Source organism: Odontesthes bonariensis, chromosome 24 (genome assembly GCF_027942865.1).
Source record: "Odontesthes bonariensis isolate fOdoBon6 chromosome 24, fOdoBon6.hap1, whole genome shotgun sequence".
Taxonomy (NCBI): domain Eukaryota; kingdom Metazoa; phylum Chordata; class Actinopteri; order Atheriniformes; family Atherinopsidae; genus Odontesthes; species Odontesthes bonariensis.
This window is the reverse complement of record NC_134529.1, coordinates 28,090,169-28,378,526: the sequence shown is the minus strand read 5'-3', so window position 1 is coordinate 28,378,526 and position 288,358 is coordinate 28,090,169. Positions and strand designations below refer to the sequence as shown.

The 288,358-nt window shown below is 42.1% G+C and overlaps 1 protein-coding gene across 4 annotated transcripts; it reads left to right on the top strand.

Annotated features, from left to right (window-relative positions):
- Positions 1–73,402: 73,402 nt before the first annotated feature.
- Positions 73,403–220,906, top strand: epha7 (eph receptor A7). 4 transcript variants are annotated; one of them, XM_075459699.1, is made up of 17 exons: positions 73,403–73,616; positions 74,977–75,041; positions 75,537–76,206; positions 96,823–96,978; positions 106,826–107,161; positions 144,759–144,883; positions 146,033–146,201; positions 149,159–149,267; positions 152,372–152,427; positions 155,027–155,140; positions 155,603–155,788; positions 157,785–157,846; positions 158,060–158,269; positions 159,339–159,488; positions 163,165–163,358; positions 163,964–164,119; positions 217,280–220,906. In XM_075459699.1, exons 1-17 carry the CDS (start codon positions 73,523–73,525, stop codon positions 217,392–217,394), a joined length of 2,967 nt encoding a protein of 988 aa, XP_075315814.1. In that variant the 5' UTR covers positions 73,403–73,522; the 3' UTR covers positions 217,395–220,906. The 4 variants fall into 4 exon arrangements, with proteins under 4 accessions (XP_075315814.1, XP_075315813.1, XP_075315812.1 ...); XM_075459698.1 differs by having other exon boundaries at positions 155,015–155,140; XM_075459697.1 differs by having other exon boundaries at positions 149,159–149,303.
- The last annotated feature ends 67,452 nt before the right edge of the window (positions 220,907–288,358 follow it).

Sequence of the window (288,358 nt, the reverse complement as noted above, 5' to 3'; positions counted from 1 at the left end):
AGGATTTGTTGTTGTCATACGTAAAGTCCTACTTTTTGGCATTTTAAGAGTTTACATGATCTATCAGAACGCTTGAAGTTGAAAACGGTGACCTCCGTAGTCGCAAAATGCAAGAAATGCTTATTTTTTAACCGAAAAATAAAAAGTTATTCAACTTCCTGTCCCGCCCCATCAAAACACATGAGAACTCGTGCACGTAGACGTGCACGCCAGATGCGCTTACACGACTCCTCATTCATCAACTCACCTGTCATTTGCGATCATGGAAGACACAGTAAGTAGACTAGCCCGTGATGAAGTTCAATAGTCTAGATAAATAAGCGTGGGGACGAGCCTACCTTGTATCGCGCGTGCACAATCGGTGATTGACAGGCAGCAGAGCCCAGCTCGTAAACCTGATTGGTTACCTTTTACCGGTCCGGTCTGCAATTTTGTAAACAAACCTGCTGGCTTTGGAGGGACCTAGCGGGACATATAGGGGACCTAGAGAACTCATTTTTTTTTGTATTGGGGTATTTAATGTACTACTTTCAGAATCCCCGGACAGTTCCAGGCATTATGCTTGAAAAAGAGTTGCAGACTGCAGCTTTAATATAGTCCAATTCAAGCCAATTGGAATTCAATTCATTGTGATAATGATTATTTTAAAAATAATCCAGTTCATTTATATAGAGCCAATTCAAAAACAATTTCCTAGCCAAGGAAATTGTCTTCAGTCCAATCTCCCGTACTGAGCATGCCTGAGGCGACTGTGGAGAGAAACGACTCCCTTTGAACAGGAAGAAACCTCTGGCAGAACCAGAACCAGGAAGGGTGGCCATCCGCCTCCACCAGCTGGGGTTTGAGAGGACAGAAAAGGGGGAAGGGGGGTACACAAGTTAATGACCACAATAATGTCACATGTACATAATATCATTTGAGAAATTAAACGGGGGAAAAAGAGAGTAAAGTGAGGAAAGGTGTGACAGATGAGGCCCCCCAGCAGTCTGGGCCTATAGCAGCTTAACTATGGGATGTTTCAGGATCACCTGAGCCACCCCTAACTATAAGCTTTATCAGAAAGGAAAGTTTTAAGCCTGGTCTTAAAAGTGGAAAGGGTGTCTGCTTCCTGAAGCCAAACTGGCAGCTGGTTCCACAGAGAGGGGCCTGATAACTGAAGGCTCTGCCTCCTAAACTGGCAGCTGGTTCCACAGAGAGGGGCCTGATAACTGAAGGCTCTGCCTCCCATTTTACTTTTAGAAACTCTGGGAACCTCAAGTAAACCTGCAGTTTGGGAACGAAGTGCTCTGTTAGGAAAATATCTTACAATGAGATCTTTAAGATATGATGGAGCTCGGTCATTAACAGCTTTATTATTATGATTTCACTGTTTTAAACTCAAGCTCTTGATTGGCATTTATTCTGCCAAGAGTATCTACACACCCTGGTTTTATTCAATTTACTAAATACATTTTTTTGTAATCATCAAGTCCTCCTTTTCGAGCATGCCTCTCTTAACTGTTGGATTTATTCTGGTTTCAAGCAAGCACATCCACCCTATCAACCTCATATACACAAAGCCCCAAGGCACGTTCAGAATCTGAATCCACAAGCACACATGCATAATAGATCTTCCAACACCGAAGCTGAAGTGAATCCTCATTATTAAGAATCCGGGTTCGGCCAAAGTGCATCTGAGTACCAAGGGCTTTAGAATAAGAAACAAACAGAGATTTACTTAATCTGCTGTTTCATATTTGTTTTCAGAGTTACACCTCTTTAAAGCAGGATTATTACTATTATTTAGTGTCTTGGGTGATGGATAAATTATGAAGAGAAACAGGTGCAGCTTATATGCATTTTACTTAACCCCAGACTGCTGGGGAATTAAAAAAAATAATAAATACTTTTTATCTTCTGCCAAGTGATGAACCACCTACAGCAGTGGAGCAATGTCTGCATGGATGAGTGTTGCAGTTGCCTACTCTGCAGACTGGATGGTTCACAATGGAGCATCAGCGGGGAATTTTAACAGAAAAACCCAGAAACTGATGAAGGATTGGAAAGATACTTTAAGCAAGCAAATAATACAAGGCAAATTCCACGTAGTTCCACGCACATTTGTACAAAAACATGCAGTTACTTTAATGCCATGGGCATCATAAGGCTGTCATTCCAATGTCACTAGAAATGATCAGTGCAGTATTTTCCTGCTGAAAACCAGGTTGCACTGGTTATTGATAAGTCAGTCACTAAATCTGACCGCAAATGCCTTTTGTTCTTTGTTTCAAGGTCTTAGCTTTTCATTGATCTATTAAACATTTGGTGAGTAACTGTTGCAGTTGCAGGTCCCAGAAGACAAGGTTACATTTGTTCACAGTTTACAGTTTTATGGCTTGGAATTACATTAAGATTAGCCTATTCTTAGTTTTAACCACAACAAATATTAGTTGTGTGATTAAATCAAAGGTAGAAGCAGGAATATAGAATATATTTCATGAATTTCATTCATGAAGAGAATTTGATTTAGTTTCACATGTAAACAAAGCACATAAATTATAAATGTGTTGTCACGGCTCGGTGCCGAGCCAACTAGGTAGATTTAGAGTTAGAACAGAGTTTATTTACAGGTGCGTGGTGTTGGAAGCCAGAGAGAGGATCTGGGTAATCGTGGAACTCAGAGAGGAGGGAGATGGTTAGTGAGGAGCCGAAAAGATAATTTGTCCAGACAAAGCTAATGATCGGTTCTTACTCGGTCCAGGTGGGTCGGTCCATGCTGGCTGTGATGCTGTAGTTCTGAATCAGCAGCAGGGCGAGCAGGCAGGCAGGGAAAACAGGAATCCAACAATGAATGCTATGTCCTTAGCTTGGGAATCTAGAGTGAGGAGAATCAACTACTGAAGAAAAACACGAAGGCAAGGCAGGTACTACAAACTCTGTGGAACACAGGAGTCGGCCTAATTACCGCCGGTGAAGTGAGACAATCTGACAAAGGCTGCTTGCTCCTTTAGCTCCTTAAGACTGCGTCTGGATGAGGACAGACGAGGACCAGGTGTGAAGCCGGAGCAATCCAGACTCCGATCCGGACTTCCTGGAAACCTGCTCAGCCCCACCGAAGGGCCAGAAACCACAACAACAACACAGCCAAGCACGATCGTGACGCGTCTGATGTAAATGTACTGTAGACCATCTGGATATAGTTTTTGTGTTCTGTATTTTGATAGATGTTAATTTTTGGGAAATGTTATTTCTGCTTTGTATTGCATTTTATTGCATAACTAATAAACTGTTTTAGTGGTTTTCCAATATGTCTGTCAATATATATTGCATTCCATAATATCTCTCTTATTCTTCCTGTTAAACGGGTCAGATATTCAATGCAAACTTTATTTTTGTCAGCTGGTTCACCTGGCAGTAGAGCAATACCATTATCAGTTATTGGGTGTTTATAGTAAGTGATAATGGACCTCTTTTGTTTAACTTGTACATGCTCCCTTTGGGAGCTGCCAGTGGAGATTAAACTTTCACCAAATGGAGACATTTTTAAATCCAGGTTAAAGACATTTCTGTTCTCATGTGTCTATGCATGAAATCTGCATGAAATATCTTTTAATTTATCTGGACTGTTGCTTGTTTTTAAATTCATTTAAATGATTTTATTTGTTTCTCTTTATATTCTTTTATGTATTTTAATGCTTCTTGCACTCCCTGCTGCAATGCTTTTATTTTATGTAAAGCACTTTGAATTGTTTGTACATGAAATGTGCTATATAAATAAATTTGATTTGATTTGATTTGGGTCAGATATTGCAGAACTTTAACATCAATTATCACAGTTATGCAGACGATACACAACTTTATGTGTCTCTGTCACCATGGCGACTGCAGCCCAGCAGACGTACTGTGTCAGTGTCTGGAGGAAGTAAACACCTGGATGAGAGAGAATTTTCTACAATTAAATGAAGACAAAACTGAGATCATTCTTTTTGGTAGCAAAGAGAAGAGGGTCAGCGTTGGTAAATATCTTGAGACTCGGGACCTTACAATCACTGACCAAGTTGGTAACCTCGGAGTGTTGATAGACTCAGATCTGACTTTCAGCAGCCACATCAAAGCTGTCACCAAGGCAGCTTTTTACCATCTCAGAAACATCAACAGAATTAAAGGTTTCCTCTCCCAAAAAGACCAGGAGAAACTCATCCATGCATTCATCTCCAGTAGACTCGATTACTGTAACGCTCTTTTAATTGGACTTCCCAAAAAGAGCATTAAACATCTGCAGCTCATCCAGAACGCTGCTGCTGGAGTTTTAACCCGGACTAAGAGATCTGAACACATCACAGCAGCTTTAAAATCTTTACTCCGGCTTCCAGTCAGTCACAGAATAGATTTTAAAAGCCTGCTGATGGTTTACAAATCCCAGAACGGTTTAGGCCCAAAATACATCTGTGATATGTTCAGAGAATATAAAGCCAGCAGAGCTCTTAGATCCAAGGACTCAGGTCAGCTGGTCCAGTCCAGAGTCCAGACTAAACATGGAGAAGCAGCATTTAGCTGTTATGCTGCAAACAAGTGGAACAAACTGCCAGTGGAGATTAAACTTTCACCAAATGTAGACATTTTTAAATCCAGGTTAAAGACATTTCTGTTCTCATGTGTCTATGCATGAAATCTGCACAATATCTTTTAACTTATCTGGACTGTTGCTCGTTTTTAAATTCATTTAAATTATTTTATTTGTTTTTCTTTATATTCTTTTATTTGTTTTTAATGCTTCTTACACTCCCTGCTGCAATGCTTTTATTTTATGTGAAGCACTTTGAATTGTTTTGTACATGAAATGTGCTACAAATACATTTGATTTGTTTTATGGTAATAACTAATATATTTTCTTTGTTGCCACGTTTCAAATGTAATAATGTTTAAAACCCAGTAAACATATTTATATTAGGACCAAAGTCAATTGAACGAAGGAACACTTGTTTCTATCAGCTCCGTCATGCAGTAGCCTCGGTTCCAATCATCACAAGAACAGGATCAAGTTAACGCCTCTTTAATAACCAGTGGTCTCATTCATCTATACAGGGGTAACAGTAAGGATGGACAGACATACACTCTGAAGGTGGACCAATTACGCCAGTTGTTCTGCAGAGGAAGGTATCTCGCATGTGATGGATGTAAGGAGGCAGAATGTCTGCCTCTGTCTCCCCTCTCTGTCTTGCCATTGAAGAGATGTCAAAACAAATCTGGTCACAGTCTGTGACCCTAGCAAAGCATAATGGACCTTCTACAGGTACTTTACCCTCCACAGCAGCCTTACCAGTTAAACATGCTTGAAAGATTGCTGATTTGAAGTACCAGTCAGGACTAGAAACTGCATTTTATGATGCTCAGCAGCAACTCCTTGCCATTACAATGTGGGCCCTTTTATATCTATTGAGCCTTCATCTAACCAACTTCTTCATGGTGATGCGGAAAATGGATCAAAATCAAAAGTACATTGTATAATTATTTTGCACAGCTTTCAAAATGAATGTCCATTGAACATTTTCTTACAAAAATAGCTGCTGGCAATTACTTTACAAATTCCATGATCTTTCCCTAACAGGTTAAAGGGGCCTGTGTGGTATGTTGACTTTAGTGTGATGAGCTTTTTTTTTTGTATGAAAAGTGCTTTAGAAATAAAGATTGTACCATCAACTTGTGCCTTTCTTGTTGTGTTAACTTTACCAAACACTTGCTCTGCAGTGCAACTGCAGCTAATACAGCAATTATCTCTTTTTTTCAGACATGACAGTCCCAAAAACTGATAAACAGTTAACAGCAGATCTACTCGCTCTTGGGGGCCTTACACCCCACACCGACAATCAGCCCCCCAAATTCTCTATAAAGCTGCTCTCATTCCCATATCTTTGAATCTATTTGGGTTGGAAATTGCAAGAGAAAATGAGCTCATTAGGACTACGTGTCAACTCGCCGTCCTGAACAGGGTAAAGCATGTGTGGAAAATGAATGAATTAATAATTGATTGGTTCCTGCTTTATTCTGCACTACAAAATGATGTGCTCTTGCACAGTTGTGGCTTGAATGTCATAATTGTCAGTTGGAGGTTGTCTTTGCAGTTTTTAATCCAAGATGCTGGTGATTGTTGGGTGGAGACACAGCAGGGGATCCTGCTGTCGCTGCTAGTTCTTGATGTTGGTTTGGAGTCCTTAAAGGTGGGTTGGGAATCTGAAGAGAGAGGCTGCTGCTCCATGCAGTTAAGGTTAAAGGCAGGGTAGGAGATCCTGGATTTTGAGTCCAGCGAAGCTGCATTTTGAAAATACACAGGTAAAAAGTCCCAACCCTTTTTTTCACTTTCCCCCCGAAGGCACGCCTCTAGAGTACATGAACGCGCACGAGCACGAAGGTGCACGAGCGCTGTTCTGACAGCAAGCATCGATCGTTGCCGTATTTAGTATTTAGTATTTAGTATATGCTAACTATACGTTTAATAATGCTAGGTGCTAGCCAAGCTGGCTCTAGTTTAGCTTCCTGCCAAGCTTCTGGACGCGGAATTCGTTCACGGAGCAGGGTACGCGCACAGGGGGAAGGAGGGGGAGGGACGAGCAGATTGCAGTTTGATAGACGGCATCAGAATCCAATTATTGTGAACGGTCCGTTCAAAATGATTAGAATCCAATCATCGTGAACGTTCAGTATGATTGGATAGTGTTTTTCCTAGATTGTACGTTCTAGAGGCCACTAAAACTTTTCATATTTGTGTCAAAACTTTTAATTAATTGGTTGCAATGGGGGTGTGAAGAGTATTTCAAGCAATATGTAAAAAATGTTCCAGAAAAAGATCCCCTACCCCACCTTTATGTAGATGTATTGTCATGCATACATGCATGCACATGACATTTGTCCTCTGCTTTTAACCCATCCAGGTTGGCACCTGTTGACATATTCATGCTCATGCACAGGGTCACACACTCAGACAGATGCCATTCACAGCGCCAGGGAGCATGGGGGTACGGTGCCTTGCTCAAGGGCACCTCGGCCACCATCCAGCTGTCAGTTTCACCAATCTTTTTGCGTGGTGAGAGTGGGGATCAAACTGCCAACCTTCCAGTTATTGGACGACCGATTCTAACCACTGAGCCACGGCTGCCCAGTTAGCATGGCCAGTTAGCGTGGGCAACTTCCTCTTCAGAGATTTGTAGGGCAAAAAAAAAGAAAACTGATGATGAGCCCCAAATGTCAATACTTTAGTTAGCCTGCTAAAATCACAACTTGATTCTGGCAATGGATAGGATGGATGGGTAAATGGATTTTCAGCTTGTTCTGTATAAGAAAGATGGGATTTTAATCTCTATGATTGTGTTCTTGAGCTTGTTGTGACAACTGGTACGTTAAATGATTGTGCCAATTAGTCTGAGCAACTGGATAAACACAGCGAGAATAAAAGAAAAACGTGGCCTTTAAAATGACATTGAGCTGGTTAAAAAAAAAAAGAGCATGCTTTCCCTGGAACAAAGGAAAGGGCTCGCTCACCCAAGACTTTTTTCTTTTGTTTCCTCATATTTTACAGCATTGCAAACCCCAGCAAATGCTTAGGATTCTTCTCAAGGACCAAATGAGCAAAGATACATTTATGCTCTAAATATGCAAGTCAGAAAAGGGTCAAGGGTGAAATAAGCTTTTAAAACAGCCAATTCCCTCAACTAAGAAACTGCGGGCTGCGAGCACACACACTTTTCTTCTAATCTGTACAAATGTACCAAGATTTACCAAGATGTACCAAGAATAAGGTTTCAAAGTTTGAACAAAACAAAACTAGGGGCAAACATATCTTCAGCAAAAAGGTAACCAAACACCATTTGATACGGTTGTCTCATTTACATCGTTCAGCTGTCAACATTCTAAAATGTTTCATCAGAACACGACAAACTAATCAAGTACCATGGAAACAAGGTGACACTGTGGGCCATCTGCAGCCACACGGACACTAGAACAGAGAAAAGGCTATTCTATTCTCTACGCCTGGTTCTATCTCTAATAAGTCATTAAAACTCTTCCTGCAGGCCCTCTCAGCTGTTAAGCTCTTGTTCAAACATGATCCTCGCCATGTTAGGGATTTATAAGAGAGTTGGTCTCCCAGCAAGGTGAAAAGGTCAAACTGAGGTGCTGGTCCGGTTCCCTGCGTAAAGCTGATACACAAGCAGCCCTAATCTGTCCTTCTAAGCATGACCACCTTGATGAAAAAGTAGTCGGAGTTACTTTCACTTTCTCCTGGATGACATATGCGGACTTTTGGTCTGGATTTGTTTCCAATGAATGCGAAACTCAAAACTTAGTGTTTTAACCAACAGTTTGCTTAGTAGAGGGTTAACTTAATAATGACCGATCAGTGTTAATGTCACTTTTAGATACTCATACTTGGAGCCAAAATACTTTTTTTCATTACAACATATAGTCACATTAACAGACACCATTTTCTCACTTGTCATTCACTTAATATGCAAGTAATAGGTGCACATGAAGTCAGATATCTTGAAATGTAAATGTAGGTTGTGCTTCCCTCTTTTAACAAACAATGCATAGGATCACACAGCTGAAGACTGTAGTACTGCCCCTGGACTTTTAGGATGAAAGCAACCCCCTCCAATTTGACTGACAGGATATTGAATTATTTTCTAATTTACAATATATCAACATTGTTTTAGCTATTAGGAGCTCAAATCCTATGTTTCCTCATAAAATCTTATTTTTGCCAACCATAAAAAGAAAAAAAAAATGAACTTATGTACCTTTGCACAAAATGGATTCCTCAAACAGCTGACGCTTCACTCAAATGCTATGAAATTATTTCCTACTATACATTATTAATTTAAGATCAAGCGTTTACATGCTGAGTCCCAGTTACCCAGGTATTCTCAATTTATCAAGAATAAATCACATTGTCACAATCATTTCATGAGATGAGGTAAAAAATATTTCATTCCAACTTTATGGACAACAGTGTACATATATACTGTATATATATGATACTATAGAAGTGAAGAAAAACAAAAAGAAGTCAGGTATATTAAGGATGCAGGTTTTCACACGGCAACATTGAATTGTAACATATTGAGTGTAGCTCACTGTACCTGTCAGTGGTCATGACTGTCAGCCGCACCACATCATAAATCTCAAACATCAGGCAGGAAATGCTGTAATTTGGCCTGTTAGTTCTGATGAGAACGAACAGGAGAGATCATATTTCTCCAGTTTTAGCTTCTCTTCATTGGCTCCCTGTTAAATTCAGAATAGAATTTAAGATTCTTCTCCTTACATATAAAGCTCTTAATGACCGAGCTCCATCATATCTTAAAGATCTCATTGTAAGATATTTTCCTAACAGAGCACTTTGCTCTCAGACTGCAGGTTTACTTGAGGTTCCCAGAGTTTCTAAAAGTAGAATGGGAGGCAGAGCCTTCGGTTATCAGGCCCCTCTATTGTGGAATAAGCTGCCAGTTTGGCTTCAGGAAGCAGACACCCTCTCTACCTTTAAGACCAGCCTTAAAACTTTCCTTTCTGATAAAGCTTATAGTTAGGGATGGCTCAGGTGATCCTGAACCATCCCATAGTTAAGCTGCTATAGGGCTAGACTGCTGGGGGGCCTCATCTGTCACACCTTTCCTCACTTTACTCTCTTTTTCCCCCGTTTAATTTCTCAAATGATATTATGTACATGTGACATTATTGTGGTCATTAACTCGTGTTTCCCTGTTACAACAGATATCCTTTGAATGGTGTTACAGTGTTTGTTGTCCCCTCTTTTCTGTCTTCTCAAACCCCAGCTGGTGGAGGCGGATGGCCACCCTTCCTGGTTCTGGTTCTGCCAGAGGTTTCTTCCTGTTCAAAGGGAGTCGCTTCTCTCCACAGTCACCTCAGGCACGCTCAGGACGGGAGATTGGACTGAAGACAAGTTTCTGTGCAATCTGTTGGTTTCCTTAGCTGGGAAATTATTTTTGAATTGGCTCTATATAAATGAATGGGATTATTTTGAAATTATTTATGATTACACTGAATTGAACTCCAATTGGCTTGAATTGGACTTTACTATTTAAGTGCCTTGAGATGACATTTGTTGTAATTTGGCGCCATATAAATAAACTGAATTGAAAAGTCTTCACTATTCATGAACTCATCTGATGTGTTGTTGTTCCTGCTTGTGTGAGCTTGTCCTGAAGTATAATTGTGAATGTTTTTTTTTCTTTTGCTGTTTAGTTTAAAAAGAATGGAAAGTGTTTTAGTGAATGCAACAACGATAATGGTTTTGATTCCATCTGAAAAGTTTATAGCATTGCCCAGAGTCTGTGTGGTGCTATAACCCCGTAAATCCTACACTGGCCTTGTCCCCCCCTCACAATCTGGAGAACTAAGTCTGGCAACAATTCAATGTATTAATGTGCCAAAGCTGAACAACACTAAAGCAATCTAAGCTGGGTCCAGCAGTAGAGGCCTTAGTTCAATTGAAGTCCTGTTTTATTACTGTGGATGACCATCTATTATGATCACGCTCTCATTTTTTGAGCAGTATAGAGGTATCATGCTGCTCCTTAGGCCACAATTGCTGATTAATTAGAGAAGAATACTGCTGGTGCCAATGCTGGCACTCTTTCATTGTTTTAGGGAAGGTTTGGATTTAGTCTATTATTGTCTTTGGACCTTTTAGATCATGTGGAACTGAAATGGAGGGCGGAGGTTCATTGAAATGAAGGACAAATAAAGCACAGGAATCAGACTAACTTCCCAACAAAAGCACTTCACCTTACATTGGTGAACGATTCTGGTTGTAGTTGAGTGTTGATAAACAGTATGTAAAATTAACTTGGACTTTGACTTAATTCAAAAGGACAACAACTGTTCCAAACTTTTTACCAGATGTTCTGAATGCCTCCTCACAGCCATACAAAGTATGATCAATCTATAGTGGATATTGTTTAGGAGGAAATAAGATTCTGATGGAAAATGAATAGAATATGCTGCCAGTAAGCATTTTATGGATACTTTTTGCATTTACTGAACCATGATGGAAATGAGACTTTTTGTTTTGTTTCACAAGGAAGGTCACAGTGGTATTGCACCTTGTGCATCTATGATTGTGCAAGTCTCCAGTGGGATATGTTTGCTGTGGTCATCAACTGGAGCCTATACTAAAAGACAGAGTGTGTGGCTCTGCGAGGTAACTTTAGTTCAGTTTATTTTGACAAAGCTGATTCACTTGTTGGCAGGTTGTATAAACATGGCACATTATACTGTAAACTAAAATTCTACAACCAGTTTATGTTCTTAGTTTATGATTTTGTCAACAAGAGATAAGATGGAGCGCGGGAGAGAGCAGGACCATGCAGCGTTTAATGCTTGGCAGTACCGACATTACTTTGAGTTTGAATTGGTAAAAAGTGTCAAAAACATTAGGGTCCGCTGTACACTCTGCGTGGGCAGAAAATTTTTATCTACAGCGAAAAATTCCACCTCAAATCTGAGCAAGCACCTAGCAAGCCAGCACAGGAATTTGAAACTCATTGAGAAACCCCCAGATCCCCCCACTGACATGATCGCTGCGGCCACCACATCCAATTCCACCGGGCAAACCCCTGACGGCCCCTGAACAGGTGCAAACAGACTGAAGAGCGACAGGACTTAGTGCCACTGAACTGAAGAAGCTAGAAGCTGGCTATATTGTCAAGGACATATTGCCCATTTCCACTGTAGAGTCTGAGTTATTCTGACACAAAAGAGAAGGTCAGAGAAGGTCATTTGCAGGATACCTTGAGAGAGAATACGACATAATGGTTATTATGCTTATTATTAAGCTATTAAGCCATTATGTCAATTCTCTATGATGGAATATGCAGAAAGAATAGAATTAAGCTGAAAGGTCTATATCTTTATAGAGTACTCAGGTTGTGCATCATGTTTTTGAAAAGTAACTAAGTAAAGTAATCAGGTAACTAATCAAGTAATTAATTACTTTTGAAAATAAGTAATCAATAAGTTACTTTACTGATTACTTTCTTGGAGAAGTAATCATTAACTAATTACTATAGCCAAGTAACTTGACCAACACTGCTTAAACAAGTTGTTCCACTGACTGCTTTTAATGGCTTTTCTGTTTGTTCTTTATTTAATACAAAGAGCAACTAAAAGAGCCAGCGTTGCTCTGACAGAATAAGACTGAATCTTTCTTACCTACTTTAATATTACTTTCTTGAGATCTTTCTTGCGAAGTCATCATATGAGATCTTGCAAGGTCGTATTTAGGACAATGCACATCCGGGTCAGTGAGGCCCATGGGAACGAAAACAAACACAGACACAAACATGGAGTGGGAGAAATGTATTGAATTTTATTTTGAAATGGGCCTAAAATACAGCGAGATAAAAACTGTGCTCAGCAGTAGACACGACTTTGAAATCAGCGAGAGACACCTCAAAAGATTCCTGAGCAAGAGAGGACTTCCTCGACGTAAAGACTATTTGGATCTTGCGGTTTTGCCGGATTTCATTCAAAACCCACTGCAACACTCCTGGCTGTTACATGGGTATTACTGGATGTATACCAAGTGGAGAGAATGTGGACTACGGGTGAGGAAAGAGGATGTGAGGTTGGCACTTAAAGCTGCAGTCTGCAACTCTTTTTCAAGCATAATGCCTGGAACTGTCCGGGGATTCTGAAAGTAGTACATTAAATACCCCAATACAAAAAAAAAAAAGAGTTCTCTAGGTCCCCTATATGTCCCGCTAGGTCCCTCCAAAGCCAGCAGGTTTGTTTACAAAATTGCAGACCGGACCGGTAAAAGGTAACCAATCAGGTTACGAGCTGGGCTCTGCTGCCTGTCAATCACCGATTGTGCACGCGCGATACAAGGTAGGCTCGTCCCCACGCTTATTTATCTAGACTATTGAACTTCATTACGGGCTAGTCTACTTACTGTGTCTTCCATGATCGCAAATGACAGGTGAGTTGATGAATGAGGAGTCGTGTACGCGCATCTGAGTTCTCATGTGTTTTGATGGGGCGGGACAGGAAGTTGAATAACTTTTTATTTTTCGGTTAAAAAATAAGCATTTCTTGCATTTTGCGACTACGGAGGTCACCGTTTTCAACTTCAAGCGTTCTGATAGATCATGTAAACTCTTAAAATGTCAAAAATTAGGACTTTACGTATGACAACAACAAATCCTGCAGACTGCAGCTTTAAGGAACTGGATCCGAGGGGAGTCGTATTGAGAAAAGCAGGACGCCTAACAAGCCGGAGGTACTTCTCAAAAGGGCCGAACTTCATCTGGCACATGGACTCATTTGATAAACTGAAGCCATGTGGCTTCTGCATCAATGGAAGCATTGATGGTTTCTCTAGAAAAATAATCTGGCTTAATGCGTACATGACAAACAGTGACCCGAAGCTGATCGGAGGCTATTACACTGAAGCGGTGCAACGTTTTGGGGGGCTGCCCCAGAATTGTTAGGGGCGATCTTGGCACTGAAAATGTTCATGTGAGAGACTTCCAGAGGTTCTTCGTCCCCAGCAAGCACCGCCAAGCAAATAACCAAAGAATATTGTTGACATTTTCAGACGGTGTGTGGAGTTCTGGTTGTCCATGGTTTGCAGACCTCAGAGATTACGGCTTCTTTGACGGTGGATTTCTGGACAAGGCCATCCTTCGGTTTTGTTGCATGGGACTCATCCAGGTGAGTTTATGCATAACCGTGGTTTCATATGCGAGGGGGTGGGTATGTGAGGAAGAGAGAAGGAGCCAGGAAGGATGTCAGGGGAGGGAGGGAAGAGGAAAGAGAAATGAGGAGGAAGAGGAAGATGAGGGTGGATGTCATAATTTAGTGCTATATTTAGGTGTCCATGTATGTACAGTTCTTCCAAATTGTATTTGTATTTTCCTTTTTAACAGGATGAGTTGGATGATACTGCACAGGTTTGGAATGCACACACCATCAGACCATCAAAAAACACCAACGTCCCCAGCGGTCGGCCCAATGTGACGTATGCGTTACCTCAACTCTATGGGACCAGAGACTTCCTTTCCTCCGTTGAAGATGAACATGTTCAACTGAGCAAAGATGAATGTGTATTTGGCGTGCCAATACCATACGATCCAGATGTATATGCACTGTGCCAGTCTCAGCTGATTATACCAACAGATCCATATCAGGCTGTGAGCTTGGGTTTGCACATAAGAGAAGCCATCACTGCATCTCTGTAAGTCTGTTGTATTTCATAATGTCCTGTAGGGGCCAATGAGTTGAGCTGGGAAGTAGAACAATGTGATTTCTGATCAGCTGATGAGTTTTCCTCCTCACCTTCACGTTTTCATGATGCAGTGAATTGATGTTTGGTTTTATGTTTATATTTTCATGTTTAAATATTAATGTCCATCTAAAATATAAAACAAAACATTGAAAACATGAGAAAATAGAACGACAACCCCTCAGGTTGTCAAGGAGTTGTCTGGCTGAACTCCTCCTGTTGACCCATGACCTCTTGATAAATGTGTTTCCTTCTTTTGTAATCTGTGTTTCATCACACAAAAATCACAAGACGTCTATTACTTTGGAAACCAAGTAGTAGAAACAGTAAGTGTCATGTAACTGACAAACTGACATTGAACAAGCTTTGTAGCCATGCTGTAATGTCAGAGTTTAGTAGAAAACACCACAAACGCTTGATATTTTTGTGAAAATGTTTCATTTAGTGTTCTGTATTCTTTTCCTGTACTCATTTTCAATGTATCATTAATAAAAACAAATCCAGTGAAATTATTGTGGTGTACTATTGCACCAACAGAAAATAGAATTGCTCACCACACAGTTCCATTAGGACCATTAGGACTGGATGTCCATTTCTAAATATTTGCTGGTGAGGATGTTGTCAAACTTTGTGAAAATCAGGGGAAGAGCTGTACGTACTTGGTACCTCAGGTGTTGCTCCGCAGGTATGAGCAGTGGGCCTTCTGCTAAGCCCAGTTTCAACTTTAAAGCGGATTAGGATTTTGTCAGCACATATGACCCAGTGCTAAAGGGTAAGAATTTCTCAGCCTTGGTTTGGTCAGCATTTTTCACATAACGCTGGAGATGGTTAAAGGTTGTCTGCGCTCTCTGAGACTGTTTGTTTCAAACAGCTGGGACACTCTTTTGCCTGTGGCCTTTTTTTGACTCGTAAAGAAACAGCAGACTTTCCTTGTCCAACAGTTTTGCTTTTACCTGTGACATGGGTGTGGAGAAGCAATCAATTATACATTTTGGCTCTTGCAGAATGGCTTTGTGAGCCATTGTTTCTATGGCAGCCTTCATGCCTTCCTTTGGAGGTAGGAAATGGGAACCCATCCTTGTACAAAGTTCGAGCAAGTCCTCCTCATCATCTTCCTCCATTGTGCCCTGGAGAGCCTTCTCCATAGCTGATCTCTCAAGGGGAGGTAAGTAGTCCAGAAATGATAGAATAGAATAAAAAAATACTTTATTCATCCCTCAATGGGGGAAATTCAAATTAGTCAAGTAGCTCAAAAAAAAAATGATTTACAATGATTGTATATTAACAACAACAATAATAATACCAATTCTAATAAAAATACAACTACTACTAACTAATAATAATAATGATTAATCAATGAAATTCAATCATGAAAATCAATCAATCAATTTGAGAAGAACTCAGCAGTCACTGTTAAAAAGCCTTAAGGCCTCAGTATGCGTCTCCGTCAGCTCTCTGTCCTTTCAAAGTTCTCCGTCGGGCTGTCGGATACAACAAGGCAGTTCACCTCCCGGTCAGTAGGCAGCGCTACGTTAGACGACCTAATCTGGCGACGTCTATCCTGAAAGTTGTTGATTAGTTGTTCATCTTCCGGCTCCATTCCACTCCTCACAGTGAACGATGGCGACCGAGAGAGAAAGACTGTTGTTGGAGTTGGAGCTTGTTGATTTTGAAATGCAAATAATTTTGACCAAATGTTGACCGGCACACAGTAAACTCTTTCAAAAATGGCGGTGTTGTTGTTCTGAGAGGAAGGAGCTAAACCGGAAAAGTGATTCAGGAAATTATGTTGTTAGTCGACCAATCACAACCCTTGCTCTCCTTCTCCTCTACGGATAGATAGGAATGTTGGCCGACGCACGCAAGCGATGGAGAGCGTCTCCGGGAGGGTCTCCGCTGACGGAGAGGGCTCTGCGTAGGCGACCATAAATCAGCCTTTATGGCTGTGGGGACAAAGGACCTCCTGAAGCTCTCAGTCCTGCAGCCTCTCACTGCAGCTGCTCCTCTGTCCTGCCAGGATGCTGTGGAGAGGATTATTCTCCAAAACAGAATATAATTTTCTCCTCATCCACCACAGCACTGAGAGGGTCCAGCCTTCTGCCTACAACAGAACCAGCCTTTTTCACCAGTTTGTCCAGGCGCCTACAGTTTTTGTCTGTATTGCAACTCCCCCATTGATGCCATCAAGATGTCTACATCAACACTGTCAAGGCCATTAATGCAGGCAGAAATGAAAGCATTGATTGCCTCACTGGCATGACACCATGAAGTACCAATCCCTTCACCCAGATACGCCCAACTGAAATCTGGCCTCAGTCGTGGAACTCGCTCTGTTTCCCCCTCACTTTGTTCGAGAAATTGCTCCCATAATCCTGTGTAAACTTCCCTTGACACTCCTGCATCATCTACAGCTTTTTCATTTACAAATTCCATCTTTAAAGTTGAATGCATTATACTGCTTTCCATGAATAAAACCGAAAGATCTTGAACAACATTTATCCTGCAAATTGAAGCACACCGTGAGCTCTGTGGATTTCCTGGGTTGCTGGCTGAGGTTGTTGTGGAAAGCTAGCTGCTTGAATTGGAGGGCAAATTGTAATTCAGTTCGCTGTCCTGCCAAAACAACAAAACACATGACAAACAACATATGGGTCAATGAATGAAACAGGGGTTAATGATTTCATGATTTATATTAAAATAGTTAACACATGATTTGATTTGTGTGATGGCAAAAGTCAAAGCTTGTGAATGCAGTCAGAAATCAGACATGCCTTATCTTACAGTTCACCTTAGGGTGGAATTCCACAGGTTTTCATCAAGTACTAGTTGATTTTTTTGCTATATAAAATGTTTCATATTAGCAAAAGCACTGAATTGTTGATCAAAATGAAGCTTTATAAATATAGGGTGATGTACAGTAAGAGTTCTACAGCACTGTAACTGTTTTTCATTCCTGTGCCCATATGAGTGGGAAAACAGAGTGCATATGCCTTAACAAATATAGGACACTGTTTATTTGTGGATGCATAGACGAATTTCTGAATTCATATAATCAAATTAACTATTCCTATTAATATATAAACTATTAATATGTGCATTTCTCTATTTTTACTGGTTAGGCTTTAGTATTTCTACCTCCATATCCTTAAATGTTCCTGATCATTTCACATTACCTGTGTGAGATCCACACTGCTGCTTCTTATCATAACTGCCTCTTCACCACCAAGGTCATCTTCAGAATCCCATGATACGACAGTGGAGTCAGATCAACGGTTTGTTGTTCGGTTGCATCTGGAAACAAACGAAAGACAGAAGAATGTTGTTGTCAGCAGTAATAAATAAAATCATATTATTACAACATTAAATGGTGTGAAAAAAACACATGTGGCTCAAAATAGCACCCACTTAAGTCTATTAAACCAGTAAAATCTGTACAAATACATTAATCCAAAAATTAAAGATAAATTAAATCAAATAAATGCATTGATGAATGAACAAATGTAACGACTGACCACATTTGTAAACAACAAACACATAAAACTGATTCCTACAGGGGTGCAAGTAAATGACCAACTTCTCTCTCTCTTAGGGAATACATCTGCAAAGTACAAAGTGCAAGTTTATATGAGTTATTACCTTAAGTGTAATTTTCAGGCTAATTCGCTCCATCTGTCCCAGTCATTATCATAATTTTATTGATTTCAGATATATTTGATACTGCCACATACCTCATATCTTTTGTCACTGTCATTGTTATCCAGCTGATCTGCTATCAAATCTTCTGAATCCGTGTGACATCCATCAGCCAGCTGAAAATCTTCTCCTTCAGATAAATCCTCTGATAACCAATCTTCATCTGTTGAAGGGGCTCCTTCTTTTGTGCACATGTTAAAATCTAAGCAGCTTCAGCCGGGTTTGATCACAGAGTCTGCCAACAGTATCACCGTGAGGAATTTTGTTTCCTTTAAAATGACACACATCGAATGTAAAATCAGCAGCTTGCCCTTTTGTTTAGCGCCCATTTGGAAAAAAGAGGTCCTTCCCTTTGTCCAAAATCTGTGCAACAGTTGTTGTTTGGTCCACACTCATATGCCTTGTTCCTCCACCATGGTTCTCACTTGCTGGCAGGCACGTGCACAGACATTTTGGGGGGCAGGTGCTCAAGCAAAAAAATGGGCACCCATCGCCAAAATTATACATGAAATTAAAATAATGATAAATAAATAAATAACACAGTCGGATATTTTCAACGTATATATTTATTTTTGTTAACGCAACCAATACTAACTCAAATGATCAAATTGAATAAATAAATGAATAATGGGCAAAAACAAGGCCAGACAAAAACAAAGACAAAACAAAGACGGGCTGATGGCTACAATTTCGCTGGTACTTGTGACTTGGGAAAGGTTCATTCATTCAAGGCCATATTGTATAACCAAATAATATGTTAAATAATAAAAAAAATATTTTAACTTAAAACTCTGCTCTGAATAAATTAAAGGATCTTCACAGGAGCATCCTCCTTGGTGCCATCTCTTGGAAGATTTTTATTACTTCACTGTGATTTATTTCAATGTCTTGCTCAATGGCAAGCAGGAGAAGGTCGGAGAGTCTTTTTTCCCCACAGAGACTCCTGAGCCTGGTCTTTATTATCTTCAGTTTTGAAAAGGATCTTTCCACTGAAGCTGTTGTCACTGGCAGTGTTGCATAGATCCTTACCATCTTCACAAATGTTGGAAAGATGAGCTGGCCAGTGTTCTCTTCAACAATGGCAAGGATTTCTTGCAGGTTCTTCGAGGGGAAAGCTGGAGTGGAACACCTTTAGCTCTGTCTTCAGCTGGTCCTCATTTTCCTCATAGAAGTCCCAAAGAACATGGACAGCTTCCTCTGCCTCTGGGTTTGGGGTGCTTACCACATTACCTCACCAGACTGTCATGTAGCTCAACTTAAGACCTACCTTTCTTTTCAATAATTAAAATAATTAATGTCTGCCTGCCTCTCTCCCCTCTCTCTTCATTAAACATGACAAACGTCAGTAAACAACTGGGCAAGGCTTTTAAATCATGGATTTCGTGAGGGTTTTTTTTGTTTGTTTTTTAGCAAACGTCAGACCAGTTGCGACGTAATGTTTTCAGCGGCACTAATTGTTGTTGTTAATTTATCACCAAACAACGTCGGGGTATTGCACTGTCATTACCTGTCTGTCTGATGCTCTGGGTCAGAGAAGAAGTTGGCTTCAGCTGTATAGCCTGACGCTCAGCACTGCACGCGCAGTAGGCAGTAAGTGAAGGAGGAGGAGGGAGGGGCGCGTGGGAGGCTTGTGGGCGCCGCAGTGCATGTCGGGGCGAAATTCTCACAAGAACTCAAATAAATGCACCGTCAGATATCGAAACACAGTTGGGGGGAATTGATGACAGAAAAAGTAATTTTTTTAAAATTATATTTATAAAAAATTGGGCACCAGCAGAAAGGGCACTTTTCTCATCCAGGGCAAAAGGGCAGGTGCTTGAGCACCACTAGGGGTCTATCTGTGCACGTGCCTGCTTGCTGGTAGTCATTACTGCCAAAATGAAGCCATACAATTTCTATCTTCCTTGAGCACTTCTCTCCTGCAGTTCCTGTCTTGTCCCTTAGTCTTTGTAAAACCATCTCCTTCTCTGCGCTGCATTGAGCGCTCTCTGTTTGTTGACCGCTATCCGGTCACCGTAGGATGTGATGTATTTGGCCATCTGGTCATCACTCATCACCTGTAACACGGCCTTGCCAACCTGCAAACATAAAATATTAGAAGACACATTTGAGATGCTTGCTTTGACCGTGAATGATAAACACACACACAGATACAAAGCCATAACCCTCCCCTTTCAAAACAGTGTCACTGCAGTGTTTCCATGCACCAGGACATAGCTGGTACTACAGTAAGAACAGAAAGAGATACACAGAGATGCTAGATAGATAGCTGGCCTACTTCACACAGAGTCCATTACATCCTTTTCAAGCAGAAATCTAGTTTTTTATTTAATTGGGTGCAGTTTCGAGTTTAAAAGTAAATGAACACCCCAGCAAGAGGCAGCACATGTATTACAATATGAATTAATTATTATATAATATTAGCTTGTTAATATGCCCACTTTGTCTCTCTTCATTCGGCTTATGTCCTCTTTTGGGACCTCTCTTGAATTCAAGAGACTCTCCAAGTCGTTCTCCATTGCTCAGACGAAAAACCGGTCCGGTCCAGAACACTTTGTTGGCGGGATTTCGCAAAACTTTCTTGAGATCTCAGGAAAGTGTCTCGGAGTCTCGCAAAAGTCTTTTTTTTTGCCCCTGTGTCCCCTAGGGGACTCCGTAAATATGCACATTCACATAGGCAATCTTTTTTTCTTGATATTTTTCCTTCATGCTTTGTCTGCAGCAGGTATGACATTTTTCAATCTGCTAGAAATGTATGATTGTGATTGGTCATCCGATGCCAACTCTGCCTGTTTTACATGAACAAGCACACTCCTAGAGTTGGAGAGACTAGGTTCAATCGCTGTAAAAGCCAGAGTTGCAGTATGACTATCTCCAATGTTAGGGTTGATTAGGTCACATAACATAAAGATACCCTTGTTATTTCAAACCTGCTTTGTAAAACAGGCTTGAGGTTTTGCAGGCCAGGATTTGTCATTTGGGAAGCCAAAAAGGATATTTTGTTGTAGTAATTCATTAGAAAGTAAGTCAGAATGTGATGTTTTCCAAACCTTGTTTGTGTAGTCTTCAATAAGTAACCTTAATATTGTGTTTTTTAACAAACAGCAAATGAAAGCTCAATGAAACGAATGAATGAATGAATGAACGCGTACTATTGCGCTGTTAGCTCATAGCTGCCGTGTTGTTGTTATCCAGGGCTATCGGGGGGCTTATAGGGGGCTTTCTACACACGTGTCTACTGGGATGATGTCATCGTCGTGCAGCACAGGTTATTTACTCCGTGCTCTGTGACACTCGGCTAACTTCACACGGAGTTTGCTACTGCTAGTTTTGTGCAACTGTGACGACCCCTCCGCTCCACTAGTTGTCCCTGTTCTCTTTACATTACATTACATTACTTTATTGCTTCTTTCCTTCTGCAGAGAGTAAGGCGGAGTGCTTGTCAGACTGATTGAGCCACACCTGGGGCTTGTGCTTCAAAAGCTCCTCTCTTGCCAGTTTCGATCCCTCCTGACTTGCCTTTGACTTGCAGGGCGGCGGCTGTTTTGTTGTTTTTGATCGCTTACACATTCACACACTCAGGCATGCATACACGACTGACAACTGACTTCCACGTTTCCTTAGTTTAGATTATTTTGTAAATAAAAGTTGTTTTGAAATTTGGAAGCTTTCGTCTGTCTCCCATTTTTGTTACAGCCTTAGAGCCGGGCTGTGACACAACATAGCAAGATATTTATCAGATTTGGACGACATGGACGACGACTTTGAGTATGATGGACGTTATTACCGGAGTGAATGAGCTGTGCTGCAGCGGCGCGCAGCGATTAAGTCATCCCACTAGACGCGTGTGTAGAAAACTCCCTATAAGCCCCCCGATAGCTCCCCATAACAACAACATGGCAGCTCTGAGCTAACAGTGCAATAGTACGCGTTCATTCATTCATTGGTCTTAAAGTATTGGTGAAATAAAGACAGATAATGCCTTATTTAGAGGCTGTATTGTCTCTGCCCTGTTCTCTCCCGTTATATGGATATACGTGGATCTCCAGTGATCTAGATATCTTCAGAAGGACGCCGACTTTCACCAAACTGTTATCGGTGAGTGGATGAACGTATTTCATGCCAGAAATAAGGTCCAGGTTTAAAAAAAAAAAAAAAACTTCCCCTTTAAATGAGAAGTTAGGGCAAACTCAATGAAAAGTTAACACAAACTGGATGAAGAATAAAATAAATCAAGACTGAGCAAGAAAATACTGACCTACTGGAGCACGCCTCCGAGCAGACTTTATGATTAGAACTAGTGGTGAAGACAAACCAAGATATTTGGAAAGACATTAATGCGGTGCTTTTACAAATATATATTGCATACTTTATGTTCCTGGGCTGTTGTTTAGTGTTCCTTTGGAAATAGTTTTCCGGCTTTGCCGCACCTTTTGTTTATAAATAAATAGTTTTCTTTTCATTTAACCTCCTTGTCTTTAGCTTTTACCACAATGTGAGTTTTGGAACTTTTATTTGAAGTTGTTTCACTTATTCAGCCATTTTATGTTTGCTCTTATTCATCTTTTAATGTTTATGTTTTATATTTGACTGTGCGGCACTTTGGGTCAACTCTGTTGTTTTTAAATGTGCTTTATAAATAAAGTTGGATTGGATGCTCTAGCTTTGGGACTGGATGCATGCTCTCTCAATATTGATCTCAAAATAGTCCACAATAACTTACATGATTTCCAATAGCGTCCACAAGCTCATGTGCCATACTGCCTTGTAGCTTGAGAGGCAGTAATATTTTACCAGTGCACCAAAGGGCTAAGGTGTGTAAACATTGCATTCATGGTATCTCAGAATGTGGAGGACAGTCTTTTGATCAATATATAGGAGGTATTCAAATTGCTGGATTGACACATTCCTTCTTGGCTGCAGTTCAGTTAGGAGCACAGTTTGAAAAAGTGACATTTTTCGCACTTTCTGTGGTAAACAGGGAGGGAGCTGTGCCAGTAGCCCTATCAAAAAGAAACATGGATATCCTGGTGTGGTACTTCATCTTCATCTCTTTCTTGCTGTTCCCTCAGTTTTCTCCAAAGGTTGAATTATCATACCTTTGGCTGAACCAACTCCAATCCTGCTGATTTGCATTGTTTTTCTTTGGTGCTGCTTCATCCTGTTGTGCAGTTTCTCTCTGGAGAAATGGTTACATCTGGAGGTGAGGTGCACACATCCTGGATGTCTGGATGTCATTTCTTAAGCTGCTTTTCCTGATAAATGAATGAAGAAGTGAATCGACAGATAAATGGTAGTTTTCTTGGATAATTTACACAGCTGTACAACCAGGTAGTTGTGCAAAGTTAGCGTGTGCCATTGGACACATTATGTGAAACACAATACAATACACACTCAGCGATAGGCAGTTTTTTTTGCTTTGTTTGTTTCTCTACCCTGACGAAGAAACACAGCCACTGTTATTGCATGCACAGCATTTAACAGTCAGGTTACCAGATGGGCCAGAGATGAGATTTTTGTTTTTGGGATTCTGGATGACGGCAGCCTTGACACACCTATGCACCTCACAGTGAGCCAGCACAGACGTGTTACTCCTCCCTCAAGCAGAAAGTGAAATTATGGCTTCGTTTGGCTCGCCACTTCGGCATCTGCAAAGATTTAACTGGAGGAGTCTCTAAAATGTGTTGCACAGGGTTCTGAATTCTAAAAATGACGAATCGCAAGAGGAAGCTCTCTCTTTCCATGACAGTCCCCGTCTGGGAGCTGGATGTTATATCGAGGCCAGGTGCAGCGGTGGCTCATCTCGTCTCAGCATTCCAGACAGGTCAGATCCAGGCTCTGACAGCCTTGGTCTGTGGGGAGAGGCTGAGTCCAGACGCTTCTCTGACCCTGCTGCCCTCCTGTATGTTGTTTACCTTCAGGTGTTGGCACCTCCTCAAAGGAAAAAAAAAATAGCCTTGTCTGCTTCTACCATTCCTAGACAGGAATCTAAAATTGACAATGCTGAGGCTCAAAACACCTCAACCAGACGTGGGCCCTGTGGGGGTGACAAGAACTGAGTGGACCTTGACCATGGCTTAAGCAGATTCTCCAGGTCAAATGGATTCATCTTTTACCTTGACAAGGAAAAGAGCTGTTTCATCAAAAGTGTCTCTGTTGCTGCTTAAAAAATAGAAATACACCTGAGACATCAATTATGTTAAACTCACATTTCACTTCATGCAATTTTCTAGTGTATAATTAATGTTTTTCAATTGATAGAGGATTTGAATTGATCTTAAGTCCAAGCAAACCTTTTTAAATAAAAAGAGAAGAGAAGAACACCGGCCATTTTGGCAAACTCTATGCGATCGCAGTGAATATCATGCCCGCGTGGTGGGAAGGACCAGACTGACACCTTTTCCCACCTTGTGAATGGGCGCTTTTTATTTAGGCTTATTTGATATCATCTACTGTATTTTATCCAACAATGTGGCATCCAAATGAGAATTTGAAAATACAATGCAGTTGTAGATACATTTAGCCTTTCAAATAATGGGTTTAAAAAGACCAGACTGCAATCACAATGCAAATACTTACTTGCCAAGGGTTTACTGCTCAATACTCTATTCTTGGTGGGCATTAGTGCATGAGTAATTATGGAGAAATATTCAACGGGAGCATGATTATGCAAAGTCTTTTAAATGATGGAGAAATCTGTTGCATTATATTCATTGTTTTGCAAATGCAGTTGATGATTCTGTTATCTGTCTCTTGCTCTGCAACACCTGTTTAGTATAATTAAAACAAACTTTGACATGGGATTATGACTGTGGCAATAAACTAAATTGTAGAAGGCTACTAAACCTAAAAATAAAAAAAAAATCATGCTTTTTTCATTTTTTTATTTCACAATTGGACAGTCTTTAACCTAAATGTGTGAGTTCAGATATATTTTAAATTGATGCATCTTGCTCATCAGCTTCAGAATGCCACATGTTGTATTTTAGCATCCTCAGTAACAGCTATTACACCTATTATGTGGATTTACTGGTAAAATGTTTTCTTACACTCCAGCTACCCAGAATTTTGCCTGTTTTTGCCAAAATGATCATAATGAATTCTTAGAAGATGTTGTAACATCTATTTTCATGATAACATTTGAAGGGGGGGGGGGGTCTCCAATGAAGACCTGCTGATATACAAAAGGAAATTTACAGAAATCAACCTCATCATGGAAACCTTTATAATTTTTTTAAATGCTTACTCTCTCCGAATTTACAAGAACAACATATACATTGAATACAAATAGTTCAAAACATGATATTGATATGAAATGTTGATACAAGCAGATGTTATGCATAATTTATTAATCAACAGTTATACCTCGTCATTATAAAGCATTATTTACTATGGATGAAAACACAAAACACAGTACATCATGTGTTCATCACAATACATGTGGATCTTGTATTAATCTATTTAAGTAAGTTAAAGATATTAGAAGGCATGAATTTGTTGCAAACATGAAGAATGTATGACACAATTATATGTTACATGCATCCTAATCACATGTTCAACCCTTTAATATGTTAGCCCTGTAACTTACTGTTTGATAAGTAAACCTTTAATCCATCAAATCAAATCAAACTTTATTTATAAAGCACTTTTCATACATTGAAATGTAGCACAAAGTGCTATACATGTTTAAAAGCAGCCCCCATCCCCACCCCAGCACATACACACAAACAGACATATATACATTTTTAAGACATTCTGCTGCTTCTAACTTTCTCTGTGGGAGATCATAATTCATGGAAGTATAGTGTTCAATTAACCGACATCTTTAAAGCAACACAGGCGACGTTTGTTAAATTGAAAACATTTTGCGCGAGCGACCCTTGTGATGTGAATTCTCGGGATTGAAACTGCCCTGGAGCCCTCGGGGGCTGAGATAAAACGGTTCCCAACTCTGGTTTCCAGCCCTGCGCCACTGTTTTGCTGTTTGCTGCTACCAGGTCACGCACCGGCAACTAGATAACAACACGCTGTCATCGTTGATGAACAAAGTTTAAAAAAAAGAACAAGAAAGAAAGACTATCGTTATTGCAAATAAACTTGAAAAGAGAAAAAAAACACACCTCTGTGGCAGATGCAGCAAAAACTCCCAAGAAAACGCTGTGAGAGGGAGAGGGAGAAGAAAAAAGGGTACAAGCCCCACATGGACAAGAACAAACATCAGTTTGGATTTAACTTTTTAGAGCTTAGAGAAAAAAGTCAGGATGACATACAGATGCAGGGTTACCTGCACTGCTGCTAGCAGTAAGTAATAACCGATTAGCTCTCTTGTTCTGTTCCATTTGTCAGTGAAGTTGCTGACGTGTGTGTTTAAATGAATGAAAAAGAATCACTTCTCCCTCTGTTCTGTGTAGGCTGTAAATCAGAGGAGACCGGAGCTGGGCTTGATTCCTTTAATAAAACTAATGAAACATGTTTATATACTCAGGACATTTACTTTAGTGCCGTTTCATGACTAATAGGAAATACACAACACAAGTTATAGCCTTATCATTATCTGTGGCTCACAGACGAAGCCTCAGATAAGCACCTCAGGTTGGTCTGAGATTACTGTGAAAATAAGTCTCAGCCCTCAGACTTTATAGGACCTGTGAAGCTAACATACACCAAATAGTAGAGGCAGTATTGGTCGAAGAAGTGGTAGTGAGCTGTATTTTTAACATTTGATGGCTAGAAAAAAAAAAACGATGGTGGTGCTCGCCAACAAATGGTTTATCTGCACTTGTCAGAATCCTAAACGAAAAGGAGTAAAGGTGAGGAAAGAGAGAGGTGTAGATCCATTTGTTCTGTGTAAGTAAAAAGAGCATTGCCCTGTCTCTGCATATATATTCCCCCGAGGTCAAAGTCAATAACTCATTAAATGGATTAAAAGAGCCTCTTCTGTCCCTCACCGCTCAGCGCAAATAGCTTGTGATTTTTATTCATTGGTTTCTATCACAAAGAAATAGTTGGTAAAGTATCTGTCAAAGCAATTTACACTCAAACATCTACTCCCACACAGAAAAAGACTGATAGTGTTCGCCCGAGTGTTGGACATCCTGACCCAAAAAGAGACAAAGAAGAAAAATTCTGCAAAAAAAGAACAATCCCATCTTAAAGGAAATCAGATGCACAGAAGCCCAAAAATCCCCCTGGATTAGCCGCTATGGTGTGAAAACCTCTCTCTGGTTATGAGCTGACAACACAGTGCCTTTATTAAACATGGGTTTCATCTGTGACAGATCTAGAAAGGTATTTCAGAGATTCACCACAGGTCGTGGCTGACCCAAATCCTCCTAGATGGGCTATTTACAGCATTTAAACCGCCATAGCAGAGAAATTAGATGGGATTCATGCCTCCAATCTTACCCGTTAAAGGAATCTCAGAATCATGCTTGACAACTTGGCTTTGAGAGGCTTACATTTCTCATCCAGGACTCCTGTCAGCCCACATTTTCAGGTAATGACAGAGTAAGTCCATGTATGAGCTCTATCAAAGATTCGAATGTGGTACTCTTCCACAGGCTCTACTTGAAGAACAATTCCGTTTTATTACAACTTAAGTCTTATTCATAACTTTAGTCACTATTGCTCCTAATGATACGCGTCTACCAGAATGTATTTTCCTGGAGTTGGTGCAGCAGTGTGCTGTTTTCTCCTGCAGTGAGGATTACTGCACACGTTTCAGATCCAGATAAAGTGGCTACGCTTGGCTGCATGCATTTTGGTCGGGTCATAACCTGTGTGGTGGCCTTACTGGTTCTGTCTGCTGATGTGTTGCACTTCAGGGTTTCATACTTACTAAATGGGTAAAGTGTTTAGCTAGAGCAGCTATGATGAAAATACTCAGAAACAAAAGACTTTACCAGTGTTGCAGGGAACAGATTACCTTTAAACAAGTGATCAGGTTAAAACATTATCCTACTTATAAACATGTGTTGGGTTTGCAATTCTTTGAAACATTTACAAGTTACTTTGTCAAATAAACCATTTCTTACTGTACTGTTGACATTTTACAGCATCACAAAGCAAACAAAAAAAAGGGAGAAAGAATAAATTGTCTTCTCTGTCATCTCCAAGTGGAGTTAGCTGCACATGCACAGAGTTTACATCGTTTTGAATTTATGAGTGAAAAGGACAAGAACGCAATCATGGTGAAATGCATATCGTGTCTGAGTGATAATGTGTCTTCCAGTAGTGAAGAACTGTAGTTCAAATGGAAAGAAGCACCTGCAAGCTGAGCACAGCTCCACAACAGCAGTGATGCTGCCCGTACTGCAGCAGCAGAACAACAGCCGCTAGCTTCTAACTGGCTTTAAATGTTTAATAACCTTGTGATTTGATTAGGATTCACCTGTTAATGATATGATGCACCTAAAGATGCCTCTTGGTATCCAAATGTTTTCCAACCTCAAATGACTATGTATATTACTATCAAACAGCAAGATCAGCCTATAGCCCCTTTCACACTGAGACCCGCTACCTTAGCGGGTCCAAATTGCACCTTCGACCCGCGTCGAGCAATGTGAACGCTTGGCGTGTTGGTGACCCGTGTCGCCTGAAGCCGAGTTCAGGGGGCGTTGCCTAGTGGCAGAGCGTCACACGAAACACATAAAATGCTGGGCGTGTACAATGACGTAGGCACAAGCCATGCGCCGGAGGTAGGGTTAAATACACCTTGAGGACTCGTTTTTGCAATTGTATATGCAGTTCATGGAGATGTTATTTTACGGGGTGTGGATGGTTACAACGTGGGATGCCGCCGAAGAACATATGCGTAGAATACAAGAGCACTATAGTCCCCGAAATGTGGCGGTAAATAACGTCGTCTGTTCGGAGGCTGAGGAGCTCGCGGACCTCCTTGTCTCCCCAGTTGGCCATATTAAAAAATGTCTCCAACTTGATGTAGGCTAAAACAGAGTAAAACTTGTCCTCACCTGTCGCTGTTGTTTTGAATCAGCTGTCCATTCTGTCTTTTAAACTCCTCACGTCACGCCACGCCCACGTCCGACCCGCGTCGATTGCATTCACACCAATAGATAGATAGATAGATAAGATAGATAAATACTTTATTAATCCCAATTTGGGAAATTGTTTTGTTGCAGCAGCATACAGTAAAGATATAGAATAGAATAAAATAAATATAAAATAAAATACAATAAATAAATAAAAATAGTGAACAAACATTCGCTATGTACAAATCTACAGTATTTTTTGCTTTTTTTTTTTTTTTTTTTTTTTTTTTTTTTTGTAGGAAGACTTCAAGCCTATTGAGGTTGAAGTTCTCTTCCAGCCAGAGGGGAGGTGTTATAGATGGTGATGGCTGCTGGTAGGAAGGATTTCCTGAAACGGTCCTTGTGACAGCGGAGCTGGATGAGCCTGTTGGAAAAGGAGCTCCGCTGTCCAACCAGCAGCTGGTGGAGAGGATGGGTGGGGTTATCCATGATGGATAACAGTTTGTACAGTGTCCTCCTCTCCACCACCGATTCAAATGAGTCCAGTTTGCAGCCGATGACAGAACCAGCCTTCTTAATAAGTTTATTAAGCTTGCTGGCATCACCGGTTCTGATGCTGTTCCCCCAGCAGACCACAGCGAAGAAGAGTGCACTGGCAACAACAGACTGATAGAACATCTCCAACATCTTGCTGCACACGTTGAAGGATCTCAGCTTCCTCAGAAAATAGAGTCGGCTCATCCCCTTCTTGTAGACAGCATCGGTGTTGGTCCTCCAGTTCAGTCCGTTGTCCAGGTGCACTCCCAGGTACTTGTAGTCCTCCACCACTGCAACATCCTCTCCCAAAACGCACAGAGGCTCGGCAAAAAGACTAGGGTCCGACGCGGGTCGAAAGGCGAGTCGAGTTGACACGGCAGCCCGGGTCGGCAGTGTGAACGCAACAGCGGACACGCTAAATTCGCGGATTAAACACGGGTTATTCGGCAGTGTGAAAGAGGCTTATGTTTCCTTTTTATTTGGTGCTAAGTCTTTTTTAATCTTTAATATAACCACCCCGTCTCACAGCAAAAAGAGAAATAGTCACACAAATGTAAAGGGGATATATCATGGAAAAGAAAAGTTCTATTCTTGGAAGCGTATTTTAGGATGTCTGAAGTGAGTTACAAGCGTAAAACTCACAAGCACAACCCTAGCATTTTTAGTGCCCCTTTGTTAGAAAGTTCCTCATTTAATGAGCCATTCTGATTCCCAGTTTCCAGCTGCACCGAGGAGCATGCATCTTCCATCCAGCAGCAGCCTCAGAGGAATTGAGAGCCCAGTGGATAAACTATATCTGAGGGTAATGTTCCCACAAGAGTTAGGTAAGACTGTATGGGCAGCAACCACTTTTCATTCGACTGTTTTAATAACTTGGTCCAGTTCAACGCTGGACTGAAGAAACTGAGCCACAAAGAGGGATCAGCTCCAACTCTCAGAGCCTGAACTTCAGAGGAGGGAAATGGAAGCATCTGAGAAATAATTACTAATGCTTTTTTTTTGTTTAGCGGTAGCTAATGCTAACGGCTTCCGTCATGACAATGCCGTTTACTAACTCCTAAGGAGTCATTGCTGTTCCCTCCTGAAAGATGAACTGTGACTGAGACAACCTGCTGCTGTGTGTTCTCACCACATCACCAGTGAATGTTGTGCACTGCTTTCTGTGGGTTAACATTTCAATTATTTAAGGATGTTAATATAATGTATAAAAAATGTTTCAATGCCGTAATTAATGGAACACATGCATTACTACGAGTTACGCTGTGTACATTTCCGGCTTGGTCCATTATAATTAATCCCAAAGCATTGTTTTCTTTCATCTGCTGCTAGCTTACAGCTACACTGCTAAACTATTCCCATCAATAGAGTAACTATCTATATCTATATAGAGAGCTGGAGTGTTTTTGGTATGTCTGGAGGAACAGCTACATTATGTTTGCATTATATTACACAAAGGATGACAGGTAATGTACATAAACACACCATAACTTTCATCATGACACTGGCTGTGTTCGAAACCACCTACTACATACTACATACTTCCATACTGCATACTCATCGATCAGAAAGTATGCAGAGCGTTTACACACAATGTACTTCTCTCCTGTTCGAGCCGAAATCAGCCGGCCTGAAGGTGATTTCGCTTAAGCTATAAATTCTGTAAATATATATATCTTTAGCAACATTTGAAAATTTCAGGCGAGAAAGTAGTCGTTTAGATCCTCAACGTGTTGAAAATCTGAGAAAATACCGGCTGTTTACAATTTTGTTCCGATGAATTCGGCGCTACTAAAGCTAGCCACAGTGAGCAACGCACTTCCGGTTATTTTCACAAACAAAATACCGTTGCCTTTTATCACAGGGAAAGCCATTACGATACATTTGGTGCTTTTGTTTTGAAAACAGGAAGTAAACCTACCCTCGTTGTAGCTAGCTTGAAACTGCCGTTTTGACAGGAAATGACGATCGGCAACGTCATGTTACATTGCATCTTGGGTAGTTTGAGTATGAGTAGTAATCTCATGATGCATACTCAACATTTTGGCGAATCTAGTATGCATCCGGGAACTTAAAAAAAGTTAAAGTTAGCAGGAGTAGTGGGAGTAGTAGGAGAAGTAGGCGGTTTCGAACACAGCCACTGTGTCTCGAGCCAACATACAAATACGTAAACTGCCCTTCACCGACATCCTGTTTTAGCATTGTTGGTTGAACCTCCCTGGAAGCTCCTTGACTCAAGTTCAAACTGACATAATTCTACGGTTTTATCAGAAATAGTTACTTTCTGTTCGGAATCTTTCTTCAAGAGCAAGCCAAGAAGAGCGAACAGCCTATGACCTCACCAGAAGAGGAAATGGGTGGGCTTGAGCACTTGCGACTAAACCAATACGTGTTTTGACCATGTCTTTCTCATACATCTCAATAAGACCTCATATAATTGTATCAAATAGTTAAAAAAAGGTGCATAAAAGGACATACTATATATATTCTCTGATCTATTGACTCGTCTGTACAAAATGCTGATTTTTCTTGCTTTTGAAAACAAAAAGGTTTTTTCTTTGCCGTTTTACATATTACTATTTCCTATTAATTACTATACTATTTACTCAAGGTTAGGCTGTGCAAACATGATGGTAAAGGTTAGGAACAGTTTATGGCTGGCGTTAAAACAGATCATGTGATAACATATGGCATATCTTTTTCTTGATTAGGGCTCTCTGTGCAAACACAACAGGTGCTGGACACATGAACCTGATGTCCGATTGAAATGCATAGCTCTGAAAGGTGCTGAGTGGTATATGGGTGGGAAGTTTTCTGTTATGTAACCGTTTTAAGTTTTGCTGAATATGGTTTTAGTACTGGCATCTGCATGACCTGCCTATAATGTCACACACAAGAGACACCACAAAAGTTCAAAAATCAAATGTACAATTCAATTATTGCACAGATGTAGAACCATTCATGTCTACATCAAAATGTATCATAGAATCAAGAAATATCCACATCTCTACTGTAGAGTCGGCATCTTTCTATAATCTCATTCATAAAATCAAAGTTAATAACTTGTTTGGCTATATGTACTAGACATATACATTAAAACAGTAGAAATAAAAAGCATGATTTAAATTTTAAACAAAAAAGAAAGAAATAAGAACAGTAGATAAAATCAGATAAAATTAAATTAAACAAAATCAAAATGTGATTAAGTTTTGAAACTGAAGCTTCAGATTTGGAGCTTTATTCAAATGCGGCTGAAAATAGGTGTGTCTTCAACCTGGTGACATACTGTATGAAAAATTTCCATCTGATATCATCATTTTATGTAAATTTTCAAACTGACAAAGATAACAATATGACAGAGCGACATTGTTGAGCAAAGAAGGCCTCCATTGTAGGATCTTTCACTTATTCAAATTATTGATGAAACCAATTTTTTTTGTTATCTGAACAAAAGTGTGATCATGATTAAAGTGAATCTGTCTCAATTCTGCCCTGTTTTCCAATATCTTTATGATTTCTGTATGTCTTTTTTTTTTTTTAAATTCACTTTTTGCAAAACTTTCCTTGTTGTTTTTTAAGCATGTATGACATTAACATCAGGCTTCTCTTAACTAGGTACGGTTACATTATCGATATCGCTTATTGATTCGGTTCCTTATTGGATCTGATCCAGTTATATATCTATATTACAAATGGCTCTGGTTGCAGTAACACTTTAATTTCAAGTATGCACCAACATTTTATCTATTTTACTTTTCCCTGCCTCGATAAAAGGGGTGGTTACAGGTATGCGGGAGCCTGCCTCTGAGCCTGCCTCTGAGCCTGCCTTTGAGCCTGCCTCTGAGCCTGCCTCTGAGCCTGCCTCTGAACTTGCCTTTGAGCCTGCCTCTGAGCCTGCCTTTGAGCCTGCCTCTGAGCCTGCCTTTGAGCCTGCCTCTGAGCCTGCCTCTGAGCCTGCCTCTGAACTTGCCTTTGAGCCTGCCTCTGAGCCTGCCTCTGAGCCTGCCTTTGAGCCTGCCTATGAGCTTGCCTCTGAGCCTACCTTTGAGCCTGCCTCTCTCTTGCAGTCCTCATCAACTAAATGATAAAATAAGATGGAAATTATTCATACAGTATGTCCCTAACATTATTACAATCAACAGAACCTGGAAGTTTTATGTTACAGGGCTCTCAAGTTTTCGATGCAGGTAAGAGTGAAGTGTTAAAGGAGACAGCTCTCTGATCTTCACTTTAGTAAGATTGTGTTCATCCAAAACAGCCAAACTGATCCTTGTGATATTGCAGCTTTTAGATGATGTCTGGGATTAGGAAGCTGCTTTTTACATATCATGTCATTGATTGTTATGGGTGATTGACAACAAAAATGTGCAAATCCATCAAAGCACTGCATAGCTCACCATGACCGCATGGAGGTGCTTCAAACACAAGACAGAACTTGATTCAAAATATAAGTATAGAGTGGTGGTTGAAATGTCCCAGTTGCTATGTCATTTGATGTATTATGCTGAGCTGGCTCATCAAGGTTTTGAAGTGATGTGCCTGCTTTGTTTTTGATGAAGAGAATTCTCTCTTGTTCTGTGGAGCCCTGATCAGATCATTGCATGCTTTCCAGGGACTTTGGGACCAGACAACACTGCTAAACAAAGCTATAGATTGAACTACTGTATCCTAACTCAGCTAACTCTGTGCTGGCTTCAGTATGGGCACACAACCTCAGGATTCAATATCCTTATTTGATTATTTAGTTCAAGATGTGCATTAACAAAGTTGTTAATGCGTAACACTGATTTATTTTGCCAATTAAACAAGGGGATAATTAGTTGGAAACAATGAGGGAGCTGGGCGGAGACTTTGTCCAGAATGCAAGGGTTAGTGCCTCATCCAGCAGATATAACTAGGGTCTCTGGAGTGCACACATTAGGACTAGCCAAGCCTCTGGCTGAATTACTGTAGCTCCCAAATGACGAGCTCATTATTGCAATATCTTCTCAACACTACAATACACCCATCCACTTATTTGATCATGTTTATTTCAATCTGATGATGACTGATGGGGTTTTTTTTCCCACTAAATTATGAATAATGGAACATGAAAGGGCAATTATTTTCTCAGTGCACATGATAAATGTGGATTAATAGAATAAGCATAAACAGTGTTGTGAAACATATTAACAAACTCTTGCAGATTTAAACTTTATCGACAGCAATAATGAAGCAATCATTTCCTTATAAAACATTTAAGTGGTTTTTTTCCAGCATTATTCATTTGATTGAAATCATAGCTTTAAATCTCAAATAGAGAAGTTTGTCCAGACTTTTGCTTTCATTTCTGCTAATCAAAATTTGTGAAATAGTAATAGTCAAATTGCAACATATCAGACATATACATGCTAAGAGAATAAGTCAAAATTTAAGACACTCTCACATTATTAAAAAGGAAATGCAAATTTGATCATTTTGAATAATCGTGGATTTAATTTATCATCCTACAAATATGTTATCATCACTATGGTAGTCAGTTTGTTTTAGTTAAACAACCCTGTTCAGTCAGATGATAATCTGCTTTTGATATAATGCAAATCATTTTAACAGTACAATCATCAAAGCTGTCAGTGGTCTCTTCAGTTGGGCTACATATTAGGAACCATAGCTTGCCAGCTCAAACAGTCTCATTTGACCAGAAGTTATTCTATTTTAAAATTCAGACTCACTTTAGCATATTGTATAAGTAACAACATTTGTGTGACTCAAAGAAATGAATATGTATGTATATATGCACTCATTACACTGTATATAGAGTCTTTGTCATCAGTGTGGCCTTTATTTCAAGCTTTATTGAAGGATTGTGTGCTGCCATATACCTTAATTAACATGGGGAAGTATTGATTATTATGAAATCCCAATTATTGGTATTTAAAGCAATACTATGTAACATTTCTACCTTAAAATAACAGCTTGAAAAAATTTATGTGGCTAGAATGAGTTTTAATATTACGATTGGCCTGTCTCCTACCCCCTTCGGGGGTCTGAGTTGGAAAAACTGCGCTATGTAACTTTGCTGGAGCGGCCCGGTGGCGGCCCGGTGGCGGCCCGGTGGCGGCCCGGTGGCGGCCCGGTGGCGGCCCGGTGGCGGCCCGGGAGCTGAGCGGAAGTACTTTGACTTGCTTTCTGGCACACCTACCGCAAAAACAAATAGACCCCTCTCACGCTCCCAGGTACATTTGATTACTCTTACCTTCTTGGTCGACATAGCTTGCACCTTCTAACTCCTCGCCGGTTCGTCAACAAACGTGAAACGTGAAAGCGAAAGGGTGTTGTATTTACGACAGTGTAACCGTACATTACCTCCAAGCCTGTAGGGGGAGCTCCAGAGTGGGCTTTTTGAGAAGTTACATTGTATCGCTTTAAACAATACTCATTGTAATTATTTTGTTTTTTATATTTGAATTAACACAAAAAAAGAAAACTTCAATTGCTAAATATAAACTTAATTAACCATTCTTACATTTATGGCCAAATATATATTTTATAGCTAAAATGTTTTTACAGTGAGTTCACCCTGAGGACCCCAGACATCTGGTGGGAGCTTGTGGTGGGGGTGGTGCTCTTTTGCCTATAAAATAAGTCATATGAAGTGGTTTGAGCCTCTGATCTAAAGGTTTACATACAGACTGCTAACTCTAAATAAATTTGGAGTGGATACAATATAAAAAAAATACAAAATACAACACAAAGATGTCCAACAGATCTTTAACCGTAGATCAACTCCTCTAGTCAGACTGGTCTGTTTTTGGAAGTGTAGTGACCCATTTCACCCATCTCCTCTGCATGGCCTGCTCCGTCTGAGATAAGTAGGAGTCAGGAAGACTTCAAGCGCATTATCAACGTATGAGAGAACATACGGTAAATGACCTGAGAGCTTAGATTGGCACACACAGGAAACAGACTACTACACAGCAAACACACCATACTTGACGAGCAATTTATTCCCAGTTGCCTCGTCTGTGGTTCAGATATGGGCACTTGTCACTGATCCCTCTTGTAAGAGCAATCCTGTTGTGAGTCACGCACTCTACTGGCTTGTGTTCTTGATATATCACAAAGATAAGAGCAATATATTGGCTAGTTGAAACACAACTTAAAATATCAGGCCATAATTCCAAGGTCACATATTGGCTCCATAAACCTTCGGCTTCACTGTTACTCCTTTCTTCTGTGTTTGATTTTAAAGAAGCTAACATCAAGAAGTTCCTTATATGGATTAAAGTATTGCCAATGTTGCAAATTTTTGAGTTTTTTTTGTGATGGTATTCTGCTGCATTCAATGACAAGTGCAAAACTGAAATCACCAGCTTTTGACTGAAATTGATTAAAGAATGCCAACAAGGAGACAAATTTACGACTCAGAATATAAAACATTTGACAAAGTATAGCAACGATGGCTCATCCATTTTTTAGCTAAACTATATAAACTGTTGTGGTTGATAACACAACAAAAAAAAGCTGAGTTTCAATTCTCCACTTCTGAGGTACAGCAAAGTTAGCATGATCTTAAGTTGGTGTTTGATGGGGACAAAGAGTCAGTTCAGTTCGTTTTTATATAATACCAGTTCATATAAAATAGCCTGAGCAGCCAAAAGATTGAATTAAATCAAATCTTTGATTTTGATTCAATCGAACAGGAAAAGACCTCCAGACCAACCAGACTGGAACAGAATCTCCCTTAATTGTTGCTCAGCAGGAAGAGCAGTCAGAAAGAGAAAAAGAGAGAAACACACAGCTGAAGACCAAATGAGGAGGCTGGATAATGCCAATCTGACCATATTCTCAAACTCACAAAAGCACATTTTTTAAAATGTGTTCATTTTAGATATACATTTAAAAATGCATAGCCTCCAAGTTGTGTCATTGTAATTTCTTTAAAAAAGTAATAAAGATTAAACATAAAGAAAAAAAACTAGCTTAATTATTTGGTACACAGGTAATATATAACTATACACTGTATGTGTGCAGAGTGTTCACTTCCAGTATTTTACATCTTTTGTGTAAGAAACGTCATTTTTGTAATTAATCTGCCATTTTTTAATGTTTTTTTTTTTTACTCATATATAGTAAAACAAAATCTGCTTGGAATTGCTTTGCAAAGTTTGCATGTATGCATTAAGTTGGATCCCTTACAGCAGAAAGACTGCTATGTGCTATAATCAAAGCAAGCATTTAAAACCTGCCTCATCCCATCTGTTGACTGTATGCTGTATTACACAACAGTGACACAACAGTGAGTCACAGCCTCAACCAAAGAAAGAAACATACCTTTGCTTAATAAATACCAAACAAACAAGCAGACTTACAAGAAAGTATATTACGAAAAATATCAAATCGACTAAGCCCAGACAAGTGAATGTGGAATGTTTCAGACTGTAGTATAACATCAGCTGCAGTAAAGTTTAGAGCACAAGTCTGCACCAGTTTAAGGTGAAGTCAAAAGTCAGAGTTTGTGGAATGGATCTCATGGTGTAGGAAAGCTGATGTCATGGATTTTGTTACTCAGATAAGCTGGGTGCAGCAGTCTGGTGTTAATGACAGGTTATAGGATGCAGAACTGAGTGCTGTTCTTCAAAACTCATGCTGACACGATTACATGTAAATCCTGACCTCACAGGGAGGGCAAATACAGGGGAGGGAGTTCCAGCCCAAGTAGACAGAAAAGCAAGAGCAACCGTTTGACTCTCTCTTGCAGTTTTCAGATTGGCTAAAAATTACCACGTTATTTTGGGTTCATTTTTTTGATGATATAGCAAAACTATATTACAGCCATGACAACCAGTTGGCAAATTCCACTGTCTAACAAAATTAACATGTTAATTATGACAACTAAATGGATGTTTCAAATGTGTAATTACAGAAAATGTTTAAGCCAGGTAGTGTTTACTGCTAGTCAGATTTTACCCCCTGAAGTTTTATAGTAAGATGTTTTACATCACTTCCTGTTACCTTGCTTGGGTCCTGTGGGACTTTTCACTCCTCTTGGATTATTAAAGGATAACTGCGGTATTTTCAACATTAAGCCTCTTTTCTGAGTCGTCTGCAATGTTTTAGAACCCCCCTCACCGCTTTTTTGATGTTTACTGCTGTCTCCGGTATTTGCCTAATTTTGATTCTTCTCAACCTGCTTCAGGATGGCAAGTCATGCGCATGTCTAGAAAGGTCCGTAAAAGCACCATAAACGTCCGTTTTCAAAATAATCAACTCATCGGAGTGGTTACTGGTGTGCACTGGTAATCCATATCAAATTTCGTGGCAAAAAGTTGCTTCTGTCGTGTTTTATTTGACAGTTTCAGTTCCCCTTTAAATATCCTTAAACTTGTTTTTATAGTGACACATTTCACATTGTAAACTCTTTCACACATTTCATCTTATGTTCTAACACCCATTGCAATTAATCTTTGGTAGTTCAACACATTTTACTTTTCTATTGGTGTGTTCAATAGCTTAGCAAGTTTTGTAGGCGAGGTTGTCTGAATATGAAGCTTGTTCTACATCGTTGAAAACCACCCCATAGTTAGCCAGGCCCCTTTAGCCAGTGTGGAGGCACCTAGCATTGCTAATTACGTTAGCTGTCCTCCAACAGGCCCCAAGCAGGTGGGACCATGCTTCACCATCAACCTGCACATGTTTCAGATCAATTTTCTCTCCTCAGCTGAGGAAAAAACCCTGGTAATTGGCAGCTTTAATAGTCAGAAACATGCCATTCGAGTATTATAGGGGCCAGAATGGCCGATGGAGAATCATATTTAAAACTACTAACTAAGTATAAACGTAAGTATAGCCAGATTGTTATTCACGTCAGCGGTAATGACACCCGGTAATGCCAATCGGAGGTCACTAAAATTAATGCCAAACAATGTCGGACTTCATAGTTTACTCTGCCAAATTTGACTAATGATATGTTAAGCCGCATGTCATCCTTCAACTGCTGGTTGTCTAGGTCAGTGTTTCCCAACCTTTTTTGGCCTGAGTACCCCCTGAGCCTTCTTGTCACACCACGAGTACCCCCTCACATACAATGCGTGCAATGATTATCCAAAAGTAGAGCAACACAGTGGTTATTACATGAAAATCATTTTATTTAATATCCTTAACTTGAACATAAAATTCTCAGGCTTTCTCTATTTTTTAACCTCAGTTGAATTCAACATAAGAATAAAAAACATTTTCTTGAAATATAATTAATTAACCAAAATAGTATAAATACTAAATCAAAATAATCTTCCTTTATCTAACTTAAACAAGTAACATTTCTCTTTTTTTAAGAATTCATGAACATAACTCATTTCTCTCTCTTTTTAAGAATACATTAACAGGCCTAACTCATGTAACATTCATCACAAAACTGGAGTCTCCTTCATAAACAGTCCACCGTAAAAGTGTGACGCCTTAATAAGAGTACCCCCTGCAGTACCTCCGCGTACCACTAGGGGTACGCATACCCCCGGTTGGGAAACACTGGTCTAGGTGGTGTCTGGAAAACAACGTGGGCTACATAGATCATTAGCAATCTTTCTTGGGTAAACCTGGTCTGATTTGGAAAGACGGCATCCACCCCACTTTGGAATAAGGCAGCGGTCATATCTAGAAATCAGGGTTACTCATCAGTCCTACACCCAAGATTAGATTTAGCGCTTTTTAATCACCGACTTTCAGTTTTTTCCCACCCAAAGTGGAAATCACAGAAACCTCTGTGTTTGTCGTATCGTCCACCTGGCCCTTATTCTGAGTTTCTGTCTGAATTCTCAGAGTTTTTATCCCAGTTAGTGCTGAGTACAGATAAAGTCATTGTAGTGGGTGACTTTAATATTCATGTAGATGTTGAAAATGACAGTAAACAGTTAACTCTATTTCCTCATAACCCTGTCTCATCTGACTATTTTCAATAACTTTGGAGTTTATGTTACTTGACGACAAAGCATCTGAGAAGGAATATATTTATGGTGATGAGGATCCGAATGCAGATTTATAGTAAAAACTTGATGTATTTAAAAAAAAAAAAAAAAACTGTAACAAAAGGCGCGGCAAAGCCAGAATTCAAAAACCTAAACTGACAAAACAAAATCCTAAGAACAGACAAAAATCTGACTATTACAATAAACAATAACTTGACTTGAATGAGGGTGACAAACCTGACTTTGACAAAGCGGTGACAGAAGCAATGACAAACTTGACTTATCATGGGTGACGGTGAGGATCTGACAATAAGTGAATGACAACCGGGAGACTAATTCCTATGGATTGTGATTGGTGAGTGAGTGCAGCTGATGATAATGAACACAGGTGAAGGGAGTGGATCTGATAACCGGAGCAGAGGGAACTGAGGAAAAAGGTGAGGACATGGCAGAACTAAAGACGAGACAGAAATACAGAACATGACAAGAAATGCAAAACATGACATATGGTAGGTGTCTATCAGAGAATGCTGTAACCAAATTTAAAGAGTCAATTCCATTATCATTTTCGTCACTGCCATGTGCCAATACAACACAGGGCCCCTATCTAAACTTCATTCCCAAGGAACTCAATTTTTATGTTGACAGCACTATGGGCTTCAATGCATACAACATTGGACAATACTGTCCTCCTGAAAAAGAAGTTAATTGGTCAGAAGAGGCTGGATCCTTGCTTTAATTCACAGCTGCCTTAAAGCAGACTCCAAGAAAGGTGAAAAGAAAATGACATTCCACTAATTTACAGGAATCTCAATTAGTCTGGAAAGATAGAACTGCTTATTATTCATCATTGATAGAAGAGAATAAGAATAATCCCAGGTTTCTCTTCAGCGCTGTAGCCAGTCTGACTAAGAGTCCTAGCTCTGCTGAGCCAGGTATTCCTTTAACTCTCAATAGTGATGATTTCATGAGCTTCTTTATCAATAAAACTGTTTCTATCAGAGAGAAGATTGATGGAGTCCTTCCCACTATTATCAGTGATGTATCATCAAGTACAGCAGCTTTAGAAGTATCTTTAGAACCTGATTTGTATTTAGACGGCTTCTGCCCAGTTGATCTCTCTGAACTAACAACAGCAATAGTCTCTTCTAAACCATAAACTTGTGTTTTAGACCCAATCCCAACCAGACTGTGCAAGGAGGTTTTCCCTTAATCAACATTTCCATGTTGAATTTGATCAATCTGTCTTTGTTGACAGGATATGTACCTCAGACCTTTAAGGTTGCTGTAATTTAACCTTTACTTCAAAAAGCTAATTATAGACCTATATTCAATCTCCATTTTATGTCTACAGCTCTTTCAACAGAAATAATCTGTTTGAAGAGTTTCAGTCAGGATTCAGAGTGCATCATAGCACAGAAACTGCACTGCTGAAAGTTACCAATGATCTCCTCTTAGCCTCTGATAGCGGACTTGTGTCTGTGCTTGTCCTGTTGGATCTCAGTGCTGCATTTGATACGGTCGATCACAATTCAATTCAATTCAATTTTCAATTCATTTTTATTTATATAGCGCCAAATACAACAAATGTCATCTCAAGGCACTTAGATAGTAAGTCCAATTCAAGCCAATTGGAATTCAATTAATTAATAATAATCATAATTCATAAAATAATCCAATTCGTTCATATAGAGCCAATTCAAAAACAATTTCCTAGCTAAGAAAACCAACAGATTGCACTGAAAACTTTTTGTTTTTCGGTCCAATCTCCCGGCCTGAGCGGCGTGCCTGAGGCGACTGTGGAGAGAAACGACTCCCTTTTAACAGGAAGAAACCTCTGGCAGAACCAGACTCAGGAAGGGTGGCCATCCGCCTCGACCAGCTGGGGTTTGAGAAGACAGAAAAAGGGGGGGGGGGGGGGAAGGGGGGGGGGGGGGGGGATGGGGAGGGGGGCAGGGGGCCACCGCGACGGCGGCACTGTAACACCATTCAAAGGATATCTGTTGGAACAGGGAAACACGAGTTAATGACCACAATAATATCACATATACATAAAGAGAGTAAAGTGAGGAAAGGTGTGTCAGATGAGGCCCCCCAGCAGTCTAGGCCTATAGCAGCTTAACTATGGGATGTTTCAGGATCACATGAGCCATCCCTATTCAAGGTAAACACAAGAAACTTGTGCTAACGAAAAAATAAATAATAAAATAAAGTAAAGGACCAGACTCAGTGAGTAATTCCCTATACTCCCTATATAGATCTGCTCCTCACACCACAACAACCATCTTTTTACAGCCACAAGCTACCTCAGTACCTCACAGTATCTTATTACACAGACTTGAACATGTTATTGGGATTAAAGGAACTGCATTAAGCTTTTAGGTCTTATTTATTGGACAGATTCCAGTTTGTGTCACGATCATGCTTGGCTGTGCTGTTTTTGCTGTGGTTTCTGAGTCTTAGGTGGGGCTGGGCAGGTTTCCAGGGAGCCCGGGGTGGAGTCTGGATTGCTCCTACTTTCATACCTGTTCCTCATCTGCCCTCATCAGGACACTCTTTTAAGGAGCTGCTGGAACAACCAGTCTTCGTCAGATTGTCTCACTACTCTTATGGTAATTCGGCTGACTCCAGTGTTCCATAGCGAGTTTAACTTCTAGCTCTTAACTTGCCTTCTTGTTTCCTTCAGCGCCATTTCTGTCATCCACTCTCCAAGCTTTGGATTTCTATGGCAGGACTGGCATCCATTGTTGCATTCTTGATGCCAGACTGTTACCTGCCTGGTCGCCCCGCCACCCACTCAGCACCTCTGCACCATAGCCAGCACCCTCCCTTCCACTCTGGATTCCCTCCTGGACCAAGTAAGGACAAAAAATAACCTGTGTCTGGACAAATCCATTATTCGGAACCTCACTAACCATCTCCCTCCGCTCTCTGAGTTCCTTTCTGATAAAGCTTATAGTTAGGGATGGCTCAGGAGATCCTGAAACATCCCATAGTTAAGCTGCTATAGGCCCAGCCTGCTGGGGGGCCTCCCATGACGCACCTCTCCTCTCTCTGCTCTCTTTACTCTCCATGTACATATGACATCATTGTGGTCATTAACTCGTGTTTTCCTGTCTCAGCAGGTATCCCTGGCCTGGTGTTACGGTGCTTGTTGTCCCCTTTTTTCTGTCCTCTCAACTCCCAGCCAGTTGAGGCAAATGGCCGACTAGTAACTAGCCGCTGAGCTAACTTTGACAGCGCTAAAAATATCTAGCGCAACCTGGCAATAATGGGTCCGAAAAAGGTAACGGAGGTCGACGACATTAAAAAGTCGCTCGACTTCCTAGCCGAAGAAGTTTCCGCTGTCAGGCTGCAGCAGAAAGGTATTTTGACGCTGGTGGAGGAGGTGAAAGCCCTCCGTATCCAGAATGAGAAGAAGGATAGAAAAATCACCTTCCTTGAAAACAGGGTTGCCGACCTGGAGCAATACACTAGGATGAACGACATCATCATCACTGGGCTCGATATAAAACCCCGGATATACGCTCGTGCGGTGGCCGCCACCAACAGGGAAGAACCCGGGGACCTGGATGTCAGCTCAACAGAACAACAGGTGGTCGCTTTCTTGCAGACCAGAGGCATAGAGCTGGACTGTGGGAACATTGAGGCTTGCCACACTCTGGTCAGAAGAAACACCAAAGACAAACCAGCTGTCATCATGAGGTTTGTAAACAGAAAGCATAAGATTGCACTGTTGAAACAGGGGAGGAAACTAAAAGGGACAAACGTATTCATCAACGAACACCTGACCAAACGCAACGCAGACATCGCCAAACAAGCACGCTACCTGAAGAAACAGAAAAAAATTCAGCATACCTGGACTGCAAACTGCAAAATATTCATTACACTAAACGGAACACAGGGAGAGGCCAAAGTACTAATGGGTAAAAGTATCAACGACCTGGACAAATAATAATGACCAATCCATTTAGTTTTGAATATAGTATCGATCCTGAGGAAAATCTTTATGATGATTATCATGCCAACTCTGAATATTATTCAGAGAATTTGACTAATGTTAATTTGGAAGGGTTTTCTATCATTCACTTTAACAGCAGAAGTCTATACTCAAATTTTGAAGAAATCAAAGATTATTTAAAGTCATTAAAACATAAATTTCAAGTAATAGCTATAAGTGAAACATGGATAACAAAGGAAAAGGGTGCCAACTTTGTGTTGGAAGGATATGATTTTTACAGTGTCAACAGGATTGTTAAAATGCGTGGTGGAGTGGCATTGTATATACAGGAAGACTTCCAATGTAAGGTTATTGGCACCACAGTTGTTGATGAAGTCATGGAAAGTTTAACAATTGAAATTCAGACAATAAAATGTAAGAGTATAGTCCTGAGTTGTATGTACAGAGCGCCTGGGTCTTGCATGGAACAACTCCTGAATACTATAACCAACATTTTTAGGAAAATATGTGATGACAAATATTATTTTGTTTGTGGAGACTTTAATAACGACTTGATGAAATGTAACGATCATAAACCAACAAATGATTTCTGCAATACAATGTTTAGCTTTGGACTAAGGCCACTTATAAACAAGCCTTCTAGGATAACCAAGGATAGTGCCACACTTATTGATAACAATTTTACCAACGTGTATGGTCCAGCAACAAGTGGTTTATTCTTAAGTGATATTACTGATCATCTTCCCATATTTGGAGTCTTGCACAGTATAAAAGATAAATCTCTAGTTGAAATAAGTCAGCCTACTCACAAACTAGTGAGAATAAGGACTCCGGAAAGAATTGAGGCTTTAAAGGTAGATCTTGTAGACTGTTCGTGGGATGAAGTGTATGTTGAGGATCTGAATCTGGCTTATGATGTATTTTTGTCTACATTTACAGAGCTCTATAACAAACATTGCCCTATTAGGAACTGCCAGGTGAAGGAAAAATATAAGGAAAAACCATGGATGACCAAGAGCCTGCAAAAGGCATGTAAAAAGAAAAATGTATTATACAAGAAGCATTTACTAATGAGAACCAGCGAAAGTGAAAAAAAGTATAAACAGTACAAGAACACATTGACTTCTATTATGAGAAGGCAGAAGAAGGAGCACTATAATAAATTATTAGAGGATAGTAAAAATAACATTCAAAAGACTTGGAAAGTTATTAATCATATTATTCGAAACAAACATAAAGAATCAGAATTCCCGAGTCTTTTCCTAAATAGCTCAGGTGATACAGTGGACAGTCCACAAAGTATTGTTGAAGAGTTCAACGATTATTTTGTGGGTGTTGGCAGTAATTTGGCCAAAAAAATTCCAATTTGTGACAACAAATCTAATATGTTTGATAACCTCATTAAGGATAATAAAAATTCTATCTTCCTTTGTGGGATTGATGAAAGTGATGTAACTGAAATTGTCAAAAAACTAAAAAACAAAACATCAACTGATATAAATTCCATTGATATGGTTATAATCAAAGAAGTCTTAGATTTTATCGTAAAACCTTTGACCTATATTTGTAATCTGTCCTTTCAAAAAGGTATTTTTCCAAATAATATGAAAACAGCAAAGATAATACCAATATTAAAAAATGGAGACAAACATTGTATGGAAAACTATAGACCAGTGTCCCTACTTCCTCAATTCTCAAAAATATTAGAAAAATTATTTGCTAAACAAATGGATCTGTTTATTGACAAATATGAACTGCTTAGTGAGCACCAGTATGGGTTTAGGGGAAACAGAACGACTACCTATGCAGTTATGGAGATGGTAGAAGAAATAACAAAGGCAATTGAAAATGATGAATATTCTGTTGGAATTTATATTGACTTGCAGAAGGCGTTTGATACTATTGATCACAGCATATTAATGACAAAAATGGAGAAGTACGAATTCAGAGGTGTAGCATATTCTTGGCTTAGTAGCTATTTGGAAAATAGGAAGCAATGTGTACACATCAATAACACAGTGTCACAATTCAGGAAGGTCACCTGTGGAGTACCCCAGGGATCTGTGATTGGTCCGAAACTTTTTTTGCTTTATATTAATGATATTTGTAATGTTACAGATCTGTTGAATTTCATTATTTTTGCAGATGATACAAACATGTACTGTTCTGGCAATAATTTACAGGAACTTTTATCTTCTATTGAAAAAGAGCTAGAAATCCTCAAAATGTGGTTCGACACTAATAGATTGTCACTCAATATAAAAAAAACAAAATTCATGGTCTTTGGAAATCGTAAAGAAATTGATAAGGACATGAAATTAAAAATATGTGATGCTGAAATTGAAAGAGTGACTGAGATAAAATTTTTAGGGGTGGTTATTGACAACAAATTAACATGGAAACCACATGTGTATTACATCCAAGGAAAGATTTCGAAGACAATAGCAATACTGTATAAATCAAGAAACATATTAAACTATAAGGCCTTACATATTATTTACTGCTCACTCATACTTCCTTACCTGTCATATTGTGTGGAAGTCTGGGGCTCGACATATAAAACAACTATCAACGCAATAGTTCTCTTACAAAAACGAGCTATACGGATAATTAATAAGGCCGATTATTTCGCACATACTCACCCACTGTTTGTAAAATCTCATGCTATGAAGTTCAATGATCTGGTACATTACAAAATAATGCAAATAATGTATAAAGCTAATGCAAAATTACTCCCAGTCAGGATACAAAGGTTCTTCTCACTTCAAGATACAGGGTATAATTTAAGAGACACCTGCAGACTTGCCGTGCCCATGGCCAAAAAAGAGATTAAAAGGAGATGTATATCTGTTGTTGGGGTTGCATTGTGGAACGATGCCAATATAAAAGTAAGAAATTGTTGTCCTTTTTTGGTTTTCAAAAAAATGGTTTGTAAGGCGATTTTTGAGGGCTACAAGTGTTTATAATTTGTGAAGGATGTTGTACTTATTTATGATTTTGTGTATTTTGTTTTAGAATTTTTCTACTTTGACTCTGTTACGTTATCGTTATTATTATGTGTATATGTATATCTATGTATATGTGTTTGTATACATATATACGTATGTGTATGTATGTGTGTATGTGTATGTGTGTATGTATGTATGTATGTATATATACTGTACGCTCATGGGTAGATTAATTTGTTAATTTGTTAAATAGGACAGGCTTTAATATAAGCATTATGCTTCAGCCTGTGCCTTTTCAGTCACTTTATGATGTTTGAGGTTATTATGATTGTATTGTTATTATTGTGTGACTGAAAAAAACAAAAAAAATAAATGTAAAAAATAAAAATAAAAATGGCCGCCTTTCCTGAGACTGCTTCTGCTCGAGGTTTTTTTCCTGTTAAAAGGGAGTTTTTTCTGCATCGAAGAGAAGTTTCGGTGCAATCTGTTGGTTACCTCAGCTGGGAAACTTTTTTTTTATTTGGCCTTGTTTGAATTGGACTAATTTATATCTTTGAAGTGCCTTGAGATGACATTTATTGTGATGTGGTGCTATTTAAATTAAACTGATTCGAACCGAGTCATCAACAAGTTTGTCTTGTCTGCTTCTGCTCACTGTGGCCTCAAATAAAATAATGTATCCCAATTCTCATATTTGTCTTGTATACATAAACAGAGTACTGAAAAAAATATTTGTTATTAAAGCTGTTAACCAAAACATGTCACGTCCAGATAATTTCTTATGTGGAAGCGTTGGGTTTAGGAATTAAAGTTCTTCAGTATGTAGCATTTTCTCAGGTGCTATTAAATGCTGTTGAACATAGCCAAAAATAAAACGTTTATTTCCAAAGGGGCACAGACATTGCTTTAGAATGGAAAGAGATGAAAATAAGAGCAATACTATTCCAAATGTAACCATCTTAATGTGACTGAACTCTTAATGTGTCTATCCTCCCTGCTGGGAGAACTGTGGAGGGAATTCCTAGAAGAAGTCAGACCCACCCTTACCTGCTATGCTTCAGGAAACGTGCAGCAAATGTTCCATAAACAGCTCTCGACTTTTAGGCAGTCAACTTCCATCGGTGGACCTGCAGCAGCCCAAACAAACACAGGAAGTGCTGTGGGAGGGCAGGCTGATGCTTACTCTCACACACAAAGCTTTCCTTACGTTTGGACTGGCTGAACACCTTCTGGCAGCATGAACACACAGAACACAAACAAACAGATTACATCAGTGCAATTAACCCCTGAACGCCTATTGTCGCATATATGCTACAAACCGTTTGACTCAATCAACCAGCTGAGATAGCATCTTTATTCCCCCAATGCCGGTTAGTCCATATTCACTACGGACCTAGGAACCTTCGACAAGCACTTGTAAAAAAAAAAAAAAACGTTGTTTTTTCACTGTTATATTACTGTGTTGTTGTTATCTTATTATAGACCATTATGCCTGTTGTCGCAAATTTGCAACATACCAAAATTTCTACTTATTTTTTGTGCAAAAGTGAAATTAATAATCTCTTTATTATTTACCATCTACTTAAAGGCTAAAACACACACAAAACATTTTTTTAATATAAATTCAGGCGTTAAGGGGTTAAGTGAAAAAAATACTGTGTTAAAGATGAGATTTTTGAATATTCAACACATCACCAAAATAACCCAGTGTTAAGAGTGTGAACAGTATTAGGATTTTACTCCAGCTAATGGCACGATATAAGTAAGTACATCTATATTTATATATACAAAAATGTGTGCATGTGTATTTAATGATAAGACAATGTAAATATATCAGTTTTCCAGTGTGTTTCACAAGTCCAACAATGGAAACAGTTAGATAGGTCGTTTGTTTCTACCCCTCAACATAATTGTCATCATGTACAGTAACATACCTACAAGCAGCAGGAGGGGAACAGGATTTATATGAGTGTTTCCACATCAGAGCAGATCTATGTCATTCTCAAGTCTTTGCCACAAAGTCCTCATAAGTAGGAAGGAGGGTGGCTAGACAGGCCCCTTAAGTACAGCATGTTCAACCATGGAGCTTTTTGTGACGTGAGTTGGAAACCAACATGTGCTCTGTCCATAACATGACAACACCACCATGCCACCAGAGCAGCTGTCTGCTTTAATGGTAGCTTTGTGGCTGAGAGGCGAGAAGAGCACACAAAACTGAAATTTGTTTAGCAAAAGCCAGTAGTATTAGACATGACCCTCATGTGGAAGAGTTGAGGACTTTGTAGACCGAAATATTTACTCAACCTTTGCAGTACTCTAGTTAGTTAAAACTAACCACTTAAAAAATAAAGAGGGAAGGAGAGATAAAGAGCTGAAAGAAAGGGATTCAGGGGAATTTTAATTGATTCTTTTACATATTCCTTTGATTTAAAAATGGACTGTGGGGCTAGGCTGCTCAACTGGTTGGGTGCGTATCCCACGTACAGACTGAAACGCCAAAACGTGTGCTAAACTGCCCTCTGGGGAGCCAAAACGTGTGCTAAACTTCCCTCTGGGGAGCCAAAACGCGTGCTAAAGTGCCTTCTGGGGAGCCAAAATGCGTGCTAAAGTGCCCTTTGGGGAGCCAAAACGCGTGCTAAAGTGCCCTCTGGGGAGCCAAAACGCGTGCTAAAGTGCCCTCTGGGGAGCCAAAATGCGTGCTAAACTGCCCTCTGGGGAGCCAAAACGCGTGCTAAACTGCCCTCTGGGGAGCCAAAACGCGTGCTAAACTGCCCTCTGGGGAGCCAAAACGCGTGCTAAACTGCCCTCTGGGGAGCCAAAATGCGTGCTAAACTTCCCTCTGGGGAGCCAAAACGCGTGCTAAAGTGCCTTCTGGGGAGCCAAAACGCGTGCTAAAGGGCCCTCTCGGGAGCAAAACCTTGCTAAAATGTCTTATTTTACTGTAGTTCCACTTGGCACATATGGGCACAAAGACTTGAGACTAGTCGACGTCGTTCATCATAGTTTGTTTCTTTAGAGTTAATGAGAAAATAAATAGTTTAAATGGATTTTGTTCCCTGTGTGATTTTATCACAGAGCCCTCTTGGGTTTAGAAAATACATTAAACTCCAGAAGACTACTGGGACAAAAAAATACTATGACACATTACTGTTGCAATGACTTTTATGTTGGACCCTTTGTTGATCTATATTAAGCCAGAACTATAGCTCACAGAACCAGTTTGGATTATCTGGTGCTAATATGGTGTTAAAATGCACTAGAATACAGGAAATGGCATCTACTTCATTGAAAATGTTCTGGGGGAAGACCCCCAGACCACCTAGGGATTTATTGCCTTCATACATCCATGTCGCTGTGTGTAGTCCAACGTTGAAATTCACACAGTTCTCATGGAGGCTGATCCTAACAGCAAACTACCCTGAATAGTCGGTCTAGTTTTAAGTCTGTTTTAAGGCTATATAATATGCCAAAACATGCCCGCTACAGTGGTGAGGACATGCTGTTTTTCCCTTTTTTTTTCTTTCCGCCCCTGCCCTTCAAAAAGTATGTGCACGCCACTGGGGGGGGGGTCACTGACATCGTGCAGAATTGTCCTCTTGGGACCATTTTGACTAATATCCCATTTCACAGCAATCTCACTGGTAGTTTGGAGATTTTTTTTTAACAAAATGTTTGATTGAGAGAATGTACCCTCCTATAAATAATTCAGAATAAGAATAAAGAATTAGATTATTTTGGCTTACATCATAAAAATAAAGTTGAATAGATAAATAGAGCAACTGTATCTGATGTTACCATCACTGCCAACTGGGTCACTGTAGCCCTGTCTATGGAATTGCACCCACAACTACATCTAAACTATTTTTTCCAAGTTAAATTTAGCTGTAATGTAATCTCTGTCAGGAGGTGCTTGGGATGGTGGGCCCTACAAAGTGCTCAACTGTTGCAACACTGATCAGGATTTACATTCATAGTTCTGTGGTTTAAGTGACAAAATTACTTTTGATTAAGTTACAAATACTGTATTATGTGTTGCAACTTAAGCTATGTAGTAATAAAAAAAGAGATTTTGGCCTTTGTCTGAGTTCAAGCTCAAGAATAAGTGAATTCAATTCAGTTCAGTTTATTTATATGGCGCCAAATGACAACAAATGTCATCTCATGGCACTTAAATAGTATAGTCCAATTCAAGCCAATTGGAGTTCAGTTCATTGTAATCATAATTAATTTCAAATTAGTCCAATTCATTCACATAGAGCCAATTTAAAAAACAATTTCCCAGCTAAGGAAACCAACAGATTGCACAGAAACTTGTCTTCAGTCCAATCCCCCGTCCTGAGTGTGCCTGAGGCGACTGTGGAGAGAAACGACTCCCTTTGAACAGGAAGAAACCTCTGGCAGAACCAGAACCAGGAAGGGTGGCCATCCGCCTCCACCAGCTGGGGTTTGAGAGGACAGAAAAGAGGGGACAACAAACACTGTAACACCATTCAAAGGATACCTGTTGGAACAGGGAAACACGAGTTAATGACCACAATAATGTCACATATACATAAAGAGAGTAAAGTGAGGAAAGGTGTGACAGATGAGGCCCCCAGCAGTCTAGGCCTATAGCAGCTTAACTATGGGATGTTTCAGGATCACCTGAGCCATCCCTAACTATAAGCTTTATCAGAAAGGAAAGTTTTAAGCCTGGTCTTAAAGGTAGAGAGGGTGTCTGCTTCCTGAAGCCAAATTGGCAGCTGGTTCCACAGAGAGGGGCCTGATAACTGAAGGCTCTGCCTCCCATTCTACTTTTAGAAACTCTGGGAACCTCAAGTAAACCTGCAGTCTGAGAGCGAAGTGCTCCCAAAGGGGATTCTTTGAGCAGAATTTTGGCCTTGAAATCATAACCTGGAATAAAACTCAAAAAGAATCTATAAGGTTATGGGTACATCTGCGTTTGATCCAATTCCTCTGATGACAAACTGCAGGTGGAAATAAAGTTGACAAGAATCTGACGGGATGTCTGAATTACTTAGTTATGCGAGATTTCAAAAAGATGAATGATTGTATGGGACAGATGTCAGTGTGGGATGTGTGGTATTTTCAACAAATAGGTGTGAACTGCAATAACAGACAAGTGAGGACAGAGAGAGCAGGATAACTTCTATTGTAAGGACAGACGCACGCACCAATGAAGCCTCCACTCCCATGGTGAGTCACAATGACAGGTCATGAAAGAAAAGAATGCTCAGAGAGATATGCATCGGGTCTGAAAGAAACAATAACAGCAATCAGGACAACTCGAAAAGGAGAGTAAGAATGTGTTTGGTTAAAGGGAAATCTGACGAGGGCACAGATGATGCAAACTCAAACCAAAAACTAACTATAAAAACGAATGATCATTTATTATGACCACAGTAACCTCTGGGAGAAAAAGACTTTAGCAGGCAGTAATTTAAGTTACAGCTGCTTTAGTGGCCATATACGGAGCCCCTAAAGGGACATGGAGGGATTTTTTTTTTGGCGAGATCTCGCAATACGTTTGCACAGCGATTTCAGATGTCTCTCACTTATGTCAAAGCCATGTCTACGTGCAAGAACGGATTTGATGTCTTTATATGTTAGGCCAATACTAAAATAGAAATCAATAAACTTCTCCCACAGATGATGGGTAGGCTCCTCCATCGCTGTGTCTGTTTTACTTCCAGTTCACTGACGTGGGAAAAAAACTTTTGCGAGATCTCGCAATACTTTTGCGAAATCTCGCAAAAAAAAAAAAATCCATCCATGTCCCTTTAGGGGCTCCGTAGCCATCAGCTTCGGAGCAACTGTCCCAAACTTAGTACAGCACATAGCTCACTTCCTGTTACAATGACAGCGTCTGTAAGGATGAACCAAAGCCTGCTTCCACCGCTGGCAGCTGCTACTGACAGTTGTATGTTTGTGGAGAAAACACACTTTCTCTGCCATAAACTGTGTAGCAAGAAAACTGTCATGTTTTTGCCTATATGCAGGCAGCTCTGATTTAGTGCTGAACAGATACGACCTGCATGCGTATCTTTTAAAAAGCACTTCACCACAGAGAGAGCGGTGAAAGGCGTGTCTGTGCAGGACGGATTCAAGCTCGCTGAACTGTTGCCTTAAGTCATCAGATACCGAGAAAAAAAAGGTGTAAGCGTGGAGAGGTCTTTGAGCCCTGACAGGAAAGCAAAGAGGAAATCAACTCATTTAAACATCTCTGTGTCTGCTGGGCTGCATTCTGCAGAAAAGTTCTGGATTCTGCAGCTGAGAGACTAATGGGAATATCATGAATATCATGTGGCGATGTGGCAGCTGCACTGATGACTCGCCTGAGGGTGTGGAAAAACAATTAATGTGCAAAACCACTGTGGGGAAAGGGGAAGCGTTTTCAACGGTGATGTACTGTTGCGGACGTCACTCAAGTTTGCGCAGTTGTGATGGGGTGAATGTCATCCCTGCAGCCACATGTTGAGCACCATTACCGCCAGCACCTACTGTAAAGCTGATGAGCTGTTAAGGGGATGTATTATGACTTCAGACGCCTTATCTGTTATATCATTGAACAGGATTTCAATTTAACGGCAAATATAATTTTACAGCATCTCCAGCCCATAAAGTGTGTTTTTCACACTTCCTTTGTTATACAGTGGCTATTAGTCAGCAAGTCTCCAGAAACGAGGAGGAACTGCTCCTCTTGTTCTTTATGATCCTCTGATGTTGGGATATGTCTGGAAATAAAGGCAGTTTCTATTTCACATGTTAAATCTGACATGCAGGAAGATGTGAAGTGCAATTGTTTTGAGATTCAATTATCTGATACTATTGTATGAGGCATTGCTTTTCCAATTATTGTAAATTCTTGTCAATCCCAATCCAGATCAGGCCTTCTTTGAGCATCTTTTGGATCCTAAACTGATCCATATCTTTTCCTCCCCTGTGCCTGCCATCTGCATTCTCATGCTTATCCTCGCAGTCACACATCACACTGTCACTTTTTTTTATTGCTTCTATCTTTTGATTCCACATTGCCGACTCCCCTCAGGTCAGTCTTTGAAATGAGAGGCTGGTGTTTGTGCCTGATCTCAGTTGCTCGGTCTAAGGTTATTCATACAATGGAGACAGAAACTACAAATTCTGTTCAGCTGAACACACAAATAAATGCATGTTATGAGAGCTGTGTCCCAGCTGTTTTACTGATAGCTCGGGTACTTCCTGCCAGAGGAGCTGGGCCCGGAGATTCTTTATGTTTTCACTTTTCGAATTAACACAAGGCACCTTGTATTATTTTTCTCAATGTAACACAAAGTTTGATTTGTATTATTAGTTTTGTTCTTACTCTTTCTATATTATGCGCTCTTCTTACATCATGCTGAAAATACATCCATCCATCCATCCATCCATCCATCAATCCATTTTCTATACCTGCTGAATCCGTCGGTGGGGTCACGGGGGGCTGGAGCCTATCCCAGCAGTCATCGGGTGAGAGGCGGGGTACACCCTGGACAGGCCATTCCATCACAGGGCCACACAGAGACAAACGAGACGAACAACCACACACACGCTCACATTCACTCCTAGGGACAATTTAGAGACACCAATGAACCAATGAAGCATGTTTCTGGATGGTGGGAGGGCTGTAAATAAATCCCATCTCTAATTTAGCCATTTTATTTAACTGTTGTAGTGAACTTATTTTACTTGAATCACTTTTCCTGTGTGATGCGCAAAAGGTGCTATCAAATAAGAGTCGAATAGCCCTTATTTAAGAACCCCTTTTGTGCTTCAACTCAATAGTTTACATTGGGAAATTTTGGTTATGTATTCATTAACTTTTTTCCCCTGTGAAGTACTTAAGCGTTTCCACTGTCTTACTTGCAGTTGACAGCAGTTAGAGAGCTAAAAACTACTCAGAAGGAAGCCATGAGAATAGCAAACACTTAGAATTCCATAGTAATTCTGTTGTGAGCAATACTTAATTATATATTTAAGTGTATGCTGCATCAGGTAGTTGCTTATTTTGTCACAACATTTTCTCAGCTGCAGAATGTTCATGCTGCAACACAACCCGTGGTGCATTCCAGCATGGTTTGGGTTGCAATACCACATGACAATATGGACCGTGTGGCGTGAGGTAATTCCGTCTAACCATCTGATGAAGAAGTGATGCAGTGTAAACATCCATCATATAGAATTCAGTCGTATTGCTACAGAATTTTCAGCTTTCGTGGGCCTCTGATATTTAAAAAAAAAGAAATCTTGATTTTCTCATGGCCCTTTCCTGATGAGATTTTAGCTGATTCTGCTGAAGGTAAGATACTGACTACTCACAAGTACAACGCACAACTCCAGTTGATAAAAAAGGGCGAAATTTACTTTGAAGAAGACATGAACCTATTGAATAAAGGTAGCTCTCCTATTAAGCTATCTGGCAGCTTAGGTTAAAGTTAAACTTTAAAGCTAGCTTTGTCTGTGTAGATTATCAGAGTAACTGCAGTTATCAGTTACAACTAATTGAATGACCATTTATCATTCAATTTTTTTCTTATCTACAGTTTCACTGCTGTTTCAGCATAGGACTCATTTGGGTCTGGTAAAGTGTTGATGGATATGTGTTCTAAGTTAATCAAAATTACATAAAAATGTTATGAATCACCGAGCCAAACATGTATAGATATTGCAATAATTACTGCTCTGAAATACAGGGATATCCACTGATATGTGTGATTGACAGTTCTCACACCAGCCCAAATTAAAATTAAATTAAAATAAATTGTCATCACTTTACAGCCATGGCCTGCAATAACAAATTTTAATGTACTCCCTGATTAACTTTTCCCTGTGTCATGAACTCTGACTGAAGACTGAACTCTCAGTTTAAATTATGACATATTGATGCTTATTTGATGGGTTTTTTTATGTTTAAGAAATATATTTTCCATTTCGGAATCCTAGTTTCATATGTTTCCTTGTTGGGGTGCCTTCTTAATCTCTCTTTTTGCCGACATCACAGCCTTTAATAAAGCAATCACTGGTTACTCTTGAAAATGCTTACTGGCGTAGTGGAGGGATTTATGCATGAAACATGGAAGGCAATGGGCTTCACACTATTTCACACTGCATATGTTTGGTGACAGCAAGCTGTAATGGATTGAAAGGTGCAAATCCATGTGGATTTACTGTAGGAAAGTAATAAAACATGTTGGCCTGTTCTTTTACTGGGTGACCCAGCTGCACACCCTGGAAGATTAACATACTTTTTTAGCTTACACAGATTTCACATAATCAAAATTGTGGTTTCACCCTCGAACTGAAAAATGTGACAGCAACGGTTTTACAGTGATACTCCAATATTATTCTAAAGGTTTCTCCTGTCATTCATCTACTTACTTTTTTTGGGACATAGAAATGAATATTTGATATTTTTTTTGTTAATTTTGCTCTCTTCTTCTTCTGTCATATGTTACTAGCCTGTATTTGTGTTTAATCTATCTTTAATCTTATGCCAGTTTGGCTATTACTCTCGTCTTTTTACATTTAATTACTTTCTTAGCTCTTGTTTTTCAAATCAAAATGTGTTTGAGAGATTGGAGAATCATCCATTTAAAAAACAGCGCTGCTTGTGTACAAGTCTCTTCATGGTCTAGCACCAAAGTAAATCTCTGACATGTTAGAGCCAAATGAACCAACTGGGGCTCTGAGAACCTCAGGGAGGGGTCTCCTGCCTCAGGGAGGGGTCTCCTGCTGGTGCCCAGAGTCAGGACTAAACAAGTTGAGGCTGCGTTTCAGTTTTATGCTCCTAAAATCTGGAACAGCCTTCCAGAAGATGTGAGACAGGCCTCAACTCTGACAATGTTTAAATCCAGGCTGAAAACAGTTCTGTTTAGCTGTGCATATGACACCTGAAAGTATTTTTTAAAATATTTTTTTATGCCTTTAATGATAGGACAGTTGGAGAGAGACAGGAATGCAAGGGGCAGAGAGAGAGGGGAGACATGCAGCAAAGGGCCGCTCGGTGCGGGACTCGAACCGGGGCCAGCTGCAGCGAGGACAGTAGCCTCTGTACATGGGGCAGCTGCTTAAACCACTAAGCCACCAACCACCCCACCTGAAAGTATTTTATCTGCACTCTTCGCTTTTATTTTAATTTAATTAATGATTATTTTAATGTTTTATGGAATGAATTTAATTGCTTTCTTGTGATTTTATGTAGCTGTAAAGCACTTTGAATTGTGCTCTACAAATAAACTTGCCTTGCCTAAAAGAAAGCAGAAATAAAACTGTAATTTGCAGTCAGAATCTGAATCATGTGCATCAGCCTATCTCTTAACGAGAATTCTTTGGGCCTAAGCCTAACCATAAAGAAGTCAAAAGCAATGTCCCTATACCAAACTCAAAGAAAGAAAGAAAGAAACACACAAAGAAATGAAAATAAAACATGAAAACAGTGGGGAAAATGTACCCCGGAATGAGACCATGATCTCTTAATTGAAAGTCTATGATCTCTATGACCTGGGAAGATTTAATTCAGGTCAATGAAATCAAATTAGATTCAATTGCATCAAAGCAGCCTCTCTGTCTGGAAAATGACTAATAAATAAACATCTATCCCTGGGAAAGAGTGGGTGGTTTTTGAAGAATACATCATCCTAGATTAGTATTTAGTATTTAACTACAACAACACTGCTAACAACACCATCTTCCTTTTGTTAAATTATCTCAAAAGCTAGACCTCATGACTCAGCAGATGATTTGTCTACAAATCAAAGAAGAAAGAAGGGGTTTATGGATGAAGTTGTTATTGATAGTATTTTTGACTTGATGAGCTGGGACACTATTTTCTCCCTGCTAAACCAAGCTAATCATAACCAAACTTCATCTTTGTACAAACACTCAGACCTGACACTGATATGAATTGTTTCATCCAATTTCTTGATATGACACATTGGCATGTTGCATAAAAAGTCAAATGTTGGGCTTAATATGGCTGACAAATTAAATGGTCTGTGATCCAAACAGATCGCCAAATCTACAGGGTGGGAAATATGCAGAATGGGGGGCAAGACACTGAACCCCAAGGTGCCTCCCGAAGCATTCATCGGTGTATGAATGTGTGTGAATGTAATAGGAAACGTGTAGCTGTGTAGACTAGGGCTGTAGGGATAATCTCACGATACGATACACGATATTCAGCCAACGATACGATACGATACGATACGATACGATTCGATACGATTCGATACGATACGGTTCGATACACTTACATCATTTTCTGGGGGAAAAAGGGACAGTGTGATTTGACATGAATCGTCGCTGATTGGACCGGTGGTCCGACCTTTGAACCGGAAGGACAACACCGTCAGACAAACAGAAACAAACGAACAAGTCCCAAACGTGAGAGCTGTGCACTTTGTACAACATTTTTATGAACTAATTTATCACTGTTTTGTAGAATGTGACCCCCTGGTATTGTATTGTATTACCTTGACCCTCCTGTTGTCTTGCGGGTCAAAAGTGACCCACTACCATGTTTAGCTGTAGAAAAAATACCTTAAAGGGGAACTCCGGGGCATTTGAAGCGCGTTTCCATTGCTAGAGGTTGTCAAATACTGATAGTAGGACACAGAGAGGTGCAAATCTGCGCTCCCTGTGTGGAGATCGCTCTGTTCGCACAGCATGTCATGCGAGGCTAATACGTGGTGGCTAAGGGGCAAGAGCTAACCCTTCCACGTAAAACAACAACTTGCACACAGCAGAAACGTCACACCACTTTATAAACCATCCGACAATAAAGTCACAAGCCTTACCATCAAAACCATGGTTCTCACATTACTGGCCTGGGGACGTTACAAAACAACTTTATAAACAGCATGTAACTCACCGGCTGGTTGTACGCTCGCGCATGTGAAAGCCCAAAAGAGTCGATGGACGATAATCCCATATACAAAACAATTATCTTCTCTAGAAAAACTGCGTTCAAGTATTTAAAACATTACAACAATACATGCCCAGTAGTATTGTTGTAATGACTTTATTGTCGGATGGTTTATAAAGTGGTGTGACGTTTCTGCTGTGTGCAAGTTGTTGTTTTACGTGGAAGGGTTAGCAGTTGCCCCTTAGCCACCACGTATTAGCCTGGCATGACATGCTGTGCGAACAGCGCGATCTCCACACAGGGAGCGCAGATTTGCACCTCTCTGTGTCCTACTATCAGTATTTGACAACCTCTAGCAATGGAAACGCACTTCAAATGCCCCGGAGTTCCCCTTTAAACCATCTTTTTCCAACTTGAAATTTTATGATTTTCCTAAAGGGACCCCATCATTAGAAAAATAAAATAATAATAAACCTTTATTATGTAAAAGAAAACTGAGAAAACAAGAAAACTGTTGGTCCAACTGACAGTTGGTTTGTGGTAAAAAAGTGTAATCCTGAAAACTGGTGATTGTCTTTTTGTATTGTGTAACAAAAACTACATGATAAAAACTGTATTGCATTGAGTTAAATAGATAAATAACAGGTGGTTTCATCATACAAAATAGATTTTGGATTTAAAATTCAATTAAGTTGCTTTATTTTGGGGCTTTGGTAGGGCGGGTAACTTTTTTACCTGTAGGACAAGGGGAGTAAATAGAATGTTAAGACTGCACAAGGGTTAATGTTCTGTGTTTTCACTAATTGTAACGTCTGACTTTTCAATAAATAAAAAAATTGAATAAAAAAAAAAAAGAAAGAAATCGATACTCGTGGCTGAAAAACTCGAAATACTCTATCGGAAAACGAAATATCGATATATATCACAGTATCGGTAAAATTGCTCAGCTCTAGTATAGACTAAAACGTGCAGTATGAGTGGAAGTGAATGAGGCATGTAGTGTTAAAAGTGCTTTGGGTGGTCAGCTAGACTAGAAACGCGCTATACAAGTACAGTCCATTTACCATTTACATTGACCAGAGGATTGCATCCTTTGTCATCGCTAGTAATGGTCTGTTTACCCAAAGCTACAACTGGACACCACCTACCAGAGAACCAGTCTATAAGAATAACAACATGGAGGGATGATATTTCACTGTATCCTGTATGTCTGAATGAGCAGCTTAACATCACTTTCCCATTGTGTTGGATCACAAGTTCTGATATTTGCAACTTTCTGAGATAATAAGACTATTGTATTATTTTTAATGAGACTGCAGATGTGGCACAAAGAGTAAGCTGTCAGCTGTATGGATTCCTCTATTTTTGTCCATGAGTTGTCAGAGTGTTTCTCTAAAGATAAAGTGAGCTATGTACACCCGGGTGCCATGCTGAGACAGGGCTGATAAAAAAAACCTGAGTTTGTGCATTTGCCGAACTGCCCTGCTTCAAAGCCACAATCCCCCCCCTGCTTCCTCTTATGGCCGATAATTATCTCAATCAGACGATGCAAAAAAGGAAACGGGCCAGGACCAGATGATCTCTATAAATCTTACATAATCCCTTTTTGTTTCCCTAAGGGGGAGAAGAACTGAATGTCGAGTCAAAAGTGCACATCGGGGTGTTTTAATGACTGAGATGAGCTAGAAAGTTTGCAGCTAGCCAGTGGCATCTCATTAATATATACACACCGGCTGGAGCTGGTATTAAAGGATGACTACCTGCTCCCATATTCCACCTCAGTCAATACTGATGTACTGCAGCTGAAATGAGCGTTGATGAGGAGGGAGTTAAAGAGAGGTGAGTAGCGACTGATGTTATAATGACAGAGGGCTGATGCCTTATTCTGCAAAGCAGTGGGCCGACTGGAGTCTGATAAAAATTGGGCCCATTTTCTCTGACTTGCCAGAGGAAGGAGAAGGCTAATATCCTTCCTTCTCATATGAGAAATGTTTGAGGGATGCAGTACTTAAATCAGTTTTATGTACAGCCTATGACCAGAGACTTTTTCAATTTCTTCCACAGTTTGTAGCATTCCCTGTTGTGCATTTTACAAGGGAGTAACCATGAGCTTTTTTTTTCTGAATTACAAACAGAAATGATCATTGGCACAATCGTATAATTAGTACTTTGTACTTTTAATGAATTTCTCTGAAAAAGAGTAAGAATAAAATGCTACAGGTAACTTACTGTTTGTTTTTGGTATTTGCAAAGACAATAATAATGATGCATGCCATGCTAATCTCACACTTTATACTACAATGAGGTCATTTCCAAATGATCTTTGTCTGTTGTTATAAAAGCGAGACTAAAATGAACTCGGCCTCCAGTATTGCAGGCAAAAATCTGTCGGATGCTGGATGGCAGACTTGGAAACAAAATTTGAATTTCCCACATCTCCAAAAAGCTTAAATGGTCAGCACATTGTGTGGCAGCTGATAAAGAACACTCGTTAGAAAGAAATGGAATAAGAAGAGTGTTTTCATGCGTCCTTCGCGCCAGACAGGCAGTGTGGCTGAAAGCTGCACCTGGGTGCTGGCCAGCTGTTGGACAGACTGACCGGGGAAGGCACGGGTCCAAACGCTGCTTAAACTGGATCCCGGCAGCATTGCGGCACAGGCAACCGAACAGACAGTGAAATAAAAGACAGATCGAAGTGGAGCTTCTTCTGTTTCATGCTCTGGAAAACCTAACTTACTCCTTTACCCTGTACCCCGACACTGCGCTTCATTTACAGGAGGAACTTCAGTAACTCAACGCTGCCGCTGCGTTTGGATGGAGCGATGAACAATACTCCCAACAGTGTGATGTGTTCAGTGCCTGAGCAGAGTGATGGGATCCCTACCGATCCTGGAGATTTATTCAGGCAGTATATCTGAATGAGCAGCTCAACATCCCTTCACTGTTTCCCGTTGTGTCGTCAGCATTACGTCAGCACACAGTGGCCTTAACTTTTAGATTTTTATTTTTTTTTAAATACAACAATTCTTATCTAGACCCTTTAAAGGGACACTTTATAATTTCTTCCCCCATCTAGTGCTGCAATTTTATTTTGCAAAGTTGAATGAATTTGCTTTCTAGCGCCTCGCGTTTTCAAATGTGCGCTGCAACTTCTTGAACTACGGCAGGCGGTATGTGTCAAGATTCAAGAAGCTACAGCTTCAGACTCAAGGTCCATACAAACAAAAAGACATCAAGACACACAGTACAAAGGATTACATAACACAGATACAATAACACTATAAATACAGATGACAGATAACATGTCAGATAACAGAAGTTGACATAGCCTTTGGTGTGCAAACAATGCAATTAATCATATTCCGGGAGTTACCGGAAGTAACGTCGACGCAGCGGTAGCGTTAGCAGCAGTGTGTAGTTGCTATCTGGAAAGTGTTCTTTTAAATAAAATCCCGGTAAACTTACAAACTTTCTAATACCTCGTTTTGTGAGTTAAGAGCCTATGTGTACTACGGCAGAAGTTTGGAAACAATCAATGCATTATTAGTGGGATAATTTACGAGATAAAATCTATTTACCATTAGCGCCAGTAATAAGCCATTCGGCGGACGTGACGTCAAAATGACGTCATTTCCGCTTGCAGGCCTGGCGTTGGGGAAAACGCGATTCGAAGTGCTTTATGTCCCTCTCGGCACTTCGTCGTTTTTCATAGACCGGAAGGACATGGCAGCCTCCATAGAGCTTACCTGCTCTATGTAGAAACAGACAAGTTATTCTTCACTCAGGAGGATAAGTGAGATTTTTGACAGAGATAATTTTACACCAATGAGGACTAATTTATGAATGAATGTTGATTTGAGCTAAAAAATGACTTAATATATTACATAGTATCCCTTTAAGAAAGACCAAGGGATTCTGGGCAAACTAGATGGAAGCAATTTAAATCTCTCCTATGGAAACAAACAGCCCAATGAGAGTAGAGGAGCTGGTCCCATCGTCCATGGCCGAATGAAGCCGAGTGAAACTGAGCCCATATTTTACATATTTTACACCTTTTCCTTCTATGGAGCTAATTGTTAGCTTTGATATTAGCTGTAATGTTATGTATTTTTTCAATTTGAAGTCGCTTTGGATAAAAGCGTCTGCTAAATGCAGAAACACCTACACATAGGTGTAAACATCTGCATATCTTCATTTGTCAAAACTGATTTCAACAACATGAAAAGAGCGGTGACAGAGAAAAATAGGCGGTCGTCAGAGCAGCACATTGCAGAGTTGTGACGTTCCAAAGTGAATTCTGTGTAAAGCAAATGAAGAGCTATGATCCTTGGATCATTTGAAATTAAACCATGAATGCTGGGTAGTATGGGGGAAAGGCTTATTAATAAATGCTTTCATTTGTTTTCACTCTTGGAAATAGCAAACTGGCATTAAAAGGATCATCTTCACACGTGGCAGCCTTTAATGTTGTTACATCAATTGCTGCAGTTGTGTTTTATGAAAAGTGAGGATGAGTCGTTTGAAGCTCCATTAATCTTGTCTGTGCCTCGTTTTCCATTCAGGCTGTTGTTCTTTCTGTAATTATAACAAAAAAAGCCTCAATTCCAAGCGTGCAGAAAAAAGTGGTTGGTAAAAACTTCTTGTTCACTCTTAAGCTGCAAAATCACACATCCTGTGACCCATTAACAAAGAAGAAACACCAAAGACTCACAAAACTTCTGCTGTACATTCCTCACTAAAATCTGGAGCAGTGCAGCAGACAGAACTGTGCTTAGTAAATACAACTGCATGCGTCTCTCTTTGATTCCCTTAATTGGATCCCTCAGAAAAGTGGATTTTTCTTGTGCTTCCTTGTTTCCTGATGAACTCATTTTCCTAATTGCAACCCAAGGCACATGCGACTATAAACAGGGGACATTTTTGTGTAGAATGATTACTCTTCATCTGGTGCTTTGCATTTTAAATCTTCATCACAGTTGCAGGCAGACTTCAGAAGGAATGGGATTGTATCAACAAAGCGGTGTCAGGTGCAAATGGCTTTGAGCTGCCCCACAACAATACCAGTCGAATTTTCCACACTTGAGATTTCCTCCGGGACAACTATTCCATATTACCCATCTATAAAAAGAAGCAAATTGCCCACTTGCAAAACCAAACCAGCATTTGACAGGGCCTCTGGGCTGCTTCGCATGGTCGCTATTAAATCCGGTGGTGGTGTTTTCCTCCAGGGCCCTGACAGGCGGACTTCAGACTGCCCCCACCCAGCCTGCCGGGTGCCAGGATCAGCCTGCAGCTGCCGGCTGAGGACGGCTTGTTCACTACTTAGTGATACCGCCTGAGAGGTGCATAGGAACAAGGTACAAGTGTGTACAGAAGTATTTTCAACTTCTCTACCCATCTGAGCAGTCAGTGGTGTGCAGTCTAAGATGTGTCATTTCAGCCTGGAGGGAGGAAGCACTGGCAGAGGAGTTAAGTGCTGCCTGCTGATGAGGATGCCGGATGAATGTTTCACAAATTTCTCTAGAAGGGAAAACACATCATATTCATGTAAATTTTTCTCTACCCAACAAGATTTTTTTGAGAGCGAGAAAGCCTTGAAAAGCACCCAGATGAATATGAGGCACAAAAAGTTGCGCTGACAGCGAGCCTGGCAAATCTTTTATGGTGGGTTTGTGACTTCATACAAACAGCTTGACCCACTGCACCAGATCAGACGGAGGAGGGATGGAGCAGTGTCAGGAAACAGGGAGATATCACAAGTCCACTGCATTTCAACCCCTACAGGTGAGAAAGATAAGGATTGATTATTAGAAGGGCTGGGCGAGTTAACTTGTTCGTTAATTATTTAACGCAGATAAATATTTTATTGCGCATTAACGCATTTTTTTAATTTATTTATTTTTTATTTATTTTATTATTGTAAAAGTCTGTTGCTCACAGGCTTTTATTTTGTAAAAGTCTGCTGCTGTCTGCTGTGGAACCGGAAAAGAAAGTAATCGGCGGATCCACCAAACATGGAGAAGGGTACGGAACTTTTACTCGGCCATTTTCATGTTAAAGTTCTTCCAGACGGCGGAGTCGACAGAACCAAAGTCATCTGTAAACACTGCCAAGTTGAATTGTCTTCTCAGCGTAGTAGTTTCAGTCTAAAATATCACTTAAAGGCAAAACACACAACTGATAGCAGCAAGTCATTCAAGGAAACAGACAGTGGAGCGAGGCTTCTACATAAAAACTACAGAAAGATGCTGATGTTAAAAGTGTGTTTGCACAACAAATGTTATGGCACTTTCATTCATATAGCAGCACATTTAAAATAAAGCTAAATGCTAAAAGCTATACACTACTTTTGGATTCATTTTGGATTCTGCGTACAAATGCGATTAATCGTGATTAATCAGGGAAATCATGTGATTCATTACATTAAACATTTTAATCGTTGCCCAGCCCTAATTATTAGTTTCATTTCTAAATGCTATTGCTTAAATGCTGTTTCTAAATTGAAAAATTAACTCACTCTGAACATTTTGGAGTTTCCTCCCCATAATAGCTCTTTTCCTCTTTAAACCTTTTCAACTAGAAAAATAAGCATTCTGCATTGAATATTTACAATATTTATTTGATTATTTAGTTAAAGATATAAGACATTTAATACAGTCAGTTTGGTATTTTGTGAAACTGTCATCAGGTTTAAAGGGTGCTAAATGAGTTTTTGTGTTGGATTTACAGAATGCTCTCCCATTTGACCCATTATTTCCTCACCTAACTTTCTTTGAAAATTTCAGTCACTGCTTCAATCCACATTCACTTCTTGTTTAGTTCTAGGTGTTAGGAAAATACACAATCACAATGTCTGCAGGAGGAAAGTTCTCTAAATAAAGCTTACTAGATGATATACATTCTTTTAAAGTTGAGCAGGCTATCATGAAAAAAAAACAAAAACGTTTACTATATGAAACCTTTTCCTTTTTTCTGCGACTGCTCCCATTTTGCTGTGAAACCAAGCTCAGAATGAAGCTCTGAAAATATATTGGTTAAAATGAGTTTGTCTCTATTTCAACACAAAGTCATTTTCATTAATCTGCAGCATCTTCAGAATAACAAGCAACAGCCTTTCCTTCCCAGCAAAAAATATCCCTCCTTCAGAGGCAAATTTATATGTTTGGACATCCTGCAGCCCTCAGTTATCATAAAAAGTTGATTTCAGGGGGCTTTAGAAGGGGCATCATTCAAGTTGTCCTGACATGTTCACCAAAGGAATTCCATGACAACTTCTTCCCTGTCATCCCAGACAGGAAGCATGCTCTGTAGTTGAGGGAGCACACAGCTGTGGTCATGCTAATGCTTGAACAAAGCTTCGCACAGCAAATATTTGTTAATGATATCATTCAGCAGAATTGATCTCGGGCCTCAGAGGACTGAAACCAAATTGGCAGACTAAGGTGGGTAAAACTAGAATACCCCCACAGAACAATTTTTTTTCTTCTTGGGTAAGTTTATATGTGGTGCTTAAAAGCTTTTAAATTTCCAAGGTATTTCAATATAAATGTCAGCCCATTTATGCCAACAAAAAAAAGTGGAACAAACTGCCAGTGGAGATTAAACTTTCACCAAATGGAGACATTTTTAAATCCAGGTTAAAAACATTTCTTTTCTCATGTCTCTGCATGAAATCTGCACGATATCTTTTAAGTTATCTGGTCTGTTGCTTGTTTTTAAATTAATAATTTAATTATTTTATTTGTTTCTCTTTATATTCTTTTATGTATTTTAATGCTTCTTACACTCCCTTCTGCAATGTTTTTATTTTATGTAAAGCACTTTGGATTGTTTTGTACATGAAATGTGCTATACAAATAAATTTGATTTGATTTGATAAAATAAAAATAGCTCACATTGGATTTGGGAGAGGTTTCATCATGTAGGTTTTCGTGTTAGAACATTTGTCAATAGGATTTAACTTTATTCCACCTCTACCAGGGTTACTGTACTGTTATATAACATTGTGTCTTATATTCTACTTTATTTTTTCTGCTATGAACAAGTTGCATTATTTTAGTGAAAAAGACCACATTATGCAGCATGGAGTATCATTTAGATACTTACTGTAGATGATATGTGTACTTAAAGGGCCTTAAGGACGTATTAAAGGGATAGTTCGCCTCTTTTGACATGAAGCTGTATGACATCCCATATCAGCAACATCATTTATGAACATCTTCTTACCCCCTGCTGCGTCCTGTGAGCAGAGTTCCAGCCTCGTTTTGGTGTTGATGAAGGTAGTCCGGCTAGTTGGCTGGGGCCGCAAAATTAAAGCGTTTTGCTTCTCAAAACAATATGCGTTCAACAGAGTAATACATTTGCATCACAAAATGGTTCTCCAGGAAAAAGTCAGACCTCACAATTGCTTGCCGCTATTTTCTCTCCCTTCGTATCACTGCGTACAGCCACTGACTTTTTCTGGATGAACGATTTTCAGGACTACCTTCGTCAACACCAAAACGAGGCTGGAACCCGGCTCACAGGACGCAGCAGGGGGTAAGTCAAATTTAATAAATGATATTGCTAATATGGGATGTCATACAGCTTCATGTCAAAAGAGGCGAACTATCCCTTTAAGAGTTCTAAAACCAAACAGAAAATGGTTATTGATCAGAGTCGAAATCTTGCCAGTCAAACACAGAAGACAAAGAATGAATTATTATATCTGCATGCCCTGCATTGAATTCTAGCTGTGAATAGGATTGATGGCTATAAGGAAGGCTTTTGTTGATTGTTTTTCATTTTGCCACAACAGTCTTGAAGACATTTACTGGGTCCAATAAATGTCCCGGCGTACAATTAGCAGCAGCAGCGTGCTCCAGCGCATCGGGTCGCCACAGCTGTGTGCTCTGCCCCTGTCTGCACCAGGCTATGCTGGGCTCCACTGACATAGAGCTGGTGCACACACACACAGTTTCCAAATGCTCTCCGTGACCTTTTGAAACATCACACAATTTCACATTTCTTCATTAGCTGTTTAATTTGGGCAACAACAAGGCAAGACGACTACAGCTTCATTACTGTCAGTGTTCAACATAATGGCTCTGATGCTAAGTGTCACTTCCACATGAGGGTGGCAGAAAGACTTTAATTAGAGGATCCCGTGCTAACAGTGAGCATCTTTTAGATTAGTTACAGTGGAGTGAAACAGACAGTTTCCAGTTAGTGGGATATCTCACATCGAGGGATTACATCACTTAGAAGGAGAGGCGACCAGCAAGGATGTTTTCCAAGCTTTGTCTCGTTTTTAGCTTAAAGGAAGAAACCATTTGACCTCCAATCCTTAGTCCATCTGTCATAACTGAAGCACAGTCAAAAAAGAGGGAGGAATAACTGAGAAAAAACAGGATCATGAAACCACAGTTTGAGTTTTACTTATTAAATAAATCATAAAGAGAAATAAAAGGTTGAAAAAAATAGATTTAACAGAAAATAAATTACCATCAAGCAATGATAACACTGTACTCATCAAAGTAATGTGTATCTCTGGTGAAATGTAAGATGTGTCCTCACCAATAAACTTTTAGATAATGACTCATCTTCCATGATTTTGACCACCAACCAAACCTAGGAGGAAACTTCACAGAGCACTGAGGTCATCATTATTCAGAGAGTCTAAAATAACAAAAGAACAGTCCAAGGTTCTCCCAGGTGATGGGAGCAGCCTAATTTACCTGCAAAAGGACATAAAAAAACGTGAACTACCAGATCACGATCAGGATCCAAATCTGGATTGTTTTCTGATCCATCATTTATATGGCCATGTAAACCTAAAAAAAGGAAATGAAGAAACTGGGAGCATCTGTGTATCTCTCATTACTAGAACTGGAAAATCCTTTTTCCTCTGGTCGCTGGGTTAAAACTGTTTCCTAAAAAAGGATGCAGGGTTGCTGAGGCCCACACTGGAAAAAATCAAAGTCTTACCAAGTATATTTGTCTCATTTCTAGTCAAAATATCTCATTACACTTAATATAAGACACAACTACCTAACAAGTTCTATTTCAGCCAGATATAGGGACTTGTTTTAATACAATACATCTGGAATATCTTGTTAAATGAAAAAGTCTTGAAAACAAATTGTTTTGAGTCGGATTTCATATGAAACAAGCTTTTTTTTCACATTTGAAGAGGTTTTTAAGCTAATTTAAAGATCACTTTTATTTCAAAAGTCCCAAATATCACATCTTATTTCAAGAAATCTTGACAAGCCGATTTTCACTAGTTCCATTGGCAGATTTTTTGCTTATTTCAAGCAAAAACATCTTTTATTTGTTGTTTTTTTACTTATTTTTGGAGGGGCATTTTTTCCAGTGCAAGTAGGGTGGCGGTCATCTTCTATCCTGGCTCAGAGGTTTAATCCTCAGTTCCTCCTTGTGTTGAAGTGTCTTTGGGCACGAAAATTGCCCTCACATTTACATAATTATGCATATACAGAGTGCAGTGTAAGGAATGCATGAATGTGTTTGTGAATGGGGTAATGAGAAAGACACCGTAAGGCACTCTGAAGAGCAAAGCCAAGGACAAAAGGAAGTGTATAAGTGCAGACCATATACTACCTAAATTATAAATATCATTCAGCTGTAGTAGTGTGGCAAAACCCGTCCTTCAAAGAAGTATTTAAAGGTTCAGTACGTGATGTTTGAAAGTCCTGGTTAAACCATGTTCTTCTCCTAAAAGGCTTCTCACAAAGACAGAGATGAGACCAGATTCCACAATCCTCTGCTTGTTCTGAGATAAAAATATCTGCGAGCTGCTTTTGGGGTTCCGTGTTAGGTTTCAGTCTGGGTTTTAGCTCTGCCTGTGTCTGTTGCTCCAGTATGTCAGCAGCTTTCTGTAGGGTCGCGTGATGGATTCATCCCTGAACATTTCATTCCTACACACAGCTCACGTTTTCTCTAACTTCTATTTCTCACAGTTTGTAAATTGTTAATGGACTACACTGATGTAGCGCTTTTCAAGTCTAGATGATCACTAAAAGCCGTCCTGTATCTCACTGCAGGGAATGTAACCGGTAAACTTCAAAATATGAGAAAAAAAGAAATTCTTTCGGTCAAAACACATTCCAGAATAAAAGTTAAGTTCTTTTCCCAGATTTATATTTCCCGCTGTACTCGCATATAAAGCTAATAAAAGGGAATAATCATAAATATCCATGACGTACCAAAGGAAATTTTAAATTCTGAGCAAAATCTTAGACACGCTGCATCATGCTGATTTTACACAAATGGTGTGGCAATGCTGCTGTGCAGGCAGTTTAGGAGAATGATAACATGAACCCAGATTAATTCCAACAATCACTGATAAATCCCATCCATGCAGGACTCCGCCGTGGATTGAGAGCAGAAAGGATTAGCTGCTGCTTGCATGATGAATAGGCCGAGCAAACAAACAATAACGACTCAGGTAAATAAACCTTGAAGTGAGTCCTTATCTGCCTCTGTCCATTTTTATGTACACAGTTTATCAATCAATATTTGTGTCCTACAATTACAGCTGTTTGCATGTGGGGAAGTAATGGAGATTAATTAGTGACCTGAAAAAAGCTGTATGTATAAAAGGATAATGAGCTCAGCTCCATGCTGTAATTTTTAAGTGATATGCCAAGTCATCTGAGAAAGTGGGAAATTAACTTCAAACTTTTTAATTGTGTTTTTTTTTTTTTTTTTTTAATCTTTGTTGTATCTAAAGACCCCCGGTGGGCCCATCTTCCTTGTGAAAGGCTCTGATGCAGCAGAGCAGTAATGAATCAGTTCCTGTTGTGTGAATGGTCTGTCTCAGTGGGACGTTCTCTTACTTAAGGTGACCTTGCTCGGATAAAAAACAAAAAACATACCATTAAACATCTCTCCATCAACTGCTATGTGGCTAAAACATTAAAAGTTCTGGCTTCCCTCTTCTGAAACTCCTCCATTTTTTAATTCAGCTATATGTTGGGATTCTATAAATTCATCCGTTGCATCTCTGCCTCCCACACATCTGACCAATCAGTATACAGGACACCTGGAACCAAGTGTCCCTGTCTCTGGAGCGCAGAATGGGGGGAGGTTCACTGTAAAATGTTTCCCATCAGCTCTCATTTGATTGGATTAAATGCTGAATTTATTTGAGATTATCAATTCATTTCATAGTCTCGGACTCCTATTGGTTTTCAGTTATTTTTACCGGTTACATTCAGAGGGGAGCATAGCCACAACATGCACCCCTGTTAGGTGCTATACTTCTGACTGCCTCACCACAGCATGCAGAGTATACTGTTTATTAATCCAATGTACCAAGCTCTGCATCGCTTTGTCAAAGCTATCAATAAAATCCAGATAACATCCACTTTAATATATCATTAGACATTGCATCAGAAGCATTTGTGTTATTCCTAAAGCTGCTCCGCTTGTGGAGGACATCAGCCGGAGCCAGCTCTGATTCCAGCTGGCATCAGAGCTCCCTACCACCGCTAACTTCTCACCACCAAGTCGTACCTTTAACTGCCGACAGGAACGAGTCATGAATCTGAAACTGACACAATGTTATATTTTGAATGACCTAAATGTAAGCCAGCCATCTAAGCTCAGATGTTCATTGAAAATTTGTCAAGGAACACATGAAAGTGTGTAATAATAATCCGACCATCATACCTATATCTGCTGGAGACACAGCGAGCATTACAAGACTAAAGGTCATTACAAATATTCATCAGCATATTAGAGTTTCTACCTTACAATATACACACTAACATATAATAGAAGTATATGATGTTCAACAGAAATCCGGCCGGCAGTAATTGCAGTCAGACTGGTCTGGTAAAAAGCTTCAGAAACTGGCTTCAGATTGGTGACTCCAGTTGATCAATGCTCTGCCACCATGGCTGTTCTGTTGCTTTCCACACTTCATATATGCCCATCTGCACAGATTCAGCTGTAAAAACTAAATCCTATTGGTTCACCCGGCTGCCCTGTCTGGTTTCTTACAGTGACAGAAATATATCAATGATACACGACACCTTGAAGCAGCTATAGATGTTTTTATATTTGTTTGGCAAAAAGGACAAATTTTATCCCCCAAAATCACTGGATGCATCACTGAAAGTAATATTTTCACAAGACTTACTAATTCATTGCTTTTGAAATACACTAATTATTTGTATTACTTTGTCAATATCTTCAAATATATCATTTCAATAAATAAACTGTTGATTCATTGAAAAATATTTGCAACAATCTCTCTGATTCAAACATTTAATCGGGTTTGAAATCTCATCTAAAAGATGTAAATCTCCCTAGTTGCCTGGATGATGTCTTTTACACTTAAAATCACAACGATTTAACAGCAACGTCCTGCAATTAAAAAAAATAAAAATAAAACATCTGATAGCTTTGTACATGCACAGATTAATAAGAGGAAAAATGAGAACATTTATGTCAGGCTTATAATTATAGTCCTTTATTCATCTGTTAGTTTAACTGAAGCTTGCATTGGAAGTCACACTGATTTAGCTTATCAGTAAAATAATCTGGTCTTTTTACTCCAGAAGCACACAGCAGTGAGGCCTCGGGAGCAGCTGATCCACCAGCGGATCGCCTGCCAGAGGCCAGCCTGCCAGAGGCCAGCCTGCCTCGGCTACAGGAATAGCAGCATATCTGCTTCCTCCTCCACCTCCAACAGAGAAACTGGGAAAGTGTTTCAGGCCCGTTTAAACGTTTTTTAGAACAGATTCATCCAGTGAGTTTCTACAGTCTGACTAAGATCTTCAAATGATATTTTGTTAATTACATATTATATGTTTTATACATATAACAGCTATTTAAGTGGATTTTAAGCTTCCAACATTCCTTCTGTGATGTGAAACTACATGTTTATGTCAGACACGAACTGTGACGGAGAATCCTTTCTCCTTTTCCCGAAGAAAAACCCCCCAAATATCTGCTCCAGTGTGAGCAGACTTCCATCGCGCACCTCCTCACCCTCCTTCAAAAAATAGAAAAAAAAACACAACCGAGACAGAACGCACTTCCACGCGCCTATTGGCCTTTCCGTTTCCGTGACGTTTCCTTTTCCGGCGCTGCGATTGGCCAGCTCCTCCGCCCTTCTCCCTGACTGACAGCCCGGGGGCCCGAGGCTCCTCCCAGCAGCAGCAGACGCTATTTGAGTGGGGGACCAGCACATTATTGTACATAGAACCAGTATAGTGTCGTCAATGGGAAGCACGCGAGACGGCAGCAAAGCGAGTTACAGTCCAGGTTTTCGATCCGCAGCCGCACCATGCTCTCCAGGTCCACCCCGTGTCTGTGGATTACATTCTCCCTTTATTTCTGCTCCCATGTTTACAGCGCAGAAGCCCAGAATGCGAAGGAAGGTAAGTTGTTAAAGTTTGGACTTTCCCGTCTTATCCCGTCGCGCCGCAGACAGCATCCAGGAAAAAACAGGAATGTGTTCACAGCCAGCAGGCAGCCGCGACACTTTTTTTCTCCTATTTTCTCTAGAATTAGAGTTTTTATGAGGCTTTCAGTAGACATGAATGTGAGCGTCCCCGCTCCCGACTGTTCGGCGACCTCGCGGTGTTTTTACGCACGGCGGTCCAACGCTGTAGAAGGCAGATTGGAGGCTGGCGCTCCTGCTTCTGCCTTACACAGCGGCACTGTGCCATGAGCAGACTGTCGCCACTAACTGTGTGATATAGTTATATATATGTATATATGTATATATATATATCCGTCCATCGGAGAGCAGTTTCGGGGGTTATTTCCTCTAAAGTGGCCTCCGCTCTGTCCAGCCTTGTTTCTTGGAAGGAAAATCCATCAGATATGAAACGGATACCTCATCTGCCACTGACTCTCAGGGTGAGCAGAATAATGGGAACAACAAACCAAATAAAAGAGGATTGAACACCACACTAGAAATCGGCACCTTTTAATTGATCAGGTTGTGGATGAATTAAGGTAATTACTGAGCGCTTCAAAACAGATTTTCACTTGGAGTGTTTTTTTTATTTTCACCACGGAAAAACTACCGGCTGATACGTGGACGTGTTGTGGATGTTGATTTGAGTGAATCCGCGGAGTCCACATGCGGGGTTTCTCTTTCACAAAATAAAATAAGAGAATTATTTGTAATTTTGATTATTTTTTCCTGAATGCGTCCCGGCGGCTGCTCGTCATCCGACAGAACTGGTGATGCTGATGTGAAATCCAATTTAAACAAGTTCATTTGGGAAAGCCGCCCGTGCCGCTATGCGCTTTCCTCGCGCACCGGGAACATAAAACAGGCTCCACTAACACATCTCCTGAGCCGCGTGTTGCAGATGGTTAAACGTCAGTTCTGTGGACGTTTAAAGCAGAAAAAATACTCTTTTCAGCGCACCCAGGTTATTGTTTGCGTGTCGGGTGACAGGAGGAACAACAGCCGTGACCTTAACGCAAAGGAAATTGTTTTAACATGTAAAAAAAGTACTAGAAAGAAGTGAGTTCATGTTTAAAATAAATGACAGTCGATACCTATCTCATTTTTAATTCTTTATCTGTTTCCTAAAAAGTTGCCCCGCAGACTATAGGACCTGTCCACTGCAGTGTGTGCGCGTCTTTGTTGCACGCGTCCGCTTTAGCTGCTGCTCATAGAAATTGGGTCACGGGTGTTCATGCTATGGGCTGTAGATGTGATACAAAGGCCCGGTGCCTCAGTAAGATTTAACCACCTGCCTCTTGGTTTCCTGTCACCAGTGATTCTGCTGGACTCAAAGGCACAGCAGACAGAGCTGGAGTGGATCTCCTATCCTCCCAATGGGGTAAGTCTGCACAACCCTGGCGCTGCATGCGCATGCACTTCGCATCTCTTATGTTTTCTGCTTCATCTCATGTTTCACGCCTTTGATAAGACATAAATAACATTTTGAAGAGCATATACCGAAGGTTCACTGTGATATCAGAAAAGTCGGCCAAGATGAAAAAAGATAACAAATGCAGGAGACTGTAATGGAAACGCTGTAAACATTAAGCGCGCAAAGACCTTAAGTCAAACACTTACAGCAGTCCGATTAAAACAAGAAACTTTGAAAATAAATAATGGTAAAACTGAATTATTCTTTTAAAATGTGTTTGCCTGATAAAGACCTTTACAACCCTGTATTAGACATACTTATGCCTTATTATTTATTGTGTAATCACCACCAATCTAAGTTTGACTGACTTTAGATCATATCATGTCAATCTTGTTTCATGGTTGTCACATTTTAGTTAACCCCATTATGGTTCCACTCCTTTACAAATGCGTTTTCTTTCAGTGGGAAGAGATCAGCGGCTTGGATGAGAACTATACGCCCATTCGCACATACCAGGTCTGCCAAGTCCTGGAGCCCAATCAGAACAACTGGCTTCGGACTAACTGGATAGAGAAGGGCGATGCCCAGAGAATTTTCGTGGAACTGAAGTTCACCTTGAGGGATTGTAACAGCCTGCCTGGTGTGGTGGGCACCTGCAAGGAGACGTTCAACTTGTATTATCAGGAAACAGATTCCGAGATGGGCAGGGGCTTAAGGGAGAATCAGTATGTGAAAATCGACACGATCGCTGCTGATGAAAGCTTCACCCAGGGTGACCTGGGCGAGAGGAAGATGAAGCTGAATACGGAAGTCCGCATAATTGGCCCTCTGTCCAGGCGGGGCTTCTACCTGGCCTTCCAGGATGTCGGGGCGTGCATCGCCCTGGTGTCAGTCAAAGTCTATTACAAGAAGTGTTGGTCTATCATCGAGAATCTGGCCACATTCCCAGACACGGTGACGGGATCGGAGTTCTCCTCGCTGGTAGAGGTTGAGGGTGTGTGCGTAAACGACGCCGAGGAGGAAGCCGACAACTCGCCCAAGATGCACTGCAGTGCCGAGGGGGAATGGCTGGTACCTATTGGGAAATGTATATGCAAAGCTGGATTTCATCAGAAAGGAGATGCCTGTGAACGTGAGTACCCTTAAAAAATGGATCAAATATCAGATGCATATGGCCTAAATGCATTTCCTCTGTAATTCCTGAGTTAAAAAAAAAAAAAAATCAATGAGTTGCATCCTGAGTGTCAAAAAAAAGAAAAAAAGCAGGCCCAGAGTATTTGTGGTTTAATAATGGAAAGCAAATGAATCACAGTTTAGGAATTGATGACAAACAAGTTGTGTAGGCAAAGGGGATTAATGCAGCTGCAGCAGATTTGACAGCAGTGGAGTTGGATGGATAATTGAGGCCAGACATGTTCAAAGTAATAATTGGATTCTGTGTTAATTGATTGTGAGGCTCTTAATTTATCAGCACAAACCTGTTGACACGAGGATAAAATGATAACTTAAGTTTGGCTCAGACACTCTTCAGTCTCTCACTGGCTGGGAGCCGAGATAATCACCAGCAGAGTTCACAGGTCTGGAGGAAGTCTGGCCGGCCTCTGAGTGCAGCCCGGCCCGGCCAAATGACCGCGACAGGCCGGAAAAACAAACAACGGCTGTGTGGTGAAAAGGAAAGTGTTCCTTTTTGTTGTCGCGGCGCAGTAATATGTGTTGTCTCTCTGGAAAGCTCAAGGGATTGTTTTAAGAGGCCACCTGACTTGAGTGATAGAAATTGCTGTGGATAAAAAGTGAGCGACTTAGGTCACGGAACTTAAGTGGCGTGCCTCATCAGCCTGGTCTGTTTTTTTTTTTCTGTTTTGAAAGTGGGCAACCTCAATCTAAGCAGCTTATAAGGAGCAGCGGCAAGTAATAAGTGAATGGAATGCGCCTAAGAACAAATTAGCGTCCCCGGCAGACAAGCTTTTATGCCACGCTGTCATCCATTAGGGACCCCTCTGAGGGAGGTGTGTTAATGAAATATATTAGGCCATGTAATTTAGAGCAACACAGCCTGCCTCTGGTTGTGTTGTGTCTCTAATGTTAGCAGGCGATCACTGATTCAGCCCCATGGAGCTCCATCTGATTGTTCTTGTTGTTTTAATATGCATAAGATCCAGTTGTGCCCTTAAGTTTACAAAAAAAAAAGCTCACAATTTATTTCCACAGGGAGAGCGCTACGAGGTAAAAAAACCACAGCTTTTTGGGTCTTACTGCACAGCCTTTCATTCCAAGACTGTTGCATGGCGTTAGAATTGAATTGCTTTGCGAGTCAACTGCAGAAAGTGCGCACAGATATGGAAGGAGTGCAATCATTCTATCCTCAGATTGTTTCAAGCTTGAGGAAGGAGGCTTCTCAGTGTATGTAGTTCAAATTCCAATCTTGGCACTGCACCTTTATGAGGTTTATCTCCACTGAGGCATGAGCAGCTTTTGTATGAAGGGTTATTTAATATAAATAAAATGAGAATCATGATGCACCATCAGCACTTCTTCCAGAGGCTCCACTGACACCAAATTGTCCATTCAGTAGTTTCCTTAAGATCAATTTAAAAGCTGTTCAACGTGTTTCTACAGCTATACAACGCAGCCCTGAGTCCAAGTGTCTATGACCATAAACACGATGAAAGATTCTGCCCCCTGGACCTGGGACTAGCTGGTCCAAGAACTGCGAGAGTAATTCATCTCATCTTTGCAGCTGAAGGGATTTGCTCCCACATTATCTGATGCTACATTCTGCACCTTAACGGGAAAGTGTCTGGAAATCTGAAATGAACTAGTTACAATGAATCAAGAATCAAGAATCTTTATTGTCACTGTGCAGGCATAATGAAATTTAGTTCAGGAGCTCTTGGCTTGGGATACACAAAAAGATATAAGGCACACAGTATAAAGATATCTAAGTTGTACAAAAAATAATAAAAATAGTAAAAGTTAAGGTAAAAAGTTACAGTGCAATCCTATTCTTTGAGGCAGGTTTATAAATCTCCTGAATGGCCCAACTGGAAAGGGGGAAAAATGGCTGCCATAGAAAGGAGTAACGCACAAAGACTGTCCAAATGAAGAGTAGAACACACTTGTTAGCTCTCCTGAATAGTGATGGAAATGTAAGAAAAAGATTTTTTCACAGACGAGCCCAAACTTTCCCACTCAGCTCCCAGCTAACAGCCGAGTCATTGTACTTTTTGGTTGTTTTAGGTACAAGTCCAGCTGCTTCTGATGGTGGAGGATGTTGTTTAGCAGACTCTAGATACTTTGTTCAAAGAAAGTTAAGACACTTTGAAACCGATGCATGTTTCATATCATAGAAAGACTTTGAAATGGTGGGAAGTCTTTTTTTCTTGGAACAATCGGATTTCTTAAAACTGTCTTTAACTGCTTCTGTTTGAGTGCATGTGCTGCTCTGTGATCCTAACATCAGGCAACAGTATTTGACTATGGTGGAGCTGCAGGTGGAGTAAGTGCATTGAGCTGTCAGTCATGTCATCTGAGAAGCTCCCTGTGTGGATGCAATTGCCTTCTCCCAAACTTATTGTGATCCACTCATTCATCACGCTCAGCAAAGAGACAGCCCTTGTCTTCCACCTCTGCCCACCCCCTCCCCTCCCCTTCCCCCTGTCGGTTTGACACTCTTTGCGAGGCCGTAAATGTCACCCTTCTGCTGCTTCCTTCAGTGGTCTTAGTGTAATGAGTCTTTAAAAAGGCCAGTTGAAGTGTCCTCGCAGCCTGCGGGCTTCATTTTGCGAAAGCGTGTGTTGTGGAAATAGCCTTCATTCATCTGCTGGTTCTGCTTAGCGCTGTCTGCTGGTTGAAATTGAGCCGCTGAGTTGTTTAGACACAGCGGGCCCTTGTGAGAAGACACTAGCATCTTTGTTTCACTCAGTGCAGAGAATGCACGTTGTCCAGTTTTGACACATCACATCATTGCGGTATTAAATAACCAATTCCTGAGAAATTATTCACTGTTGACCCTCGCCCCGACAAGGGAGAGGCCTCTAACTGGTGAAGAACAAATAAAACGGGCCATATCTTGGAAGCATCGGTGCACGCTAACAAGAGAATTAATGAGAGGATACAACATCCTGTAGATGCTGGCACCATCCATCATGGCTGTCAGGAAGTTGGACAGAAGTTAGTTGTAGACTGATTGATGATCCTGCCCCCTGAGGTAAGGGGCTGAGCACCGGCTGACCGCGACAGCTAACATGTATGGAAGCCACCGGTCGGCCCAAGGAGCCGAGCCCAGCCTCTGGCTTGCAGAGAAAGCTACGTTTAGCATTTCAAATGAAGCCAGGAAGGCAAGAGTCACAAGGTCCTCATACATCTTGATGTTCCACTGATTGATAAGGTGTGAATTTAATACACCAAATGGCTCTCTTTTGCAGCTCCTCAAGAGCTTAATTATGCAAATGAGAGGTGTGTGCCGAATCCACAGGAGACCCAAATGGACCTAAATCATTCAGGATTGAAATAATGGGTGATGGATGGGGTCTCATCCCGTCACTGCCAGACAGTGCAGGCGTCCTGTGAATGGTAGCCCTCTTCCAGAGCCCAGAGCCCAGGGCTTTTCCTTTCTGTTTGCTCGGCCTGGCAGGTAGCAGTCAGACACACAGATGCAGCATTCTCTCCTCAGGATGCCATGACCGGCAGTGTGCTGAAATAAATTACCATGGAGAAGACTCCAAGACATCAGACTTAGAGAAACAAAACTGCAGACTGCAGAGCAGGTTAATGAAATGATGAAAGAAAAAAGACAACCATCATCCTCAAAAATGGGATTTGTTTTTTTGTCCATCTTAGTGGATTTGTTTGGGTTTTGAACCGATGGTCAGACATTTTTTTTATTTTCTGACATTTTGCAGTCAAAACATAAAAAATGTGGATATAAGTAATTCTAATATTTTATTTTCTATATGAAAAACAACCAACAACTAAAACACAGGGACAAGTCACAACCACAGTTTGAGTTGTCCCTCCCAATATTTTTTGATAATATTCTAATATAACTTTTTTTTTTTACATAATGCATTAAATATAATATTTTTCACAGACTCATTCATAGTGTTAAGCATTTGTAGAGAACTATTTTTCCGACGTGCCCTCTCGTCTCAATGTTCAGTGTAACCTGCAAGGCAACAAGGTTAGATGTGCTGCCGTTTGATTGGCTGAAGGGTCAGCACAGGAGGGTATGAAGCCCCCCTCGTGTGGCAGAGTCGCTGGAAGATGCTGGCTTGACGGTGAAATATCAGATCAGAAGCCACAAATCATGAAAGTAAATCCTCACATTAATATTTCATTTGGTCTCAACATGTTTCTGCTTTGTAAATAGAAAAACGCAAACACTCATTCTATAATGGAAAAGTGTTATTATGGTGTGAATGTAATGTAGGCTAGGAGGCTAGTTTTATTCTACATTAGCATTTTTTTCATGAGGAGATGTTTTTTTTCTCTCTATTTTTGAATTATAAACAAAGTTGGTTCCATAAAGCCTAACTCTTGGGTATTCCTGTAATATTCAATATAATATTCTTCTTTAATGCATAAAGTCAGCATATAAGATCTGTCCTGGGATGTGTCCCTACCAAAGCTAAGACCAAACTTACGCCCTTGAACACAGTGGAGCATCACAAAACCAACAGCAACACAACACATTCATAATTGAAAAGTAAGGACTATAATTATCATTAAAGTCGATATAATTCAAAATTTGAGAAGCAATCAATTGAAAAAACGATGTTTTTTAGTTTTCTAACCTCAGTCATTTTCAACAAAGAATTTGTTGTGCTGAAAGTCATGCGAACCTCCTCATCCTGTTTAATATTTTCTCCTTTGGAAATTTACAATCGTCCCACAAACATTTCCTCTGGGCTCGTTCTGCTGTAAGTATGCGAACCAAACGATGCAAGAGGGAAGAATCAAGTTGGCATGCTTAGAAAGACCTGATTCTATTCCTTAAAGCTGCCGTCGGCAGGTTTTCAAAATTCCGTGTCTAAAGTCGGAAAATTCGAACTGATACAACTTTCAGGTCCCTCCCCCTCTGTGGACGAGGTTGTGCACGTGAGTTCACACCAGTGTGCGCGCACACAAGCTGGGGGCAGACTCACGCTCAGCATGGAAGACGTGGTTGGTGAATGTTCTGCTCAGATAATAGATAAATAATAAACCTAACGTGATTGGTTAAAAACAGCCGGGAGCGCTCGATTTTTGCAAGCACGATTACAGGCTTCAGAGGGAGCTACAGAATTCGGGATTTTTCCTAAACAGCCTATTTAATATTCTACTTCCAGAATCCCATGACAGTTCAAGCTAATATGACTAAAAAAAAGTTGCAGACGGAAGCTTTAAGTTGGAAAAGATAAAATATTGCATTCGAAGATCGACCCAAAAATTCCATGAAACTTGGGCCCCACTTTTATCTTATTTTGAGAAGCTTGAAGCCCTCCCGCATGATTGAAAAGTAAACGGGAATGAAGACTCAGAGACCTCAGAAGACCTGTGTAGTGACAATTAAAGAAAGCAAATAGCCTACTGGTACTGTCCTGAATATCCACCTTTTTTTTAATTTTCTTTATTATTTTTGTTTTTTATTTTGCATCATTATTGTATTTTTTATTATTACTTTAATCCTGTATATTTTCATGTTTGTAATTTTTTTCTAGTGTAACATTTGGGGTGTACTTCTCACTCTTATTCACTTTTATTTTATTATTCAGCTTATTTTTTTGTATAGGCAGCATGGTGGGGTGGGGGGGAGAAAATAAGAAATATATGTATGTTGAATAAAAAAAAAGTTGGCATGCTCAGATGAAATGGGGTACATTTCAGGCCTGCTGCTGAGGACACAGTCTCCCCTTGACCGTATTACTGTATTCACATGTAGTTCTTTTGCTCTAATTCCCTCTCATTAGCAGACTGAACCGCAGCTACTTCCTCAGAGGAAGAGACAGCAGAATGTTTGAAATTGTGGTTTGGCAAGCAGTGATTTTATTAAAAAAAAAGAAAAAAGTATTTATTTTACTTCTACACCCAGCTCCCCCTTTTTTATATCCTTTTGCAGATGAGAGGTAAAAACAAGAAAAAGGATGTTTCCTGGGATAGAAATGCTTGAACCGACGCCAGCAGCACTTTCTGTGGAATCCGGCTGTTCTGCTAACACATACAAACTGAATACAAATGGCTCATTTTACATCCAAAAAATATTCAATAGGATGCTCTGGGCCTTGGTAAATATTTGTCTTTATTAAGACACTGAAAGGCTGCCACATAGCACTGTGGTAAGGAATATGAAATATGCAATCTAAATTTGGGGAATCACCAGTTGGCTGCCAGTATAAAAGGTCTGCACCTGATTGAAAAGCCCACTCCTCTGATTTTGCAGCCTCTAAAAACCATCCAAACAAAGGGAAATATCATGTCTTCCTTCACTTTTAACGTTGTCTGTTTAATTTAGTCGACCTAGAAAATGTCACTGATTATATGTTATATATTTGATGTTTTTGAAAAAACTAAAGTTTTAGTTGCAAACAACTGTCGGCTGAACGATTGAACGGAGGATAGAAATGATGGAAGCAGGTAGAAACTGACGGGATGGATTAATCTGATAGGTATAGCTCTAAGTCCTTAAACACTGATAAGTGCACAATAAGTGTGGAATGAACCCCAAATCCACCGTTCAGGACTTGCTTTTTAGCCACCTTTGGGTCACACTGCAGATATCACTTCTCCATCACTGATGATTATTGAATTCTGCTGATTTCCCGTTAACTCTTCAAATGAAGGATCTTTAAACATCACTGCCTTTGCCAGACTCTTCCAGTCCACGTGGCTAATTGGCATAAGTAACATCGGGCACCTGGTCAAGAGAATGTTGATGCAAAGATTTTGAACGATTTCCAGGTAGAGTCTTTTGTTTTTGGTCTTTGTGCGTTCCACAGTGACTCGGTCAGGATTCTCAGTCTGTGTATTCTGATGCAAATTGCAGTGAGCTATTTCAGTCCAGCACGGAGAAGGGCAATGACTTATCATCACTGAGGTCTTGGAATCTGACCTGCCAGTCGGACCCTGTGTTGCGTCACATGAATGGACAGGATCTGCGTAAACATTCTTCCTCCTCGTGCAAACAAAGCCATATGCTCAGCTCTGCTGGTTAAATGCCCCAGAAAGGGAGACCTCTGTGACTTTATGTCAGATAGCGTTATTTCCAAGGTGACTCGGAGGTTCACGTTTGGCCATGCGTGAGGTCAGTGAATATTAACTTCATTTACACATGGCTGCAGACCGGCGCAGAAACACAATGGAGCCCTGCCTGTTGTGTTTAGTAATGTGAGCACCCTGGCTGACAGGACACTGTCAGGAAGAAGATGGATGATCGCAGCAGTTGACCCCTGATCACCAGAAGAGTCACCTCTCGGTCCCCCTCCCCATGGATGACAAAGGAGCCCGCTCCACAATGCAGCAGTTCTCATCTTCACTTGCACTAACAGGTTCAGACATCTCCATCGATCCCTGGTTTCAAGCCTCTTGCGATTCTAAGCTTTTGCCCTTTTTAGTTATCCAAACTGTGGCACAGATGTCTTTTTTGTAATTGCTTGCCTGCTGGCTGCCTGAGAGGAATGTGATCAGACAGTCGAACTCAGTGTCAGAAGACAATGTCTTTGGTGTTCTGTGTTTTGTCCCCGTGGCATGAGGGTGAAAGTGATATGTGACTGGGCCCGGGGTCTCAGCACCTCAACAAACAGCAGGGTTCAGCAGTGTTGTCAGTGGAGCTGCTCCTCTGTGAGGCCCTGGACCCCTGGCTCTGTGCTTCAATCTCACTTCAACAGGAAAATCAATAACTTATTACATAACTGCACAGTTTTTTCTAACACTTACTTTCAAGGCAGAGGAAGCAGAACTCGAAATGTTCTCAGGACGGCTCTGTTTAGGAAAAAGGTTTCTTACAGAGCATTGTTCTGAACGAGTGGAGGACAGGCACTGATATTATGTGCATTTCTCAATTATATACTGAAGATTTTACTGGATTACTTAGTGAATACTTTAAAATTGTCAATTCATCCCGCTCGTTCATCTGACGAAAGTAGTTCGACTAGTTGGCTGGGGTTTAAAAAATAAAGCTTTTTGCTGCTCAAAACAATATGCGTTCAAAAGAGTAATACATTTTCATCACAAAATCGTTCTCCAGGAAAAAGTAAGACCTCACAATCGCTTGGCCCTATTTTCTCTCCCTTCGTATCACTGCCTGCTGTGTAGACCGTGCAGACCGAAGCGCAGACCGAGCAGTCCCCTGCTTCCGAGCAGCAAACACCGTAACAGGCGCGGCTGTCGGCAGGCGGCAGCAGGCAGTGATACGAAGGGAGAGAAAATAGAGCCAAGAGATTGTGAGGTCTGACTTTTTCCTGGAGAACCATTTTGAGATGCAAATGTATTACTCTTTTGAACGCATATTGTTTTGAGAAGCAAAACGCTTTATTTTTGTGGCCCCAGCCAACTAGCCGGACTACCTTCATCAGCACCAAAACGAGGCTGGAACTCTGCTCACAGGACGCAGCAGGGGGTAAGAAGATGTTCATAAATGATGTTGCTGATATGGGATGTCATACAGCTTCATGTCAAAAGAGGCGAACTATCCCTTTAAGTAGGATAAACAGCCCCTTTAAGATCATTCTGGACATGCACAAGCATTCGTGGGCATTTGGGGAGACATGGCCACTGCAGTGATGAGCTGGCTTGACATTGTTCCGTTACTATCTGACAGCTTTTTTTTTTTGTTTGGGGGGGGGGGCTGGGCTGGGCTGAATCGGGAGGGTTGGTAGGCATTGGAACAATCCAGAGATAATACTCAGCTGCTGACTGGGGACATTTTCAGTGGCGATTTCGCTTTGGCTGCAGGGGGCTTTGGATTGGTCAGACCTTTGGACCCCATGCTTTCATCCCCAGAATGCAGAGTCCTCTCCTTATAGCGGTGTCTTTCAGCACGTCTCCCTTTTAGAGCCGACTATCTCATCCATTAAAGGTATCTGCCTGGCTGGCCTTAAGGGGCCACTCTGCTGTGTCTATGCGAGTTAAATGAACGAAACAAAAGACGATTAGGCAGAGAAATTTTCCATGTCACTGAGAATCCATTTCAGAAAGCTCACTCCGCCTGACAGCTTAAAGAAGCAAAGACCTCTTAGGAGGACTGTGCCCAGATCCATGATACAGCCCCAACAGAGTGAGAGGCCATAGTTTCACCGCTGTAATGTGTATCAACTTAGAATGCTTTTCATTTCCAACATCCAAACCCAATGAATCATCAGGAGTACTGGAGGAGACTCTGCTGTGAGAAATGCAGTTCACACACTCGTGCTTGGTGAGATTTTATTTCTCCTTCCTTTAGATCTTATCAATAGTAGATACATTTCTAAACAGTCTGGCATGTCTGTTCATGAAATAATTACCTCATGCCTGATAAAACGGAGGAGAATATTAAAGTTTCGCTCATAATGCTCAGCAGTTAAAACGAATGTCTTCAGAAACGCCGTCTTTGTTATTCTGGAAAAGCTCAAGAGAATTCAGTTAAAGGTTTTATACGCTCCTTTCCTTAAGTGAAATTAAGTCCGTCATCTAATACATTTGGGATGGAGGACAGAACTGAATACTTGAAAAACCACCAGAGGTAATTAGGAAAATATTTAGTGACTCTGTAAATGTCGTATAAACTGAGTGTGGTCAGCAGTGCTAAACTGGTTTCTGTAATGATGAGAGTAACCTGAAACAAGTAGAAATGAAGATTACAGCATGTGCCAGTAATGTTGACTCGAACACAATAAGGTGTTCTTTGTTCCAAAATGTCTCACTTTTAGTTCACGACTATAGCATCGGTTTTATCCCTATAGCAAGAGTATTAGCTTCATTTTAGTCGAACTCAATCAGAGCGTGGCTTTGATCTTTGGCATGTACAACGGAGCAGGCGCTTCCTTCGGGTTTTCCCTGCTTAGAGGGCAAAGCTGCATGCCCTCCAACACAGTGTAAGGGAATGCTAATCTTCTCTTTGTTTCTCATGGAAGCTACTTATCTCCTGCTAAGCACAGGTACCTCGGATGAATGGCTTGCTTGTGAGGATGTGTGGAGTGTGGCAGCAGCCAGACAGAGCCATTCCAAGTATGCGTGGGGTGGGGAGAGAACCTAGCAGAATGGGAATCCAGAGTCTTAAAACATCTGATATGTGTTTCTGTGGCGCTTTCCATTCTTTTCTTGCTTTCGGCCTTGTTGTCGTCATGACCTTGCTTCCCTCCTTCTTCCTATATCCACGGAGGTGTCACTAATTTGAATGAGCTTGTTTGGAAAAGGGTTGGAAACTCAACCTCTGGCCCGTTAACTTTTTTTTCTTTTCTTTTAGCAGAAAGCACAGTGTTTCGTTTTTGTGGCCTGTCGCTATTTTTAAGTTCTGAATAAGTGCCTCATCTCTCAGTGGTGGGAGATGAACTTGTCTGCAGGCAGAAATCTACGTGCTAACTTTCAGAATAAAAGTTGGTTCAGAGTTGTGCGTCAGGCTTTGAGGAAGGACAAACAAAGACCTTTTGATACACCAGAGACTGCTTTAAAACACACAGATAAGGAAAAGAAAAGTATGAAACTGGAAGAATTTGGTAGCATCATTTTAGAGGATTTTTTTCAATATGGTTTTTTGATGATGCAAAGCACAGCGAGAGGGTTCCAGGTTCAACTCCCGGCTGGTGGCCTATCTGTGTGGAGTTTGCATGTTCTCCCCGTGTATACGTGGGTTCTCTCCGGCTTCCTCCCACCGTCCAGAAACATGCATGTTAGGTTAATTGGTGACTCTAAAATTGTCCCTAGGAGTCAGTGGTTGCTTTTCTGGTTTGTTTCTGTGTGGCCCTGTGATGGCGACCTGTCCAGGGTGTCCCCCGCCTCTCGCCCAATGACTGCTGGGATAGGCTCCAGCCCCCCCCCCCCGACCGACGGATTAAGCGGGTATAGAAAATGGATGGATGGATGGATTATGCAAAGTTTTTAAACTAAATCTTAACAAGCAATGTAGTTAGCCTAATAGATAACTAATGTCTTCCTTTAAGATACATTTGATTCCTCCAAAATGTTTGCGGCTGTAAAGGTGTACGTGTTACCCAGAAGATGAAATCAGTTGAGCGCTTCTTTGACTTTTAAAGTAGTAAAAATACACTCGGGTAGGATTTCTAACAGGTCGGAAATGACTCCAAAGATGTGCTGCCTCTTCTGTTGCAGGGGAAAACACCATGGGCTTAAGTCCATAAAAGAGATGCAGCTATAGTTCAGTATGAATAAAAAGCCAGTAAATAGATCCTGATGAATGTCCACACTGAGGTCTACTATTTATTGAGGCAAAGAACATAAGTCACATCTAATCAGACCAATGCACGCAGGCCCTGGGCAATGCTAATGCATAAGAAATAAGCTCTGTGTGAGCTATTGACATCCCTCTCTATGGTCGTAGCACACGGTCATGCTCCTAATCGTATCCCTTGAAAGTAAAGCTAAAAAAAAGAAGTAGGAGTTGGGTTTTTGAATAACATTTCATGCTTGTCAGTATCCAGCTAGACAGGGGGGGGCATTTTGAAATAGCTGATAGAGAATGTTTTAACAGCACTTACATTGGATTGCAGTGTGATAGAAGTGATCAGAGAAGTTCAAAGGAAAATAATTCTTTTTTTTTTTTTACAGTCGGTTAATGATTTCATTTGGTTTTACCCGAGCAATATCATGCACAGATGCTTGTGTTTGGACAGCAGATTAATCTGCCCAGGAGAAAGGAATTGAGCCGCCAGGCCCCTGTTAACCCTCCGTTCCTCCCACTCATTTGTCAGGTAGTCGCTGGGAGTCGTCAGGTCGTTGCTATGCTGAAAAATCTTGACACAGGTTTAATGTGTGCATTCTTAAATACTTTGAACACAATATTTTCATAACTAAGTAATGTACCAATTCAGAATCCACATTTGGATAACGGACTACATTCACTTAAAAGCCCCTGTTACTCTCATGCATTTACTCAAATGAGCACAAACTCTGCACACCCGGGGAAGCTCTCGGAGTCTTTGGAGTTGTAGACTTTCAGGGTCGTTTCCTTCTCCGCATGGCTGGTAATTCAGCCTTGCATCTGACAAGTTATGTTCTTTTTGTTAAATGAAAAACATCTGTGACACAGTATTGTAGAGTCATGTGTCATCGTGTATCATGTATCACGAACTGGCATTTTTCCCATAACTATTGACCCTCTCCCATGGCCCTCATTAGCACATAGAACCTGCACAGCTAGAAAAAAAACACACGGCATTTAAAGGCACAATGTGCGATTTTTATGTCATTTTGAAGTGTATTGCATACAAAAAACACCTCTACCTACCATAAGAGTGTGCAGAAATAATCCTACTGGCATGTCCTAACCAAAGTTTATACGCAGCATAGCTGAGTTTTACTGCAGAATTAGCAGGATAAACTGATAGCGCCGGACCGGCAGTTTTTCTGGCCAGGAGGTGGCGATATAGAGTAAAATCAACCTCCGTTCAACCCCAGGCAGTAGAAGAAATCGCTGGTCTGGCGCTGGCCCCGCCCCCGCCGGCCCACCCCGCCCCCACCCCACTCACTCCTCCTCAGAACAGGTGCTAGTGGCTTCGTTGGTGTAGTACAACTTACCGGTTCGAATGTAGAAGTTGACGAACTTGATGAGGACATCTTTTCTTTTTGCTCGCATCCAGCTAACGGCTCTCGTACGGGGGGGGGGAGAGAGATGGGGGGATGGGTGGGCCCCGCTGGTCTACAGGCGGGGCCTTGGTGGGCAGTGTGCATTTCCTCGACATGATGGACAATATACCTACCAGGTGCTGCCACCACATGGTCGGGCGTGTGGAGTATGAATTAAATAAGAGCACAATACCGCACATTGTGCCTTTAAACAACAAAGAAAGATGATGATAAAAGTACAAGTGTTAGGTGAGTGCCAGAACTCCTGCAGAATATAGAAAAAGGAGCATTCAGACCATGCTGCACCATGCATGTCAGCACAGAGACGGGTTCAGATGTGAATGTTAGAATCATACAAAGAAAGTAGAAGGAAACCCAGGCGTAAAACCGAGGTCAGCACTGTACCAGACCTTTGTTTGGAAATGAAATGCATGAAGACTTAATCAGAGCAGGTTTGGTGAGCATTTTATGGCTCACCAGTGGTGTTTTCTGAAATAGGGAAATGAACTCTTTCCTTTATCTTTCTTGACCGGCACCACCTGGCACACATCAGCAGCAGGGCCTGGATGTTGGTCCTGTCAGCCGCCCTCCTCCCTCTGCCTCTTTTATCACCATAATGGAGTGCTATCTCCAGGCTGCTCTCTCCGGGTCCCCGCTCAGCTCCCTGCAGCACACATTCTTTCCACATCCATCCCGACACACGGTCTGATTTAACACATAATCAGGCTGGGGGGGGCTGGCCTGGCCTGGCCTGGCCTGGCCTGGCCCTGGCCCTGACAGAACTCCTCATGTGAGGACGGTGACGACAGAAAGGCCCACACTATCATTCTCACTTCGGCCCTGGCACTGTGCAAAAGACAGAGGGAATCTCCCACATTCCCACACTCGAGTTCACTTTTCTTCCTGTCTACAGTGACATTGAGACAGATGAGAGGAGGTTCAGTATTCCAGCTGCCCTGCTTGGACCAGTCAGCCCCCTCTGTACTCTGCAGCAATAAGGATCTTCACCTTGATTGGATTTGGGGGTTGTAAGCAAATCAGGAAGGTTAGTTTCGTGTTCCCCCCAGGGGACAGGGTGTGATCCAAAGTTTTTTTCATCCTGGCACCATTGTAATCATTTCCAATACTAAAGATCAAGTTCAACTTTCCACATCTGCTTTGCCACCAGAGTCTGGAAGTCAGTTTTCTCTTTTCTTTCGACTACAGCCTCAAGAGTTTGCATCACCAGCCTTACTTGTATCCCAACATTGTGCAGATGGATACACACAAACTGCCCTTACATGAACAGATTCATCTTTTTAAAAGTCAAATATTACTCTTAAACAAAATGAGATTCACGGTCTAAGTTAGGTTAGGTTAAGTTGAGTCTTGGTGTGCTGTGGTCACATCTGGATTCAGTTCTTGACAGTTTCTTGTAGCCAATGCTATCATTTTTGTGGGTACCCTAAAACATAGTTTCAACCATCACACCTATGTGAACTAGCAGAATTAGAAAGGACATATCTGGAATCTGTTAAAAGATCTCATCCCCCATTATACTCGGTTGAACAAGGATACCTGAGTTTTTGTACAACCTGGATAAAAATGTGTCATGGTATACTTTTATCACTTCAGTTTTATATTTAGGCCTGTGATGTGAGCACTGCCCTCAGAACCATGCACCTCAAACATCTTGTTGGATCAGTGTTTGTTGCTTTTCGTGTTTCCATTCTTAAATTCCTGGTGGTACCTCACCATTCAGCCCCAACGAATACACAGAAAGTAAAAAGGGCAAATTTGTGTCAGGAAAAGCAGAAGATTAGGGAGAAAAGTGCCATCGTGTCATCCCCAGAGAAGGGACATAATTATTTTCTATTTTGATCTGTGGGGCAACAGTCAGGCTACCACAGAAGGAATCACAGCTGCTCTGACTGCTGCTTCTCTGCCCATCAGCCGCTCTGTCCTCACACTGCCAACGTGTAAAAGAACTGGATGTAATTCAGGAATGTTAAGACGCTTAGCTCAGAGGACAGAGGAAATAAACCGAGCTCTTACGAAAATACAGAAATCCGTTTCCCCTTCTTTGTGTATGTGTGTATATACAAAATGAGACTTTATTGTCCTCTGTGATAAAGACGCTGCAGTCACAGGAGAGTTTGGTGATCTCCGTCCCACCAGTCGGAGGACGTCTCCACTGTCCTTTTCTCTGTGTAAAACTGCTGACGGCAGCTTGTCTCCTCGCACGTCTCTGAATCCAAGTGCTTGACCACTGGAAGGGAGATCACAAATGCTTTCTCTGTAGCCTGCCGAAGAACCGTCTGGAATGTTCGACTTGGCTTTTTCTCTCTCCGTCTCTGCTAAACCTCAACCCACTGGGGACTTCCTCGTTTCTCAGTGTCGTGAATAAGCCTGTTGTTGTGTCTGGGGCTGAGCTTTTTAAGGGGACCCTTGTCAACAAACACGCCTGCAGTCGGCCTTTATCTGTACAGAGGGGGACCGGATAAAGATAAATGGACCTTTCCCCGAAGCAACACTTCATCCCTACAAATGTAATTACATGATGGACTGGAAGTCCTCTTGTCAAAGTCATTGCAAGTAGCAAAGAGTCTGCGGTTCTGTGCAATGTTTTAACATGTTTGTGCGTCAGTGTTTGCCAGTAAAGTGTCAGTCATCTTGTCATTTAAGAGAGCGACGGGGTGAGGAGACTCGTTGTAATTTCCTCTCAGACAGAAAGTGTTGCTGTGGGGACAGTTGACTAAAAAAAACCTCTCACTCACTTCCATCCTATCCGGACTGAGAATGTGTGCCCAGCATCTGTTGCCAGGAACAGGGAACACAGCAGCAGCATGTGCATGTGCCGCAGCAGCGGCTGGAATGTTGGGCTGGGACGGCTGTGTTTGTACTTGTCACTCAATGCGCTGCCAGTGGTGCTGAGAGCTGCAGAAACACTTAGCTGCTTGTGTCATACAGACGTGCGATTTTTCAGACCTCATTTGCCGCCTTGTTGGCTCCATAAACATTTCCGGATGCCAAACCCAGTCGGTCACACTGGTAAACACTTACGTTGTCATTGGAGAAAAGCATGATGTTTGAGTTCTAAAAAGGGAGTCGTGATTTTATGTATCATTTTCGTTTAGCTGGTGCCAAACTCACATGGAAACAGTGAATTTCAACAGGGCGAGAAACACAGGCGCTCAGGCAGGGAAACTGTAGGAGCTAGTATCTGAGCAATGTGAGCAGAATAGGTCGAAGTGCATTTGCACAAGAAGACAGTATGAGACCTATGTTTCTGCTCTGGTTTTTGTACATGGCCACTGATGAATAAATGTAATAAGCTCTTTAAGCCTTATTATTTTTTGCGATAGTAAAAACATCTACAAACTTAATATTTGGCCTCATGGATTAAGGACAGATGCCTTTGGAATACACTGAAGCTCTTTTCAGACCTATGATTTGTATCTTTAACCCCTTAACGCCTATTATCGCATATATGCTACAAACCGTTTGACTCAATCAACCAGCTGAGATAGCATCTTTATTCCCCCAATGCCGGTAAGTCCATATTCACTACGGACCTAGGAACCTTATCAGAACCATAAATAAATATGTAAAAAAAAAAAGGGTGAATAAAAAAACATTGTTTTTTCACTGTTATATTACTGCGTTGTTGTTATCTTATTATTGACCATTATGCCTGTTGTCGCAAATTTGCAACATACCAAAATTTCTATTTATTTTTTGTGCAAAAGTGAAATGAATAATCTCAGCATTATTTACCATCTACTTAAAGGCTAAAACCATTCACAGCACCCAGGGAGCATGGGGGTACGGTGCCTTGCTCGAGGGCACCTCGGCTATGACACGAGGTGGACTGACACCTCCAGCTGTCAGTTCCACCAATCTTTCTCGAGTGGTGAGAGTTGAAATCGATCCACCAACTTTCTGGTTATTGGATGACCGACTCTAACCACTTAGCCACGGCTGCCTGGTCAAAGTTTTCTCCCAACAAAATGTCGCTGTTACACTTCTTATTATTCTGCCAAGTTAGCAGTGGTTGTGTAAAACAGCAGCTCTTTGAGTTAAACAACAGTATCTGTGTAGTTCTTATCAATTTTTCTGCTTTACCTGTGAACACTGACTCCTCTTTTTAGAAAGCGTAAGGTGAGACTGGTTGTGGAATTGTAGAGTCAGCGTTGGGTATTAAAAGCAGCACTCAGGGAGGATCGGCATATATAACCATAACCAACCGAAGAAGCGAGAGCTACAAAATACCTGTTCATGTATGTTTAGTTTGGAAAGCCCTTTTCTCAAAACCTTTGCTCATCTTAAAGTGCACTGTGGATATTGTCATCTGCGGGCGCAGCGGTTGTGGTGGGAAATAGCGTCCGTCCCAGCTGGGCTGCCCCCCTCGCACAGCGCCCATCCAACAGATGAGCTCTCTGTAACCCAAAGGCAAACAGACACGCTGGCTTTTCAAAATGTTAAAAAGCTCGGAGTGGCGGGAGACCGCAGAGGGATCCAGACGCTTTTTGAACCTGCTGGAGAAAGCCCTTCGTCGTCATTATGTGGCCCTGTTTACACCTGTCAGATACTGCCGCCACACGTGGCTTACTTTGCTGTCTGAGGAGTGTCGTCGCTCATCAGAACGGTACGGTGAAAAGCAGCTGAATATGATGAGTCAGCGCTTGTGGGGTTTGGGGTGGATGTTTTGCACAGTCAGCGTTCAGGCTTGCAGCCTCCTTGTGGATCTGTTTCCAATTACTCTCACAAATGTAAAGAAAGATTAAAGATAGAATCAAGTCGTTTTGTCTTCTTGGGAAAAAAGGTCTTGTTTCACAAGGCAGTGCGATAAATAGGGAATGACAGGGCTTTCATGTAGCTGAGATGGGGAAACCCTGAACCTCAGCCGAGTGTTCAAACCAGAAACTCAGATTCCCAGATTCATCTGACTGAAAAGGTGGCGGCGAGAGGAAGGAAAAAGAAAAACGAACAGTAGAACCAAACTGGGATCAGGAAGTGGGGGAAGCTTGTATCAAAGTTACAGTTCTTTCCCCCCAGTGATTTATGAAGAAGGGATTTGTTGTACTTGGATAGTTTATATACATAGAAATTCAGAGATGTGTATGGATATCTGGCTGATTGCGTAGGAGATCATGTAGCTTAGATTGCAGCTTTTCACCAGACTCTCTCTCTCTCTCTCACACACACACACACACACACACACACACAGCCAGTCTGCGGGGATTAGTCAACATCCAGACAAAAACTGTCCCACCTAGAATCTTACTCGCTGTAGTTTACCCACTTAACTGTGAATCACTGTGAATCATCGCTTTTCTCTCCCCTTTTTTATGTGGTCATTATTTGTCACATGGATTTAAATGTATGATAAATGTATGATTGTGGGATTCTGTGGGCTCACGAACATAATTCTTCAGCTACTTTGTGTCCACATAGATGGTGATGAATCCCCTGTGATTAGTCTTATCAGCAGCTTTGGGTTGATTTAACGTTGAGAGATCCATGTGCTGGTGCGTAGGTTTATCTCTGCGTGGGGAATGTTTCCTCTCACAGAGAGGACTGAGAAAGCCGGACCCTTCAGCCGACCCGAGGAGCCATCAGTCTTGTTATTTTCCCGTCAGGTTGGGATTCTTCCTTGGGCGAATGCTTTAGCGTGAGATTTGTGCTGCTGTTTCATGGCTCAGGCTGCTTGATGAACCCTGAGAGGGCAGGTTCGATCAAATACTGCCTGCACCACTATGTGAACAAAGTGGTTTGTTCTGTCTTGCCCTCTTTATGATGGGAACCCAGGTGGAAAGCGAGGACTCTTTCAGGCTGTGTTTGCACAGGACTAAGATCACCTCGAGACATTCAGTGATTTGTAATGACTGGTGAGCTCATCAGTGAATATGATCCTGTGTGAGCCTGGCTCAGCGAGTGTGTACCAGAAGAAAGGGCTGGCAGCAGTGCACACATCTGTTGAATTTCAGATCAGAGACGGTTAAACTTTCAGCGATAAGATTTACATATTTAGCCAGAAAGGATAGTCACGTTGGGATTATCTAACCAAGTCACACACTCATCCTTTCAGAAAGTTGCTTTGATGTTTGAATTAGTTGCCCGCTCACTTTGCCAGAGGAGCTATGACGACAGTAAAGGCCCGTTTTTTTAAAGTTTCCGTGAAACTTTTAACACGGAACAAGTCGAAATGAAAGACGTCCCATGCTTCCCCGTTATGTCTGGGAGCCTCGCAGGTGACACTCAACACTGGGACTCTGATCTGGAAGTCCCAGATCTTTTAACTGCAAAGACGAGATGTCTTTGGATTAGGGCTGGGTGAGTTAACTCGTTATATCGCGTTAACGCATTAATTATTTAACGCCGAGAAATATTTATATTGCGCATTAACGCATGTTTTATTTTTATTTATTTATTTATTTTTTTAATTAAAAAACCTTTTTTTTTTTTACAGCTTTTGTGCCTTTAATGGATAGGAAAGTTCAGAGAGACAGGAAGCAGGGGGCTGAGAGAGGGGGAACAACACGCAGCACAGGGCCAGCTGCAGCGAGGACTATAGCCTCTGTACATGGGGCGTCTGCTCAACCCACTACGCCACCGACCACCTGTTTTATTATTTATTTTATTATTGTAAAAGTCTGTTGCTGTCTGCTGGGGAACAGGAAAAGAAAGTAATCGGCGGATCCACCAAACATGGAGAAGGGTACGGAACTTTTACTCGGCCATTTTCATTTTAAAGTTCTTCCAGACGGCGGAGTCGACAGAACCAAAGTCATCTGTAAACACTGCCAAGTTGAATTGTCTTCTCAGCGTAGTAGTTCCAGTCTAAAATATCACTTAAAGGCAAAACACACAACTGATAGCAGCAAGTCATTCAAGGAAACAGACAGTGGAGCGAGGCTTCTACATAAAAACTACAGAAAGATGCTGATGTTAAAAGTGTGTTTGCACAACAAATGTTATGGCACTTTCATTCATATGGGAGCACATTTAAAATAAAGCTAAATGCTAAAGGCTATACACTACTTTGAATTCATTTTTGGATTTTGCGTACAAATGCGATTAATCGTGATTAATCAGGGAAATCATGTGATTAATTAGATTAAACATTTGAATCGTTGCCCAGCCCTACTTTGGATATTTTCCATGTTGTCAATACACAACTATATACGTTTTCTAGTATTGCATAGTAGATAGCAAATACTGCATGAACAGTGGCTCTTCCTGTATGTTTGGATAAAGCTGTGAAGGACACGAGTGACATCGTTTCAACGGCTCCACAAAGTCAGCGACGTCACGCATGTGATCTCACCACAAGAGAACTGCGGGCTCAGATCCCTCAGACCCACAGCTCAGTCGAACAACAGTGTTATTTAGACCTGACAGTAGGAAGAAGTTTGAGTTCTCACATGTGTGAATGCTGATTGGCTGTATGACAACGCAGGGTTCAGCCATTCACAGCCGCAACAGTCGCTCACTCTGCCCGCCTGTTATTCTGGCTGTGGTCATCAGGAACATAAAGCTTTTTTCCAATGACATTTTCTTACATTTAGATGAACTAAAAGGTAAATAATTTCACTATAAGATTACATAACAAGCCCATTTTAAATATGGATGTGATGCAAAGCGAGTAACGGGCCATTTTATGCAGCTTGTCTGAAATCTATAGCTGCAATGCTTAGCTGACAAGTCCATCAGCACTACTCGGCAGCCATTGTTAAAGTAATTTGTAAAGCATAAATAGCATTTAATAGTTCCTTTCCACTATTGAACGCGAGGATTTGTTGTTATTGTCTGCTTTTGTCGTTGATTGAACAAATTAAGATCACAAATGAAGGCATTCACCTCAGGCTTTGGGAAATTAGTCATATTGTGATGCTATTGTGTGGATGTAACCGTTCATGAGTTACTAAAGACGGTGAAGTGATTTGTAATTGATGATGAAAATAGCCCATTGTAGCTCGTCTTTAGACTTTATGTTTTTCCTTGCTTTCCACAGCGTGTGGACGTGGTTTCTACAAGTCTTCCTCCCAGGACCTGCAGTGCTCCCGCTGTCCGGCGCACAGCTTCAACGACCGGGAGGGCTCCTGGCGCTGCGACTGCGAAGACGGCTACTACCGAGCCATCTCTGATCCTCCGTCTGTGGCTTGCACAAGTAAGTCTACCATGCCGTTGCTAGGTAAACACAGCACAGATCACTCGCTTTTTAAGCACCTACACATGTGAGGGAGGAAAAGAACCCGATCCAGGCCTGCTCAGTCGGTCTGCAGTGCTCTCATGAAAGCCCCAGATGTGTTCCATAGCAGCTCCTCTGCCTCCCAGTCGGTCATCATAATTATGTTTGCAGGCTTGGGTGTCTGCTTTCTGTCTTAGCTGCTTGCTAATGATGAGAGGAGCAATTTGCCATTTCCCGTCTGAAAGATTGCAATTACAGTCAGCAGCAGCAGCCGCGCAGCAGCAGCCGCGCAGCGGTGCTTCTTTGTCCTGCTCAGTGTAAGAGTTCTGTGACAGCCATTGATGTTTTATTTACACAAGGTGGTGGGTTCGCTCTGAATGGGTTAGCCTCATTTGCTGCCAGATCCTATTCTTCAACATGTTTATTTCAAATTGGTGCTATTTTTTCCTTTTTATGTTCCTTTGCAATCAGCTACTGTGCATGGAGGAGTGCAACTCGTGTTAGCACTCTGCTTTATCTCTGGAGGTAAACGGGAGCCCTAAATGAAGCCTCTCTGTTGATAATGTATCACAGGACACACGGAGAGGCCCTCAAGTGTCATGTGGTGTAACCACAACACGTTTCTGTCATTCCTTTCCTGATAAAACCATCAAAGCGATTGGAGAATTTCCCATTGCACTCGTTTATTTTGCAGCGACAGCATTTATTCATATGTGGAAAAATATGCCTGCTGACGCCTCACATTGAGCTATGCTGCTTTTTCCCAGTTCACATAAAATAGGCCAATTCAGAGCATCTCATACGTAAGGGTGTGTGTGTGTGTGTGTGTTGGTGGGCATGTGTCCATGACACAGAGAGATATTATGCAAACATTTGGATTGTATAATGTTGCACTGGCTTGTCTGTGCACTAACTCAGAGAATCAAAGGGAGGATTTAATGAATTGGAGTTTGGAGCTGAAGTTGAGTTCCATGTAAAAAAACGTTTTTTTTTTTATGAGCATTTCTGCAGCAGCAACACGTCTGTTTCTGCCTGCCCCAAAATCTTTTGAACAAACTGTACACAGGTGTGTTCCCGCTGCCAGAGGTCTTCCAGTTTTCACCTTTTCTCAGATTCTTTCTTTTCACTTTGTGGTTTTTATGCAAGTGAAAATATGTCATTTGGGAAAACGGCTGCAGTAAAAAGAGAAATAAAAGATGGAAAATCTCTATTTAGAGGCTTTTTTTTTGCATTTCAGCTGTTGTGTTCCTCTCGCTGTGCCTGAGGAATCTGGCTTTGAAGTATTTGGGTGTGTCCCAAACTGCTCACTCAGTGTGTTAGCTCGTCAGCTCTTTCCTTTTTTGTGTGGAAGCGCTCAAACGGTTCAGAGCTGCTTTTCCAAAACCATTCACAAGTTTTCGGTACAGCTGATTACATTACACTGTAAAGTGGTTCACTCCATGCTACAGTATAAGGCACACCTATGGTTATGTATTCCATTTATTTTTATTATTCAGTCTTTGAAGCGGCACAGTCCCGTGTTCAACACACTGAAATCGCAGCTCAGGAGGAATAAAACACCCAAATCAGCATACTCACACTGAGCTCCTTTACTTTATTGTGTCAGTAGGTTGCAGAAGAAAGCAGGAATTGCCACTGCATTAGAAGAATTTAGTTGTGTTATCTTTTTGATTGTTGCAGTTAGAGAATGGACATGATTTTTGCTCTTTGTTCAGTGTGAAGCAGCAGAATGTCTTCTGTGTTTTAGTAATGCCGCGTTAAGAACATCTTAAAGATAACTGAACAACGGCAGTGGACCGGTTGTAAATGCATCCAGGTGTTTTGTAGGCCTTCAGTTTGAGCACGTTAAAGTTTCCAAAGCCGTATGCGTCCGTTTTAAAGAGTTCCTCCCGGCTTGTGACACAGACAAGGATATAACTCAGGCTAAGCAAATTTGAAGCTGGCCAGTGACAACAAACCACCAATCTCTCTGGAGCAGAGAGGCAACTTAACAGATCTTGCTCAGAAAGACAGGTCCATTACTCACTTCTCCAACCATCCTAATCGGATGTTAACGCTTCACTCTGGCATCTCCCTCTGATCAAGGGCAGCGCACACATGCGTTGGTGAGAACGGCAACGTTCCCCCTCTCGTCCTCTGGCTGTTCCCTCCTGGATAATCACCTTGCCCAAGCAGTACAGTAATTACTGAAGTCGCCTAATGCACACCGTCCATTATTCATTTTCATTAACTTTGGGTCTTACACTTGATGACCCCACACCATTATATGTAAATATGTATTTTCAACTCGTTTGAAAAGCTTCGCAATTATTCAGCCAGCACAGTTTTTCCTTTCGGTGTGCACATTTCCTCATCCATCGCTGGATTAAGTCAGTGTGAGCAGCAGTCGCTGTGATTTCCTTCTTCTGTGTCTCACCCAGCCAGGGAGAGAATAGGAATTGAAAATGATTTTGCACTTCTTGAATTAGTAGCTTGATTGACAGATTTTTTTTAAATAGGAGGTTATAGCAATCGCATCATAGTCTTTAGAAAAATAGTGAGATGGATCTCTGGCATACAGAGATTAAGGCTGTGTCTTAATCTGAATGAAGATTTGAGAAGACATAAGATGGAGATGTTACGTAGGGATTTGGAAAAGCAAATCGCATGCTGAATAAAGATGAGAGAAGACGTGCCAAAAACGGAGCTCTGAATAGATTGTTTCCTATGTGGTATGTGCTGGGGGGGGGTGGAGGGAAGAAATGCTTTTGTTTGTTCAATGTTTGTCCATGTAATTCATATGCAAATATCTGAGAAGATGAGCGATGTGTGAACATGATGTGTGTCTTTGGGAGGAAAGATACAGACTGAAGTTGCTGACAGGTCAGGGAATTGGTCATCAATCATGTAACAGCTGGGAGCAGTGTTGGTGCAAGCCAGGGGCAGAAAGGGGCATTTGTGAGCAGTCATCTGCCTCACCCAGCCCCCCGCCACACCCCTTATATATGTGCCACCTCAACAAGTATGCATCCGTCAGAGTATCCATCAGAGTATCCGTCAGAGTATCCGTCAGAGTATCCTTCAGAGTATCCTTCAGAGTATCCTTCAGAGTATCCGTCAGAGTAATCAGAGTATCCGTCAGAGTATCCTTCAGAGTATCCAACAGATTATCCGTCAGAGTAATCAGAGTATCCGTCAGAGTATCCGTCAGAGTATCCGTCAGAGTATCCTTCAGAGTATCCTTCAGAGTATCCGTCAGAGTAATCAGAGTATCCGTCAGAGTAATCAGAGTATCCGTCAGAGTATCCGTCAAGCCCTGAGTTGCAAGGAGGCAGCAGAGTGGACGGGCTGTGTTTAATTCAATTCAGTTCAGTTTTAATTACATAGCACCTAATCACAACAATGTCTTCTCAAGGAACCACATATTAGTTCAATTCAATTTGCATTCTTTATACAGTGTCACAAATTCAAAGAATAAGTTTTCATAGGGTACCTAAGAAAAGAAGCTCATTAAAATCCAATAACTATTCATTCATTCATTCATTCATTCATTCATTCATTCATTCACCTGCTTTAACTTATGCAGGGTAGCAGAGTTGGCTGGGGCCATCCAGATGTTTTCAAGTACTTTCATTTTCAAACATTTCAAACAATCATCCAAAACTGTCTAAAACGTGTTAAACCTGTGTTATGGTGCGACTGCTTCCTTTACTTTACTTTCAGCATTTAATATGGTCAGAAATGGGTTAACCAACACAAAGGTCAAAATGAGACAAACAAAGCCTTTCTGAATGAAAGTGGCTTCATTTAGTAATGAAGGAGTCATTCAGTAGCAAAAACATATCCGGCAGGGTTATTTGTGGGAAATTTGGATTCTCACACAAAATAGTAGGAAAGGAAGGTAAAAATACAGCATGTATAACATCTGAAAAACACACCAAACACACATGCTCCGTCTTTTTCAGCGTACATTGTGTTAAATTGACTTAGTAAATGATCAGATTATGTGCTTTCAACGTATATTTGCATCCAATGGTGTGTGCATATTGGTTTTCTACCCATCCCGGTCATGCACATGTAAAGTCAGTGTAAATCACTATGTTTTTTTGCATCCATGCTATAATTATTTGAGAACATGCAAATAAAGCTCGTGCACTCCAAACAAGATTATGCCGTAGAATCACTGGTCCCTGCATGGCCATGCAAGGCAAAGCATGGTGGAGCTGCACAAAGACATTTATTCCAGCATTTTCTGCACACATTGCAACACTCCAGTGAGTGGCTTCAGGTGTTGGCTCATGCAGCTGAGACACGTATATATACATATACGTGGGTATCGTTCTTGGTTACTGATTTTAAGCTTTGTATATATTCAATTCCTGTCCTTGCGCCATGGTGTAAACTCCAGAGACTGAGGCTGAAATGGATTTCAGCTTGTAGCAACGCTGTGTAAGAGCAGCAAAGTCAAACTTGGATTTAGTGTGGTATTGCAGTAGAATCCAAGTTTTTGGCCACCATATTGACAACAGTTGGCAATTCTTTCAAAAAGAATGAAGAAACTCCTGGCAAAGCTCTTTTCTCTCCCGCACATCTTCCCTTTTTTCGGCTCCGCCGCAGCCACATCATTAGAGGTGAGGTCGCGGGGTCACAACACACATTTGTAGAGAGAGGATTACCTCATGGGCAATTTGAATACCATTCACCCCTGCTGCCCCTCTCCCCACCACTCTCCAATTAGAGCACAGCCAGCTAATAGGAGGGTTAAGTTAGCTCCAAGCACCTCTCAGGGCTGATAAACAGCAGATTCTTCTCTCTTAAGACTGGATTTACTCAGGTCTTACAACTGTACAAAGAGTGGAGATGGGCCCTGAAACATGACCTAACAACTAGCCGCTACTATGTCTTCTATACGGTAGATTATTAGGACGTGGTTGTGGTTGATACGTTTGCCCCGCTGCAACCCTTTTCTCACGCTTTTTACCTATGGCTCTTTATTCTACAAAAATCACCAATTCTGCTTTAGAGTTTGTGCCGTGTGAGCATGCAGATGTGAAGCGTGCATGCACAAATTCCACATTTATGCACAACAGCAAAAAAAACCTCACACAGACATGATCACCAATGCCTGGTCACAGTCGCAGAGCTGGAGGAAAGCTAGCAAGTGATTGAGACATTTCAGGCTGTGGGGGCTCTGGCAGCCTTAATCCGTGAAATGAAACTAGAGGAGGAGGAGGGGTGAGTTGAGAGGACACGAAAAGATAAGAGTGGGCGAGGAAGAGACAGAAATGTTAAAAAAGAAGAGGAGCGCGGCAAGCCCCTGAGCAGACAGACAGACAGACAGACAGACAGACAGACAGACGACAGCTCCGGATGTGCTGCAGGTGAAGAAGAGTTTCATATTCTAGACGGAGCAGATTCAGAGAAGCAAAGAGATGCAAAGGCAGAGCAGACGACTGGCCTGTGTCTCTCTCTGCCTTTCTCTCTCTCCAAGAACGTTTTTTTGTGTGTCCTTGGTAGATTGACATAAAATACAAACATGCACACAAATCACATTGAAAGCATAGGAATAGGAAGGAATAGGAAAATTCAAATTAGTCAAGTAGCTCACAAAAAATTATTAATATTAACAACAACAATGATAATACCAATTCTAATAAAAATACTACGAATAACTAATAATAATAATAATAATAATAATAATAATAATAATAAATGACTAAATAAAAAAATAAAAAAATCAATAAATCAATTTGAGAAGAACTCAGCAGTCCCTGTTAAAAAACCTTCTGGCTGTGGGAATATGGCTGAATATGGCTGCTATCCTTCTGAACCATAGCATACTTCATGCTTTCAGACCGGCTTAACCACGAAACATGTTAGCTGATAAGAACGACACCCTTTTAAGCACACTGACGCCTTAAAAGAAGAAAGACGATGCTTGTGGTACAGAGTGCATCTGTAAAAGATGGCCAGAGACGAGCTTCTCTCACACTTCAGCTCCGAGGCAGTACTGCTGGGACTGCTGGGACTGCTGGGACTGCTGGGACTGCTGGGACTTTCTCGTACCCGGATGCTCTGTTTTTAAGCATGCTGGAGGTGGAATGGCTCCTCACGTTGTTGCACCTCTAAGCCTGCAGAAGAGATACAGACTGGAACAGCGGAGGGCACCCCGCTTTGCACACCGATGTTCTGCTCCTTCTTCTGATCCCGCATGTTTCCATGCACAGCTCAGTCAGGCAACTGTTAAGCTCAGCGAGGCTGGAACACAATGTATCTGACGACAAAGTGGTGCCATGTCGAGTGGGGAATGCTTTACTTGTTTATTTCTGCATTTCATTTTTACAAATAGGTACACAATTGTCCTTTTAACCTTGTAGCACCCAAGCATATGAATAATCATTGAAAAAAATAATTTTGGGTGGGAATAAACCAATATTTTTGGACTTTTTGGAATTGGGCTATTTTTGATCATTTTAGGCAATGTTGCATATTTGCAGCTGTGGGCTTTCCTGATTAATTTTGTTCACAAAACCAAGTCATTCTCTGCAGATCATTTGGCAAAAAAGGTATAGTGAAAGTTCACCAGTAACTGCTGCTACCACAATAAAATGTATATAATAGACCTTTATTGAACATTCTTAATACAAAGTGCGGAACGCAACCATCATAAACTTTCCATTCAACAACAAATCAAACAGATTTCACAGATCTTTGTTGTGAAAAAGTGAAGCACATATAAAATGCAAAAAATGTAATGTAATGTAAATAAAAACGTACACATGAATTTAAATAATGTAATGTAAATAAATAATGTGCACATGAAGCTAATAAAAAAATGCAAAAAAATAATCATAATAATACAATTTGGAGACCTGACCTCCCATTAGCGCTGTGAAAGGTGGACAAAGCAGACCACACCAAACGAGAGCAGAACCAACTAGAACAGACCACCGCAAAGCAGAGTGTAATTCACTGAGCCAAGAAAATGATTGCTGTGACAACTGTCGGCACATAAAATGTAATGTAAAAAAATATTACACATGAATGTAAATAATGTATGTAAATTTAAAAAAATCAAATAATGTAATGTAAATAAAAATATAATGTAAATAAATAATGTAATGTTGCATATCTGCAACTGTGGGTGCTACAAGGTTAAACAGCTGGACTCAACTCCTCATAGGAAAATGGGATTTCGTACACTTTCAGTCCTGCTAACATGCTAAACATGTATTTTAAAGTCCATTTTTAGTAATTGGATTTTTCTTTTTTGTTGCGGTGTGAAGCCACCGACTCTATCAAAGGTAAACCATGCCTGAGAAATGCGGACATCTTTCTTTGCTACTTTGTAGTGCAATATTTGTGTGAAAAGGACTACTTCAGGATCAGTCTGATCCAGCACGGGTCTCATCCATTTATCTTTCCCCTCTTGTTGCAGAGGAAACAGCGCTTTGATCTGTGGCAGCTGAATAAGTGTGGCACAAGCGTCTTTTTTTCAACGCAGAAACAGCAGAGTCAACATCCCAGTGCTTTGTGCTGGAGGGGTTGAACAATGGGTGCACATGTGTTTCTAAATGGGTATAAATTGAGTCATAGGGTCCCTTTGTACACAAGGAGGATGGAGAGGGTGGGCTGAGGGTCAATGGCAGCGCAGAAGTCGAGTGGCGCTATTGGCAGTCAGTCCTTTCCACTTCACCTGCCACAGGTGGCTCTTTCATCTCACCTGTCCGCTGTCCGTCTCTCATCTTACCCAGCAATCATCAATATGAATGTCTCTGTTTCGTCCTTGTTTCTAAACAGGAAAAAAAACAGATAAAAGCTGTAATAATGAAGCAGACTGCTGTGATAGAAGTTTTATATACAGTATATAGCATATACATGATGTATTTTGTTAGTCAATGTGACAAATTGAATGAGTTGCAAAGCTCCTCCCCAGATTCCCTCATCTTATCCACATTTGGGAGAGTTTGGGAGAAACAAAAACCTGTACAAATTTGGTAAAGTTTAAAATAATGTTCAAAAGAAAGGTGATGAGGAAATACCAGGAGGAGAGTGACTGATGCCCAAAAACCTATTGTATTAACTATTGGTAGTTTTATTTTTCATTTTATTATTATAATTAAAAAAAAAATAATTAACTACTACTACTACTCTTGCAGCTACAACTACCACTACTGATGTAGTATGATGTGACATGTTCTCTATTTTTTTTATTTATTATTATTAAATTATTATTATTTTTTCTTAATATACAGATTTTGTGTAGTTATGTGTGTGTATATGTGTATGTGTATACATATGTGTGTATGTATATGTAAATAAACATGTATATTCTGTGGGGAGAGGGGTGTAGGGTTGGAGTTTGTCTGGGCCTGTCTGTGTCTCTGTCTTTGTCCTGCGTTTGTGTTGAGAGTTATTGTAGTGAATTGTGTTTTTATGTTTGTTTTGTTGTGAGCGGTTGAGTGAGGGGTTGGAATATTAAAAGCAAAGCTTCCTCCATCCCCTTTTCAAATTGCAGCATTGTAGCTAATTGTGAAACTCTATTCTGTATACAGATTTGAAACAAATAAAGAAACAAACAAAGTTTATTTCTATCAACATCTTAGCCCTAAAAGCCGAAGATGAAAGCAGCAAACTGTTACTCAGTTTAATGTCACATGTCTGAGATCCGTTTGTCATTATGTGAACCCTCAATGGTCTGAGGTGCTGTGCACGTTTGAGATCACTGAGCAGGTTTATGAAAGTAACGGGGTCGTGATGATTAAGTTAGCATTGTGTTTATCCCTTCTGTGGGAGACATTAGCTTTAAGTCTACTGCTGTCTACATGATTTATCTTCTCCAGGATACCCAGTAAAGCCTTCGTCTGTGGCTGAGACGGATGCATAAGCTAAGAGACAGAAAACTAACTTCGGCATCTAATTTGCTGCTCAGCATTCGTACGTCTCCGTCGTTTCCACAGCAGATGCAGATTTGATGTTGTTAACTGTTACAATTCAAACAAAGTCCATTCTCCATCTGGATGAGTCGCCAGCTGTGTTTGCAAGCCTGAGGACACTGAAAGAGCAGTAAGTTAGTGGAGAATTCAACTCTCGGGAGCTGCTTTTACTATTTTCATGTTTGAAATTGTGAAAAGATCACTGGTTGACAAACAAACATCAAATTACAACAACAGGGCTGATACGTATCATATGGTCTCCATCAGCTCTGTGGAAATTTCTCTTCTTTTAGTGTGCTCTCACTGCTTTTCAGAAGCCTTTTTTTTGGGGCTCAGTTTAAAAGCCAGTAAACTGTAAAAATGTAAATATGCATTCAATTTAGCGCTTAAAATCTATGAGCCAACAATAAAACTTTGTTTCTGCCTGTACTGTTTTCAAGGCTTACCAGTCATGGAGGAATCTGTGCTGATAAATCCATCATTTTATTCTTGTGAACAGAAACTCATAATTATGAGTTCAGTTCCATTGTTGAATGTAAAAGCGAGACCATGCAAATGCTCCTTTTAAAGAGATGTCACAGTGTATGATTTCATGATCTATTTCACTGAGAAACCTTTCAGTATAAGAAATACTAATGGAGCAATGAACAAGACAAAACAAAAACAGTCAGATAAAAGTGTTTCTGGAATAATCCCCACCGCTCACTTTCTGTCGGTGTAGCTGCACCATTCATTCCTGCTTGCGATTCTTATTATAATTGAGTGTCAGTGCTGGGCTCTGAGGCTGGGGCTGGCATGTCATGTACCTTTCTTTTTCTCCAGTGAAGCGCAGATCCGGTCCATGCACACACTGGCCTGTCACTTTTTTTTGTTATCTAATTTTGGGCTTCCTCTGTGTCCACCTCTGACAGGACCTCCATCTGCGCCACAGAACCTGGTCTACAACATCAACCAGACCACCGTTGTCCTGGAGTGGAGCCCACCAGCGGACACCGGGGGTCGCAATGATGTCACTTACAGGGTCATATGCAGGCGCTGCACCTGGGAGCCTGAGGAATGTGTACCGTGCGGTCCGAATGTGGGATACTCCCCTGCACAGTCGGGATTAGTGGAGACTGATGTGACCATCATGGACCTGCTCGCCCACGCTAACTACACCTTTGAGGTGGAGGCTGTTAACGGGGTTTCGGACATGAGCCGCACACAGAGGCTGTTTGCAGCTGTTAGCATCGCTACAGGCCAAGCAGGTAAGGATTTTCACATCAAATGTTTTTTTTTTTTAAGATGTGGATTCTTCTTCTGTGCTTTTTGTTGTGTAGATGGAAATGCAAACACTTTGCCGGAAAGAGTGGACCTTGGAATTTATCTTGTTTGTCATTTTTAGGAAATACACTTTGTCACTTGAAAAAGAGTTAAACAAGACTTAACCTTCTAGCACCCACAGTTGCAGATATGCAACAAGTTTTTTATTTATTTACATTATTTGATTTTTTTCATTTACATACATTATTTACATTCATGTGTAATATTTTTTTACATTACATTTTATGTGCCGACAGTTGTCACAGCAATCATTTTCTTGGGTCAGTGAATTACACTCTGCTTTGCGGTGGTCTGTTCTAGTTGGTTCTGGTCTCGTTTGGTGTGGTCTGCTTTGTCCACCTTTCACAGCGGTAATGGGAGGTCAGGTCTCCAAATTGTATTATTACAAAATGAATCAGGAAAGCCCACAGTTGCAAATATGCAACATTGCCTAAAATGATCAAAAATAGCCCAATTCCAAAAATTCCAAAAATGTATTCCCACCCAAAAAGATGCAAGAAGAGCCAAAATGATTTTTTTCAATGATTATTCATATGCTTGGGTGCTACAAGGTTAAATGGATAGAACTGTGTATAACTGTGGAGATGAATTGAGAGTCGACCAGCTTCAAGGCAGAAGGGAACACAGTGCTCGTCTTTTTTTTTTTAACATGAAACAGTTCCTGAATCCAGTGATTGGGCCTGCACTCAGTGTAACGGTAAAAACTTTCAGCTAAAAGGTTCCTGGTTTGAATCTTTCTGTGGGAAGTTTGCATTTTCTCCCGCTTTCCTCCTATTTTCCAAAACATGTATGTTACCGTATATTGGACTGCTGATTCTGAATGGACCACAGTAGTGAGTGTGAGCCCACATAGTTTTTTGTCTCATTTGTCTCCGGTGAGGACTGTGCCTTGCTTTTTGCCCAGTGGTAGCTGGGAAAGGCTTCAGCCGCCTGGTGATAGGAAGAAGGGGGTAAAAAAAACGACTCCTGGATGGATTTAATAGTGTGCTAGCCAAGGTCTTACTTCAGTTTAGGAATGACACGGGAGTTGTCTTGGTACAAAAAGTAAATCCATGCCAGACTTCCTTATTCCTGAGCTATTTTCTTACAGCTGAAAACAGATGATGGTTCAGTCAGACCTTTCTTCCACAGTTCACAGGCTGGGATGTATGTTAGCATGAATTTAGAGCATCACTCACCATGGTAAAATCAGACATTGCACCATGGCAATTTACAGTTTGATTTTGAAAACTTCTCCACAATAATCTCCATCAACATTAATGGGCATAGCCCGATATGATCCATATTTCCACTCTTCACATTGCCTAATTGAATTGAAAATGTATTTAAGCGATGCAATGGAAAACATTATTTGCTTAGCCGTGATGCAGACTCCCAGTGGTACCTGAAGAGCTCATAGTGTGTTTACAGCTCAGCCATGCAGAAATTTGTCGTAATTAAAATGTTTTGTTTTGTTGTGACAAACTCTACAACCTTTTTATTCATTATTTCTATGGATCCACCCAACAGTATTCCCCTTTCATGCTTGAGCATCCATGAAACAGAGTTGACCCAAAAGACTGCACAGGCTCTGGTGGTAAAGAGAAGGAGGATTAAAGCTTTATAGTAGCTTCTCGGCTTGTACCGTCTCTCTTTAGATAATTGCACGTGTCCTTTGCAATGTGCTCTAACGTGTGGTTTCAGAATGATACTTTGAGGTGTGTGCTGCAGTTGCTAGTTGTGACATGATTTATCTCAGTTTTCTAGATGTTTTCTATATGTTTGTGGTAAAGGCTGATTGAAGGATGGGGGGATGAACTGAGCAAATATACGTGGAATACGACAGAAATCCTGACAAAGCTGGAATGTGTCACAGGGTTGTATGGTCAGGGACACAAGGTTGCCAGGAGAAAGATCAAATCAAATCAAATCAAATTTATTTGCATAGCACATTTCATGTACAAAACAATTCAAAGTGCTTCACATGAAATAAAAGCATTGCAGCAGGGAGTGTAAGAAGCATTAAAAATACATAAAAGAATATAAAGAGAAACAAATAAAATCATTTAAATGAATTTAAAAACAAGCAACAGTAAAAAAATAAAAATAAATAAAAATTTAAAAAAAGCAACAGTCCAGAAAAGTTTAAAGTTATCGTGCAGATTTCATGCTTAGACACATGAGAAAAGAAATGTTTTTAACCTGGATTTAAAAATGTCTCCATTTGGTGAAAGTTTAATCTCCACTGGCAGTTTGTTCCACTTGTTTGGTTCAAAGATGGCCTGCAGAAGAAAACACAGAAGCCAAACAATTACCACACGCTCCTTCTGAGTCTGTTCAAATTATACATGGCATGTTGACAATACACTATCACCCAGATAACCTACTGGAATATGAAGCCATTATCTACAGTGAGAGAGAGGCATGCTTGGCCAAGACTGTGTCATGTTAATCATTTTGACTAAGTGGCAGCATTTAGCATGCTGGAACACTATAATCAGCAGGGCCGGCCCGCCTTGGATCAGGTAGCGCATCATTTTCTATTTTTGTATATTTAATAGTTACTGTCAATATCTAATGAAATCATTGAAGTATTCTTCAATGTTTCATGCGTTTTATAGTTGGATGTGGAATAGCCTCCCAAACAGTATTTAGACCTTGATGCGATGCTGAAAGTCTTCTTTGAGAGCCAGACTGATCAGATTCCTTTGGGGTGAACGGCTCCTCAAGGCAAGGCGACCCACTCCATCTGTTCAGTGGTCGCACAACAGAACCGAATAATACCTTTAATGTGAAAGCTGGAATAGCAGAAGACTGTGTTGGGAAGAATACATAAAATATGCAAATAGGAAATCAGCACAGGTTTAATATGCGTTTAGAAAGCTGGTGATGTATTTAAAAAAAGACTTTGATATTCATCCCACATCCCCAACGTCTGCATCCCACAATGTCTTTGTATGACAGTGAGTTTAGTCTGATTTATAAACAGAAACTCAATTAAAAAAAGCCAGATGATGATTGTTGTTGTTGTTGTTGTTGTTGTTGTTGTTGTTGTTACTCTACTTCACTAATTATACAGCTAGAATCAGAGTCAGGATGACGAATCTCACTATTTCTTAGGTAAAGGATTGTTTTGTTGGTATTATTCTAGTAAAAAGAAAAACGCTCAGTTTTTAGAAAACAACTGTTCATGGTTTAAAGAAACTACTGTCAGTAGGAAACATCTTCTTGTGATAAAGTTGGATTTTGTTCCCCTCAATTACCGTTGTATTGACCTTGATAGATATTTACCGTATCGCACATTTAAGGTGTCTCTCGGGAGATTTCTGACAGCCAGAAGTGTCTTTGCTTCAGCATTAGGTCAGCATCGCCTTTACACTAACCCTAACTCTAAAGCCTGATTCTTACTCGGCGCAACCTCGCTCTTACTAGCTGGTCGCAAATGGCGCAAACGGTCACGTGACCCAAAATTCCGCCACGCCCCCCGTCGCAAGCTAAAAAATCCTCGCGCGGCGCAAGGGCGCGCACACAACTTTTTTTCTGACTTCGCGCGTGCTCAACCGGAAACAGCTGACCAAGAAAAAGGAAACATGAACACTGCAGAGACCGCGGTGACCGAGAGGGTGCGCCTCTACAAACATCTGTACGACACGAGTTACACTGGGACAACGTTTGACAAAGTTCGTCTTGTTGCAAAGGACGAACATTCCACCTTCTCTTCTGTTTTTCCCGCAGCCGCTTAGCTCTGAGATACATATACAGTTCTACACCCAGAGTAAATTCATTCCGCATCAGATGTGCCAGCCTCTGCTGACGTGACACCACAGGTGGCATTGTGTATGCTTTCTTCGTATGCTTTTCAGCTTGTTTCCTCAACAGTGACGCCCGCTGGTCTGGAGAGAACTGCAAATGTGACGCATACTCGGCGCAAACTGCGCTTATGAGCTGAAGGAACTGTGAAGGGGCTGGCGCTTTCGATGACGTCATTAATGGTTCTCGAGCCAGAACAGTTGCGCGTTTGCGCCGAGTAAGAATCAGGCTTAACCCATCCAACGCTTCCCATTCTCATGACCTGCTCACTGAAGCCGCACTGTATCCAACTCTTCTGACTTTAGGGGAATGCTTGAGTGCTTTGTAATTGGAACGTCAGAAATTCCTAAAACAAGATTTTCAAGGTGGGCAGGCAAGACCACTCATTAGAGAACGACTGCATTATCAAAGCTTTAATGGTGGATCATTCAGAGCTGATTAACCTCTGCATGACAAGGCGCTTGAAGTTCTGAGCACTGAGAGAACCTTAAAATAGTGGAACCCTCTCTTCTCTCCCTATCTCCACCTTCTGAATGATGATCAGCATGAACATAGGCTCATAGTGGGGGCCGAGGGAGTGAACATGCAGATGCTGATTCATCTGATGAGCAATTCTTACCTCCCCTGATTGAACCAAAGGAAATGTCTGGAGTGAGGCTGGAACTTCAGAAGGTGCTTATTGTTCCCAGAAAGCTAATTACCTCTCAGCGCCATCTTAAATGACTCTAAGTAGAGACCGCAAAGTTCAGAAGCTTCATTTCCTCTGCTCCATCCTTACTGCAGTTGAATAGAAGTCACAATATTGTGGATTTGTTGCCGTCACCCTGTGCTGGACGTTAAAAGCAGGTTTTGATCAGCACCTCATTGTGCGTGACAGTGTGGCAGAGCCAACCTCGGAGGCCCTCATAGGTCCTTCCTGCTTTGGCTTTTTTGAAGCCCACTCATAAACCATGCCTTTTGTTCTTCCAGCACACCTGTGTGAGAGCATTGCTCATAAGATTATAATTGATATTTATTCAGGCTGGTGTTCACAGTGCTGAAGCAGAAGATCCCCTTTGGGACGGGGCACAGAACTGGATGGAACATTGTTATGGGAAAGGCTCAAGGGCCTGTGTTTGTGTACCGATGCTGACGCTGCACATTCAGCTTCAGACCAGGGAAAGAGGCTGTATGTGTAACCAAGAAGCAGTAAGGACAGTATAAAGAATTAATAAGCTCGTGTGGAAATTGATTTGATTGTTTTTTTTCTTCTTGTATTTTTTGTGTTTTAAGGAATAGAATAAAATCCAAAGTCAGTGAGGTTGGTAAGTTGACTTTGGCTGTGTTCGAAACCACCTACTACATACTACATACTTGCAAACGGCATACTCATCGATCAGACAGTATGCAGAGCGTTTACCCACAATGCACTTCGCTCCTGCCTGAGCCGAAGTCAGCCGGCCTGAAGCTGATTTCGGCTCGGGCTATAAACTCCGTAAATATATAACTTTAGCAACATTTGAAACATTTTCAGGTGAGAAAGTAGTCGTTTAGATCGCCAACGTGTTGAAAATCTGACAAAATACCGACTATTTACAATTTTCTTCCCACGAATTCGGCGCTACTAAAGCTAGCCGCACTTCCGGTTATTTTCACAAAATAAAATACCCGTTGCCTTTTATCATAGGGAAAGCCATTACGATACAATTGGTGCTTTTGTTTTGAAAACAGGAAGTGAACCTACCCTCATTGTAGCTAGCTTGAAACTGCCGTTTTGACAGGAAATGACGATTGGCGACGTCAAGTTACGTTGCATCTTGGGTAGTTTGACTATGAGTAGTAACCTCATGATGAATACTCAACATTTCGGAGAATCTAATATGCATCTGGGAACTTAAAAAAGTTAAAGTTAGTATGAGTAGTAGGAGTAGTAGGAGAAGTATGCGGTTTCGAACACAGCCTTTGTCTTTTTGTAAGACCTTTAAGAGACATGTAAAGATTACTGAACATCACAAGCTTTTTCTGCCTGCTTGTTACAATGTAATTTAGACATGAGTGGATCGTTACAAATTTAACTGAACGTCTTAGTCAAAATAAGCAGAAAATAAGCAGATGGATTGAGCGTTATGGATACGAGCAGAGAAGAAGAAAATAATGTCTGACTGTCTGATTGGTCAGGGAACAGTTTGTCACCAAAGTTGATAAATGATATCAGTCAGATGGACTTCTAAGCAACAGTCTGATGCGAAAGCTCCATGATGGTAAAGCCGACCTGAGTCTGTTTGGCGTCTGCTCTGACATCCTGCTCTCTCATCCGCTCAGATGAACTGCACCGCCCTCCTGAAGCACCAGTTTGTTTTTATGCAACCACGCCACTCAAGTGCCAGGAATAATTTGAAAATGATTGAGCAGCTCTCTTCTTTCCTCTATTAACATTTTACCTCACTTACATCTTGATTACAAAAGACAACCCCTTCACTTGATAAAGGAAGCACGACCACTTATTTCATGTCAAAATCGGTCTACAATGCATCTCTTCAAATAGCTTTATGAAGCTTTTTGTCTAGTTTGATATTCATCCAGCCATCCATTTTCTATATCCCCTTAATCCAATTTAGGGTCACGTGGGGGCTGGAGCCTATCCCAGCTGTCATTGGGCAAGTCATCACAAGCGAGACACACAAGCAGGCACGCTCACACTCACACTCACTCCTAGGGACAATTTAGAGTCATCGATCAGCCTAACATGCATGTTTTTGGACGGTGGGAGGAAGCCGGAGTACCCGGAGAGAACCCACACATACACAGGGAGAACATGGAGACTCCACACAGAAAGGCCCCAGCTGGGGAGCTGGGAACTGAACCTGGAACCCTAACCAGCACACCACCGTGCAGCCTGTTTCTCAGAGTTATCTGCAGTTTTTATTGGTGTCCATTATTAGCTTCATTTGTTGCGCAACATTTTGTGAATGTAAGATGATGTTACGCTCCCTGAAGTACAAACCTATTTCAGCATTCAAAGAGAACAACAGGCTATTCCCTTCAGTGCAATCTCTAAGTGCAGAAGGGAAGCAAGAATGTAAGCGAAGCATTTCTTTTTGATCTGAAGAACATTACGTGAGAAGGAAATATTCTCAGTCTCAGTCAAACTCTGATTCGCTGTCCTCCAGCAGTTTAGTAGCTGCCTTTCAAAGTGGAAGACAGCAGAGTTTGAAGCGCGGTTTGATCATTTTTAAAGAGTGGCGATCGTAAAAAAAAAAAAGGGTGCAAATTGATAACCATCTCAGTGGTAATATATATGCCCACTCCATTGACCCCTCTATCATCACTTAATGGATATTAGTCCATGCATTTGTGAAAGTAACACTTTGGGAACAATAAGGACATTGATTTATCCCTTTTTGTGTTCTAATCTTCCATGGTGGCCTTAAACAGAAGGATTGATTGATTCTCAGGAGTCCCCACTGACCAGTGCCAGCCAGTATCATTTTCTAGTTAAGCGGATCCTCTTTGTAGCATTTGTCCCTGGTTTTACGTTACCTGGGAGCCCATTCTTTTCACCACCCCACATGCTCGCTGTAATTTGATGAGAGCCGGGCGAATCGGTAAGATTCAACAGCTGCAATAAAACTGTGGTGGTCTCAGAGTAGCAGTCTGGAGCACTTAACCTGTAGCTTTTCTGTAAATGCCTCCTGATTTGTCTGTCACCCAATCCGTCAGCAATGAATAATTTTCATGGAAGGTGCACTTTAATTACTTTCCCATTTAAATGGCATTATCGTGGCCTATCTAGGTAATTAATCTCACCAAGTATCCTGTTTCAACCTTTTATTGCCGGCAGACGAGCTGCCTAAATCCCCCTGAATCTGCTGTGCTTGAATGAGTTCTCCCTCAGTCGCTGGCGTTGCCTCTTTCCCCTCCACTTCGTCCCTATTGCAGCCATTGGACAGTCCTTTCTTTGGGTGCAGGCAGCCTGTCTAAGCAACGGCTGTTTCGCTTCCTTGGAAAGGACGCAGGCAGATATGTCCATGCTGGGTAGCAGACAAGAATAGGCCTCAGTCGGTAAGGGTTTAATGGGTTGCTGAATATCAGCACAACATATCTGAGGCTCAGTGCAGAGAGTGTCTCCTGCTGCCTCCTACAGAGTTCTTTTTTTACTTTCCAACCGTTTAACGCAGCAGTGAGCCATGCTGTTGTGCTTGACTGATGCCTTCCTTCCTGTAATGCACGTTGTAGTTTCTTTGTGTTGCAGTCCAACGTGCATCTTTTGCTTGCCTGAAATCCTTTTCACAGTGCAAAATGTGGACTCACCGGCTGCTGAAAACAGTCCCCAACAAATTCTCCTGTGTGTGTCACCTTTGATCCAGTGTACAGCTATTTCAGGGAATTAGGGACACTGTTTTCCTTTTTTGTTTGAAACTATACGAGTGGACTATTTTGTTAGGTTTGCAACGGAGAAAATTGGTAAAATGAGGGTATGTAATGACATACTGACTAGAAGTGACTTTTTTTAAGACTGGCTGGACTGCAGGTTTGTTTCTTTTATTTCTTTTTTTTTTAATGTTCTACGATCATGTACATCGCATTTGAAGGAGCGCAAAATTGTCTTTAAACTTAAGAAAAGCACGCTGATAAAGATGATTACCACTCAAACATACGGTACAACTAGTCTCTGCTAAAGGTGTCCGAAGCATGTTGTGTAAGTGGCTACAACGTGAATCTAAAAAAAGAGGACTTGCAGTATGTTGCCAAAGGAAAACAAAGACTTCTGCAAAACCAAAAAAAAAGATTGATGATTTTCTTGGTTTAAACACTCACATTCTGGGGGTGTATTTCTTTCTCCTCGGCACGGCTTCATACCAGACGCAGAGTTTTTTCTCTTAACTTTTACAGTTAATCTCCATCCACTGTCTGTTCTATTTTTTATTTTTTTTTAATTAGAATTATCATCTTGTCTGTGATCAAAATCCTCTGACCTGTTAGCTTTTATCCTTATAACATTGGGGTATGTGCAGGATCTTTAATTCCTTTATGTTCTTTGTACGTCTGATTTACTGTCTGCCTGATTCGCTCTGAGCAGCTCCACACAGCTTCTATCAGAAATAAGGAGCGCTGCATTTTAAGTTAAGTACAGCCGTTTCTGGGTATTGTGCTGGATGGCTGCGATAAGGCCTGGTGACCTTGTCACAGCTGTGTTTCATTGCACTGAATAGCAGGTAGTTCTATATGCAAGGTAATGAAATGCAGATCTACTTAAAATGTTGGAAAATTTGAAAAAGACACACAAAAGCTCTATTCGGACGGGACTAGTTCAATGGGGGGACGTATGGTAATGTTGGTTAACCAGACGACACCAGGGAGAAGAAATGACCAATTCGGACGGGACAAAAAATCCCTGTAATATTCATCTAACATGGGAGGAGTTGTTGGTTACGCACAACCGTCACATCCTGGATGCCATGCACGTCTTCATTTCACTTCCGTAAACCCCATCTGTACACAGACATGGCGCCGACCATGCGTGCTTGCAAGCAGCGCTTCATCCAGAACCTCCATGTTTGCAAACAGACACACCTAATTGTTTCTCTCTTTAAAAGGATGTGACGACATATTCCGTACTTATTACCGAAGGTCGCATTCGCACGGGATTAGTATTACCTATGGTAGATACTCCGGACCGTTTCACAGGAGGTAGAATTCTCGGCAAAGTTTACCGACATACTCCGCTATCTTTACTGACATGGCGCGTTCGGACGGGACTAGATTTCCCGGTTATTATTACTTTACCCCAGGTCCCCCCATTAAACTAGTCCCGTCCGAATAGGGCTAAAGTCACACAATGGTAAAACCATGTTACCTTTTTCATCTGCTTCTAAAGGTATAATAGCTTTAGCGTTGTGATATGTACTTATTTTCAGTGCATCACTTTTGTTTGTTATCACAAAACTTCAGCTCTGTCTGTATTGTGGGATACTGCTTTATGAATTTACAACATATGGAGAGAGATATTATTCCATTTCTGAAGATATCTGGGAAGTTGCAACATGGTGATTCTGATGTTGTGAGATTCAGATGGGAATATTCTGAAGTTGAAAAAGGAGCACTGATTCGCAAGCAGACTCATTCTATAGGCTTTGTTCCCCCAGAGTAGACACAGACAGATTAATTATTCAGACCTCTGCAAAGCAGCAGAAAGTGATTGAAGCAATGTTTTATTTTTCACTTTTCTGGCAGTCTGCTGTTTACTTTGCTCATGGCTTTTCACAGCTTTTCATTCAGACCCTCACCTTTCTGGAATTTGGTTTTCAGATGTCTGCTGCTGTCATTTATCAGCTGAGTTTTTAATTTATTTATTCCATATGCAGCAGCTGGCTGCTAAAAAGGAGAATTGTTGCACCTATCAGTGTTTTGGTGATATTAGATTTGGTTTTTTTATGTTCATAAGGTCCAAAAACAGGGAGCTCGCTATATTTGTGGAATGTGTTTAATGCAGAGCAAATGGTGGGCCCGCCATGTTTCAAGGGAAAACCTTGGTTTAGGGTTCGAGTTAGATTATGCTTTAGTTTAGGGTTAGGGTTTGGTTAAGTAGGGTTAGACATTCAGCTGTGATGGTCAGGGGGAAGGTGAAAGGCTCGGGAATGCGTCGTGCCAACGGTGAATCATGGCAAAGTTTGTGTGCATGACTTGGTCGCTCTGTGTGTGTTTTACAAAACTTAAACCTTTAAAGATGGTTTAATAAATAAATAAATAATAAATAAATAAAGATGGAAGAAAGTCAGAGAAAAGACTGTTGCATGTATGCAACAAGTTGGCTGCGTGATTTTATATGAAGGTTGTGAGTTCACATCACAGAGCAGTCTGCTTTAAAGGGATAGTTCGCCTCTTTTGACATGAAGCTGTATGACATCCCATACTAACAATATCATTTATGAACATTTTCTTACCTCCCCCTGCGTCCTGTGAGCCGAGTTCTAGCCTCGTTTTGGCGTTGACGACGGTAGTCCGGCGAGTTGGCTATCCCTTTAAGTGAATGGCAGGCAGTGTCTTATACAGTAATGCATATATATATGTGTGTGTGTGTGTATATGTATATATATATTCAATAATGCACACACTCACAGCCCCCTACTAAAGAAATCCTCATGAGGCATGTCTTATGACCTACTGGAAGTTTCTGGGGACTTATCTGAGTCCACAGCACCATGGCTCTTTGTCTTGTTATTTCATGGTGTTTGGGACATTTTTGTGATTCAGTCGTGTGTGCAGACACCAGCCAATAACAGTGCAGGTGTAAGGGCTGTGAAAGAGTACAGTTGCACAAGCCTTTTGTGGTTCATGGAATTATACTGCACCAGATTTAGACCACGTGTTATGACAAAGAAATAGAAACTCACTCCTCAGAGTAAAACCGTGTATTCCATTCAAAATGCTGAAGCCTGTTTCATTATCCTTCCTAATTAAGGTCAGCACTTTCTTACTTGATGCAGTGGTGAAAGTGTAGCTGCGTTCAGCCCGTGTGTCCTTTTAGGTGACATTGAACAACTCTCAGGACAAAAACTTTGAGTCTTGATAATGAGAACATCTTGTATGCAAAGTCTGATTTCACCCAAATGGCTGATATTGGAATGTGTCGAGAGTTTTGGTCGTATTTGTGTGATACATTAATCTCCATGAGTTCTGTTTTGATTTTTCAACAGATTTTTTTTTGCAGTTTTTATTTCCAACATTTTGCAAGACATTTTAAAACTTTTCGATGGTCAGGATGTCCCACTTTGTTTCAGGCAAAGTCTCAGCTCAACATTACTTCGCTACCGATGATGACTGATCAGTGAAATGGAAGGTTTACCATGTTTTTCCCTAAACTAATTTGTCAGAGGTGAACTGTACCGTTTGCACATCACGTACTCAGAACATCATCGTGCACGCTGGCCACAGGGGGTACATGGGGGGGGGTACAACATGGTACAAAGCAGCCATTTGTCTTTAATGACCCTTAAAAATCTGAGAATAAAGATCTTTAAGGGTCAAAGGGAACAAAGCTGTTTTTCAGAAGATGCTTCATTGTGTTGATGCACACAGAAATGGGAAATATCTCAACAAGAAGACAAATAAAGCGAGGATTTACAAATAAAACGATTTATTCGGATGACTCCTATCATGAAAGTTAGATAAGCTTGCTATATGAAGATGTATTATGTAACAATAATGTAAGAACACAGCAACAGACAGTACATGTTCCATTCGGAATCTTCTGGCGCCTAAGCCCTCCCCGTACCTCCATGGGGTGACAGATCATGAGCAGAGAATATATTCGCTCAGGGAAATTACAGACCTGAAGGCAGTTGATGAGAAATGTCACTGTCGACAAAAATGGAACTCTAATATATTCCATCTCAGGTTTGTTGGACACTTATTAATGTTTCTCAGTGAGTGCCACTAATTAAGGTTGTCAGTCTGCTGTGGCAAATGAAGCGTAGGACAAATAACAGTGTGACCTGAGAACAAAAGAACTACGATGGGAGTATACGTATTAAGCGGTTCTGCGGAGCACCCACAGCACATTGTGGCAGAGCAACAACGCCCTCATTGTGGCACACCTGATTATCCTTCTTTACTTGTTGTTTTCTGCAGTAACATCTCATAATAAAGTCCTGCGGCCAGTTGATGAAGCTGTGAAATAAAACCAACAACAACAAGAGAGCAAATGGTCCATATTTATTCTTGATTGATTTTAAAATGTTTGAGTGCTGAGTGGAAAGAAATCTTGAATCAGTAGCAGTAAAACTCCTAATTTGTTCCGGGGTTTTGTTGCTGCACTTATGGGCAGGAGCATTTGGTGGCTAATATGAGGTAGCTTTGTCAGCAGTGTGAAGATAATTGCTGTGTAATCAAACATGCAATGAATGCCCTGTCTTTTCCACTTTTCTGTTTCAGCTTGATATTAACGAGTGTTTCCCACATGTTGTTCTCTCCATATAAGTGAGTGGCTTGAAAGAAACTTGGAAAATGACAGAAACATTATTCAATCAATCAATCAATCAATCAATCAAACTTTATTTATATAGCGCATTTCATACCACTGGCAACTCAATGTGCTTTACATAAAGACACACAGAAATACAGAAAAAATACAACACAGAAATACAGGTAAATAAAAACATCAATCAGGTAATTTTAGCTAACAGTAAGATTGGTATAACTATAACAGAACAAAAGTCAATTTAGCTAATAGTAGGATTGGTATAACTATAACAGGTAGCCTAATTTGAGTAAACTAACAAAAGCTAACAAACATGGATAAACTTTCCTCTAAGAGGAAGCATTTAAAAATATAGCTAATAACAGAACGGTTGATATAATGAATGATAACAAATCTTTAATATATGAATATGACTAAGTTTTCCTCCTAGTGAAGCATTAAATTGTAAATTGTGGAATTTACAGCGATGGCCCAAAAAAGGACCACGCACTGTTTGGTTTGGCTAGTTAGCTGTTAGCAGCACTCACTGGTGCTGATATTCTTCAGCATGATTCGATTTAGTTCTTGTGTTATTCATGTTATTCAGCACTTAGCTCTATCTAAGGCTGGTTGAGACTAACTAGCTACTCATCTGGACCACGCACTGTTTGGTTTGGCTAGTTAGCCGTTAGCGGCACTCACTGGTGCTGATATTCTTCAGCATGATTCGATTTAGTTCTTGTGTTATTCATGTTATTCAGCACTTAGCTCTACCTAAGGCTGGTTGAGACTAACTAGCTACTCATCTGGCCCTCAGTCTGTTTGGTTTGGTTTGCTTTTTGTGATGATGGTACACTGAGAGACATTAGAAACAGGGGTGCATTTCACCACACCGTATGGGCTCCGGAAGCATTGTGCTCTCAGTTTGTGGCTACAACTGTATGTATTCTAATGGGATTTTACTAAACATTCAATGATCTAAGTAAGTCAAATGTGTTGATTTGCTACTTTATTTTTCCTGCTGTTTATCAATGAATTGAATCTTTTTATGAAGTGATTAAATTGTCAGACCATACAGAACATTCCATTCAAAGGTTTTGTTCACACGTCTGATTAGAATAGAAATAGAAATAGAATAAAATAGAAAAATACTTTATTCATCCCCCAATGGGGGAAATTCAAATTAGTCAAGTAGCTCAAAAATGATTGTATATTAACAACAACAATAATAATAATACCAATTCTAATAAAAAATACTACTACTACTACTACTACTAATTATAATAATAATAATAACAACAATAATAATAATAATAATAAATGACTAAATAAATAACAAAAAAAATCAATCAATCAATTTGAGAAGAACTCAGCAGTCACTGTTAAAAAGCCTTCTGGCTGGGGGAACAAAGATTAAACTTGTGAATCAGAAAGACTAAATGGATAATACTCTGGCACGTAACTGATTGTTTATAAATCTAAAGAAAATCAACAGTCTCCATCTTTTGCTTCTTGAAACGTTTTGAGTGAAAAGTGAACCGTGTTTAAAGTTGCATTGCTTGTTTTCCAGTGTTGACCAGTGGGTGAGAGCAGCTGGCTTTGGCTGTGGAATGCGACAGCCTTCTGTTTACTGCCCACGGGTGACTGTAAGGTCTCAGCAAACGCCCAAATACTCTTTACTCGTCTTTTCTTGATCTGCTTGCTTGAATGTTTTCTGCCCCGTCATATACATTCACACATACCACACGCAGGCAGCATGCACCTGTGACTCCCCGAGCCTCTCTTTATATGGAACACATGCTCGGGAATGCCGCGGCCCGGGCTGTAAATGGCTTCGGCACTTTGCAATTGAGTCATTCGAGTGTTTCATTTCCTGCTGGAGGAGTTAAAAAGACTTCCAAGGGTAATAAAAGCCAAGCAGGATTGCATGCCATAGGTGCCCAAAAACAGAATTCCCCCCTCCTGGACAACAGAAACACATATCCAAAGGCACACACATCAATCTCCAGTCAAAAGCTGAACTTTGATGATATTTTTCTGTTGATAACCAGGAACTTTGTGGCCCAGAGAGTGTTTTCTTGGCAGCCAAAGAGAGTTTATTTCATGTGACACATGTTAGCACAAAAGCAACATCTGCCTCCGCTGTTAATTTTTACATAAAGAAGAATTAAGTTGGACATTTAAAGCTGCACTAAATATATCGTTTCATTATGGACAATAGATCAAGTGTAGTTGTGGTAGAATTTGTCACTTTTCCAAATATAGGTTGGCCAGCTTTTCTAATGATTTTTTTAGTTCATTGCTTTCTGGGCTCACTGCAGTTTTTAGTGAAAAATCTAACAAACCCACCAGCCACTCCCTGCTCAGCATAAAAGAGTCCGATGTTTTCTCAGGAGTTGCTGGAGACCCAAACAAGCTGGCAAATGTCAACCTGGAGGTGTGTCCAAACCAACTCTGCTGCCTTCACAAAGTTGTGAGTTCCCTGCTGGGATCATAGTATGGTATGGAAACAATGCGATTTAGTTTTTATTTTACAAAACTGAAAATAATGCAGATTTAAGCCCTTTCATGCTTCACTTTATACTGTGGAGCATATTTTCGGAATAATTTTGAGATTAATAAATTGACCTCGCTCAGTTTGACAAGCTGATATTATTCATGTGATTCAGCGATATTGGAACTTTTTTTAAATGATTTTTAGTGAAAAAAATAGTTCTTTGTATATTTGTAAATCCTGATAAAAGGCTTTGATGAATGCTGGTGTTTATTTGCACCTTAAAACTATTCTAAGTTTTGGGTTGTGTTTGCTGAGGCCTTTAAAGCTTTTGGTTTTCCTTCTATCTGGAGTTTTAGGAAATGCTTTATGACCGTGGGCTTGGCAGAGGCATGCGTCGCACAGCACAGTTGTGCACTGCCGTTGGAGTATGTGGGGGGGTTTTTGAGCTCTGAGAGCATTACTCACCGGTGCTTTAGAGAAATGAAAAAGTATCGGGAGATTGACAGCTGGGTTTTTTTTCTGTCTTTCATTGTCTCATCAGCATACTGTCTCCTGCAGTGAAGAAAACTAATTATGTCTTCAACTCACTGCTTCACCCCCCACCCCATTTATACAGATCATCACACTTGGAAATCATAATGAGTTTGTGGCAGACCACTTTGGCTTTTGAGAGAGGAAGTGAAAAAAATTTCTGAAAAGTCCATTTGCCTTCACTCAAGCAGGCTGCTGGCAATTATGTGCAACCTTTTGACCCTCAAAAGCTGTCGCCTCAAATTCTTTCAAGGCCTGACCAAGACATAGTTTGGTCCTGCACACCTGCTAGCTTCCCCATCCACACTTCCACCGCTCTAAGCTGGAGCTGCACCCAAACACTTTCGTTATCAAAGCAGAGGGAGTGTATGACAGCCATCTGGTGGGCTATTTTTAATTATTTGGTATAAAACAACAATAAAGAGATTATGGCAGCCAAGGATCCAAAAAGGAGTCTGGTACTGGCAGTGGAGCAGATGGGCTTCACATCTGGGCTTCACATCTGGGCTTCACATCTGGGCTTGAAGAAGTTTGAGAGGGCAAAAGGGATGCTGTAACAAGGTAACGTGGCCAAAAGTTATGCAAAGTATCCAAGCCTCTCTGCCACGGACAATCTCCGTCACCCATCCAGTGTCTCTGTCACAGCTGTCCAAGGATGCTGTTGAAAGAGCAAAGTCTTCGGTGGAAGTGTTTGCGTCCGATTGAAGCACCGCAAGCACTGCTGGGAGAATATAATTGCCTATTTAACCTTGTGATTTCCGAGAAAGTTGACAAAGTGCAAGAGAGCAATGCATTTTAGCTGGAAAGAGATAAGTTACTCTCAGAGAAACAGCCCACGGGCAGACGCTTGGAGCAATGTTTTAAAGGATAATGTTTGCTAATATTATGTGATGCCAGACCCATTTTACAGGGTTCCAGCTCTTGCAATGTTTTGGTCATTTCGTCAGTTATGTAGGGCTCCTTCTTCTCTTCAACCTTCTTAACTTTGACCACATTTAATATATTCCTATATGATGTTTAATGATCTATTGAGCCTCTAAAATGGGGAGAAAGTGATGTGTCTGCTCTTCTTTCAAGGAGTCTTCTGGATCTTTTTTTGTTTTTTCTCAGAAATATTTTTATCCAACTTTTATATATATTTCACTCATGCATATAGACAACAATCAAAACACTAACGTCCATAAAATAAACAGTCACAATTTCCACAAGACATTTCACAGACTTCACACAGTTAAAACAAACAACACACGCCTAAGGCAGCAGTTTCAAGTTTCAAGTGCATTTTAGGGTTTAGGAAACTCTGTTAAAGGTTTCCACACAGTCTCAAACTGCAGTCCTTCCGCTGCTTATGTAAGTCATTCTTTCCAACACAATACAGGTGCCAGCTCCTTTATCCACACTTGTATAGAGGGCACATCCATTTTTTCCAAGACAGAGTCATCATCCTCCTGGCCTGAAGGAGTCCGAATTCAATTCAAGTTGAGTCTTTAGGATTGACCATGAAGTTTTTTGGATATATACCAAGTATACATATTTTTGCCTGATGAGGTACCTTCACTCCAAGAATCTCAGATGAAGTCAGAACAATTTCTGTCCAATATTTTTTTTTTTATCTTTGGGCAGTCCCATACACAGTGGTGCAGAGCAGCCTGTGATGCACGTCTCTGGCACATCGGGGGACCATCGGAGGGTCTTCCTGATCTTTAAAGGAATGCTGGTGCAGGATGGTGACTGGAGTCCAAAGTCTTTCTCTTTTTTTTTTAAACCAAAGTTTATTGTTTATTTGGATTACTCAAACATTTTCTTGTATAATGGTCAGATTCTAGTTGGGAACTTCTCTTTAGGGATACCAAACAATTAATAAAAAAGGCTTTGGATTAGAACAGCAAGGCTCATTTTGAAGCATGACTTAGCTTTTAAAGTATATTTTTCCTTTAATGAACATTTACTTTGTGGTGTAAGGCAATAGACATTGTCTGCTCGTTACACCCTTTGAAGCCAATAACGACTAGTGAGTTGGCCCAATACACTCTTAATTAGTTGAATATGTTTGCACTTGTGGCGCATGCTGGAGCGGCAGTGATTAGTTATTGAACTGATCAGTCAATAAACAGAAAATAAGTGGGCAATGAAATGCATGATCAATAAATTGTCATCAAGTTATTTTTCAAGAAAAAAAAAGTCAAATACTGCTGGTGCGTGCTATTTTCACACGTTTTGCTGCTCTGTAGGCTGTGTGGAACCAGGAGGCCGCTTTCTATTATCGGTTTTCAAGCAGTGAGACGAAGATGAGCTTTTCTTCTGTGAGAGCTGTGTGCTGAAACGTATTCTCAGAAGAAAGATTACATCTAAATGAAAGTTGGAAGAGACTGTGTCCTCAGAGACCGAGCTAATTAAATTGGTAAATTCCTCCTAAATCATTTCCTCATCCCATTGGTGACTCGCTTGTTGAATGCTGCCAAAAAGTATGTCACAATGTGTCAAGACCAGAATACTTTGGTATCAGACATGGATGAGATGTGAAGTTAAAGGGCAGCAGAGACCCCGTGTTCTCTGAAACTTCGGACTTTATAGAAATCCACACCTGTAGCACTGGAAAGATGACGTATTAATGGCACCATATGTTTTGATTTTGTCTGGTATGCCAAACTGAATTACATCTAGCTTGTGAGATTTGGTGAATTAATGCATTCTGTGGATCTATATTACAGTTTTGTGGGTTTGTTAATCCAACATATTATGGATAACATCCTCTGCTTTCTGGCTAAAATAAAATCACAGTTGATGACAAGAAATTCATTCAGTGTGGGAGTTTAAAGTGAACAGCATCTGATCTGAGACAAGTGCATGCTGCGAAGTCCCAGACCCCATGCGGTTAAAGTAAATGTGGTGCGGGAAGGGAAGCCGTTTCTCCCACACTGCCAACGAACTTTTCGTTTGTTTGCTACCTTATGCTAACTGAAGGTAGTTTACATAAGAATAAATCTCACACTCTCCAATTAACTGATGACAAAGTGGATTGGAGAAACACTGAGCAAACAGAGACGATGTCTGACACAAAGGGCAAAAGTTGTTGTCTGTTATTTTCCCCATAGGTAATTGGGACAGCGTCTATGGGAAGCTCAACATCTTGAAAAGTAAACTGTCGACCAGCCCCCCCCCCACTAAGTCTTAAGCCTGATGTCCCTTGTAGCCTATCAGACAGAAATCACCAATTACAGTAATGGTAAATCCTGCAGCCAATACACAAAAGCTGACAATGATGTGACATCTTGCCAAGCTTAATCAGGATATGGAGCTTCATCTGTCAGTCCACTGTCACTGGCTGTGGTACACAGTGTTAAGCTGCTTTGGCCCAATGTCTCCTGGTACTGTTATCCTTCTAGTCTGTAGAGAGAACCTGTGAGGGAGCTTTTCTTTGTATAATCACAACCATTAACTCAGATTTTGTGGCATTAAAACTTTCAAATTATTGACTTACCCTTACCCTTTCAAAACTCATCGTTTTTCTTGTTGGCCTGATGAGGTTTGCTCAGTGTTTCCTTTAAATTGGGGAATAAACTGATCAACAAGGTTAACCCCTTAACGCCTGAATTTATATAGCTGTATATAAAAAAAAATGTTTTCTGTATGTTTTAGCCTTTAAGTAGATGGTAAATAATGCTGAGATTATTAATTTCACTTTTGCACAAAAAATAAATAGAAATTTTGGTATGTTGCAAATTTGCGACACCAGGCATAATGGTCAATAATAAGATAACAACAACACAGTAATATAACAGTGAAAAAACAATGTTTTTTTATTCACCCTTTTTTTTTGCATATTTATTTATATAAAGGTTCCTAGGTCCATAGTGAATATGGACTAATTAATACATACAATTGACTCGTGACTCATATAAACATACAATTAGTCATTTTAGTGTCAGATAATGATATGTTGTGCCAGCTTTTAATATTTTAGCTGTGTGTGTGTGTGTGCGGGGTTCTATGTCCACATCATTGACATAGAAACCTTTTCTATAAAAATTTATCACAAGATGTAATCACACTTGAAGATAATTGGTTCATTTAAATGGGAATGGATTCTCTTTCAGCAGTGGAAGAAATGCAGGGAAAACTTGTAAGATATTCACAAGAAAACATTTTGAAACTATATCATTAACATTAACATTTTGAAACTTAAGAAACAGCAGGTTTTGAAGTCCAAAAGAGAGGATACAACTAACTTTTCAGCAAGCATGTGGGTTTCTTGACGAGCAGCTTTTAACATGTTGGCTGACTTGCATATTTTTAATTAGCTTCCTAAAGTTCAACAACCGCCCCCGCGAGAAGAAAGAAATTCTTTTGTTTTTGTCATGAAATATACTGAGCCTGTCGAAACTAAAAGTGGAATTCGTGAGCTATTTTCTCAAAGGGAGGACTCAAGCTTTTGAACCTGACCACAGACTGATTGACTAATTCCTGACACATTCCAGTCTGAACCACAGCAACACTGAGTTTTGATACCCAGTTCGAATTTACAATAGTGTAATTCAGTTGTTTCATGATTTTATGAATGCAGACTGAGTTGCTGTTGGCCCCTGTGCAGTATTCTGAAGAAAATCCAGAATCTTCTTCTGTCACATCACTGATGATATATGACTGATTCCACATGGCCTAAATCTGCCTTACATACTGACAAGCAGCACAGTCAGTGGGTCTACATGATGAGACTAATTCGATTATAACTATAGTTGGGTTATGCTCCTTATTTGAGCAAGAGTAATTTTCCTTGGATATATGGCGGTGAATGAATGGAATCATTGGCACAAAGCGTGCCATACCCCGGTATGATAGGTGGCGCTGTACCCATTCCAGCTGTTGCTAATAGAGCCACTTCCTGTTGACCTCTTCACCACCAACAACAACAACAAACTCAGGCATTGGAGAAAGATGGAGAACGCAGAGCAAGATGAAGCTACGTCCCTCTACATTGGGTCTGTGATGAGCTGCTTGTTGCACAAACTCGATGCCCAACGGAGCATTCTCCATCGTTCTCTATGGTGAAAGTGGTTGATTGATTCCGGCTCCGTTCCACTCCTCACAGTGAACGATGGCGACCGAGAGAGAAAGACTGTTGTTGGAGTTGGAGCTTGTTGATATGGAAATGCAAATAATTTTGACCAAATGTTGACCGGCACACAGTAAACTCTTTCAAAAATGGCGGTGTTGTTGTTCTGAGAGGAAGGCGCTAAACCGGAAAAGTGATTCAGGAAATGATGTTGTTAGCCGACCAATCACAACCCTTGTGGTCTCCGCAAGTCTCCGTCTCCTTGACGGATAGATAGATAGGAATGTTGGCCGACGCATGCAAGCGGCGGAGAGCGTCTCCGGGAGGGTTTCTGACGACGGAGAGGGCTCTCCGTGTCTCTCCGTAGCCTTTCCCGGACGACTGTAAAGCAGGCTTAACCCGATCCGGTCCAATTTTTAGTCAAACTGAGGTGTATACATGAACTTAATAACTCAGTCATGTAACTCCACTGCCTGTCTGAGTTGGAGTGTTTGTGTTTGTGCTCCACTCTGCTGGTGGTCCTCTTCTTTTAGGAAATCTGCATCCCAAACAGCCCACCTCCCACCCCCTGCTGTCCGAATCCACACAGCTCTGCCGGGCTGCAGCGCTGAGCAGCTGCCCGGAGGGATATGAATGGCCCCAACAACTGTTCTTGAGTTTAATAGAGAAGGATTAAGGCAATTCAGTCAGATTGACAAAGGAAAGTCAGGGCCAGCTTTTTGAATTGTCCCTATGTGACAAATGGCAGTGATATTCATAAAAAAAAAAATAGAAATATGAGCCCAAGCAAAAGAAAAGAACTGTCAAGAACAGATTCCTTTTTTTTTTCTTCCCTTTTTCGCTGGCCAATCTCCAAACTTTGATCAGTTTCCCAACTTCAAGGAGCTACAGTATTTCCAACACAATTACAGGGAGCCATTTCCTCAGCCCACATGTGACCGTTGCTGCTTCTGTCATTACAGCAGCTTTCCATAAGCCCACCACAAAACCATAAAACTGTCAAATTGAGAAAACACTATGTACCTAAAAGAGCTGTTAAAAAAACTACTTTGATGGATTGCTTTGTGCCGCAAGGTGCGACCTTGAGAGGACTGGATGTATTATGCTGCTCAGCTTAGGGCAGAGACCTTCTCCCCATCACCATTTTCTCTCTCCATCTTCACTGAGAATCCATGACATCTCATTAGAGGACCTGTTATTTTTATTACCCTCACTAACACATCACGCTGAATATTGTAAACAGAATTTCTGTAAGCACCCAAAGAACAGAAACGTCTTTATCTAATTCAATAGATAGTTGGCAACAAAACAGGGGGTGCTCTGCTTGAAGGGGAGAGTACAAATAAGGAGTGTTCAAAGCTAATTAGCTTGCACCAGCGACACCAATATAATATTAGTGAGCCAGGGCTCAGGCTGTGGAAGAATGTTGCTTTGTTCTCATCACACAACCTATAATTTAATTTACTAATAATGTTGCAGACAATAATTAAAAGAAAAAAAGAAAGCTGGAGGTAGCTCTGTTTAATTAAACGGTTTTACAAAGATTTTTTATTATTTGGACATAAGCTTTAAAGCTCACTGAATATATTGTATGAAATTAAATATGAATTTTTGTGATGTTTAGTTTTTCTCAGTTCGATTTCCCAGACTTGTGGCAGTCCTCTGAGAGCCAGCGTGAACTTATCGGCCATGACGTTTGTGCACAGATGGAAAAAGCTACAGCGATGAAAACTCAAGTGGCCAAAGCCAAGTCAAGACTCAGGCTGAACTACTCTTGTGAAGGATTCTTGCCTGAGCCCATGTCACCTCTATCAGTTCATCAATCACATGAGGAGCTTTAAAGGGATAGTTCGCCTCTTTTGACATGAGGCTGTATGACAATATCATTGATTAAATTTGGCTTACCCCCTGCTGTGTCATGTGAGCCGAGTTCCAGCCTAGTTTTGGCGTTGACGAAGGTAGTCCGGCTAGTTGGCTGGGGTTTAAAAAATAAAGCGTTTTGCTTCTCAAAACAATATGCGTTCAACAGAGTAATACATTTACATCACAAAATCGTTATCCAGGAAAAAGTCAGACCTCACAATCGCTTGACCCTATTTTCTCTCCCTTCGTATCACTGCGTGCTGTGTAGACCGTGCAGACTGAGCAGTCCCCTGCTTCCGAGCAGCAAACACCGTAACAGGCGCGGCTGTCGGCAGGCGGCAGCAGGCAGTGATACGACGGGAGAGAAAATAGGGCCAAGCGATTGTGAGGTCTGACTTTTTCCTGGATAACGATTTTGTGATGTAAATGTATTACTCTTTTGAATGCATATTGTTTTGAGAAGCAAAACGCTTTATTTTTTAAACCCCAGCCAACTAGCCGGACTACCTTCGAGGCTGGAACTCTGCTCACAGGACGCAGCAGGGGGTAAGTCAAATTTGATAAACGATATTGCTAATATGGGATGTCATACAGCTTCATGTCAAAAGAGGCGAACTATCCCTTTAACAGTGAAACCTTTTTTTAGTTTTTTCTGTGAATAGTAAACCATTGATGAAACTCCCACTGACGCTCAGAAACACAACACTAATGATATGCCTGTGTATTAGGCTGTACTCATTAAGGTGCTTGTTCCACACCGAATGGGCAAGATGGCAATTTATACTGTGAGACAATCCCAAAATGTTTTGATGATTTATCACTTCACTCTGTGCTGAGTCATTGTGAGGAAAGCTAAAGTGATAAATCAAATCATGCAGCCTGACGGTGTGTATGTGACACCAAAACAAATGCTTCAGGAATTACATTTAAATGTTTCACAACAGATAATTCTGATGAGGAAAAATTACTCTGGAACTTCCTTCATTATGTGTGCATAGTCCAAACATGAAAAAAAACTTAAACTTCTCGCCTGTTCCCTCTTTAAAGGGATAGTTCGCCTCTTTTGACATGAAGCTGTATGACATCCGATATTAGCAATATCATTTATGAACATCTTCTTACCCCCTGCTGCGTCCTGTGAGCAGAGTTCCAGCCTCGTTTTGGTGCTGATGAAGGTAGTCCGGCTAGTTGGCTGGGGCCACAAAAATAAAGCGTCTTGCTTCTCAAAACAATATGCGTTCAAAAGAGTAATACATTTGCATCACAAATTGGTTCTCCAGGAAAAAGTCAGACCTCACATCGCTTGGCGCTATTTTTGCCTCCCTTGATATCAATGCGTTCAATGTAAACTGTGCAGACCGACTTACTCTTTTGAACGCATATTGTTTTGAGAAGCAAGACGCTTTATTTGTTTAGCCCCAGCCAACTAGCCGGACTACCTTCGTTAGTGCCAAAACTCGCCTGGAACTCGGCTCACAGGACGCAGCGGGGGGTAAGTCAATGTTCATAAATGATGTTGCTAATATGGGATGTCATACAGCTTCATGTCAAAAGAGGAAAACTGTCCCTTTGAAACGAGGCTGCAAGACTACTCATATTGTACATTTTAATACGCACTTGATCAACGTACCGAACTCTATCCTTGGGCCTGTGGAGGCCACGAGCAGTTGCCCAGAACAAGGGTTGACTCGCCTTTGTTGGGCTGAGAGAGTGGAACAGAGGGCTGATGTGTGCTGAGTCGAGCCGAGCAACCTGAGTGCCGGCTTTGTCTCCACCAGCAGCTGATCACTCAGCACAGTTTCGATTGAAAACAGTTTGGAGGGGTCGAGGGCGGCCTGTGCTTTACAGAGTCTGGGAATAATCAGCTCTAGTTAAACTCGGCAGCTTTTTAGTGCCACAAACAGCGTTTACATGACACTTGATAATAAATCATAGTTATGAATTTGATCCTAACAGATTGTTATGCACAGTTAGTCGTGATAAACCAACTCTGAAATTGTTTCCAACGCATGAAATGTATATTTTCTTAAATTCCACAATATTCGCACAGTCACCACTTGTCTTTCTTTGCTTAGTAGTCATTAATCATAATCTGTTGGCTGCGTCCATATTTAACAAAACGTAAAAAATAAAAGGCTTCTGCTCTGGAGTTGAGTTATTTAAAGGATCGGGTCTTTTACACAGGGATGCACATGAGCTGTCACCTTTGCAAACTCTTCCTCCAGGACAAATATGCTGGCAGCGTGTTTTAAGCAAATGTGAATGGGCACACCCAGTCGTAAAAAACATTCAAGTGCTGCCGTCTGGTTACTCCAACATCCTGTCATTTGCTTTTTGTCTGAGTATAAAGAAGACATCAAGTGAGCTCATAGCAGACAGTTGAGTGATGGCAGAGCTCACTACTGATGACAGACACAGAAAAGCCAGTCCCTAAAACTTCATTCAGCAAGTAAGGAGGCTTTTGTGCAATGGTTATTATTATTATTTTTCCTGCATGCTGTCTGGCTGGAGGCCTGTCTGAAGTGTCTGGCCCAGGGGGGTTACTCATCATCAGCACAGCTGCCAGCATCAGGCAGGGCCCATGATTACAGAGTCGGCTGGGCTCTCCGCTCTTTTCCCTTATCACCCGGTGCATTTACCCAGCCGCCACTTGGTTTCCTGGAGATGCACTCGCTTGACACAAACTGAGCGGAGTGTCAAATGAGTTCTATAGTTCCATGTTGTTGTTTTCACTTAACTTATTTATTTACATACTGACAAGAATGGAACTTAACCAACTAACTTCTGTCTCCTCAGGCAGAATTGAGTGCTACTGGGTAAAGCTTTGGAGATTAAAGGTCCACGGGCAACAAAGTATATGAGGACATAAGGCGCCCTATTTTTCTCTTGTGGCCTGCTTGAGTAACCTTAAGTGCATATAACGACTGAAAATGAGTGAAAATCAGCCCACCAAAAAGCCTGAAGAAGTAATATTCAAGACCACTTTAAGAGATTACAAGAAAGTCGGACTTCTTGAAAGCTAAACTGAAAGAAGTGAGGGGATGGCTGAAGACCTGTGCACAGAACCGTAGCAGCAAACCAGTTTATCGCTTCTTATTTCTGCACTCTTATCCTGGGAGGCTCCTCGCTCTGTCAGCTTTTGTGTCTCTTCTTTGAACCACTCCCATCACACATTCAGACTTTTGATACCTTTAGGAAATCTGGGATTTCCATTAATTTTGTGAATTGTCTTTGTGGTTAAACCGAGCTTGACTGCACGGCATGAGTGGAGTGGGTGAGGCCAACAACTGCCTGATTTAGTTGTTGTTGTTGTTATTGTCTCTCCAACTAATCTATTATTACTTTTCAAAGATGAAGGTGATCCCTTACTACCGGGTGCATTTGCACTCTTGCAACTTTCTCCCACTTTTTTTTAATTTTTTTTATTTTTTTTATTTGAGAGAATGACATTGATCAAAGTTATTCAACATACATATATTTCTTATTTTCTTCCCCCCACCCCACCATGCTGCCTATCCAAAAAAAAAAAGAAAGCTGAATAACAAAAATAAACATAGTGAGTGAAAAGTACTACCTTTATGTTACACTAGAAAAAAGTTTCAGACATGAAAATATAAAATATACTAGATTAAAATAATAAAGAAAAAGTGCATATTCAGGACAGTACCAGCAGGCTATTTGCTTTCTTTGATTGTCACTACACAGGTCTTCTGAGGTCTCTGAGTCTTCATTCCCGTTTACTTTTCAATCATGCGGGAGGGCTTCAAGCTTCTCAAAATAAGATAAAAGTGGGGCCCAAGTTTCATGGAATTTTTGGGTCGATCTTCGAATGCAATATTTTATCTTTTCTAACTTAAGGAATAGAATCAGGTCTTTCAACCAAGGAGGCTTTGGGTGGATGTGCTGATTTCCACTCAAGTAGGAAATACGGGCAAGGAGAGTTGAAAAAGCAAGCACATTTTTAATTTGATTTGTCATTGGTATACCCTCCCCTGGGACTCTAAATACAGCCATTTCAGCACTGGGTTGGATATCTCTGTTAAAAGCTTCAGATAACGTTTGAAATATCGTCGTCCAAAAATTATATAGTTTATTAACTTTCTCCCACTTAATGTGCAATAGATTGTTTTCTGTCTTCTTGTGAAATGAAATATCCACACAGCAGCACATTGCTGAAATAAGCAAACTTGAAATGAGTTTATCGTCACCTCACCCGGCAGAGGAGGCCTGAACTGCTCGGCAGCACCAGTGGAGTGCACTCTGCACCTTCCACAACTGTCCACACTAATATCAGCAGGTTCGTTTTCAGTATTTCTCTGGTTTGTATTGGACTCTGATTTGATTTAACTGTATGGTGTCTCAGTGAACTGCAGGCATGGCCTAGATCTGCTGGCAATCAGCTGTGTTGGACTCCACAGCTCCATGCAAAATTACAGAGGCGACAGGGGGGGCCCTGGATGTGATTTCCCTGGGATGGAACCTGTCCAAGGCTGTGATTAAAGAGCACATGAGCTCTGATTAATATGATCATCTTCTGGATGACAGATGTATTCCTATAATAAATGGATGTTTATGATGCCAGCCCTCAGCAATCATATGTGGTGGGTGAAATTTGAAAATGTCTTGTGCTGGATGCCAAACATTAGATTTATTCACTGATGATAAGGGAATGAGAGCAGTGTTCGGAGCAGCTGCCTCCACGTATGCTCCATCATTCTGCAACACTGTGCATTTTGGGAAATTATCTCACTTATCAATCCCTGTGGAGCGCTGATGTCCAATCAGGGTTTCAGATTGGAGCGCGGGGCCCTTAGGCTGTGCTTTGACATTTAAGGAAAGCAAAGGGGTGCAAGGCCTTTTGACTGCTTAGCAGCTCCTGTAAATATCCAGGATGTGTTTGCTCTTTCTGTAATCGCTTCTGTGTCTTTTCGCGCCACAATCTTTGTTTTATTCAAATAAACGATAAAGCCACTGAGTATGCAAACGCATGTCTGTGCTTCGCCTGCTCGTGAATTTAAGGAGGCATGCCTTGCAGCTGCTTGTAGCAGAAAGGTCAGTGAGGCAGCAGAGAAGGAAAGCCAGCCGTGTCCATTCTAACAAGTAACAGGGCTTTCATGTCTCATCTGGCCTGTTTGTATCACAGGATATTCTCTCTGACAGTCCATGGACTGAGCTTCAGTTAGATGGCATCATAATAACGCAGCTCCCCGGGAAGAAGGATTTAGAGAAGCATGGGATACTTTTATGACTTCATCAGGCTGTCTGGGCAATGAATTCTGCAGATCTCAGGGATTCAGCAATTAACAATAAAGATATCAGGCTGTACATCATGCAGCCCGGCAGTTCCTGGGGAATTACTCCGATTAAATGGATTCAGATGGAAAACAGAGCAAAATCAGAGTTTTTATTCCCACACTGACTGAGCTTTTCCTCTTGTGCTTGACCGTGTCATATCTCTAAAACCTCTCAGAGTGTTGGTGAGGATGTGAGTCACACCTGGTATTATGGATATATATCTTCAACTGATTCATTTTGATCATATTTGTTTCACTGTTTACATTTTGTACTAAATGATAGAAGCAGAAAACCAGAAAAGTACATTTGCGCTTTTTAAAAAAAAAAGTCAAGTGTCACGTGGTGAGATACTGTGTTATTCCCCTTTTTTTTCTTTTTTTTTTCAAATTTGGTTATTTCATTGCCACAAATAACTGATCTCAGTTGGGCTCAGTCTGATACTATGCTATCAATACTTTAAAAAGAATCACTTTAAACTGTTCTTGTGTTATTGCGAAAGAAAAAAAAGCCCAGCTTTGTGTATCCTGTCAGTGTGTGCAGTCCCATCCATGCATAATGCATTTTAGTGCCCAGTGTGAACAGGGTCACCGTTTCACCCTTACAGGTATATGATTATGTAAGTTTATCTTGTGGTACAGAAGTTTCAAAATGACTCTAGGAAAATAAATATGGCTCTCGCACATCCAAATCTGGCTGTCTTGAAGGAATGAAAGAGTGCGCTAAGAGCTGGGGATGATAGGCTGCCAGTCAGGCTCCCTAATCTGGACACTTGGATGCTTCTTCAATAAGTGGTGTTCCTGCTGGGTTAACCATTGTATAACACAGCTGACCAATGATTTCTGCATCTGTTACTCCACTGAATGGCATTTTTGATATTATGAGGAAGTGAGCAGTTTGGAGATACCACCAAGGGTTAAAATGAACTCCTTGTCAGGAGGCATTGAAGGGGCAATCATGCACAGTGGGCCTTTTGTGCATGTCATTGTAGCATGAATGCAATTTCCCCCACTGACCTTTCTCTGTTATTTTGATTCTTGGTTTTGCAGTAGCGCAAAAGGCTGTACTTAAGCTGTTAGGTGGTGGGTGATGCACTCAGCGACACCAAAAAAACATTTACCTGTTTGAGCATGGAGAGAATTCATGGACAGATTCTATTAGGCGGAGAAGTGCTTGGTGGCATCTAAGCCACTCGCTTTCTGGGCCGAACACATTCCGATATCTGCGTCAGACTTCAGCGTTCCATTTTAAACTGACATAAAACTCTGAGAAACAAAGAATTGTATTCGGTGCCTCTCTGTTGATCCACAGAACTGACGTGTCGAGTCCTTGAAAAGGGAAATGATGAAGGGAGGAATATGACGGCTGTGTTGAGTTGTCAGCGGTGAAGGCATCAGACATGTATTAAAAATCATGCCATCACCTCTGGAGCCGTCAGTCCTATAGAACATGAAAGAGCCGGCCTGGGCCTCCTTCGAATCAGGCCTAGCTAATTGCTTTCAAACAGAGTCTCCTTTGACCTCCCTGCATGGTCACCAAAGGTGTCCCCGCTACGCCTGACATTGTTATGCAGCGAGTACTCTCTCCTTTGTCTGGCTCTTTAAAACTCTATTTTCAAATGTGCTTGGTTCAAGGGTATTTTACACTCCTCTGCCTGAATAGGAATCACTGGGCTTGAAAAATGCTCCAGAAATTGAAAATGAAATTAGTCATTGATAGGTGAACACGCTGCAACTTTATTTACCTTTGCAGCTTCCCTTTTGTTATTTGCCTGTTTTAAGGACTTGATGCTGGCACACTGACATGACTTCCCAGATATGATGTAATATCTGAGATATCAGAGATTTTTAGCAGCTCCTGAGGAAGAACTCTCCATTTTCCTGTTGTTCACAGCAGTTGTTATTTTTTTATTTGTTTTTTTTTTGTTACCACTTTCTTAACAGCTTCTATAACCACCAACATTGCCTATATTGCCACCAACTGGCAACATTATGTAGGCCTGTTTGTTCACGTCAGTGTTTTAGTGTCTTAATTTTTTTTGTGGCCTTTCAAAAGATTGCCTCAGATTTACTTCACTCGTGAGCTGAAACCCAGCTACTAACTTCACAAGAGCAAAACAGTTTCAACGACATATTTGAACATTCCCTTCACATCCGTCAGAGCTGGAGTCTATTATCATCCTCTATCCTTTGCTCTGTGACTGACTGAGCATGCTCTGTGTAAAGGAATTCAGTATGCCCAAAGCGTGTTTCCCGCTGGGAGGATGAATGGCTGTTAGAGCTAAGCTACAAGGCAGTTTCAGCCTGGCCAGCTCCACAGCCAGACAAGTGGGGAGCAGTTGAGGGTGGATGACATCCAAACACATATATTCTCTCTTCACAAGGACCACACAACAGACAGGTCAACACCCACACTGCATGGAATTTTGTCAAATTTCTGAAAATCTCAAAATTCGAACAACTGTCCTCCCACCAGGAGAGGATAACTGAAACTGTGCGCTGGATCCTGCATCATGTGCAATTTCAGCTCATCCAAAAGGTCCTTCTTTTCAACTCAAGTGTTCATAATTTAGCCATGAGCTAAACTCAACAAGGAGGCATGGCTTTGCCTTAAAAGCAGTATTTCAGTATTAGAACACAGAGAAGTCTGGCTCTGCAGGGGCTCTGTCAAGACTTTTCCAGTGTGGAAAAATGGTTCTATGAAGTCATTTAGATAGTCGCAGCTAGTCTTTGGAGACTGCAGCTTTTAATCACAAGGTATGGGTTACTAACATGACATCTATCACGTATTAAAAATATGGTCTTGGTTGCATTATGGGAAATAGAGGCTCTAGAAATCTTTTGCTTGTCCTATTCAAAGGCCTAAATGCCAGGATGTCTCAAGTTTCTCAGGATGTCTAAAAGGCTGGTTCTGGTTGCACGGATCAACACCGCTGCTGACTTACTGAGTTTGCCCACCTATGTTTAAGTTTTTTTATCTACATGGTCTCCTACTTTCCCTGCATTCCACTACTCCTTTCTGTCCTCGCAAGTAAGGACTTCTTTTGCAGGCTAAAGCTGGATTTACAGTTGACGCGTCGCTCACGGCGCTGGCGGCACGTGACGTCAAAATGACGTTTCAGGCCTGGCGTGCGCCATGAAAAGGCGGCGCGTTGTCGTGCACCAGTCGAAATTTGTAACTTATGGCGCTTTTCCACTAGCTCGCTTCGGCTCGCCGCGCTGTTGCGTGTTTCCACTAGCACGCCGTACCTGCAACCGGGACGATTTTCTGTACCACCTCAGCCCTGGTTCCAAGCGGGCCGAAGCGTTACTAAAACGTGACGTCGGCCGACTGCCTTCCACTGATTGGGCGATGAGTGTCATCACTGGAAGCGTCATAACGCGGATAATAAAAGCTAGCGTTAGCAACCGTTAGCTTACTTCCAATTGCATCTTTTTGAAGCTCGTAAGAAAACTCTCCGGTACTTTTCAATACTGTTTTGTCTGGCGGCCAGAGTCTTCTCTTGCCTTCTGTGCGACAAAAAGCCATAGGGTGAGCAGCAACACGCGTAGCCGTGTTACGACGACCCCACCCACGTCCAGGAGGCACGAAGTATACTCGTTTGTAATGGAAACACAACCAAACCAAGCCGTGGCGAGCTAGTGGAAAAGCGCCATTAGTGCGCGCTGAGAACAACAAACCGGATGGACCAACTGGAAAACAGGCTCACGGTTGACAGTTGTGTCATGTAAAATACTTTGTGCAATTATTTGTAAATAAATGATGTCGTTAGGAATTTGCTGTTGTTTCATTCACTGGTATTCAGTGGAAGCGTCGTTGAGTATTAGCGCTATATAAAACCGATCTATTATTATTATTATTATTGTTGCATCCTGAAAGGTAACGATAATTCCCAAGTGTGTCCATTGAAGCACACTATTTCCAAACAAACAAACAAAGGGTAACACAATACACTAGGTTCTAAGCATTTCATCTTCCAGATACTGCAGCAGTATCATTGATGACAGTGCTACAGTGGCATTGTTTTCTTCTCGACTTTCGTTGTAGAGTAGTTAGCGGTAACCTTCACGTGGCAGCGACACCTCTGGGACGGAGAAAAATGCAACTACTGGCACATCGACTCGCTCCACCACATATAGCCGGCACGAAATCGTGACGTCATCAACACCGCTCGCGCTAGCCGACGCGGCAACCATGCTAGAGCACTTCGGCTGTGTGCCCTGATGGCAGCTGGGAGTCGTCTTCATGGCGAGTTCAAGTGATATTATGTACACCCAGACGCTGATGATGCAAGGAGACTCAGCACGAGGCTTCTTGTTGCCACTGGTTCTTTTTGCCATTTTGGTGTACGTGAGCCCAAAAAGGCCTCTCGGCTTTTAGTCTTAAATATCTGGTCGAACTAAGACCACTACTGAGTTTCATCATGATCTCAGCCTCTGCTTCTTTGGTGCTCTTTCTTTTTGTGTGTCCCCTGAGAGTCAGTATAAACTACCAAAAGTGCACTTGATTTCAGAGTTCTTTAAGGAGAATTGATTTTGTCAAGAGAAAGCAATGAACGTTTCGCAGGCATTGTACAAAGATCACTCCTTAAATGTTCCTCTCTCCTGAGCTGCCAACATTTAATAGTAGTCACTCTTATTGAAGCCACAGAATGAAGTCGAAGTAATCTTGATTTTGTCATACTTTGTTAGTGTCAGTCCAGCCGGGGACCACAATGACAGCTCTTTTCTTTCACAGGCTGCTGGTGGTGACGCTTTAAAAAGGCTCAGCCGAGTGCTCCGACTCCCCCGAACAATAAACAGCTCGGCAGCAATAATAATGAAGAGACTCGTACAGTAAATGCATCAGAAGGTGTCAGATTGTGAAATACTCAATAAGATGTCGAGCAGAGTCAGCTAAAAAAGTCGTGATTTTAGATATCATGGAATAGATGTGCTCTACATTTATGTATGCACTGGCTTTTAACACAAAGGATTTAGTTTCGGATCGCTCTCCGGAAGAGCTCGCCTGTTGAAATTAAAAATGTGGGGGAAAAAACCCATAAAACATTGTTAAACTCCAGCAATCCAGTGCACTTAAACAGATGGTGCCGGAGGCATTAAGATATGCGAGCACATTTTGAACACAGCAGTAATTAATACATAAGTTTATACCACTGTACAGTTCATGAAGCGGGAACGGAGGCAGAAAAAGACACTTATGTAATGAACTACCTCCGTTCTGCTCTTTGCCTCGGAGTTGAAATCAGCCGGCTGAGTGAAAGAGGAGAATATTAAAATAGCTCCCTGTAATATATTCACACGATATTGAAATGCAGAGCACGGTGCTTCTGGATCAGTTAGCTTTACGGTAGAAGGTGTTCGGGGGTCACTGAGACATATTATAATATTGCAAAATGAATGCTTAAATGCCTTCCCAAACAGTCTTTTTACGGCCAGCATAACAATTAGACCATTTTACACTGTGCTAAAGCCCTGCAGGTAAGCTTAGAGTGGCTGAGTTGTTCCGGTCTCTATGATATCAAGTCAGTCATTACTGGCTGTCACACAGCGTTGCCTGAGCGATTCACAGGGGAGTCAGAGCCAGTCCATGGAACCTTTTCTTTTTCAATAGAATTAAGGCTCAACTCTGGTCTTCATTTACAGCCGTGAGAAATTGATAATGACTGCCGTTCCATTCTGAAAATCATCTCGCCTTTTCGCCTGTGGAACAGCGTGTCTGCTAATACTGTTCACTGATCTGATGATCCCTATGGAAACGCAGCGGAGATCACTCTGTCACCAGCGCAGGGCTGAAGGAGGAGGTGGGACTTGGCTGAGTCACTGCTGCTATAACCGCGGGCTTCAGGGGTCACTTCTGATGGGAGAAAGCTTTAATGGTGCCACACACTCCCTCTGTGGCTCAGGCAGCATCACTGCTGCACCAAGGATAGATTCAGTCACGGAAATGGGTTCTGGAATAAAGAATGGCTCTTACTCTCAGCAAGAACAATATATTTTTTTGTTTACGCAAGCTCAGTGAAGAAAGTAATTGGTCATCTAATGTGTTCCCAAGGCCAGTAACTTTAAGACACTGATCTGACTCGAAACACCTCCAAGCTCCAGCATTTTGGAGCATATCTCACAAGGTGAAAGTTAGCACATCAAATAAATGTTATCCCAGAATCAAGCCAGGGATCAGCAGTGTAAGTCACACTCTACTGAGTTATATCAAAATATAGTATATAATCCAGTGTTTTAGAGCTTGTCCCAGCATATTACAATATATTAAGATTTACAAATCTGGTCCCTAAGTTCAAAATCTGAAATTAGTCAAGTTGAATCACTGCAAGTGTGGGGTCCAGATTATTGTGGCTTTTTCCCATATTGAATGATAATGAGGATTTCTAAAATATTTGAGGCCCTTGACTAATTCTGGGTTTAAGAGTTTGAAACGTGGTCCTTCAAGTTTACATGATAATACTTCTGAGTTACTTCATAATAATTTAATAATAATTTATTTATTTATATAGCACCTTTCATACACAAAATGTAGCTCAAAGTGCTTTACAAATAAGATCAATATACAAAGTTTCATGGAAACTTTTGGATTTAAAGTTGGAGTGAGCAATGCTGTTATGTGAATTCAGATCTTCATTTCTCCTTTTTAAAAGCAGATATCCGGATTGTATCATCAAGAAACCCTGTTCAATCATTGTTTATTTCATCTGCTGTTCCAGTTGATCAAATTCCATATAAATATGGTACCTTTTACAGTAGTTACTTTCCATGGACATGCAGGGAGGAAAAAGTTCTGGTATTCTAGAAGGAAACACAGATGAGAAGCATTATTTAGGCCAAAAGCAGATTTAAGATGGGGAAAATTCCATATTTCAAGGACACTTTGTCACTGGGGGCAGTGAAAGCAGCCAAATTGGATGAAGTTAAGCTGCACTAACTGCTTGTTGTGACTCGGGAGAGAAAACTCAATCATCCCTTTGACCGGCCGCCTGCACTGAGAAAGGATACATTGTTCTTGAGATTGGGTGGTTTATGAGGGGACATGTCACAACAGCAATGTTTTTGCAAGGTCTTGGGTGTCCGCTGTCATAACCATTACTGTCAGGAATGCAGATGAGTCCTAATGAGGCCTTAATCCGGCCGGAGTCATTAGCGGCAGGTCATCTTAAAACAATCCCGGGTCAGGCTGTGTTGGGGCTCCAGAGGTCCACTCCCACTGGGTCACTGAGCACGGCACAGCTCTGCCCGTCCAAAAAAGGCTTTCTCTCCAGTTGGAAGTTGTTCATATGAAAAAGTAAATAAACAGATAGGATATCTTTACCACTTAACCCAAGGTTACCACTGGACAATTTTCAGCTTTTGTATCATTAGCAGACAGTAAGGAAGCCATATGTAATGAGATGGTCCTCTGTATTTATGTCAGCACTGTGCTATTTAGGAATCAATGTCTTCTTTGGTATAAATTCTTCAGTCATAAGCTTTCTTTTTATTTGAAAATCTCTTAAGTGATCTTTCAAAGACCCGGGAAACAAATCAAAGCATAGTGTCTGTCAAGTGGCTTTACCTCAGAGTACGAGTCATTCCCACAGGATGACTTTTCAAACTCGCTAAGATGTCTTAATTAATACGTTCTGCCCCGAGAGCAGTGTGAGTCATCAAGATTTCACAGTATGTTTACAGAGAGGATTTTGTGGCTGCTTAAAGTGCAGATTTGCAGTAAGCATATTTTTTAAAGCACCGTCTCATCGGAATGAGGTTTTATAATTCAGAAAGCCTGTCGTCTTTGCCTCACTTGGATCTTGAAGAAAAATGCTGTCAAATGGTGATTACAATCAAGATGACGATGATGAGGATAATGCACTCTCGAGGTAATAGGATATATACCAGTGCCAGAAAATACAGCTGCAGAACCAGTTGTAAATATGAGTTGCAGAGGAAAATCTCTTAAAGGCTCAAATGCCTTTTTTTAAGAAGTGAAAAAAATATGTTACCATTTGGGATGTTACAATCTTTTTCTAAAACAAAACTTAGAATCGATCAACTTAACCTTGTAGCACCCAAGCATATGAATAATCATTGAAAAACATCATTTTGGCTCTTCTTGCATCTTTTTGGGTGGGAATAAACCAATATTTTTGGAATTTTTGGAATTGGGCTATTTTTGATAATTTTAGGCAATGTTGCATATTTGCAGCTGTGGGCTTTCCTGATTCATTTTGTTCACAAAACTAAGTCATTCTCTGCAGATCATTTGGCAAAAAAGGAATAGTGAAAGTTCACCAGTAACTGCTGCTACCACAATAAAATGTATATAATAGACCTTTATTGAACATTCTTAATACAAAGTGCGGAACGCAACCATCATAAACTTTCCATTCAACATCAAATCAAACGGATTTCACAGATCTTTGTTGTGAAAAAGTGAAGCACATATAAAATGCAAAAAATGTAATGTAATGTAAATAAAAACGTACACATGAATTTAAATAATGTAATGTAAATAAAAAATGTGCACATGAAGCTAATAAAAAAATGCAAAAAAATTATCATAATAATACGATTTGGAGACCTGACCTCCCATTACCGCTGTGAAAGGTGGACAAAGCAGACCAAACGAGACCAGAACCAACTAGAACAGACCACCGCAAAGAAGAGTGTAACTCACTGAGCCAAGAAAATGATTGCTGTGACAACTGTCGGCACATAAAATGTAATGTAAAAAAATATTACACATGAATGTAAATAATGTGTGTAAATAAAAATATAATGTAAATAAATAAAAAGCTTGTTGCATATCTGCAAGGTTAAAATCTGAAAGAAAAAAGTAATTGCACAAAATGAAAGAATAAAGAAAAAAAATTGTGAACACAAAATGTTTGTCACTCAAAACTTTAGTGTGCTCAGAGCAGCAGTCGTGCAGGACAGAGTGCAGAGGAAACAGCATCAGTACAGCAATGGTAGCAGGTGTGTTGCAGGAGCAGTTATAGCAGTTGATACTATTGTAGTCACAGGGATAGTTATAGCAGAGAGGCATTGTGGAGCAGAAGTGTTGGCAACAGCTCCAAGCTAAGTTCCCCCATTTAAACTGAAAAATAGAACTATGTGCAAGGCTGGACTGCTCAGCACATCTAAATGTCGTTGTACTCAATCCAGACAGCCACACACTTAAAATGAGTCTCGCAAAGAGCCAGAGATAATTGGTGTGCATAAGGCTGGTGTCAGAAGGTTGCAGGTACACCCTTCTCCCTCTGAGAGGCTTTCCGAGTAGCTTTGTCATCAGGGAGAGTAATCGCCTGCCAGTAACACTGGAAGTGTTTGAATGCATTGAAATGAATCGTCATTCATTATTTACATATTGCACTTTTCCACGCCAGCTTTGCTGTTTGCTCAGGAGCTGAAATTTCGATCACGAGGTGTCAACATTTAGAGTGGGGCCAGTGAATATTCATCAGCTTAAGAGGGCAGCTGAGTGTTGGCGGAGGAGTGCGTGTGCAACTAAATGATGTCTTGCCTTAATGGTGTGTGCGGTCCACTCGTGGACATGTTCCTCTCCAAACAGCTCCGTCCCAGGTCAGCGAGGTCATCAAGGAAAAAGTGCAGCAGCGCAGCGTCCAGCTCTCCTGGCAACAACCCCAGCAACCCAATGGCGTCATCACGGAGTATGAGATCAAATACTATGAAAAAGTGAGTCAGAGTAGATCTGTGCAACACTTTCTGGAGCTCCTCCCCCTTCACGTCTCAGCTTCACATCCACTTTTGTCAACTGCTAATTTTCTGTATTCTGTCTGCTTGCTATTGTTAGTTACGGAGCCCCTAAAGGGATATGGAGGGATTTTTTTTTTTGCAAATCTCGCAAAAAGTATTTTTCCCACGTCAGTGAACCGGAAGTAAAACAGACACAGCGATTTCAGATGTCTCTCACTTATGTCAAAGCCATGTCTACGTGCAAGAATGGATTTGATGTTTTTATATGTTAGGCCAATACTAAAATAGAAATCAATAAACTTCTCCCACGGATGATGGGTAGGCTCCTCCATCGCTGTGTCTGTTTTACTTCTGGTTCACTGACGTGGGAAAAAAAAAAAACCCTCCATATCCCTTTAGGGGCTCCGTAGTTAGTGGAATTCACAAGGTTCTGCAAGTACCTTTTTTGTCTGATAATTGAAATAATGAATGAGATGCTCATACCATTTGAATCAGGCTGTAGTCCTCCTCAACCACCCACATGCACATGTTAGCACATGTTAGCGCATACACAGTCCTAGGCTGCTGCACTGCCAGAATTAGCAATCTGTTGCTCTCCCTTCCCCTTCCACATGGATCATACCACTGCTTCCCCGTGTTTCCAGTCTGAACACATCAGCTTTTTACCGCCAGGTTTAATGCAGCGAATTTAACCCGGCAAACCAACGGCGTGGTAGCAGCGCTCTGATGTCGGCCCTACTGGCCACAAGTCAGTCTCCTGTGTCACGTACTGGGACTGCACCCTGACCAACTGTGACCCCTGACAGACCCTGGAATTCCATTTGAGCTTTTCCAGAGCTGAACATGTAGAGAGCAACAGTAAAGTACATAATGCATGCAGCTGATGTATCCAAATGCATTTCCTGATTGAGCAGATATGTTCAGATGTATTTATTTGATCTGTGGCAGAGGATGATTACAGTTGGGTTTCCTCTGTAAACATAGCTATTTACAGTATTATCACTTGTTTAGTGCTTTCATCCCTGTGATTGATAGCCGCAGTATTAAAAGCAAAGACTTTTATAATCATGACTTACTGCAGTTAGATGTACCTATTTTAACCAAAAAGGTTTACTCCTCCATGCGCAGGAGCAGAAGGACCGGATCTACTCCACAGTGAGGTCCAAATCCACTTCTGCCACGGTGAACAACCTGAAGCCGAGCACAGCCTACGTGTTCCAGATCAGGGCGTTTACAGCAGCAGGATACGGCACCTACGGCCCCAGGCTGGAGATAACTACCAAGGAGGAGGCCACAGGTAGGGCCTGTCCATGATTTTTTCATCAGTTTTTACCACATCAGTGTAAAACTTTCCTGTTAGTTTTACTTTCTATTCTGATTCTGACGCTTTGCAGTTTTAAAGACTTGCTTTGTAGAACTCAAACTTAAACTGCGTTCACCTCAGCTGGAAACATTTCCCAGCACATTGTTCTTAAGCTGCTTCTCATTTCGACACAACTTTGCATTTATATGGCTCTGTTCTCATCAGGCTGGTCAAATAGCATCAGATTTTCAAATGATGCAATCTGGTGCAGTGTACATCTGACTTGTATTTTCACTTGCAGTCCAATATATACATATGAGATTTATAAAGTGCAACAGAAAACAACAGAGCAAAGAAAGAGACTATTTCTAAAAGCTAAAATTAAAATGGATGAAATCAGGTTTGGTCACAGCTTTAGGATCATTCATGTGGTTTAGATTGACAGGGAAACACGTGTCTCTTCAATTAAAAATCATCTGGACATATTCTCAGTCCACCCGTCTACTTCACTGATGTTGTGGCAGTTCAGTCTCAGTATAAACTGACTGAAAATAATTTAGCCCATTAGCCTAATTCTGCAAGAATGAAAGGTACATTTAAATGACAGCTGATGGAGGTCAGGTGTTACATCAGCACATCAGTCTGGAACTTCACATTTCTAACTCAACTATATATGCAAAAGCTGTTAATGTTTCCCTCTGCTGCGGTAATTGTCCAGGGAAATTATTTGCTTTGAAGCAAATGAAACACAAATTGCTTTGACTTTATGCTGACAACATGCTATGGGAAAAATCACTAAGCACAAGGACAAGCTACTGTAGTGTCATGAGGATAAAGCGATTTAAATCTCATCAGTTACATTAGCTCTGCCCTGAGTCTCACAGTGTGTTATTGAAGTTTGGTGAGGGACGATTGTGCAAAATGCCCATGCCGAGAATCCCAATTTCTCACGTTTATTCTATACATGAGCATATACTGGGTTAGCCCCTCAGCCCCCTTATAAAGAATTGTATATTGAGTCCCGACTGTTACCAGCCTATGGTGAAATAAATATATATCACATTTATGTACAGATTATAGTTTTAATTTACCTTTGTCATTGTTTATATAATCATATGCAGAAATTTTAAGTATTTTGTTCCCGGACTTCTGACATGGAGTCATTAAGGGGGATTAGAGTAACAATTTCCTTTTCTTTCCCACCCCTTGGGGGCGCCACAGCACGATTCTGAGCAAAATTTTGAAGTCACCATTGGATTCCTTGACCAAGAAAACATAGGATTGGCATGTTAAATTGAGTTTTTAGGTTGTTTAGAGGCTAAGGTAGCTGAAATTCTGTATTTTATGGCCCCCGTTTTGAAATTCCAAAATGGCCGCCATACAGGTGTCTGTTCAAGTGACAACATTGGTTTTTGGAATCCCCAAGGTCTGCAGAATCCAAAAATTTATAGGTCAAAAAATCCCCAAAAAATTCCAACAAAAGTACATTTGAAAGTACAGTGAACCTGACTAATAGGCATTTCAAATCTCGATATGAACTTTTAAATTTTCGAAAACAAAAGTAATCTTATTGGGCTATTTACCATTTATATCCCAACAAGAGTAGTTGGTAGATTATCTGGATTCGTAAATGCAAAGGAGCATTTCCAAAGAGCAGCCAGAAGTCTTCTCTGATCCTGCCACAGCATTTTTCACAAACTGCCAGCTAAAACAATAAAAAAAATGACACTTTTTAATGACTTCAGATAATAAAAATATGTAAAACAAACTTTGTTAGAAGGTTGCACCAGAAATTATGTTTAATTCATTTAAGAGTTTAACCTAACTTAAGTCACCTATATATGTACGTCTCTTCTGTTTAGACCTCCCATGCACACCTCATTTCCAGGGTTTCTGCATAAAAGGGCACATAATTACTCATACCACATGCAGAGTGTCCTGTAACAAGGTTACAAGCAGTCGCAGTCTAGTCAAAGTGTCCTTGGCCAGCACAGAGCGCCACCAGCCTCCTCTGCGACAGCCTCAAGAAGGAAACCTGCAGATGGATAATGTGATAGTCAAGTGCTCCTTCTTCTGCCTAAAACACATGATTGGTGGAATAAAGCTCAACTCGGTGACAACTAATAGAATACGAGCGTTTATTCAGCCTCTTACTTTTTTTAGCACTATTTATACAACGCAGATACACTTGATTTGAAATGCATGGATATTCCCCCCGTACACCGCGTGCGTTTACTGTGCACCAAGCTGTGGCAAACTGTTCTTCAGAGCAATCAGTAGATAGATAGATAGATAGATAGATAGATAGATAGATAGATAGATAGATAGATAGATAGATAGATAGATAGATACTTTATTCATCCCAATTTGGGAAATTATTGTGTTGCAGCAGCGTACAGTAAAAATATATGTAAACAATTAAAGTAAAAACAAGCAAATAGAATAAAATAAAATGAAAATAGTGAATAAACATTAGCTATATACAAATCTACAGTATGAAGAGTTTTTTTTGTTTTTTTTTTATTGTTTTAGGAGAGACTTCAAGCCTATTGAGCTTGAAGTCCTTTTCCAGCCAGAGGGGAGGTGTTGTAGATGGTGATGCAGTTTATCGGTGCAAACCGTCTGAGTGCAGCGAGAGCTCTGAGAGGAGAAACGATTCAGCCTGAATGTGTCTTTGTTTGAGATGAAGGACATCGTGGCTGTCGTGTGGGACTATTAAGCCCACTTTCTGAAACAGTAGAGCCGCGTGTATGAGGACAGCTCAAAAATAGAAGCGCCCCTCCCCCACTCTTTGAAAGGGAGGCAGGTGGAGGTGGGGGGGAAGTTATCAAACTCCGTGCCGCTCATTGGGACTTAATTACTTTGTGTCCTGCAGATTGTAGCTTCTGATGTTGATAAGTTCACACTGAGTGTTTCTTTCTCCGTGTTTCTCCGTGTGTCTCTTTCATCAGCTGCGATTGTCTCCAGCGAGCAGAACCCCGTCATCATCATAGCGGTGGTGGCCGTGGCGGGGACCATCATCCTGGTGTTCATGGTGTTTGGCTTCATCATCGGGAGAAGGTACGCTCTCGCGGGCCCCATTGACTCTCCGCTCCTGTGAGTCTGCGCTTGTCAATTAGCCTTTCTGTCACTCACAGGCCTCCGTGTCTGTGGAGTTGTCACACACGTGCACCCATCATCTTGTGGCATGCTGTGCTAATGGCTTGTGATACACCATTTTGTTCCCCCCACATCACGAGCCCCCCGACAACATTTTTGAAGCTATTTTTGCAGAAGCATTATGAAACAAGTATTCCACAGCGAGAAAGCTTGGATGCTGCATTCCTGTGTGTGAGATCAAGAGGGCAGAATGAAGTATGGTGCTGATTTTTTCCCCATAAACACCAAACACTCAGTCCCTTGTCATTACCACCATCGGCTCTCACGCTTCCTGCCTGCTGAACTCGCTTGTCATGAGGAATTCATCACGATGGCAGTGTTTTCAGTAAATCCAGAATTATTGCTTATTTAGCTTTAACGTCATATAAATAAATTGGACTCATGTGTTGCCCACAAATAACTCACTGACTCTATGGTGTGTTACGATTTCTGTTGGCATCGTGCCAATTATTCAGATTAAATTATTGCACATTTCCCTAAATAAAATAATGTGCAGTGTGTGAAGAGATTCTTTGTAACCTTAGATCATTCTAGGTTTTCTAATTGAACTTAGATTGCATTGCGCTGCATGAAAAGTCACGTTGAACTCAGTAATTTACTGTAAAGCTTGTGCGTTTGGCTTTCTTATGCAAAGTGTGAGACGCTTTATGCTCCTTTATCCATAACATTTATGCAAACCTGTGAAAAACATTTTCTCATTGATATATTTGGTGTCAGATTGTCCCATCAACATGGTTCTTAAAAAGAACAGGTACATTTTTAGTTTTCACCCAAACCTGTCTGAAACATTCCAACGACCGCAGCGTGTCATCCGAGGGCATTTCTGAGTTTCACACTCCAGTTGTAGTCTGACCAAACATTTGAACTCATCGTCCACTTTTTCATTCTCACTTTGAAATACTTTAGAATTGTAAGAAATACAAAGATTAAAGACACATTACTAGGGATGGGAATTGATAAGATTTTTACGATTCCAATTCCATTTTCGATTCTGCTTAACGATTCGGTTCTTTATCGGTTCCCTTATCGATTCTCATTTGGAGAAAAAGGACAACAAACCGGTCGATTAGCATCAACTTTGTTTAGTTTAGAAGTAACACGAGTCATGACCTTACAAACCCAACAACGGTGAGGTCCACATTGGTCTATCATGGCCTGGGTAATTTAACTCTTCCCTGCTCTGGTGAAAGGAGAAGCTGGAGGTAGAGGTGAACTGGGGGTAGTACCACCAGCCTCTGGCTCTGAGCCAGTCAGGCTCTGTCTCTCATGATTTCATCTAAATGTAATGCCTGAGAAGGCATTCATTTAACCTTAAAGTGATACTCCGGAGTAGATTCAACCTGGGGTCATTTGAACCGTGACATCCAGCCAAGTAGCCCACCCACAGTTTTTTCGATATTGGCTGAACATCAGCTGAGTTACTTAGTTATCCCGAATAGCTTCGTACAAGGGTTAATGGATCCTGGTCCGTATCTCCAAAATTACCACACTAAAATCACATGCCATGACACCAAACTTCTACAGTAGTACAAATATGGTCTGTACTCACAAAGCGATGCATTTGGAAGTTTGAAAATAGTCCAGGAGTTAATTATTATCAACACAAGCCTGATAGCTTCTCTGCAGCTAAAGCTGCGTCGACGTCACTTCAGGGAGCTGGGAGCTTCAAAGTAAGATGAGGGTTGATCTACTACTGTAGACAACAAAGTATATGCTATATTCTACATGTTTTTTTATGAATTTTTATGTTGTAGAGTTGTGAAATTATTTTATCAATGGAGAAATTGAGCAGCCTTGCTTTGTTGTCTACAGTAGTAGATCAACCCTCATCTTACTTTGAAGCTCCCAGCTCCCTGAAGTGACGTCGACGCAGCTTTAGCTGCAGAGAAGCTATCAGGCTTGTGTTGATAATAATAAACTCCTGGACTATTTTCAAACTTCCAAATGCATCGTTTGGTGAGTACAGACCATATTTGTACTACTGTAGAAGTTTGGTGTCATGGCATGTGATTTTAGTGTGGTAATTTTGGAGATACGGACCAGGATCCATTAACCCTTGTACGAAGCTATTCGGGATAACTCAGTAACTCAGCTGATGTTCAGCCAATATCGGAAAAACTGCGGGTGGGCTACTTGGCTGGATATCACGGTTCAAATGACCCCAGGTTGAATCTACTCCGGAGTATCACTTTAACCGTTACTAACAGCAGGTTTTACAATGAGGCAAATGGCGCTAACATGATAGGCAGTGTTTGTTAGTTAGTTAGTTACCTGCAGTGTTAGCCGAGGAAATGCTAACGTTGCTAACGTTGCTGCTGCTGGGTTCAGATTCACCAACGTTAGTCCGGAGCAGATCGAAAACGCGACATTCATTCATAGTTATTGCATGTTGGTAGTATTTCCTCCTTTTGGTGAAATATTCACTTTGCAAGTTGCCCTGTTGTCGTCTTTTTTAGGGATGTGTAATCAAACTTTCAAGCGTTTGTACCGCTTGGGCGCCATGTTTACTGTTGGCTGCTGGCTGCACTGGACTCGCCACGCAACGTTGCGTGGTGACGTCATTCGCGCCCACTGGAATCGATAAGGGAATCGTTTGCAAAATCGCCAAACGATTCCAAGGAATTGAAACACTGGGAACCGGTTCTCGATTCCCATCCCTACACATTACACATGTATGGGAAAAGTAAAGACATATCCATCACTCATGACATCCCTCCCCTCCCTATACCATGGATTTTTTGCTTTTTTCAGTTTGTGCTAAAGACCGAAGAGAACAGTCACATTGAACAGTGTATGCATTTTTTGATTTGTGTGATGATACCAGAGCTGTTTTCCTAGCTCTAGGCTGTTGGCTTTTCAGCTCCTGCTGCTCAGCTGGGTTTCTCAAAGGATTTGTCTTTGCACTGCATTAAGTTGCTGCATTAAAATTCTTGCAATTTGGGGCATTTATATATCCGCAGCATAATCAGTTGATTCTGCCACTGTCTTTGTCTGTCCCCATGCAGGCACTGTGGGTACAGCAAAGCCGATCAGGAGGGAGACGAGGAGCTCTACTTCCAGTGTGAGTACCTGCATTCATCAGCACAAACACAAACACATGCATGTACGGTAAATACAGATGCAGAGACTGACAGAGACATCTCAGCTCAAAAGGGAAGGGAACATTCATTAGCACTCACTGGCATGACTGTAATCCTGCTTTGTTTGATTTGAGGCACCGTCAATATCTGTTAAAGGGAACTTGTGCTCCTTGGCTCGACTCTGTCTGTGCAAATGAAGAAGTTAAGACACGACAAAGCCATACGTGTGACAGCTGCCAGGGAGGGAGGCGAATGGTTGACCCAGGATATAAAGGGCATATCGTTCAAACATCATCTTTCAGTCAGTTTCTGTGAGAAGCAGTTTCCTGTCTGCACTCACTTTGCTGCTGTATCTGCTTCCATCAGTACTTTTTCCCTTCTTAACTGATGCAACACCCCTAATGATGCCCCTGGAGAAACAGTTGCACACAGTTTCCCCCAAACGGAGCCATAATGATCCACACTGTAGGCAACTGCTGATTTGGAAACAAAGGGTCAGGGGTGTCACAAAGCGCGTGGATAGAGCAGAGGCAGTGCCAGCGAGCCCAGGTTGGATTCTACTAAGTGCCTGACAGATGCACCTCAGTAGTTCACAGTCACACCTGCTGCAAAAAAAACAAAAAAAAAAAGGCAGAAAATACAAACAAGACCAGTGTGGGGCTAAGTGGAAGAATCTGGCATGCGGTATCGAATGAGAAGAGGCTGTCAGGGCAACAGAAGCTGGTGTGCAAGTCCAACATGTAGACCCAATTTGTCCACCATGTAAAAGCGAGGAAGTCCCGATAAAACATCTCCTATCAGATGCGCTGACATCGTGGATGGAAGAAGCAATTACAGGAGCAAGTGGAGGGAAATCTCAGCTGCCGACACCCTCTTGCCAGAGCACAATGAATTTGCTTTATTTACGCAGGTGGCTTGTCCAGAGTGCCTTTTCCATACAGACAACTGGAAGCGCCAGTGCTCTGCTGGGTAGCTTTGGCCCACTTTAAAAGTGTGTTATAACTGCACTATCTCATTAGATTTTGTGGTCGGTGGAGTTTTATTGTTATCAGTGTTCCCCATGAGTGGTTCGTTTTTATTAATTATGCATAATATTGTAATTTATGGTTAATTTGGTGCACTATGTAAAATCACAGCCTCATACCTTATCTCTGACCTTTCCTCATTGGGCAGCACACTCCCCACTCTCACCTCATGGATATTCAGAAACCGTCCCAAATCTCTTACTTAAGACATCAGTCTCACAAAAGAGTGTTGTACTGGTCTCACTCTACAAAACCTCATTTTATTTCATTAACAGAGACCAATTTAATATTCCCTTTTCAGAACATACAATTGTTCTGAAAACAATTGTTTTCCAGTCCATAGTAACATCTCCTTCCACATTCATATGGAAAATGATGATGGCGGCATCAGAAATACTGTTGAAATGTTTCAGAAGTCCTTTTTTTAAATACATTGTCTTAAGATATCTTTGTTTTTGTTTAATAATTCAAGTATAACATCTATGGAGCGTGAAGGACAACAACCTGGGCAAAAAGGGAGTCAGATTATCTGACATTTTAAAGTTTGAACTAATCCGCTCAAAATGTTCAGATATTCATTTAAGAAATGAAGGTTATTTCATAAACTCCATTTTAAGAATATTGTCAGTATATTAAAATCATCAGAATGGAGCTGTTACAACTCATTTATTCACACAGGTGAAAAAAAAACATATTTCTTAGATATAGGGCCTCAACTTGAACATCAGCTTAGCACACCCTGAGAGGCCTGAACAGAAGTGATCAAAGTTCTGCCTTATCAGGCAGTGACTCAATGATTTGGTATTCTTTTTTTTTTTTCAACAATCACGATAAGCTGTCATTATGTAGGGTCTTTGATGCTGGCAGAAGTAATCTCTTGAATTGTTCTGTGTTACAGTGTGCCTCTGACTAAACACACTCTGTTTGTTCAACACTGTTATGGGGATATCGCAGGAGCCGGCCCAGTTATTAGCAGCTATTAGAACTGCATAACTTGTGAAAATTTTAGAGGATTTTAATCCATCCATTCAATTTCTATACTCGCCTAATCTAATTCATTATAGCCTGTGTTTTAACAAGAAATGTCCTTCCTGAATACATCCACAAACACTTCCCTGCACTCGTAAAAGGATATCGATAGCATACTGTACAGACCAGAATGGCTGGTTAGACACATTATTTTTCTCAGAGGTGGTCTCAGCTGCCGGGAGGTGGAAGGTAACTGACAGCCTCATAAACAGCACCAAGCACAGGCGACTCAAATCTTTGCTTTTCTTTTTCTTTCTTTAGAATTTATCTAAATATTCTACATTTAATTTTTATTCTATATTTTATTTTTATTATATATGTACGTATATATATATATATATTATTTTTTTCTAAAATAATTGATCTATAATAAAAAGCCTTTTTGACACCGGCCGCTGTTTGTTCAGCATTTTCCTCTGAATCACTGCCCTTGTTCATCGTTTGCCTCTCATGTGCCTGCTGGTGCACAGTGTGGATACTTAATCATAACAGTAATCCTCTTACCTTTCTACAGTCAAATTTCCAGGCACCAAAACCTACATTGACCCTGAAACCTACGAGGACCCAAACAGGGCTGTCCATCAATTTGCCAAGGAGTTGGATGCCTCCTGCATTAAAATCGAACGAGTTATCGGAGCAGGTGAGCCCATCCTGTGCCGCTCAGCTCTTTCCGTTTAGTGACTACATGCTCTCATATATCATGCTGACAGCCAAATATTTACACTTTGAATAGGGACACGGTTTTTATGTAGCTTATATTGATAGAGCAATTGCAAAGAGGGGGAAAAGTTCATTGCAATTAATGTGTGGCCTGTGTCTGGTAGAAGCAGTCACAAAGATGCCAACAGCTGAAAAATTGCTGCCACATGGATTTTACAGAGGCAGTCAATGACAGGATCTATGCATCTCAAGCATGTCTTATTATAGGTCTAGGTTGTATTCCCCTGAGTATAACTAGATGTACTACCCCAATTTGTATGCAAGCACTGCACAGCTGCTTTGTCTCAAAATACACTAATAGATTTGTCATTGTGAAGTGCTTCACCTTTTTTTTTTTGTACCTTTTGGCCCTTTCACTCATGAATGGTTTCAACTCTCACAGGAGAATTCGGGGAGGTGTGCAGCGGTCGATTGAAGCTGCCTGGAAAGCGGGATGTGTCTGTCGCTATCAAGACGCTGAAAGTGGGCTACACAGAAAAGCAAAAGCGGGACTTCCTGTGCGAGGCGAGCATCATGGGACAGTTTGACCATCCCAATGTCGTTCATCTGGAGGGAGTCGTCACAAGAGGTAATGCAGTGATCAAAATGTTGAAACAATCCCACTTCAGTTTAGCTTTATTTATGTCGCATCAAATCTCAAGGCACTTCAAAGATGCAGTCCATGTTATGAGTGTGACAAAACTAGTGACATGTGGAATGCTATAATTTTGTTCTTGAATAAGATGTTTGGTACGCACTTGACCAAAAACCCTTCATTGTGTCTTTTGGGGCTGCTTCCAAATAATATTCAAATGTCAAAACGCTGAAAATCATGGTGTCGTTTAGCTATGATAACAGGGTGCAGGATAACTTTACGCCACTGGAAATCTCCCATCTTGTCCACTTTTAAGGAGTGGATAGAGGTTCTAAGCTCAATGGCAAGCTATGAGCGTGTCACCTATAGAGTGGCTGGGAGGGAAGATCTATTTAATGAAGTATGGGGCCCATTCTTAGCCCAACTGCTGGATATGTAAGGATGACACTACCTACCTCTGCACACACACACACATATATATATATATATATATATATATATATGTATTTTTTTTTAAGGTACAGGATATGTATGCTATTTAGATTTCCTAGGGTGTTGTGTTTTTGTTTTGTTTATCTAGGTTTTGTGTTGTAAGTCTGGCTTGATGTGTATGTTGTTGCTGGACTGTAGTTTTTTTTGTTTGTTTGTTTTATTTATGTTTGTAAAGGGGAAAAAAATGATTGGGCAGATACTGAAAAAGAATACATTGTTTGATATTCTTAACATATAACTGTAATAATGTAACAGTTAGTTTTTTGCATCTGTCTGAAAAAAAACATAAATTAAAAAAAAGAAATAAAAAAAAAAGATGCAGTCCAATTCAAGCCAATTAGAATACAATTTTGAGTAATACAATTATACTCCAATTCAATCAAACAGATTAAACTCCAAATTGGTCCAATTCATACAGTAAGAGAATAAACTTCTCTTCAATTCAATCTCCTACCTGAGAATGCACGAGGCGACTGTGGGAAGAAAAAACTTCCCGAGGAACGTGAACATTTAAACAGTCAGAGGGAGTTGATTCATTAATGCTAACATGATCCTCCTGCTGCAGCCAGGTTTCTGTAAGACAAAATATATCAATATGATGATCACAAATCAACTCATTCACTAACAGAGACTTCGAAAGGAGAGATCTGATATTCCGCAAACCACATTTAATAGTTTGATGTTTTTGTTCAGTTGAACTTTTTTTTTAATTCTATTGGAGCTTTTTGGGATTTGCTCGTCTTGTGTTTATTGATTTATTTAATTTGGGAGCAGACACAGTCCTTATGAGGTTTTTTTTTCGGGGGGGGGGGTGTAGCGGCAGGTGGGAAGCTGCAGAGAAGTGTGTCAGACTACAACTCTGCATCCTGCTCTCAACCCTGGGTTGTCATGTTTTTGGATGACTAATAAATTCGTCCATATTTCTACAAATGAGAGCTGCTCCTTCCAAAGTGGGATGGATGCCGTCTCTCCTCATCAGACCAGGTTTTCTCCAGAAAGATTGCCAATTATCTCTGTAGCCCACGTTGTTTGCTGGACACCATCTAGACAACCAGCGATTGTAGGACGACATGCGGCTAAACATGTCATCACTGGTCAGATTTGGCCGGTGTCCAGAGAAAACTACGAGACTGACATTGTTTTGGCAAAATTACACACCGATGCAACATTAATTTTAGTGACTGAAACACTGAACCGCTACCTTTATGCTGATGAGACGAGGAAGCAATATTTTAGCTTTGAGAGGTGAAAGCGGCACTGTTAGACTGACATTTTATCTGATTAAATCAGCTGTGTTTCCTGTTTAACAGTTTCTCATTTAGACACTAATAAAAGGAGCAGATGGTAACTTTTAATTAAAAGCCGATTAAACGCGCAGCCAGAAATAACTTTTGGCACGGCCATTGTGTTGTGAAGCATTTTGAAAGAAAACAAATTGTAGGTAATGACTAATCATCTCCTTTGTCGTTCATCTTTCTCTCATTTTTTTCTTCTTCAGGAAAGCCTGTCATGATTGTCATCGAGTACATGGAGAATGGCTCATTAGACGCTTTCCTCAGAGTGAGTATCACCTTCGGAGTGCAAGAGATTCAAAGCAGCAGCCTTTGTCACTTTATTTGAAAACTTTTCGTGTCCCAGAGAGCAGGGAGTCTGCAGTGTGCAGCACATAAATATCATAAATCTTCTGCTGGAGCTGCTGCAGTGTTGCGACCTACATTTCCCCTCTGGTCAGTGAAGATGTCTGACCCGCCTGTATTTCTCTGTGCTGCACAGAAACACGATGGTCAGTTCACGGCTATCCAGTTGGTGGGGATGCTGCGGGGCATAGCAGCGGGAATGAGATATCTGGCTGATATGGGCTACGTCCATCGAGATCTGGCTGCACGAAACATCCTTGTCAACAGCAATCTCGTATGTAAAGTCTCTGACTTTGGCCTGTCAAGGGTGATAGACGACGATCCCGAGGCTGTCTACACAACAACCGTGAGTCAATTAAAGTGGATGCTCTCCCTACCAAGAGCCTTGTCTGAATTCTCTAATCACGGTTGCTGCTGGTGTGTGAAACAAGAGCTCAGTCCTAGTGCATGCCAAAGTAGGCTCCAGCAGTTCTGATCTGTAAACCCGCTACATTTCAGCTCAATTTTCTGGTTTGACAGGTTTTAAAAGGGCTGTATAAGTTTTTCAAAAAGTATTTTATTCATCATTTAGTAATGCTTTATAGTTAAATCAAAACCTCTTTAATCTGTACCTCAACGTTTACAACTTTTTAAAAATCCATTTGTCTGCTATTTTAAAAATGTGTAATGTGTAATGAAGTCATTCAGAGAAAAAGTTGAGTTTATGACAATGAACATCCCCAGGCATCAGATTTACAATAGGAAACAATCACAAGTTATACACATGCAATCTGGAAATGTCCTTATTAGAAAACATATAATACAAAATATTGGGTAATGATGTTCTGGACATTAGGAAATAATTACTGGTATAGCCATAAGATGCAGCAGTCAGATATTTAGTGCCGAATGTAATTATTCCCGTTAAGAAAAATAATTTGCCACTTCTCCATTCATAAATGTGAGGAAAGTCTTGAGCTGTGTTGGACCATTACTAATGTTTAATAGATTTAACGGTGGACATATTAATTGATAATTAAGAGGATAATTGACTGCAGCTTTATTCATTTGCTCTTGTTTTCAAAGAAGTTATTAAGTCCGCAATAAGTCATTTAAAATAATCCGTCAAGTCTGCAGTTGTAAATGGTAACAGTTTTAAATAAATACCTAGCCAAGTTTTTTTTTTTGTTTGTTTACAAGATGCAACCAACCATTTAAGCTTTTACAACTCTTGAAGCCTGCATACAGAGTGGCCTGAAATAAGTATCAGTATTTGTATCTACTTTCATCCTAAGGTTTGTCCGATCATTTGCTGTTGAACGTGTTCTGACTCTGCGTTTCACTGAATATCTCTCAAATGGATATTTTGGGGGAAGATGCAAGAAATAATGAATTTAATCTTTACTCCAGCCACTGACCTACATTTTAATGAACAGGGTGGAAAAATACCTGTCCGATGGACTGCACCAGAAGCCATCCAGTATCGCAAATTCACCTCTGCAAGTGATGTCTGGAGTTACGGCATTGTCATGTGGGAAGTCATGTCCTATGGGGAACGGCCGTACTGGGACATGTCCAATCAAGATGTGAGTTACTACCTGATATACAATCAATAAGAGACTAACATGATGGACTTGTCATTGTGCTTATGGACGAGCTTGTAACCATTGGCCATAATATTTTACAAAATCTTGAAGGTGGTACATGCAGAAACACAGATATTTGGAAACTTGTTGAGTTGGGAATTATGTTAAATATGACACCAGAATCCATAAATATTTGGCATCTTGATACTTCCTTATGTTTCAATCAGTTTATGATTAGAACTGTATATTATGGTATTGGTATTTAAATATCACATAAGACATTTAAAAGGCAAAAAGAAGATTATTATTGGTGCTTCCCGCTTCATAAATTTGAGATTGCTTTGACACTTTCTGTTTTTATTTTGTTGTAAAATGTAAGTGTTTGATATTCTAATCGACCTTTAAAACTCAAATAGACAATTTGGCCTTTTTATGGGCACATTATTGTCTGAAGTTAATAAATGAAGAAAGGAATTGGTTAAGTAAGGGCAATAATTCAGGAACAATAAGTATCTGTTATGTATGAAAGTGGCACAATAGCAACCAGTGTACTGTTAGTACAGTGGAGGCTGAGCTGGGAACTATTATCTGTCTCAGTACTTTATGGTCTGAAGTAGGGCAGGAATTAAGAAATACAAGATTTTCATCAGATTCATCCTTAATTATGGCTAATGTCCTCCCACTAAATCGTAAAGAATCAAAACCAAAAATTTCAGTTTGCGGTTCAGTCTTGAGGCTGTCTAACAAGATCCTCATGAGAGCAGCTTGGCAAGGACGCTAACCTTCAGCTTAATTAGTTCAAGAAGTCTCGCTATAATCATGCAGTTTCAATCCATTTGAAGGAGAAACGAGCCTGAAGTGGGACATGCGTTAAATCAAGTCCTGAGAACTGGGGGGGGGTTATTGATATAAATTACAGAGGTGGGAAACGCTTTTCATGTTGAATGCTCTTGATTTGAAAGTCTTTAAAAGTTTATAATGACTTATGGTAATGGAAGCCAGTCTAACTAGCAGTTAGACTGCAAACAACTCGTGCGCATTCTGCTGCTTGTGTTGGCCTCATTGCTTAGTTGTAGACATAAAATGCCAGACAAAGATATGCATTGTATAAATTTAACTTGTTTTTATTGGGTATATGAATAGGTGTATGAATATTTACTACCAAACCTGCAAGTTACGAGTCATTTTAAAAGCTGACTCCTTACATTGCAGTACTTTTCATCCTCAAATACAAGTCAAACAAGTCATTTAACAAAAGTCACAAGTTGCCGTAGTGATTGACTCGCACGCATTTCTGCGGGTGCTGTTGCTTGTTTTCTGCCAACTCCCACCATCAGAGTCCAACTGTGCCAGACCCCTTGAAGCTGCTCCTTATTCTCAAATACATGACACATTTTGATTGATGGTGGAGGGAGCTAGTTCTGGCCTTTCCTATATGGCTTCCAGTGTTTAGCACCCACAACATCATAGCGAAACGTGATTAAGATTCTCTGGCCCTCCGGAGCAGAAGACTGCTGATTGAACAAAGATGTTAGAAATGCTAAACAACAAGGCTCTGCTACTTGACAGACATCAGTGTCAGAAAACTTTGCGCTTTGTCAAGATGTCAGTAAATCCTGCAGGGATAGCAGAAGAACAATGTTTGCATTTTTTCTCCACAGTTTCAGTGCATTGACACCTTTTTTTCTCCAATCTCTCTTTGACTGCTCCTGACAGGAATAACTGATGAATATATGCAGGAATGCACGCAGCTCCTCGTCCATACAATAAAGGACAGACAGCTAGGGGCTTAAACCAAAGTGTCCTCTGTACCCACTGTTCTCCCAGCATTGATTTTTAATAAACTCCACGCTAAACTGCATGCATGATGCAGACTAAGAATAGCACAGCTTTAAAGGCTTTGTGGAATGTTGTGTTTTAGTATTTAACAGGACTGTATAAATAAAACCTTTGGTTTGCACGTATGAACAATGCAGAAAGTCGTGTGAGCTATGCAAACAATTTGTAGTATGACTGTAAAGGTTCTCTGTACCATCTTGAAATCCATTCTAAAAATCACAGTCAGCCAGCGAGGAGCAAAGGGATTTCTGTAACATGATCCCACCTCCCAAAAAAGTTGCTTTAAAGCTTAGCAGCAGTGCGCAGCTCTGTAAGATGGCTTTCTGAGCCCGGTTACTAAGGGTCAGTAAACGAGAGAAAAAAAGTTCTAATTTGGTAATGCATGACCAACATATGCTGGTCTCATTCCTGTGTTTTGAATATTGATACTGTAGACTAGACAGCAGTCAGTCAGAGAAAGCCCAGCATGACAGACAGCTTTACATTACAGTTTACATTAAGAGTTGCTTCATTCACGTGAATCTGGGGCTGTTCATTCGCTCATCCATTTAAACCCATGTTGGTGTCGTTGTGTTTCCAACTCTCAGCATTCAAACTGTTGCCATGTGTTGTGGCAATGATGTAAAGCATTAATAAAACTTTTGATTTTTCGATTTAGAATTTTCCAAGAGATAGGGGAAACAAACACATATGTTGAGATATAGTGACTTGTTGTACCTAAAGAGTTAAATTCCTAACTTATAGTAAGCTCTTTCCTTTTAGTTCCACTGGTTAGATAACGCAGGTTTGGTTCTCTTCCCCAAGTTTGCAACAAATATTGCTGGAAAGCAATTCCAGTTGCTCCACAATCACTTGTCAAAGCTCTCAAATGCAGCCCCTCTGATTTGTTCTGCTTTGTCTCCATCTTCCCCTTTCTTCAGACATTGCCGGCATATTCCATTATATTAATTTAGCAGATGCTTTTTATCCAAAGCAGCTTGCCCATGAGGAGTGCATTGGTTGGAAATGTAGAGTTCAGTATCCTGCTCAAGGAAACTTGGACATGTGGACTTGGGGAAACGGGGATCAAACCACAAACCCTTAAAGGTTGGGTTTTTAGGATTAGGGATCCAGTGGAACTAAAAGCTGATTCTAAAGACATGGGGTGACCATAAAGGTTGATGCTAAGGAATTAACCTTGTAGCACCCACAGTTGCAGATATGCAACGAGCTTTTTATTTATTTACATAATTTATTTACATTATATTTTTATTTATATTTTTATTTACATTACATTATTTGATTTTTTTAAATTTACATACATTATTTAAATTCATGTGTAATATTTTTTTACATTACATTTTATGTGCCGACAGTTGTCACAGCAATCATTTTCTTGGCTCAGTGAATTACACTCTGCTTTGCGGTGGTCTGTTCTAGTTGGTTCTGGTCTCGTTTGGTGTGGTCTGCTTTGTCCACCTTTCACAGCGGTAATGGGAGGTCAGGTCTCCAAATTGTATTATTACCAAATTAATCAGGAAAGCCCACAGTTGCAAATATGCAACATTGCCTAAAATGATTAAAAATAGCCCAATTCCAAAAAGTCCAAAAATATTGGTTTATTCCCACCCAAAAAGATGCAAGAAGAGCCAAAAGGATTTTTTCAATGATTATTCATATGCTTGGGTGCTACAAGGTTAAAGGATTAAGGTACATATGGTGTATACCAATTGAATACAACTTTAAGTTTAGATGGTTTTTAAAGTCAAGGTTACTGTTACTTAAGAGTTTGCTTCTAAAATGATGCTTTGGGGTGAGGATGATGCCAAATGCTAATAATGTTCAATCTATTCTCCAGGTCATAAAAGCAATAGAGGAAGGCTACCGTCTTCCAGCACCGATGGACTGTCCACCAGGCTTGCATCAGCTAATGCTGGACTGCTGGCAGAAAGACCGAGCCGAACGTCCCAAATTCGATCAGATAGTTGGCGTCCTTGATAAGATGATCCGCAACCCTAACACCTTGAAAACCCCAGTGGGAACATGTACACGGTGAGAAAGTAAAACCACAAATGAATGAATAGGAATCATTTGAAAATGTGGCCTTATACATTAAAGAATATATATTGGTACATTGATAGAGGATCTAAAGTGCCCAGTGGATGATTTAGCCTCTCTAGTTCAAAGATAAAAGATAATTCCCGGGGAGTCAGTTCCAAACAGCAGCCTCTCTACGGCTGCATGGTCAACAACGGGGCTTTTAAATCAATCTTTAAAATGAGTTCCTGTTACTTTAGGGTGCCGCAGCCACACCAGCTCTCACTCTGACATTTGTCAGATGATTTCTTTTCGCAGTGTACTTTTCTGAGGTTTACAGCTGGTTCAAAGGTCTGTGTGGAGCATGAATTTAGGAAGTATTCAGATCCAAAAGATATTGACAAAAATATTTTGGAAGTACAGACTGACATGTTGCATCTATTTCTGAGTTTCCTTTGGACTGAAACCTCCAATCATCCCATTTTTTCTCTCCTTGCAATTTCCTGCACTGCTGGATGTCTTTGTTTGCTGCTTTGTCTCGTCTTTTGCTTGATTGTGTTTTCAGCGGAATACTTCCTTTTCACATGAGACATAAATGTCTTTCTGTGCTCATCCCGCAGACCAATTAGCCCACTGTTAGATCAGAGCACACCAGACTTCACTGCTTTCCGCTCAGTGGGAGAGTGGCTGGAAGCCATCAAGATGGAGCGATACAGAGACAACTTCACAGCAGCTGGCTACAGTTCTTTGGAGTCTGTGGCCAGGATGTCAATCGAGTAAGTGGATATAAAGCTCTCAGGAGGTCAAACATCAGTAGAAAACATTGAAACCAACCACATTTGGACTGGGATGTCAGCAAGATTCTCTCTTTCATCTGCATACGAGTCAACAAATCTTTAGGTCTTTTCATTTTCAGGTGGAGTTTTCCAAACAGTCCAATGATTAGTTTTGACCTTTATTTAGCAAAGCTGCAGAGAACTGCGCTTTTCAAATCAAATCAAATTTATTTATATAGCACATTTCATGTACAAACAGTTCAAAGTGCTTTACATAAAATAAAAGCATTGCAGCAGGGAGTGGAAGAAGCATTAAAAATACATAAAAGAATATAAAGAGAAACAAATAAAATAATTTAAATGAATTTAAAAACAAGCAACAGTCCAGATAAGTTAAAAGATAGTGTGCAGATTTCATGCATAGACACATGAGAACAGAAATGTTTGCTTTTCTCATGCTTTTATTTCAAATGCACCATGATTTAGTTACTGTTCTTACTACATCTCGTACTAATAAACCACCTGTTTATTGATCCTATCATAAGGTCTTTTGCTGAATTAGAACTGTCTTGTTGTTTATATTGTCTTTATAAATTCATGTTACATTTCCACATCTGTTAGTTTGACCAGGGTCAAACGGTTTCACTTATGCTCTGACTTTGCCTTCTTATTTAAAAAGGAAAAAAAAGCTTTCTCCTCATGACTTATTTCCAATTATACTCTGCAATTCTTTTATTTGTTATTAATTAGGGACCGAGCAGTGAAACTGCAAGGACCCTATTGTATCTGTAAGGTTTATTATTATTAGGGACCGAGCAGTGAAACTGCAAGGACCCTATTGTATCTGTAAGGTTTATTATTATTAGGGACCGAGCAGTGAAACTGCAAGGACCCTATTGTATCTGTAAGGTTTATTAGGGACCGAGCAGTGAAACTGCAAGGACCCTATTGTATCTGTAAGGTTTATTATTATTAGGGACCGAGCAGTGAAACTGCAAGGACCCTATTGTATCTGTAAGGTTTATTATTATTAGGGACCGAGCAGTGAAACTGCAAGGACCCTATTGTATCTGTAAGGTTTATTATTATTCTTCTTATTCTTTGCAAAAGGTATGCGAAAACTCAGGAAATTTTGCAAGCGCCACGTGCCAGTCGACGACATGAAAGAATCTAAACATTATATCTTTGGGAGTTGCTCATTGGCTCTGTAGCGCCCCCTACGGTGCATAAAAATGGTCCCCTTAATAGGATTAGTTTCGCGTGGGACGACGAAATTCGGTACACTCATTCATCATGCCCAGACGCACCAAAAAGTCTCTTGCCATCACGGTGCCACGTACACAGGAAGGCGGCCATTTTGGATGGAAAGTGCGTTTTCGTGCCATTTTTGGCCGATTCCACGCCTTGCATAAGATCGAACTTGTCCTACAGATTTCATGCTACAGACTTCAAACTTGGCCAGGTTACTCTCAAGACATGGGGGGAGAAATTCATGGAGAAACTTTTTCAAAACTTAAAGGGCGTGGGCGTGGCAACTCCTCAAAGTTCGATGACTCGCCATCACTCGCCACAACAAATGAAGTCGCTTATAACTCCCACATACATTATCCAATCTGTCCCAAACTTCATACGGTGAATGCTGGACCCAGCCTGAACGCGTACATATTATCATAACGACATCCACCTATAGCGCCACCTGCTGGTGGTCGGAAACATCTCTTTTTTTCCACATCTCGCATTTGATCGAACTCGTCCTACAGATTTAATGCTACAAGCTTCAAACTTGGCCAGGTTACTCTTAAGACATGGGGGGAAAGAGTCATGGAGAAACTTTTTCAAACCTCAAAGGGCGTAGCCGTGGCGACGCCTCAAAGTTATGACTCACCATGAAAAATTAAGTCGCTTATAACTTCCACATACATTATCCAATCTGTCCCAAACTTCATACGGTGATAGCTGGACCCAGCCTGAATGCGCATAGATAAAATAGTGACATCCACCAACAGCGCCACCTGCTGGTGGTCAGAAACGTCTTTTTTTTCCATACCTCACATTTTATCAAACTCCTCCCACAGATTTAATGCTACAAGCTTCAAACTTAGCCAAGTTACTCTTAAGACATGGAGGCACCTCGTACGTATGTAAAGGGTATCGTGTGTGGGCGGAGAAAAATGGCTCAGTGGCGCCCCCTAGAAATTTTCAAAAACCCCTCCGCATTGGGGTTATGCTGTGCTCGTAAGTACACAGCGGGTATCGTGCGTGTGGGCAGAGCTGCAGCTCCAGCGTCCAGCGCATGCCCAACGTACGCACATCCCAACGTACGCACACCTCGGTCCCGCTCACAGCTGCTTGCAGCTTTCTAGTTATTATTATTCTTTCTTATTCTTTGCAAAAGGTATGCGAAAACTCAGGAAATTTTGCGAGCACCACCTGCCAGTCGACGACATGAAAGAATCTAAACTTTATATTTTTGGGAGTCGCTCATTGGCTCTGTAGCGCCCCCTACGGTGCTTAAAAATTGTCCCCGCAATAGGATTAGTTTCGCGTGGGACGATGAAATTCGGTACACTCATTCACCATGCCCAGACGCACAAAAAAGTCTCTTGCCGCCATGGTCCCACGTACACAGGAAGGCGGCCATTTTGGATGGAAAGTGCGTTTTCGTGCCATTTTTGGCCGATTCCACGCCTTGCTTAAGATCGAACTTGTCCTACAGATTTAATGCTACAGACTTCAAACTTGGCCAGGTTACTCTTAAGACATGGGGGGGGGAATTCATGGAGAAACTTTTTCAAAACTTAAAGGGCGTGGGCGTGGCAACTCCTCAAAGTTCGATGACTCGCCATCACTCGCCACAAAAAATGAAGTCGCTTATAACTCCCACATACATTATCCAATCTGTCCCAAACTTTATACGGTGAATGCTGGACCCAGCCTGAACGCGTACATATTATCATAACGACATCCACCTATAGCGCCACCTGCTGGGGGTTGGAAACATCTCTTTTTTTCCACATCTCGCATTTGATCGAACTCGTCCTACAGATTTAATGCTACAAGCTTCAAACTTGGCCAGATTACTCTTAAGACAAGGGGGAAAAGAGTCATGGAGAAACTTTTTCAAACCTCAAAGGGCGTGGCCGTGGCGACGCCTCAAAGTTATGACTCGCCATGAAGAATTAAGTCGCTTATAACTTCCACACTCATTATCCAATCTGTCCCAAACTTCATACGGTGAATGCTGGACCAAGCCTGAACGCGTACATATTATCATAGTGACATCCTCCTATAGCGCCACCTGCTGGTGGTCGGAAATGTCATTTTTTGCCACACCTCACATTTTATAAAACTCCTCCTACAGATTTAATGCTACAAGCTTCAAACTTAGCCAGGTTACTCTTAAGACATGGGGGCAAAAATTCACGGAGAAACTTTTCCAAACTCTGAACAATTCGGGCGTGGTCAGGCGGTGAAAATCGTGTGATGGTGTTTGTGATTTGAAAGCCTTATCATCATCACAACGTCATGAAACTTGGCACACACGTCCATCCTGAACACCTCGTACGTATGTGAAGGGTATCGTGTGTGGGCGGAGCAAAGTGGCTCAGTGGCGCCCCCTAGGGTACTTAAAAATGGTCCACACATTGGGGTTAGTTTTGCGTGGGACGACGAAATTCGGTACACTCATTCATCATGCCCAGACGCACAAAAAAGTCTCATGCCGCCATGGTCCCACGTCCACAGGAAGTCGGCCATTTTGGATGGAAAGTGCGTTTTCGTGCCATTTTTGACCGATTCTACACCTTGTATAAGATCGAACTTGTCCTACAGATTTAATGCTACAGACTTCAAACTTGGCCAGGTTACTCTTAAGACATGGGGGGAAAAATTCATGGAGAAACTTTTTCAAACCTCAAAGGGCGTGGGCGTGGCGACGCCTCAAAGTTTGATGACTCGCCATCACTCGCCACAACAAATTAAGTTGCTTATAACTCCCACATACATTATCCAATCTGTCCCAAACTTCATACGGTGAATGCTGGACCCAGCCTGAACGCGTACATATTATCATAGTGACATCCACCCATAGCGCCACCTGCTGGTGGTTGGAAACATCTTTTTTTTTCACACCTCGCATTTGATCAAACTCCTCCTACATATTTAATGCTAAAATCTTCAAACTTGGCCAGGTTACTCTTAAGCTAGGGGGGAAGAAAACTCTTGAGAAGCTTTTCCAAACTCTGAACGGTGTGGGCGTGGCCAGGCGGTGACAATCGTGTGATGGCGTTTGTGATTTGAAAGCCTTATCATCATCGCAACTTAATGAAACTTGGCACACACGTCCACCCTGATGACCTCGTTCGTATGTGAAGGGTATCGTGTGTGGGCTGAGCAAAATGGCTCAGTGGCGCCCCCTAGAAATTTTCAAAAACCCCTCCGCATTGGAGTTATTATGTGCTCGTACGTACGCAGAGGGTATCGTGTGTGTGGGCAGAGCTGCGGCTCCAGCGTCCAGCGCATGCCCCAACGTGCGCACATCCCAACGTACGCACACCTCGGTCCCGCTCACAGCTGCTTGCAGCTTTCTAGTTATTCTTTCTTTCTTTCTTATTCTTTGCAAAGGGTATGCGAAAACTCAGGAAATTTTGCGAGCGCCACCTGCCAGTCGACGACATGAAAGAATCTAAACTTTATATTTTTGGGAGTCGCTCATTGACTCTGTAGCGCCCCCTATGATGCTTAAAAATGGTCTCCGCAATAGGATTAGTTTCGCGTGGAACGACGAAATTTGGTACACTCATTCATCATGCCCAGACGCACAAAAAGGTCTATTGCCGCCATGGTCCCACGTACACAGGAAGGCGGCCATTTTGGATGGAAAGTGCGTTTTCGTGCCATTTTTGACCGATTCCACGCCTTGCTTAAGATCGAACTTGTCCTACAGATTTAATGCTACAGACTTGAAACTTGGCCAGGTTACTCTTAAGAGATGGGGGGAAAAATTCATGGAGAAACTTTTTCAAAACTTAAAGGGCGTGGGCGTGGCAACGCCTCAAAGTTCGATGACTCGCCATCACTCGCCACAACAAATGAAGTCGCTTATAACTCCCACATACATTATCCAATCTGTCCGAAACTTCTTACGGTGAATGCTGGACCCAGCCTGAACGCGCACATATAAAATAGTGATATCCACATACAGCGCCACCTGCTGGTGGTTGGAAACGTCTTTTTTTTTCCACACCTCGCATTTAATCGAACTCCTCCTACATATTTAATGCAAAAACCTTGAAACTTGGCCAGGTTACTCTTAAGACATGGGGGTATAAAATCATGGAGAAACTCAAAGGGCGTGGCCGTGGCGACGCCTCAAATTTATGACTCGCCATGAAAAATTAAGTCGCTTATAACTTCCAGACACATTATCCAATCTATCCCAAACTTCATACGGTGATAGCTGGACCCAGCCTGAACGCGCACATATAAAATAGTAATAAACACCTACAGCGCCACCTAATGGTGGTTGGAAACGTCTTTTTTTTCCACACCTCAAACTCCTCCTAAAGATTTAATGCTACAAGCTTCAAACTTGGCCTGGTTACTCTTAAGACATGGGGGCAACAATTCATGGAGAAACTTTTCCAAACTCAGAATGATGTGGGCGTGGCCAGTCGGTGAAAATCGTGTGATGGCGTTTGTGATTTGAAAGCCTTATCATAATCGTAAGGTCATGAAACTTGGCACACACGTCCACCCTCACCACCTCGTACATATATAAAGGGTATCATGTGTGGGCGGAGCAAAATGGCTCAGTGGCGCCCCCTAGAAATTTTCAAAAACCCCTCCGCATTGGGGTCATTATGTGCTCGTACGTACGCAGAGGGTATCATGCGTGTGGACAGAACTGCACGACTACGGCATCCAGCGCATGCCCAACGCGCGCACATCCAACGTACGCACACCTCGGTCCCGCTCACAGCTGCTTGCAGCTTTCTAGTTAGGGACTGAGCAGTGAAACTGCAAGGACCCTATTGTATCTGTAAGGTTTATTATTATTATTATTATTATTCTTATTCTTTGCAAAAGGTATGCGAAAACTCAGGAAATTTTGCGAGCGCCACGTGCTAGTCGACGACATGAAAGAATCTAAACATTATATCTTTGGGAGTTGCTCATTGGCTCTGTAGCGCCCCCTACGATGCTTAAAAATGGTGCCCGCAATGGGGTTAGTTTCGCGTAGGACAATGAAATTCGGTACACTCATTCACCATGCCCAGACGCACAAAAAAGTCTAATGCCGCCATGGTCCCACGTACACAGGAAGGCGGCCATTTTGGATGGAAAGTGCGTTTTCGTGCCATTTTTGACCAATTCCACGCCTTGCTTAAGATCGAACTTGTTCTACAGATTTTATGCTACAGACTTCAAACTTGGCCAGGTTACTCTTAAGACATGGGGGGTAAAATTCATGGGAAAACTTTTTCAAAACTTAAAGGGCGTGGCCGTGGCGACGCCTCAAAGTTTGATGACTCGCCATCACTCGCCACAAAAAATTAAGTCGCTTATAACTCCCACATACATTATCCAATCTGTCCCAAACTTCATACGGTGAATGCTGGACCCAGCCGGAACGCGCACTTATAACATAGTGACATCCACCTATAGCGCCACCTGCTGGTGGTTGGAAACATCTTTTTTTTTCCACACCTCGCATTTGATCAAACTCCTCCTACATATTTGATGCAAAAACCTTCAAACTTGGCCAGGTTACTCTTAAGACATGGGGGGAAAAATTCATGGAGAAACTTTTTCAAACCTCAAAGGGCGTGGCCGTGGCGATGCCTCAAATTTATGACTTGCCATGAAAAATTAAGTCGCTTATAACTCCTACATACATTATCCAATCTGTCCCAAACTTCATACGGTGATATCTGGACCCAGCCTGAACGCGCATACATAAAATAGTGACATCCACCTACAGCGCCACCTGCTGGTGGTCAGAAACGTCTTTTTTTTCCACACCTCACATTTTGTCAAACTCCTCCCACAGATTTAATGCTACAAGCTTCAAACTTAGCCAGGTTACTCTTAAGACATGGAGGCAACAATTCATGGAGAAACGTTTCCAAACTCTGATTGGTGTGGGCGTGGCCATGCGGTGAAAATCGTGTGATGGCGTTTGTGATTTGAAAGCCTTATCATCATCTCAAGGTCATGAAACTTGGTACACACGTCCACCCTGACGACCTCGTACATATGTAAAGGGTATCGTGTGTGGGCGGAGAAAAATGGCTCAGTGGCGCCCCCTAGAATTTTTCAAAAACCCCTATGCATTGGGGTTATTGTGTGCTCGTACGTACGCAATGGGAATCGTGCGTGTGGGCAGAGCTGCGCGCCTACGGCGTCCAGCGCATGCCCAACGTGCGCACATCCCAACGTACGCACACTCGGTCCCGCTCACAGCTGCTTGCAGCTTTCTAGTTATTTTTCTCCTCCGTTATTCTTATTCTTTGCAAAAGGTATGCGAAAACTCAGGAAATGTTGCGAGCGCCACCTGCCAGTCGACGACATGAAAGAATCTAAACTTTATATTTTTGGCAGTCACTCATTGACTCTGTAGCGCCCCCTACAATGCTTTAAAATGGTCCCCGCAATAGGATTAGTTTTGCGTGGGATGACGAAATTCGGTACACTCATTCATCATGCCCAGACGCACAAAAAAGTCTCAGGCCGCCAATGTGCCACATCCACAGGAAGGCGGCCATTTTGGATGGAAAGTGCTTTTTCGTGCCATTTTTGACCGATTCCACGCCTTGCATAAGATCGAACTTGTCCTACAGATTTAATGCTACAGACTTGAAACTTGGCCAGGTTATTCTTAAGACATGGAGGGAAAGATTCATGGAGAAACTTTTTCAAAACTTAAAGGGCGTGGCCGTGACTTCTCAAAGTTCGATGACTCGCCATCACTCGCCACAAAAAATGAAGTCGCTTATAACTCCCACATACATTATCCAATCTGTCCCAAACTTCATACGGTGAATGCTGGACCCAGTATGAACGTGCACCTATAACATAGTGACGACAACCTACAGCGCCACCTAATGGTGGTCGGAAACGTCTTTTTTTTCCCACACCTCGCATTTGATCGAACTTGTCCTACAGATTTGATGCTACAGACTTCAAACTTGGCCAGGTTACTTTTAAGACATGGGGGGAAAAATTCATAGAGAAACTTTTTCAAACCTCAAAGGGCGTGGCCGTGGCGACGCCTCAAATTTATGACTCGCCATAAAAAATTAAGTCGCTTATAACTCCCACAAACATTATCCAATCTGTCCCAAACTTCATACGGTGAATGCTGGACCCAGCCTGAATGTGTACATATAAAATAGAGACATCCACCTACAGCGCCACCTGCTGGTGGTTGGAAATGTCTTTTTTTTTCCACACCTCGCATTTGATCAAACTCCTCCTACATATTTAATGCTAAACGCTTCAAACTTGGCCAGGCTACTCTTAGGACATGGGCCGAAAAAATATTTGGCCAACTTTTTCAAAACTTAAAGGGCGTGGCCGTGGCGACGCCTCAAATTTGTGACGAGCCATAAAAAATTAAGTCGCTTATAACTCCCATATACATTATCCAATCTGTCCCAAACTTCATACGGTGAATGCTGGACCCAGCCTGAACGTGCACATATAAAATAGTGATATCCACCTACAGCGCTACCTAATGGTGGTCGGAAACGTCATTTTTTTTCAAAATCGTGTGATGGCGTTTGTGATTTGAAAGCCTTATCATCATCATAAGGTCATGAAACTTGGCACACACGTCCACCCTGACGACCTTGTACGTATGTAAAGGATATCGTATGTGGGCGGAGCAAAATGGCTCACTGGCGCCCCCTAGAAAATTTCAAAAACCCCTCCGCATTGGGGTTATTATGTGCTCGTACGTATGCAGAGGGTATCGTGCGTGTGGATAGAGCTGCGCGACTACGGCGTCCAGCGCATGCCCCAACGTACGCACATCCCAACGTACGCACACCTCGGTCCCGCTCACAGCTGCTTGCAGCTTTCTAGTTATTATTAGGGACCGAGCAGTGAAACTGCAAGGACCCTATTGTATCTGTAAGGTTTATTATTTTTCTCCTTCTCCTTCTCCTCCGTTATTCTTATTCTTTGCAAAAGGTATGCGAAAACTCAGGAAATTTTGTGAGCGCCACCTGCCAGTCGACGACATGAAAGAATCTAAACTTTATATTTTTGGGAGTCGCTCATTGATTATAATGCTTAAAAATGGTCCACTTAATAGGATTACTTTCGCGTGGGACGACGAAATTCGGTACACACATTCATCATGCCCAGACGCACAAAAAAGTCTCATGCCGCCAATGTGCCAAGTCCACAGGAAGGCAGCCATTTTGGATGGAAAGTGCATTTTCGTGACATTTTTGACCGATTCCACGCCTTGCATAAGATCGAACTCGTCCTACAGATTTAATGCTACAGACTTCAAACTTGGCCAGGTTACTCTTAAGACATGGGGGGAAAAATTCATGGGGAAACTTTTTTAAAACTTAAAGGGCGTGGCCGTGGCGACTTCTCAAAGTTCGATGACTCGCCATCACTCGCCATGAAAAATTAAGTCGCTTATAACTTCCACATACATTATCCAATCTGTCCCAAACTTCATACGGTGATATCTGGACCCAGCCTGAACGCGCATAGATAAAATAGTGACATCCACCAACAGCGCCACCTGCTGGTGGTCAGAAACATCTTTTTTTTCCATACCTCACATTTTATCATACTCCTCCCACAGATTTAATGCTACAAGCTTCAAACTTAGCCAAGTTACTCTTAAGACATGGAGGCAACAATTCATGGAGAAACTTTTCCAAACTCTGAACGGTGTGGGCGTGGCCATGCGGTGAAAATCGTGTGATGGCGTTTGTGATTTGAAAGCCTTATCATCATCTCAAGGTAATGAAACTTGGTACACACGTCCACCCTGACGACCTCGTACGTATGTAAAGGGTATCGTGTGTGGGCGGAGAAAAATGGCTCAGTGGCGCCCCCTAGAAATTTTCAAAAACCCCTCCGCATTGGGGTTATGCTGTGCTCGTAAGTACACAGCGGGTATCGTGCGTGTGGGCAGAGCTGCAGCTCCAGCGTCCAGCGCATGCCCAACGTACGCACATCCCAACGTACGCACACCTCGGTCCCGCTCACAGCTGCTTGCAGCTTTCTAGTTAGGGACCGAGCAGTGAAACTGCAAGGACCCTATTGTATCTGTAAGGTTTATTATTATTATTAGGGACCGAGCAGTGAAACTGCAAGGACCCTATTGTATCTGTAAGGTTTATTATTATTATTAGGGACCGAGCAGGAACTGCAAGGACCCTATTGTATCTGTAAGGTTTATTATTATTATTATTAGGGACCGAGCAGTGAAACTGCAAGGACCCTATTGTATCTGTAAGGTTTATTATTATTATTATTCTTTCTTTCTTTCTTTCTTTCTTATTCTTTGCAAAATGTATGCGAAAACTCAGGAATTTTTGCGAGCGCCACATGCCGGTCGACGACATGAAAGAATCTAAACTTTATATTTTTGGGAGTCGCTCATTGGCTCTGTAGCGCCCCCTACGATGCTTAAAAATTGTCCCCGCAATAGGATTAGTTTCGCGTGGGACGACGAAATTCGGTACACTCATTCATCATGCCAAGACGCACAAAAAAGTCTCAGGCCGCCATGGTCCCACGTCCACAGGAAGTCGGCCATTTTGGATGGAAAGTGCGTTTTCGTGCCATTTTTGACCGATTCCACACCTTGTATAAGATCGAACTTGTCCTACAGATTTAATGCTACAGACTTCAAACTTGGCCAGGTTACTCTTAAGACATGGGGGGAAAAATTCATTGGCCAACTTTTTCAAACCTCAAAGGGCGTGGCCGTGGCGACGCCTCAAAGTTTGATGACTCGCCATCACTCGCCACGAAAAATGAACTCCCACATATATTATCCAATCTGTCCCAAACTTCATACGGTGAATGCTAGACCCAGACTGAAAGCTCACATATAAAATAGTGACATCCACCTTTAGCGCCACCTGCTGGTGGTTGGAAATGTCTTTTTTTTTCCACACCTCGCATTTGATCGAACTCCTCCTACATATTTAATGCAAAAACCTTCAAACTTGGCCAGGTTGCTCTTAAGACATGGGCCGAAAAAATCATTGGCCAACTTTTTCAAAACTTAAAGGGCGTGGCCGTGGCGACGCCTCAAAGTTTGATGACTCGCCATCACTCGCCACGAAAAATTAAGTCGCTTATAACTTCCACATACATAATCCAATCTTTCCCAAAGTTCAACCGGTGATAGCTGGACCCAGCCTGAACGCGCACCTATAAAATAGTGACATCCACCTATAGCGCCACCTGCTGGTGGTTGGAAATGTCTTTTTTTTTCCACACCTCGTATTTGATCAAACTCCTCCTACATATTTAATGCTAAACGCTTCAAACTTAGCCAGGCTACTCTTAGGACATGGGCCGAAAAATCATTGGCCAACTTTTTCAAAACTTAAAGGGCGTGGCCGTGGCGACGCCTCAAATTTATGACGCGCCATAAAAAATTAAGTCGCTTATAACTCCCACATACATTATCCAATCTGTCCCAAACTTCATACGGTGAATGCTGGACCCAGCCTAAACGCGCACATATAACATAGTAACATCCACCTACAGCGCCACCTGCTGGTCGTCGGAAAAGTCTTTTTTTTTTCCAAAACTCGCATTTTTCGAACTCCTCCTACAGATTTCATGCTAAAATCTTCAAACTTGGCCAGGTTACTCTTCAGACATGGGGGAATAAAAATCTTGAGACACTTTTCCGAACTCTGAACGGTGTGGGTGTGGCCAGACGATGAAAATCGTGTGATGGTGTATGTGATTTGAAAGCCTTATCATTATCGCAAAGTCATGAAACTTGGCACACACGTCCACCCTGACGACCTCGTACGTATGTAAAGGGTATCGTGTGTGGGCGGAGCAAAATGGCTCAGTGGCGCCCCCTAGAAATTTTCAAAAACCCCTCCGCATTGGGGTTATTATGTGCTCGTACGTACGCAGAGGGTATCGTGCGTGTGGGCAGAGCTGCGCGACTATGGCATCCAGCGCATGCCCGAACGTGCGCACATCCAACGTACGCACACCTCGGTCCCGCTCACAGCTGCTTGCAGCTTTCTAGTTATTATTATTATTCTTTCTTATTCTTTGCAAAAGGTATGCGAAAACTCAGGAAATTTTGCGAGCGCCACGTGCCGGTCGACGACATGAAAGAATCTAAACTTTATATTTTTGGTAGTCGCTCATTGGCTCTGTAGCGCCCCCTACGATGGTTAAAAATTGTCCCCGCAATAGGATTAGTTTCGCGTGGGATGACGAAATTCGGTACACTCGTTCATCATGCCAAGACGCACAAAAAAGTCTCAGGCCGCCATGGTCCCACGTACACAGGAAGGCGGCCATTTTGGATGGAAAGTGCGTTTTCGTGCCATTTTTGGCCGATTCCACGCCTTGCTTAAGATCGAACTTGTCCTACAGATTTCATGCTACAGACTTCAAACTTGGCCAGGTTACTCTTAAGACATGGGGGGGGAAATTCATGGAGAAACTTTTTCAAAACTTAAAGGGCGTGGGCGTGGCAACTCCTCAAAGTTCGATGACTCGCCATCACTCGCCACAACAAATTAAGTCGCTTATAACTCCCACATACATTATCCAATCTGTCCCAAACTTCATACGGTGAATGCTGGACCTAGCCTGAACGCATACATATTATCATAACGACATCCACCTATAGCGCCACCTGCTGGTGGTCGGAAACATCTCTTTTTTTCCACATCTCGCATTTGATCAAACTCGTCCTACAGATTTAATGCTACAAGCTTCAAACTTGGCCAGATTACTCTTAAGACATGGGGGGAAAGAGTCATGGAGAAACTTTTTCAAACCTCAAAGGGCGTGGCCGTGGCGACGCCTCAAAGTTATGACTCGCCATGAAGAATTAAGTCGCTTATAACTTCCACACTCATTATCCAATCTGTCCCAAACTTCACACGGTGAATGCTGGACTCAGCCTGAACGCGTACATATTATCATAGTGACATCCTCCTATAGCGCCACCTGCTGGTGGTCGGAAATGTCATTTTTTGCCACACCTCACATTTTATAAAACTCCTCCTACAGATTTAATGCTACAAGCTTCAAACTTAGCCAGGTTACTCTTAAGACATGGGGGCAAATATTCATGGAGAAACTTTTCCAAACTCTGAACAATTCGGGCGTGGTCAGGCGGTGAAAAACGTGTGATGGTGTTTGTGATTTGAAAGCCTTATCATCATCACAACGTCATGAAACTTGGCACACACGTCCATCCTGAACACCTCGTACGTATTTGAAGGGTATCGTGTGTGGGCGGAGCAAAGTGGCTCAGTGGCGCCCCCTAGGGTACTTAAAAATGGTCCACACATTGGGGTTAGTTTTGCGTGGGACGACGAAATTCGGTACACTCATTCATCATGCCCAGACGCACAAAAAAGTCTCATGCCGCCATGGTCCCACATCCACAGGAAGGCGGCCATTTTGGATGGAAAGTGCGTTTTCGTGCCATTTTTGACCGATTCTACACCTTGTATAAGATCGAACTTGTCCTACAGATTTAATGCTACAGACTTCAAACTTGGCCAGGCTACTCTTAAGACATGGGGGGAAAAATTCATGGAGAAACTTTTTCAAACCTCAAAGGGCGTGGGCGTGGCGACGCCTCAAAGTTCTATGACTCGCCATCACTCGCCACAACAAATTAAGTTGCTTATAACTCCCACATACATTATCCAATCTGTCCCAAACTTCATACGGTGAATGCTGGACCCAGCCTGAACGCGTACATATTATCATAGTGACATCCACCCATAGCGCCACCTGCTGGTGGTTGGAAACATCTTTTTTTTTCACACCTCGCATTTGATCAAACTCCTCCTACATATTTAATGGTAAAATCTTCAAACTTGGCCAGGTTACTCTTAAGCTAGGGGGGAAGAAAACTCTTGAGAAGCTTTTCCAAACTCTGAACGGTGTGGGCGTGGCCAGGCGGTGACAATCGTGTGATGGCGATTGTGATTTGAAAGCCTTATCATCATCACAACGTCATGAAACTTGGCACACACGTCCATCCTGAACACCTCGTACGTATTTGAAGGGTATCGTGTGTGGGCGGAGCAAAGTGGCTCAGTGGCGCCCCCTAGGGTACTTAAAAATGGTCCACACATTGGGGTTAGTTTTGCGTGGGACGACGAAATTCGGTACACTCATTCATCATGCCCAGACGCACAAAAAAGTCTCATGCCGCCATGGTCCCACATCCACAGGAAGGCGGCCATTTTGGATGGAAAGTGCGTTTTTGTGCCATTTTTGACCGATTCTACACCTTGTATAAGATCGAACTTGTCCTACAGATTTAATGCTACAGACTTCAAACTTGGCCAGGCTACTCTTAAGACATGGGGGGAAAAATTCATGGAGAAACTTTTTCAAACCTCAAAGGGCGTGGGCGTGGCGACGCCTCAAAGTTCTATGACTCGCCATCACTCGCCACAACAAATTAAGTTGCTTATAACTCCCACATACATTATCCAATCTGTCCCAAACTTCATACGGTGAATGCTGGACCCAGCCTGAACGCGTACATATTATCATAGTGACATCCACCCATAGCGCCACCTGCTGGTGGTTGGAAACATCTTTTTTTTTCACACCTCGCATTTGATCAAACTCCTCCTACATATTTAATGGTAAAATCTTCAAACTTGGCCAGGTTACTCTTAAGCTAGGGGGGAAGAAAACTCTTGAGAAGCTTTTCCAAACTCTGAACGGTGTGGGCGTGGCCAGGCGGTGACAATCGTGTGATGGCGATTGTGATTTGAAAGCCTTATCATCATCGCAACTTAATGAAACTTGGCACACACGTCCACCCTGATGACCTCGTTCGTATGTGAAGGGTATCGTGTGTGGGCTGAGCAAAATGGCTCAGTGGCGCCCCCTAGAAATTTTCAAAAACCCCTCCTCATTGGAGTTATTATGTGCTCGTACGTACGCAGAGGGTATCGTGTGTGTGGGCAGAGCTGCGGCTCCAGCGTCCAGCGCATGCCCCAACGTGCGCATATCCCAACGTACGCACACCTCGGTCCCGCTCACAGCTGCTTGCAGCTTTCTAGTTAGGGACCGAGCAGTGAAACTGCAAGGACCCTATTGTATCTGTAAGGTTTATTATTAGGGACCGAGCAGTGAAACTGCAAGGACCCTATTGTATCTGTAAGGTTTATTAGGGACCGAGCAGTGAAACTGCAAGGACCCTATTGTATCTGTAAGGTTTATTATTATTATTATTATTCTTATTCTTTGCAAAAGGTATGCGAAAACTCAGGAAATTTTGCGAGCGCCACGTGCTAGTCGACGACATGAAAGAATCTAAACATTATATCTTTGGGAGTTGCTTATTGGCTCTGTAGCGCCCCCTACGATGCTTAAAAATGGTGCCCGCAATGGGGTTAGTTTCGCGTAGGACAATGAAATTCGGTACACTCATTCACCATGCCCAGACGCACAAAAAAGTCTCTTGCCGCCATGGTCCCACGTACACAGGAAGGCGGCCATTTTGGATGGAAAGTGCGTTTTCGTGCCATTTTTGGCCGATTCCACGCCTTGCTTAAGATCGAACTTGTCCTACAGATTTAATGCTACAGACTTCAAACTTGGCCAGGTTACTCTTAAGACATGGGGGGGGGAATTCATGGAGAAACTTTTTCAAAACTTAAAGGGCGTGGGCGTGGCAACTCCTCAAAGTTCGATGACTCGCCATCACTCGCCACAAAAAATGAAGTCGCTTATAACTCCCACATACATTATCCAATCTGTCCCAAACTTCATACGGTGAATGCTGGACCCAGCCTGAACGCGTACATATTATCATAACGACATCCACCTATAGCGCCACCTGCTGGGGGTTGGAAACATCTCTTTTTTTCCACATCTCGCATTTGATCGAACTCGTCCTACAGATTTAATGCTACAAGCTTCAAACTTGGCCAGATTACTCTTAAGACAAGGGGGAAAAGAGTCATGGAGAAACTTTTTCAAACCTCAAAGGGCGTGGCCGTGGCGACGCCTCAAAGTTATGACTCACCATGAAGAATTAAGTCGCTTATAACTTCCACACTCATTATCCAATCTGTCCCAAACTTCATACGGTGAATGCTGGACCCAGCCTGAACGCGTACATATTATCATAGTGACATCCTCCTATAGCGCCACCTGCTGGTGGTCGGAAATGTCATTTTTTGCCACACCTCACATTTTATAAAACTCCTCCTACAGATTTAATGCTACAAGCTTCAAACTTAGCCAGGTTACTCTTAAGACATGGGGGCAAATATTCATAGAGAAACTTTTCCAAACTCTGAACAATTCGGGCGTGGTCAGGCGGTGAAAAACTTGTGATGGTGTTTGTGATTTGAAAGCCTTATCATCATCACAACGTCATGAAACTTGGCACACACGTCCATCCTGAACACCTCGTACGTATGTGAAGGGTATCGTGTGTGGGCGGAGCAAAGTGGCTCAGTGGCGCCCCCTAGGGTACTTAAAAATGGTCCACACATTGGGGTTAGTTTTGCGTGGGACGACGAAATTCGGTACACTCATTCATCATGCCCAGACGCACAAAAAAGTCTCATGCCGCCATGGTCCCACGTCCACAGGAAGTCGGCCATTTTGGATGGAAAGTGCGTTTTCGTGCCATTTTTGACCGATTCTACACCTTGTATAAGATCGAACTTGTCCTACAGATTTAATGCTACAGACTTCAAACTTGGCCAGGCTACTCTTAAGACATGGGGGGAAAAATTCATGGAGAAACTTTTTCAAACCTCAAAGGGCGTGGCCGTGGCGACGCCTCAAAGTTCTATGACTCGCCATCACTCGCCACAACAAATTAAGTTGCTTATAACTCCCACATACATTATCCAATCTGTCCCAAACTTCATACGGTGAATGCTGGACCCAGCCTGAACGCGTACATATTATCATAGTGACATCCACCCATAGCGCCACCTGCTGGTGGTTGGAAACATCTTTTTTTTTCACACCTCGCATTTGATCGAACTCCTCCTACATATTTAATGGTAAAATCTTCAAACTTGGCCAGGTTACTCTTAAGCTAGGGGGGAAGAAAACTCTTGAGAAGCTTTTCCAAACTCTGAACGGTGTGGGCGTGGCCAGGCGGTGACAATCGTGTGATGGCGATTGTGATTTGAAAGCCTTATCATCATCACAACGTCATGAAACTTGGCACACACGTCCATTCTTACCACCTCGTACGTATGTGAAGGGTATCGTGTGTGGGCTGAGCAAAATGGCTCAGTGGCGCCCCCTAGAAATTTTCAAAAACCCCTCCGCATTGGAGTTATTATGTCCTCGTACGTACGCAGAGGGTATCGTGTGTGTGGGCAGAGCTGCGGCTCCAGCGTCCAGCGCATGCCCCAACGTGCGCATATCCCAACGTACGCACACCTCGGTCCCGCTCACAGCTGCTTGCAGCTTTCTAGTTCTTCTTATTCTTTGCAAAAGGTATGCGAAAACTCAGGAAATTTTGCGAGCGCCACGTGCTAGTCGACGACATGAAAGAATCTAAACATTATATCTTTGGGAGTTGCTCATTGGCTCTGTAGCGCCCCCTATGATGCTTAAAAATGGTGCCCGCAATGGGGTTAGTTTCGCGTAGGACAAAGAAATTCGGTACACTCATTCACCATGCCCAGACGCACAAAAAAGTCTCATGCCGCCATGGTCCCACGTACACAGGAAGGCGGCCATTTTGGATGGAAAGTGCGTTTTCGTGCCATTTTTGACCGATTCCACGCCTTGCATAAGATCGAACTCGTCCTACAGATTTAATGCTACAGACTTCAAACTTGGCCAGGTTACTCTTAAGACATGGGGGGGGGGATTCATGGAGAAACTTTTTCAAAACTTAAAGGGCGTGGCCGTGGCAACTCCTCAAAGTTCGATGACTCGCCATCACTCGCCACAACAAATGAAGTCGCTTATAACTCCCACATACATTATCCAATCTGTCCCAAACTTCATACGGTGAATGCTGGACCCAGCCTGAACGCGTACATATTATCATAACGACATCCACCTATAGCGCCACCTGCTGGGGGTTGGAAACATCTCTTTTTTTCCACATCTCGCATTTGATCGAACTCGTCCTACAGATTTAATGCTACAAGCTTCAAACTTGGCCAGGTTACTCTTAAGACATGGGGGGAAAGAGTCATGGAGAAACTTTTTCAAACCTCAAAGGGCGTGGCCGTGGCGACGCCTCAAAGTTATGACTCGCCATGAAGAATTAAGTCGCTTATAACTTCCACATACATTATCCAATCTGTCCCAAACTTCATACGGTGATATCTGGACCCAGCCTGAACGCGCATAGATAAAATAGTGACATCCACCAACAGCGCCACCTGCTGGTGGTCAGAAACGTCTTTTTTTTCCATACCTCTCATTTTATCAAACTCCTCCCACAGATTTAATGCTACAAACTTCAAACTTAGCCAGATTACTCTTAAGACATGGGGGGAAAAATTCATGGGGAAACTCTTTCAAAACTTAAAGGGCGTGGCCGTGACGACGCTTCAAAGTTTGATGACTCGCCATCACTCGCCTCAAAAAATTAAGTCGCTTATAACTCCCACATACATTATCCAATCTGTCCCAAACTTCATACGGTGAATGCTGGACCCAGCCTGAACGCGTACATATTATCATAGTGACATCCACCTATAGCGCCACCTGCTGGTGGTTGGAAACGTCTTTTTTTTCCACACCTCAAACTCCTCCTACAGATTTAATGCTACAAGCTTCAAACTTGGCCAGGTTACTCTTAAGACATGGGGGCGAAAATTCATGGAGAAACTTTTTCAAACCTCAAAGGGCGTGGCCGTGGCGACGCCTCAAATTTATGACTCGCCATTAAAAATTAAGTTGCTTATAACTCCCACATACATTATCCAATCTGTCCCAAACTTCATACGGTGATATCTGGACCCAGCCTGAACGCGTACATATTATCATAGTGATAAACACCTATAGCGCCACCTGCTGGTGGTTGGAAACGTCTTTTTTTTCCACACCTCAAACTCCTCCTACAGATTTAATGCTACAAGCTTCAAACTTGGCCAGGTTACTCTTAAGACATGGGGGCGAAAATTCATGGAGAAACTTTTCCAAACTCTGAATGGTGTGGGCGTAGCCAGGCGGTGAAAGTCGTGTGATGGCCTTTATGATTTGAAAGCCTTATCATCATCGCAAAGTCATGAAACTTGGTACACACGTCCACCCTGATGACCTCGTACGTATGTAAAGGGTATCGTGTGTGGGTGGAGCAAAATGGCTCAGTGGCGCCCCCTAGAAATTTTCAAAAACCCCTCCGCATTGGGGTCATTATGTGTTTGTACATACGCAGAGGGTATCGTGTGTTAGGGCACAGCTGCGCGACTACAGCGTCCAGCTCCAGCCCCAACGTACGCACATTCCAACGTACGCACACCTCGGTCCCGCTCACAGCTGCTTGCAGCTTTCTAGTTATTATTATTATTCTTTCTTTCTTTCTTTCTTATTCTTTGCAAAAGGTATGCAAAAACTCAGGAAATTTTGCGAGCGCCACCTGCCAATCGACGACATGAAAGAATCTAAACTTTATATTTTTGGGAGTCGCTCATTGACTCTGTAGCGCCCCCTATGATGCTTAAAAATGGTCCCCTTAATAGGATTAGTTTCGCGTGGGACGACGAAATTCGGTACACTCATTCATCATGCCCAGACGCAAAAAAAAGTCTCCTGCCGCCATGGTCCCACGTACACAGGAAGGCGGCCATTTTGGATGGAAAGTGCGTTTTCGTGCCATTTTTGACCGATTCCACGCCTTGCTTAAGATCGAACTTGTCCTACAGATTTAATGCTACAGACTTCAAACTTGGCCAGGTTACTCTTAAGACATGGAGGGAAAAATTCATTGGCCAACTTTTTCAAAACTTAAAGGGCGTGGCCGTGGCGACGCCTCAAAGTTTGATGACTCGCCATCACTCGCCACAAAAAATTAAGTCGCTTATGACTTCCACATACATAATCCAATCTTTCCCAAAGTTCAACCGGTGATTGCTGGACCCAGCCTGAACGCGCACATGTAAAATAGTGACATCCACCTATAGCGCCACCTGCTGGTGGTTGGAAATGTCTTTTTTTTTCCACACCTCGCATTTGATCAAACTCCTCCTACAGATTTCATGCTACAAGCTTCAAACTTGGCCAGGTTACTCTTAAGACATGGGGGGAAAAAATCATTGGCCAACTTTTTCAAACCTCAAAGGGTGTGGCCGTGGCGACGCCTCAAATTTATGACTCGCCATGAAAAATTAAGTCGCTTATAACTTCCACATACATTATCCAATCTGTCCCAAACTTCATACGGTGATTGCTGGACCCAGCCTGAATGCGCACATATAAAACAGTGATAAACACCTACAGCGCCACCTGCTGGGGGTTGGAAACGTCTTTTTTTTCCACACCTCAAACTCCTCCTACAGATTTAATGCTACAGGCTTCAAACTTGGCCAGGTTACTCTTAAGACATGGGGGGAAAAATTCATGGAGAAACTTTTTCAAACCTCAAAGGGCGTGGCCGTGGCCACGCCTCAAATTTATGACTCGCCATGAAAAATTAAGTCGCTTATAACTTCCACATACATTATCCAATCTGTCCCAAACTTCATACGGTGATTGCTGGACCCAGCCTGAATGCGCACATATAAAACAGTGATAAACACCTACAGCGCCACCTGCTGGGGGTTGGAAACGTCTTTTTTTTCCACACCTCAAACTCCTCCTACAGATTTAATGCTACAGGCTTCAAACTTGGCCAGGTTACTCTTAAGACATGGGGGGAAAAATTCATGGAGAAACTTTTCCAAACTCAGAATGGTGTGGGCGTGGCCAGGCGGTGAAAATCGTGTGATGGCGTTTGTGATTTGAAAGCCTTATCATGATCGCAAGGTCATGAAACTTGGTACACACGTCCACCCTGATGACCTCGTACGTATGTAAAGGGTATCGTGTGTGGGCGGAGCAAAATGGCTCAGTGGCGCCCCCTAGAAATTTTCAAAAACCCCTCCGCATTTGGGTTTTTATGTGCTTGTAAGTATGCAGAGGGTATCGTGCGTGTGGGCAGAGCTGCAGCTCAAGCGTCCAGCGCATGCCCCAACATGCGCACATCCCAACGTACGCACACCTCGGTCCCGCTCACAGCTGCTTGCAGCTTTCTAGTTATTATTATTATTCTTTCTTATTCTTTGCAAAAGGTATGCGAAAACTCAGGAAATTTTGCGAGCACCACCTGCCAGTCGACGACATGAAAGAATCTAAACTTTAAATTTTTAGGAGTCGCTCATTGGCTCTGTAGCGCCCCCTATGATGCTTAAAAATGGTCCCCGCAATAGGATTAGTTTCGCGTGGGACGACGAAATTCGGTACACTCATTCATCATGCCAAGACGCACAAAAAAGTCTCAGGACGCCATGGTCCCACGTCCACAGGAAGTCGGCCATTTTGGATGGAAAGTGCGTTTTCGTGCCATTTTTGACCGATTCCACGCCTTGCTTAAGATCGAACTTGTCCTACAGATTTCATGCTACAGACTTGAAACTTGGCCAGGTTACTCTTAAGACATGGAGGGAAAAATTCATTGGCCAACTTTTTCAAAACTTAAAGGGCGTGGCCGTGGCGACGCCTCAAAGTTTAATGACTCGCCATCACTCGCCACGAAAAATTAAGTTGCTTATAACTTCCACATACATAATCCAATCTTACCCAAAGTTCAACCGGTGATTGCTGGACCCAGCCTGAACGCGCACCTATAAAATAGTGACATCCACCTATAGCGCCACCTGCTGGTGGTTCGAAATGTCTTTTTTTTTCCACACCTCGCATTTGATCAAACTCCTCCTACATATTTAATGCTAAACGCTTCAAACTTGGCCAGGCTATTGTTAGGACATGGGCCGAAAAAATCATTGGCCAACTTTTTCAAAACTTAAAGGGCGTGGCCGTGGCGACGCCTCAAATTTATGACGCGCCATAAAAAATTAAGTCGATTATAACTCCCACATACATTATCCAATCTGTCCCAAACTTAATACGGTGAATGCTGGACCCAGCCTGAACGCGTACATATTATCATAGTGACATCCTCCTATAGTGCCACCTGCTGGTGGTTGGAAACATCATTTTTTTTCCACACCTCTTATTTGATCAAACTCCTCCTACATATTTCATGCAAAAACCTTCAAACTTGGCCAGGTTACTCTTAAGACATGGGGGCAACAATTCATGGAGAAACGTTTCCAAACTCTGATTGGTGTGGGCGTGGCCATGCGGTGAAAATCGTGTGATGGCGTTTGTGATTTGAAAGCCTTATCATCATCTCAAGGTCATGAAACTTGGTACACACGTCCACCTTGACGACCTCGTACGTATGTAAAGGGTATCGTGTGTGGGCGGAGAAAAATGGCTCAGTGGCGCCGCCTAGAAATTTTCAAAAACCCCTATGCATTGGGGTTATTGTGTGCTCGTACGTACGCAATGGGAATCGTGCGTGTGGGCAGAGCTGCGCGACTACGGCGTCCAGCGCATGCCCAACGTGCGCACATCCCAACGTACGCACACTCGGTCCCGCTCACAGCTGCTTGCAGCTTTCTAGTTATTATTATTCTTTCTTATTCTTTGCAAAAGGTATGCGAAAACTCATGAAATTTTGCGAGCGCCACGTGCCGGTCGACAACATGAAAGAATCTAAACTTTATATTTTTGGGAGTCGCTCATTGACTCTGTAGCGCCCCCTATGATGCTTAAAAATGGTCCCGTTAATAGGATTAGTTTCGCGTGGGACGACGAAATTCGGTACACTCATTCATCATGCCCAGACGCAAAAAAAAGTCTCTTGCCGCCATGGTCCCACGTACACAGGAAGGCGGCCATTTTGGATGGAAAGTGCGTTTTCGTGCCACTTTTGACCGATTCCACGCCTTGCTTAAGATCGAACTTGTCCTACAGATTTAATGCTATAGACTTCAAACTTGGCCAGGTTACTCTTAAGACATGGAGGGAAAAATTCATTGGCCAACTTTTTCAAAACTTAAAGGGCGTGGCCGTGGCGACGCCTCAAAGTTTGATGACTCGCCATCACTCGCCACGAAAATTGAAGTCGCTTATAACTCCCACATATATTATCCAATCTGTCCCAAACTTCATACGGTGAATGCTGGACCCAGACTGAAAGCTCACATATAAAATAGTGACATCCACCTATAGCGCCACCTGCTGGTGGTTGGAAATGTCTTTTTTTTTCCACACCTCGCATTTAATCGAACTCCTCCTACATATTTAATACAAAAACCTTCAAACTTGGCCAGGTTGCTCTTAACACATGGGCCGAAAAAATCATTGGCCAACTTTTTCAAAACTTAAAGGGCGTGGCCGTGGCGACACCTCAAATTAATGACGCGCCATAAAAAATTAAGTCGCTTATAACTCCCACATACATTATCCAATCTGTCCCAAACTTCATACGGTGAATGCTGGACCCAGCCTGAACGTGCACATACAAAAAAGTGATATCCACCTACAGCGCCACCTAATGGTGGTTGGAAACTTCATTTTTTTCCAGGCCTCTTCTTTGATCAAACTCCTCCTACATATTTCATGCTAAAATCTTCAAACTTGGCCAGGTTACTCTTAAGACATGAGGGCAAAACTTCATGGGGAAACTTTTCCAAACTCTGAACGGTGTGGGCGTGGCCAGAGGTGAAAATCGTGTGATGCCGTTTGTAATATGAAAGCCTTATCATCATCGTAAAGTCATGAAACTTGGCACACACGTCCACCCTGACGACCTCGTACGTATGTAAAGGGTATTGTGTGTGGGCGGAGCAAAATGGCTCAGTGACGCCCCCTAGAAAATTTCAAAAACCCCTCCGCATTGGGGTTATTATGTGCTCGTACGTACGCAGAGGGTATCGTGCGTGTGGGCAGAGCTGCGCGACTACGGCATCCAGCGCATGCCCCAACGTGCGCACATCCAACGTACGCACACCTCGGTCCCGCTCACAGCTGCTTGCAGCTTTCTAGTTAGGGACCGAGCAGTGAAACTGCAAGGACCCTATTGTATCTGTAAGGATTATTAGGGACCGAGCAGTGAAACTGCAAGGACCCTATTGTATCTGTAAGGTTTATTATTCTTCCGTCTTCTTATTCTTTGCAAAAGGTATGCGAAAACTCATGAAATTTTGCGAGCGCCACGTGCCGGTCGACAACATGAAAGAATCTAAACTTTATATTTTTGGGAGTCGCTCATTGACTCTGTAGCGCCCCCTATGATGCTTAAAAATGGTCCCGTTAATAGGATTAGTTTCGCGTGGGACAAAGAAATTCGGTACACTCATTCATCATGCCCAGACGCACAAAAAAGTCTCATGTCGCCATGGTCCCACGTCCACAGGAAGGCGGCCATTTTGGATGGAAAGTGCGTTTTCGTGCCATTTTTGACCGATTCCACACCTTGCATAAGATCGAACTTGTCCTACAGATTTAATGCTACAGACTTCAAACTTGGCCAGGTTACTCTTAAGACATGGAGGGAAAAATTCATTGAGAAACTTTTTCAAAACTTAAAGGGCGTGGCCGTGACGATGCTTCAAAGTTTGATGACTCGCCATCACTCGCCACAAAACATTAAGTCGCTTATAACTCTCACATACATTATCCAATCTGTCTCAAACTTCATACGGTGAATGCTGGACCCAGCTTGAACGCGTACATATTATCATAGTATCATCCACCTATTGCGCCACCTGCTGGTGGTCGGAAACGTCTTTTTTTTTCCACACCTCGCATTTGATCGAACTCGTCCTACAGATTTGATGCTACAGACTTCAAACTTGGCCAGGTTACTCTAAAGACATGGGGGGAAAGAATCATGGAGAAACTTTTTCAAAACTCAAAGGGCGTGGCCGTGGCGACGCCTCAAATTTATGACGCGCCATAAAAAATTAAGTCGCTTATAACTCCCACATACATTATCCAATCTGTCCCAAACTTCATACAGTGATTGCTGGACCCAGCTTGAACGGGCACATATAAGATAGTGATATACACCTACAGCGCCACCTACTGGTGATCGGAAACATCTTTTTATTTCAACAACTCGCATTTGATCGAACTCCTCCTACAGATTTTATGGTAACAGCTCCAAACTTGGCCAGATTACTCTTAAGCTAGGGGGGAAGAAAACTCTTGAGAAACTTTTACAAGCTCTTAACGGTGGGGGCGTGGCCAGGAGGTGAAAATCTTGTGATAGCGTTTGTGATTTGAAAGACTTATCATTATCTCAAGGTCATGAAACTTGGCACACACGTCCACCCTGACGACCTCGTACATATGTAAAGGGTATCGTGTGGGGGCGGATCAAAATGGCTCAGTGGCGCCCCCTAGAAATTTTCAAAAACCCCTCCGCATTGGGAATATTATGTGCTCGTACGTACGAAGAGGATATCGTGCGTGTGGGCAGAGCTGCGCGCCTACAGCGTCCAGCGCATGCCCAACGTACGCACATCCAACCTACGCACACCTCGGTCCCGCTCACAGCTGCTTGCAGCTTTCTAGTTATTATTATTCTTTCTTATTCTTTGCAAAAGGTATGCGAAAACTCAGGAAATTTTGCGAGCACCACCTGCCAGTCGACGACATGAAAGAATCTAAACTTTATATTTTTGGGAGTCGCTCATTGGCTCTGTAGCGCCCCCTACGGTGCTTAAAAATTGTCCCCGCAATAGGATTAGTTTCGCGTGGGACGATGAAATTCGGTACACTCATTCATCATGCCAAGACGCACAAAAAAGTCTCATGCCGCCATGGTCCCACGTCCACAGGAAGTCGGCCATTTTGGATGGAAAGTGCGTTTTCGTGCCATTTTTGACCGATTCCACGCCTTGCTTAAGATCGAACTTGTCCTACAGATTTAATGCTACAGACTTCAAACTTGGCCAGGTTACTCTTAAGACATGGAGGGAAAAATTCATTGGCCAACTTTTTCAAAACTTAAAGGGCGTGGCCGTGGCGACGCCTCAAAGTTTGATGACTCGCCATCACTCGCCACGAAAAATTAAGTCGCTTATAACTTCCACATACATAATCCAATCTTTCCCAAAGTTCAACCGGTGATTGCTGGACCCAGCCTGAACGCGCACATATAAAATAGTGACATCCACCTATAGCGCCACCTGCTGGTGGTTGGAAATGTCTTTTTTTTTCCACACCTCGCATTTGATCGAACTCCTCCTACATATTTAATGCTAAACGCTTCAAACTTGGCCAGGCTACTCTTAGGACATGGGCCGAAAAAATCATTGGCCAACTTTTTCAAAACTTAAAGGGCGTGGCCGTGGCGACGCCTCAAATTTATGACGCGCCATAAAAAATTAAGTCGCTTATAACTCCCACATACATTATCCAATCTGTCCCAAACTTCATACGGTGAATGCTGGACCCAGCATGAACGTGCACATATAAAAAAGTGATATCCACCTACAGCGCCACCTAATGGTGGTCGGAAACTTCATTGTTTTCCACACCTCTTATTTGATCAAACTCCTCCTACATATTTCATGCTAAACGCTTCAAACTTGGCCAGGCTACTCTTAGGACATGGGCCGAAAAAATCATTGGCCAACTTTTTCAAAACTTAAAGGGCGTGGCCGTGGCGACGCCTCAAATTTATGACGTGCCATAAAAAATTAAGTCGCTTATAACTCCCACATACATTATCCAATCTGTCCCAAACTTCATACGGTGAATGCTGGACCCAGCATGAACGTGCACATATAAAAAAGTGATATCCACCTACAGCGCCACCTAATGGTGGTCGGAAACTTCATTGTTTTCCACACCTCTTATTTGATCAAACTCCTCCTACATATTTCATGCTAAACGCTTCAAACTTGGCCAGGCTACTCTTAGGACATGGGCCGAAAAAATCATTGGCCAACTTTTTCAAAACTTAAAGGGCGTGGCCGTGGCGACGCCTCAAATTTATGACGTGCCATAAAAAATTAAGTCGCTTATAACTCCCACATACATTATCCAATCTGTCCCAAACTTCATACGGTGAATGCTGGACCCAGCATGAACGTGCACATATAAAAAAGTGATATCCACCTACAGCGCCACCTAATGGTGGTCGGAAACTTCATTGTTTTCCACACCTCTTATTTGATCAAACTCCTCCTACATATTTCATGCTAAACGCTTCAAACTTGGCCAGGCTACTCTTAGGACATGGGCCGAAAAAATCATTGGCCAACTTTTTCAAAACTTAAAGGGCGTGGCCGTGGCGACGCCTCAAATTTATGACGTGCCATAAATAATTAAGTCGCTTATAACTCCCACATACATTATCCAATCTGTCCCAAACTTCATACGGTGAATGCTGGACCCAGCCTGAACGTGCACATATAAAAAAGTGATATCCACCTACAGCGCCACCTAATGGTGGTCGGAAACTTCATTGTTTTCCACACCTCTTATTTGATCAAACTCCTCCTACATATTTCATGCTAAAATCTTCAAACTTGGCCAGGTTACTCTTAAGACATGAGGGCAAAACTTCCTGGAGAAACTTTTACAAACTCTGAACGGTGTGGGCGTGGCCAGAGGTGAAAATCGTGTGATGGCGTTTGTAATATGAAAGCCTTATCATCATCGCAAAGTCATGAAAGTTGGTACACACGTCCACCCTGACGACCTCGTACGTATGTAAAGGGTATTGTGTGTGGGCGGAGCAAAATGGCTCAGTGGCGCCCCCTAGAAATTTTCAAAAACCCCTCTGCAATGGGGTTATTGTGTGCTCGTACGTACGCATTGGGAATCGTGCGTGTGGGCAGAGCTGCGCGACTACGGCGTCCAGCGCATGCCCCAACGTACGCACATCCCAACGTACGCACACTCGGTCCCGCTCACAGCTGCTTGCAGCTTTCTAGTTATTATTATTCTTTCTTTCTTATTCTTTGCAAAAGGTATGCGAAAACTCAGGAAATTTTGCGAGCACCACCTGCCGGTCGACGACATGAAAGAATCTAAACTTTATATTTTTGGGAGTCGCTCATTGGCTCTGTAGCGCCCCCTACGATGCTTAAAAATTGTCCCCGCAATAGGATTAGTTTCGCGTGGGACGACGAAATTCGGTACACTCATTCATCATGCCAAGACGCACAAAAAAGTCTCAGGCCGCCATGGTCCCACGTCCACAGGAAGTCGGCCATTTTGGATGGAAAGTGCGTTTTCGTGCCATTTTTGACCGATTCCACACCTTGTATAAGATCGAACTTGTCCTACAGATTTCATGCTACAGACTTCAAACTTGGCCAGGTTACTCTTAAGACATGGGGGGGGAAATTCATGGAGAAACTTTTTCAAAACTTAAAGGGCGTGGGCGTGGCAACTCCTCAAAGTTCGATGACTCGCCATCACTCGCCACAACAAATGAAGTCGCTTATAACTCCCACATACATTATCCAATCTGTCCCAAACTTCATACGGTGAATGCTGGACCCAGCCTGAACGCGTACATATTATCATAACGACATCCACCTATAGCGCCACCTGCTGGTGGTCGGAAACATCTCTTTTTTTCCACATCTCGCATTTGATCGAACTCGTCCTACAGATTTAATGCTACAAGCTTCAAACTTGGCCAGGTTACTCTTAAGACATGGGGGGAAAAAAATCATTGATCAACTTTTTCAAACCTCAAAGGGCGTGGCCGTGGCGACGCCTCAAAGTTATGACTCGCCATGAAAAATTAAGTCGCTTATAACTTCCACATATATTATCCAATCTGTCCCAAACTTCATACGGTGATATCTGGACCCAGCCTGAACGCGCATAGATAAAATAGTGACATCCACCAACAGCGCCACCTGCTGGTGGTCAGAAACGTCTTTTTTTTCCATACCTCACATTTTATCAAACTCCTCCCACAGATTTAATGCTACAAACTTCAAACTTAGCCAAGTTACTCTTAAGACATGGAGGCAACAATTCATGGAGAAACTTTTCCAAACTCTGAACGGTGTGGGCGTGGCCATGCGGTTAAAATCGTGTGATGACGTTTGTGATTTGAAAGCCTTATCATCATCTCAAGGTAATGAAACTTGGTACACACGTCCACCCTGACGACCTCGTACGTATGTAAAGGGTATCGTGTGTGGGCGGAGAAAAATGGCTCAGTGGCGCCCCCTAGAAATTTTCAAAAACCCCTCCGCATTGGGGTTATGCTGTGCTCGTAAGTACACAGCGGGTATCGTGCGTGTGGGAAGAGCTGCGGCTCCAACGTCCAGCGCATGCCCAACGTACGCACATCCCAACGTACGCACACCTCGGTCCCGCTCACAGCTGCTTGCAGCTTTCTAGTTATTATTATTCTTTCTTATTCTTTGCAAAAGGTATGCGAAAACTCATGAAATTTTGCGAGCGCCACGTGCCGGTCGACAACATGAAAGAATCTAAACTTTATATTTTTGGGAGTCGCTCATTGACTCTGTAGCGCCCCCTATGATGCTTAAAAATGGTCCCGTTAATAGGATTATTTTCGCGTGGGACGACGAAATTCGGTACACTCATTCATCATGCCCAGACGCAAAAAAAAGTCTCTTGCCGCCATGGTCCCACGTACACAGGAAGGCGGCCATTTTGGATGGAAAGTGCGTTTTCGTGCCACTTTTGACCGATTCCACGCCTTGCTTAAGATCGAACTTGTCCTACAGATTTAATGCTATAGACTTCAAACTTGGCCAGGTTACTCTTAAGACATGGAGGGAAAAATTCATTGGCCAACTTTTTCAAAACTTAAAGGGCGTGGCCGTGGCGACGCCTCAAAGTTTGATGACTCGCCATCACTCGCCACGAAAATTGAAGTCGCTTATAACTCCCACATATATTATCCAATCTGTCCCAAACTTCATACGGTGAATGCTGGACCCAGACTGAAATTTCACATATAAAATAGTGACATCCACCTATAGCGCCACCTGCTGGTGGTTGGAAATGTCTTTTTTTTTCCACACCTCGCATTTGATCGAACTCCTCCTACATATTTAATACAAAAACCTTCAAACTTGGCCAGGTTGCTCTTAACACATGGGCCGAAAAAATCATTGGCCAACTTTTTCAAAACTTAAAGGGCGTGGCCGTGGCGACACCTCAAATTAATGACGCGCCATAAAAAATTAAGTCGCTTATAACTCCCACATACATTATCCAATCTGTCCCAAACTTCATACGGTGAATGCTGGACCCAGCCTGAACGTGCACATACAAAAAAGTGATATCCACCTACAGCGCCACCTAATGGTGGTTGGAAACTTCATTTTTTTCCAGGCCTCTTCTTTGATCAAACTCCTCCTACATATTTCATGCTAAAATCTTCAAACTTGGCCAGGTTACTCTTAAGACATGAGGGCAAAACTTCATGGGGAAACTTTTCCAAACTCTGAACGGTGTGGGCGTGGCCAGAGGTGAAAATCGTGTGATGCCGTTTGTAATATGAAAGCCTTATCATCATCGTAAAGTCATGAAACTTGGCACACACGTCCACCCTGACGACCTCGTACGTATGTAAAGGGTATTGTGTGTGGGCGGAGCAAAATGGCTCAGTGGCGCCCCCTAGAAAATTTCAAAAACCCCTCCGCATTGGGGTTATTATGTGCTCGTACGTACGCAGAGGGTATCGTGCGTGTGGGCAGAGCTGCGCGACTACGGCATCCAGCGCATGCCCCAACGTGCGCACATCCAACGTACGCACACCTCGGTCCCGCTCACAGCTGCTTGCAGCTTTCTAGTTATTATTATTCTTTCTTTCTTATTCTTTGCAAAAGTTATGCGAAAACTCAGGAAATTTTGCGAGCGCCACCTGCCAGTCGACGACATGAAAGAATCTAAACTTTATATTTTTGGGAGTCGCTTATTGACTCTGTAGCGCCCCCTATGATGCTTAAAAATTGTCCCCGCAATAGGATTAGTTTTGCGTGGGACGACGAAATTTGGTACACTCATTCATCATGCCCAGACGCACAAAAAAGTCTCAGGCCGCCAATGTGCCACGTCCACAGGAAGTCGGCCATTTTGGATGGAAAGTGCGTTTTCGTGCCATTTTTGACCGATTCCACGCCTTGCTTAAGATCGAACTTGTCCTACAGATTTCATGCTACAGACTTCAAACTTGGCCAGGTTACTCTTAAGACATGGAGGGAAAAATTCATTGGCCAACTTTTTCAAAACTTAAAGGGCGTGGCCGTGGCGACGCCTCAAAGTTTGATGACTCGCCATCACTCGCCACGAAAAATTAAGTTGCTTATAACTTCCACATACATAATCCAATCTTTCCCAAAGTTCAACCGGTGATTGCTGGACCCAGCCTGAACGTGCACATATAAAATAGTGACATCCACCTATAGCGCCACCTGCTGGTGGTTGGAAATTACTTTTTTTTTCCACACCTCGCATTTTATCAAACTCCTCCTACAGATTTCATGCTACAAGCTTAAAATTTGGCCAGGTTACTCTTAAGACATGGGGGGAAAAAACCATCGGCCAACTTTTTCAAACCTCAAAGGGCGTGGCCGTGGCGACGCCTCAAATTTATGACTCGCCATAAAAAATGAAGTCGCTTATAACTCCCACAAACATTATCCAATCTGTCCCAAACTTCATACGGTGAATGCTGGACCCAGCCTGAATGTGTACATATAAAATAGAGACATCCACCTACAGCGCCACCTGCTGGTGGTTGGAAATATCTTTTTTTTTCCACACCTCGCATTTGATCAAACTCCTCCTACATATTTAATGCTAAACGCTTCAAACTTGGCCAGGCTACTCTTAGGACATGAGGGCAACAATTCATGGAGAAACTTTTCCAAACTCTGGACGGTGTGGGCGTGGCCAGAGGTGAAAATCTTGTGATGGCGTTTGTGATTTCAAATCCTTATAATCATCTCAAAGTCATGAAACTTGGTACACACGTCCACCCTGACGACCTTGTACGTATGTAAAGGGTATTGTGTGTGGGCGGAGCAAAATGGCTCAGTGGCGCCCCCTAGAAATTTTCAAAAACCCCTCCGCATTGGGGTTATTATGTGCTCGTACGTACGCAGAGGGTATCGTGCTTGTGGGCAGAGCTGCGCGTCTACGGCATCCAGCGCATGCCCCAACGTGCGCACATCCAACGTGCGCACATCCAACGTACGCACACCTCGGTCCCGCTCACAGCTGCTTGCAGCTTTCTAGTTCTTCTTATTCTTTGCAAAAGGTATGCGAAAACTCAGGAAATTTTGCAAGCGCCACGTGCCAGTCGACGACATGAAAGAATCTAAACATTATATCTTTGGGAGTTGCTCATTGGCTCTGTAGCGCCCCCTACGGTGCATAAAAATGGTCCCCTTAATAGGATTAGTTTCGCGTGGGACGACGAAATTCGGTACACTCATTCATCATGCCCAGACGCACCAAAAAGTCTCTTGCCATCACGGTGCCACGTACACAGGAAGGCGGCCATTTTGGATGGAAAGTGCGTTTTCGTGCCATTTTTGGCCGATTCCACGCCTTGCATAAGATCGAACTTGTCCTACAGATTTCATGCTACAGACTTCAAACTTGGCCAGGTTACTCTCAAGACATGGGGGGAGAAATTCATGGAGAAACTTTTTCAAAACTTAAAGGGCGTGGGCGTGGCAACTCCTCAAAGTTCGATGACTCGCCATCACTCGCCACAACAAATGAAGTCGCTTATAACTCCCACATACATTATCCAATCTGTCCCAAACTTCATACGGTGAATGCTGGACCCAGCCTGAACGCGTACATATTATCATAACGACATCCACCTATAGCGCCACCTGCTGGTGGTCGGAAACATCTCTTTTTTTCCACATCTCGCATTTGATCGAACTCGTCCTACAGATTTAATGCTACAAGCTTCAAACTTGGCCAGGTTACTCTTAAGACATGGGGGGAAAGAGTCATGGAGAAACTTTTTCAAACCTCAAAGGGCGTAGCCGTGGCGACGCCTCAAAGTTATGACTCACCATGAAAAATTAAGTCGCTTATAACTTCCACATACATTATCCAATCTGTCCCAAACTTCATACGGTGATAGCTGGACCCAGCCTGAATGCGCATAGATAAAATAGTGACATCCACCAACAGCGCCACCTGCTGGTGGTCAGAAACGTCTTTTTTTTCCATACCTCACATTTTATCAAACTCCTCCCACAGATTTAATGCTACAAGCTTCAAGCTTAGCCAAGTTACTCTTAAGACATGGAGGCAACAATTCATGGAGAAACTTTTCCAAACTCTGAACGGTGTGGGCGTGGCCATGCGGTGAAAATCGTGTGATGGCGTTTGTGATTTGAAAGCCTTATCATCATCTCAAGGTAATGAAACTTGGTACACACGTCCACCCTGACGACCTCGTACGTATGTAAAGGGTATCGTGTGTGGGCGGAGAAAAATGGCTCAGTGGCGCCCCCTAGAAATTTTCAAAAACCCCTCCGCATTGGGGTTATGCTGTGCTCGTAAGTACACAGCGGGTATCGTGCGTGTGGGCAGAGCTGCAGCTCCAGCGTCCAGCGCATGCCCAACGTACGCACATCCCAACGTACGCACACCTCGGTCCCGCTCACAGCTGCTTGCAGCTTTCTAGTTATTATTATTATTCTTTCTTTCTTTCTTATTCTTTGCAAAAGGTATGCGAAAACTCAGGAAATTTTGCGAGCACCACCTGCCAGTCGACGACATGAAAGAATCTAAACTTTATATTTTTGGGAGTCGCTCATTGGCTCTGTAGCGCCCCCTATGATGCTTAAAAATGGTCCCCGCAATAGGATTAGTTTCGCGTGGGACGACGAAATTCGGTACACTCATTCATCATGCCCAGACGCACAAAAAAGTCTCTTGCCGCCATGGTCCCACGTACACAGGAAGTCGGCCATTTTGGATGGAAAGTGCGTTTTCGTGCCATTTTTGACCGATTCCACGCCTTGCTTAAGATCGAACTTGTCCTACAGATTTAATGCTACAGACTTCAAACTTGGCCAGGTTACTCTTAAGACATGGAGGGAAATATTCATTGGCCAACTTTTTCAAAACTTAAAGGGCGTGGCCGTGGCGACGCCTCAAAGTTTGATGACTCGCCATCACTCGCCACGAAAAATGAAGTCGCTTATAACTCCCACATATATTATCCAATCTGTCCCAAACTTCATACGGTGAATGCTGGACCCAGACTGAAAGCTCACATATAAAATAGTGACATCCACCTATAGCGCCACCTGTTGGTGGTTGGAAATGTCTTTTTTTTTCCACACCTCGCATTTGATCGAACTCCTCCTACATATTTAATACAAAAACCTTCAAACTTGGCCAGGTTGCTCTTAAGACATGCGCCGAAAAATTCATTGGCCAACTTTTTCAAAACTTAAAGGGCGTGGCCGTGGCGACGCCTCAAATTTATGACGCGTCATAAAAAATTAAGTCGCTTATAACTCCCACATACATTATCCAATCTGACCCAAACTTCATACGGTGAATGCTGGACCCAGCCTGAACGTGCATATACAAAAAAGTGATATCCACCTACAGTGCCACCTAATGGTGGTTGGAAATGTCTTTTTTTCCCACACCTCGCATTTGATCAAACTCCTCCTACATATTTAATGCTAAATGCTTCAAACTTGGCCAGGTTACTCTTAAGACAAGGGGGGAAAAAATCATTGGCCAACTTTTTCAAAACTTAAAGGGCGTGGCCGTGGCGACGCCTCAAATTTATGACTCGCCATAAAAAATTAAGTCGCCTATAACTCCCACATACATTATCCAATCTGTCCCAAACGTCATACAGTGATTGCTAGACCCAACCTGAACGTGCACATATAAGATAGTGATATACACCTACAGCGCCACCTACTGGTGATCGGAAACGTCTTTTTTTTCAACAACTCGCATTTGATCGAACTCCTCCTACAGATTTTATGGTAACAGCTCCAAACTTGGCCAGATTACTCTTTAGCTAGGGGGGAAGAAAAATCTTGAGAAACTTTTCCAAAAACTGAACTGTGTGGGCGTGTTCAGGCGGTGAAAATCGTGTGATGGCGTTTGTGATTTGAAAGCCTTATCATCATCGCAACTTAATGAAACTTGGCACACACGTCCACCCTGATGACCTCGTACGTATGTAAAGGGTATTGTGTGTGGGCGGAGCCAAATGGCTCAGTGGCGCCCCCTAGAAATTTTCAAAAACCCCTCCGCATTGGGGTTATGATGTGCTCGTACGTACGCAGAGGGTATCGTGCGTGTGGGCAGAGCTGCGGCTCCAGCGTCCAGCGCATGCCCAACGTACGCACATCCCAACGTACGCCATCTCGGTCCCGCTCACAGCTGCTTGCAGCTTTCTAGTTATTATTATTCTTTCTTTCTTTCTTATTCTTTGCAAAGGGTATGCGAAAACTCAGGAAATTTTGCAAGCGCCACCTGCCAGTCGACGACATGAAAGAATCTAAACTTTATATTTTTGGGAGTCGCTCATTGACTCTGTAGCGCCCCCTATGATGCTTAAAAATGGTCTCCGCAATAGGATTAGTTTCGCGTGGAACGACGAAATTTGGTACACTCATTCATCATGCCCAGACGCACAAAAAGGTCTATTGCCGCCATGGTCCCACGTACACAGGAAGGCGGCCATTTTGGATGGAAAGTGCGTTTTCGTGCCATTTTTGACCGATTCCACGCCTTGTATAAGATCGAACTTGTCCTACAGATTTAATGCTACAGACTTCAAACTTGGCCAGGTTACTCTTAAGACATGGAGGGAAAAATTCATTGGCCAACTTTTTCAAAACTTAAAGGGCGTGGCCGTGGCGACGCCTCAAAGTTTGATGACTCGCCATCACTCGCCACGAAAAATGAAGTCGCTTATAACTCCCACATACATTATCCAATCTGTCCCAAACTTCATACGGTGAATGCTGGACCCAGCCTGAACGTGCACATATAAAATAGTGACATCCACCTATAGCGCCACCTGCTGGTGGTTGGAAATGTCTTTTTTTTTCATCACCTCGCATTTTATCAAACTCCTCCTACAGATTTCATGCTAAACGCTTCAAACTTGGCCAGGCTACTCTTAGGACGTGGGCCGAAAAATTCATTGGCCAACTTTTTCAAAACTTAAAGGGCGTGGCCGTGGCGACGCCTCAAATTTATGACACGCCATAAAAAATTAAGTCGCTTATAACTCCCACATACATTATCCAATCTGTCCCAAACTTCATACGGTGAATGCTGGACCCAGACTGAACGTGCACATACAAAAAAGTGATATCCACCTACAGCGCCACCTAATGGTGGTCGGAAACTTCATTTTTTTCCACACCTCTTATTTGATCAAACTCCTCCTACATATTTCATGCTAAAATCTTCAAACTTGGCCAGGTTACTCTTAAGACATGAGGGCAAAACTTCATGGAGAAACTTTTCCAAACTCTGAACGGTGTGGGCGTGGCCAGAGGTGAAAATCGTGTGATGGCGTTTGTAATATGAAAGCCTTATCATCATCGTAAAGTCATGAAACTTGGTACACACGTCCACCCTGACGACCTTGTGCGTATGTAAAGGGTATTGTGTGTGGGCGGAGCAAAATGGCTCAGTGGCGCCCCCTAGAAATTTTCAAAAAACCCTATGCATTGGGGTTATTGCGTGCTCGTACGTACGCAATGGAAATCGTGCGTGTGGGCAGAGCTGCGCGACTACGGCGTCCAGCGCATGCCCAACGTGCGCACATCCCAACGTACGCACACTCGGTCCCGCTCACAGCTGCTTGCAGCTTTCTAGTTATTCTTTCTTTCTTTCTTATTCTTTGCAAAAGGTATGCGAAAACTCAGGAAATTTTGCGAGCGCCACCTGCCAGTCGACAACATGAAAGAATCTAAACTTTATATATTTGGGAGTCGCTCATTGACTCTGTAGCGCCCCCTATGATGCTTAAAAATGGTCCCCTTAATAGGATTAGTTTCGCGTGGGACGACAAAATTCGGTGCACTCATTCATCATGCCCAGACGCAAAAAAAAGTCTCATGCCGCCATGGTCCCACGTACACAGGAAGGCGGCCATTTTGGATGGAAAGTGCGTTTTCGTGCCATTTTTGACCGATTCCACGCCTTGCTTAAGATCGAACTTGTCCTACAGATTTAATGCTACAGACTTCAAACGTGGCCAGGTTACTCTTAAGACATGGAGGGAAAAATTCATTGGCCAACTTTTTCAAAACTTAAAGGGCGTGGCCGTGGCGACGCCTCAAAGTTTGATGACTCGCCATCACTCGCCACAAAAAATTAAGTCGCTTATAACTTCCACATACATAATCCAATCTTTCCCAAAGTTCAACCGGTGATTGCTGGACCCAGCCTGAACGCGCACATGTAAAATAGTGACATCCACCTATAGCGCCACCTGCTGGTGGTTGGAAATGTCTTTTTTTTTCCACACCTCGCATTTGATCAAACTCCTCCTACAGATTTCATGCTACAAGCTTCAAACTTGGCCAGGTTACTCTTAAGACATGGGGGGGGAAAAATCATTGGCCAACTTTTTCAAACCTCAAAGGGCGTGGCCGTGGCGACGCCTCAAATTTATGACTCGCCATAAAAAATTAAGTCGCCTATAACTCCCACATACATTATCCAATCTGTCCCAAACTTGATACGGTGAATGCTGGACCCAACCTGAACGCGCACATATAAGATAGTGATATACACCTACAGCGCCACCTACTGGTGATCGGAAACGTCTTTTTTTTCCACACCTCTTCTTTGATCAAACTCCTCCTACATATTTCATGCTAAAATCTTCAAACTTGGCCAGGTTACTCTTAAGACATGAGGGCTAAACTTCATGGAGAAACTTTTCCAAACTCTGAACGGTGTGGGCGTGGCCAGAGGTGAAAATCGTGTGATGGCGTTTGTAATATGAAAGCCTTATCATCATCGTAAAGTCATGAAACTTGGTACACACGTCCATCCTGACGACCTCGTACGTATGTAAAGGGTATTGTGTGTGGGCGGAGCAAAATGGCTCAGTGGCGCCCCCTAGAAATGTTCAAAAACCCCTATGCATTGGGGTTATTGCGTGCTCGTACGTACGCAATGGAAATCGTGCGTGTGGGCAGAGCTGCGCGACTACGGCGTCCAGCGCATGCCCAACGTGCGCACATCCCAACGTACGCACACCTCGGTCCCGCTCACAGCTGCTTGCAGCTTTCTAGTTATTATTATTAGGGACCGAGCAGGAACTGCAAGGACCCTATTGTATCTGTAAGGATTATTATCATTCTTCTTCCGATTCTTTGCAAAAGGTATGCGAAAACTCAGGAAATTTTGCGAGCGCCACCTGCCAGTCGACGACATGAAAGAATCTAAACTTTATATTTTTGGGAGTCGCTCATTGACTCTGTAGCGCCCCCTACGGTGCATAAAAATGGTCCCCTTAATAGGATTAGTTTCGCGTGGGACGACGAAATTCGGTACACTCATTCATCATGCCCAGACGCACAAAAAAGTCTCATGCCATCACGGTGCCACGTACACAGGAAGGCGGCCATTTTGGATGGAAAGTGCGTTTTCGTGCCATTTTTGGCCGATTCCACGCCTTGTATAAGATCGAACTTGTCCTACAGATTTCATGCTACAGACTTCAAACTTGGCCAGGTTACTCTTAAGACATGGGGGGGGAAATTCATGGAGAAACTTTTTCAAAACTTAAAGGGCGTGGCCGTGGCGACGCCTCAAAGTTTGATGACTCGCCATCACTCGCCACAACAAATTAAGTTGCTTATAACTTCCACATACATAATCCAATCTTTCCCAAAGTTCAACCGGTGATTGCTGGACCCAGCCTGAACGCGCACATGTAAAATAGTGACATCCACCTATAGCGCCACCTGCTGGTGGTTGGAAATGTCTTTTTTTTTCCACACCTCGCATTTGATCAAACTCCTCCTACAGATTTCATGCTACAAGCTTCAAACTTGGCCAGGTTACTCTTAAGACATGGGGGGGGAAAAATCATTGGCCAACTTTTTCAAACCTCAAAGGGCGTGGCCGTGGCGACGCCTCAAATTTATGACTCGCCATAAAAAATTAAGTCGCCTATAACTCCCACATACATTATCCAATCTGTCCCAAACTTGATACGGTGAATGCTGGACCCAACCTGAACGCGCACATATAAGATAGTGATATACACCTACAGCGCCACCTACTGGTGATCGGAAACGTCTTTTTTTTCCACACCTCTTCTTTGATCAAACTCCTCCTACATATTTCATGCTAAAATCTTCAAACTTGGCCAGGTTACTCTTAAGACATGAGGGCTAAACTTCATGGAGAAACTTTTCCAAACTCTGAACGGTGTGGGCGTGGCCAGAGGTGAAAATCGTGTGATGGCGTTTGTAATATGAAAGCCTTATCATCATCGTAAAGTCATGAAACTTGGTACACACGTCCATCCTGACGACCTCGTACGTATGTAAAGGGTATTGTGTGTGGGCGGAGCAAAATGGCTCAGTGGCGCCCCCTAGAAATGTTCAAAAACCCCTATGCATTGGGGTTATTGCGTGCTCGTACGTACGCAATGGAAATCGTGCGTGTGGGCAGAGCTGCGCGACTACGGCGTCCAGCGCATGCCCAACGTGCGCACATCCCAACGTACGCACACCTCGGTCCCGCTCACAGCTGCTTGCAGCTTTCTAGTTATTATTAGGGACCGAGCAGTGAAACTGCAAGGACCCTATTGTATCTGTAAGGTTTATTATTAGGGACCGAGCAGTGAAACTGCAAGGACCCTATTGTATCTGTAAGGTTTATTATTATTATTATTCTTTCTTTCTTATTCTTTGCAAAAGGTATGCGAAAACTCAGGAAATTTTGCAAGCGCCACCTGCCAGTCGACGACATGAAAGAATCTAAACTTTATATTTTTGGGAGTCGCTCATTGGCTCTGTAGCGCCCCCTATAATGCTTAAAAAGGGTCTCCGCAATAGGATTAGTTTCGCGTGGGACGACGAAATTCGGTACACTCATTCATCATGCCAAGACTTACAAAAAAGTCTCAGGCCACCATGGTCCCACGTCCACAGGAAGTCGGCCATTTTGGATGGAAAGTGCGTTTTCGTGCCATTTTTGACCGATTCCACACCTTGTATAAGATCGAACTTGTCCTACAGATTTAATGCTACAGACTTCAAACTTGGCCAGGCTACTCTTAAGTCATGGAGGGAAAAATTCATTGGCCAACTTTTTCAAAACTTAAAGGGCGTGGCCGTGGCGACGCCTCAAAGTTCGATGACTCGCCATCACTCGCCACAAAATATTAAGTCGCTTATAACTCCCACATATATTATCCAATCTTTCCCAAAGTTCAACCGGTGATTGCTGGACCCAGCCTGAACGCGCACCTATAAAATAGTGACATCCACCTATAGCGCCACCTGCTGGTGGTTGGAAATGTCTTTTTTTTTCCACACCTCGCATTTGATCAAACTCCTCCTACAGATTTCCTGCTACAAGCTTCAAACTTGGCCAGGTTACTCTTAAGACATGGGGGGAAAAAATCATTGGCCAACTTTTTCAAACCTCAAAGGGCGTGGCCGTGGCGACGCCTCAAATTTATGACTCGCCATAAAAAATCAAATCGCTTATAACTCCCACAAACATTATCCAATCTGTCCCAAACTTTATACGGTGAATGCTGGACCCAGCCTGAACGTGCACATATAAAAAAGTGATATCCACCTACAGCGCCACCTAATGGTGGTTGGAAACTTCATTTTTTTCCACACCTCTTATTTGATCAAACTCCTCCTACATATTTCATGCTAAAATCTTCAAACTTGGCCAGGTTACTCTTAAGACATGAGGGCAAAACTTCATGGAGAAACTTTTCCAAACTCTGAACGGTGTGGGCGTGGCCAGAGGTGAAAATCGTGTGATGGCGTTTGCAATATGAAAGCCTTATCATCATCGCAAAGTCATGAAACTCTGTACTCACGTCCACCCTGACGACCTCGTACGTATGTAAAGGGTATTGTGTGTGGGCGGAGCAAAATGGCTCAGTGGCGCCCCCTAGAACTTTTCAAAAACCCCTCCGCATTGGGGTTATTGTGTGCTCGTACGTACGCAATGGGAATCGTGCGTGTGGGTAGAGCTGCGCGACTACGGCGTCCAGCGCATGCCCAACGTGCGCACATCCCAACGTACGCACACTCGGTCCCGCTCACAGCTGCTTGCAGCTTTCTAGTTATTCTTCTTATTCTTTGCAAAAGGTATGCGAAAACTCAGGAAATTTTGCAAGCGCCACGTGCCAGTCGACGACATGAAAGAATCTAAACATTATATCTTTGGGAGTTGCTCATTGGCTCTGTAGCGCCCCCTACGGTGCATAAAAATGGTCCCCTTAATAGGATTAGTTTCGCGTGGGACGACGAAATTCGGTACACTCATTCATCATGCCCAGACGCACCAAAAAGTCTCTTGCCATCACGGTGCCACGTACACAGGAAGGCGGCCATTTTGGATGGAAAGTGCGTTTTCGTGCCATTTTTGGCCGATTCCACGCCTTGCATAAGATCGAACTTGTCCTACAGATTTCATGCTACAGACTTCAAACTTGGCCAGGTTACTCTCAAGACATGGGGGGAGAAATTCATGGAGAAACTTTTTCAAAACTTAAAGGGCGTGGGCGTGGCAACTCCTCAAAGTTCGATGACTCGCCATCACTCGCCACAACAAATGAAGTCGCTTATAACTCCCACATACATTATCCAATCTGTCCCAAACTTCATACGGTGAATGCTGGACCCAGCCTGAACGCGTACATATTATCATAACGACATCCACCTATAGCGCCACCTGCTGGTGGTCGGAAACATCTCTTTTTTTCCACATCTCGCATTTGATCGAACTCGTCCTACAGATTTAATGCTACAAGCTTCAAACTTGGCCAGGTTACTCTTAAGACATGGGGGGAAAGAGTCATGGAGAAACTTTTTCAAACCTCAAAGGGCGTAGCCGTGGCGACGCCTCAAAGTTATGACTCACCATGAAAAATTAAGTCGCTTATAACTTCCACATACATTATCCAATCTGTCCCAAACTTCATACGGTGATAGCTGGACCCAGCCTGAATGCGCATAGATAAAATAGTGACATCCACCAACAGCGCCACCTGCTGGTGGTCAGAAACGTCTTTTTTTTCCATACCTCACATTTTATCAAACTCCTCCCACAGATTTAATGCTACAAGCTTCAAACTTAGCCAAGTTACTCTTAAGACATGGAGGCACCTCGTACGTATGTAAAGGGTATCGTGTGTGGGCGGAGAAAAATGGCTCAGTGGCGCCCCCTAGAAATTTTCAAAAACCCCTCCGCATTGGGGTTATGCTGTGCTCGTAAGTACACAGCGGGTATCGTGCGTGTGGGCAGAGCTGCAGCTCCAGCGTCCAGCGCATGCCCAACGTACGCACATCCCAACGTACGCACACCTCGGTCCCGCTCACAGCTGCTTGCAGCTTTCTAGTTATTATTATTCTTTCTTATTCTTTGCAAAAGGTATGCGAAAACTCAGGAAATTTTGCGAGCACCACCTGCCAGTCGACGACATGAAAGAATCTAAACTTTATATTTTTGGGAGTCGCTCATTGGCTCTGTAGCGCCCCCTACGGTGCTTAAAAATTGTCCCCGCAATAGGATTAGTTTCGCGTGGGACGATGAAATTCGGTACACTCATTCACCATGCCCAGACGCACAAAAAAGTCTCTTGCCGCCATGGTCCCACGTACACAGGAAGGCGGCCATTTTGGATGGAAAGTGCGTTTTCGTGCCATTTTTGGCCGATTCCACGCCTTGCTTAAGATCGAACTTGTCCTACAGATTTAATGCTACAGACTTCAAACTTGGCCAGGTTACTCTTAAGACATGGGGGGGGGAATTCATGGAGAAACTTTTTCAAAACTTAAAGGGCGTGGGCGTGGCAACTCCTCAAAGTTCGATGACTCGCCATCACTCGCCACAAAAAATGAAGTCGCTTATAACTCCCACATACATTATCCAATCTGTCCCAAACTTCATACGGTGAATGCTGGACCCAGCCTGAACGCGTACATATTATCATAACGACATCCACCTATAGCGCCACCTGCTGGGGGTTGGAAACATCTCTTTTTTTCCACATCTCGCATTTGATCGAACTCGTCCTACAGATTTAATGCTACAAGCTTCAAACTTGGCCAGATTACTCTTAAGACAAGGGGGAAAAGAGTCATGGAGAAACTTTTTCAAACCTCAAAGGGCGTGGCCGTGGCGACGCCTCAAAGTTATGACTCGCCATGAAGAATTAAGTCGCTTATAACTTCCACACTCATTATCCAATCTGTCCCAAACTTCATACGGTGAATGCTGGACCAAGCCTGAACGCGTACATATTATCATAGTGACATCCTCCTATAGCGCCACCTGCTGGTGGTCGGAAATGTCATTTTTTGCCACACCTCACATTTTATAAAACTCCTCCTACAGATTTAATGCTACAAGCTTCAAACTTAGCCAGGTTACTCTTAAGACATGGGGGCAAAAATTCACGGAGAAACTTTTCCAAACTCTGAACAATTCGGGCGTGGTCAGGCGGTGAAAATCGTGTGATGGTGTTTGTGATTTGAAAGCCTTATCATCATCACAACGTCATGAAACTTGGCACACACGTCCATCCTGAACACCTCGTACGTATGTGAAGGGTATCGTGTGTGGGCGGAGCAAAGTGGCTCAGTGGCGCCCCCTAGGGTACTTAAAAATGGTCCACACATTGGGGTTAGTTTTGCGTGGGACGACGAAATTCGGTACACTCATTCATCATGCCCAGACGCACAAAAAAGTCTCATGCCGCCATGGTCCCACGTCCACAGGAAGTCGGCCATTTTGGATGGAAAGTGCGTTTTCGTGCCATTTTTGACCGATTCTACACCTTGTATAAGATCGAACTTGTCCTACAGATTTAATGCTACAGACTTCAAACTTGGCCAGGTTACTCTTAAGACATGGGGGGAAAAATTCATGGAGAAACTTTTTCAAACCTCAAAGGGCGTGGGCGTGGCGACGCCTCAAAGTTTGATGACTCGCCATCACTCGCCACAACAAATTAAGTTGCTTATAACTCCCACATACATTATCCAATCTGTCCCAAACTTCATACGGTGAATGCTGGACCCAGCCTGAACGCGTACATATTATCATAGTGACATCCACCCATAGCGCCACCTGCTGGTGGTTGGAAACATCTTTTTTTTTCACACCTCGCATTTGATCAAACTCCTCCTACATATTTAATGCTAAAATCTTCAAACTTGGCCAGGTTACTCTTAAGCTAGGGGGGAAGAAAACTCTTGAGAAGCTTTTCCAAACTCTGAACGGTGTGGGCGTGGCCAGGCGGTGACAATCGTGTGATGGCGTTTGTGATTTGAAAGCCTTATCATCATCGCAACTTAATGAAACTTGGCACACACGTCCACCCTGATGACCTCGTTCGTATGTGAAGGGTATCGTGTGTGGGCTGAGCAAAATGGCTCAGTGGCGCCCCCTAGAAATTTTCAAAAACCCCTCCGCATTGGAGTTATTATGTGCTCGTACGTACGCAGAGGGTATCGTGTGTGTGGGCAGAGCTGCGGCTCCAGCGTCCAGCGCATGCCCCAACGTGCGCACATCCCAACGTACGCACACCTCGGTCCCGCTCACAGCTGCTTGCAGCTTTCTAGTTATTCTTTCTTTCTTTCTTATTCTTTGCAAAGGGTATGCGAAAACTCAGGAAATTTTGCGAGCGCCACCTGCCAGTCGACGACATGAAAGAATCTAAACTTTATATTTTTGGGAGTCGCTCATTGACTCTGTAGCGCCCCCTATGATGCTTAAAAATGGTCTCCGCAATAGGATTAGTTTCGCGTGGAACGACGAAATTTGGTACACTCATTCATCATGCCCAGACGCACAAAAAGGTCTATTGCCGCCATGGTCCCACGTACACAGGAAGGCGGCCATTTTGGATGGAAAGTGCGTTTTCGTGCCATTTTTGACCGATTCCACGCCTTGCTTAAGATCGAACTTGTCCTACAGATTTAATGCTACAGACTTGAAACTTGGCCAGGTTACTCTTAAGAGATGGGGGGAAAAATTCATGGAGAAACTTTTTCAAAACTTAAAGGGCGTGGGCGTGGCAACGCCTCAAAGTTCGATGACTCGCCATCACTCGCCACAACAAATGAAGTCGCTTATAACTCCCACATACATTATCCAATCTGTCCGAAACTTCTTACGGTGAATGCTGGACCCAGCCTGAACGCGCACATATAAAATAGTGATATCCACATACAGCGCCACCTGCTGGTGGTTGGAAACGTCTTTTTTTTTCCACACCTCGCATTTAATCGAACTCCTCCTACATATTTAATGCAAAAACCTTGAAACTTGGCCAGGTTACTCTTAAGACATGGGGGTATAAAATCATGGAGAAACTCAAAGGGCGTGGCCGTGGCGACGCCTCAAATTTATGACTCGCCATGAAAAATTAAGTCGCTTATAACTTCCAGACACATTATCCAATCTATCCCAAACTTCATACGGTGATAGCTGGACCCAGCCTGAACGCGCACATATAAAATAGTAATAAACACCTACAGCGCCACCTAATGGTGGTTGGAAACGTCTTTTTTTTCCACACCTCAAACTCCTCCTAAAGATTTAATGCTACAAGCTTCAAACTTGGCCTGGTTACTCTTAAGACATGGGGGCAACAATTCATGGAGAAACTTTTCCAAACTCAGAATGATGTGGGCGTGGCCAGTCGGTGAAAATCGTGTGATGGCGTTTGTGATTTGAAAGCCTTATCATAATCGTAAGGTCATGAAACTTGGCACACACGTCCACCCTCACCACCTCGTACATATATAAAGGGTATCATGTGTGGGCGGAGCAAAATGGCTCAGTGGCGCCCCCTAGAAATTTTCAAAAACCCCTCCGCATTGGGGTCATTATGTGCTCGTACGTACGCAGAGGGTATCATGCGTGTGGACAGAACTGCACGACTACGGCATCCAGCGCATGCCCAACGCGCGCACATCCAACGTACGCACACCTCGGTCCCGCTCACAGCTGCTTGCAGCTTTCTAGTTATTATTATTATTCTTTCTTATTCTTTGCAAAAGGTATGCGAAAACTCAGGAAATTTTGCGAGCGCCACGTGCCGGTCGACGACATGAAAGAATCTAAACTTTATATTTTTGGTAGTCGCTCATTGGCTCTGTAGCGCCCCCTACGATGGTTAAAAATTGTCCCCGCAATAGGATTAGTTTCGCGTGGGATGACGAAATTCGGTACACTCGTTCATCATGCCAAGACGCACAAAAAAGTCTCAGGCCGCCATGGTCCCACGTACACAGGAAGGCGGCCATTTTGGATGGAAAGTGCGTTTTCGTGCCATTTTTGGCCGATTCCACGCCTTGCTTAAGATCGAACTTGTCCTACAGATTTCATGCTACAGACTTCAAACTTGGCCAGGTTACTCTTAAGACATGGGGGGGGAAATTCATGGAGAAACTTTTTCAAAACTTAAAGGGCGTGGGCGTGGCAACTCCTCAAAGTTCGATGACTCGCCATCACTCGCCACAACAAATTAAGTCGCTTATAACTCCCACATACATTATCCAATCTGTCCCAAACTTCATACGGTGAATGCTGGACCTAGCCTGAACGCATACATATTATCATAACGACATCCACCTATAGCGCCACCTGCTGGTGGTCGGAAACATCTCTTTTTTTCCACATCTCGCATTTGATCAAACTCGTCCTACAGATTTAATGCTACAAGCTTCAAACTTGGCCAGATTACTCTTAAGACATGGGGGGAAAGAGTCATGGAGAAACTTTTTCAAACCTCAAAGGGCGTGGCCGTGGCGACGCCTCAAAGTTATGACTCGCCATGAAGAATTAAGTCGCTTATAACTTCCACACTCATTATCCAATCTGTCCCAAACTTCACACGGTGAATGCTGGACTCAGCCTGAACGCGTACATATTATCATAGTGACATCCTCCTATAGCGCCACCTGCTGGTGGTCGGAAATGTCATTTTTTGCCACACCTCACATTTTATAAAACTCCTCCTACAGATTTAATGCTACAAGCTTCAAACTTAGCCAGGTTACTCTTAAGACATGGGGGCAAATATTCATGGAGAAACTTTTCCAAACTCTGAACAATTCGGGCGTGGTCAGGCGGTGAAAAACGTGTGATGGTGTTTGTGATTTGAAAGCCTTATCATCATCACAACGTCATGAAACTTGGCACACACGTCCATCCTGAACACCTCGTACGTATTTGAAGGGTATCGTGTGTGGGCGGAGCAAAGTGGCTCAGTGGCGCCCCCTAGGGTACTTAAAAATGGTCCACACATTGGGGTTAGTTTTGCGTGGGACGACGAAATTCGGTACACTCATTCATCATGCCCAGACGCACAAAAAAGTCTCATGCCGCCATGGTCCCACATCCACAGGAAGGCGGCCATTTTGGATGGAAAGTGCGTTTTCGTGCCATTTTTGACCGATTCTACACCTTGTATAAGATCGAACTTGTCCTACAGATTTAATGCTACAGACTTCAAACTTGGCCAGGCTACTCTTAAGACATGGGGGGAAAAATTCATGGAGAAACTTTTTCAAACCTCAAAGGGCGTGGGCGTGGCGACGCCTCAAAGTTCTATGACTCGCCATCACTCGCCACAACAAATTAAGTTGCTTATAACTCCCACATACATTATCCAATCTGTCCCAAACTTCATACGGTGAATGCTGGACCCAGCCTGAACGCGTACATATTATCATAGTGACATCCACCCATAGCGCCACCTGCTGGTGGTTGGAAACATCTTTTTTTTTCACACCTCGCATTTGATCAAACTCCTCCTACATATTTAATGGTAAAATCTTCAAACTTGGCCAGGTTACTCTTAAGCTAGGGGGGAAGAAAACTCTTGAGAAGCTTTTCCAAACTCTGAACGGTGTGGGCGTGGCCAGGCGGTGACAATCGTGTGATGGCGATTGTGATTTGAAAGCCTTATCATCATCACAACGTCATGAAACTTGGCACACACGTCCATCCTGAACACCTCGTACGTATTTGAAGGGTATCGTGTGTGGGCGGAGCAAAGTGGCTCAGTGGCGCCCCCTAGGGTACTTAAAAATGGTCCACACATTGGGGTTAGTTTTGCGTGGGACGACGAAATTCGGTACACTCATTCATCATGCCCAGACGCACAAAAAAGTCTCATGCCGCCATGGTCCCACATCCACAGGAAGGCGGCCATTTTGGATGGAAAGTGCGTTTTCGTGCCATTTTTGACCGATTCTACACCTTGTATAAGATCGAACTTGTCCTACAGATTTAATGCTACAGACTTCAAACTTGGCCAGGCTACTCTTAAGACATGGGGGGAAAAATTCATGGAGAAACTTTTTCAAACCTCAAAGGGCGTGGGCGTGGCGACGCCTCAAAGTTCTATGACTCGCCATCACTCGCCACAACAAATTAAGTTGCTTATAACTCCCACATACATTATCCAATCTGTCCCAAACTTCATACGGTGAATGCTGGACCCAGCCTGAACGCGTACATATTATCATAGTGACATCCACCCATAGCGCCACCTGCTGGTGGTTGGAAACATCTTTTTTTTTCACACCTCGCATTTGATCAAACTCCTCCTACATATTTAATGCTAAAATCTTCAAACTTGGCCAGGTTACTCTTAAGCTAGGGGGGAAGAAAACTCTTGAGAAGCTTTTCCAAACTCTGAACGGTGTGGGCGTGGCCAGGCGGTGACAATCGTGTGATGGCGATTGTGATTTGAAAGCCTTATCATCATCGCAACTTAATGAAACTTGGCACACACGTCCACCCTGATGACCTCGTTCGTATGTGAAGGGTATCGTGTGTGGGCTGAGCAAAATGGCTCAGTGGCGCCCCCTAGAAATTTTCAAAAACCCCTCCTCATTGGAGTTATTATGTGCTCGTACGTACGCAGAGGGTATCGTGTGTGTGGGCAGAGCTGCGGCTCCAGCGTCCAGCGCATGCCCCAACGTGCGCATATCCCAACGTACGCACACCTCGGTCCCGCTCACAGCTGCTTGCAGCTTTCTAGTTATTATTATTCTTTCTTTCTTATTCTTTGCAAAAGTTATGCGAAAACTCAGGAAATTTTGCGAGCGCCACCTGCCAGTCGACGACATGAAAGAATCTAAACTTTATATTTTTGGGAGTCGCTTATTGACTCTGTAGCGCCCCCTATGATGCTTAAAAATTGTCCCCGCAATAGGATTAGTTTTGCGTGGGACGACGAAATTTGGTACACTCATTCATCATGCCCAGACGCACAAAAAAGTCTCAGGCCGCCAATGTGCCACGTCCACAGGAAGTCGGCCATTTTGGATGGAAAGTGCGTTTTCGTGCCATTTTTGACCGATTCCACGCCTTGCTTAAGATCGAACTTGTCCTACAGATTTCATGCTACAGACTTCAAACTTGGCCAGGTTACTCTTAAGACATGGAGGGAAAAATTCATTGGCCAACTTTTTCAAAACTTAAAGGGCGTGGCCGTGGCGACGCCTCAAAGTTTGATGACTCGCCATCACTCGCCACGAAAAATTAAGTTGCTTATAACTTCCACATACATAATCCAATCTTTCCCAAAGTTCAACCGGTGATTGCTGGACCCAGCCTGAACGTGCACATATAAAATAGTGACATCCACCTATAGCGCCACCTGCTGGTGGTTGGAAATTACTTTTTTTTTCCACACCTCGCATTTTATCAAACTCCTCCTACAGATTTCATGCTACAAGCTTAAAATTTGGCCAGGTTACTCTTAAGACATGGGGGGAAAAAACCATCGGCCAACTTTTTCAAACCTCAAAGGGCGTGGCCGTGGCGACGCCTCAAATTTATGACTCGCCATAAAAAATGAAGTCGCTTATAACTCCCACAAACATTATCCAATCTGTCCCAAACTTCATACGGTGAATGCTGGACCCAGCCTGAATGTGTACATATAAAATAGAGACATCCACCTACAGCGCCACCTGCTGGTGGTTGGAAATATCTTTTTTTTTCCACACCTCGCATTTGATCAAACTCCTCCTACATATTTAATGCTAAACGCTTCAAACTTGGCCAGGCTACTCTTAGGACATGAGGGCAACAATTCATGGAGAAACTTTTCCAAACTCTGGACGGTGTGGGCGTGGCCAGAGGTGAAAATCTTGTGATGGCGTTTGTGATTTCAAATCCTTATAATCATCTCAAAGTCATGAAACTTGGTACACACGTCCACCCTGACGACCTTGTACGTATGTAAAGGGTATTGTGTGTGGGCGGAGCAAAATGGCTCAGTGGCGCCCCCTAGAAATTTTCAAAAACCCCTCCGCATTGGGGTTATTATGTGCTCGTACGTACGCAGAGGGTATCGTGCTTGTGGGCAGAGCTGCGCGTCTACGGCATCCAGCGCATGCCCCAACGTGCGCACATCCAACGTACGCACACCTCGGTCCCGCTCACAGCTGCTTGCAGCTTTCTAGTTATTATTATTCTTTCTTTCTTTCTTTCTTATTCTTTGCAAAAGGTATGCGAAAACTCAGGAAATTTTGCAAGCGCCACGTGCCGGTCGACGACATGAAAGAATTTAAACTTTATATTTTTGGGAGTCGCTTATTGGCTCTGTAGCGCCCCCTACAATGCTTAAAAATTGTCCCCGCAATAGGATTAGTTTTGCGTGGGACGACGAAATTCGGTACACTCATTCATCATGCCAAGACGCACAAAAAAGTCTCATGCCGCCATGGTCCCACGTCCACAGGAAGGCGGCCATTTTGGATGGAAAGTGCGTTTTCGTGCCATTTTTGGCCGATTCCACGCCTTGCATAAGATCGAACTTGTCCTACAGATTTAATGCTACAGACTTGAAACTTGGCCAGGTTACTCTTAAGACATGGGGGGAAAAATTCATGGGGAAACTTTTTCAAAACTTAAAGGGTGTGGCTGTGGCGACGCCTCAAAGTTTGATGACTCGCCATCACTCGCCTCAAAAAATTAAGTCGCTTATAACTTCTACACTCATTATCCAATCTGTCCCAAACTTCATACGGTGAATGCTGGAACCAGCCTGAACGCGTACATATTATTATAACGACATCCACCTATAGCTCCACCTGCTGGGGGTTGGAAACATCTCTTTTATTCTACATCTCGCATTTGATCGAACTCGTCCTACAGATTTAATGCTACAGACTTCGAACTTGGCCAGGTTACTCTTAAGACATGGGGGGAAAAATTCATGGAGAAACTTTTTCAAACCTAAAAAGGGTGTGGCCGTGGCGACGCCTCAAATTTATGACTTGCCATGAAAAATTAAGTCGCTTATAACTTCCACATACATTATCCAATCCGTCCCAAACTTCATACGGTGATTGCTGGACCCAGCCTGAACGCGCACATATAAAATAGTGACATCCACCTATAGCGCCACCTGCTGGTGGTTGGAAACGTCTTTTCTTTCCAAACCTCACATTTTATCAAACTACTCCTACAAATTTAATGCTACAAGCTTCAAACTTAGCCAGGTTACTCTTAAGACATGGGGGCAAAACTTCATGGAGAAACTTTTCCAAACTCTGAACGGTGTGGGCGTGGCCAGGCGGTGAAAATCGTGTGATGGCGTTTGTGATTTGAAACCCTTATCATCATCGCAAGATCAAGAAACTTGGCACACACGTCCACCCTGAAGAACTCGTACATATGTAAAGGGTATCGTGTGTAGGTGGAGCAAAATGGCTCAGTGGCGCCCCCTAGAAATTTTCAAAAACCCCTCCGCATTGGGGTTATTATGTGCTTGTACGTACGCAGAGGTCATCGTGCGTTTAGGTAGAGCTGCAGCTCCAGCATCCAGCGCATGTCCCAACGTACGCACATCCCAACGTACGCACACCTCGGTCCCGCTCACAGCTGCTTGCAGCTTTCTAGTTTAAATTGTGTTTCACACTGAAAGCCTTTCAGGACTCAAATCTTGCATTTCCTAGTTGAATTCGATAAAATAGCACATGACAGCTCATCTATCATTTTAAGCCATAGCTGCAATGCACATTGAGTTGCCTGTGGTATGAAATGCGCTATATAAATAAAGATTGATTGATTGATTGAATGAACTTAAAATGATTATTATTATTAAATTCCAAACTTAAATCCCCAACATTCTGTGTAGGTCAGGTGGAGTTGGACCAACTTTTTTTTCACTCAGTTATCAGCATCCCATCCGAAGCCATTAAAATGTTTTGGTGACAGAATATCTTTCATGGATATTTTCTCCCACGGCTCTGCAAACCACATTCTGCCCTTTTTCTTGATTACAGTTTTATCCAGAGCTCTTCTATAAGCACGTATGAGTACGTCCACAGAAACTGTCAAGGGTCCATGTGCACTCGTGCATATTACTTCAACTCTATAAGAGACCCATGTTACACAAAAAGCATCTTCTTTTTGAACAAAGTATACAAAGATAGTGTTTTAGGCTCAAAAACTAAATCTATGTTCAACTGTCACTTGTAGAAAGCAGCTGCATTTGAGTGAGTTCAGACTCGTTTCCAGAGAAAAAGAAAATCTTAATATCTATAAGTTGCACATTCATACACGTTGGTCTGGATGCTGATGTTTAAATGCATTGTTGAAATGTACGAACGGATGCACTGACTGATATGTTTGATATGTTGTCCTGTCTCCCAGGGATGTGATGAGCTTGGGAATCACACTAGTGGGCCATCAGAAAAAGATCATGAGCAGCATACAGACTATGAGAGCCCAGATGCTGCATCTTCACGGTACGGGTGTCCAGGTGTGACGAGCTGTGAGCGGCCGCCTCGGTCAGGACGAGAACAAAAAGTGAACTTATCAGGAGCAGTGCCTGGGACCTAACCCAGTCAAAGTATAACAGGCCTCTGTTATCTCCGACTCCTCCTGCTGCATCCGGAGTGAAAGCCTTCCTTTTCCCTCAGTGAGGGATTGGAAAGGCAAGAAGCAGCAACAAAAGAACATAACTACCTGGACGAGATTTCTTTTTTCGTGTGCTTATTTGTAGAAGCGCTTAAGAACTCAACCACATATCAAAGGGCGCATTGGAGAGGAGTTGAACGCTTTTGTTTCTTTAACTTAATGAATGAACTAAGTGCACACCATGACGATGGATTGCTTTTACACGAAAAAAACTTTGTCAGTTTTGGTGATTTTACTTGTTTCTTTTTCTATAAATTTATTTATTTTTTTTTCATTCTGCCACAGTGAAATGTCGTGGCACATTCAAAAGTTACTTTTTACTTCTTCTCTTTGGACATGACAACAGGGTATACAAACACAGAAGGAACTTCTGAGGTGCAGGATTCAAGGTATTTATTCGTGCTGAGTTGTGTTGAAACTGCTTGCAGTGACTTATTCTTCCCTTCATGTGCTGTTGAAGTGAAAACTATATCCTCATATGCTTTCTTCCAGCCCTTGACAGTGGGTTCTCGATATGTTTTCAAATGTTCTATCAATGATTTTTGAAAATGAGTGCAACACAGGAGATCCAGGAGAAAAATTGTTCTTCGAATCAACAGATTTTATACCAAGAGTAGCAATATCCTTTGTCTTAGCGGTCACTATGGAAAACAGAGCTTCAGAACAGTTATTTGGTCATTGATTAGAATGTGTCAGCACAGTTAAAAGATTGTATTGAAACTGCAACCACTGCATATTATTTTGCCATCATTCTGCCTAAAATGTTGCACACAAGGCTTGTTTTGGTATGTTGTTCAGTTGCAAACAATGTTTAAGGGTGGATCCCAGAAACAAGTAGATGTAATACTGCCTTAATGCTTCAATGCTTAGATTTAGTATCATTTCAAGGGTTTCTGTTTGTTTTTCATTTAGCTTGTAGTGTGGCGTCGTCTCATCTGAACTTGATCTGGTGTGCACAAACTCAGTTTGATACCAAGAATGCCACTGTCAGAGAGGAAGAGATGGACTTTAAAATGAGCAATAATTACCAGGGAGAAACGGTCCTCACCTGAGATTTTCAAGGTGCTAGATTGAAATACATGTGCATGCTGTGCTTAGACAAACCATTTGGAAAGATTCGGTCACCACCAGAATGGAAAGGAATGTACCTCTTTGACCTAGAACAGTTTGGTTAGTACTCAGAAAACTGCCGTGCCAAGTCATCAAATGAAATAAACATGTCGCATTTTGCCACTATGATATGCTAAACATTTTATAAAAATCTAACATGGCATGGAAATGTTAAATTGAGTGGCTGTACGGATAAAAGCAGCACCGTTTGAAACTCGAAAGGTGCCAATTAGACATGCTGACATCATCTTCTGACACATTGCACCACCCAGAAATCAAAGAGCCCCTTCAGGGTTTGCTTTGGAAAAGGCAGGACCAAAGGATGAAGCCTGCGTCAAACGCAGACCGCAATGTTAAATCCCTCCGTCCCCGCTCTGCAGGCAGCCATGCAGCGCCCCTGTTTATTCATGCATATCTGCAGCTCATTCCTCAAGGGTTTAGATGTGACGGAACATGCATCCAAATGTTTCTTAAGGGTACTAGCTTTTTTCCTCCATGTGACTTTGTACGGTGAACCGGGATGCGGGGCTTTAAAGAGGATGAGTTAAAAGCCAATCAACCTCTTTGTTGCCATCTGTCTCCACTTCAGAAAAAGTTTCTGTGTTGAATATGTTATTGCCGTTTTCTTTGATGAGAAAATTAGTTTATTCAGCTGTCATTAAAGGGGAGAGGTGCTCACAAAAGAAAACCATTGTAACTTCTTTCACTGCAGCTGTAACCTGAGTAACATATCTGCATTTTTAAAGGTGTTGTCATCTTCTAAACATTTCTCTCTGTCCTTCGACGCATAAAGTAGAACCACGTGAGTAGTCAAACTGAGCTCGACTACAGGCAGTGAAACCATCTGGGGCTTCTTCGTTCTCTCCTTCGTCTCCCAAGGTACAACCGCATCCAGCCAGAAAGATTCAAAAATATGTCCTTTTCTCCGGTTTTACTCTCAGTCCACACTAAGCTGGGGAATAAAGATGGTGGCTAAACTAGACAGCAGTAGTGGACTGGAAGCGGATGTTGAAAGAAGGAAAAGGTTGCTTTTTTTCCCTGTTTGTCAGTGCTTTAGTGAACCTGAAAAAGCTAATGAGGATACATGTGTTTTGGGTTTTTTTTTGGCTTCATGTGGACACAAACCTACTGTAAATCAATTTTCATTGTGGGACTCACCTTTGTGAAGCGATACCAGAAATTAGCCCCGACCAGACCTCTTTGTTACACACACCCTCCTTTTATCCACACAGCCGAGTTCAGCAATTGGTTCTTGGCCAGAACTTTGAATTGAATACAGCCATAAAGTCATTTAGTCAGCACAAAACTCCCCATTTCCCAGGCAGCAACTGCTCTCACAGCGAGTGCTCAGACCATGCTCTGATTTTAAAACTGTGGCCTAAGATGAGGCCCCCCTCTCCCTGGGGTAACCCCCCCCCCCCCCCCCCTTTTTTTTTTTTTTTTTTTTTAAATCTTGTGCTGGAGAGGCAACAGAACAAGCCAAACTGAGATTAATGCCAGGGTACAATCAATCCAGCATCCAAATCAACACAAGCAACTTCACTGTCTGTTTCAGCTTGTTTCATCAGATTCTGAACTTCAGGTCGATCAGCTCTGGAATATAAAGTTTTTGTTGTGGCACTGTTTCAGCAAAGGCATAAAATAGAATGAAAAAAAAGCGAAAAGACAAAAAAACCAAGACAGACCTGCAGGTTGCAGAGAGTTGGTTGACACTAGGAACGGCAGAGCATGAAGTTATTTTTCAAATGTTGTGGTTCAGCAGTTGGAAATGAGTTTAAGCGTTTGGCGAGGTGGTGGATAATTCCAAAGACAGCAGCACTGTCGATTGTGTCAGAAAGAGCAGAGATGGGAGGGGATCTTCGTATATGTTCTACCTGTAAAACTTGTACATTTTATTTATATTGTTTTTTTTACACATATTACTCAGTAGAGCTCTGAATACATTTAAAATGCACTATATTTTTCTATCCTGCAGATGAATTATTGTCGCCCACAAGATTCAGTTGTACATATTTTTTTCCATTTAGGACCAAAGACAGCTGATAGGATTTCCATCTTTGACTTTGTTTTGATTTTGCCTTTAGTTTGTTGTACAGTAATGCAAATTGTCAATTTATTATTTATTTTTCTGTGTTGAAAGTATTGACAATATTCACTGGTCAAAAGTATTTTCCCCAACAATTCTGTAAGATCATTTAATTAAACAATTTCTTGTTACATAGACAATTCTTTTTGCTTTGTAACCTTTGTAATAGACATTGTACATATATTTTTGGAAATATAATACAATCTCTAAAGAATTTGTTTGTTCTATGTTGTGTTTTTCTTTGTCTATTTTTTCTTTTGGTGGCTTTTCAATTTAAAGTCATTGTGTAAGTGTTTGTAAATTCAGATTACAATAATTCAACATATTTTTATTCAAACGTTTGTTAGGCAAACTTGTTGGACATTCTAGTCTTTTCTTATTAAAAAAAAAACAACAGCTTAACTTCAATCACACACTTAAAATCCATTTTAGGAATATACGTTTATTTACAAAACAATGGTTTGATAACACTTAACATATATAGGATTTTTTGGTGGCTTAATCTGTCATTTGTCACCTTGATGGCCTCTGTAGTTTCAAGGTGGCTTTGGGTGAATTTTTGGCATGAGCCAGACTGTCGATAAACTCCCAAGTGGTTCTGATCCACGCTGACAGAACCCTCTGCTCTAAGTGGTAGTTTGGAACTGCATTCCACTGGAAACAAGAAACCTTTCAAGAATTGAATTATCAGGCTTAAACATAGGAATGGTAGTGTATGGGAATAACTTTGAAAATATGAACATGTTTTTTGAATTGACCAGTATTTATATGCTTTGATATTAAAATGTAATTAGACATTAATAATGTGATTGGTAGGAAATAATTAACCAGTCTGCATTAATGAGACAATGTAATTTGAGTTGCTCTGACAATCGATCAGAACTGCTCAGCAGTTTAAGGTCAGACTGATGTCTGCCTTACTAAAAACGAGCTCATTATTCACAGAGAATAACGGACCCATTTTCATTTCATTATGGAACGATACCAGTTCTCCATGTAAGCTTCTGACCTATTTCTTTTCCTTGCAGGTAAAATATACTGCATTTTGGTCATTATTTGAATTATTGAGGCACAGAATGTTAGAATAATACCGTAATGTTTTAAGAATGTCTTAAAACAGATCCAGTATTTATTTGTGATTTGGACTATTGGGGTTTTGTCTGGCTGCGCAGCTGTCTCTGTAATACATGCATTATGTTTTCACACAAGTCTGGCTCTCCTCCATGTGTTTTACTGTGTGGCGGCTCCTCATTTCTCATCAACTAAAGCTGCACAATCTGATTGTGCGTCAGAGTTTCAGTCATTTGCAGATTGTGTATGTAGAAGAGACATATGCTACCCTGCTGCTCGATCTGATGGATACCTACTGTATTATTGAGTAGGTAACGGAGGCGCATTTAATCTTTAATTGAACGAAATTGAATTGAAATGTATTCACTTTTTGTTCCTTTATTTTCTTCTGTCAAAAAATCTCAGCAGAAGTTAAATGCATTTAGCAAAGCATCAGTTTGGATATCAAATAACTGAAAGTGACAAAAATGACCGCTGACATTTACAAATAATAAACAAGATGACACCCCCTAAAAAAAAATATATATATATATATATATATATATATATATATATATATAAAAACAAAGCAACAGTTGAACAAATTATGAGAGATGATGTGAGATGCATGTAAAAGTCAAGAGCTCCTAAAGGCTTTTTGGGTAGATGTTTTCACTCAGTGCTATGGCTACAACTAATTTTCCATCCATCCTCTGACACCTAAATATTCAGAATTGTTTATGGAGATCAACAGCATTTGATCTACATGTTCCATTAAATGATTCATTTTCCATCACTACTTCATCCTGTTAAGTGTGGCAAGGCATTGGATCCCATCTCAGCTGACGCTAGAAGAGAGGCACAGTGCTGGTCCATCACATGGTTAACGCAGAGAAGCAAATATGTGTACTTACACTCATAATTATATCCAAAGTAGGATGGCCAATTTACCTAAAGTGAGTGACTTTGTGTAGCAGCTGGATATAAACGCCACCTTGTAGGGATTATAAAGGACGAAACCTGGGGAGGTCTGGGCAGAGCAGGATCCAAGTCCCCCACACCCAATGCCTACAGCCTCAGTGTCCATGTATATAAACAGGTTGTTTCCTGTTTAGCAGCCCAGGTCTATCATAGTCCCAACTAGGCTAGGTAAAGTTGGCTTCTGGACATGCAATATGTCGGGTGGTGACCTGAACTTATTGCTACCACCCAACACCACTCCCTTTAACTAAAGTGTGTTTAAACAGGTGAGGCGTCCCTACCTCTAGGTAAGTAGCCTATATCATCACTGGGAGGTGCTATGAGAATAACATTTATTATTCCAAAAAGTACTAAGGAAAAGATTTAGTCCAACTTAACTTTACCTTTAGGAGAAAAAAATTATTTAGATGAAGACCCAACCTCTCCTTCCTTTCTCTGGTGAAAGGAACTCTGAATGCTTCAGCATACCAAGAGATTTTGGACAATTTCACGCTCCCAAGTTTGTGGAAACAGTTTTTGGATGTCCACTTCCTGTTCCAACATGAATGTGCACCAGTGCACAAAGCAAGGTCCATAAAGACTTGGATGAGCCAGTTTGGTGTGGAAGAACTTGACTGGCCTGGACAGAGTCCTGACCTTAACCCGACAGAACACCTTCTGCATGAATTAGAGTGGAGACTGTGAGCAAGGCTCTCTGTCCAACATCAGTGTCTGACCTCAAAAATGTGCTTCTGGAAGAATGGTCAAAAATTCCCATAAACACACTCCTAAACCTTATGGAAAGCTTGCCTAGAAGAGTTGAAGCTGTTGTAGCTGCAAAGGGGGGCCGACATCATATTAAACCCTATGGATTAAGAATAGGCATATATCAGGGCATTTTGTGTCAGGGTCAGTCTTTTTTAGGCTGGTGGCCAACTGTGTTACGTGGGAGTGGTGCCTGGAAAGTATAATGCCTGAGTTGATCCCTATGGACAACTTTTGAGGGGCCTCCTCACTCGGGTCAGTTGATGTACTCAGGAATGTCACTATGGTTCTGTTTGACCACTACGTAAGGAAAGAGTTACCACTTGTCTCCAATTTTATTCCTGCCGTGGTAAGAGTGGTTGCGTAGAAGAACTTGGTCCTCCACCCTAAGATGAGTTCCAGCAGATCTACGATCATAGGTTCTCTTTCTTTTCTGGACACTTCCTGTGCTGCAGCGTTAGCCACTTCCACAGCCGTGTTGAACTTATCATGATGAGTCTTAACCCAGTCATTAAGGTTAACCACTTCTTTGTCACCCAGGTCCTTTCCCCTAGTTGTCTGTGTCAGTGATCTCTCATATTACATTAGGTGGAAAGGGTAAATAGCCTATAGAAGATTGGATGCAGCTGTTGTAAGCCATGACCAGCTTTAGAAGATATCTATCCCACCTCCTCTTCTTCTTAGTAGGCAAAGTCCTCAACATCCCATGCATGGTTCGACTGAACCTTTCACATTGGGCTGGTGCAGCTTTTTGCTATTCCATAGACTTACACAGTTCTCTTATCATATTCGCCTCAAAGCACTGCCCTTGGTCTGAATACAATCATGCTGGGTATCCATAATAGGCAAACCAGCTTTTCACAAGATGCATAGCTGTTGTGTGCGCAGTTTGGTTCTTGGTCGGAATAGCCAGTGTAAACCGGGTGAACATATCTGTTAGACCAAGCACATTCTCATACCCCCTGCTAGATCTCTGTAGAAGGGTGTAATCCATCGCCACATCTCGATGGTTCTGTGATATTAGTACATGTCCTGAGAGCTCTAATTTTTGGAAATACATCTTTTGCCAAAGTACAGTGCTTACATTCCCTGATCCAGGTTTGCACATCTTTGGCTACTGTCGGCCAGTAATAGCTCCTTCTCATTAGCCAAGGGTGCTCGGTTCTGCAAAGTGACCACCATGTTCGAGTTGGCTCTTATACACACGGCATTGCAAGCTCTCCTGTGCCCTTTGAAGACTCAGCTGCCCAAACTGTTTGGAGAGCCGCTTCAGCTTGGGGCCCATATCTCTTAACTCTGCCAGTGTGGGGTTTTGGTTGTTTTACAGCTACTTACAGCTCCATTGATTGCATTCTATGTAGCCCTTTTTGCATCAAGAGTGCCTGGAATATCTTCTGTTTGGTCCAGCCCAGAGTTTGTTTCCTCGGATAGTCAGACAATTGCAAATGAACCCCACAGACTATCCAGCGAACAAAAGAGAGGAAGTGACAGTTGCGCAGTGCATTTTGGATTGAAAAAAAACAAAGCCAACAATGTGAAACTGAAGAAGCAGAGGAAAACAAGCAAAAAATTGGAAAATGTTATATGGGCAGGCATGGAGTAGTGAGGAGGTGCAAGTGCTTATTGATATATGGCCAGAGGACTATATATTGTGATTGCTTGTGGCTAGAATTATTGCTTGTTGTGAAGAAGCTGGCTGAAGGGGATGGATTACCATTTTTAGTTTGAGCCAATCAATCAGCCGGGTTTTCTACTTCCTCATTCATTCTCCTTACTGGTCAGTGCTCCTTTCGGGCAATAGCGCCCCAAACAAGAAGTTGTTGTAACTGTGACGTCCAGGCATTTTGGTCCGCTTTTAAAAGTGTAGTGTGTAAGTAAACCAAACCAAATGAAGGTGTGAAATTTTTTGGCATTCCCCGTCAAATCGAACAGAGTCCCTCAGACTATTCTTAAGTGAAAGCAGCCCTCGAGAAGGTTCTGCCATGCACAGGTACAGAGTGGAATGCAGTTCTCGTTGAAGCACTTGAGCCGAAAACATATCTTGAAATATTTGGTCATATACCGCAAGTGACATTGTAGTGGCAATATTCAACAATGACTCAAATATTGCATGTTTTCCTAATATGGTGCAGCCCTCATACAAAACAAACTGAAAGGCCCCATTCAGCCAGCATATTTGAATCAATCTGTCTGAGGTGAGGTGATCGTCACTGTGCTACTGTTACATCAGTACACTAGAACGATTATGGTCAACCATGATGAAATCGTGATGGAATTATTGCACTTTTACTGTTTCTATATATTAGAAATATATATTATTATATACATTTTCTTATACACATAAATTCATATCAATCTTCAGTTTTGTCTTCTAGAATTGACTTAATAGGTGCAATTTGTTGAACAAACATGTGTTGTTTTACCTAAATAGCCTCGAGATTCCCCAGTGCTACTTCATTGATATCCAACGACCAATTTGCATGATATCTGGCTGATATCATGCAAATCTTTGAACCAACACGGTGTCTGTCAACACCGATCGATATATATTTCCTTCAGCGCTATATTCTATTTTAGGATCATCTGCAAACGGCTCCGTTAGGCTGGGACAGTTGTGCAACCATAGACCCAAATCCTGTTTTTTCCAACCTGCTGGCTTAGCTAATGAGATATGTGGGGTGAAGCCACAAAATACTATTCCCTGAGCTGGAGTAAGAGATACAGATACAGCAGCAACCTTTTCTGTCCAAAATACATGTTTCAACAGATTTTCTGATTCTACCTCAACATACCAAACTTTCGCATACTTTCTGTCTGGTCCTACGCTGACGTAAGATGCGCAATGCAGCGTCTGGTTATGCACATAGTTGTCAGCTGCAATGCTGTTTGTGCGAGCAAAGTTAGTGAGGTCACTCTGTGTGATTCTAACTTCCACTCATAGGCATACAAGAGTGTGTCGGAACCACATTTAACCATTTGATATCAACACTGGAAAAAAATCAAAATCTTACCTAGTATATTTGTCTCATTTCTAGTCAAAATATGTCATTACACTTAATTTAAGACACAACTGTCCCCTATATCTGCCTATTTCAGCCAGATATAGGGACTTGTTTGAAGACAATACATCTTGAATATCTTGTTAAATGAAAAAGTCTTGAAAACAAATTGTTTTGAGTCACATATCATATGAAACAAGCTTTTTTTTTTTTTACATTTGAAGAGGTTTTTAAGCTAATTTCAAGATCACCTTTATCTCAAAAGTCCTAAATATCACATTTTATTTCAAGAAATCTTGACAAGCTGATTTTCACTAGTTCCATTGGCAGATTTGTTTGCTTCTTTCAAGTAAAAACGTCTCGTATTTGTTGTTTTTTGACTTATTTTTGGAGGGGCATTTTTTCCAGTGAAGGGAGTTGAGCCTTTTTCTTTAATACTTTAATACCATCTGGAGTAGAGTTTAGCACAATACCAAAACTGCACATCAAATCTCGACCCATTTCATTTACAGGACAGTTCTGTGGCACTAAAAAAGAATGTCTTATCGCCTCATCATCTAATTCGCATACATAAAGGGACTGAGCAATTTTCTGTTTTTTTTTCATTTGGTTCAAACTTCCAGGAGACCGTTCAGTCACAAGGGTGACAGGTTCTCCACAGTTGCAAATGTCTCCTTTACTGTGACCACTGCCCACCTCTAGTTATCTGTCTCTCTGTTTTACCAAAAGTGTGTAACTATGAACTACTAAATTTCATTTGAAGCATACAGACCCTGGAAACACTACAGCAATAACCATGACATGTCTGTCAACAGCTTCTCTATAGTTGTGAGATATTTCTTTCTTTCTACTGTCTCTGCCTGAATTAGATCGTTGAATATCCTCCTCGCACGTAGTTGTCCGTTGGATCGGATTGGTGACTCGGCCTCCGCCAGATGGAAGTCTCCCACAGGGAGGTTCGGTTGGCCTTGTCTGTCCGTCCGGCGGAGTCCAGATCACGCACCCGATCCCATCCTCGTCCTCAAGTTTGTAGAGGCAAAAACTGTTTGCTCTATGGTGAGGAAGCAAAGACAACAACAAGTTTCCTAAGATTTAAGGAATTTATTACAGAATAAAAATTCAAACTAGAATGAACAACCAGCAATAATCAGCAATAATCATCAAACGTGTCAGAGACCAAGTCTCACTATTGGGCCTAATAGGGTGCAGCCTCTTTCAACCACGGGGTTTCAAGAGTCTGGACAACCCACTGATGCTAAGATCGGTCCTTTTATACAGTCTTGACCACGCACACATATTTCCAGACCGTTCAAATTCCATCTTAAGTACAGAGCACATTGGAAAATCAACCATTTGAGGTTAAGCATTATTTGCTAAAGCAGTTCATGCAGTTCTGTTGTATAACAGGGAAAATCAAGTGTAACACATAAAAGAAAAAAACTAATTTCCCATTACAATCTCTAAGATACACATACCAGCACATGAAGTGAGAGGCTTACATAGAGTTATTGTAATCTTTTTTTTTCTTTTTTTTTTTACAATAGCAAATACTATATGATTAACTCACAGACATGCATTAGTTCCTTTTTTTATTGGGTCTGGATTCATTTGTAGCAGAAGTGCCTTCCCAAAATTGCTTAGTAGCAAAATAACGTACAATTGTAAGGTTCGTGATCAGAAAAACATGTGAGTGTTCCCGCACTAGATAGAGCTGGGATAATCTCTAAGCAGCCAAACCGATACTGTATATCAGCAGATATGAATTTAGATTAATGGTCAATGATTTGAAAGCAATTAAGTCATCGATATTAGATCAGTTCTTAATTTGCATATCAATGTAAGGTTTCAGACTTTAACTGAAACACCTCAGCTAAACTGACATATCAGATGTGATTAACGATGGGTTGGAGTGAGAAAAGTCTAATAAGCCACTTTTTCAAACACAAACACTATAGAGATGCAGATGGTTTGATCTGATGTTTTTCCACAATTCCTATTCACATATGCGCTTCACAGCAGGAGAAGCACTCTCACAGCTGGAAATACGAGGGACATTTGGGGGTGGGGTGCTCTGTCTCAAGAGGACGGAAGGCAGGATCTAATGCAGAAATTGCACACTGGGAACTGTCTTTTGCATTTACTAGACTTTGACTACAGCAGATGAGGCTCCTGCTTCTTGCTGTGATAATATCAATAGCACATGTATCTGAACGTAGCCTTAAAAGTATGGAGCAATCGGAAAGCAGTATACAGCAGAAAAGAGGATAAAGCAGCAACTCTTCCACCTCCCCACTCGCACATTGGCATTAATTGTCCAAAAGATTAGCTGTCACACATTGTCTCACCCATTTATCTTTGGGAAATTTGACATGGACATATCCAGTATATTTTTAGGACTGCAGTGCGTGCGAAAAAATGGCTACAAGTCATGTAACTATTCGGTAGTCTTATGGAGTCTGTACTGTATATTTGTTTTACCTCCAAGATAGCTGAGCTCAAACTTTAACATTGTCCACAGTGGTTTGACCATTATTTCTAGTATCATCAGAAACTCATGGAGAATAAGTACCCATACTAACTAGTTGTATTTATTAACTTCTTATACTATTATTGTAGAGCTTTTATGGGCAACACAGGTAAAGCATTTTACCATCATGCAGAAACTGGAAACGGTAAACCAGTCTCTGAAGTGTGAGACGTTTTCTTTGTGTAGAATTCAGAAAATAGAAAATACTGCAGTTACTGCTTGACACATCTGACACATTTTACCAGAAAGCCCAGAGAAATTGTTGTCAATATACCACTAATTAAACGAATGTCAGTAATGTCGAAAATATCCACTCATCAAACTGCACTAATTAGCAACCTGATTATAACAAAATTATCAAAACATATCTTTTGAGATATAATTCTGACTATGTTGTCTTGTTTTTTTTTTTTTTTTAGATATGCAAATTATATGCATACCATTTTAAAAAAGTCCCGTTGGAAACACCCCTGCTGGTGGTTTCAGTGCTTCCAACCCCCCAATTTTTTTTTTTTATCTTAGGTCACGGGCAGGCAGCAATTGCAGAAGTCGCACCTGCCCACAACCCAAGTGGTACCCCAGACATGTACCTCCCTCCGTCTAACTTCACACTTCTTCGGGTTTGCGGTGAGACTAGCCCGCCACAGCGACTCAAGCACCCCAGCCACCCGCTGCACATGCTCCACCCAGGGGTTTTTGTGGATGATAACATCATCAAGATAGGCGGCAGCATATGCAGCGTTCGGACGCAAAACCTGGTCCAAGAGCCGCTGGAAGGTGGCCAGCATACTGAACAACCCTAATGGAAGCGTCACAAATTGGTACAAGCCATACAGAATGGAGAAGGCCGTTTTTTCCCTTAGACTCCAGAGACAAGGGAATCTGCCAGTAGCGTCTGGTTAAATCCATTGTCCTGAAAAAGCGAGCCGTGCCAAGCCGGTCCTGTGCTGCCCCTCTCCAGTAAGAACTCACAACCTCATAATCAACGTTTCCCACTCGCCTTTTGACCACAAAGGATCATTGCTACTTGGCAGTAATTTGGAGCTGTCTGTATGAAGCAATAGAAGTACCCTGTCACCTCTGTTATACAGGTGTTGCTGACGCTCTTGGGCCTGGAGCAAATTCTCCTGTGACAACTGCCCAAGTGAATGGAGTGAATGCTCTCAGGTCCAAGACATAATGAATCTTGTTTTAACTTGAGCTTGGACCATTTCGTGTGTACATGATGATAAAGTAATCTTAATTCTCCCAGCTTTCTTTAATGAGGTCCATGACGCCTTGCGGCTTCCTGCCAAACAGTTTTAAGAGAGAAAATTCCATAGAGGCCTGCAAAATATCCCGCATCGCTAACAACAGAGGGTCCAGCCATTTATCCCAATCCTCATGAATGAACTCATGAATCATAGACTTCAAATTCTTGTTCAGCCACTCCACCAACACGTCAGTCTGCAGGTGTTAGACGCTGGTCCGAACAGACTTGATGCCCAATAAATCATAGAGTTGTTTGAGCGTGCAACGTGTTCTGGTCAGTCAGTATCTCTTAAGGAATTCCGACTCGGTAGATTACCTGAAACAGGGTCCGTGCCACATTCTTTGCAGGGATGCTGTACAGTGGCTATGCTTCGGGATATCCCATTGCAGAATCTACAAGAACTAGTACATCCCTTGGTGCGCTCCGGTGAAATGGCCCGACCAAATCCTATTGAGAAACACTGGTCTAGTCTATTCAAGTTTAACGCAGCATTTTGATTTTGTTTTCCCTGTTTCAGTTTGCACCTTTGTTTAAAAATAAATAGGTTCTTTTTTAATTTTTACTTTCTGGCTCTCGGTCTGCGTCTGCACCTGGGTCCTCCTTTCTCGCCACTTCCTACATGTGACACAATCATCAGCTCCTCCACCAGAGCCCCAGGTCAAACCACGTTATGGTGGATAAATGACTGAGCACAGCCCGAATTGCCAGGTACCCCCTTGCGACAATTCCGATAACGCTTTACGTTGCTCCTGGACCGGGGGAGGATGCTGGTGGGCAGACCACTTGTCCCACTTCAATGGGTGGACACTCACTGTGGAGGTGACGGAGCTGCCCTCACCACCAACATTTCTACTGAGGCCCTTGAGGGGCTGTTTGTGACTGTTTGTGGACTTAAAGCGGTGTTGGGAGTGTCCGGGCCCCGGGCCTGTGGAGAAGGCTGAGAGACTAAAGATGGTGTTTCCAAAGGTAAAGCAGGAGCGGAGCACTATGGTGTGGGTGTGGCGAGGGATCGTCGTCCAGGTGCTGTCACCAGACGACTGGCAGAAGAAGGGGGCGGCGATCTGAGCCCTAGCTCCTGGTATGCACAGCCATCGCTCCTGAACCAGCGACGGTTGCCCTCTGGGGAGTAGTCCACCCGGTCCTGTCGGCTACTGGAAGGGCGAGAACTGCGGCCTGAGCCTCGTCCATCGGTAGAGGCAGGAGCCGTATCTCCCACTCCGACGCCGGCCAACGACACGCTTCGGCTGTCGCCTCAAACATATCCAGGAAAGACTGCGGGTTGTTGTTGGCGGTGATCCGCTGGAGGGAGGTGATGCTGCAGCTCCCGACTCCTGCAGGACCTCTGTCTGTCTCCCTGCCTGTGTCTGGAGCAGTTCCAGCGGACGGAGACTCCACTCCGCCTGCACAAGGTGGACAGCAGTAATGTCCATGAAGAGCTGACCCAGGGCCGTGAGCGGTTGTTGTTGCTGCTGCGACATGGTGCTGAGGTCCTTGTCCAGGCGCCAGTGGAGCAGCCCAGCTACTCTTTAACTACTTTAAAGGGTGACCTTTAAAAATCAGCACACGTGGACACAGCGTCAGTTCTGTACAACTGTACATCCATCCATCCATCCATTTTCTATACCCGCTGAATCCGTCAGTCAGGTCGCCGGGGAGCTGGAGCCTATCCCAGCGGTCATCGGGCGAGATACAACTGTACAAACATTTTGTTTTTCATGATTTCTCGCTCAGTTGCGGGCTCGAGCTGGTTGGCCCACAATCTTCTTCCTGGGCCCTCGGCACACTACTGCAGATAAAGGCAGACGCAATGATCACAAATTGGCTGTACGTGTGCTTCATCTGAACCACAGCACCACTCCTCCCCCCTACAACTGAGCCAGAAACCACACACACACACACCACACTATCCTAAATACTTCCCTAAGAATTTTTGTTGAACACAGAGAGACGATGGTGGTATATCAGTCCCCTCAGTAAGAGATAAGTCTAAATAGAAGTTCTTTCTCTGGTTCACCATATATTTGATAACAAAGTAAAAACTATCTTTTGACACCAAGCTATAATAGAGTGAGATCCAATAGATTATATTACATTTTTAACTAATCACCACCCTGTGCGCATAACATATTGAACAGCCATATTTCAGAATACAAAATGTGTTTATCTACATCTCTTCAATGCACTGATGTACAGCCACTGCAAAAGAGAGGAACCTGACAGACTGCCAGGGGAAGATAACAGGGAAAGAAATCATTTCTGTTGGTGATTCTGCAATAATCCTGAGCCTTGCCTCGCCATTATTACACTATCTGACATTTTGCTTCTAATATAGAAGTCAAGTAGAGATATGGAGATGAATGGCTTTAAACTGTGTAAATTGATTAGAGGATAAATGTGCATGCCTGACAAATGGCTTACCTGTTGGAATCCAAAGGGAAAGCAGATCATGACCCATTTAGAAAACAAAGGTTTAGCTTTTCACAGTTCAGGTGTATTCTTGGGGGAAATATTAGGTGGTATTTACAGATGCAGCAATGTCGACTTTTCATGCATAATCTGTCACTCCTGTCTTAAAGATAAATAGAGGTGAATCCTGTGGAAAGAGGCATTGTATTCTATAACAAGAGTTGTTGCTTCATCAAAAGTTTAGCCGTCAGCTTACCTGTACACAGGGAACATTAATATGTTCTCATTATGTTCATTCTCATGATCTGAAAAGTCATTTTGAATATAAGTTTGCAGTAAAAACTGTATGTATCAGATTTGAAGACAATTTTCTGTAGATCTCTAGTTACTGGAGAAATTGTTGTCATTCCAGGGAAACAGTAAACAAGTTCAAGATGCACAGAATGGATATCAAACAAAGACAGCTTGTAAGACTGTTATACTTGATGAAAAAAAATGAATAAATAAAACTCCTCTGCTCCTTGTGATGACAATATCACATGTATCTGAATATAACCTCAAAAGTAAGGTGCAAGTGGAAAGCAACATAAAGCTCAGGAGAAAAGTGAACATACACATAAAATATTTTTTTCAGTATAACAGCTGCCATACTATGTGCTCAATGCTTTGATGGTTCAATAAAAGTGGCTTAAAAAAGCTGTACGCAGTGCTGATAAATCAGACAAATTTTTGGTGATCAGAAATCAGTACTGAAATGTATGCTGTGTAATTTATGAAATAACATGAGATTATGATACAGAAACTGGACTATCAAACTCTGAAATACTGATATAACTACAAGTCTCAGGAACCTCATGTTAGATACATGTTTTACAAGCAGGTGAAAATTAAAATATTTTATTTGTGTATTGACCTTCTTCCTACACACACACGTAGATATGAGATATGTCTGTTCTGTTTCCACCAAAAAAAAAATTGAGCAAACATAATGTAGGCTGGTTGAAATGACATTTTTTGTACATTATTCCTCTCAAATAAGCTACCTAATAGTGCTTAGGCGCTTCTGACAAATGGGGAAAAACTCAACTCGATCAACTCAACTTTATTTATATAAAGCCCTTTAAAACAGCCTTGGCTGAAACAAAGTGCTGTACATAAATAACAACACAAAATATAAGGCATAAAACATAAGAACAATGTAAAAACAATAAGAGAAACAGAGTCTCATCCTGGGTTAAAAGCCAGGGAATAAAAATGGGTTTTAAGACGAGTTTTAAAAATGGACGGTGTCTGACATGAAATGAAAGGTCGTTCCACAGTTTAAGACCAGCAGCGGAAAAGGCTCTGTCTCCTCTGAGACTCCGTTTATCAAATCAAATCAAATCAAATTTATTCATATAGCACATTTCATGTACAAACAATTCAAAGTGCTTTATATAAAATAAAAGCATTGCAGCAGGGAGTGGAAGAAGCATTCACATGTCTTTAACCTGGATTTAACCTGGTGAAAGTTTAGCCCTTGGTATCTCCAGGAGCAGCTGATCAGCTGACCTGAGGCACCAGGCAGGAGCATAAGGATGGAGCAGCTCAGAGAGGTAAGGCGGGGCGAGTCCATTTAAAGATTTAAAAACAAATAAAAGAATCTTAAAATGGACTCTAAAATGCACAGGCAGCCAGTGGAGGCAGGCTAAAATGGGAGTAATGTGCTCCCTCTTACGTGTTCCAGTTAGGAGGCGAGCGGCAGCATTTTGGACCAACTGGAGACGTGCGAGGGAGGACTGGCTGACTCCAAGATAAAGTGATCCAGCCGATATGCTTTCAAAGTGCGTATGTGCGAGGAAGGGCTTCATCTTTGCCAGCTGCCTAAGATAAAAAAAAGCTGGACTTCACTACTGCACAAATTTGCCGGTCCAATTTAAAATCACTGTCCATCTAAAAACCAAAGTTTGTGACCGTTGGCTTCCTGAATTGCACCAAGGGGCCCAGGTCAACAGGAGGGGATTCGCAAGAGCCACTGGGACCAAACACCATCACTTCTGTCTTTTTTTCGTTAAATTTTAAAAGCCTCAGCTGAGAGCAGGGAAGAGACATTTTTAGCTCATAGTACCCGATTGACAAATCAGGATGAATTATTATTCACGCATTTGATCATACAAATGATCCCATTATGCCATCAGTTATCAGCTACTGGCTTCACTGAAGTGAGCATAAAAATGTTCAGTTCAAGAACTGCACCTTTTTCATGGGTAACAAATTATAACAAAAGATAAAAGTTAAAGGAACAGTTCACTATTTAAAGGCAGGGTAGGGGATCTTTTTCTGGAACATTTTTTTACATATTGCTTGAAATACTCTTCACACCCCCATTGCAACCAATTAATTAAAAGTTTTGACACAAATATGAAAAGTTTTAGTGGCCTCTAGAACGTACAATCTAGGAAAAACAGTATCCAATCATTGTGAACGGACCGTTCACAATGATTGGATTCTGATGCCGTCTATCAAACTGCAATCTGCTCCTCCCTCCCCCTCTCCCTCCTTCCCCCTGTGTGCGTACCCTGCTCCGTGAACGAAGCTTGGCAGGAAGCTAAACTAGAGCCAGCTTGGCTAGCACCTAGCATTATTAAACGTATAGTTAGCATAAACTAAATACTAAATACTAAATACGGCAACGATCGATGCTTGCTGTCAGAACAGCGCTCGTGCACCTTCGTGCACCTTCGTGCTCGTGCGCGTTCATGTACTCTAGAGGCGTACCTTCGGGGGGAAAGTGAAGAAAAGGGTTGGGACTTTTTACCTGTGTATTTTCAAAATGCAGCTTCGCTGGACTCAAAATCCAGGATCTCCTACCCTACCTTTAAGACCTTGAGTCCCAGTTCCAGCTTGTTTATCAAGAATAAGAAATGAGGAGACCATTTTCACAACAATAGCTCATTTCTATTCATTTTGGCTGTTTTCGCTGGTCCATCCTGGTGGTTCGTGGATGTTCCTGTGTGTCCCAAAAAAAATTGCGTTGCGAAATAAAAGTTATTTCCAATTGTATTCCGTTTGGAAGACTTTTCACTTTCACTGTCAGATCACTGCGCCAGGGCTAGAGCCTCAGACTCAAATATAGAGTGGATGTTTACGTGCGTCGTGATTTAGCATGAAAAATAGTTCCTGAACAGCAAAGAACACGGATTACACGGATGGAAAACCATAAAATGCGCCAACATTTTTTTTTTTTAATACCACTAATCACCCGGTGAGTTGACGTTTTCTTTAAAATTAACATTAGTATTGTTTTAAGGACATTGAACACAGTGCCCAATGGAACCCTGTCTGTAGCAGCAGGATGGACCAGCGAAAACAGCCAAAATGGATAGAAATGAGCTATTGTTGTGAGAATGGTCTCCTCATTTCTTATTCTTGATAAACAAGCTGGAACTGGGACTCAAGATCTTAAATAGTGAACTGTTCCTTTAAGTGGATGCTTTATGTCCCTAAACTTATAACCTGTGGTCTCGGCCGGAAAAGGGTGGAATGCCCTCTCCGGGTCAGGAATGAGATCCTTCCCCAAGTGGAGGAGTTCAAGTATCTCGGGGTCTTGTTCACGAGTGAGGGACGAATGGAGCAGGAGGTTGACAGACGGATCGGTGCGGCATCTGCAGTGATGCGGGCTCTGCACCGGCCCGTCGTGGTGAAGAAGGAGCTGAGCCAGAAGGCGAAGCTCTCGATTTACAGCTCAATCTATGTTCCTACCCTCACCTATGGTCACGAGCTGTGGGTAGTGACCGAAAGAACGAGATTGCGAATACAAGCGGCCGAAATGAGTTTCCTCCGCAGGGTGTCTGGGCTCTCCCTTAGAGATAGGGTGAGAAGCTCGGTCATCCGGGAGGGGCTCGGAGTATAACCGCTGCTCCTCCCCATCAAGAGGAGTCAGATAAGGTGGCTCGGGCATCTGGTTAGGATGCCTCCTGGACGCCTCCCTGGTGAGGTGTTCTGGGCCCGTCCCACTGAGAGGAGGTCCCGGGGAAGACCCAGGACATGTTGGAGAGACTATGTTTCTCGGCTGGCCTGGGGACGCCTCGGGGTCCCCCCCAGAAGAGCTGGAGGAAGTGGCCGGGGACAGGGACGTCTGGGTCTCTTTGCTCAAGCTGCTGCCCCCGCGACCCGATCCCCGGACCAGCGGAAGATGATGGATGGATGGATGGATGGATGGATGGATGGATGGATGGGCTACAGAAGGAACATCTGAAGCTGCTCTAGCTTCATGTTAACACTGGTAGAATGTTTATTGTGAGAGTTCACTTTTAATGAAATATTAATCCAACATGTGACGATACATATCCAGCAGTTCTCTAGTTCTCAGTTCTAAAGCGCATTTTGTAACTTTCAGTTCATCATCTTAGATTTGATTCCCTTCTTACAAGTTGACAATTTTATTCTGATATTACTCCTTGTGCATGCCGGATTTTCTATCATAATTTTTTATCATAATAATTTATCATCATCAACAGATTTAGAGAAGCTTGGTGAGGAAATGTAATGGTCCATACTTATATAGCATCTTTTAATCTTATTTAGGTTTTACAATGTGCTTTACATGTTTTTCATTCATCTATTCATACAAACACAAATACAGTACTTCATATTGGATACTTGCAATCTATATGCATTTCTATTCTTTTCTCTTTTTTTTGCTCTAGATAACCCACCAATGAGCATATCAAGGGAAATGAGGAAGTTCAGTGTCTCACTGTGGGATGCTGTGATACATGGAGGAGCTGGGGAAAAAAAATCTCTCTCTACCAACTGAGTCACAGTTGCTTATACAGGGTAAATGACATGTTATTGGTAAATAATAGTCTAAAAAATAACCACGTAACCATACAGTCTATGTACTTCGACACAAAATTATAATGCACTAATTTACTTTGGGAGACAGACCTAAAGTTGAATAAAAATTCAGGATTTTACAAATGTTCAGTAAGAGTTGATTAGAATCATTTCTTTATGGCTAATCGAAGACTTTGTACACTATCAGAAGATAATGTATCTCGATTTTAAATCCAACCACCTTACCTTAAAGGGACACTATGTAATATATTAAGTCATTTATTAGCTCAAATCAACATATTCATTCATAAGTTAGTCCTCATTGGTGTAAAATTATCTCTGTAAAAAATCTCACTTATCCTCCTGAGTGAAGAATAACTTGTCTGTATGGTGAGCGGGCAAGCTCTATGGAGGCTGCCATGTCCTTCCGGTCTATGAAAAACGACGAAGTGCCGAGAGGGACATAAAGCACTTCGAATCGCGTTTTCCCCAACACCAGGCCTGCAAGCGGAAATGACGTCATTGTGACGTCATTTCCTCCGAATGGCTACTGGCGCTAATGGTAAATAGATTTTATCTCGTAAATGATCCCACTAATAATGCATTGATTGTTATCAAACTTCTGCTGTAGTACACATAAGCTCTTAACTCCCAAAACGAGGCAGTTTGTAAGTTTACCGGGAGTTTATTTAAAAGAACACTTTCCAGCAACTACACACTCCTGCTAACGCTACCGCTGCGTCGACGTCACTTCCGGTAACTCCCGGAATATGACTAATTGCATTGTTTGCACACCAAAGGCTATGTCAACTTCTGTTATCTGACATGTTATCTGTCATCTGTATTTATAGTGTTATTGTATGTGTGTTATGTAATCCTTTGTACTGTGTGTCTTGATTTCTTTTTGTTTGTATGGACCTTGAGTCTGAAGCTATAGCTTCTTGAATCTTGACACATTCCGCCTGCTGTAGTTCAAGAAGTTGCAGCGCACATTTGAGAACGCGAGGCGCTAGAGAGCAAATTCATTCGACTTTGCAAAATAAAATTGCACCACTAGATGGGGGAAGAAATTACACAGTGTCCCTTTAAAGAACACAAATTTATTTAACTGCTTTTCTTACTGAAACTAAATTCTATTTTGAACAGGTGTTGAAGCAGTTGTTCGATTTATCAAATATCATGACTTTGAGTGACTCAGGATACTTTTGGCTCACTGAGAGTGACATGAGCACCTTGAATTCAAAGAGTACTTTTTATGGCCAAGCCTTTGGCACTTTTCAGTAAAATATGGTTCTCTTACATGGCCCATAATCCCAAAGGTGGATGATCAGTTTCACCTTAGTGGGAAAGGTTGATGGATTTGACATGGTCCCTTCAAAGACACAGTAGAACAGAATGACTGATTGTGTTGTCACCGTTAGCTTGTTGCCTGCTGAAGAGGTTCCTTTAAGAAAATCTACTACAGACACTGATGCGGTCAACACAAATATGTATAGATCCTTAATCTATACAGTGTGTATAGATTAAGGATGATAAATGGAACTACTGTGGAAATAAATGTGTTAATTATGTCATGTTTCATAATATGCATATACTAAACGTTCTATTCAAAATAATTGTTGGTAAATTAAACTAATTGTCGGTCATAGGTTTGACAGTCGATGTGAAGTATTGACTAACACTAAAGTTTGGTTGAGCTGTCAGTAAATAGAAAGTAGTGATGAAGAGTAACTGATACAAATTGCTATCTGATTTTAATGTTGAGGGTGTAATCATAATGATATGCAGACCTCTGGATTGAATAGAACATTCCATAAACTGGTTGATGGCCAAATTCTTCATTTAAAATCTGTTGCTGCAGATCCTACAAATTAAGACCTGTGACCTTGGACCTTGACAGTAAAATATAAGGCAGGATTAACATTTAGAATTTCAAGTGTGAGCAATCTGGCTTTTCATGAAATTAAATGCAATCAAATCATTTGATCAATCGTGTTTAATCTGTGAAATATTGTGTCAACAATTCTTAAACATTAAGCCCACCCACTGTTAAACGTTGACGAATTGCTACTGCACGAATCCTGAGTAAGAATGGGTCTACAGCTTTACCACCTCAGTTGCCTCCTCTACTGGATTCCCCACTCAGATCTAGCATTGGAAATGGGATATAGCTCACAATTGTTGCTTGCAAGACAAAAACAAATATAACACACAGTTTAAAATGCACAATGAGATCTAATCAATTCATTTGGATTTTGTGAAAATGAAAGAAGGATGGAGTGGTGGTTGCCTCACAGCAAGACAGTTGTTGGTTTGAATCCCGGTGGGGCCAGTGGGGAGTTTGCGTGTTCTCCCCATTTATGCGTAGGTTCTCTCTGGGTACTCCAGGCCTCCTCTCACCATCCAAAAAAATTGCACGTTAGGTTAATTCGTATCTCTATATTGTCCCTAGGAGTGAGTGTGTGCGTGGATGGTTGTTTGTCTCATTGGTCTCTGTGTGGCCCAGTGATGGACTAGCGAAATGTCCAGGGTGTACCCCGCCTCTCGCCCAATGACAGCTGGGATAGGCTCCAGCATCCACAGCTATTCAAAACCAGATGTGGTTTATCAGTAGCAAAGTTCACTGATGTATTCACTGGCTGTACAACACAGCCAGAGGATCTCTTTTAAAGCAGTGTTGTATCCAGCATCTTGTCAACAGGACTGCAAGAAATGAACAAATCCAATCCAATCAGGAAAGATCAGCAGCATCTCACCACTCAGAGGTCAACAACAGTGATTTGTGTGAATGTATGGCGATATAAGGTCACACAGCATCCTTCTGTGAAAATCACACTCTCTGTGTGCAGCAATGTGAGACATGAAGTCGTAGAAAAAAGTAAAAATAAATCACAGAATGGCCTGTTGTAAATTGTGATGAGCAAGGGATGTGGGGCGTGCATGGTGACACCAATATCTTCCCATCTGACATGAGATGTGCCACATTATTCATGGAGAATGGATAGATGCAGGATCCCAAAGGCTTGGGTGAGTGGAGACCAGCAAAAAAAGGAAGAACAATAGATGAGTATTTATACAGTCAATGTGGAAATAGTACAGCCTGGAGATTACTTACAAACTGATACATAAATTGTATGATATGCCATTCCTTTAGGGATGATTACAATGTGCAGATTTGCAGTCATTCAAAAAAACAAAAAAACAAACAGCAATTGTTAACATCTGTCCCTTGCCTGATTTATTCTGCACCAACACATTTGTAGATTTTATTCTACTGCCTCCTAAATCAGGCACAATTTATTGCAGTTCTATTACTGAATTTATATTAGTTTGTACCAACTGACGAACAGCTGCTTGGCTGTCTCTCACAGGAAGCTTGATTTTGATAAACACAGCTGATAAACATGCTCTAAATAACATCCTTTGATGACTGCAAGAATAACAGTGCTTTGTCTGAATGCAAGAGAGGCTAGATATGTGCAAGAAGCTCCTTTAGGAGACGCAACTCAATGAAGGGAACTGGTCCCCAGCAGCTGGATGGGTCTGCAGGCTCTCTCCTCACCAACTAGAGAGTATGGGTCGATGCTTGGAGGACCAATAGGGGTCCCTAATGGGGCCTTTATTGATTCTAGCATGGTGTTCACCCTATGGGTCTAATAGAAAAGTCTGCTGAAAAATAAAGGAAAACGGTTCTCCACACTACACATATTGGAGCAGATGTGTTCACTTTGTCTTGCCTTTCAGTTATACAAAACTGTTCTGGAACACAGTGCTCTTTTAAAGCAACTGGGAAAAGAGATGTTTCTGAAAGTTGAGCTTTAGTAGAACAGCGAATGGGCTTGGGCTATGGAAGCCCTGTCAGAGCTTCACTCTACTTTTGAGTCAACATTGATGTGTGTTCAACATGTCCTCATTACCTTGATGTGGTGTACTAAATGTCAACTAGCTTTAAGAATATGCTTTCACATACAGTGCAGTATACAGTGCTAAAGTTGCTGTTCCGAGCCTTAAGGCCAATCAAACACTCATCCCTTGTAGATTTGAGTTGAGTTGCAAAGATGTCATCTGTAGCACAAATCAGCTCAGTATCCTCATGGAATTATTTTCACATTATTCTATACTGTGGACCTCATGGTTTTTGTTCTTTTTATTTTAAAACTGTCTGTTTTCAAACAAACACCTCTCATATTACTCATCTTCTCAATTACTTCTTTTGATTTTGAAAAGCATTTAGTCCCTGATGATTTTCCTTTGTTAGCTTCACACCTGTTTTTGTTCTGCTCATTACATCACTGCTTTGTTCCAACATATATACATTTGCCATCAGTAATTAACTCCCTGCCCGGTTTCTTGTTACCTCTGCCAGACTGTCCTCTGTCTAGGTTTCTAAGTTTTGGTTCTTAGTGTATGACCTTAGCTTTTTCCTGGCTTCTGTCTCTTGCCTTGCCCATGTTATTGTTGTTCCTGAATTCTTTACAACTTGCTTTTGTCAGACACGTAAAAGTATCAGAATTTGTGATTTAAAAAAAAGGCTCGTTAAGACTTCACGTCAACTCATATCGTATTTAAAGAATTTCCAGATTACCACTCTGATCTAAGACTACTTTTCTTTCTGGTTCCTACAGGTCATTTCAGCAGATTTCTTTCATACTGGTCTGCAGTCTGCCTATAGATCTGACAACGTGGGTTACATTGATAACTTCTGTCTGTTCTGGAATTGCAAAAATAATGATTGCCAATATGCTGCATGCAGTGCTGTGTCATTAATGTGACCGCTCACAGTCAAAATGTCCCACCTGAAAATGACCGCTTCCGTTGTGTCTCCTGAACTGTCTAACAAATTGTGTTGTCCCATCTTACCTTTGAGATATGTTCACAAACTCACCACTTCATCAAATTATTGATAATGAGCTAACTATTCTCCCTTAATATAAACTAGTGATCTCAAAGAGATAGCTAAATGGTCATACACAGAGCAGTCACAAAGCATCTTGCCACTGTCAAGTCATCTAAAATCTGTCAAGATCCTTCAACAATCTACCCTACCGCCTGTCACAGCTTCTCAACTGTATGCTCCTCATATAATCAAGTGGACTTTCAAATAGGAAGAAGAGGAAGAGCAGTTACCTGCCAATCGGAAGGTCGTGCTTTGACTCTCGGTTTCCTTTGGCAAGGCACTGAACCCTATGTTGCTTACCGATATGTCCATCGGTGTCTATATAGTTTTTTAAAGGCACTGTGTAGCCTGAAGAATCTATGTCTGAAGTATGTGACAGATTGTCTGTTTTGGAGTGCATCACTATGTGTATCCTGTCACATTACAAATTGTGATTATGATGGCGGATGATGATAACTTAATTGAAAATCTCCTTTTGTGATTACAGATTCTGTCAGAAAAAATCCTGTCGCTCGTGCTTCCACTGAACATGATGTCTGCAAGCACGCCATCCGGTGGTTCAACCTGGCAGCAGATAGGGGAACCTCAAGGAGACGCAGAACACACGAGGTTCACCCTGCTGACCATGTCTAAGCACAGCACATCACATGTTATGCCAGTTCTTTTTTATTTTTTTATTGTTCATTTAAATGAGTGTGTGAATATTAATAAATACATTTATGAATTTCCATAATGTGTGTCCATTATCTTATTAGCCACTTGTAGTGATGTGTTGGTCAATCTGGTGTTTGTGCCAGCTCTTTTAAGTGAACTCAATTCCACTTAATTGGTTGTATCCAACCAATCACATGATCACAAGGATCAAACTCTAATGTCCCATATATCTCCAGGGAGGTTGGTGGAGGTTACTGTCCTGGTATGGAGGATGAGGGAGGCAGGGGGAGCAGTACAGCACAATGGATAGCAGATGAGATGAAGTACCCAGAGAGAACCCATGCATGTACAGGGAGAACATGCAAAGCACATACAGAAAGACCCCTGGCTGGATTCTAACACCTGCAACAGTGCTACCAACTGCACCACTGTGCAGCCTCAAAACTGTAAATTTACTCGTAATATCAACCCAATTTTAGGTCTTTTGCAGCTTCACAATAAATCACTTTCTAAAGCTAAACTGGTGGGATTTTTATGAAGTCATTTCTAGTTGGTAAGCAAGTTTTCATCTGTATCTAATTTTGTTAATAAATTCATAATAAATAAAGGTTCTGGACCAAATGAGTCCACCTCCATTATAAGTATTGTAGCGTTTATGCACTTATGAATTATTATTTATCTCATTAATACGGGGCACCACCTCGCTGTTGTTTTAACTTGTTTTAAGTTACAGTCCAGGGAGAACAACTGTTAAAATCTTACGATCCTGGTATGTTAAATTAATACTCAATTAATATTCAGTCTCATATCTCGCTACTTTCGTGAAGTTCTCGTGTGGTTGGACAGACATTACGTAAAGAAAGCATACGACACAATCTGTGATTATAACATATATATAGATATATGAACTATTTATTAAAATGATATGACCAAAACATGAACCTTTAAAACAAACAGGAGATGCATTGAATATGGGTGATTATATAAAACACTTAGTGAATGGAAAATAAAATAAGGGAATGGAGGGATACTGGATTCAAATAGTTCAGGTTGGCTGACTATTTGACGCTAAATACTGACATTTTTGATTAATTTATCATTCTGTGAAAGCCTCGAGACATCCATCAAACCCACTTTAAGGTGAAAACGGGTCGGTCTTACTGTGCTGAAGTTCTGTTTAGTCAGCTCGGAACAAGGCAGGTGGTGGCCACGCGGGGTCCGAGGGGATTTCTCTCGGTTCCGCTCTCTGGGCCTTCCTGGTTGTGGTGGCTGACTCTAGCGGACTTCTCAGCAGCTGCCTGGATGGGAACGCTGGTGTTGACTTCACTGTGCAGTATGATTAAACTCGTCCGAGTGTCAGAGTTGGTCCGTTGCTGATTCCTTCTGATGAAGTGAACTTAAGTTCACAGGAGATTAATAAAAGGTTGTTTGGAGTTGGCTTCTTGGTAGGAAAAACTGTGATGGCGTGCAACAGCGGAGGTTAGAACGTGCGACGTAAAAAGGACATGGATGACGATGGACGAACAAAAACACGTAAAACGTGTATCTTCAGACTATTTCATTCTGTTTCTTTGTTCGGGTCTTTCTTCCTCGTCTTTCTTTGGGTCCTTCTTTCTGTCGTCTTCGGCACCGCTCATCCTCTCGTCTTTCCGCTCTCTCCTGAGACTTTGGGAAACTCCCAAAACTCTGGTGAGCTCTTCTTCTCTTCTCAAGTCATCTCCCACTCTCTGAAAACCTGAACAACTGAAAGTCAAAACAATTCTCTCTGAGCAACTGTGATCTGCGTTCTGAACTCTCCTCTGTGTTTGGATTCGCGGGGTCCGTGGTTTGACTCTCGGAGGCGGGGCATGACGTAAGCTTACACTACTCTTTCAGCCAATGATATGCCTGAACTGTAGTGACGTCTGCCTGTGTGTAAGACGATCTACTCAGCTTTTATGTGGGGATTTCTGGATAAAACAAAGAAACTCTTATTTCTCCATTACTCCGTCTCATAGAACATTTGTCTCGGTGATTCTGAAAACACCACAACTTGTTAAGATATGCAGATTAAAGGTATAACATAGACTTGTGATATAAAGACACAAAATAACACAACATGATACAGACGATTATGAGTCTATCTGCAAAGTCATGACATATGAATAGCGAACCACACAATGTTAATTTTCTGTTAACAATGGGGATACCAAACAATAACAAATAGATACCGAAGGGACATCGTTAAAAGTTAAATTGTTGCATGCATATATCTTGTCCATTTTACTGGGTCCTTGGGAATTTAAATGTTCAACTTATTCAACACTACAGACCACTAGGGGGCAATGTTGTTCCATCGGCGAGTTTGTCTTTTCCCAACAAGATTATTTCTCAGTCAATATTTAAGCCAGAATCGTACAAATTGTCTCTATATGCGTCTTGTGATCAAGCTGGAAACCTGAAAGAAATTGTATACGGTTATCAAACACATTTAACATAGTTTTAAGGTTCGACTAAAAGTGAGTCTTAGTAAGGTATTAGGACAGTCCTCTCAGCCATCTGGTCTCTTCTCTGGTGGAAAAGGGGGTTAAAGTGTCAACTTCGATTTATGGTCCAGATAAGACACTTTTCCAAAAGAAGGGTTCTTTGTTAATTTGAGCTTATTCCAATTTTATGGCGAGTGTCTGTTGCTATTTCGACTCCCAAAAAGCTTTCAAAGGGCCAAAGGTTGTTGTAAATTAGGCAGTTTCTGTCTCTTTTTCCTCTGTGGAGAGGAATTGAAGATCTGGTTTTTATTCACATACGTAAACATCCCCCGATAGGAATGTTGGTATCGTCAGAGGTTGAAGAACTCTTAATCCACACACTGTGACTGCTACAGTATCATACACGGATCCGAAACGGCTCCGGGCCGGATGTGGCACTTAATGTGTGGATCTGGATAGGGTCCCGGGCGGATCCGACCCAGATCCGCGATCTGGATCTGTTCCGGATCCGTTCCAGTGTGCAAGTGGACTCCGATCCGGATCCGTTTTGGGAATCCGTTCCTGAGCCTACCCTAAATCCAGAACGGATCCGGTCCGGAGTCCAATTGCTATCTGGGAGGAAAGGTAACTTCAAGATGTGGAATTGTATAGTCTCATGGTGGTTGCATGTAATCCACGCCTTCATTCCTTCTCGGCTGGATCACTTTATCTTGGAGTCAGCCAGTCCTCCCTCGCACGTCTCCAGTTGGTCCAAAATGCTGCCGCTCGCCTCCTAACTGGAACACGTAAGAGGGAGCACATTACTCCCATTTTAGCCTGCCTCCACTGGCTGCCTGTGCATTTTAGAGTCCATTTTAAGATTCTTTTATTTGTTTTTAAATCTTTAAATGGACCTTACCTCTCTGAGCTGCTCCATCCATATGCTCCTGCCCGGTGCCTCAGGTCAGCTGATCAGCTGCTCCTGGAGGTACCGAGGGCCAAACGGAAGCTCAGAGGAGACAGAGCCTTTTCTGCTGCCGGTCCGAAACTGTGGAACAATCTCCCATTTTATATCAGACAAGCCCCTTCACTGTCCATTTTTAAAACCCGTCTTAAAACCCATTTTTTTCCCTGGCTATTAACCCAGCATGAGACTCTGTTTCTGTTATTGTTTTTATTGTTTTAATATTGTTTTTGTTTATTGTTGTTTTTGCATTGTTCTTGTGTTTTATGCATGTCCAGCACTTTGTTTCAGCCATGGCTGTGTTAAAGGGCGTTATAAATAAAGTTGAGTTGAGTTGAGTTGAGTTGCCAGACAGCAGCATGTGTACAGGTACAATCTGATGAGTAAATGTCCCCAGGAGAGGTCCTTCCAAAACGCCAGAAGGAAGAGGACGTGGCAAGGCAAGGTCCTCATCAGTGAGGCTGACATCAGCACCAGAATCAATGAAAGTGGCATGAATGTGCGGTCCATCATCCAACAAGAGCCGAACATGACAGAGAAGTCTTGGGTTGGGGGAAGAGTCTAGTGGTGTCTCACCAGTACATCCCCCACTAATGAATGACGAGCCCTGCCTTTCACTGGACACCAGAAGTGTCCAACCTGACCACAATACAGGCAGAGGTTCTCCTGATGACTGGTGTGCTCGGAGGAGACGGTTTCTGTGATCTTGTGGAAAATCGATTAACTGTCTCCCTTTGGTATTTCTCCCATGTCCTAGCATGGATCCAACGATCTAATCTAGACCAGCTCATCCTTTATGTGTCCAGCTAGGCCATGCAAATAAGCCTCACACTGAGCTGTAGAATTCCAGTCACTTCACCGAGGTCAAGTGCGAAAAACCAAGGCGTAGTCAGCCACAGTCCGGTTATCTTGAGTGATAGTAAGAAGCCTACCAGCAGACCTAGACCCAGTGAGACTGGACCAAAAACCTTGAGTAGCTCTGTTGAAAACTTCTGAAAAGATGATCAGGCTTAAGTACGCTTCTCCCACTCAGTAGTCTCCCACAATCAAGCTCTTCCAGTCAGGTGGTTGATGGTAAAGGCTACTTTAGCCTCCTCTGAGGCAAATGTGTGAAGTTGCAGACAGAAGAGGATGGAACAGTTTGTGAGGAAGGGTCTGCAACCTTCCGGGTCCCCCAGCTTAATGTTCTGGGGGCCCCCACCTGAGGCTCTCAAACTGCCACTGCAGAAGTAGGAAAAGGAAATGGGCAGGAGCAGAAGGAGAGGCTGGGGCTGCTGGTTGATTTACTCTTGCTGCTAGTTGTTGGACTTGCATAGCCAGAGCAGCTAACGCCTGTTTGTGAGAAATTGCAATCTGGCGTGTTTCATGAGTAATGGCAGCCATCATATTCTCACGCTGCTGGAGGACTCCTTCAATCCACCCAAGCCGGGATGAAGATGAAGGAATGTGTGCTGGGTCCATGAACATTGACCTGTAATTAAGTGATAAAGTTGGCTGTTCAAGTTTTAAAAAGATATGAAGAATTATATCATAATTTGTTCCAAACAACGTGAATGTAATTTAAACCAGGATGATAAACTGTGTGCATTTACATTTCCATGCTAGGCTGAGACTTATGTATCATTTCTGACCTGGGAATGTCTCCAGATCCCCCAGGTAGAGTGTTACTGGGGGGAGAGATGTCTGGGTTTCTATCCTGAACATGCCTCCATGACCGGACCTCGGATAAGCAGATGACGATAGATGGATGGATTGTTTTTTTTTTTTTCTACGTTTGAAATTGATACAATCAAGCCATTCTCTCCTTTTTCTCTGTGACAAATTCAGAACAAAAAAGAGTTCCAGTACAAATAATTTCACAGATAGCTAATGATGCCTCACTTCATTACCAAAAAAGATCCTAAGTGTTGTGTGACAGCGACAAGGCTTTGCTTTGTTTGTCAAAAAAATTTGTTGTTTTCAAAGGGTGACCTGGGCCTTGCAAGCGGGGCTCAAAACAGTTTGAGGTGAGGTTCAATAAATAGAGGTGAGGACATATTAATTATTATAAAATTATTATACAATTATATAACATTAGCTATAAAAGGAATAATTAGAATTTTTATGATTGAGTTTTATTACCTCATGGCCAAGACAAGAGAATATATGTATGCAGTGAATGCACATCAGCCTCAGACACACCCTCTGCCCTCTCTTCTTTTTTCTTTTCACAGTGTAGGACCAGCAGCAGCAGCCTCAGAGAAATTTTTCTTTTGATTGAATGAAAAGGTTTCTCATCGTGATAATTCATTGCAACCTTTTATGACTATGAATTCTCTGATTACCAAATTAAACTTCATGTCCCTAATTAATTGTAATTGCTAACTCGATGTGTTTACTTGTATTTTTGTATCCTATTTCAGCCACTGATGCAGCTGTCAGCTGTAGTACACAGCTGCATAGAAACATTGTGAAGGACAATGAAGATACAGAAGCCAGGACGGAAAGGCCTTCTATCACAAATCTCTCCATTATACCGCAAACTTTTCCACATCCACTGCAGCATTTGATGAGATCCCTCAGCTGGGTTTTATTGAAAAGTTCAACTAAATGCATTGTAAAATTGTTCCCTGAATATGGTAAATGGACTGTACTTGTATAGCACTTTTCTAGTCCAGCTGACCACTCAAAGCACTTCTAACACTACATGCCACATTCACTCATTCAGACACACTCATACAGCACGTCTTAAGGCTACTATGTGCTTTCTAACCATTCATACACACATTCATACACCGATGGATGCATTGGTAGGCAACGTATGTTCAGTGTCTTGCCTAAGGAAGCAAAAGTTTTCCAAAAGTTGAGAAATCTACTCTGTGTTTTTAAGACCGAAATAAGTAAATCAGCTGATTTCTTCTGGGAGATTTTACCACTGTTTGACTTCAACAAAAAGTAGGATGTATTTTACCGATTGACGAATATGCATGGGTATCAGTATAGAACTAAAAATGCTGGAAAAGTTCCTTTTAGAATTAGACTTGCCCAGGAATCATTTTTTTCACCTAAATGCTGAAAAAGAGACATTTGGTTGAACACAAAGATTTAGCAAAACTTTAAAAAAAATTTTTTTTAAAGTATTTATTTCGCAGTGCTGCATCATCTGGTGAAATAATAAAATTACGACCACATAGGTTGGTACCATTTAAAAGCGATTGATTCTTCTCTTCAATTGATAAGTACCTACCCATTTACCCATTATTTATTTATGTATATAGATACACATACACACATGTATACGTGACTTACTTGCAGCCTCTTGATAGGTTCCATTTGCCTGTGGGATCCCAAGGTTTTTATCGGTGTCCTGAACATCTGCTGTGGTGCCCTCTGGTATTTCAACCCTTCAGTCGTGATCACTTTGCCTCTCTTTGATATCATCTGGACACATTGCTCTAGTCTGAATAACAATGTTATTGCTGGATATCCTAGTGAGGTGTATCAGTGAGTTGATGTTGTGCTCAAGCTTGGCATACAGCTTGATGTCATCCATGCAGAGGAGGTGGCTGATGATTGATCCACTTCGCAACTGGTAGCCACAGCCATTCTTTGTGATGTGACTGAGGGGTTCAGGCATATGCAGGACAGCAAAGGGGACAGAGCATCTTCTTGGTTAATACTGCACTTGAGAGTCACTTCTGGATGTGCTTTGCCGTTCGTGCGTACCGAGGCTATGTGTAAAAGTCGTTAAGAAAAATAAATATCGCCATATTTCTACCATTTAGGACGTTGGATGAATAACGTTGTGTTTTGGGTGCATTTTTAGTGCAGTTTAAAACCAGGTCCCAGGAACCGGGGGTGCCTATTGCGGCCAATATTTGGCTGCATATTTGGCCTCTCTCCCCGGAGAGGGCAGCCAAATATTGGCCGCAATAGGCAATAGGCTCCGGGGGGGACTCTCTCCCCCGGTCTTCTGGATCCCCATACCCCTCTCCCTTCTAGCTCCCGTACACAGCACACATTCACACATGTAGGGTTTTGATGGCGTGTGTGTTCTGCGGGGTGTAGCGGATGGGACCACGTAGGTAGACCACTTATGATATAAAGACATCAAATACACATAACATGACATAGTTGATGATTATGAGTCTTAAAATTCAGATGAATATCTGTAAAGTTATGACGTATGAGAAGCGAACCAAACAATGTTATTTTCCTGTGTTAACAATGGATTACAAAAAGAGACAGAAGGGACATCGGTTTCTTTCTTTCTGTTAACAGGGAGTCGTTCCTTTCCACAGTCGCCTCCTGCATGCTCAGGATGGGAGATTGGATTGAACTCATTTTTGGTGCAATCTGTTGTTTTCTTTAGCTCGGCAACTGCTCTGTATATATCAATTGGACTGATTTGGAATTTAATTGATTGAATTTGATTGGATAATGATTGGATGACAATGAATTGGACTTGGATTGTTGTGATTTGGCGCGATAAAAATAAAACTGAATTTAACCGAATTCAATCTATGCATATTCCTTATACATAAATTCCATATGTTTATGTACAAGCGGCCCACTTCTCGCCTCATTAAATCGAGAGAATAGGAGGTCTAGCAATATTGTTGTACTGCCTGGGCACAAATGCAGTGTAAGGAAGATGTCATGGTTGATGGATAAGTTGACAAAACATCCGACTTGGGACACAGGGAGATTGTCATTAATTTCCTGTTTGGTTTCTCTAACACAATATATCCAAATCTTAACCATGATGATTTTTTAAAAGCTTTATTAATCAAGAAACCTAACCTATAAGTTGCCCTTTAAGAATACATCTTTTTATCTGTGATGTTTCGCTCTTTTTTTTCTTTTTTAACCAAAGACGAGTGACAACCCATACACTGTACTGTTTTTTTCTTTTAGCTTGGTGGGGTTTATTTTGAAATGAAGAAGAATTGTACAGTTAAAGACTGTAAATCATGGCAAAGTTATAGTAATGTAAATGACTTTCTTTTTACACACAACATAATTGTGTATTCTTCTCTTCCTGTCCATCATCACCATTTCTAAGCCGTCAGTGGTCATGGGTCAAATGGAGATGACACCTTTGCTGCCAGGGGTTTTAGATTCCAAAAGGACTTCCTTTGAACTTCAGATACAAGCTAAATCAATTTTACTGCCCCATTATATTACGTCCTCTGAACTATTGTTGAAGCTTAATTCATTTGTTGTGAGTGGCCTTTGCCTTGGGTTTCATGAGACAATTTGTAAGCTTGAACTAAAAAAGCACTGAACAGCAAGTAAAATGTATAATTCATTTTCACTCATAAATGCATTTTCATCCCAGATGTAAAGATAGTTTGGTATTTTTTAAAGGCCCAGTGAAGTTCAAACTGTGAGATAAGCCTGTTTGAAACAAACATGTACTCTATCTCCATCTGTACATGAGGAAATTGTGACATGTCTCACAGCATGTGTTCAGACTGCAATTAATCCTCAGAATTTTTGTTTTTTCACATTTGCATAAGTGATTACATCAATCACTTGCATCCATATGTTCCACCTGTGTTAAGTGCTTAATTGTAGCAAAAGGGGATTTTGGACTAACATAATGAACTTCCTCCATTGTGGATGTGATTATGGCAGTGTTGTTAAGGTATTTTATTGATTTTTTTATGGTTTGGAACTAAGTGCAAAAATGTCCCTCATAGGAAGAAGCTGTGGATTCTTTTTCATACTTTATATGCAAATCCCTCCAATTACAAAACCTGATCCTTGTTACTCATGTGACTTCCACTGACGCTGCTGTCTTATACTGGGTCAGTCCACTAACCCCAATCGTTTCCTCACACTAACTCAGCCATGTGGAAGGATCTCCCAGACATTTACATTGGGGATTTAGTGTCCCTCGTTGCCTTTCATGTTATATTTAACGACCATTGTAATTTTCCAATATACATGATTAACTACAACACTTGCTTTTTCTTTTTAAGAGCGAAGCTTCTGTGGACTCTGGATTTCTATCGTAAAATTCACAAACAGCCCGATTCTTTTATTGGAAGCCCAAGAACAAGCTGGAGGAATCTTAAGTTAAACAAAGTATTTATTCGTGGTCACATGTGAAGTTTAGCCGTGCTGAACTCGGAGTGACAGAGCCCTCGCAGGGCCTCCGTCAGAGAGAGCCCCGATATCCGGACACATTTCATATTTATGTTCACCTTTATCTCACAGAGGTTGTACTTACACTCGACAAAGTATAATTGGACATTTGCTAGTGATATGAGCAGGCCATCCACCGTCTTTGACATGTTCTTTGGATGTGATAAACGATATGTGTGTGTTGTTTCAGGCGTATATCTACTGCACCAGACCTATCTGACATACATTTCGTTTGTATGAGCAGAGTGTAAACGTACAGACTAGGAACATAGATTATTTAGTGAACTGCAGAATATGAAAACATAAAGTCTAAGAATAAAGCCAATTTATAACATTCCTCCTCTTGGCATGATTTCATCACGTCAACCTTAAAATGAGGTCGGAGTGTCATATTCTGTATTGTGTCATCCCTGTTAGCGGCAACCAACCTAGCAGGGCCCCAAACTGCAAGTCTGCGGCCACTTTAAGGTGCAGCACAATCAGAGAGGAGATTTTTTTGTCATCATTATGTAAGCGTCTATGTGTAAGCTGTTTCTTCTTTGCGTTTATCAGCAGCAAGCAAGTCTTCATTGCACAGGCATGTGGAAATAATAAATATAATAAACAATTCTAATGTGTTAGCAAAAAACTTTTCTATCAGGAGTATTCCATCATTTTGCTTGGAACAGAACCTCTTTCCGAGAGGGTTAAGACCTTCATAACTCACTGACCATAACTCTGCAAATGCGCACATTTCTTAAAAACTATAAGTGTCACGCCTCTACGTGTATGCAAGGACTACATGTATAAATATTTCGTGATATTATTCTGTGTGTATGTGGCCCCGAACCCATCTTCTGTGTGGAAAACTATATGTGGTTTGAGCAGTGTGAAGGCCCTGCTCACCCATAAGCACCATCATAACACACAACAATAATTAACGAAGTTACAAAATATTTCTAACATCTTGAAACTCAAACAGTGCATAATGCAATTAACATTACCAGCAGGCGCATCCACCGTTCGCAGCGAATAGGAGCGAAAACCCGATGGCTGAACCGGGGAAAATTCTCCTATGGCCCCGTTTCCACTTGGCGACTGACCACCTCATTACCTTTGAGTGTCTAAGGTCCCGCTCCAAACAGCCGAGTCACCCCACTGGCAATGGTCATACTAATGATTGGTTGATTTATACCCACAAAATGATTAATCAGCTTAATGATTACATGAAATACAACAGATGAACAAATACAATTTTTTATGATGTCCACGTGACGAGTCGTGTAGTCTCTTCTGGTCCAATCCTGTCATTGCTTGGTGCTCGGTTCTCCTCATGGCTGAACATCAGTTCAGCATTCTGATCCGGACCTAATCTTGGAAGGAGAGGTCACCAGTACGTTACTTGCTGAGGGATCTTCAGCATCCCTTTCCCCTAACTAATAGTGTTTTTAGGACAATTTCAAGAGAGACTTTCCGCTGTGTTATGTTGACAGTGCTTGAAGATTGTGTGCCTGTTCAACCATCATCTTGGCATGATGGGCACGCCCTTCCAGAATTTCAGATGGACTCCCTGTCCGTTGCTTGGCTGTGAGTCCTGTAGTGGTTCTGAATCTGTGGATTAATAATTAGTCGGAAAACAAATCATGCAGCACACCAAAGCAATTTGCCCTGTATCTTATACTCTGGACATGTCTTTCTTGTCCTCACTAGTGGGCACAGGTTCAGTCCTAGTGCCCAATTCATCATTTTTTCTTATGTCCCCCAAACCAAAAAAAAAATCATTAAAATAAAATAAAATAAAATAAAATAACCCAAAACAAAACAACTGGCCAGTTGATATAACCCTTGTGTGCTCATATAACTCAATCCTGTGCAGCATTACTGCAGAATTCAGTCCCATCAATTTCCTTTTGCTGTGGAAAAAAACTTCAAATCATTTAGAAAACACATCACCACAGAGACACAACACAAAACAACACAAAACAAAGGCAAAAGAAGACAAAAACACACACAGAATTTTGTTGGGAAAACTTGAGAAGTAATTAATTGCCGAAGTGCTCCACTGTAGTTTCTGCTCCTGTGTTGCTCTCTGCTGCAGGACAGAAATGTTTGTGGTTAGATCTTATCTTGGGAGCAGCACAGCATCAAGAAAGCAGACATTTCTTCTCAATGACTAACTGATTAACCTGTTTAGGATAAATATTGTCTGTAAGATAAAATTTCAGCATAATCAGTTTAATTCTCACTTGTTACTTGCTACTAAGTTTTCTTAAATTCTTACCAGTGGCTGTGTTTCGTGATGCTGAGCCGTCCACAAACAGGTCTTGATCAGCATTAAGTTTTTTCCGGCTCCAGTTGAATCAGAGACATTGCCTGTTGAGCTTTTAATGTTTGACTCTCCCAACGCAAGCGGAGAATGAAAATGAGCATTTGCAGTGATTGTAACCATTGATGTTACTGCCACTGTGGTACTACAGTCTAATCTCCAAAGCAGTGTTTTCTTACTGTTTTCATCGTCAGTGGTCTGTTCAGAGTTTTAGTCCCAGTGATGCAGTCTTTGTCAGTCGGTGAGGTTCCTCAGTCTGTTCTTTCGGTGGGATCTGGAGCATGAGTACAGCGAGTCTTGTGGATCCAGTTACTCAGTCTGTCTCCTATCAACCATACCTTTACACAATCCGATGTAGCTTCAGCTACCTTGTTTGGTCCCGTCCACAGAGGAGAGGACCAGTCACGTTTGTTGACTTTCTTTAGGACCCAGTTTCCTACTTACACAGGTGAAAACTACCCTGCTTCGTCCTAGTTCCTTACGCACTTATTGTTTCCTCCACCACTGGCACCCTCAATATTTTCATTCCCCCCTACCCGAACCAGGGTTTGCATCCCCACCCCGCTGTGACTGGTGTGCAGTTGGTGAGAGGTACCTGACTTACCGCACTTACTCTAGCACTAGTTATGCTCTTAGCTGTTTGGTATTGGAAGGAAATGCACTAATGATTTCTTGTGACCTGAAGTTCTTTTGCCTACCGATGTTGAACGCACTTATTGTAAGTCGCTTTGGTTAAAAGCGTCTGCAAAATGACCGTAATGTAATGTAATGTAATGTAATGTAAAGTATGGCGGTCCTGTTCCTTAGTGAGCATTTCTGTAACCTGTTGAGATATACTCATCACCGTGTTATTCAGTTGTTTCACTTATTCACACAAGTTTTCATACTGTCGTAGAACAGGGGGCGAGCCTGTTGGTGCAGTAGTAAATGAACAGGGTATTTTCTCCCTGTCCAGGCCTCATGTGGGACAACCTGACAACATTCATGGTGGCATCTGGAGTAAATCTCAGGTTAATTAACATCATAGGGAGAGCTTCAGCCCAAGTTAACTGTGTGTCTACACAGAGTTTGTTGGGCCTTTTTGATGGTTCTTATTTGCTCTTTCCACTCGTCTTTGTGAAGCTGGGTGATAGACTTCACCGAGCTTATGTCCAATTCCAAACATCTGTTCCACTTATCTTAGTTCTTCATAAGAGAAGTGAGTACCATTGTCTGATCTTATCACTTCTGGTACCCCAAATATTGGAATAATTTCTCTTGTAATCCATTTAATGACTTATTTCTCTTTTTCATTGTCTTGCCTTCCAGTTGGAGCAGCTGCTTCTTGAGTTGATGTAGGTGTTTAACAGGGCGCCGGCTGAGGTCACAAAAACTTTTCTTATAAACGGATTACTCTACCTTTTCCAATCAGAGCGGCTCAGACTAATTATTCTAAATGTTCTAAAATTCTCAGTTTGTTACTATGGTTGAGCGGCATCTCTAACTGTAAACAGAATTTTATTTCTATTTCACCCATTCTATCCAATGCTATACTGTTTAATTCAATTATCATTTATCTGCAGGGTTAGAAACTGCTAATCGTGTTGATATATTGTTTCTCTTGTACGGCTTTCTGGTCACTGTGGCTGTTTTTAAATGCGTACTGCAGCTGTGTCTCCCCCTTGAGCTGTCACCTTACCGTGGTGGGGGGGTTTGCGTGCCCCAATGAGTCTGGGAGCTATGTTGTCTGGGGCTCTAAGCCCCTGGTAGGGTCACCCATGGCAAACAGATCCTAGATTAGGGACCAGACAAAGAACAGCTCACAAGACCCCTATGATGAGTGATACTTTTGGACGCCGTGTTCCCTTGCCCGGACGCGGGTCACCGGGGCCTCCCCCTGGAGCCAGGCCCAGGGGTGGGGCCCGCCGGCGAGCGCCTGGTGGCCGGGTCTGTGCCCGTGGGGCTCGGTCGGGCACAGCCTGAAGAAACGACATGGGTCCCCCTTCCTACGGGCTCACCACCCGTGGGAGGGGCCATGGGGGTCGGGTGCAATGTGAGCTGGGCGGCAGCCGAAGGCGGGGACCTTGGCGGTCTGATCCTCGGCTACTGAAGCTGGCTCTTGGGACGTGGAACGTCACCTCTCTGCTGGGGAAGGAGCCTGAGCTGGTGCGCGAGGCTGAGCGGTTCCGGCTAGATATAGTTGGACTCACCTCGACGCATGGCTTGGGCTCCGGAACCAGCCTCCTCGAGAGGGGTTGGACTCTCTTCCACTCTGGAGTTGCCCGCGGTGAGAGGCGTAGAGCAGGTGTGGGCATACTTATCGCCCCCCGGCTGTGCGCCTGTACATTGGGGTTCACCCCGGTAGACGAGAGGGTAGCCTCCCTCCGCCTTAGGGTGGGGGGACGGGTTCTGACTGTTGTTTGTGCTTATGCACCGAACGGCAGTTCAGAGTACCCACCCTTTTTGGAATCCCTGGAGGAGGCACTAGAGAGTGCTCCTCCGGGAGACTCCCTCGTCCTGCTGGGGGACTTCAATGCTCACGTGGGCAATGACAGTGAGACCTGGAGGGGCGTGATTGGGAGGAACGGCCCCCCCGATCTGAATCAGAGTGGTGTTTTGTTGTTGGACTTCTGTGCTCGTCACGGATTGTCCATAACGAACACCATGTTCAGGCATAAGGGTGTCCATATGTGCACTTGGCACCAGGACACCCTAGGCCGCAGCTCGATGATCGACTTTGTCGTATCATCGGACTTGCGGCCGTATGTCCTTGACACTCGGGTGAAGAGAGGGGCGGAGCTGTCAACTGATCACCACCTGGTGGTGAGTTGGCTCCGCTGGTGGGGGAGGAAGCCGGTCAGACCTGGCAGGCCCAAACGTATTGTGAAGGTCTGCTGGGAACGGCTGGCGGAATCCCCTGTAAGGAGGAGTTTCAACTCCCACCTCCGGCAGAGCTTCAACCATGTCCCGGGGGAGGTGGGGGACATTGAGCCCGAATGGGCCATGTTCCGTGCCTCCATTGTTGAGGCGGCCGACCGGAGCTGTGACCGCAAGGTGGTCGGTGCCTGTCGTGGCGGCAATCCCCGAACCCGCTGGTGGACCCCAGTGGTGAGGGAGGCCGTCAAGCTGAAGAAGGAGTCCTATCGGGCCTTTTTGGCCAGTGGGACTCTGGAAGCAGCTGATGGGTACCGACGGGCCAAGCGGAACGCAGCCTCTGCGGTTGCTGAGGCAAAAACTCGGGCTTGGGAGGAGTTCGGGGAGGCTATGGAGAACGATTTCCGGACGGCCTCGAGGAGATTCTGGTCCACCATCCGGCGGCTCAGGGGGGGGAAGCGGTGCACCGTCAACACCGTGTATGGTGAGGGCGGGGCTCTGCTGACTTCAACTAGGGACGTCGTGAGTCGGTGGGGGGAATACTTCGAGGGCCTCCTCAATCCTACCGACACGCCTTCCGATGAGGAAGCAGAGTTGGGGAGCTCGGACGTGGGACCTCCCATTTCTTTGGCTGAGGTTGCCGAGGTGATCAAAAAACTCCTCGGTGGCAAGGCCCCGGGGGTGGATGAGGTCCGTCCTGAGTTCCTCAAGGCTCTGGATTTTGTGGGGGTGTCTTGGTTGACACGCCTCTGCAGCATCGCGTGGACATCGGGGGTAGTGCCTCTGGACTGGCAGATCGGGGTGGTGGTCCCCCTCTTTAAAAAGGGGGACCGGAAGGTGTGTTCCAACTAAAGGGGGATCACACTCCTCAGCCTCCCTGGTAAGGTCTTTTCGGGGGTACTGGAGAGGAGGATCCGCCGGATAGTCGAATCTCGGATTCAGGAGGTGCAGTGTGGTTTTCGTCCTGGCCGTGGAACAGTTGTCCAGCTCTATACCCTCCGCAGGATCCTGGAGGGTGCATGGGAGTTCGCCCAACCGGTCTACATGTGTTTTGTGGACTTGGAGAAGGCGTTTGACCGTGTCCCTCGGGGACTCTTGTGGGGGGTGCTCCGGGAGTATGGAGTGCCGGACTCTTTGATACAGGCTGTTCGGTCCCTGTATGACCGGTGTCAGAGTTTGGTCCGCATTGCTAGCAGAAAGTCGGACATGTTTCCTGTGAGGGTTGGACTCCGTCAGGGCTGCCCGATTCTGTTCATAATTTTTATGGACAGAATTTCTAGGCGCAGCCAGGGCGTTGAGGGGGTCCGGTTTTGCGACCTCAGAATCGGGTCTCTACTTTTTGCGGACGAATTTGGTTCTGTTGGCGTCGTCAGGCCGTGACCTTCAGCTCTCACTGGAGCGGTTCGCAGCCGAGTGTGAAGCGGCTGGGATGACCATCAGCACCTCCAAATCTGAGACCATGGTCTTCGGCTGGAAAAGGGTGGAATGCTCTCTTCGGGTCGGGAATGAGATCCTTCCCCAAGTGGAGGAGTTCAAGTATCTCGGGGTCTTGTTCACGAGTGAGGGACGAATGGAGCAGGAGATTGACAGGCGGATCGGTGCGGCGTCTGCAGTGATGCGGGCTCTGCACCGGCCCGTCGTGGTGAAGAAGGAGCTGAGCCAGAAGGCGAAGCTCTCGATTTACCGCTCAATCTATGTTCCTACCCTCACCTATGGTCACGAGCTGTGGGTAGTGACCGAAAGAACGAGATTGCGAATACAAGCAGCCGAAATGCCCTCCGCAGGGTATCTGGGCTCTCCCTTAGAGATAGGGTGAGAAGCTCGGTCATCCAGGAGGGGCTCGGAGTAGAACCGCTGCTCCTCCGCATCGAGAGGAGTCAGATGAGGTGGCTCGGGCATCTGGTGAGAATGCCTCCTGGACGCCTCCCCGGTGAGGTGTTCCGGGCCCGTCCCACTGGGAAGAGACCCCGGGGAAGACCCAGGACACGTTGGAGTGACTTTGTCTCTCGGCTGGCCTGGGAACGCCTCGGGGTCCCCCCAGAAGAGCTGGAGGAAGTGGCCGGGGACAGGGACGTCTGGGTCTCTTTGCTCAAGCTGCTGGCCCCGCGACCCGATCCCCGGACCAGCGGAAGATAATGGATGGATGGATGGATACTGCAGCTGTAGTTTTCCTCTTTAAGACAGCTATTGGTGATATCTGACTCCTGTAGAGCCTTTTGTTGTGTTTTTGTTAATATCCTAATAATCTAACCTGTTTTAAACCTCTCTATAAAGCACTTTGCTACGGAGCCCCTTGGTCTTAAGGTGAAATATATTGGGGTGTCGAGAAAGCGTGCACCCGTTTTAAAAAGCGCGCTCTCATTTAACCAAACCGTGCGCTCGAATTACTAATGTCGTGTACTCGCTGTAATACAGTCGTACTCACGTTATATCCTCGTGAGCACAATTTACTGAAACGTGTCTTCACTTTGCAAAGTGCGCTCTCATTTAATCAAAACGTGCTCTCGTTGAAATACAACGCTCGATTTAGTAGTTTTGTGCTCTCGTTGTAGTAACAAAGTTATATACCTCGTGACCACAATTTACTAAAGCGTGGTCATGATTCACAAAACGTGTTAACGTTATTTAAGAAATGTATAGCCTAATTAAAATGGGCACAAGTAAGCAAAGCGTGGCCACGATTCCACACTCTCATAACATCATGAGCCAAATTTACCAGCAGGATATGATTCTTCACCATTTTGAAATGGACTTAATCAGGGTTTTACCGTGGACTAGGTATGGAATACAAGAATATTCTTTCAACCTTGGCGTCCAGTCATGGCATCATCATGAGCCTAGTTGACTCAAAGTACTTCACACACCCTCACCTGTTCTCAAGGCTGCCTTGTAAGGCGCCCAAGTCAGGGCTGTAGCCAAATGAAAATCCTAAAATATTTATTTGCATTCGTTAATTTTTTCCCCAGGATGAATTGAACAGCACAGACACATGGAATGCACATCGCATCCGTCCGTCCAGAAACCCAGGTGTTCTGTGGGGGGCTGAAGATCATCTCTTTCCTCTCGATGAAGCCAATCTGACCGTCTGCAAGAGGAAATGCACCTTCCTCGACTCCATACCATGCGACATCGATGTATTTGATTTTTGCACAGGCATAATGCAAGAACGAGGGTTACAGTTGACAAACAGTCCAGACCAAGCACTTGAATTATACATTACATTAAGGGACACTGTTCGTCCCATAATACTTGCTTAGGCATACATTCGCCATAGCACAATGCACTTACTGTTCCATTCCAAGCAACTTCCAAATAGATTAAAAAGGTGAGATGCTCACACTGTAATGGTAACAGATTTCGTGGCCACAATTAATACAACGTGCGAACGTTTCAAGCAATTTGGATTTATTGTTGCCATACAGAATGTCGTGGGGACGTCTTACAGATCGTGGGCACACTTTTGTTTATTGTGCTCACAAGGTATATAATGTGGGCACGACTGAGGGGCAGTGAGCGCACGGTTTTAGTAAGACGAGCGCACGGTTTATGTATACGCGCGCACGCTTTATTTAGACGAGCGCATGATTTAATAAAGCGAGGGCACACTTTGAAAAGTGAGAGAACGCTTTCTTGAAACCCCCTGAAAAAGATATTGTTTGATCTCCACCGGGCTCCGTACTTTGCTGCTTTGTTACGAGAGCATTTTAATTGTTTCATAGATCTGCTGCAGTTAAATAGTTAAATGGTATATGGATATTGATAACTATTAACTCAGAATTGGTGAAAAGAGGCAGAGGAGAACTATTTAGATCAGCTAAATTTTTGGAGTTATGTTAATATGATTTCTAAAATAATAAAGGCTAACCTTTACTACTTTAAGATGATAACCGGCTGTTTGACATCTGACTGTCTGGCCTTGCTGTTAAATCCTGATTGTTCAACCTATGTCACATGGTCTGACTGTCTGATCTCAGTCCTGCTTCAGGTGGAAATCATAAGGTCTCACTTTGTAGAACATTCGTTTTTGTTCCAACAGCTTTTCAATCAAAGGAGGAAATATTCTGAACGCTCTGCTTGTGTAAATCTTATTTCAGCAACAACTTGTATGAATGTCTTGTTTTCCTGGATTTATTTTGGACATTTTATTGCTTCTTATCTCTTCACTGTGATTCTTGAATTGAAAGCTGTTTTCAGTTTATCTAAGCACTTTGGTATCTCTCCTAATCATATTCATGTTAAAATAAAATGGATGAGGTAATAATACTTGCTCTAGTATAAAACTAAACATCCATTATCATATATAGTTCTTGTACTCTTAAAGTACCGGCTAATGATCACTCAGAGTCTGTTCTCACTCTCAGGCTGAATGAGACAAGAAGAAGCAGGATTGAGATGAGACATTCTTAGGGTAGGGTGATAGTATTTTATGACAAAGAGAACAACAATAACATTATGGAGCAGCTTGGAGGTTATCAGTTATCTGACAAAGTGTTTGGAGCTTTTAATCTGTGTGATTCATTATTTACTGTGATGCTGCTGCACAGCTGATCTTTAGTTAGAAACCTCAGGCCAAGCCTCCGACTCTGTTGATTTTTTATTTTTCTCTTATTTAGGTCTCTTATTAGTGACGTCAAAGTTGATGCTGGAAAAAAATTAATTTCTGTCAATGAACCTTTGGGAAAAAAATGTTACTTTGATCCTAGGTTAATTTGGCTTGTTGCTCTTGTGATTCTTAATTTGGAGTTAGATTGATATTAGTTTTATTGCACATCACAGCTCTGTAAATTCTAACCAATGAAGTATTAACACACCTTTAAGCACAAGATTTTATTAAGTCCTGCTACCCTTAAATATGAGCTGTAAGAATGTCTGAAGTAGCAACCCGCCTGTGGCAGCAGGTATTGCACATCTGGGAACTAAACGGTTATATACGATGTCTGGAAATAAAGTTGTTTATATGAGTTGTGCATGAAGGAATAACAAACAATCAGAATCACTGTTTCTGGGAATGACAATTTGTTTCTTTGTAAACCTATTAGCAGGAAGACAGGATCAGACCATAGCTTGACTACTTAACAAATCCTCGTCCAAATTTGGAAAGAATAGCACAAAAAATGTTAGTACCACGTTTTTCTTAAGGTATGTCCAGGTGTTCTGACAGAAATGTCTTTGTCTGATATTTATCCCCAAGACTCCTAATTGTCACAATAAGTGCATGTCTCTACATTGTCCTGAAGTTCAGATTTAGTTTAGGTGTCGGTTGTGCTATATGTCTTAATTTCAGAAACTACCCAGAATTAAGTTTTTACTCATGCATTCATGCTCAACTCAATGCAGCCATGTTGCTTTAAGCAACATTTTTCTCCCTGGACATTTAAAGCTATACAAACAGTATATTGGTATCCATATTGTAAGAATTACTTTGGTGATTAAATGTGTCAGGCAACACACACTTATCTAGTAAAAGCAAATGCATTAAGAATTAGGCCCAGATGATACAAGAGCAATCTATGGGAAATTATTGAAAAAAAAAAAAGATTTTACTAAACTGCACAGTCAAGTTCCTTGCCAATGGGGAAAAGAACAGAATTTGTTAGGAAAATATCAATCTGTGGACTACCAAAAGGCTTTATATTTGAGTTGTATCAATGTTGTGGGGTTTTTTTGTGGTTGATTTTATCCACTGTGATCACCACATTGTAAAATGTAAAGAATCTTAGATAGTGACTGTAGCTCAGGATTAAGGTTAGTGGTTCGACACTTATCTGTTGACACTGACAAGTATGTTACTAGGTCCTACCTAGTCAGATTTCCATCAGAAAACCTTATGGAAAAGCACCAGGGGCATAATTCACATTGACACTGACAAATTAAAGGATATTTTGACTTCTCATTAGGACCATGATGTCTGTCACACTGTGCCAATATGAATCTACTGGTCATTTGACAAACAGCAGGTAGTGAGAGAGCAGACAACTGGTGACTGAGGCTGGACCTCTATAAACAAGTCAAACGGCATGGCCAGCACAGCAGTACAGCAGTACAGGCATCATCCCTTTTTGATTGCCTGTTTTTAATCAAATTTTGCTTAACTGCATTGTCTGACACTTAAACTAAAACTTAGTCTCATTAAAGTAGAGATTTCTGAACTCTCAGCACTGCTGTCTGCTTAGGTTTGATGTAATGGTAAATGGACTGCATTTATATAGCACTTTTCTTGCCCAGTTGACCACTCAAAGTGGCTTTTATTCTACTAGCAACATTCACCCATTGAAACACTCACTCATACAGCACCTCTTAGTGTATACAGCATCACACTCAGTGTTACATCCCATCAATATTACAAGTAGAGCTCAAAAAAAAATTTATATCGTGAAAAAGTTTAATATTTTTTTGTCACCCATTTCAGAAAGTGAAACTCATATTGATTCATACACAAGAGTGTATGACCAAGGCACCGTACCCCCATTCTCCCCTGGCACTGTGACTGGCTGCCCACTGCTCCAGTGTATGGCATCTGTGTGTGTGGGTGTGTTCAACAGGTGCCAACCTGGATGGGTTAAATGCAGAGGAGTAATTTCATGTGACTAACATGATACTAAAGTAATCTTAATTGATTGAAATCTCTTGAATGGTGGCAAAATAGTGCTGTAATTAGCGCTGTTACCTCCCATTAGGAGGGTTCTTGGTTCAAAACTTGTCTAAGGTGGGCCATGGTGGTGAGGAGATAGGACCCGGATACAGATATATAAATAAAAACTTGATTTATTCCAAAGAAACAACAAAAAGCGCGGCAAAGCCGGAATACAAAAAACCTAAACTCACAAAACAAAACTTGAAACAAACAAAAATCTGACTATGAGGGAAAACCTGACATGGACAAGGACAAACCTGATACACAGCATGAGTGACGGTGAGGATGTGACTATGAACATGAACCAACTGGGAGACTAAATACAGAGGAGGTTGATTAGTGAGTGAGTGCAGCTGATGGTAATGAACACAGGAGAAGGGAGTGAAGCTGATGGCAGGGCGGGAGAGAAAAAAGTGGCATAACATGGCTAAACTAAAGACGAGACACAATTTTCAAACATAAAACATGACACTAAGGACTTTTTGTGTGTGTTCTCGTTTTGCATTCATGGAGTTTCTCGGGGCACCCCAGCTTCCTGTCACATTCCAAAAACATGCAGGTCATCTAGAATAGATAGTTGTTTAATTTGTGCTAGTGTATGGTTGTTTGTTCCCTGTTTTAGCCCTGTGGACTGGCAACACGTCCAGGATGTACACTTCCCCTCACCCTGTGACAGCTGGGTACGTGAAGTGAAGTGTGCAACCAGAGGGGAAAATACTTTGGACAAAGTTTATTCATACATAAAACACGCATACAGAGTCACTCCCCTCCCCCACCTTGCTGGATCTGACCATCTTTGTCCCTCACCCCCACCTACACCCCCCTGCTGAAACAGACAAAGCCACACCAGAAAATAATTCATACCTGGCCTGAGGGTAACCTGGTTCTCACGCAGATGGATGTTTCTCATCCATCTGGAATTTTGTCGGTTGCCTAGCTGTTCTCTGCTGTGAGTAGGCGGGGGTTGTATTCAAAAACCTCTCGAACCTGATTGGAGAATTCAATGTGTGTGTCACGTACTACTTCAACCAATCATATCGAAAGCGGACGTGACGCGTTGGAGCGCGACCAGTCTCTTGGTCTGTGGTGGAAAATAAACAAAACACAACAGCAGCGAGCAAAGCAGGAGCTAGCTGCAGCTAATCTGTTAACACCCCGCCCCACGATTGTGATTGGATCTAGGCATAGAGGCGGACACGGTTATGGGGTAACCGAAGACTTCGGGCTCAACAAGGCGCACCCAGACCCTCGTGCGAGCTCACGAAGTGTAACGAAGATGCACGAAGCACGAAGGGTCTGCGTGAGAGCCAGGCTAGCCTGAGGGTGCCCTCACACAACTTCAGGACTGTTTTGATCGGACTATATGGGATTTATTTTCCAGCCACAACCTGCAGGAGTACACTGATACTGTACTCTCTTACATTAAAAACTGCATCAATCAGGTTACCACCCAGAAAAAAATAAGAGTTTTTCCAAACCACAAACCCTGGATGAACAGCAAAGTCAAATCCCTTTTAAAAAGCCGTAACAACGCATTTAAATCGGGGGACAGGGCCCTGTACAGCGCAGCTAGAGCTGAACTGAAAAGAGGCATCAGGAAGGAAAAGGCGGACTATAAAGCAAAGATAGAGGATAACTTCGCTGTAAATGACCCCAGGAAGATGTGGCAAGGAATAAATCATATCACTAATTACAGATGCAGAAACCCGGCAGACGCTAGTACTGACGCCTCACGGGCAGAGGAACTGAACCGCTTCTATGCCTGTTTTGAAGCAGACAGACCAGCAATCCTCCCCCACCAGACACACCCATCAACCCCCAGCACCAGCGCGCTTATACTCCAGGAGCATGACGTTAGACATGTGCTGAAGGCGGTGAACCCCAGGAAGGCGGCCGGCCCCGGCGGTGTACCTGGCAAGGTGCTAAAAGCGTGTGCTGACCAACTGGCTGCTGTTTTCACCGATATATTCAACCTGTCCCTGTCGCAGGCATCCCACTCTGCCTCAAATCCTCCACCATCATCCCAGTCCCCAAGAAGTCAGTTGTGGAGAGCGCAAATGACAACAGGCCTGTTGCACTTATGCCGGTGGTCATGAAGTGCTTCGAGAGACTGGTCTCAAAACACATCAGAGACTGCCTCCCTCCCACTCTGGACCCTTACCAGTTTGCCTATAGGGCAAACCACTCCACCGAGGATGCCATCAATATCGCACTACACACTGCGCTGACTCATCTGGAGCAAAAGGAAAGCTACGTGAGGATGCTCTTCCTAGATTTCAGTTCAGCCTTCAACCACATCATCCCGGACATCTTAGTCCAGAAACTCTCACTTCTGGGCATCTCGACCCCCATATGCCATTGGATTAGGAACTTCCTCACAGACCGCCCTCAGTCTGTGAAATTAGGCCCTCACCTTTCCTCCACTATCAAACTCAGTACTGGCTCCCCTCAAGGCTGTGTCCTGAGCCCTCTCTTGTTCACCCTGTACACACATGACTGCTCTCCGACCCATCTCTCAAACACCATCATAAAGTTTGCGGATGATACCACCGTGACTGGACTCATCTCAGGGGGAAATGAGTCTGATTACAGGAAGGAGGTTAACAAATTGACACTGTGGTGTACAGCAAACAACCTGCCACTGAACACCACAAAAACGAAAGAAATAATAATGGACTTCAGGAAGGGAAGAGCTGTCCCAGCCCCGCTTTACATAAACGGGGTCTGTGAGGAAAGGGTGAGCTCCATAAAGTTCCTGGGAGTGCAGATCTCCGACAGTCTCTCCTGGTCTGCTAACAGCACAGAGGTGGTGAAGAAGGCACTGCAGCGACTCCACTTCCTGAGGGTCCTCAGGAGGAACAACCTGGAGGTAAAGCTTCTGGTGCTGTTCTACAGAGCCACCATTGAGAGCATCATCGCGTACGGCATCACAGCATGGTACGGAGGGTGCTCAGCAGCAGACAGGAAAGCGGTACAAAGGGTGATCAACACAGCCCAGCGGATCACTGGCTGCTCCCTGCCCAGCCTGGAGGACATTGCCACTTCTCACTACCTCAGCAGAGTGGACAGCATCATAAAAGACACATCCCACCCCAGAAATGACCTGTTACCTGCTACTGTCTGGACGACGTTACAGGTCACACAAATCCAGGACAAATAGGCTCAGGGACAGCTTCTATCCAAGAGCCATCACTTTACTGAACAATAGAAATAAATAGATACCAAATCTTTACAGTTCATTCATCACCACACACAATGAGAACTGTGCAATACATCTCATGTGCAATTTCATACCATGCAATTCTGGAAAAATGTGCAATATTTTATATTTTATTACTGTGTCTTCATTTTATTTCATTTTATTTAATTTTATTTAAATATATTTAAATTTACTTTAAACATAGTCTTGTTTTAATTTCTGATGTCTTATAAGCACGTTTGGAGTTGCAACCAAATTTCATTGTAATGCAAATTATAATGACAATAAAGGCGATTCTGATTCTGGAATAGGCTCCTATACAGATGAGCATGAGATACCTCTTACCCTGCATAGGTGAGGAGGGAAACTTTGTTTTCGGTCCAATCTCCCGTCCTGAGCAAGCCTGAGGCGACTGTGGAGAGAAATCTGAATCCTTTGTTTTTCTTTCTCAGTTCTGTCTTTTGTTTTGGTGGATATTATATCATTATATCACGCAGGAGCAATATGTTTAATTTTTATCAAATAATGCATTTATCTAATATCAGTGCAGCGTCATGCACTCTGCAGTTCAAACAAGCACAGAAAATCACTGAAGACACTGGAGAACTCTTCCCTATAAAGCCAGTAACTAAGGAGTCATAGGAGCCTGTATAGTGTTTCATAAGGATTATGAGATACAGATTTAAAGGCTTGTTTTATTAGCTGGAGCTCAGGAGGAAGAGCAGCTGCCTGCCAATCAGAAGGTTGGTGGTTCAATTCCCAGCTTCTCCAGACGACATGTTGAAGTGTCCTTGAGCAAGAAACTGAACTCCACGTTGCCACACCAATGCATTCACTGTTGTGGTAATGCATTCTCTGTGCTATCTGTAGCATAAGGTGGGCTGGATGTGTGTGTGAGTGCTGTTAAAGCACTTTGTGCTCAGATAGACTAGAAAAGCACCGTACAGGTCCATTAACCATTTACCTCAACTTGGACCATTATCAATGAACAGTGAAGCATGTAGGACTCAAACTAAACATATATCTGAATTCCACTGTGAAAGGATTGACTCTTCATCTTTTTTTTTTTTTTTTAATATATATTTCCCTGAAAGGTGTGCAGAGTATAAAAGAACACAATCATGTCCATTTAAGCCACTACCACTAGGATTCTTTACACTGTGCTCTCCAACAATCTCCTACTCTCATTCGTTATCCCATGAAGAGTCTGAACATAATGTCATTAAGCATGAAGGGTACCAAGTTAGGTAATATTATGTCTTTGCTCTAATCGTCGTCTCTGTGTACAAAAATAACTTTATACATACTTTTACCTCTCTTTACTGAGTACTCCACCTGTGAAATGCATCTTTTTTATACATCAACCTTCTAGACTGTCTCGCTTCTGTTTTGCAAATAGTTAATTGTCCATCCATTTTTTCATACACTTTATCCAATCCAGAATTGTGGTGGAGCTGGAGACTATATCAGCCATCATCAGTCAAAAGGGAAGTAATCTGGACAAATCAGCTGGCCATCATAGGACCACACAGAGACAAATGGGACTAACACCCATGCACACACATACTTCGTCCGAAGGTCAAGCACCCAGAATGAACCCAAATTGCCACAGGAAGAACATGCAAAGGGGCCAGCCGAAATGGGAGCTGGCAAACTTTTTTGCTGTAAGGCGACAGTGCAAACAAACACACCACCATACAGCCTTTTTTTAATTTTTTATTATGGTGCTGAAAAAATACATTTTAAAACGAGTGTTTTGTTTTTGATTATTGATTTAATTTCATTTTGAAAATGGGATTAACAACTGTCACATAAACATTTTCCCAGCTTTATGACATCCAGCACTTTGGAGCTCCTACTTTGTTCAATTGTAACATTCATCAACAATAACAGAAATAACACAAAAAATAAATAGATACATTTCCCCTTTACTCATTACCATAAAGCTGTCTTTCATTTAAACAATTATTAAATGCTGCATTCATGTGTTCTTTTATTTTTCATCCGCTTCTGTGTAGGCAGTTGGCAACCTTGTCTCTCCCTAAATATGATATGTACATAATTGTCAGATGGCAACATATCTCTGGACTGTTGTTTCCTGTCAGGAAGCATTAACATGACGTGACAGGAATCTCTCTTTGACTGTCTACCCATGTATTATGTAACATGTATTACTAACCATTTAAGCCAACCCTGTCCATTTATCCCATAGCCATATGTGAATGAGGATGCAGTAAAAAAGTAAAACAAATTGTGAATGGTTGTGAAGTACAATCACATTGGGACCACTGGTTTAAAAAGTATGGTAATTGGCACCTTCCCACACCCCCTCAAACCTCCTTAAAAGCATGTATGGCCAAATAAACACTGGCAACACATGGAAGGTGAACATCCTCACATTGGAACAACAGGAAACAAGAGGATGTCAAACTGCTGACAATGTGATATTTAAATAATTTCTATGTAAAGGCCAGGGTAAGGAAAATGTCGTTTTTTACAGTTTTTGAACCTTTGTTGTGAAACTGCGGCATTTTGCTGTGTGGACCCGTATTCCAAGTTTTCAAAAATCTAGCAATAATTCAGGTTGAAATCTGGTGGTACGCCAATTGTAAACCACAAGATAATGAAACCAGAAAATCCAGTTATTTACTAAATTGTTCTATAAAGATGACATTAACATTCTGAAACGAAACAAGAATTACTTCAGGGCTCGAAATAAAAAAGATCTTCCACGACAGAATTTATTGGGCTGTGACATTGCTGAAGCCTGTTTGAATTTGGATAAAAACAGAGTTTTAGCTGTGAACCCTAAGAGAGGGGCATTAATGAGGTGGACTTGACATGATGCAGGTGTAACTTGAGGATGACTAAATGAAAGTAAACCAAAGGAGACGTCATAGCAAACTGCTGTCTGCAAGATAGCAGGTGGTATTGGGAAAGAGGACACAATCCTGTGAGCATCAACTGGAAGATCAATGTAAATTTGATTTGATATTGCCTCTTTTCAACCAGGTAATTAGTTTGGCCTTTTATTTTACCAGGAAAATAGACCCGTTGAGATTAAAAATCTCTTTTACAAGGGTGTCCTGGCCAAGTGGCAGCACAAGTTACAAAATTAAAATTTCTGTTGCATTAAAATAACAAATCAAGTAAAACAATTACAGACAAGGGACTCGGTCTCAAGTGTTCTCATCCTGGAATTAAATGTATGCCTTGGGTTATCTATTCCTTTAGCCATTTGTTCAGTTGTAGGTTGAAGGACAATGAAGTTGTGAGAATATATGTTAGTGTTTGTGAATTTTACTCATTTCATTTCTTTTTCTTGTTTTTTCTGTTATGTTTGACTCTGTTTTACTTGTTTGAGTTCTAAGTGTTTAGAGTTATCAGTTTCTGTTTTTAGTCTATTCTTGGTTTGCCTCCTTGTTTATGGTCCATCTTATGGTTTGGCCTTTGTTTTTGTTCTTGCCTTTGTCTGCACTCTCAGTTTTGTCTTTCCCCTATAGTGTCAGTTTAGTTTCTAGTTCCTCTGCTCCGCATTCTCACTGATAGTTGTCTCCTGTTTGGTTCAATTCCTGATTTCAATCACTCATCAGTTCCCCCACATTATTTATGCTCCTTGGTTTGGTCAGATCCTTGTCAGATACCAGCCACACTATGTTCATGGTTAGTCTCAGTCTGCTGTCTGTTTCATGTCAAGTTTTTGATCAGCCTGCTTTTCTGCATTTGGGTTCTCCTCTCTCCACCACCACCAAACCGTTATAATTTAAACCCATTTCAGGTGAAGCAATTTCAGTTAATTTACTGTTATATTAACTCCCACAATATGACACCATCTACTCTGTGTAAAGCCAGGAAATCACTCTAACTGCTATAACCCCTGTCTGAGAGTGCCTGGGGATTTCAATCAGGAAGGAGAACGTATCCTTTGCTCGGCCAATACAAATAGTATTAAAATATATTGTTATGTAAGGTGTTAATTTGGCTCGGTAAAATAAAATAAGCAATCCACTTTAATGCTACAGTTTGTTTGACTCTGGTTAGTATTTTTGTTCTCATTTGAGTGAAAGCCAGATTGTCCTTGGTGTGTCATACACCTTTAGCTGTGAGTGGGTGTAACTTGACTTGGAACTTTAAAGACTTGCTGCCAGCTGACAGATCCTCTCTGAAAAGGGACCACTGATTTCTGCATTGTTCCAGAGCACTTAACTTGTATCAGATTGATTACATACGTTTTTCACATTTGAGGAAATGTATTCCATGAAAAATGGCTAAAATATTTAAAAAAACCATTTGTAAAGAATAACAAGGGGGTAGCACAAAAAAGCCTGAATATGCCTTCACATTAGAATATATTCATTATGTTGCACATACAGGAAGTGTCAAGATGTAGGCAATAAGTTTTAATGCATTAACTCAATGTTTCAGTATATAAACCATTTATGGATATATATGTGAGTGTATATGGTCTGGTCTGAATTTTTTTCTTAGAATGGATGAAACAATGAATGCCTCTGTGGGTGAATCTCTTGGCAAGCAAACATTAGGAAGCAGGATGATTGGTCAGGGCTGCTAACTTGCACATGTAGCAGTGAAGATAAAGCCTGCATATATATTTCTATTTTCTTATTTTCATGTCATGTAAGATGCCACATTTTCTTTTATGTTGGTGTTTATTTCACCAAAATCCTATCCCTTGCATGTAGTTTTGTTCATTTGCTGGTATTGGGAGTTTTGCTGTCTTATTTTTGTTATAGCGCCCTCTGGTGGTGTGCGTGACCTATGTCTTGTTTTACTCGCGTCCCCAGTCACTAGGAAGCTGAGCTGGGAGAGGTACGTATTTCACGGAGCTCCAAAGTGTATTAATTAATCCGTGTGTTGCAATGCCACTTCAATTGCATTTTTCGTTTCTCAATGTAATATAATGATAAGTTTCTATGTAAAAACTGTTGTCATGAGTGTTTTGTTTTGCTTGGAAAGTGAACTTTGAGAGCACAAGTTAGCTATCAAGCTAACCACCTCGTTTTAGGCACTGACTAGCCTTTTGTCCTCGGACTTGGCGCCTGTATATTTACCGTGCTGTGTTTTTATGTTAGGCGGGTTGGACAAAGTGTGACACGTGCCTTCTCTCCCATGTGTGCTCTCTCCTTTCTTTTTGAGGGTATGTGTACTCCCAATGCCGGTCAGTGGCGGCCCGACACTGATTTAAGCCCTGGGCGAGACCCGGTGCTGGGGCCGCCCCCTCCCACGCCCTCACCCTCGTTTTTTTTTTTTTTTTTTTTTTTTTTTTTTGGATCGTTTTTTTTTTTTTTATTCATCATTTTCTTTTGTACCCCCCCCCCCCCCCCCCCCCCCCCCCCATGTGGCAGAAACGCAGTCGCGGTCTGACACTGATTTACGGCTGGCACCCCCAACCCCCCTACTGCTTACAGAGAGATGTTGCACTTCACTGTGCGTTGTGGTGGGAGCATCGGTGTAGTGTAGTGTTAGGTTAGCAGACTGACCTGTCATTATTTCCTTCTCCGTTCGTTTTCACCCTTTTGGTCCATCACCACCTGTAGCCTAATACTGTGCTGGCTCATTCTGTCTTCTTCACTTTCCCATTAGTACTATTATTGATACCACGTTCGTCGCCCTCTGGCACAGAAACACCTCCAATATCTTTCTCTCCGCATCCATCAGGAGAACGAGCCCAGTACAAATGTTTTGGTCAAAATCCTCACTTTAGGTCCACCAAAGGCATGAATATGCAGCGTAAATGTTGCTGCATCGAAATAACACGACGTTTCTTTGCGTAATTAATTATTTCCATCCACACGACACGAAATGCCATCAAACATCCTGTTTTCTGTGTTTATTTGAAAGCTGCGCGCGTTCATCCCCCTCACTAAACATGTCCCGTTTCAGCAGTCAGGTTGCTGGGTGATTTCTACAACAGCTTCAGCCAATGATGGCCAGGCCCTGCGTAAAGCGCTTCCCCTCGCTCCATCGCATTTCTTTCATATTGGTCAACGGAGCCCAGCTCAAAGAGAGGCTTCCTTCAAGCCATGAGGAAAAGGCTCATGTGTAGCTTTTCCTGTAGAATAATCTACAGTGATCGTTTAAGAAAAAGTGCAGTTTGCAGGCGTTCCTTCAGGCAAATCACCAGGAATGCTAAGGGGTTAAGGCAGTTAAATTACAATCAGGTGCTACGGTAAAGTACAAACATTCAAGAATATATATATTTTTTAATACTTTATTGTGTCATAATGATAATGATTACACTTGACACTTTTTTTGTTATCACCCTGTGAGTGAATGAAAGGCTTGAAATCACAAATGACCGACCAAGGGGAAAAATACAATCAACAAAAGGAAAAAAAAAAACATTGAATCATTCCCCCTCCCCCCTGCACAAACTCTGCACTGTGCTGCGTTGCTCACCTAACACGAGAGGTGAGTGTCAGGAGGGGAAGATGGGGGCACCGAAAAACGACTGTGGCCGAAACGTGTATTGATGATGTGTGATCTGAGTCTGAGTCTGGCCAAGGGGAGGAGGGGAAGATGGGGGCGCCACGAATACACAACCCCCCCATCCTCAATTTTTTTTTTTTTTTTTTTTCACTCCCCCGCGATGCCGCCCCGGGCGCCTGCCCGGTCTGCCCGCCCCTAGGACCGCCCCTGATGCCGGTGGACTGTTTTGAGTATGTTTATATGTTTATGTTGTAATGAAAGGCTGCATTTTGGTTATTATTATGAAGTAGCTTTACTATAGGAGTTTTGTTATAAGGCATGTTTCAGCCTATGAATATATATATTGTGATCGAAGTGCATTATTTTAATGCAGGAGTTTTATTTTTCTGTATACAGTAGTTTTACACTGTTGTATTTTGTTTTATTGAGTCACTAGCAAGCTGAGCTGGGAGAGGCGGGTTGGACAACGTGTGACACGTGCCTTATCTCCCATGTGTGCTCTCTCCTTTCTTTTTGAAGGAAAATAAAGAAAATTGCTGAGGAATAGTACAGCATTAGTGTCTCTTCTTTGGCACCGGAACACAACACAGGGGATAGCCGGGACAGCAGTGCGTTCCGGCTACACACACACACTCACAAACCACATGCATTTCCTCACCAAGTCAGATGTATGACTGATGTCTAATTGATGATGTTGCAGCATTTAAAGAGAAGACTGACAGCCCATGCATAGAGAAGGAAGATCAGCACTATGCTGCCCAAGCGAAGATTTCAGAACAATCGGAAAGGAAGTAAGAAATAATCAGTGTTAGATAAATGCTCGTTCATGTTGACGCCAGAGTTCACAGAGCTGTTGACCAGGTGTGACTAAGGTATCAGATCAATGCCAGTTGGTCATGGCACTGCAGCATTTCTTCTTCTCTGCCTGTGCAGAGGAATGCTGCAGTGTGTGTGATATTCAACGGCAGGGGTGACTTGTGTTTCCACTGTTCAGAAACGTTCCCATCCTCTGCTCAGCTTTTCTTTTTCACTAATGTAAACGTGGATATCTTTTACGTTTGTTAGACTTTGAAGATGACCGATTGAGTTTGGACGGTTACAGTCCCTCAAATTTTAACAATATTCTAACAGGTTTAAAGGGACACTGTGTAATATATTAAGTAATTTATTAGCTCAAATCAACATATTCATTCATAAATTAGTCCTCATTGGTGTAAAATGATCTCTGTCAAAAATCTCTCTTATCCTCCTGAGTGAAGAATAACTTGTCTGTATCTACATAGAGCGGGCAAGCTCTATGGAGGCTGCCATGTCCTTCCGGTCTATGAAAAACGACGAAGTGCCGAGAGGGACATAAAGCACTTCGAATCACGTTTTCCCCATTGTGACGTAACGTTTGCGCGCAGGTATAAACAGAGCCAGTCTACACCATCAGACATTCTCTGGTATAAACCAGCCTGAACGGCCTGCACTTTTGTTCGCAATGGAAGACCATAGTTATGCCACGCCACAGGAGAAGGGATCCTCGTCGCCAAAAAAGCGAAAAAGAGAATTGAAAAGGAAACATGAGCTTCTTGAATCTTGACACATACCGCCTGCCGTAGTTCAACAAGTTGCAATGCACATTTGAAAACGCGAGGCGCTAAAGAGCAAATTCATTCGACTTTGCAAAATCAAATTGCACCACTAGATGGGGGAAGAAATTACACAGTGTCCCTTTAATTAGCCAATCGCTTTGTATCTGTTGTAAGATGTCTTTGGGACTGGGACCTCCTGGAATTCTATAGCAGTTGTGTATCAAATCCCAGAAATAAGGATGTGTAGGCATATGTTTGCTCAGCAATGTAAGCTTTTGACTTCTATTGACTTTTTTGTTTTACATAGAAGCAGCATCTCCAGCAGCATAGAATGTTTGCTCTCTGGCTCACAAATATTTATTGCATCTGTGCAGAGGAAGAAAGGCAGAGTGTGCACCAGGCAGGTTATTGTTGGAAAGAAGCAGTTGCCACTTGATATGCTGTTGATATTAGAAGGTTAAAAGTCAAGAAGATGCAAATGAGGTTGGAGTAATTGGAGAAGAAGTTGTCTCCTATTGAGACAACAGTAAAAATGGTGTTTCATTTACAAGCCCAGTTTGGTAATGATTTAAAGAATATACCATCGTGCAAAGCTGAACAGACGGCTGAAGTGGAGCTATTGGAATAGAAATCATCATGAAGTTATTTTAAGGCAGACTTTGGTTGAATCTAGAAGCAGTGATTCTGAGATCTCATAGATCGTGTTGCCTTTAAGATTATAAATTAAAAATGATAAATTATAAATAATTATAAAATTATTTTCAGCTATGTTGGTTTTTCCATGGTCTGGCTAATTGAGCTCAGACAGACGGAGCAGACGGTTCTCTCATTTAGCTTTCTGAAGTGATTCCTATGCTTTTGCCTTGGAAAATATTTATCTGTAAGTAACACAGTGAACAATTATTGACTGCTTGTTTTTTTTATTTTGGAAAGTATGTTTTAATAGAGATTTACAGGACACGTGTTCTACTAGATTACGGTAGATGCTAATTCTGTCAATGATTTTGATCATTGATGTTTGATAGAAATGTAGTTATGCACTGCTGAATCTAATTGAAGTCCAATTCAATCCATTTCATTCATTCATTCTGGACCCCAACCCTGCTGCCACTGGGACAGGTTACCAGTCCATCACAGAGCTCATTCCAATTTGGTTTGATAGTATTTATAATGTACCATTCTTTGAAAAGTTGAAATGAAGCCAGCAAGCCCAAACTGGAAGCTTTTTCTACAAGAGAGGAGCCTGATAACGGAAGGCTCTGCCTCCCGTTCTACTGTTAGAAACTCCAGGAAACACAAAAAAGCCAGTGAAGAGCTCTATTGGGGAAATATGGAAATATTGGGTCTCCAATATATGATTGAGTTTGGTCATTAAGTATATGAGAAGAGGGATTTTTAAAAAAAAATGTATTTATTTATTTTTACAGCCAGTGAAAAGAAGCTAAAATTGGAGAAATATGATATCTCCTTCTAATTCTTTTGAGAAGTCTCCCTGCAGTAATTTGGATCGACTGGAGTCTTTTCAGAGAATTTTTGGAAAAGCCAAAAAGCTTTGAGTAATAAATGCATTAACCAGGATTTCTGTTACAGAAGGCAGAATTTCTTCTAAATGAGACAATACTATGTGAAAGAGGATGGTCCTCGAAATATGTTTTGTGAGTTAAAGGACAGATTTCTTTAATTTGATTAAAATGAAACATTACGGGGCTTCATGGTGGTGTGGTGGTTAGCACTGTCGCCTCACAAGAGGGTTCCTGGTACGAGTTTGCACGTGTCAGCTCTCCCTGGATACTCTGGCTTCCTCTCACCGCCCAAAAACATGCATGTCAGGTTCATTTGTGACTCTAAATTGTCCCTCGGAGTGAGTGCGAGCGTGCATGGTTGTTTGTCTCTATGTGGCCCTGTCATGGACTGGTGACCCATCCAGGGTGTACCCCGCCTCTCGCCTAATGACTGTTGGGATCGGGCATAGAAAATGGATGGATGGATGAAACCTTCAGAAGATTGTGGCCTCCAGCTCTTTAGTGGGCTACTGTGAGTAAGCTTTAAAAGGGTCATGGACAAAAGGAAGCTTTCGGGCCCATGCTGGCTCCAGGAAGCTGTAATGAAATGAAGCTAACTGTGTTTAACTAAACTAAATATAATGACAGTACCAGCAGACCCAGAAAACTGCCTCTTAAACCAGAGAAGATAAAGATTATCGAAGATAAGCTGTCTGCTGGCCTGTGTAAAGCCAATACATTTTTTATGAGAATACAATATTGGCAGCTCAATCAGCATGCTGCACAGCATCCAGCGATGCAAGGTGCTGCTCTCACTGCTGTTTCTGCCTTTCACTGTGTCTAAAGCCGAGTTTCTGGAGCATACCGTCTTTGATTGGACGTTGGTCGCAGTATTGACTTGGAGTGTTTTCAGGCATATTAAATCAGGTGACAGTTCCCACGGTCAGTGGTTGGAGAAGATACTGCATCTATGTCGGATTGACCAATATTACCTTTTTTTTCAAAATCAATAAGTTTTCGCTTGCTGACACGATCCTGCTACAATTTAATTTGGACTCTGTGTGTGTGTGGGTATGTGCATATGTGGTTGATTGTCTATGTACAGATTCTGTGTGTGGGTGTGTTACAGAGCAAAGGAAAGCAAGAGAAAAACAAAGAACGAATAATGTTTGCCAAGTAAATCAAATTTGATTCCTTTTTTCAGGAAACAATCTGAAGGTACTCTCATCTAAAGAACTTCTCCACTCCCCTGTAGAGCTAAAAAAAAAAGTTAATGTATTTTGCTTTAATAGACTCCCATTAAAGGCAGAGTGGTTTAATCTGAAGTAGCTGGTAAAAATACTGCAAGGCCTATGTGCTGGGGAGACTGCTGGATATGTTGCTAAATGGAATCTGTGTCACTTTTTCCCTCCTCAAAGTCCTTCATTGGATGCACACAGTTTGTTCTGGATAAAGATGCTAATTGCATTTTAATGTTTCATTAAAAATAAACCAATAAATCAAATAGTATCGTAGTAACTGGGGTTTAGAGACTTAGAGGCCCCTTAGGAGGTATAATCCTACTGTCAGAAAAAAGGGAAGAACTGTGCTGGATTTCAGAGCAAACGGATATATGGTCAGTTTTCCTGTCTGACCACAATATGTTCAGTTAGGGGCTATTTGGCTCTGAGGCACCAGCTTCATGCAGGGCATGATGGAAGCAGCGTAAATAGGATCCAGTATCTGAGATCCTGCATGACTGAATGCAGACAATACCTCAATCAAGGGAGATGAGCCAGGATGCCAAGAGCTTTGAACTGAATTATAAATGCATTCTATCACATCAACAGGGCATCTGCAGGTTAAGCAGGCATGATTTCATAAATCTGACTGAGGTGTAAGTGTGTGTGTGTGTGTGTTGCAAGGGGTGTTTTGGAGAGTCGGTTTGGTTTGCTACAATGTCACACTTGCTTTTTGCATATCAGTGTCAAAGAGACTGACAGATCAAGCACAGAGTGTAATCTGAAGCATATGTTCCTGGAGGTTATGGTGTGTATGAAATGCAGTCAGTTAGCTGCTACCTTTGACCTTCACTATGATGAATATTTTCACACACACACACACGCTACAAACACTCTGTTTACAACAGGTTTTGATTTTCCTGTGCTAATGAATTAACGATTAGTTTTCCCAAATTTCTTTGAAGTGCCTTGAGATTACATTTGTTGGGATATAAACTATAAATAAATAAATAGAGTTAATATATCGCCATATGAATAAAACTGAAAATCTGATTTGCCATGTTTAAAATAAAGTGAATGGGATTTCCTTTGTCCACAGAAATCATATAACTGCAAACTCTTTTCTTATAAATTCTGGATTTCAGAAATTAATCTCATAAACAGAGCCGACCCTCCCAAACAAATGCATTAAACATACTCTCTATATATTTTTTCTTATATTATTTATCAGATTCCTATATGTAATGTGAAAGGAAAAGGCAGAAAGGGCACCACACAACTTTGTTAAGACGAATGAGTCGAGCAGAATGTATGCTCTATGCAAAAGCTTACACAAACAGATATACATAATCAAACAATCCAGAATAGGGAAAAGTATATTTCATCTATCACTGGAAAGGTGGAGGATAAGCTGCTGAAATCTTCCCGTCAGACGTGGTTGCCCTGATCTGTTGTTTTAACAGAATTAGGAGGATTTGAGGTGGATTATTGTTGGGGCTGAACCAACACTGTGTGGGACTGCTGGGCTGTGCTTAGACGTTCTGTGCATTTTACACTGTTGTCAGAGTGATGTGAGGGGGAATGAAAGGCTTTTCTGCGCACACAGCCTGAGATGTCGGGGGGAGGAATGGAGGTTGCTATTGAACTCTGCTGGAGACACGATGATTAAGGAAAAGACATATTACTATTCGCCCTATGAATCAGGGATTAAATAAATTCCAAACTGATTACATTTTGGCAAAAGAAACTTTTTTTTGTTAAAACCTATTACTTTGGTGTCGGGTTGAACTAGCGATTGGTCATACAGTGCTTATTTGGCAGGGGAGATATGGAATTAAAACTAATCTGACAACTGACTTCTATTTTACACCAGCACCTGCACCCTGCTGGAGTTAAAGGCACATTCCAACCTAAAGCATTGTGACGCTAATAATTAATCATTAATCTTTCGAGGGCTTTGATGCTTTTTTAACATTTTCTTTCTAATTAATGTCTATTTATTTATTATCATTTGAAACAAAACTTCCAATTATTGTTCTCCTCTGTGCGACTTTGTTCAGCTGGTAAAACGTTTTATGTTTTTGTCTCAACTATGTCAAAGAGCGCCCCTGTGGAGGCTGTCACAGGTTGTTCCGTGAAATTTTCAGTGCCTCATGTCAGATTGCACAATCCTGGAGTACAGCCAGAGGAGACTCCCAAAACAGTAAAAGTGAATGAAACAGAATCTATCATGGTCCATCATAAAGTGCCATTAGGTTCTTCACGTAGTAGGAGTGGATCCTGTCACGTTCTGGGGCTGTCCTGCTATTCATGCCTCAAACTCATTGTTGGATATTTTCCCAGATGACTGGGATTGGCTCTCATTATTGGATGTTGCTGTTCTCCTGCTTTAGGACTACCAGCCCCCTAGCATTAGTGGGGTGTAATTCATCCTCTTCCATGCAAGTCAGTTTCAGCTCTTTGTCTTTCAACTGGAAGAAAGCTCCAGCAGAACCAGAATTAGGAGGGGGGGCATCTGCCTTGAGCAGTTGGGGGTTGGTGAATCTGTCGGTGTACAATTTTCCCTTGCAGCTGGGAGTGCAGCCTACTTTGGTCTTTAGAGAACAGGGTATTTAGCCCTCTATTATCTCTTTCTTATATTATTCTTATAAAAGCACATAAGCTTCATTCTGCATCGTATTATTTATCTGTGTGGAATTTACCAGATAGAGGACAGAAGTATCAGGTTAATTCTGATAGATCATGCTATTTATAGTGAGTTCAAGTACAGTTCATAGTGTGTATTGCTCACTGGTTTTTATGTCAATGTTTGTGCAATTCTAGTAATTCTTCTAAACAGTTTGCCAGTCTATTCCATTACTAAACATTACCTGAATAAAGTGTTTTGTATTGTGTAGCAGATGATCATTTAAAAGCAGCCTCCCACACATTCACTGTGATGTGGACAGGAATGAAGCAATGTGAGTAATGCTGGTCTTTAATCTGTACAATTACTTCGCTCCTGATAGTGTTAGGATTATTTCAAACAATAGGACATAAGCTCAATGAAGAGCATTTGGGGTAATATAACGGTCAATAACCAAAGAAGTTACGGAGGGTGGATGAGTGAAAAGCAGTCATCCATGAAAGAAAATCTTGCAAATTATGTCTGTGAGGGAAAAATAAGGATGGAATGATTTACACTGACTGAGCCTTAATGCCACTGTGTGATCTCTTTACTCTTCACTACAGTTACTTATGTAAAATGCAAGCAAGAGCAGGAATGACTTTAAGAGATTGACATGGATAAGAAAGAGTGTGAGGGGAAAGAAGTGGGTAGAGGCAAAGTGTGTTTTTAAATTCCAGTCATTTCTGTTGTGAACCCGTAGCGATGTGTCACTGTCAAACGCTTTATCTGTCAGCTGCACTTTTGCCCATGAACAGCCTTGGGCCCCGCGGGAGACTTCACAGTGGCTTTTTTTCCTTTCCCCCCACAGCTGCCTGTGGCAGGTGTGGAGTCATCACAACTCTATTAGCTTCACCATGGCAATGGAACACATTAACCTGCTAAGCCGTGGACGCGCTCATTACTCGGCTGGGCCTCTGGAGCTATGTAGAGTGGGATTTGATGGAGTCTGGCCAGTTCCTTTATACCACTAGGATAACCTAAAACAACCCAAGGACCTGACCAAAGAACTGCCCAAAATAAAAATCGATAAAGGTAACAAATAATTAAAAAAAAAATGCTGAAAACAGTTTACTACCACAGATGAATCTATGGTTTATTGCACTTGAGTCCTAATTTTGTATATTTGCACAGAATTCCTGTCTTCCTCTAAAATTAGTTTAGTAATAAGGAATAATCACCACATCAAAGTCTGAGAGGGTCATTAATTTAGGCAATGCATTAAGTGCTGATGGCAAGTGGCAGACACAATTCCACTATTGCTCAAAATGGTCTCTAAGCAACAGATCTGGGCTAATAACTAAGTCTGACTACTTAGACCAAATTTTATCTCCCAGTATGTTGAAAGTATCCTGGATTTAGCCCCCTTGAGTGCAAAAAACACTTTTGCATCTTCATAGCTGCAAAAGTCTGTTCAACTCCACTCCACATTAGATAAGTCACATGTAGGATTTTGGACCTTGAAGGCCTGCAGACTGAAAGACTCAGCGGGAGTAGGAGTGAGATCATATTCTACTCTGAAGCTTGCAAGCTTGCCATTGAAAGCAATGGAATCCCCCTGCACCCTCCTCACCAGTGCTATCTATCAACAAAAGACAAGTATAATAGGTAGTCATATAACACACTTGGCCCTCTCTGCAGACATTTCCATCTGCACCCTGATAAAGAGGCCTATTTGTGCTCTTGCCGGGTGGGTTGGAGTTCTGACTGAATCACCGCAGGGGTTTGTTCCGAGCTGTCCCCTCTAATCTTAGTCTTGAGAACCAGTGAGAGGACCAATCAGAAGATGCCTGGCAGGCCCTCCAAATCCACGCAGGTCAGGGATAATTAGCCTGTAGATTTCTTTCTTTATCCACTGTCAGAACACATCTGAGAACAGGCCCACTGTGACACTTTCACCATGCCTCAGTAGAATTATGGAGGTGCAGATTGGTAAGGGTCAGCTTCTTGTGTCCAAGCATTCAGGCCTCTACAAGAGATCAAAACGTGGGCCCCTAATTCTTTTTTTTGCATGAGAATCTGGTCTGTATGCCTGGAGATTTGGCTGTGACTAAAAGTCCTGCAGCTATGTTCATGCAAAACCACATTCCATCCAAATTCAGATTGACCAACATCCGTCTTCAAGAATGTTTTTGTACCGTTTTATCATTCAATGTCTGGGAAAAGCTGATTTGAAATATATTTAACTTGGAAAAAGAAAACCACTTTTTTTCCAACAGTCAACAATACTACAAGGTGGTATTTGCTCAGTGTTCATCGAGGTGGGTCTATTAGGGAATCAAAGTCAGTTTTCAACTGTCTGTATAGTACTTTGACTGCCTAAATCCAAAATGGGGGGCCTCATTTGAATTATAACTACATTTCAATTACACATTATCTGACTTTTGTGATCTTGTTTTTTTTTTTTTTAACCGCTGTCATCTCCTATTCCTGAAGTGACATTTCAAATTCATTCAATTAGGGTGGTGATGGTTTGGGTTGGAGAGAAGATGGTCCACTAATCATAGTGCAGTGGTTCAGTCCCCATACCCTCCTTATCCCTATGTGTCCTTCGAAAACTCACTAAACCCGTCTCATACACCAAACTGACATCAACAATAACAAAAGGCAATAAAGGGTCTGTCCTGGCAACAACAAAAACAGGGCACTTGTATTACTATGACCATGACCATTTGAGAGCGAGAATTTATTTCTGAACAACAGGCCATAACTTCATGGTGAAGAAGGGTGGAGTTGTCTATTCAAGGCATTGAACAAGGGAGTAGGAAAAAACACTTAGATATAAAACAAAGACTAATTATCAAACAACTGTCGTTTATTCACCATCAAAGGGTTGTAGTATGAAGTAGAATGAGTAGGATGAAGATATGGGTTGTGAAGACTGTTGCAGTAGTTGGTTGGCAACACGTTGCTCCGTTGGTTGTGGAAGTAGATACAAAGAGGCAGGGACAGAAAGTGGGGAGATACCCTACCAGTGGTGTTTTTTCATTACATGGTGTGGTTCAGTATGGTAGAGCCCATGTTTTTATGGTTTCTCATTGTAGGTAGTACCACATATCTGATACAATGTAATACTTTATTTGATACTACCGCCGAGGTTTGAAGCTAATTGAGTTGATGCAATACTGTGACATGAAAACACTGCAGAGAATAGTCAGAAAGGATATTCACCTGTGAGCACTCTTTGGACCAGTGCGCACACTACACACTTCTTTGATCCATGAAGTAGTTTGAAAGTCCGGCACAGAGTTTACAACATAAATCATGGGAATCTCAATTGTGTGTACACATTGCGTACTACGAGCAAGACTAATGAACACATGAGCGTGTTTATTAACAGCAAGTTTGAATTAGTAAATCGATTTTTGTTTCTCTACCCACCGAAGCTGAGCTCTGTAGTACTCTGTCTTTATGGCTCCTAAATTATGTTAGACCCCCTCTGAACTAAAAGCCTATCGCAATCCTGACTCTTTTCTACTTATAGGTTATAAGTTAGGTTATGAGTTACTTTGGAAAAAAGAGTGATGAAACATAATAAATACACAGGGTTGTGTGTGTCATCTCATGATGAACAGCTAATCCCTCCCACAGTGAGGATCAACTTCAATGGAAAACGACACATTAAAGTGCCAAGTCAAATCATTCTGTACCATGTAAGGGAAAATGCCGTAAGTAGGTGAAATCATGGATTCTCCAAATATAGTGAAGAGCAAATGAGAATAATTTATCTCACTGACAGACCTGATAATGGTTCCTTTATATGCTCCAGATGTTATCGATGGCCAAATGTTGGCTTGGCGTGTATAGTCATTAGCTACACACGGCAGGTGAGCACCTTGATTCTAGGATGGGCTGCACTAAAGTGGCAGGAAGTTGTTAAAGCTCCATTCATGTTATGTGTATTTTGTATTTTTGAGGTTTATATTGAGCTGTTTTTTAAACAAAACACTGATTTCTGAGAGATTTTCTGTGACACTTTGGAAGCTGTGCTTCTTGAGAGGATACTCCTCATATGTCACTTTTCAACATCTTTTATGATGAGTTACTATGCCAACGCAAGAGATGTTTAAAGACGGAATTTTAATAGAGCTCCAAATTCCAAGGTCTTGGAATTAGGCCAGGTCTTCCTTTGATACTGATGGAGAATTTCAGATCACTAGATCAAATCACAAATAAAATGGAAGAGCTCGGAGCACTCAGTGTCACGGCTATGAAATAGCTGATACACACAAGGTGGGACCCAAAAGCAGACAGACACAAGGAGATTTGGAAAAAAGAGAGACTGGTTTATTAGTCGTAATGCTGCAAGGTTGGTCCACAGAGAATCCAGTCCGGTAATATCTTTAAAAAGACAGGAGGAACAGTTGGATATATTTATTTGAATAAAGATAGCTAGGGATTATTGTCCCTAGGAGTGAGTGAGTGTGTATGGTTGTTTGTCTCGTTTGTCTCTGTGTGGCCCTGTGATGGACTGGCGGCCTGTCCAGGGTGTACCCCGCCTCTCTCCCATTGACCGCTGGGATAGGCTCCAGCCACCCCGTGACCCGACCTACGGATTCAGCGGTATAGAAATGGATGGATGGAATCTATCATGAAGAATTTTGAGTGTGACTTCAGGCCCTCGCCAACCCTTCCAGCAGCCCTTTCCATCTTTCACCGTCCCCGACATGTGGCGGTAAATAACGTCCTCTGCTTGGAGGCTGAGGAGCTCGCGGACCTCTTTAAAACCCCTTTTAAACTCTTTTAAACGTCAATTGCTTTCACATCAAATTAGGCTCGGCAAAAAGACTAGGGTCAGACGCGGGTCGAATGGCGAATCGAGTTTACACCCCAGCCCGGATCGTCAGTGTGAAAGGAACAGCAGACACACTAAATTCGCGAATTAAACGCGGGTTCTTCCTCAGTGTGAAAGGGGCTACAGACTGGAGCTCCTGCAGATCCTTAAAAAAACAGCTCTAAATGAGCGCAGGCGAGCAGCAGGTGTGCTGGCAGGAACAGTCCAGACTCCTCCCCAGACTTCCTGGATACCTGCTCAGCTCTTTAAGATGATCAGGAGCAAATGGTGTAATCCTAGACATTTCGCAGTGAAGGATATGAACTTTACCTGTAACACTGAACTGCTAGTTGTGAGTTCACATCCATATTATCCACAGAGAGAGTCCACCTGTGTTATTCTAATAGTGGTGGATATATTTCCTGGCATTGCTGCTGACTCTGTTTGTGACGTTGTTGGCTCAGTTGCTGCCAGGCTACAACTGCACCATCTCTGCCAGGTGGAAGTGTGGTCCTTGAGCAAGTGTGGCTCTTGGTCCCACACTCGGCTCACGCCGGGGCCCTGGCCCCTTTGTCCATGGCTCCTTTGCTCCATGGCTGTGGGGGCTCTACCTGGGAACCTACTCTGCTGTCCGCTAGGCTGGAGCGTGGCTTTCTTGTGATTGGCTATCTGGTTTTTCTCTTCCTTACCTCATGGGGGTTACTGGTTGCCCCGGTTCCTGTCTGCTTCTAATCTCTGGAGTGGGATGTATTGCAGACCCCTTCCCCCATTTCTATACAAAATTCACGTAAAGCCTTTGGCATATAATTGACACACACACATGCACAAGCATTCATTTACTCACTTGCTCGCTGTTACAATGGGACTTTGTCGCTTTAATGATAATCAGTAACTACTGTGACTTTCCTTCTCATATACTTGCTGCTGGTGAGGTTGTTGCTGTTTGTTTGTTTGTTGTGTGTTTCTTTCCATTTATGTTTCTGCAGGTGCTCCTGATGATTCCGTGTATGGCCACAGTTTACTCTCTCCACAAATGCAGCAGTTGGTTACCCATTTTTTTGGCTGTTGGTCTCAATCTTTTCAAGTTCTCTCCTTTCCTTTCTCTTCACTCCCCCAGTTTCTTTGATATCTCCTTTCAAGTATTATTATCAAAGAAAAATGGTGCAAACTATGGGCACTGAGGGCTTTGGCTTTGCTGATGTCTGAGCTTCTGAGTACAGCTAGATAAAAAAAAACAAAAAAACATGAAGATGATATCCAGGGACGTAACTCTCATCTCAGAAGTGAGGGGGACAAATTTTTTGGAGGTCCTTTGAGTGATTTATCATCCTCCCTCCTTTGTGGCTAATCACGTAATCACTAACAGCCACAGTACAGCACCATGGGAACCAACTTTAGTCTTTAAACTACACTAATAAAATCTAAAGTTTTAGCTGCCAAACTCTCCATCAATCCCTGGGATTAAATGAAGCCAGGGGAAGTCCTCACACCACTGTCTCTTAGAGTTTTATCAGCCAACTTTTGACACACTATGGTCTTGGGATCTGGCTGATGTGGCTTTAGAGTGGCCCCAGAAGATCCATCCCCTACTCTATCACTGTCTGCAGGCTCTCCCTGACTCTCAGTGCTGCAGCCTGGTCTCTGCCCTGACACATGGCCTTCTCCCTGTGCTACCTATTACAATACGGACAAAAAATATTTTGGAGTGTGAATGAGAATTATTCTGAAATATCTGTGAAAACCCTGTCCTGATACCTGCCTGGTTTGTCCCTGCACTAGATATCTTTTCTCAGCAAGTTATAATCTCTCCTTACCTGTGAAGACCCTCCCTCTGCTCTAATGCCCCCTCCCTGACTCTGCTCTTTCTATTGTGGCAATAAAGATTTCTTTCACTTATGCTCACTATTGCTTTCCACATAATTTAAAGAGGAATGTTTTTATTCCTAGAATGAACTAACTTGCAAGGGATGTAAAATAGGTAAAAACAACATTAGTATTATTATTAAAGGGACACTTTGTAATTTCTTCCCCCATCTAGTGGTGCAACTTCTTGAACTACGGCAGGCGGTATGTGTCAAGTTTCAAAAAGCCATAGATTCAGACTCAAGGCCCATACAAACAAAAAGACATCAAGACACACAGTACAAAGGATTACATAACACACATACAACAACACTATAAATACAGATGACAGATAACATGTCAGATAACAGAAGTTGACATAGCCTTTGGTGTGCAAGCAATGCAATTAGTCATATTCCGGGAGTTACCGGAAGTGACGTCGACGCAGCGGTAGCGTTAGCAGCAGTGTGTAGTTGCTATCTGGAAAGTGTTCTTTTAAATAAACTCCCGGTAAACTTACAAACTTTCTAAAGCCTCGTTTTGTGAGTTAAGAGCCTAAGTGTACTACGGCAGAAGTTTGGTAACAATCAATGCATTATTAGTGGGATCATTTACGAGATGAAATCTATTTACCATTAGCGCCAGTAATAAGCCATTTGGCGGACGTGACGTCAAAATGACGTCATTTCCGCTTGCAGGCCTGGCGGGAAAACGCGATTCGAAGTGC

Bases quoted from the DNA above. Each gene is read 5' to 3' on its own strand.
- epha7 (XM_075459696.1), top strand. From the start codon at position 73,523: ATGCTCTCCAGGTCCACCCCGTGTCTGTGGATTACATTCTCCCTTTAT. The intron at 96,979-106,825 runs GTAAGTCTACCA...CACCTCTGACAG, and splicing joins TCCGTCTGTGGCTTGCACAA to GACCTCCATCTGCGCCACAG. The intron at 157,847-158,059 runs GTGAGTATCACC...TGTGCTGCACAG, and splicing joins CATTAGACGCTTTCCTCAGA to AAACACGATGGTCAGTTCAC.